General features: G+C 35.2%; 1 protein-coding gene and 2 long non-coding RNA genes across 17 annotated transcripts; 2 read left to right on the forward strand and 1 right to left on the reverse strand.

The window, feature by feature from the left end:
- Positions 1 to 8,968: 8,968 nt before the first annotated feature.
- Positions 8,969 to 223,905, reverse strand: KIAA1109 (KIAA1109 ortholog). 12 transcript variants are annotated; one of them, XM_042983970.1, is made up of 90 exons: positions 223,660 to 223,905; positions 222,120 to 222,200; positions 221,751 to 221,809; positions 220,541 to 220,632; positions 209,225 to 209,346; positions 205,966 to 206,082; positions 204,865 to 204,943; positions 203,185 to 203,249; positions 188,691 to 188,877; positions 185,323 to 185,404; positions 184,755 to 184,948; positions 182,513 to 182,592; positions 180,522 to 180,672; positions 176,313 to 176,469; positions 175,827 to 175,905; positions 173,716 to 173,807; positions 172,291 to 172,408; positions 164,375 to 164,530; positions 164,031 to 164,128; positions 161,216 to 161,394; positions 160,901 to 161,007; positions 158,711 to 158,919; positions 151,803 to 152,030; positions 150,869 to 151,006; positions 142,952 to 143,131; positions 140,625 to 140,753; positions 133,414 to 133,533; positions 132,442 to 132,722; positions 125,951 to 126,201; positions 122,853 to 123,111; positions 120,997 to 121,834; positions 118,714 to 118,784; positions 116,911 to 117,084; positions 116,307 to 116,427; positions 114,356 to 114,502; positions 113,881 to 114,008; positions 113,353 to 113,552; positions 110,710 to 110,907; positions 109,818 to 110,029; positions 107,144 to 107,295; positions 106,546 to 106,696; positions 106,218 to 106,370; positions 104,314 to 104,554; positions 100,439 to 100,581; positions 98,022 to 98,241; positions 97,403 to 97,561; positions 95,340 to 95,515; positions 92,125 to 92,300; positions 89,506 to 90,212; positions 88,851 to 89,096; positions 87,731 to 87,824; positions 85,723 to 85,773; positions 82,185 to 82,391; positions 80,264 to 80,502; positions 75,620 to 75,864; positions 73,130 to 73,235; positions 61,154 to 61,251; positions 60,214 to 60,399; positions 59,446 to 59,614; positions 57,699 to 57,910; positions 56,414 to 56,612; positions 52,733 to 52,792; positions 50,681 to 50,907; positions 49,734 to 49,934; positions 49,410 to 49,540; positions 47,974 to 48,097; positions 45,547 to 45,656; positions 44,792 to 44,882; positions 44,138 to 44,200; positions 40,545 to 40,798; positions 39,764 to 39,979; positions 38,131 to 38,311; positions 37,313 to 37,514; positions 35,419 to 35,580; positions 34,776 to 34,915; positions 33,261 to 33,462; positions 29,452 to 29,652; positions 28,063 to 28,242; positions 25,724 to 25,861; positions 24,748 to 25,005; positions 23,371 to 23,521; positions 22,837 to 22,994; positions 22,544 to 22,736; positions 22,093 to 22,310; positions 18,766 to 19,017; positions 17,870 to 18,073; positions 15,905 to 16,099; positions 15,354 to 15,488; positions 12,061 to 12,226; positions 8,969 to 9,708 (listed from the first exon to the last, which is right to left on the reverse strand). In XM_042983970.1, exons 5-90 carry the CDS (start codon positions 209,319 to 209,321, stop codon positions 9,492 to 9,494), a joined length of 15,282 nt encoding a protein of 5,093 aa, XP_042839904.1. In that variant the 5' UTR covers positions 209,322 to 209,346; positions 220,541 to 220,632; positions 221,751 to 221,809; positions 222,120 to 222,200; positions 223,660 to 223,905; the 3' UTR covers positions 8,969 to 9,491. The 12 variants fall into 12 exon arrangements, with proteins under 12 accessions (XP_042839904.1, XP_042839893.1, XP_042839899.1 ...); XM_042983959.1 differs by lacking the exon at positions 49,734 to 49,934 and having other exon boundaries at positions 110,710 to 110,910; positions 221,751 to 221,758; XM_042983965.1 differs by lacking the exon at positions 49,734 to 49,934 and having other exon boundaries at positions 110,710 to 110,910; positions 142,952 to 143,128.
- LOC122237964 lies at positions 9,623 to 14,674 on the forward strand. 2 transcript variants are annotated; one of them, XR_006216799.1, is made up of 3 exons: positions 9,623 to 9,710; positions 10,389 to 10,451; positions 14,638 to 14,674. It is a non-coding gene; the product is annotated as an uncharacterized LOC122237964 (long non-coding RNA). The 2 variants fall into 2 exon arrangements; XR_006216798.1 differs by having other exon boundaries at positions 10,389 to 10,533; positions 14,638 to 14,658.
- On the forward strand, positions 14,731 to 40,681 carry LOC122237965. 3 transcript variants are annotated; one of them, XR_006216800.1, is made up of 4 exons: positions 14,731 to 14,827; positions 15,373 to 15,480; positions 18,777 to 19,122; positions 40,609 to 40,681. It is a non-coding gene; the product is annotated as an uncharacterized LOC122237965 (long non-coding RNA). The 3 variants fall into 3 exon arrangements; XR_006216801.1 differs by lacking the exon at positions 40,609 to 40,681 and adding an exon at positions 22,138 to 22,213; XR_006216802.1 differs by lacking the exons at positions 18,777 to 19,122; positions 40,609 to 40,681 and adding an exon at positions 17,187 to 17,339.
- Positions 223,906 to 288,358: the final 64,453 nt, after the last annotated feature.

The following is a 288,358-nucleotide window of genomic DNA, read 5'->3' on the forward strand; positions in this document are numbered from 1 at the left end:
TCCATTTTTTGGTGTCTTCTTCAATTTCTTTCATAAGCTTTCTATAGTTTTTAGTGTATAGATTTTTCACCTCTTTGGTTAGATTTATTCCTAGGTATTTTATGGTTTTTTGTGCAATTGTAAATGGGATTGATTCCTTGATTTCTCTTTCTGTGGCTTCATTATTGGCGTATAAGAATGCAACCGATTTCTGTGCATCGTTTTGTATCCTGCGACTTTGCTGAATTCATGGGTCAGTTTTAGCAGTTTTTTGGTGGAATCTTTTGGGTTTTCCATACAGAGTATCATGTCATCTGTGAAGAGTGAAAGTTTGACCTCCTCCTGGCCTATTTGGCAATCTGTCTGATTGCTGATGCTAAGACTTTCAATACTATGTTGAATAACAGTGGTGAGAGTGGACATCCCTGTCTTGTTCCTGACATTAGAGGGAAAGCTCTCAATTTTTCCCCATTGAGGATGATATTAGTATTGGGTATTTCATATATGGCTTTTATGATCTAGAGATATGATCCTCCATCCTTACTTTCTTGAGTTTTTTAAATCAAGAAAGTATGTTATATTTTGCCAAATGGTTTCTCTGCATCTATTGAGAGGATCATGTGGTTCTTGTCCTGTCTTTTATTGATGTGATGTATCACATTGATTGTTTTATGGATATTGAACCAACCCTGAATCCTAGGTATAAATCCCACTTGGTAGTGGTGAGTAATTTTTTTAACATATTGTTGGCTCCAGATGGCTAATATCTTATTGAGGATTTTCGCATCTATGTACATAAGAGAAATTGGTCTATAGTTCTCCTTTTAGTTCTTTGTCTGGTTTTGGAATCAAGGTAATGCTGACTTCATAGAAAGAGTTTGGAAGTTTTCCTCCCATTTCTATTTTTTGGAACAGCTTCAAGAGAATAGGTGTTAACTCTTCTTTAAAGGTTTGGTAGAATTCCCTTGGAAAGCCATCTGGCCCTGGACTCTTGTTTTTTGGGAGATTTTTGATTACTAATTCAATTTCTTCAATTTCTTTATGGGTCTGTTCAAATTTTCTAATTCTTCCTGTCTCAGTTTTGTTAGTTTGTTTTTCTAGGAATTTGTCCATTTCTTCCAGATTGCCCATTTTTATGGCATATAATTGCTCATAATATTCTTTTATTATTGTTTGTATCTCTGCAGTATTGTTTGTGATCTCTCCTCTTTCATTCTTGATTTTATTTGGGTCCTTTCCTTTTTCTTTTCGATCAAACTAGCTAGTGGTTTATCAATGTTGTTAAATCTTTCAAAGAACCAGCATCTGGTTTCATTGATCTGTTTTCTTGCTTTTGATAGCATTGATTTCTACTCCAATCTTTATTATTTCCTGTATTCTGATGTTTTGGGTTTTATTTGCTGTTCTTTTTCCAGTTCTTTAAGGTGTAAGGTTAGGTTGTGTATCTGAAACCTTTCTTCTTTCTGTAGAAAGGCCTGGATTGCTATATACTTCCCTCTTATGACCGCCTTTGCTGCATCCCAGGGTTTTGGAACTGTGGTGTTATCATTTTCATTGGCTTCCATGTACTTTTAAATTTCCTTTTTAACTTGTTGCTTAGCTCATTCATTCTTTAGTAGGATGTTCTTTAGTCTCCAAGTATTTGTTACCTTTCCAAATTTTTTTCTTGTGGTTGATTTCAAGTTTCATAACATTGTGGTCTGAAAACATGCACAATATGATCTTGATCATTTTGTACTAGTTCAGGGCTGATGTGTGTCCCAGTATGTGATCTATTCTGGAGAACATTCCATGTGGAGAATATATATTCTGCTTCTTTAGGATGAAATGTTCTGAATATGTCTATCAAGTCCATCTGGTCCAGTGTGCCATTCAAAGCCATTGTTTCCTTGTTGAGTTTTGATTAGATTATCTGTCCATTGCTGTGAGTGGGGTGTTGAAGTCTCCTACTATTATGGTATTACAATCGATGAGTTTCTTTATATTTGTGGTTAATTGATTTATATATTTGGGTACTACCACATTTGGCACATAAATATTTACAGTTGTTAGGTATTCTTGGTGGATAGACCCCTTGATTATGATATAATGCCCTTCTGCATCTCTTGATACAGTCTTTATTTTAAAGTTTGATATCAGTATGGCTACTCCAGCTTTCTTTTGTTAACCATTAGCATGATAATTGGTCTATTCTGGAGAACGTTCCATGTGCACTGGAGAAGAATATATATTCTGCTGCTTTAGGATGAAATGTTCTGAATATATCTATTAAGTCCATCTGGCCCAGTGTGTCATTCAAAGCCATTGTTTCCTTGCTGAGTTTTTGATTAGATGATCTGTCCATTGCTGTGAGTGGGGTGTTGAAGTCTCTTACTATTATGGTATTACTATCGATGAGTTTCTTTTTGTTTGTGATTGATTTATGTATTTGACTGCTCCACATTTAGAGCATAAATGTTTACAGTTGTTAGGTATTCTTGGTGGATAGACCCCTTAATTATGATGTAATGCCATTCTTCAACTCTTGTTACAGTCTTTATTTTAAAGTCTAGATTGTCTGATATAAGTATGGTTACTGTGGCTTTCTTTTGTCGACCATTAGCATGATAGATGGTTCTCCATCTCCTTACTTTGAATCTGAAGGTGTTTTTAGGTCTAAAGTGGGTCTCTTGAAAACAGCATATAGATGGATCTTGTTTTCTTTATCCATTCTGTTACCTATGTCTTTTGATTGGAGCATTTAGTCCATTGACGTTTAGAGTGAGTACTGAAAGATATGAACTTATTGCCATTGTGTTACCTGGAGAGTTGGAGTTTCTGTTGGTGTTCTCTGGTCCTTTCTCGTCTTCGTTGTTTGGTCTTTTTTTCTTTTTTTCATCTTTTTTCCCCTGAGAGTGTCCCCCTTAAAATTTCTAGCAGGGCTGGTTTAGTGAACACTAACTCCTTTGGTTTTTGTTTGGGAAACTTTTAATCTCTCCTTCCATTTTGAATGACAGCCTTGCTGGATAAAGAATTCTTGGCTGCATATTTTTCTGATTCAGCACATTGAATATATCTTGCCACTCCATTCTGACCTGCCACATTTCTGTGGCTAGGTCAGCTGCAAACCTGATCTTTCCTTATAGGTTAAGGACTTTTTTTCCCTTGGTGCTTTGATGATTCTTTCCTTGCCTGAGTATTTTGTGAATTTGACTATGATATGCCTGTTGACGGTCAGTTTTTGTTGAATCTAATGGGAGTTCTCTGTGCTTCCTGGACTTTGATATCTGTGTCTTTCCCCAGGTTAGGAAAGTTTTCGGCTATGACTTTCTCATATAACCCTTCTATCCCTTTTTCTCTCTGTTCATCTTATTCCCATAATATGAATCCCCTATGATTCTGATGCTGTTCCTTTTTAATAAGTCACTGATTTCTCTAATTCTTAAGTCATGCTCTTTTGCTTTAGCCTCCCTCTTTTTTTCTGCTTTGTTATTCTCCTAAAGTTTGTCCTCTATATGGCTGATTCGCTGCTCTGCGTCATCCATCCTTGCCGCTGTGGCATCTATTCAAGATGCAGCTCAGTTACAGCATTTTTTATTTCATCTTGACTAGCTTTTACTTCTTTTATCTCTGCAGAAAGGGACTCTAATCTCTTTTTGACCCCAGCTAGTATTCTTATTATAATGATTCTAAATTCTGGTTCAGACATCTTGCTTATATTTGTGTTAAGTCCCTGGCTGTCATTTCTTCCTGCTCTTTCTTTTGGGGTGAATTCCTTCGTGTTGTAATTTTGCATTAAGAAAAGGAATTAATGAGGCAAAAAAAATTAAAATTAAAAAATTAAAACAATACACACATGCAAAAAGAAACAAATGATGCTATATCCTCAGTGTGTTTTGTTCTGGTTGTTGAAAGGAGCTTTATAGATTAGAGATAAAAGGGAAAGTTAAGAAAAGAATAAAAAGAAAAAGCAAAGAAAAAAAAAGTAAATATTTGAAAATTTAGAAAAATGAATACAATGAAATAGAATAAAGTGAAATGATTGAAGTAAAATGGAAATGGAAAAATTTACAAAAAAGTTAGAAATATAGTAGAAAATTAAATAGAAATATTAACAAAATTTGAAAATAAAAATAAATTTCTTCTCTTTCTGTATTCAAGAATAAGAAAAGAAAAAGAAAAAAATTGAACAGATAGACCAGCAAACAGCCTGAAATACTGAAATTACATCGGTGTCCCCTAGAAGTCAAACTATGAAGCACTTAACAGTTTGTAAACTAAGCAGGCAGAGAGACTTGTGGTATTCCTGAAGAGCAAGGTTGGTGCAGTTGGGCAGGGCTTAGTGTAACAGCTCTGTTCTCCACTAGATGGCACTGCTTAGCTTACTGGGTTGGATTGTAGTGGCGTTGTGTTACCTGTAGTTGTGTATGTGCATGCGTGCGAGGGGTGCAAATGGCGTCACCCAGCTACCCAGTCTCTAGTATCAGAACTCTGTTCTCTTCAACCAGCTTTTGCACACCCCTCCTTTGTCCCCGGCTTCCATCCACTTCCTGCTTTTACGCTGTCCCAAAACCAAGCCATCACATTGCTAGGTGGCACCTCTCTCCTGAGTTTTATCTCAGATGCAGCTGTACTTTCCAACCCCTCACTTCTGTGGGACTGCAGCTTTGACTCAGACCTCCTGGGGAGGGTCTCAGCAAGCAATGGCTGGGTGCCCGCACACCCCCAGGAACGTTCACAGGACTGTGCTACTGCTGATGCCCAGAGACTGCAGCTGGGTGCCAGCCCACCCCAGAAGAAGTTCACGTGGTATGTAGCAGCAGCGTTTCGGGGATTATAGAAAATCACAACACACATCTGGTGCCAGGCTTCCCCCTTAACTTTTTTGTTCCAGCACCAGCGAATGTGGGTGTTCTCTAGGGTTCACTGGGACCTTTGCCTGTGGAGTGGCCACATAGCCTTGACCAAATGTCTCCCCAGCAGGGGAACCGCCCCTCCCCATTTGTCCTGAAGACCCCTTGGATCTCTCTGCTCCTGGGCTTTGCCCTTCCCACCGGAGCACCACCAGGTATCAAGCTGCGGAGTTTCAGACTGCGCTCCCTGTTTATCTTAATGGAATTTAAACCCTCTCCTTTCTCCTTTCTCCCTTTTTTTGTTCAGTCCCTGCAGCTGTTTCCACTTTTCCACTTGCTCTTCAGCTACTTTGGGGCACAGGGTGCTTTTCCCCTACTCTCCCCCTGTCTCTGCCCTCTCTTTGTAAAGAAAAAAACAGCTCCCTGCCCTCTGCAGCTTCTCTCTCTCCCAGTTTACCTCTCTGTGCCATGTACCTGCTGAGTTCTGTGGTTCAGGTTGTTCAGATTGTGTTAATCCTTGAATCGGTTTTCCAGGTGTGCAGGATGATTTAGTGTTGATCTGGCTGCATTTCAGTGATGAGAGTTGCAAAAAGGGCCTTTCCTGGCCTTGAGTTGCTTGACTCTGGTCTGCACAGGTAAAGCAGACAAAATTCACAAAAGTTGAATTTATTAGTTTTTTCAATTGAGGACTATCTAGCCATCTAACACTTTTGGGTAAGAATACTATGTTCTTGAGGTCTGAATTGAAAAACAAAAGAGATTCTCAACAGACTTTAGAACATGTGCAAGTGACATGAGATGAATATCTAGCTCTCACTGTGCAGAGGGCACAAGCATTCTGGCAGTATCATTTGTCATAGAAAATGACCAGAATACTCAGGTAACCAGGTTTACTCCAGTTAACTTCAGAAGACACCATTCCATAATAAAGATGGAGAAATTTGTAAAGCAGTTCTATTTAGTATGGCCCATGGACTGAGGCCACTCCATGAATTGTCAATGTTCTGTTACTGTTATTTTGAAATTCTTTAGGGATGAGTAGAACTCAACACTTCGGTGTAATAATAAAATTGATTCTAATAATTAAAAATTTGAGCTTGTATTTTATATGTCCTTGAGCATTTTTTAAATTTTTTTATTTTGAATAATTGATTCATACTGTATTTTATAAGTATTATGTTGGTAGTTTAGATTGGTACTTCATAGATTTGGTGTTTCACATGGTAATTTAACAAAAAATTATTTTTACTATAGCTTGCAATCACAGCTGTGAAGGTTTTGTTAAATGTTATTGGAATTTTACAGAAAACCTGGATGTATCATGTGATTTCCTGGAATAGAAGAAGATAATAATTTTGATAGACTGGAAACCTTGTAATCTACATAGCTGGATGCATCTTGCTTCATTTAAGAATATTAGACAAACATCATCCTTACAATTTTTTTTCACAGTTGCATATTATTCCACCAAAAGGGCCTGCCATATTTTATTTAACCTGTCTTTTGTTGAATGGATATTTGAATTGTTTTCAACGACTTATTACAAATAATGCAAAAAATATTCTTACATAGTTCACACACATAAAGGTACATCCTGCAGTGAGAAGGCAAAGATTATATGCCTTTATAATTTTCATAGCTCTTGCCTAATTTTTCTCCATGGGGGTTGTTCCAATTTACATTCCTACCAGTAATACACAAATATAGTTTTTTTTTATAGCTTTGTCCAGTGGAGCCACAGAAATTTTGAAGTTACAGATTTAAATTGCCCTCTTCTTTTTAAAAAAATTTTTTTTTAAATATTTAAATTCCAGTTATCATACAGTGTAATATTAGTTTCAGGTGTGCATGTAGTGATTCAGCACATGCATACAACACCCGGTGCTCATCACAAGTGCACTCCTTAATCCCCATCACCTATTTCACCCACCCCCCCACCCACCTCCCTCTGGTCACCATGTTTGTTCTCTTTAGTTAAGAGTCATTCTCTTGGGGTGCCTAAGTAGCTCATTCAGTTAAGGCTCAGGTCATAGCTCACAATTCATGAGATCTAGCCCCACATCTGTTTCTATAATTTGACTAATAATATATGGTTGTTTCCATAATTTGGCTCTTGTAGATACTATAAATATCAGGGTGCATGTATTCCTTTGAATTAGTATTTTTATATTCTTTGGATTAATACCTAATAGTGAGATTGCTGGATCATAGGGTGGTTCTTTAACTTTTTGAGGAAACTCCATGCTGTTTTCTAGAGTGGCTGCACCAGTATGCATTCCACCAACAGTGCAAGAGGGTTCCCCTTTTTCCACATTCTCGCCAACACCTGTTTTTTCTTGTGTTGATTTTAGCTGACAGGTGTGAGGTGATGTCTCATTGTAGTTTTGTATTTCCCTGATGATGAGTGATGCTGAGCATCTTTTCATGTGTGTGTTGGCCATCTGTGTATCTTCTCTGGAAAAATGTCTGTTGATGTCTGTCTACCTATTTTTTAATTGGATTATTGTTTTTTGGGTGTTGAGTTGTAGAAATTCCTTTATAGATTTTGGGTACTAACCCTTTATCAGATATGTCATTTGCAAATATCTTCTCCCATTTCCTAGGTTACCTTTTAATTTTGTTTCGCTGTGAAGAAACTTTTTATTGTAGTGAAGTTTCAGGAGTTGTTTCCCTGGCCTTAAGAGGCATATCTAGAAAGAAGTTGCTACAGCCAATGTCAAATAGGTTACTGCCTGTGTTCTCCTCAAGAATTCTTATGGTTTCATGTTTTTATCACAGTAAAACATTATCACAATGCTAGAAATCGAGTAAGTTTATACTTAGATCATTTTTTTTTTGTTACCTCATACGTCAATAATATATAAAGCCATGGGAAATTTTTAACATTTATAACTAGCATACTGTTTCTTTAAAGCAGAGAATAAATACCTGGAGTAGGACTCAAGGAACTAATTTCTTTAATTTTTAGTTGGTTTGTTTTATGAAGTAACTTTCTGGTAGTTTATCTTAGACACTAGATCCATATTAGACATAGAATTTGCTTCTCTGGTAAACCTGACCAGTAGAAATTATGTACATGTAGCCCCCAACTGTAATGGTGATGCAGAGAACTGGCAGATGATAGAAAAGATGGTCTAGCAGAAAGAATATGAAATTATGACTCTAGATACTAGGCTTTTAGTTGTTACTAAATTGCTGTGTGATAGTAGTTAATTCCCCTACCAACACTTGTGTGTGTGTGTGCATGCGCATATGCAAGAGGCTCTTCTGTAATTATTATTTTTAATCTGTCAGACACTTTGTTGTCTACCTTATGCAAGAGTCTGCATTACGGGCTTTTTTGAGGCATTTTCTAGCTCTAGGATTTTTCAGTTCTACTTTTTACCCAACCTTTAAACTGACTGTACAGCCTTGGCTAGATTTCAAACCTGAGTTGTGGGGGCATGGGGGGAGGAATATAGTTGATTATAAGTACTTTTGAATATTTCTTTAGTTTGCTAGTCTTCTTAAAATCTTATCCTTCTGCATATATACTATATATACATATACATATATAAAGTTTATATAAAGTTTTTAAAAAGGATACACATAAATTTACACACACAGTATAAGAACATACAGCTGTGTACTCACCACTAGTTTAAGAAATAGAGAAGTGCCTGGGTGGCTCAGTTAAGCATCCAACTCTTGATTTCAGTTCAGGTCATGATCTCAGGGGTTTGTGGGATTGAGCCCCAGGTGAGGCTCTGTGCTGACAGCATGGAACATGCTTGGGATTCTCTCTCTCCCTCCCTCTGTCTCTTAAATAAACTTAAAAAAAAAAAATAATGGCATGCCTGGGTTGCTCAGCTTGTTGAGCCTCTGACTCTTGATTTCAGTTCAGGTCAGGATCTCACAGTTTGTGGGATTGAGCCCCAAGTCAGGCTGTGCTGACACCATGGAGCATGTTTGGGATTCTCTCTCTGCCCCTCCCCTGCTCTCACGTGTGTGCCTTGCTGTCTAAATAAATATATATATAGAACAATATCTAAATTTAAGCCTCTGCTGTGCCTCTTCCTGATTGCATCCTCCTTGAGCTAATCTTTATAAGGATTTCATTTTTGCAAGAATTCTAAAAATAAGCTATCAAAAGAAGAAAAGACCCCAAAACTACAGAGTGAAACCAATTATTGTGACTTTATTACAATAGTTACAAACAATATTTTAGTGGTATTCAATCATATCACAATTACTCAAACTATATACAAATAGGTATTTATACAAGGCTACCTTTTAAAAAAAGAAAAAACAATTAATAACCAAAAAAAAATCACATTATCAGCAAGATTTTTCCTAAAAGTTATGGCCAACATCAAAGGAAATTCACAGTTACTCTGAAAATATTTTAAAGATGGAGGAATCATATTGCACATAATACAATTATAAACCCTACCAAGCAGATTTATATATTTTAATCTAGTTTTTCACAAAATTTACATTACCATGCAATACTTCACTGTATACAGAATGGTGGAACTAGAATAAACAGATTAACTTACAAACTCTCAATGTAATGACCACAAAATTAGAATTATTTTAAGTTATATTGGAAATAAGTGTACTATACAAAAAGAAAAAACACTCCAGTGTAATAAAACTTAACGGACACAATCACAGTTTGTTCACAGATGAGTTACTTTTTTAGTGTTCTTCTTTGTCTTTTCCTTTCTTTTCCTTTTCATCCTGTAGTGCAGTACCAAGTTTTTTGATAAGAACTGAGAGAACCTTATCAAGTGGGTCCATGACTCCTCTTTGAAGCCATTTAGGAATTGTAGTCCTGGCATGATGGAAGCCCAATTTTTGAAGAATATAATCAACACCTACTGGATCAATCTTTCTTCCAGTCCAAGAAATTAATCTGTAAGTATAAATAATAGTTATTTGGGAGTACAGTGCCCTAACACAGTCCTGAAGGTAGATTCAAGAACATCACTACACCTCCATAATATGCTTAGGACAAAATATTCTCAGTAGGTGCATTTGAGTAATCTAAGCTACAATTCCTGGGTTCACTATAATAGCATTCAAAAAATGTGATTATAAGCATCCTTGACAGCAGTGGACTAAATGCATCTCATTTTGATTTAGGCTTAAGTTACAGGGTCATCTTAATATTTAAAGAACATCTGGTTCATTCTAAAAGACGTTAACTTGATGGGAGGAATCCTTTTACAAGGTTTACAGATATAAAATTTATGACCCTGTACACTTAAAATACCTTACATGTTTTGTCAGTTTTATCTCAATAAAACTGAGAGTACAACATATGTGGCATAATGGTGGGGGGAAAAAGGCTAAAATGTATTGTTTGCTATGGGCTAAACGTGTCTGAAGGACACAGTTTTTTCCCTATTCCTGGCATTTCCTTCCTTAGAGAGGAATAGCCATTTGTGAAACACTACTGACCTTTCTCTGCTCCCTTATTGATGATTTATCTGTTTGACAAGTTAACAGAGGAACCATATAGTGTAGTTTAGTGCCCTCTTCCCTACCTTCTCTTAAGAGCCACTCATTTTGATCTGTCCCTTCATGCAATAGGTTTCTCAAGGACAGACTCCTAAATAGGTTAACCCAAGACTGTTCATGGCTGCCTGTAGCTAGGTAAGTTCACAGAGCTGTCAACTGCACAATTCTGGTGTACACCCGCCTCCACCCTGAGTTCTCCATCATGAAGGCCCTGTAGGTAAGCCCAAACTTGGACTTTGTAGTAGAAAGCCATTGTTTCCAGACATAGAAATCACATTCTCTGTTATGAGCCTTATCAGTATTAAAACTGCCATTTTGATTTGCAGCTGCCTCTCTCCCACTGTCTTAATTGCTTCTGAACTTGGGAAGGGAAAAAGAGGGTATTAAGCATTGATCTGCTAAAACTCTAATAGTTATAAGCATTTTGCATTAACTCATTTAACCATTGTAACAACCCTACAAGGTAGGTAATACTGTTTACCAATTGTTCATATGAAGCAACTGAGGCAGAACTAGGTTAGATCCTCTGGCCAAGATAATTTAGTTACTATGCTATCTGTAAACCTGGATTTAGAGCCAGAGCTCTTCAACATGCTCTCCACCACTTTTTAACTTTTTAAGTTCAAATTAAAAGGTATTTAATTTCATCATAGATTTACAAATACAAAACAAATTTTCTAAGTAGTTTTCTGCATTAGAACCTCTGCAATATTTAATTCTGTTCCTGAGCACTGACACTGTTAATACTTTTCATGAGTATATGTACTATTAATTCATACCAAATTTTATTGAATACAAATTAACACAAAGTCACTACTTTCTGTTTTTACAAGAGTCTACTGTATAATGGATATTTTGTTAGTATGGAATTATTTTGTGGCATAAATATGTCTGAATAACCTTATCTAAATGAAATCTGTATCATTATGCAGAAATATGCTAGAATTTTCTTATGATGACCTTTTTTTGATACCATTATTCCATGATTCAGACAGTTACAATTTTATTAGCAAAGCAGATAAAAGGAAAGGGAAAAATGATAGGAAGGTCATAAGTGGTAATCATAAACAAGGACACACAGTGCAAGTATCACTAGTTAATAGCAGCCATTATAAATGTAACTAGATATATATAAATTAAAACTAGAAAATACTACTGACATTTTAATATGAAAGTAAGTTGATGTAATTGGCATCATGATTGTATTAGAATATGACTCGGCAAATGAACCTGAATCTGACAGCATTAAAGTCAACATTTCAGGGATGGTTCTGAATTGCTTAGCATGCAGACAAACTATGACATTGCAGGTTCTATTACATTGTCATGACATATGTGAGAAATTGTAATAATTCCTTAATGTGTGGCTGCTACTGTATCTACCCAAACTTAGTAACAAAAAAGTTAACTGTAGGTACCTCAAACACCTGAAATTAATATCCTGGTAAAAACATAGCAGCAATGGTGGAAGTAGAGTTACTCTCATATTTTAGTGATTAACTGGAAGAATGTTACACAGTGGAGGATGCTGAGCTATTTGCAGTGTTTGTGCTTCTTTTGCCCTGACTAGAAGAACTTAAAAAAGCAGAAAGGAGCAGAAAGCATAGCCAGAAGTTAGAGATGTTGTAAGTAGCTAACTTCTAAAAAGTTTTTGGTAAATCATATTTAACTTACTACATCATTTATAACCTTTTCTCATAATAATCCTGTAGGATATAGGTAAATATATATACCTTCTACTTACCTAAGAGTGGGTTCTAGATGCCATGTGTTGCACATAAAATCTCTCCAGTCCACAGTAGTATAAGTGATGCTGTCTTCTCTGTCTTTGTCAGAGGAATTGTCATCATGTATAATAATTGGACTTTTTTGTCCTGGTCGAGTAGATAAAATCCGAGGTGGAAAAATGGCTATGATGAAAATCATAGATTAATATTGCAAGTATATAATAAATTTATCTTAAATCATCATATGAATAGTATAATTAGTTCCATTTATCATTTTACTTATGAACTGGCCAAAGCCTCATTTAATGATATTTCTGAAAAACTAGTATTTAAAAATAAGCCATAAACAAGTGCCAGTTATTGGTATTTCTTAAAGAAAGACAGTATTAAAGTTATCATGTCATATTTTTGAGGAATAGCATATATTTTATATATATTTCTGTGCTTAACACTAATAGTAAAGAATGACAAGATTTGACAACAGGCATGGGGCACTAAAATTGACAGTTAAAAGTTTCCTAAAGAATGACTATAGGTGGACATTTTAAATAGCTTTAAATGAGTGAACTGTATTATATGTGAATTGTGTCTCAATAAAGTGTATCACTCAGTAGTTTTAGGATGTAAATGTCTATATATATTTGAACACTGGTTCTAAGCTTTTTACATAAGCAGCCTTTCATTCTTATAAGTGAATACTCAAATGTTTTATGAAAGAAGTTCTTTTTAAATTGGTGATCATAATATATATAAAATCAAAATCAAATCTGAAATATAGTCTTCATGTAATGTACTTTTAATAAATTTGTGTAGCCTGTTTTTAACTTTATTGTAGATTAGCAGCAGGGTAACACATGGACTGGGAATGAGCTTAGGAATAAAACTGTACTTATTGTCACACTATCACACCACATAAGAATATAGGCAGTTACTGCCTGCTCAGTTGCTCTGCTTTTATTATTGGTAATGGTTATGGTGCTATAATTGATCTGATGTTCTAGAAATATGTTGATTTGGTCTAGTCTTACATGCTGTTAATAATATTCTCTGGCATGTTTATACTTATTTTGGTCAAAACTAATTTCTTTTAGTTTTTAATTAGAAAATATAACCATTAAACTATTTTTATTTATAACTGAAATCCACATAGATAATAACACTTGGTTACTGTAAGTCTGATAATCAAATTCCCATTTCCTCTTTCCCATGAAATGATATTAAACAAGTTTGTGTTTTTACTCTTAATTGAAAAATAATTTACATATATATTAGGCTCGGGTATACAACATAGTGATTCAGCAATTATATACATTTTGAAATGCTCACCACAAGCAGTGTATTAAAATTTTATTGATTATATTCCCTATGCTTTACTTTTCATACCCATGACTTATTTTATAACTGGAAGTGTGTAGCTCTTAATCCTCTTCATCTGTTCCCCCTATCTTCCCATTCCTCTCCCCTTTGGGAGCCACCAGTTTGTTCTCAGTGAGTCTGTTTCTCTTTTGTGTGTGTGTGTGTGTGTGTGTGCACAACAGTTTGTATTTAAAGATTTTTAAAAATAATATGCACAGTTCATAGCAGACCAAGACAAACACAGTATTTCGTGAAGTGACAAAGGTTTCACATAACTGTGAGAAAGAAATCTGGCAGGCTTTTATATACAGGTATACTAGAAAAGAATTCTGAACTTCACAGATTTACTTGGAATATTTTTTTTTCCACATTAAGTTCAAATATTAAGGCAGAGAGAAAAACAGGATTACAATAGTGCCTGTTATATGTTGGTGCTATAAGTGAAGACTGGATCTACTTATATAAAGTATTTCCTATTAAATGATTTCAGTCATTTAAGTTTCAACTCCTGTCTCATAGATTTCTTTCAGTCATCATTACTGATTTTACTCTCACTGAATTGTTGACACATCTAGATTTAATAGTAATGGAACAACAATTCAATCTGTGCTATACTGCTTTTGCATTTTTTTTTAATAATCTGTTTTGTTCACTCAAACATTTATCATGAGGCTATTTTGAAATACTGCTAGAAAAATTTTATATTTATTCATGAAGAAAATGAAGTATTGCTGGGTGATCTAAACAAATAGCATGTATTCTAAGCAATTAAAAAAAAAATCACATCCTGGGGCACCTGGGTGGCTCAGTCGGTTAAGCATCCCACTTTGGTTTAGTCATGATCTCATGGTTCATGAGTTTGAGCCTCACATCGGACTCTGTGCTGACAGCTTGGAGCCTGGAGCCTGCTTCAGATTTGTGTCTCCCTCTCCCTTGCTCACGCTCTGTCTTGCTCTCTCAAAAATAAACAAACATTAAAAAAAAATTCTTTTTAAGAAAATCATGTCTATTGTTTTACCACTATATATTCATAGGTTTGTGCAATAAATACTTATTGGGTGAATAAAGACTATATATTTGGAAGGCATTCCATATCATTACATTTCAGACTACCTCATTCTTTTCAACAGCTACAGAGGATGGAATGGATTCTATTATATCCATTCTATATGGATATTAGGGTCACCACATGTTCCTTTAAACTTAAAAAAAAATTTTTTTTAATGTTTATTTTTCAGAGAGAGAGAGAGAGAGAGAGAGAGAGAGAGAGCAAGAGAGAGAGAGGCTCCAGGCTCTGAGCTATCAGCACAGAGCCCAACGCAGGACTCGAAATCATGAATTGTGAGATACTGACCTGAGCCGAAGTTGGATGCCTAACCGATTGAGCCATCCAGGCGCCCTGCCATTTGTTTCTTAATGGACAAACATGTAAGTTTCCAGTGAGTAAACCAATATTAGCTAGCTCATAAAAACAAAACCCCACCAATGAGGTCTAAATAATTTATTTCTAAAAAGATAATGTTCTCTGAATTCTAAACAGACTTATCTACTTAATTGAGTTTTCCCAATTATGTTTATAACTCATGCTACTTTATTATGTAGTTGTTTCTTTAGCCATTTCACTTTGACTAGCAGTGTTTCCTCAAAGAAATGTTCTTTCTCTTCTTTCTTTCTTTGATTCTCCTACAAGGCCTGATAATGTACATAGCTTATATGAAAACATTTGGTAAAGTAATAAAACACCATTCAGTGTGAGGTATATTTTTACTGAGTGTCATGTACATAGTAGTCTGTCACACAGTTTTACCAATATATTTCATTGATACATACAACTCATGAAGGACGGAGACACATTCCAGTCATTTTATCATTAGACCATAAAAATCCATATAAATGGCACTGACAACTGCCTTTCCTGAAGCTTGAAAGAAAGAAAAAAGAATATGCTACCCACCTTTTTCTTTTTCTTTAAGGTAAGCTGACACTAAATCATGAAGGAACATGATGAGCTCAGCATCCATAGTCACACAAATGTGATCAGTGAACTCTGTCACCACACTGCATTCTACCTTCGGCTTCAGGTTGGCATCTGCAATGGCAAAGTTCTATAGTAAAAGACTTAACGAAAGAAGTCCCTTTCTCTTAATAAGGGATTTTACATGGGTTCATATAAATGAATCCATTTAAATGCAACTACAGAGAAATGAGTAGTTTCTGTATGTGACTTACAAATGATGATAATTTACTAAGCACTTTCCAAATATGTACCATTTATTCCTCATAAAAACCCTATGAATGAGGTCCTGTTATTACTCCCCATTTTCCCAAAGAGAAAGAGGTACAAATGGATTAAATCATTTTCCAGAAGTCATACAGCTGATAAGAAAATTTGACTAAGCAAATCAATTTCATTACACTATATTATTACACAACCTGTGTGAACACAGTAATCTGAAGTTCCTTTAGAATTTTCTTAGTAACTTTAGAAACTATTTTTCTACATACCCTGTAATGAAGGTTCTTGTGGCTCTTGAACATGAATGGATTTAAATTCAAGCTGCATCCTTGGTAAAGCAAAGATAGTCTCTGTTTCATGATTGTAGCTAGAACCTCCTCTGAATCCACTCAACAAACTAGAATTCTTCACTGTAGTACTATTCTCAGTATTATTAGCATCAACATTACGAAGCAAGTTTAGCTCTACGTGGATAATAATAAAGACAAAAGGAATCAAATTAAACCAGTAGACATTGATAAGCATATAATTTTCACAGAATTTTTATCATTTTAGAAACTGGAAAATAATGATTCACATTTTTAAAAATAGAGCCATATAAAGCTTTGGTCTATTTAAATATATTTATCTATTTAAATATATTTATTATCTATTTGTTTATATTTACAAATATAGTAATATGTTTATATATGTACAGTTTTATTTACATATGTGTATATATATACACATACACATATATAGTGTATATATATATATATATATATATATATATATATATATATAGTGATTCTATCACTGTTCTCATGACTAAAGCTTTATAACATGACTTTGGATAAGTCTAATATATTTTGTTTTTATTTCTCAAACATTAAAATGAATATTATTTTTAACTAAATTCATGTTTAAATTTAAGAGTTTAATTAAGCTCAGAATTCTCCATAGATTGAATACCTTACTCTTTTTTTTAAGAGTACATTATTTATTTAAATTCAAGTTAGTTAACATACAGTGTAGTACCGGTTTCAGGAGTAGAACCCAGTGATTCATCACTTACATAAAACACCCAGTGTGCATCGCAACAAGCGCCCTCCTTAATGCCCATCACCCACCCACCTCCCCTTCAGCAACACTCAGTTTGTTCTCTGTATTTAAGAATCTCTTATGGTTTGCCCCCCACTCTCTGTTTTTAATCTTATTTTTCCTTCCCTTTCCCTATGTTCTTCTGTTTTGTTTCTTAAATTCCACATATGAGTTTCATTCATATTGTGAATACTTTACTCTTAAGAGAATTTGCAATTAAATATGTTCCTGACTTTGAAATCAGGTACAAGTTCTGATTTTCTCCAACATATGTGCTATGGTTTTCTTATAAAAGTCAATAATTTTTTAGGTATATAGGTAGCAGTGAAGTTTGCTAATAGCCCCAACATGGTATACCAGCCAAAAAGAACTCCCTCCTCCAAAAATTCTATTGGAAGATAGAATAGTCCATACAGAATAGTCAATACATACATAATCTTCTAATTTACTTCCTTATCCTTTTCTTCTCAGATTATTTTCAACAGTCTCTAACCCCTGGGATGACCTATTCCATAGTAACTTTTTCAATGGGACTTAAGTCATCTTTACAGTTTTGAAAGATGGTTATTTCTGTACAACATTCAAGTCTTCACGGGTCTGAATCTAGTCACCTTTCCAGGACAGATGACATGATTGGTAAAAGCCACTACTATAAACTTGAACACAAAAACAACCACAAAATAAGAATTTTCCTGACCACATTATCACAAGATTGGTGATTCTAATCAAATGGAAAAATTCACCAAAAGTGCTCTTTTTAAACTTATTTCATAGGAATATTATTATTTAGCTTCATTTTATACCAACCATCCCAAACCTTAAGTTTGTGGCATTGTATTACTTAGTTGTGTAATAACTTTACCAAACCTCTGATATTTAGCATCACTACAAAAATATTTTAACTATAATAAACTTCATTTATTTAAACCAACTTTATTTTTGAATGTTTTCTTACATCTAAAATAGTGTCTAGTTTTTGAGATGTTGCACAACCAGGGTGGTGAATCATGTACAACATTAGTACTTATGTCATCAGGAATAAAATGAAACTGATTTAAAATAAATGAAAATTCTCCCTCTAATTAAATTCTAAACACAGGTAACAGGGCTCCAAATAGAGAAAACAAATCTCTTTAAAGAAATAAACTTTTAACCTTCATTTCTTGTGGCTGTAACATAATTGAACCATTCTTTCACACTTGCTACTCCATGGGGTGGATTCTCATGGCGACGCCTTGTTATCTTAGTTATTGTTGCCATAGGACTTTCCAAAGCACCACATGGTTTGGTAACCATGGTGTTATGGCCCAGATGAAAATCTAGCGTTTGTACAATATATGTAGAATGATCACTAGACCCTAGAAGAAAAAAAAGGTTTCTTAATGTTAACAAGCTATATTTAGATGCAAGAAAATAGTTGTGGCTTTAGAGCAATAGACTTAGCTAACTCATACATAAGTAAGAAAGAGTGTAAAACTGAAGAGTAAGTGAGAAAAAAAAATCACAAATAGGTTTTCTTTCTTTTAGTTATAACTTGATTTGTCCCCAGTAAGATGATGAGCATCAACCATTTTTTCTTTATTATTAAGAAACCACAGATTAGGAAATTAAAGCTAAAAGGAAGGAGGTTTATCACTGTAAATAGAGGTAAAAGCATAGCCTTACCCATAAAAGTTTTATAATAGTTTTGACTGACAGTTTCCTTAAACTACCACCATGTGTCTTTTATCATGTTTTTATAAGAAAAATTTACAATAACTTATTATGACTGTGGCCAGACACAGTGCAGAAACTTTAATTGCTTAAGAAACAGAGTAAGATGGCAAGTTCAGAAGTAAGTGCTTAACCATGTCCCAGACTATATTGACACATTGGCAATGAACTCCTTGACATGTCAAGTACATGAGAACAAACAGGGTTGGACTTCAGTAATATAAGAAAAACATACAAAAGATACAAGAAAGCAAAATTAGTCTGTCGTTTATATTCATATCAGAAAGGTAAAAGTTAATCATAAGAAAAGGTAAAAGTTACAAATGTGTCCATTTACCATCTTCCCAGATTTTCTGAGCTTCAGTCCAAAAAGCAATATTTGGTTCTTCTAAGTGAAAAAGGGCCCAGGATTTTGAACGGAAATTTGGACCATGAAAACAAGCTAGTGTCATATGATTTCCATGTAAGCTCATTGATCCTCCAAACTGCATTCCATTTTCTGGTAATGGAATCTGAAATAAGGATATGTGGCATCCCGATACCACCTTCAATACTCCAGGCCAATGTCGATGATGAGCTGCATCAAGCACTGCAAGAAAACCAAAAACCACTTATCCTCAAGTGCCTCTCAAACATCCTGAATGGCAGGTGGAAAGGCAGCAGGTGGCTATTTTCTACAGCTGAAGTGATGCAGGTAAGGGATGAAAACAATCCAACACCTGGCTAACATTAAGCAGAAGCTGATAAAAATATAGTCTGGGAAAAGATGCTCATAAGGAAGGATAGAATTAAGAAAAGTAGTAACTTGCTAATAATAATTACAACTAACATTTCTATAATGATTCATGATTTACAAAGTACTTGCATGAAATTTTATACAATTCTCACAATAATTCTGTAAATTAGGTATTTCATCTATATTCTTTTCAATGAAGAAGAGGGGTTTAGTGAACAAGTGACTAGAAGACCTAGAAATCAAATGCAGATCTCCTGATTTTTTAAAATTCTCTTATACCCTTGCTACTCAAGTGGCCTCAGGACCAGCAGCATCAGCATCATGTGGCAGCTTATTAGAAACAGACTTTTTTTTTTAATTAAAAAAAAAAATTTTTTTTACCGTTTATTTATTTTTGAGACAGAGAGAGACAGAGCATGAACGGGAGGAGGGTCAGAGAGAGAGGGAGACACAGAATCTGAAACAGGCTCCAGGCTCTGAGCTGTCAGCACAGAGCCCGAACTCACGGACCGCGAGATCATGACCTGAGCCTAAGTTGGATGCTTAACCGACTGAACCATCCAGGTGCCGCCTAGAAATGGAGACTCTTAAGTCCACCTTGTTCCTAATGTATCAGAATCTTCACTTTAATGAGATCTCCAGGTGTTTCAGATGCACATTAAAGTTTGAGAAGCACTAGTTATATTTCTGACTTATCCCAATAATGTCCTTTTTGATTGTTTTCCACAACTCTCATTCCAGATCCAACCAAGGATCATACATTGTATTTAGTTGGTATGTGTCTTTAGTTTCCTTTAAAACAATTCCCTATGCCTGGGTTGTTTTCCATGACAAGGACTTTTTTGAAGAATCCAGGCCAGGCATTTTGGGGAACATCTCTCTAATTTGTAATGTACCTGACACCAATTCTAGTTTAAAGGAAATACAGAAACGAGAGGAACAAGATAAATGAAACCACAAGGAAACAACTGAAAAAAAAAAATCTAGAAGGATATTCTGTAGGAAAATTGGCCAAGTCTCTTCAACAAGTCAGGTCATAAAAAAAAGGACTATGCTGATTTAAAAGAGAGTAAAGGAACATAACCAGATTTAAATTGGGATCTTGAATTTTATATATATGTGTGTATGTGTATACATACATACATACATACATACATACACACACCGATATTACAACTGATTTGTCCAAACCAGTATACATATATAGCCCTCAGAAGGCTAGAGAAGATAATTAGCAAAATGAAAACTGGATATTGTTCATTAGAAAAGGTTACGAAACAGTATGAACAATATTTTGGTAAAAAGTACATGTGTATATAGGTTCATAGAAAATTATCTGAAAGAATATAAACTGTTCAGAGTGTTGATTTCGGATGGAATGTGAGGTTTCTATTTTTTGCTTGTATTTATTTTCCAGGCTTTTCCAGTGCATATGTGCTGCTTCTGTGATTATAAAAAATTTTATTTTAAGTTTATTTTGAGAGAGAGAAAAAGTGCACATGCTTGAGTGGGGGATAGGGAGAGAGAGAATCCCAAGCAGGTTCCATGCTCTCAGTGCAGAGCCTTACATAGGGTTTAATTTCACAAACGGTAAGATCATGCTCTGAGCCAAAACCAAGAGTGAGATGCTCAACCAAGTGAGCCACCCAGGCGCCCCTAAAATATTATTTAAAATTATCCTGATTCTGACTACTTTTCACCACTTTTACCTCTCTCTAGTTAAAGCCACCATCATTTGTTGCCTGAACTCTTCCAATGGTCTCCTTACTATGTGTCCAATAATGGTAATGGTAATTACTGCGATGGTCTCTACTTCCACTCTTAACCACCTATAGTCTATTCTCTACACAGCAGCCAGAATGATTCTCTAAAAAGGAGTATTTTAAGGGGTGCTCTAAAAAGGAGTATTTTAAGGGGTTAGTTGAGCATCCAACTCTTTCTTGGTTTCGCCTTAGGTCATGATCTCACAGTTTGTGAGATCGAGCCCCTTATCCACAGCCCAGAGCCTACCTGGGAATCTCATTTTCTCACTCTTTCAAATAAATAAAATATCCTTTTAAAAAAAGTTTAAGAAAAAGTAAATCAAATATCAAATCTGTCAGAACTTTCCAATGGAGCTATCCATCATATTAAAAATCTTATGAATATGGCCATTCATGTCCAACATTCTCCTGCTTGCTCACTTTGTTCCAACAAAGTAGCCACCTTAATCATCCTCAAATAAGCCAACTTTCTTCTGTAGGAGCTTTGCACTCTTCAGTAGGCCCCTATGCGTACAACTCTCTTTCCCAGAAGAGATCTTTCTAGTCTAGATCTTTCACTTCAGAAAAGGCTTCTCTGAACCCCCTTTCTACACTAGCTAGCCTCATACACTAGAATTCTTTATCTCTTTTCCCTGCTTTTTCAGCATGTCTTTCTACCTGAAATTACCAAGTTAGTAAATTAACTATGGTCTATCTCTCCCATTAGAACAAAGTTTTATGTGGGTAGGAACTTTGTCTACTAGTAGATCTCCTATGCCTAAAACCGTGCTTAAGAACATAGCTGATTTGCTGATTGAATTACTGAGTGAATATCTGCCTAATATGACACATCTAATAAATCCAAACTTAGACATTCTGATTACACAGCCCAAGCTCTAAACCAGAACATAGTATTGTCATAGTTAGTATTCAGGAGCATGGAGTGGGTATGGTTATGGGTGAGTTTGGCAGGGGGGAGGAGATAATAAATGATGACTTCCCAAATGATGGACTTTAATTCCATTGATGGGCAGGAAATCAGGTACTTTGCTGAGTGAATAGAATAAAAAGCATATGAACCACTTTGTAAGTATGATATATAGGTAGTATATATATTAAATTAAAATTGTAACACAACTTTTAGTGAAAGATAAAGCATATATAAAGGCTTAGTTCTAATTCTTACATTGTTCTTGTGAACTTTTCTCTAAGTTATTTGTCATTGTCTTAGGTGGAAGATATGGAACAGGTCCCCAGGTAGACAGAGCTCGTTTGCTGGTGTCAAACTGTTGTGTGAAAAATTCCTGGAGCTTCATTCCTATTTTTATCAGGTCCGGTGTAGTTGATCTTGATATCATTACTTGGAAAATATCCCACTTCAGATCTCCATGGACAAATATTTCACTAAAGCATAAAACAGAGTATCATATATCTTATACAAAACAGCTAAAAAAACAACAAACAAAACAAAAACCAAATTCCCTTCTTCACCCACCCAGCTTTTTCATTCATATTGTTGCATAATAGAAAATCATTTTACAAGAAAAGTGAATTGTTTGTGTTTTCTAACTGGATGAGAGAAAACATGTTAGGAGCAGTCCTATAAAGTGTTCAAAAAGTAACATTTTACTAAATACCTCTTATCAGTCATGCTTGAATCCAGTGTATTATACAGATTTACTTTCCATTCATCCTGAAGCTTGAGATCAGCATTACTGAAGATACCCATGAGGATACTTGAGCCCATGTAATCAACACGAGCTTCTGTAGAACCCATAGTAATCTGAATTTTGTGACTGGGTTGCTGATTTGGATGTTCAGAAATATGAGCTAAAATAGAAACAATAATTACTTTTCACAGAAATGCCTACTGGGAAATACCAAAATCAATTTTAAAAAACTTGTTTTCAGTTGTAAAATTTCAACATACCAACCATCTCCAAAGCATTGACATCTATGGTCCCTCCCACTACTCCTCCTTTAGAATCTAACTGTGATCTTCCCAGACCAACAGACATGCTTATCTCTCGATCTCGATTACTTCCTACTGACAGACGGCCCTGACTCTTCAAACCACTAGTTGTCCACCTGAAAAAAAGAAAAAGGGTTATTAAGCTTTCAGTGTCATGAATTAAAACAGGAGTTAGAGGATTTTAAAAAGTTTGACAAAACAATACATTTCTTATAAAAATTGTGGTAAATGTTTGAATATTAATATTGATGATAAAGCTTTTTTACCTAGCAAATTACACTGTAATTTTCTCTTTTTAGAATACATATTCCATGTTGTTTTAGATTACGTATCTTTGATAAGGCCACTTTCAGGATAAAGCAATTTACATCTTTTTTCTACTGTCTTTACTGTCTCAAACATTTCAGTATTAAAAAGGTTTTAAATTGCTTTACTACAATATAAGAAAAATTACAACTAATGATTAATTTTCCTTTTATCTGAATAGCTTACGTTGTATTTCCCATTACATTACTCATATTCATTTGAACATTTAATTGCTTCAAGTTGATGGCAAACACGACCAATGTTTCCCATGGGGTCCCTTGTTGGCTTGCTGCTTTGTTTGATTTGTTAAAAGGAGTTGATGTTTTTGAAAGTGAATCTAAAAATAGAAAAATCAAAAGCATATTCATTCACATAGATGCATGGACAATTAAAAATTATCACTCTTATCACTATAATCCCCAAAATAAAAATATGGTATTCTGAATTAAAACCTAACATTTAATATCTGTCACATTGCCTCTAAAATACTAGCTACCATTTACTGAATGAGTGTTCAGTAAGAGCTGATAGTCTTACTTCTTGAAAGCTCATAAAGTTCCGTATGATCTCCATTTTCTATGAGGAAATTCTGATGTGCGTGGGATACAGCAGCACAGATCATCACCCTCAGATTTGCTTAACAAAGGAGAAAATCAGAAGGTGCTGCTGCCAAATAGAGGACCTGAAGGCAGGGACTATTCTGAAATGCAGACACCTGCTGAGGCACCTGTCTTCTGGGTTCCCGTGGGCTCAGTGTGTATCTTGAATCCTTCATTTACTCATCATACTCTAAGCTTGTGACATGAACTACATCACTTTTATATGTTAAGACATAAACAGTGCTGAACATATAAAAGAGTTCAAGAAACAGTGGCTGAATAAAAAGAATGACTGAATGAATAAATACCAAAGATTAACATTTTCAATATCAGACATCTTTAACAACACTGTAGGTTGGTATTACTTTTTTTTTTTTTTTTTAGTTTACTTATTTATTTAGAGAGAGAGTGTGCACATCCAAGTAGAGGAGGGGCAGAGAGAGAGGAAGAGTGAGAGTCTTAAGCAGGATCTGCGCTGTCAGTGCAGGGATCGAATTCACAAACTGCAAGATCAAGACTTGAGCCAAAGTTGGATGCTTAACAGACTGAGCCACCCAGGTGCCCCAGTTGGTTTTACTTCTAAGAATAAGGGTACAATGTGGAGCAAACTAACAATATGCTCATTCCTTTCTCAAAACTACTAGCCATCCACCTACCTCTTCTGCTGGCAAATACTTTGAAGTGTTTGTTGTTTTGTTTGGGTATTCCACTCTCAAAACTCTCTCTCATTCCTCTCTCAAAACTACTAGCCATCCACCTACCTCTTCTGCTGGCAAATACTTTGAAGTGTTTGTTGTTTTGTTTGGGTATTCCACCCCCCGCCCCCCAACCACAATCATCTTCCATAAAAGTCTGCAAGAGTGTATTTTTCTACAGTTGAGGCAAAAATCTGAGAGTAATGAATTAAGATTTTTATATTGGGGGCATTGGGTGGGGATACTAATAACAAAGAGAGCAGTGTTACCTCTTCGGGGAACTGAAGAATCAGACACGCTCCTTGATCTTATGGAAGCTGGGGACTTTAGGCTCTGTGCTGCTGTCCCTGGTGACATGGTGCTGTTTGTCATATGTTCATTGAATACGTTAGGTGACTGAGGCATGTGGGTGAAGGAGGCTGACTGACTAGGCTGCTCCCAAGTCCTGCAGTAAGCTTTTCTTGATGATTCTGGGGAAAGATGTTGGCTTACCCCTTCAATGGAATCAGGTGTCCCTGGGCCAGATGCTATTAGAAAAGTGGAAAACAGATACAGAATTAACCAGGGTAGAGTCTCCATCTTATAAAATAATAAATTTCACCACTCCACCATTTATAATTATATATGCCTTCTAGTTCTTTATTTGGTAACTGTACAGTAATTTATGGTTTGCAAAATACCTTCCAGCAAGTTATTATTTAATTCTTACAGAAACTCATGAAAAGGGCAAGACAGGTCCATTTTATAGATGAGGGAATAGACTCAGACCTGGATTTCTAATATTTTCTACTGTATCATGCCAACTCTACCTTTCACTTACACACTATACTAGTACAACAATATGTAAGTCCTAGAGAAAAAATGCAGGCAATATGGTAACATGTCCCCAACATTTTGTTTTTCATGCTTAACTAACCAGATTAACTTGGATGGTTAAATGTATTTCTGCATTTCTAGATTTTACAAAGATTACAGAATAATTGCAGAATATAAGTCAGCTGAATGTAATCTCTGAAAGGGCAAGCTTTTTGTGATCTCCAGTACTAATGTATCCCCAATGGTTAGTTAGCACATTAGAGGCGCTCAATGGACATTTATTCAGTGGGTGAATGAATTGCATGGTGCAACTTAACAAGTTGTTGTACAACTTAACAAAACTTGGGTTATCAATCCGAGGTTCTTGTTATTATTGTAATCATAATTAAAAGCAACCTAAGTATAATTACAGTTACATAACAAGCTTACTTGGCAAATTTATAGTTTGGTCTCCAAGGAATAAGCGTCTTGCAATACTTCTCCTATACCAGGCTCTTGGAAATGCCAGAATTTCACTGAGTCGACGCATATCATATTTAAAGGAGGCAGATCCTATATCGCAGACAGCTGATGAAGAAATAAATAAAATCTGTTAGAACAGATTTCCAAAACTTTAAAAGTCTTTTCACATGGTAAGCATAACATGACATGTTACACAACTAATTAATGAAATATCAAAATAAGTTACATGGTATGATTAGTAAGTGATATTTGTTCTTGCACAAATGATTAAAATAGCACATTCTTACATTATTCCATTTCCTTTTTTGAAGTGAGGGCAAATTGAAATTCTTTTATCACTTTATCATGAAATTCTGAGAGGTTCTAAAGATCAGACTTATTGACAGCTTTCAACTTTAACAAAGAGCTCTTCTCAAATATGGAAATTGAATAATCAGGATGGGCAGGGGATACAAATTTCCTCAAAATTAGTTGCAAACTAAACAGTGTGTGGCAAGAACTACTATTTTCCTTTTAGACTTGTCAGTCTGAAAGCATTCTTCTGATGGCCACCTCTTGGGGTTCTGCTCTGAGCATTCTGTTGCTCCTGCTTTGCGTGCTCTTCTGTTCCTCTGCATAGCTTCTGTAGGATTTACACACCAGTGTCTCCCAAATCTAACATTTCTGTCTCACCCCAAGTCCGTATCCACACAGCCAATCAGCCAGTTGTCTACCAGACTCTCCCACCTAAATGTCCTATTAGGCACTTCCTTACTTTCTAAGTTAATGATGGTCCACTGCCCCTTCTGTCACCTAAGCTAAAAGCTTGAGGCATCCCTGTCTTCTCTATCGCTCCTTACACAGTTTGTCCTCAAGCATGTAGATTCTCTTATAGTTCTCTTAAAATCATTCCCTCTTCTTTTTTTACTGTCACGGTTCAGAGCTTTATCCCCTATTGCTTGGTCTATTTCAACAGCCTTTGCAAGCATCTTTCCATTTTTCATGCTACTGTCAACTCTCTTTTTAAAACACCAATCTGAAGCATCTTCCCACTTTTTTTTTTTTTTAATGAAAACATGTTTATTTTATAATCCACATACAATTTTTTTGTGTGGTAAGAACACTTAAAATGAGATCTGTCTTCACAGATTTTTAAATGTATAATACAGTACTGTCATCTTTAAACACAATGCTGTCAACCTTTTTCTTAAAAACCTCTAATGGCTTCTCATTGCCCAAAGGATCAGAACCTTGTTCTTTTAGCCTGGCATCCGAGCCCCCTACAATCTAGTCCTGGTCTATTTTGCCAGCTTTACCTCTAGCCAATTCCTCTCTCCTCCTGGACATTCAACCATACAACCGGTTAAATGTACAGTTACGCCTGTGTTTTGCTTCGGTGAACCAAAGTATGATCCAAAAGCATACTTTCTGATGCTTTTGTACCATTACATAACACGTGACTATAGCCAAGAATTTTCCTACATAATTTTGAAAATCTGGCCCAAATATCATTTCTTTTGTGAAGCATTGTCTGATCTCTTAAATAAAACTATTTTTTCCTCCTTTTTATATAAACCTCCATTACAGCATTAATCCCATGACAGTGTCATTTATTTTTCTACTTATAAGACCTTGCCTATTCATGCACGTACCCTGAATCGTTGAGCAGAGTGCCTTGCACAAGTTCACTGTTAAATATAGGCTCAATGTATGTTTGTTGAATGAATATTGGGTTAAAGTATACTTACTATATTTCTGCAGTTAACTTTAAACGTTTTCATTAACGTAGTACTCCAAATTCTTCAAAATATTCCATATGCATTTAATTTTAAATACTCAAATCACAATATAAAGAAAACGTACAAGTGGTTTGCCCATAGGTATATAGCTAGTGACAAAGCTAGCAATATACATGCATACAACTTAAGATCTTATGAAACCAAGTAAAAATTATTTACCCCTCATCCTTCATTACTGTTTTAAGGATTTACAATCAGAAAATTAATTTAAACTAATAAGTCAGAAATTTTACCAATTCATGTTAGAGAAGTGAAGAAAAGAAGTGATTTTCAGTGATAATTAGGCATATATTGGCCTTTGGGTGGTATTTCTATGCATTTATCTAGAAATCATATTCCTAACATTGATTACTTAGACTGAGATAGTACATTAGGCTGGACTGTTATTCCTCTCCTTTAAATCCTATATCACTAAAACCTTAATATTATTAAATATATTTAATATTTAAACATTGTAAAAAAAAAAAGGAGGCCCTTACTTAATTCTGAAAAACAGTATTTTAATTAAAAAACTATAAAGTTAGGTACCAGATATATTGATTAGTGTAGTGTCCATTTTGCTTGCAGACTTGCTTACAGACTGACTTTCAAAAAATGAGGCACCTCCTGAACGCCTTATCCGAGACAAACTCACTTTTACAAATTCAAGGTTTATACTGAGTGAGTCTTTTCGACCAGTGACTGAAGTGGGTTCTTCATCCACATTCCCTTTAAAAAATAAAAAAACACAGCACACACACACAAATATACATGTACATATACATACGTACAACTATCTAGTTATATGAAATTATCTAATACACTGGAATATACCGTCAATTAAAATCATTTGAAGTGAGGTAAAAGTTTAAGAATGATCTAATGAGCATTCTTGACAGTCGTTTAATAGTTTCAAGCCCATGAACAATAGTGATGATTTTCACAACCCTTCTCCAATAAAAGCAAGACTTGACATGGAGAATATGTTTTTGTTATCTAAGTAAATCAAGAGAAATTCACTAATATCAATGTCTCTTACATTTTTAGTGATAAATCTTCATTTTAATTAAACAATTTTTTTAAATGTTTATTTATCTTAGAGAGAGACAGAGTGCGAGGAGAGGGGCAGACAGAGATGGAGACAGAATGAGCTGTCACAGCACAGCACAGAGCTTGATGCAGGGCTTGAACCCATCAACTGTGAGATTATGACCTGAGGAAGTTGGAAGCTTAACTGACTGAGTCATCCAGGCATGCCAAATCTGCACTTTAAAATAACAGTGAAATTTAAGTTGGTTAAATAATGACCAGGAGGAGGAGGAGGAGGAAGGGGAGGAGGAGAAGGGTTTCAGTTTAAATTGACAAATGCGATGCACACACTTAAAAAATTTACTGTTTGTATAATACAATTTCTTATACGAATAATGATTTGGCAAAACATTTAAAAATTTAAATAACATAAATATCCTTTTAAATCAAAAGATTATTGTGCTGCATATAGCACTTATGAAATACTCAGAGTTTTAAAATTCTTGTATAATCATCTAAACTATTTATTTTATATTCTACTTATTATGTACAGCCAGAATAGATAGCAACAAGAAAAATAAACTTTCTGATCTTGTTTTATATGCATTATTAAAGGTGTTATGATTTCTGAAAAGATCCAAGCTTGAAAAGGTGCTATAGGTGCAGCTGGGTAGCTCAGTCTGTTGAGCGTCTGACTTCGGCTCAGGTCATGATCTTGTGGTTTGTGGGTTCGAGCCCTGTGTCAGGCTCTGTGCTGGCAGCTCAGAGCCTAGAGCCTGCTTCAGATTCTGTGTCTCCCTCTCTCTCTGCCCCTCCCCCACTCACTGTCTGTCACTCTCTCAAAAATAAATAAACATTAAAAAAAAAAGTTGCTTTAAATTAAAAAAGATGCAAACACTCTAAGTATACCTAGTCCTCCTGATCCAGGAGTCAGCCCAGAAACAGCAGTTTTTTGTTTCCCTGCTCCATATGGATGAAATACATAAAGGGAAAAATCAGACATGCATGCAGTGAAGCTCAAACCAGATGAACTACTGCTGGAACTGGTTAGATCTGACTGACTACTACTGTGTCGACTTCTGCCAAGAGGGCTGCCTAGTCCTGATGAACCTGTAGTGAACACAAGAAATGCAAAAATTACAAGCCACAGAAAAATTTAAAAGCCTGTCACTTAATACATTCTTATGAACCAAACAAGACTTGAAATTAAAATGGAAATACTCAAACATTATTAACTGATCAATATATTTAAATCCTTGAAATGAAAATAAAGACTTAGATGTACTTTGCAATTAATTTATTCTATAAACCAGGGTTGAATAGTCTGTTCATCTTTGAAACATTTATACATATGTTTTGGCCAACTCCATGGTTTCCTGTTACTTTTCTCCTTTGTTCCACTGGAAGCAGGCAGTGGAAGAGGTACAAAACAGTTGAGGCTAAACAAAGGGGGAGGAGAACTGTAAAAAGTCCAAATCATATAACTAGAGTCCACATTTCAGTATCAAGCAGTGGAAATAGAGTAAGGTACACAAATGTAGAAAGTTAAAGGTCTCTTTTCCCTGAGAAAGCCTCACTGGCAACACTTACCATGGGTGGATACGCTAATTCAAAATACGCTTTAAATGTACAAAATATGAGTAAAGCATCTGAATAGAACATTATATGATTTTGCTGATAATTCTGAAATGTGTTTCTCCAAAATATATAGACCTCCTTTGAATTCATATTGCAACTGGTTACTTGACATCCTACTAGAATGTGTCACAGGCATTTAAATCTTATCATGTCCGAAACTGAACTCTTGATCTTTATCTCCAATCTGTTTTTCTTCCAGGGTCTCCCATCTCCAGTAAGTGACATTTCCAAGCAAACAGCTCAACCAGAAACCTGGGGGTTATTTGTCATCCTTCCCACTTCTAACTCCCTATCATGCAATTTATCACCATATCATTACTATGTCTGAGAGCATTTATCAAGACTGTCCTCTCCCTTATTTCACTATTATTACTCTAGGCTAAGTAATAATCAGTTCTGGACTGCTGAAATGGCCAACTGTTCTCCCTGCTTCCTTCTACTCTTGTTCTCCTCCAATCAGCTCTCACACTGTAGCCACTCTAGTGTTCTAAAGGCATAAATCAGAATCACATGTACTTTCCTGCTTAACTCTTCAATGGCTTCCCCACAAGATGTGGCTGTTTCTTATCTCTTTAAAATCTTTTTCAAAAGCCAGTCCACCTTTTGTTCGCCACACTCTACTTACACTTGTATTTTTGTTTTCATTTTTTAAACTTGCCAAATTCTTTCTTGCCTCATGGATTTTGTATTCTCTACCTAAAGTGTTCATAACCCCAGCTCTCTGCTTGGCTAATTGATACTCGCCGACTTCCCATTTCCACTTAAAATATGCTTGTATGCTTATTATCTGTTTCTCCAAATTCAACTTATGTTCCACATTAGCAGGGACATATCTGCTAGTGAGGTTCACTACCATATATCCAACCTAACACTTAGCCAGACCCCAGTAAAGTTCAACAAAGACCCTCTGAAAGAATGGATCCTGTCATAACCTATACTTCTCATACATTTATTCTCATCATCATTCCTTCCTGCATGTTTTATGATGATAAAATGAGGGATGCTACTTCATTTTTCTTTACCTTCTCAAGAATCAAAATGTGGGCATAACAAATAGTCACTCATTTCATATTCTTCTCACTACATATGCCTAGCACAGCACATATATACTGTTATAATAATTTAAGTATCAATACTTTGTGACATTTTGTCATTATGAAAAAATGTGAATATCCCAACAGAGAAATGGACATAGGCATATTTATCCCCCTCCCTCATTAGCCAATAAAGTAATAAGACATAATAAAATCCCATTTTTAGTCCATCACATTAACCAATGATTAAAAATAAATTTAAAGTATAATGTTGGGAAGAATACAGTGAACTTGGTGTCTACACACACTGTGGTGAGGATGCATAAATCTTATATTTAAGATATATTTAAATCTTTTATATTGAAGATATATTTAAATCTTATGTTTAAAATATAAATCTTGGGGCGCCTGGGTGGCTCAGTCAGTTAAGCGTCCGACTTCAGCTCAGGTCATGATCTCACAGTTTGTGAGTTTGAGCCCTGCATTGGGCTTGGTGCTGACAGCTCGGAGCCTGAAGCCTGCTTCAGATTCTGTGTCTCCCTCTCTCTGTTCCTCCCCCGCTCACACTCTATCTCTCTCTCTCAAAAATAAAGATTAAAAAAAATTTTTTTAATAAAATAAAATATAAATCTTTATATTTAAGAAGAGAAAAACATATCAAAAGCTTTAAAAATGTCTACTCTCTTTCAGGAGTTACACTTTTAAGAATTTATCCTAAGGATGTTAACTTATATACAAAGATATTCATCTCAATATTACTTACAAAATAGAAAACAAAAAGCCCAGGGAGTCTCAAATATGTGATCAAAATGACGGAATATCATGCAATCATTAAAGTTATTTACATATGAATATTTAATAATTTGGGAAAATCTGTATTTTAAGTTTTTAAAAGATACATAGCAGAAGACTTCATATTTAAATTTCTCCTAGGAAGAAGACTATCTATAAAAATGCTAGAAAGTAAGTAGGAAGTGATAATACTGGTTATTTATTATAAAAGGATATTATTATCTTCATTTTTAGCACTCTTCTGTTTTCTGTATTCTTATAATGAACGAGTTAATTTTATAATCAAAAAATAGGTTTACAAAAATGGACACTACCAATCCAATATTTTGTTGACTGCAACACAATTCTAGCAGCAATATTTTGGAGCTAAGTATGACAGTGGGCAACCACATTAGCAAAAGTTATTTCTAAAATATTAACTTTTGTTTTCCTATTTTATGGTGAAACTTTCAAAGATTCACACAGCAACCAAATGCTTTGCCATTTCTCCAGTGTCTTTTGACATTGTCAAATATCCTCTGGGGGCAAAATCACCCCTGGTTATGAACCATTGTTTTAATGATAGTTCTCTTATTCATAAGTATCCATTTCATTCATTGTAGTCTCTTAAGAATAAAATCTTTATGATTTGCATATGTGATGTATGATTTTTAGGGCAGAAATGACAGCTTTAATATATTAGTGAACAGTAAGTGTCTCACCAGGAAATCATAGGTTCTGTCTTAAAAACAAAACCTTTCATAAAGTGGACATTTGAGTCAGGCAACAAAATTTACCATTAAATGTGTGTGTGTGTGTGTGTGTGTGTGTGTGTGTGTGTGTGTGTGTATACACACTACCTCATACAATTTTATTTCACTGTGATCAATTCTTGCAAGATAACTACATCTCTTACTTTCCATTTGCAACACTGATTACTCTTAAATGTAAAAATAGAGCATAACATAAAACATTCAGAAGTACTTAGATGTATAATAACATGACAGTTATTTCATAGTGCTTGGAGTGTATACCTCCAAGCCAATCAAAAATGTTACTCAATTGTCATTCACTTGTACCAAAATATACTAAATATATTAGTACAAAATAGACTAAAAAACTTTGATCTCTGTATTTTTTCCGTATATACTCTAATTCTCAAATATTCTCCTTTTCCAAATTTATTTTTTAGAAATACATACTAATTACTAGTAAAATGTTTGTTTAAAAAGTAGAATTTGCTTTACACCAGTGGAATAAAGAGTGTTTCTATACCTGGTATTCCAGTTTTGCTTGAAGAGGTCTTTGTTCCACTCTGGGTAGTATTACCTCCAGGGGATAAAGTCTCTGTGGGATATGTGGTCCCTAAAGTCTCTAGTTCTCCTCGGTTGGAAGAAAACACCAAGTCCAGGGATGGCAGCTTCAGCATGCATTCTACTCTTGATACTGGTAAACAGCTAAACTTGATCTGTGAGGGCTAAAAGGCACAGAAAACCAAAAAAGTTTCTAGGTACTAGAAAAGTTAAAACATTTCATACTGGATTCCAAATTTATATTTAATTTCCATTTCATTCCACATATACCAAACACAAAAGGATTTTGTGTTTAATGTCCTAGCCTTTATCAGATACATGATATATTAACCAAAATGTATTAATAAAATGGCATTTAAAAAAATCTAAATATTTGAGGAGGTACCTCTGAGTGATACATATTTAGACATTTAGGTAATTCAAAACATTTAAAGGTGTCTGTGTTCATATTATACTTGTTCATAATTAAGTTTTTTAAAGGAAATAATTCCTCTTATACTAAAATTTTTAAAAAGCTGTTGTAGTAACAGAAGTTGTATAAACTCTCTAGCTGTCACCCGTTACATGTTTTCATCATATTTTCAAAAGACTAATGCAAAACTCCAGAAGATCAGACTGAAGCCCGTTTGGCCAAATTGCTGTTGTAGAAAATAGTTTGAACAGATGGCCATCAGTTTCTTTTATTCTTGAGATTATCAGGTTTTAATTGAAGGTTAACTAAATCCTGAAGTTTGGGGGCACCTGGGTGAGTCAGTCGATTAAGCGTCCGTCTCTTTGTTTCGGCTCAGGTCGGGATCTCATGGGTTTGTGGGTTTGAGCCCCACACTGGACTCTGCACAGACAGTGCAGAATGTGCTTGGGATTCTCTCTCTCCTTCTCTCTGCCCCTCTCCCCATTTGCTTGCCCTCTCCCTCTCTCAAAATAAATAAACTAAAAAAAAAAAAAAAAAAAAATCCCGAGGTTTGGTTACAAGTGGTTTTCAAGTCCTCTTTAATAAATGGACTCAATCAGATACTAATATATACTCCCAAAGGCCTACTGATAAGACTGTATTTTATAATAAAATACTAAATAAAAATTCCATAACTTAGCAAAAATCTAACAAAGGTACTATTATGTGACTTATATCTCAATTACACTTTATATTTGCCCCAAAAGGACCATAATGGCAAGAAATACAGGTGTCCTAACAAAAAAAGGAATAAAATGCTGTAAAAAAGGAGGTTTAATGTAAACATTTTTATTTTTGCCATAACAGTGTGAAATCTAAGATTTGATAGCCCAGCAGAAAAGCTAATACACATATAAAATTGTATATAAACTTCCCATATGTCAATCTCTAGGCCCTGATAGATATACTAAAGGTCCATGAACCAAGATTAAGGAAACTTTAAGGAAAATAATATTGGAAATATTCAAATAAACTTAAGAAAAACATTTTTCTTTAAAACAAAAAGGAATAAATGAAGTATATCACCTGAACTCGTACATAAACCACAACATCTACAGGGAAGGAAGAGTAAGCAGATGTTGAAGATGATACTAATGATGTTGTTGATTCTTCCATAGGATCAGGTATTTCAAAATGTCCCATATCTTCATCTTGTGAACTGACAGCTGTTAAAATATTTAGTTTTATTATTAGGGCAAGGGCAAACTATTTACTAAAAGATCTTTTCTCTTATGCTAGTACTGAGATCAGGGATATGAATACACAGAAACTTGCTTCTGTGGCCCATCATTCTACAAATGTTTCCCTATTCAAACCTCTTGCTTGTTTCTCCAAATTCCAATTCCTGTTATAACACTGTTCAGAGAAAATTAAGTATTTGCCCTCAAGAAGTTTCCAGTCCAAGAGAGAATCTAATGTAGGAATTAAGGATGTTAATTTTGTCATTAACTAGCTGTGGCCATGGGAAAATCATATAACCTCACCAAGACCTAATTTCTTTATTTGTAAATGAGGACTAGATGATTTCTCAAGTTCTTTTTCAGTTCTGTAATTCATGATCACTGAATAGAGTATATAATAATATATAATAGCACTAAAAATTCTTCTAAGTAATAGAATTTTTAAAATATAAGTGATTGAGAAGTAAATGTATAAGGAGAATACTTACTTGTATAATTCCTTTCAATTGGTGTGATTGGGATAGTTTCTAGAGCTTTTTCCAGAAAATCTAATAGGCAGGGACTAATAACCATTTCTTCTGGCAATGACTGAAGTGCTACCCAAGCGTACAGTTTGGCTGTTTTGACTCCTCCACTTCCTTTTCCTTTGGCTAGAACATTTACAAATGTGAGGTGAATTTAATAGTTCCCATAAAACATACAATAATTCTATGAGAAATTAGAACTACAGGACAGTTTCATCAGGTGAAGCACCTTATACATAAACCATACAAGAATGCAATAAAAATAGCAGATTGATAGAAATGATATATTAATATTAGGATATAAAGATAATTAATGATGCACATAATACCACAGTTACTCCTGCTTGCTCTAGGTCACAAATTTTGGTTCAATTTTTCAAGTTTATGCTTTGCTTAGTATTTCATTTAGCATTATTTTGTCCACTTAAGAAGATATAGAGAGTGTTGACTAACAATATTTTGTGGTAAGTGAAGAAAAATGTTGTTTTCAGGCTTTCCTATGTTCTTCTGTTTTTAGCTTATAGATACTTATAATGCTCCCCTACATGGACTGCCATCTCTTTCCTCCTACATAATAAATATTCTGTGTCAGCAGATGAGTATAATAGCTAACTAAGACTTAGTTAACTTTGGCTTAGGTTTCTACCCCCAACATACATCAATTTTGTAAACCTAGCAAAGCAGTTCAACTTCTGTGAACCTGAGCTTTCCTCATTTATAAAATGGGAATAATATTATTTGTCCTGCACTTAAATGGGCATAGATGTTCCCTGTCAATTGAAAAGGGATATGAAAAATATGATTATCATGACTACTGGCTATTTTAAAGGATTTATGTATCAAGTTCCATCTCTCAAATGAAACATCTTCAAATAATTGTCTGATATTCCTTTTTTTTTATTTTTTAATTTTAATTTTTGTTTTGGAAATTCTAATGTATATTTGAGGTATTCATGTGGTGTGATAGCCAGATTCCAAAATAGCTGCCGGTGGTTCTTGCCTCCTGGCATTCATGCCCTTGTGTAGTTCTCTCCCACAGTGAATAGGGCTGACCTGTATGATCAACAAGATATTGTGGAAGTGATGGTTTGTGACTTCTGAGGCTAGGCCATAAAAGGTATTGCATCTTCAGTCACGTTCTCTTCGAGGTCACTCCTTTTGAAGGAAGTTGGCTCCCTTGTTATGAGAACACTGAAGCAGCCCAGTGGACAGGCCCAAGTGGGGAGGTACGAAAGCACCAGCTTGCCTGCCATGTGAATGGGAAGTGATGGAAGCAGATTTTCCAGACCTAGTCAAGCATTCTGACGACTGCATACTTAGCCAACACCTTGACTGCAATGTCACAAATGACTTTACCAGCCAAACTGCTGCTGAATTTCTGATCCACATAAACTGTGTTGGAGGTTAAAAGCCACCAGATTTGGGATCATTTATTATGCAAAAATAGATAATAAATGTGGTTAAGACCAATGTACTTTGTCTTAAATGTGTAAGTTTAATGTTTCCATCTAAATCATAAGCTCCCACATATTAACTGCAGAAAATTTTTTCTAAATACATTTGTGTGTGTGTGTGTGTGTGTGTGTGTGTGTATGTGTGTGCGTGTATAAAAGTTAAACTATTTAGTATATTAAATTTTTTTTTAACACTGATATTCTAAGGTAGTATCAATTTGAAAAATATCCAAAAGTAGTTGGGCCACATTTCCATATATGAATTTTATACAGTCGTTATTGGCAAATCTATGTCCTTTTTTCTTAAACATGTACACTTGAAAGAAATTCTCAATAGAGCAAATAGGTGATGATCAAAAAGTTACAAAAAAAAACTAAAAATAAGGTATATTTTCCTGAAATACCTGAGGGAATAGGTGGGGGTTGGGGAGGAAGTAAGGTGTTAGTCTTGCTCTGGACAGTGCAGGGTAAAGGAGGAGAAGGAGGAGATGATGCACTATCTTTCATACCATACAGCTTGGACTCTTTAGAGAGTGTTCTTGGCAAGGAAGATCCTCTGGAGGCATTAGGTGAGTCAGTCTTTAGTGTCTTGGAATTGTAATGCAACTGTATGAAGACAGATAAACTTTCAAAATTAAAATAATCCAGATGAAGAAAACCAACAAATGTAGAAAAATGAGGAAGAAAGAACACCAATCCAGCAGTCAGAAGACCCATTTTACAAGTAAATGTTATGATACTAGTAAGATTCTTAACTTTTTTTCATTTAAAATTTAAAAAGTCATCCCAGATAATAAATTCTTTTCTAGCTTAATGTGACAGCATTCTATAATTCTAGAATCTAAAAAATAGATGTTTAATTAAGTTGGACTTGGAAAGGTTCAGTAAAGGTTTATACAATATTCACTGTATAAAAAAGTAACTTTTTACTGCCAAAATTTAATGGAAAAGATATATAAAAGAAGTGGCAACCTATAATTTAGATGTTCTTATGTTCAGAATATAGCTGCATCGAGAAAAATGAAGTTTCATGTTAATATACTCGGTAAAGGAAGAATGTGTATGATAGAAAATGAACACCACTAAGAATAAGCTAACCCTAGACGGATAGAAATTACATATTAATATTAATATAATTAACATTAATAAATGATATATTAATATTAGAATATAAAGATAATTAATGATGCATATAATACAACCTAGACTTTTAGGTTTTTACCTTTACATCAACTCCAGGAATGTAAAATACTGTTGTTTCTAAGTCACTAGGTTTTGTCTGTAGAGATGATGGCACTTTCTTGCCAGTCATTAAATGGGTAGTAGAAGCATAATTAGTTTGAAACTTCTTCTTTTTTGAAGGAGAATCTTGATCTAAGCTCCTGGAACTTCTATCATAACTCCTATAAACAGAAAAATATTTTATCTTTTTTAAAAAGGACATTTATCTCCTTTTGTTTAAAATCAAACTTTTATTTATACAGTAAGTGGAATGTAATCCTTCATTAATAAAGTTGAAAAAGTAAAGCTTATTAGCATCTCTAGCTAAACTGGTTAATGCCTTGCATGGATGATGTTTATGTTGTATTTTCCATAACTACATAGGGGAGTTATCTTTATTCTTTCCTGAGGCCACAATTGTTTCACATAAACATAGCAGGCTGAGGCAAATGAAATTGCCCTTTACATAGGTAAAAACAGCTGAATATCGGCAATTTATTATAACAAATTAACATTCTTATCATTACTACTACATTTGTAGGAATTCAATTGTGTAAGTGCCTTTTCATCTTCTCATTTTATTCATTTTATAAAACCCTCCTTAGACAAATAGACCATTAAAAAAATTTTTTTTTTAACGTAATCTCTACACCCAATGTGGGGCTCAAATTCACAATGCCAAGATCAAGAGTTGCATGCCCTAATGACTGAGCCAGCCGGGTGCCCCTAAAAATCTTTTATTATGAAAAATTCAAAAAGTAAACAGAATGGTACAGTGAACCCCTAAGGCTCCAGCTTCAACAACTGTCAGCATTCTGCCCTTTTTTAAAAATCTACATTTCTACCTCCTCCCCATCCCTTCAATTGTTATTTTCTTCAGTTTTTATTTATTTATTTTTTAAGAAAGAGAGAGAGTGAGAGAGAGTACAAGCAGGGGAGAGGGGCAGAGGGCGAGAAAGAGAGAATCTTAAGCAGGCTCCATGTCCAGTGCAGAGCCCGACATGGGGCTTGATTTCACGACTCTTGAGATCATGACCTGAGCCAAAGTCAAGAGCTGGATGTTCAACTGACTGAGCCAGCCAGGTGCGTGCCTCTTTAGCTCTTTTTTAGATTAGGTCAAAGAAAAGCAAAGGAAAAAATTCAAGAAAAAATAATCTAATCTTAAGCCTATTTATACCACCATTTTTTTAATGATGGAAACAAATGGTAAAGCTGCAGTTATATCCTAAACAACAGTCCAGTATACTGAGGCCTCTGTGCCACTGTTTCCCAATCTTTATCTCTATTTGAATTCATCAAAATTCTGAATAACCAAGATATCTCAGTGTACTGCACTTGTCTTTATAATAGAAATGTGCACGATACAAGGAGAATTCCAAAGATACAATTCTTTTAGTTAAATTGCTAGAATCTAAATCTGACATCCATTTCCAGTTGCCAGAAAATTTTATACACTTGTTTAAAGAAATAGTATATTATACAAATAACCACTCAAACTTTGCAGGTATGATTAAATCCACTCTTTAAATCTGCATTTTGGGACATGGGTGGAAAGTTTGTTGTAATTCAGTGATATATAAATAGTATTTCTAACAAATGAAATTACACGTACCGTTTTCTGACCAATTTCTTACCTTCTCAAACTTATATCGTCATGTTCTTGTAGAAGGGTAGTTGGGTGTAGCACACATTTTCCACTATCAATTTCAACACGTATATCAAGTTCAAAGTCAATATTTCTCTCTGTAGCTGTGCCACTAAGACTTCGGTTGACTGGAGCTGTGGGCCAGCGTTCTGTAAATAGTTGATGAACAGCGGCGAAACCTGTTGCCTTTTTACGGGATGTATGTCTAGAGAAAGAAAACTGATCATTACACTGTATTAAATCGAAAAAATTTTCAACAAACTATTTTCCAATATCTTACGTGAGCAACAGTCTGTAAATAAATTTTACTATTTTATAAATTCATACATACAACTCAACTAGTTCATACTATTGAAGATTTTCCTAAGTTTGATGGAGTCACATTTTATTCAGCAACGACGCACTCAGTAACTATCATGTGCTGAGCAACATGCTAGGTGCTGATGACACAGACAGCATCACTGCTATTAAGGTGTCTAAATATTGGTGTATGAAATATAGTCTACATTTTCAAGGAGATTTCGTATTTGAAAATTGTAAAATGTTACTTTCCTGATTTTATTAAAAGACTGAAGAATAGGGAAAGAAAAAATTATGCCACATGGAGCTAAATTACATTAGTAAGCCACAGATATGTCTCTTAGTCTCACTCTGGCGAGGCAAATTAAGATTTTTTTCTATAAAAGTTAATAGTTACACATAATGCTTTAAAGATCAGTTCTAAACTCTGAAATACTGCATAAGCATCTCAAAACAAAAAGGCTACTTACGAGGGTTTCCTGTAAATATAAAACCTTTCCCTCTCATGATCTTCATCCTTTTCATCCTTCTCAGAATCTTCACTAGTGGAAGACAAACTGTCATCCCGTCGGCCCTCTTCAGGTTGGAAAGGAATGCCTGTTGAAAAGCCTCCTGGAGTTTTGGAAGAGCTGAACACAGAATATGATCCTTCACTGTTTGATGAGTAATGGGAGGGACCTTCAATGGTTACTGACAAAAGGTCCAGTTCTGTCTCCTCTGGAAACTGATTGTAAAAAGAGAAAACATGAAATCAGGTTCATTTTATGTATCTTTTCTTAATTAAAAAAAGAGAAAGAGAAAGAACATGTTTAAACGTTTAAAATTCCCTCAGACTTGAATTTCCTCACTCTGAACTGAAAGAAAGGTCAGATTTATGAACATGAAATCGCACACCAAGGAGGGAAGCAGGAAAGTCACATGACTGACAGAGTGAAATTTACTTTACAGAAGCCTCTATCATCCTGTTAATTAGTACATGTTGTGTAATTGTTTAAGTTAAACATGCTATGGGGACAAAGCAAATAATGTGATCAACTGTAAATCAGAAGGGCAAGAGAGCAATTAGCGACAGAAGAGCATGCAGTGTCAGTACAGAAAGTACCTCATGCTTCTAGATGCTTTTTGTAGATATATACTTTTTTGCATTAAAGCAAATTTTTTTTTTACTTTTTATTTTATTATTTTTTTTATTCTCAAGTTAGTTAATATACAGTGTAATCTTGGCTTCAGGAATAGAACCCCGTGACTCATCTCTTATATATGACACCCAGTGCTCATCCCAAAGAGTGCCCTTCCTTAATGCTCGTCACCCATTTAACCCACCCCCATCAACCCTCAGTTTGTTCTTTGTATTTAAGAGTCTCTTACGTGGATATATTTTTTTAACGTTTATTTATTTTTGAGAGAGAGAGAAAAAGTGTGAGTTGGGGAGGGGCAGAGAGACAGGGGCACAGAGGATCTGAAGTGGGCTCTCTGGTGACAGCAGAGAGCCCAATGCAGGGCTTGAACCCATGAACCATGAGATCATGACCTGAGCTGAAGCTGGACACTTAACCAACTGAGCCACCCATGTGCCCCCGCTTTTTTTAGATGTATTTTATTTATTTTTATTTACTTATTTTTTAATTTTTTTTTTTTTTTGGAGAGAGACAGAGACAGAGACAGAGACAGAGACAGAGTGTGAGCAGGGAAGGGGCAGAGAGAGGGGGAGACACAGAATCCAAAGCAGGCTCCAGGCTCCAAGCTGTCAGCACAGAGCCAGATGTGGGGCTCGAACCCACAAACTGTGAGATCATGACCTGAGCTGAAGAAACAAGTTCCTAATTGATTAAAGACAGATGTGCAAATAGTTATGTAATTAAGATATCAAACTCAAGAATATTATTTTTTAAGATGAATAGTTTATTATAAACACTGTGTCACTGAGGATTCACCAGGAGGCCACTGTCTTTAAGGTCAAAAAAAATAAAAACAAAAAAACAACAAAAAAACTTCCTATGATCTAATTTGTATTCCCTGTTTTGAGAGTTGCTTAAATATCTCTTGAAAATGTGAAAAGCCTTTGTAAAGTGTAACGTGCAAAGGAATGAAATCTATTGATTCTACTATTAGATACAACAAAATTAGATACATAAAAATAGACTATTATAATCAAAATTTCAAATATGCAGAGTCCAGCTTTTCCTCACTTTTTATAATATACATGTTATTTAGTAAATATGTAAGGTTTTATTTATCAGAACATATTCAATTTTTAAAAGTGTAGTATGAGTTTGTGTAAATATCCCTTTGTCTTATATTTATTTTATATTTAGCCATGCCTTAATCTATTTTGTAATTTATGATTTTTATATACTACTTTTTACAAATAGCATACATTACTATTTAAAAATAGGATTTGAACCAATTCAAATACTAATGCCCTTAAGAACCACTTAATCATTTCACAATATAAACATATATCAAATCATTAGTTGTATGTCTGATACTAATGTTACATGTCAATTATATTTCAACTAAAAAAAGAAAGTTAGATGGGGAAAAATCAATTAGTAGAATCACTCAGTTCAATTCTGTAAATAACTTACTTCCAAGTTCATTTGTAGAAAAAAAATGTTTATCAAGCTCACTATAATCTAATAGTTCTAAAACAAAATTCAGTTTGACTAAATTCAGTGTAACTATAGGATATATACTGAGACTATAACTTAAAAGGGTGGGGAAAGGGAAACAAAATACATGTCAAATTAAGGTAACTTGACAGAAAATTCTTAGACAAGGATTTATATACCTAGTATACAGCTGTATTTTTATAAATTACTTTTTTTAATATTTATTTATTTTGAGACAGAGAGCAGAAGCAGAGAAGGGGCAGAGAGAAGGGGGAACAGAGGATCTGAATTGGGCTCTGTGCTGACAGCAGAGAACCTGATGCGGGGCTTGAACTTATGAACTGTCAGATCATGACCTGAGCTGAAGTTGGACACTCAACTGAGTGAGCCACCCAGGCACCCCTACAGATATATTTTTAAAATTCAGTTTACTTTCATGACTTATATTTAGGGAAAATATATGGTTCATAAAAATGTTAATTCAACTTATAAATGATTGTGTAGCACATTTTCCACAGTTTTGTACATGAGACTAATTTTTATTTGTATTTTTAAATGTTTATTTTGAGAGAGAGTGTGTGGAGGGGAGGGGAGAGAGGGAGAAGGAGAGGGAGAGAGGGAGAGAAGGAAAGAGGGGGAGAAGGAGAGAGGAAAAGAAGGAGAGAGGAAAAGAAGGAGAGAGGAAAAGAAGGAGAGAGGGAGAGAGGGAGAGAAGGAGAGAGGGAGAGAGAGAGGGAGAGAGAGAGGGAGAGAGAGAGGGAGAGAGTGAGAGAGTGAGAGAGTGAGAGAGAGAGAGAGAGAGAGAGAGAGAGAGAGAGGAAGAGAATCCCAAGCAGGCTCCATGCTGTCAGTGCAGAGCCTGACACAGGGCTTGATCTCACAAGCCATGAGATCATGACCTGAGCCGAAATCAAGAGTTGGATGCTTAACCAACTGAGCCACCCAGGCGCCCCTAACATGAGAGTATTTTTTAAATGGATTGCTTTTATACATGTATGCTTTTTTATACCAGTGACTCCAAAGAAATAACATTCAAGGATTAATTTGTTTTTCTGAGAGAAGTTTAATTCTAGTTTCAATTAGTTAACAAAATTTTTTTAAAGAAAAGATTCATTTTGTAGTTGAATGCAGGGAAAAGAGATGCACTTAGGGATTAGCAAATAACTAATAAATAGCAGTTTTTGATTTATGATTTGGTCAATTTGGTAAGCTGATTTAGTCTTTAATTTTGGAGATTCAATAATACTGTACAAAGTATAGAAATAAAATGTATTTGTGCAAGAGCTTGTAAGACATACATGGTGAAAAAGAATTCAAACAATCTTAAAGCTTTATGTAAAATATTTTTGAGGCCTGAGTTTAGTACAAAATGAGAGAAAGACAATGTGAAAGCAGATTTGAGGGTGGTTAATTAGTTTTAAAGCAAAATTTATGTTGTTCTTAATAAGTACCTGAAAATACCCTTCCCCAGGAGAGCTGGATTGTGGTGTACTTCCCCATATTGTTTTTTTCAACTTAATTAAAATAATAAGAAAATATATAAAAACTCGTGAAAAATAAACAATGGTTTAATGGTAAACAAATCTTCAAAAACAAACATAAAGTTAACATAAAGTTTAACATACATAAAATTAAATGTAACTTTTAAGCTGACCTTTTCTGACTTCTGGTTTCTACCATTATCACTATACATTCTGAACCAAAATACATAATAAAATACATAAATACATAAAGTATAAACATTCTGCATTTACACTTGTGTAAAAGACCTAATGCGGATTCATACTTGAAAGGAAAATTACTCAACAAAATCTTTCTACCTAAGAACAAGCAGTAGAGTCTTTATTCTTGGTGCAAAACACTAGTCTTGCACTAGGACATACAACTAATGATGTCAGACATACAACACTTGCAGCATGGCTCTCAAATGATGGCACAGAGGCAGTGTCCTGCTGTTTGGTAATTTTTAGATACTTCAATCATCACAATCCACACTTTCATTGTAGGTAGGAATTCATATTTTGAAATTGTGTAACTACTATAATTTTGTAATTAATAAAAATTATTTTGCACTGTGTATCTTGAACCAATAGTATCTCTCTTACTGTATCTTGGATATTGAAAGTTACTCTGGGTCCAGGAGATGCTGCATCTACACGGATTTCAGGGAGCTCCTCAGTTTCTCCTATTCGAGAACTGTAAGGAAAATATAAAGTTACAAAACATTAGTATTGTTTTAAAAAAGCCCCTGGACTTTACAGAAGTCTCACAAATGACATTAACATTCTAAAGATTTCTAAATATTTACCTTATCCAAGGGTTAAATTTTTGGTATTCCATTTCTTAACCTGTAGCATACTATTAAAAAAGCACTGAAGGTTTTGATTAACATGAGATTTTCTGAAACTAAAGCATGTAAAAATTTATACTTCTTACTTCAAGTGCTCATTTATTAGTAAGACAGTATTTTTCTTTAATATGTAAAATTTCCATTTCTTCCTATGCTAAATGTGTATGTAATCACACCTTATCTAAAAGTGACAAACTTATAGCAGCAGCTAATAATATGCAAATACTCATTTCTTTGAGTAGTCTATAAGTTTACATATAAACTTGTCTAAATAGCAATGTACTTCTTTACTGAAAAGCACACAATGATTGTGGTATAAATATGATAGAGGAATTCTTCAAACTTTTTAGTTTGACAGTATCCATTATTACCAGTATTTGACTAATGAGGTTTATTTCTGCTCCCTTAATTATGTAATTTCCCCAATTAGAACACAATAAATAAGTAGTGGACATTTGTAAAGGAGTCAGCAATTTTGTTATTTGTTTCAATGGTTGAAATATATATTACCTTGCCCTTTCCATTCGTTTAAGAGGTGGTCTTCCAGAAGCAGAAATGCTTTTTGAACGGCTGTAACTTGGTTTGTAACCCAAACCCCATTTATCCTTTAGGGAAGCAGCCTAATGAAATGGGAGAAGAGTGACTTTAAACAACTGATGGTGTTGTAATATCTGACTACAGATAAAATATTATTCTATTCAACAAATTAGTCTGTTTTTCCCCCAGGTCAATAACATGTCACTTTATTTTTACTTTTTATTAGAGAGTGAGAGAGAGGTAGAGAGAGTACACATGCACATGAGCAGGGGAGGGCCCTAGGGAGAGGGAGAATCTTAAGCAGGGTCCGGACCCAGCACAGCCCATGTGAGGCTGGATGTGGGGTTTGATCTCCCAACAGTGAGATCATGACCTGGAGTCAGATGCTCAACCAACTTGAGCCACTGAGGTGCCCTGATAATGTGTTACTTTAAATTTGACTTTAAATGTCACTTAACAGTATAGGTGGATCAAAGTAGAGCAGGACCTAATGTCATTTAGGAGGAGTGTACAGTGAAAATATGAGTCACCAGCTGGCCTGCAAGAGAAAAGAGAAAGATTGGGAGCAGGGGTGAGGGGTACAGAAATAAGGTGAGAAGAAAGAAACGATTAAAAAGTAAAGAACAGCAAAAGAAAATGAGAATTAAAAAGACAGATTCTGGGAGAAAGCTAGGTTGGGGGTGGAAGAGAAAGAGAGATTAAGGGAAAGCAGGAGGGAGAGAGGGAAAGGCTGGGTTTGAGGGCCATCAATCATCTCAAGTACTACCCAAAGGCACTCCTGTGACAGAACTCCATGATGGGATAGGATAGGATAGGATAGGATAGGATAGGAGAGAAGGGAGGAAGAAGGGGAAGGGGAAGGGGAAGGGGAAGGGGAAGGGAAAGGGAAAGGGAAAGGGAAAGGGGAAGGGAAGGGAAGGGAAGGGAAGGGAAGGGAAGGAAAGGAAAGGAAAGGAAAGGAAAGGAAAAAGGAAAGGGAAGGGTGACTTCAACACTCTATTGGTTTCCAAATCCCTCTTCTCCAAATCTGTATCTAGTTGGGAACTAGATATTGAAAAGACTCAAATACAATGGAAATGTGGAATGGAAGAGGACTGAAGGGGAATTGAGGGGGAAATGACAAATGAGGTAAATGTTAAGAATGCTGATACAATTTTGGTAATTTCCCTAATCCTCTCTACCTAGTTTTATCAACAGTCAATTACCAAGTATAAACTACCTCATAAACAGTATGAAAACAGTATTTTAATTCTATTATATGATTGTTAGGTATATGGTAGGAAAAATTTTAAACACAGATTTATGCATTAGAAGTCATAACTATCCATTTGTTATTATCAGAAGCCAGTGATGAATAACTCAGATTGGATTTTATTTTCAGTTTAAATAAATAATTTATAACAGTATTCAAACTAGGGTATCTGGGAGTTTGGGATGATCAAGGAAATAAAGTTCAAGTCAATGAACCCTGGATCTCTACAACCTTTCTCCACTTCCTCTGGCCCTAGCAACTCTGACTTAATGTTTTTTATGTACTGGGGTGTGACCCAAAAACCTTATGCTGGTAAAAAAAAAAAAAAAAAAAAAAAAAAAAAAAGAGGGTTCTGCTGATTATTAAAAAAAGAAAGGTTAAGAATCTATTTTTTTTTAAAGTACTTTTTCCACTAACAAGACCACCTTAACCCAAAGCAACCTACCTCTATTTGAATACATTTTAGAATTATTTTCTACTGTATGTTTATAGTATATCTATCTACATATTTATTTTACTTGTTCAGCAACTGGACTAAATCCCAAAAAAATGTGGTGGGAAGTGGGGTCAAAGGTAAATAACTTGTTCTTTAAGAGACTCAGATTCTAGTACGGACAACTAAACGAACGAAGGGAAAAGAATGAAGTGCTGCGAGTACATAGTGGCTTAGAGGTAAAGTCAGCTGCAGAAAATGGGAGAGGAATAAAATGGACATCTCAAAAGACTAACATTTTGAGTTGAAGACTAAAAAGAAAGTATGATTTCATGAAAGGTGGACAAAACGTGGTGGCTAAGGACACAGAATGTAGAGTCCCACTATTTAGGTTTAAATCTTGGCTCCACTGAGATTAATGGCCGTATAACCTTGGTCAAATTACCTGACCTCTGTCTGTTTCCTCATTTTTAAAATGAGGAAAATAATACAGGCTACCTCATACAGCTGTTGTACAGATTTAGTGGGTTGTTAAATATAAAGTGCTTTAAATAGCGTCTAGTACATAGTAGATATGAGACATACAAATCAAATGGTATTATCACTAGCAATGGAGGAAGAAAGAGAACATAAGTATCCTTACAAAGTTTCATAAACTAAAAAATAAAAGAATGGTCTACTTTAATAATAAAATTCTTCTTAAATGTTTACTCACTCGCATACTAGACCTCCGTAATTTTTTACGAACGTCTCTTCGAATATCATTCACAGCAACAGATTCTAATTGTTGATAACGTTGAATTTCCTGGTTTATGGTTCCCTCACTTGCACCTAATTTTCTGGATGCAAAACAAATACTGCAATTAGTGTAAAGTAGTAACAAAGTAAGATTGATTTTTACTTGCTCCTTTTTAATTCTTTCACTTCTCAGAATATCGAAGATTATATATGGACAGACCAAAACCCTCCATAAAGTTAATAAAAAAAACTCTAACATTTTAGGAAATGGCTCTTTCCCACTTCTGCATTAAGAGAATCTTTGATAATCTCATGAAAGTTATGGACCCACTCTACAGAAGAATGTATGTAAAATTCTACATATATTTAAGCCTCAAGTAAGATTTTAGGGAAGTATAGTTTCCTTCAAGTCATTTTTAACCCCTAAGAGCAAAACTCAAACTGTAATGTAAGTCAACAGGAAAATGTGAATCGTTATATCATAATTAATTCAATGAATAGTTTTTAGGTAATACCTAAACAATATGAGACAAATATATGCATTTTGTCTGATGCATTTATTTGTCTAAATGCATATATTTGTCTAAAGTCCTCAAATGCAAAAAACACAGGCATAGGTGTACGAAGATTAGAAAAGATAAAGCGTGAATATCACCTCCTGGGAAAACAAAAATGTCAGTTTGATAGGCAGGATATTTAGTCTTCTAGAGCAAGTTATTTACTCAGTACTATGTATCAGGCAACTAATAAAGAAAAAAAATTACCACCACCCACTCCTCTCTCTCTATTCACCCTATATCCACCCTAGTTCTAGAGAACCGCTAGTACAGGCAGGAAAAAAAAAAAAAAAAAAAAAAAAAAAAAGCATGAACTTTGAATTCAGACACACCCAAGTTCAAATTTCAATTCTTTAAACTCTCTGAGCCAGTTTTCTCACCTATAAAGTTTGGATAATGCCATCTAGCCACACAGAAATCCTGTGAGGATTACATTGAAATAACATGTCAGATTCACAATAGGTACTTAATAAATGCTAAATTTGTTTCCTCCCTTAAAAATTTATATTCCAGAAATACCAACGTTAGCAAAAGACTAGTGCATATGTTAATATGCACATGTGAAAATATGTATAAGTGTGTATACACATGTAGAGATACATATATGGAATATAAAGTCAGTCATAAACTGCCCAGAAATGGGGAGTTGTGATGAGCGCCAGACTAGGACTTCACGCTTAACTTCATCACTAATGAATGTATGGTTTCATGCAAGTTACCAAACTCTTCTGGACCTTGGTGGTCTCATTTATAAATTAAAGGGGTTGTACTGCCCCAAGTCCAGTCTTTTCCACACTGAAAATTCTATGATTCTACTATTAAAAATACTCTGTTACATTAAAAATCATACACATACTTAAGATCATCTATTACTTTGGCCTGTTCATTCAGTTCTCTGATATCCACTATACGCTTCATGATTTTTCTTCCTCTAAGTTCTCCTGGCTGGCTGCATGATGCTCCTGGTCTTCGATAATCTACAGCTTCCTGAAAAATCAAAACATGTCTGTCAATACCACCCTCAGGTCACATAGCTAATCTATACTATCACAAAAATGACACCTTAAATCAAAGGAAGCATGCAAGAATCAAAGCCATCTATATCAAGTACGATGATTAGAATTCTCCAGTGATTCAAATCCCTTCATTTTCACAAGGAATCTATTTAGTGGCTACCTACGTTTCCCCATGAGTGAGCTCTGCATGCTTTCAAATGGGACTGGCTAGACTGAGGGGAGCCCCACATCTCTGGGTCACACAGATACTCTGCAGGAACAGAATAGCGCTGATTTGGGGGCGTCAGGCCTAGCAGGTGATTTACAAGTCGCTGCCCAAAGGTGAGCTTGTGGCCATCTCCACTTACTGAACTTCCATCTGAACTCTAAATGATAAACAGTAACATTAATTTTTAAAAAATTTCTTCCCAAGAACAAGACTATTTCAGGAAACAAGAGTTAAAGGATATTTTGTTTTAAAAAGTTTTAAGTCAGTACCAGAATGAAAGTAGTGAGTAACTTGATTTTTAACTACCAAATAATTTATACTATAAAATGTATAGACGGAAATACATCTTTTTAAGTGTATACTTCATTTTGTGTGCATGCACTTTGCTTTGAGATCCATTTTTTAGCATCTTTCTTTCTTGAGATATAATCCACGTGCCATAAAATTTACCCACTTAAAATGTACAATTCAGTGGTTTTTAGTATATTCACAAAGTTGTACAACCATCATCATAATCTGTTTAGAACATTTTCACCATCTCCCAAATGAAACCTCAAAAGTAACAGCAGTCTCTCTCCCCATCTAAACCTCCCCGACTCTCTCAGCCCTCAGCAGCCACTAATCTACTTTCTGTCTCTACAGGTTTGCTTGCACTTTGCTTTTAATGTTAGTACATTACCTTTAAGTTAAGGCACAAGTTTGTTGACAGTCATTATGAAAACTATCAATTAAAAGACAGTATTATAAAAGCAAAAACCAGCATTACAAAATGCAGACACATGGAACCACCATTCTCTTCCTTTACACTTAGCAACTACAATATAATAAATAACATTGAGTTAATCAAATCCCTATTTCAGGGTAAAGGCCAGTCTAGAAAAGTCTAACAGTAAGTTTACTTACAGTATGGATAGTGGGAGACATAGTATCAACTTCATCCTCATCGGACAGATCAGCTATGTTCACTGAATTGAGATCAGCAATATCATCTATGTCCTCCTCTCCTGTCAGTGTCGTAAGGGTATTGCCCAGAGCATTAAGCCTTTTGCCAATGTTAGGATCCATGTGGACATCAATCCCACACATTTTCCATAATACATTGAGCGTCCATGTTCCAGCACTACTACTTTCTGTTTAAATGAAGAAGTGGCATTTTGTTAAGTCTTGAGTATAAACGTTTAAATAATCCTATATTTAAGGAATAAAATGGATGATAGCCTTGTGTAACAACTAACATCTCTCACAGCTAGGTCTCTCAGAAACATCAGACTGTGGGATTGACTTCCCTTTGCAAAGTGTGCATCTCTTGTTTCCTCTGTGCAGCACCCTTCTTTCTCCTGTGAACTATAGATTCCCTCTTCTCCCCACCCCCAAGCTGATCTACCTTTCTATGGTTGTAGTGGGAATTGCCACAATCCTCACTCATTAGCCAGAATTAGATAATTAGGCCAAGTAAGAGTCAAAGCTGGAAAACTAAAATCCCTTCCCTAGACTTCAAAACCAGTGGTCCCTTTCTAGTGATTGAGGTTGGAGAGATGAGGCTCATGAGCTGTTGGCAGCCGTGTTTCCTGCCATGTGTAAGGAGGAGGTCAGCACTATGAAGAAAATGAAGCAGCCAGGGAGGAGCAAAGAAGAGTCCTAGTGGGAATTGAAATCTTGGTTCCTGTAGTTCCTGAGGGCTCCTTGAATTGAGCTGGTTCCTTACCTTCACTGAGATAGCCATTCCTAAGTTTAATTGTGATCCGTATATATACTTTTAATAAATCCCTTTTGGTTAAGCTAGTTTGAGTGGGTTGCTGTCACTTATAAACCTGAGTTCTGAAAAAGACTTTTATGTGACCTTTCTCCAAATAAGTATGTTTACCTCAGTCATCACCCTTTCCTTCTAACATTACTCCTGGAAATTTCTTAACTTTTTCAGTTCTCTGTCAATGGGACTAGTGGCCTTACTACTTTCTGAGACAATTTACTTAGGATGAGTATCAACGCTAGGCTTGGGGGAAGATAAGGGGAATAGTAAGGAGAGAAAGGAAATCTGCTAACTTTAATCAGCTTCTACTCCCACTGACATTTTAAGAGCCCTTAAATAAATATCTCCCTTTAGCTTACCGTAACTTAGTTATAAGTAAAATAAATAAAAATTTACGCCATGAAATCATCTTAGTCAAGACAGGTTATAACTTTAGAGTTATCTCCTAACTTATTTCCTAAGATACTTTTTCTCTCTAATCCTTTAAAGGTTCTGCTTTCTTGCTCAAGGGAGGAAAAAAAAATTCAATGGCTCTCCCTTTGTCCACCAAATTAAGTCCAGACTCCTTAATTTTTTTCCAATATTATTTTTCACATAATTCTGTTCCACCCAGTTTGGACAATTCTAACTAGACACTGTTTTCACAGCATGACTAATATTCTGTCTGCCTGAATTTTCTAATCCAGGCCTTCCAGTTATTGCTTAAGAAATAATTTTATCTGTCAAGTCCCTGTTCACGTTTGTTAAAATATTAAAAGAAGCTTTTTCTGATTCCAGTATCCTTACAAATTTGAAATTTTTCTCTCTCTTCAACAAATTTCAGTGGCAATTGGAATTTTATATTTTATTGAACTTATCACTTATTATAGCTTAATTATGCTGCAGAGCCTTAACTATATCAGAATTTATACAGAGTAGAAAGTATATCCTATCCATCTTTGTCTTTCCCAAAACTTTTTGCCATATATTTTATACACAGCAAGTGTCTAATAAATTGTTAAATAAATAAAAATATGCTAATATTACAAAAATAATTTTAAAAAATCAGGGAACATCAGAATTAGTTTAAATAAAAAATTCTTACTGTTAACATAAAGGCTATAAATATACATATATAGATATGTATAGATATGTATAAAAACGCAGAATTCTATCTCATATATGTAAGAAGAAAAAAGAAAAAGTTATACCAATTGTGAACCTACCAGCAGCTGCTTGTCCTGTAGTCCTAGAACATACTTCATAGGTGCCATCTGGAACTACACCTGCACAAAAAACCACCCCCCAAAATAGTTTTCAATAAAATTATGCTTGTGATTAAATATTATACTGCAGTGTTTTGCCCAAAGATTAATAGCTAAATATAAATAGAATAGAATCACTAGCCTCTTTAGCCTTCAGTTTCTTCGTTTTGTTATTTAAAAAAAATTTTTTTAACATTTTTCATTTTTTGAGAGACAGTACCAGAGGGAGACACATTTCGAAGCAGGTTCCAGGCTCTGAGCTGTCAGCACGGAGCCCGATGCAAGGCTCGAACTCACAAACATTAAGATCATGACCTGAGTCGAAGTCAGGACGCTTAACCAACTGAGCTACCCAGGGGCCCCTTTAGGCTTCAGTTTCTAATCTGCAGAATGAAACGACTACCTTAGATGACTCATAATATTTCATAATTTAACATTTTTTATTTTATGCTTATGAGAACTTAACTGCAACTTTATCTTTATAATCTGCATGTGGCAATACCTGACTGACCCTGAAATTCTAGTTTCTAGAGGCTTTGACAATTTGTGCCATCATTGGAATGGTACTTTGATAGCTACTCAAATCTGAGTTGCAGAAATACTACAACATATTTGGGAGAAAGAGTTTATTAAGTGAAAATTTCTATTATGTGGGTTTTTTTTTTTTTAACATGATGCCAATAACTAAAATCTATAGTTTGAGACGTATGTTACCTGTACCTCACATACAAATTATAGAATATGAGAGAACTAGATCTTGTCCTAGGGTAAAATATTGCCCAATTCACCTTTATAGTCATGGTTATAAAACAGAGCAAAAGAAACTTAGTTAACTCTTCAAATCTAAGAATGCCGGAATGAAAAGAAAACCCTCTGAAATTTGAGTAACATAATTTAGGCCAAATGAAAGCTAGTAAATAAAAAAAAGGATAGAAAACTTTTAGGATTTTTAATCCTAAGAAGTATCAGAGAATTTTTTTTTTTTTTTTAAATTTTTTTTTTCAACGTTTTTTATTTTTATTTTTGGGACAGAGAGAGACAGAGCATGAACAGGGGAGGGGCAGAGAGAGAGAGGGAGACACAGAATCGGAAACAGGCTCCAGGCTCCGAGCCATCAGCCCAGAGCCTGACGCGGGGCTCGAACTCACGGACCGCGAGATCGTGACCTGGCTGAAGTCGGACGCTTAACCGACTGCGCCACCCAGGCGCCCCCAGAGAATTTTTTTTAAATTCGGTTTTAAAAATTATATAAAATCATATATTACGAGCCATGATGAGTTAAAAAGGAATATTAAGATTTTTAGGAGTAGATCCAAATGCTGAAAGTGAGGAGAAGGGAATCAACTAAATCACTCTAATCAAAGAGCTTGAAGTCTTTCAAACTTTTTTTTTTTTTCCATGCTACATTTTCAACTTCTAATGGTTTTTATAAGTTCTATAAATACATGTTACTGAACAGAGTCTTATCTTTTCTATCTACTTACAGGGTCCTTTGAACTCTTCCTATAGATTGTCCTTTCTAATTTTTACTGTAATTCCTAGAAAACATTATCACCCTAGAGAGGCAATTCCACTGTGCCATCTTTTTTCTAGGGCCTGATTTTAAAATGATCTGTAAAAAAAAAAATCCTAAGGCATAACTCTACCTTTCCTTGTTTCTCTACCCTAACTCAACCCTTTTTTGTCAAAAATATTAAACGTCGTTTATATTCTATTTATTATTACTAACAAAAACTAATCTGCCCCTTTTATAATTTAGAATTCTTAAATCAATGAAGCAACCACTCGTCTGCTTCCTTCCCAAGACACCAAACCAAAAACATGTTATAAACAAGTCATTTAATATCCTACAAAACCTAAAATAAACCATGATTATTATCACAATTATCAGCATGTTTGTATTCTACTTGGTATATATACTCTGAGGTGCTGAGTTATTATTTATGCATTTTTAATATATTTTTGATTTTGATTCAGAGGCACATTTCTCATGCATTTTCCTTTTATAATAAACTGTTTAAGAAAGGTATTCTTCCTTTGCTTCCAAAATATTCTATCCGTTTTAATGATTATAATAATGGCAGGGGCGCCTGGGTGGCTCAGTTGATTAAGCGTCCGACTTCAGCTCAGGTCATGATCTCACGGCTTGTGGGTTTGAGCCCTGCATCAGGCTCTGTACTGACAGCTCAGAGCCTGGAGTCTGCTTCAGATTCTGTGTCTCCCTCTCTCTCTCTGCCCCTCCCCAGCTCATGTTTGGTCTCTCTCTCTCTCTCAAAAATAAACATTAAAAAAAATTTTTTTTTAATAAAAAAAATAATAATGGCAAAGATGACATCTTAATACAAATCAGTAGATCTAAATTTATTTTAAGAAAAAAATAGACAAGAATTATAGTGATTTTTAAAAGTTTTTAATATTTTTATTTTGAGAGAAAGAGGAACAGGGAGAGAATCCCAAGCAGGGTCCAGGCTCTCAGCTCAGAGCCCAACATGGGGCTTGATCTCATAAACCGTTAGATCATGATCAGAGCCTAAATCAAGAGTCAGATACTCAGCTGACTGAGCCACCCAGGCGTCCGGAGTTACAGTGATTTTTAAAAATAAATATAACAACTGTGTAAAATATTATTTGTAAAGATTTCTGATCCAGGCTATTTTTGGTCTTTTGAATATTGGGCATAAGTACTTTGATATCAAGGCTTCTTAGTAACCTGAAGTATTTCAGAGAAATCCCAGTATTTTATATGAATTACCTAAATGAGAAGCATACAATACTGAGAATTTCACCTATAGTTTTATCTAAGTTTTAATCAACATGGAATGTCAAAACTTCAATTTTTGATATAAAAATAATGAAGAATATTCTTGTTCTTTAAAGAATACCCAGAACTGGAAAGATTTTCTTCCAGTGGAGAGGGCAAAAGAACTGCATAAACAACCGCATGCTACCTTTTGTAGAGTAAGTATTAATTTTGGCTTAGAGACTGGCTGAGGAATTTTAGTTCACAACCTTTAATTCCTCAAATGCAGTTTTTTCTTTATTATAATATTAATGGTGATTTGTTAACTCTGCTATAATATTTAATACATTAAAATAAAAATAAACCCATATACTTTCAAAATTGTATATAAACACAGCTTTAGTTACTCCCAACCTCCAGTATTATGGAATTGGAAGAATTCACACAAGTTATACTCTGTAGCTTACAAATTTAGACACGTGGATTTATTAACGTCAATATTTTGTGGCTGGAGTTCCTGTTCCTGGTTATCTACAACCTGTTCTATGTTATATGATGAACTAGTTCTTACACATTTATCACTTTCTTTCAAGATCCCCACAGAACAAAGATGCTTTATCTGGTCATTCATGAATCAACTACAGGAACAAATCAGGTAGTAAACAAATCTTCAACTGTTATACTATTAAGCAGAATGCCTAATTGGTTTACTTACCCAAACTACTGAAACCAGACATTTTTCACAAATATGAACATTTAACTAGAAATAGTTCTTATTTCACAAAATCCAATAACATTCCTATAGCTGAGCATCCTTTGGTTTCACAAATAAAGACACTATTTCTGTTTTTTTTTTCAATTTAAACAAATTCTAAACATCATACAGAAAATAAGTCACTCACAGGCATTCATCACTAGATCGCCACGAATTTCTGGTTTCCAGTCATCCCACGACGTCTCAAAGCCATCAGCAAAACGAATACAAAAGTTTTTGAAATGCCCTTTACTAACCAGAGATTCTGAAGAACAAGCAGTGATGAGAGTACTTTCAATGGTCAATACTAAAGCAGAACCAATGTCAAGGTCTCCAGTGTGATTAGACTGCAAAATATATTGAAGAAAAAAATAAGACAAAATACAACACTTTTTTAAATTTGGAAATTCTCACAGAATTCCTAGGAACAAAAGTCTGGAAAACGTCAAGCCTAGAAAGTTTAATTAGAAAGTACCGTAAAAAGATGCTTTTAAAAATTACTGAAGTGAAATACATTTGCCATGTGCGTCTTTTTCTTTTTTAACTCGCAAAAGGTTAATTATCTAGTTTTCTATCTCAAGCTTCTGATTTAGTTGTGGGGAACATTCTCATTATGACAACCACCGTCAGTGTGTATGGCTTTCCTGAGTTCTGTCCATCATGCCGTTAAAAAACTACCATTTTTCAACTCCTGAGGCATAAATATATGTTGCCAATCCTCAACCCAGGGCTTTTCTTCACAGCGTGTTGCCAAACAAAATACTAAAAGATAAACCCATTTGACAACAGGTTACAGGTTATTTACAGTAAATTTTAACAGTAAAATAGACCTCTGTATTTGTTCTAATTTTAATTTCTTAAGCCTGATAGGGGTTTATAGCCCTTTTTTGTCTCATACACGTGTCCACGCAAATATGTACTCCTAAGAATTAGTCCTAAATTATGAAAACTCTTGCTTTATCCAACACACATACTTTGCAAGTTTCATTACCAACTATTTCAGCTTAAAAGCATTTTGAAATTCCCTACTCTAATTTAGATGAGGTTACTAAACCCTATTACACAGTATTCTTAAATGTTCTTTTGCTTCTATTTTATTAACAAGTGCATGCCAAAGACTTATTTGCTAAAAAACAAAACAAAAAGATTCTGAAAACTAAGCTGTTTATTTCCAATGTAAAAATTAAGGCTTATTAGATGGGTATCAATCTCATCATAATTCTGATGAAGAGCGCTTCAGAGCAAAGTCTCATGAGATACCTATTTAATACACTGTGGATGAATAATGGCTGAAGGAATTCAATTTTACTTGCTATTTACTAAACCCAAGTTATAAATTGTTAATCTGAAAAAATTGTTATACTCTATATACATAGAAATGGTTAGTAGAATGTTTCACTCTTAATCTTAGACTATGATTTGATTTTCTGTACCTGCGCAGTATTTGTGATGGGCAGACATATTCCCAGATCATTCACAGTAAGCTGGAGGAAGAGAGTCCCAAAGGCCTGGGCTGATGTTTGCTGGATACCTGGTAGCATATCTACTACTTCCTTTGTAGCCATATGGATATCTTTATGTAAAGCCATTCGTTGTTCATTCCAGTTGTCATAGGCAGCCTTATAATTCAGCCAAAACAGCACAGCTTTTTATAATTAAGGCAGGGAGGAAAGAAAATTTAAATGAAAGCTGTAAAGCTGTAAGGCAAGTAAACCTCAATAGCTACAAAATCTGGCTTATTACTAAAATTATTCCCACCAAAAAATACAGCATTAGAATTAGGATCTAAGATGATATGGTCAATTTGACAGAGGAAAAAAAAAAAAGCAGAAAGCAGGCAAATGCATAATGGCAGAAAAAAGAAAATAATCCAGGTCCATTTGTTCATGTAATAAATTATTTGTGAAATGCCAATTAGATGCTATGCAACAGGATGCAATAACAAATGAAAACAAAACATGGTCCCCAACTTTGTAGACTTTACTGTTACAACTGTTAAAAATTCCTGAAGGAGAGGTACATAACAGTAGGAGTATACATTAAAAAGATGTGACCTACAAAAGTCAAGACATCTGAGTCTGTAATAAGAATGAAACCTTAAGGAAAACCTCCATTTAATGCTGTGTATAGAGGGAGAAGCCTAAAGAGGAGGTAAACATGAAGGAGCCAGAGAAGTAGAAAGAAAAGCAAGTATCCTGGACACAAAGAATGCAAAGTACTTTAAGAACTGTTGAAAGCTGATGAAAGGTAAGATGTGAAATGAAGAGTAAGTGCACAGAATTTAACAAAATAAAATGTTATCCATAACACTGCCAAAAGAACAGTTTTCTAACAGACTTATCACCGGCCAATGCCTACACCAATTTAAATCTTAAATGGCGTCATAAATGGTTCTTCATTACTTCTAGGTTACAATTCCAACATATTTGCCCAATATACAGTAATGAGATTGTATCTATCTGTTCAGCCTTATTTCCTATTATTTTCTTTTATGAAAGCTGCTATAGTTTTTAGACCTCTGTGTTCATATATACTCATTCATATTCTCTCTCATTTGGTAAACATTTATGTAGTTCTTACTATAAGCCAGGGACTGTTCTAAAACTTCAGATACAAAGATAAATAAGACAAGCTGTCATTTCGTTGTCTTCCTAGTGAACTTCTAACTCCAAGTTGAATCTGAAGAATTAGTTTTCCCTCTAAGAAGAACAGGCAAAGTTAGAGGCTCACTCAGATACTAGAACATGTATCTCTCTAACTCCTCTCTGTAGTGTACTTTGCTCTTTCCCACTGGACTGAGAGTTCCTTGAGGGCAAAGGTCCTGTTTTCCTTATTTGTATTCCATGCCCAGACAGGAAATGTTTACAGACAGAATAAGTGAATAGACAGTGTCAAAACAAATGGGTACATTAGTTTTTGAAAGGAAAGCTTATTAGCATTACAATCAGAATTCTGAATCAGACATCCTATATATCCCATGTAGAAGGCAAATAACTTTAAAAAATAAAATAACTTTAAAAGCTGATATAAACAACAAACTTTTCTTGGATGTTCACATTTCAAATTTAGGAGACATTTAGCTGTCAAGTATTTACACCGGTAAACTACAAATGATTCTTATCCAACATTTCCAAAACGTTTCTAACTCCAACAAGACAGTGTTGATGGACTTTATCTTACCTCTGTCAAAGGCCACAGGCTGTGCATAAACAATTGGTCTATTCAAGGTAATAAGCACAGCTTCTCTATCTGAAGAACCACTGATTTCTTCTCGGAGGGCATTTCTTAATCCAATTCTGGTTTTAAAATAGGCAACTTGATGAAAATCAGAACCAGCTTCCTCATAAACCTAAAATAAAATTAAAGGCTCAATAAAATCAAGTAATGGAAAATGTTCCGACAAAAAAAACTAAACATTTTAATAATTTCTAGCAAAATAAAACAACAGTAACAAAAAAGCTCCCCATGAGCTGTGAAAGTTAAATTTTTATAAAATAAAATCTGATTTATTGCTGTGTGTGTATATATATTTAACTTTTTATGTTTAACATTATGGCAAGAAAAACTTACCAATATTAAATAGTAAGAAACTTAGTAACATTTTAAGAGTTGGCCAATGTTAGTACCGAGTGCTGAAATAAAAAAATAATGCTTAACAAAATAAAAAGAAATTATAAACAAATATTTATGAAGATGCTGAATTAAGCTTCACATGATTGCATTTGCACTAAACTATAAACTAATAATATAACACCCAAAACACTAAGTAAAATGTCAAACTAAAACTCTAAAGGCCTTCTTAAATGAGGCTTCTTCACTCCAATTACAATTAAAAATTTTAGGAACATTAAAAACATTTTTTTTAAAGTATAGTAATATTTAAAGTAGTTCAAATTGATATACAAAATTAAAAGCCAAAATTCTAATGTCAGCAAATTCTGTACTCACCTGATGTTTGACAATTTGTCCTAATGCCAGATTTAAATCCACTTGGCATTTACCAAACAGTTTCAGATAGCTGCTGCTTCCTGGTGAGGCTTTGGTTTGAAGTCGGTTTGAAAGTTCCAGCTCTATCAATCCAGTTTCAAATCTCACAGCTCTCATTGATGGAGTTGTGGCTGTTACTTGGATGCCCTAGGAGATTATGTTAGGAGGGAAAACAAGAATCTTAAATCAACAATATACACTCACTTAAATGACACCTTTCAATATATGATAAAATAGCCATGTTTAAAATACATATGGGTTGTCTAATGAGCTGATAAAGCTGTCAACATTCCTTAATTTCTCATATTAGTAGTGGATTTTTTAGCTATTAAATTTCATTTTAGTATTTTGTATTTAACATCTGAACTGTTCATGGGTTAAAAACATTAATTATAATTAAAGAACTATTTGGTAATAATGATATTTTTAACAATGCTGATATCTTAAATATTTGAAATATTAAGGTTTCTATTAAGGTATTATTGTTAATTGAACAAATGTACAAAATATATCTTACAGAGTAACTTATAGCTGTAATAATTAGAAAAAAATTAAAATATTTACCAGTAGGGAACAGTTAAATAAACTGTTACAACTATATAATAAATAGTAGAGCTGTTGAGGAAGATAAAGTTGATCTATATGTTCTGACATGGAAAGGTATCCAAAGTTTTTAAAATGCATAAATAATATGCATATGTAAAAATACAAATAGAAAAAAGTACTAAAGAATATTCACTTGTTAAAGCCTTTTCTCTTGAGTGGATGGGGTTATACTTCATTTTTATTTTCTACTTGGCACATTTATGTATAATATGAGTTTTCTATAACTAAAAAATTAGAAATTTAGAATTAAAAAATTAGAAAAATACTTTGAAAAGTATAATTATTTGTATGTTACCTTAAACTGCAAATTCAGGGAATAGAGTAGAATTTTAGGCTTATCTCCATCTGCCGTCCCATCATGTTCATTCCAAAGAGGAATAGGCTGCTCCCCACCTAAGTAAATGTGGGTGTGAGGAAATCACTTTAAAAGGAAAATGATAATTATTTTGTTCATTTAAAAAAATATAGAACAGTTATTTTCTGTTTTCTGATTATTAATCCAATTGTTATTAGGGAACCTTAGCCATGTTACATTTCCTGCCATAGATATAAGATAGGGATAATACTGCACATGTAGGCATTTATTAAGAACATTTTATAAGGGCGAAATTAAAACATTATGTATATAATTAAACAAATGTAATTATATGTCTCATTTTTCCATTTATGGGAAAAAAGTAAATTGGACTAGTTTCTTCAATCAAAAATGTTATTTACATTTAGATGTGCTGCAAACAAAATAAAAAAAATGAAGGTGGAGAAATTTTAAACATAAGCTAATATGTGCTAATAATAAAGAGTATGTCAACAAAGGTTGGTCCTATAAATTAAAAAAAAAACATGGGGTAGGAGACCCTGGGATACAGTTCCTATTAATATCATTTGCTGTCCATCAATATGACATCCACAAAATAATGTTCTGATGTTTTAATGTATAACTTCTATTTCCACTTTTCTTCCTCTTGATGAAAAAAATTTTCTGCATATATAATCTTTAAATTCTCCATCTTAAAGTGATTAATCTTTTTGTATGTATGCTGAGTTTAGCATCATCCCAGGGAGCATATTATACATATGGGATGAGAAGTTTTCTCCACTAGGGAATCAAATTAATGCAATCTATCACATCAATAGGCTAAAGAAGAAAAAATCACATGGTCATATCAAGAGATGCAGAAAAAGGGGTGCCTGGCTGGCTCATTTGGAAGACTGTGCAACTCTTGATTTGGGATTATGAATTAGAGTCCCCGTTGGGTATAGAGATTATTTAAATGAAAAGAAGAAATTTAAATAAAAGAGAGAAATGCAGAAAAAGCATTTCACAAAATCCAACACCCATTCATAATAAAAACTCTCAATAAAAAGGAATAGAGGAAATTTCCTCAATTAGATAATATCTACAAAAATCTAGAGTTAAGATCATGCTTAACGGTCAAAAGCTTGAAACTTTCCTACTTAGATAAGGTACAAGCAAGGATGACTCTTCTTACCAATCTTGTTCAACATTATACAAGAAGTCCTACCTAATGCAATAACACAAGAAAAGGAAATAAAGGGTATATAAATTGGGAAAGAGAAAATAAAATTGTCTTTGTTCACAAATGACAGGATTATATATATTATTTGTGTGGAAAATCTGCAAGAACTGGCAAAAAAAACTCCTGGAACCAATAAGCAATTACTGCAAGGTTGCATGTAAGGTTATTAATGCACAAAGCCCAATCACTTTCCAACAAAGAGTGGAATTTAAAATGAAAAACACAATGCTAGGCTCAGTCGGTTAGGTGTCTGACTTCAGCTCAGGTCATGATCTCACAGTTTGTGAATTCAAGACCCACACTGGCTATGTGCTGACAGCACGGAGCCTGCTTTGGATCCTCTGTCTCCCTCTCTCTCTGCTCTTTCCCCACACATGCGTGTGTGTGTGCATACTCTCTCTCTCTCAAAAAGAAAAACAAAAACCACAATGCCATTTACATTAGCACCACAAAAAATTAAATACTTAGGTATAAATTAATAATATACGTACAAGGTCTACATGAGGAAAACTACAAAATTCTGAGGAAAGATATCAAACAAGAGTATGGAATGAATGAATGAATGAATGAATGAATAAATAAATAAAATAAATAAATGGAAAGATATTTCATGTCCATGGATAGGAAGACTGAATACTGTCAAGATGTCATTTCTTCCCAATTTGATCTATAAATTCAATGCAATTCCAATCAAAATCATAGCAAGTTATTTTGTGGGAATCAACAAACTGATTCTAAGGTGTGTATAGACAAAAGACCCAGGATAGCCAATTAGGGAGAAGAAAAAAGCTAGAGGACTGACACTACCTGACTTCAAGACTACAAACTACAGTAATCAAGGCAGTGTGGGACTGGTGAAAGATGAGACAATGTCACTGGAACAGAACAAAGAGCCCAGAAAGAGATCAATATAGTGAACTGATCTTTGACAAAGAAGCAAAGGCAATATAATGAAGCAAAGATAGTCTTTTCAATAGATGGTGCTGGAATAACTGGATATCCACATGCAAAAAAAATGAATCTAGACGTAAGCCTTACATGCTTCACAAAAATTAACTCAAAATGGATCACAGATCTAAATGTAAAACACAAAACTATAAACGTTTTATAAAACGTCATAAGAAAAAAACCTAAATAAACCTTCAGTACGGCGATGAGTTTTTAGATATAATACCAAAGTCATAATCCATGAAAGAAAGAACTGATAAACTGTACTCCACTAAAATTAAAAAATTTTTCTTTGCAAAAGACAGTGTCAAGAGAATGAGAAGACCAGCCAAAACTAGGAAAAAATATTTCTAAAAGGTATAATTGATAAAGGACTGTTTCTAATACATGCAAAAAGCTCTTAAAACTCAATAAGAAAACAAAAAACCTGATTAAAAAATGGGCCAAAGACTTTAACAGACATCTCACCAAAGAAGATACACAGGTGGCAAATAAGCACAAGGGAAGATGCTTTATACATATCATCATATCATCAGGGAAATGCAAATCAAAACAATCTTAAGATACCACTACAAACCCATTAGAATAGCCAAAATTTGGAACACTGACACCACCAAACGCTGTTAAGGATGTGTAGCAACAAGATCTCTCATGCATTCCTGGTGGGAATGCAAAACGGTATGGCCACTTGGGAAGACAGTTTGATAGTTTCTCATAAAACTAAACACACTCTTACCATATGATCCAGCAATCACACTCCTTGGTTATTTCCCAAAGGAGCTAAAAACTTATGTCCACACAAAACCCTACACACAGATATTTATAGCTTTATTCATAATTGCCAAAATATGGGAGCAACCAAGGGAGGGATAAATAGGTGGAGCACCAAGGATTTTTAGGGCAGTGAAACTACCCTGTAGGATACTATAATGGCAAATAAATGTCAATATACATTTCTCTAAATCCACAGAGTGTACAACACCAAGAGTGAACCCTAATGTAAACTATGGACTTTGGGTGATAATGGTGTGCCAATGCAGATTCATCATTTGTAACAAATGTGCCACTCTGGTGGGGGATGCTGATAATGGGGGAGGCTATACATGACTGGACACAAGGGGATATTTGGGAAATCTCAGTAACCTTCCCTCAATTTGCTATGGACCTAAACATTCTCTAATAAGTAAAGTCCATTTTTTTAAAAGCCTATTTTTTTGTTGATCTATCACAGCCTTGAATATCTTTTAGTAGTTTCAGAAAAATTTATTTTTCTTAAAATGTAAAAGCAAGAGCTCCATCTCTTACAAATGTATTACACAATAATTTTAGCTTATAGAAATATCAGATACTGTTAGTCACATTAACTTCATTTTTTTTTTTACCTCATTATGAATTAAATATATGAAAGGCCCAATTCTCAGAAGGGAACCTCCTTATATGTTTCTAAGATGACTGTACATATTCAAAAATAAATCTTTTATGTTTACTAGGTCAGTGATTATCCATGTCTTTCTAAAATCAAGGGAGTCCGTGAGAGTAAGATTACAAGAATTGATTCCTCAAAAAAGAATTTCCTAACAAACTTGATGACTGATGTAAATGAGTATTCCTAGAGCTAAATGTAATATTGAGAAAATGTCCTAGAGCTAAATGTAATATTAAGGAAAAGCATTAGAAAAAGGTGTAAGAAAAAAAGAAATAAGGACAAAAGCTATGAAGATTTGGTAGACGAGGGAAGCAATACCGAGATTAGAATACTAAGAAACTTGGTTATAAGGGTTCAAAGCATTCCCTCTCAGTAAAGAGTACCTTCTCTGGTTTTGATAAGATCTCCACTCTATGAGGTTCTGGTGATAGCTAGATGATACACAACTTACTTTCAGCTATTTTCCTAGAGTTCATGGCTGTCTCCAGTCAGGAATGACTCAAGGATCAGACCTAGCCACTAAATGACTTTAGAATCAGAATCTTATTTCTGAATTCTCCACAGTGATTGGTAAGTCTTCATGGTTAGAATATTAATTTTTAGTCTTCTTTTCCAGTTCATTCTTCATAAACTTAGGAATATACTTTCACTCCTCACTGATTGCAATTCAAAGGTTAAGAAAAGCCTTTCTCGGTTGCTGGGTGGCTCAGGTCATGATCTCAAAGATCCTGAGTTTGAGGAGTAGTGGAGCCCTATTTGGATCCTCTGCCCTCCTCTCTGTCTCTCCCCGCTTGTGCATGCTCACTCACTCTCTCTCCCAAAAACAAATAAACATTAAAAGAAAAAGATTTTAGAGGAGCCAAGATGGTGGAATAGCATGGAAGTTTTGTTTTGTTTTTGTTTTTTGCGTCTCGCATCCATGAAATGCAGCCAGATCAATACTAAACCGTCCTGCACACCTAGAAAACTGATTTGAGGATTAACACAACAATATGCACAACCTGAACCACAGAACTCAGCAGGAATTCACCTCAAAAGAAAGAGCAGGAAGAAATGACAGCCAGGGACTTAACACAGATACAAGCAAGATGTCTGAACCAGAATTTAGGATCATGATAATAAGATACTAGCTGGGGTCAAAAATAGATTAGAGTCCCTTTCTGCAGAGATAAAAGAAGTAAAAGCTAGTCAGGATGAAATAAAAAATGCTATAACTAAGCTGCAATCTTGAATGGTTGATGTGGTGGCAAGGATGCAGGAGGCAGAGCAGCAAATCAGCAATACAGAGGACAAACTTAAGGAGAATAATGAAGCAGAAAAAAAGGGGGAGACTAAGGCAAAAGAGCACAATTTAAGAATGAGAGAAATCAGTGACTCATTAAAAAGAGGAACAACATCAGAATCATAGGGGTCCCAGAAGATGAAGAGAGAAAGGGGTAGAAGGGTTATGTGAGCAAATCATAGCAGAAAACTTTCCTAACCTGGGGAAAGACACAGACATCAAAATCCAGGAAGCAGAGAGGACCCCCATTAGATTCAAAAAAACCGACCATCAATAAGGCATGTCATAGTCAAATTCACAAAATACTCAGGCAAGGAGAGAATCATGAAAGCAGCAAGGGAAAAAAAAGTCCCTAACCTACAAGGGAAGACAGATCAGGTTTGCAGCAGACTTATCCACAGAAATTTGGCAGGCCAGAAAGGAGTGGCAGGATATATTCAATGTGCTGAATCAGAAAAATATGCAGCCAAAAATTCTTTATCCAGCGAGGCTATAAAAAAACCAAAGGAGTTCGTGACCACTAAACCAGCCCTGCTAGAAATTTTAAGGGGGACACTCTCAGGGGAGAAAAGATGGGGGGGGGGGGTGGAGGGCAGGGAAAGACCAAATGCAATGAAGACTAGAAAGGACCGGAGAACACCACCAGAAACTCCAAGAAACTCCAAGAAACATAATGGCAATAAACTCATATCTTTCAGTACTCACTCTAAACGTCAATGGACTAAATGCTCCAAACAAAAGACATATGGTAACAGAATGGATAAGAAAACAAGATCCATCTATATGCTGTTTACAAGAGACCCACTTTAGACCTAAAAACACCTTCAGATTCAAAGTAAGGAGATGGAGAACCATCTATCATGCTAATGGTCAATAAAAGAAAGCTGGAGTAGCCATACTTATATCAGACAATCTAGACTTTAAAAATAAAGACTGTAACAAGAGATGAAGAATGGCATTACATCATAATTAAGGGGTCTATCCACCAAGAAGACCTAACAACTGTAAACATTTATGCTCCAAATGTGGAGCACTCAAATATATAAACGAATCACAAACATAAAGAAACTCATTGATAATAATACCATAATAGTAGGGGACTTCAACACCCCACTTACAGCAATGGACAGATCGTGTAAACAGAAAATCAACAAGGAAACAATGGCTTTGAATGCCACACTGGACTAGGTGGACTTAATAGATACATTCAGAACATTTCATCCTAAAGCAGCAGAATATATATTCTTCTCTAGTGCACATGGAACGTTCTCCAGAATAGATCACATACTGGGACACAAATCAGCCCTCAACTAGTACAAAATGATCAAGATCATACCGTGCATGTTTTCAGACCACAATGCTATGAAACTCGAAATCAACCACAAGAAAAATTTGGAAAGGTAACAAATACTTGGAGACTAAAGAACATCCTACTAAAGAATGAATGGGCTAAGCAAGAAGTTAAAAAGGAAATTTAAAAGTATATGGAAACCAATGAAAATGATAATACCACAGCCCCAAATCTCTGGGATGCAGCAAAGGTGGTCCTAAGAGGGAAATATATAGCAATCCAGGCCTTCCTAAAGAAGGAAGAAAGTCTCAGATACATAACCTAATCATATACCTTAAAGAGCTGGAAAAAGAATAGCAAATAAAACCCCAAACCAGGAGAAGACAGGAAATAATAAAGATTAGAGCAGAAATCAATGCTTTTGAAACAAAAACAAAAAACAAAAAACCCAGTAGAACAGATCAATGAAACCAGAAGCTGGTTCTATGAAAGATTTAACAACATTGATAAACAACTAGCCAGTTTAATCAAAAAGAAAAAGGAAAGGACCCAAATAAATAAAATCAAGAATGAAAGAGGAGAGATCACAACCAACGCAGCAGAAACAAAACAATAATAAGAGAATATTATGAGCAATTATATGCCAATAAAATGGGCAATCTGGAAGAAATGGACAAATTCCTGGAAACATATAAACTACCAAAACTGAAACAGGAAGAAACAGAAAATTAGAACAGACCCAAAACCAGTAAAGAAACTGAATGAGTAATCAAAAATCTCCCCAAAAACAAGAGTCCAGGGCCAGATTGCTTTCCAGGGGAATTCTATCAAACATTTATTATTTAAAAAAAAAATTTTTTTTTTAATGTTTATTTATTTTTGAGACAGAGAGAGACAGAGCATGAACGGGGGAGGGTCAGAGAGAGGGAGACACAGAATCTGAAACAGGCTCCAGAGTCTGAGCTGTCAGCACAGAGCCCGACATGGGGCTCAAACTCACAGACCACAAGATCATGACCTGAGCCGAGGTCGGCCGTTTAACCGACTGAGCCACCCAGGCGCCCCGACTCTATCAAACATTTAAAGAAGAGTTAACACCTATTCTCTTGAAGCTGTTCCAAAAAATAGAAATGGAAGGAAAACTTCCAAACTCTTTCTATGAAGCCAGCATTACCTTGATTCCAAAACCAGACAAAGACACCACTAAAAAAGGAGAATTATAGACCCATTTCCCTCATGAACATGGATGCAAAAATCCTCAACAAGATATTAGCCAACCGGATCCAACAATACATTAAAAAAGTTATTCACCATGACCAAGTGGGATTTATACCTGGGATGCAGGTTCAATATCACAAAACAATCAGTACGATTCATCACATCAATAAAAGGACGAGAACCACATGATCCTGTCAATAGATGCAGAGGAAGCATTTGACAAAATACAGCATACTTTCTTGATAAAAACCCTTAAGAAAATAGGGATAGAAGGATCATACCTCAAGATCATAAATGCCATATATGAAGACCCACCGCTAATATCATCCTCAATGGGGAAAAGCTGAGAACTTTCCCCCTAAGGTCAGGAACAAGACAGGGATGTCCACTCTCACCACTGTTATTCAACACAGTATTAGAAGTCTTATCCTCAGCAATCAGACAACACAAAGAAATAAAAGGTATCCAAATTGGCCAGGAGGAGGTCAAACTTTCACTCTACACAGATGACACGATACTCTACACAGATGACACGTTACTCTATATGGGAAACCCAAAAGGTTCCACCAAAAAACTGCTAGAACTGATCCATGAATTCAGAAAAGTCAAAGGATATAAAATCAATGCACAGTTGCATTCCTATACACCAACAATGAAGCAACAGAAAGAGAAATCAAGGAATTGATTGCATTTACAACTGTTCCAAAAGCCATAAAACACCTAGGAACAGATCTAACCAAAGAGGTGAAAAATCTATACACTGAAAACTACAGAAAGCTTATGAAAAAATTGAAGACGACACCAAAAAAATGGAAAAATATTCCATGGTCCTGGGTAGGAAGAACAAATATTGTTAAAATGTCAATACTACCCAAAGCAATCTACACGTTCAATGCTATACCTATCAAAATAACACCAGCATTCTTCACAGAGCTAGAACAAACAATCCCAAAATTTGTATGGAATCATAAGAGACCCCGAATAGCCAAAGCAATCTTGAAAAAGAAAACCAAAGCTGGAGGCATCAAAATCCCAGATTTCAAGCTATATTATAAAGCCGTAATCGGGGTGCCTGGGTGGCTCAGTTGGTTGAGCATCCAACTTCGCTCAGGTCATGACCTCACAGCTTGTGAGTTCCAGCCCCGTGTCAGGCTCTGTGCTGACAGCTCAGAGCCTGGAGCCTGCTTCGGATCCTGTGCCTCCCTCTCTCTCTGCCCCAACCCCCTCGCATTCTGTCTCTGTCTCTCAAAAATAAATAAACATAAAAAAAAAATTAAAAAAAAATAAAGCTGTAATCATCAAGAGAGTATGGTACTGGCACAAGAACAGACACTCAGATCAATGGAACAGAATAGAGAACCCAAAAATAGATCCACAAACGTATGACCAACTAATCTCTGACAAAGCAGGAGAGAATATCCAATGGAATGAAAACAGTCTTTTCAGCAAGTGGTACTGGGAAAACTGGACAGCGACATGCAGAAAAATGAACCTGGACCACTTTCTTACACCATAAATAAACTCAAAATGGATGAAAGACGTAAATGTAAGACAGGAAGCCATCAAAATCCTAGAGGAGAAAGCAGGCAAAAACCTTTTTGACCTTGGCCGCAGCAACTTCTTACTCAACACGTCTCTGGAGGCAAGGGAAACAAAAGCAAAAATGAACTATTGAGGGGCGCCTGGGTGGCTCAGTTGGTTGAGTGTCCGACTTCAGCTCAGGTCATGATCTCACAGCTCGTGAGTTCGAGCCCCACATCAGGCTCTGTGCTGACAGCTCGGAGCCTGCTTCAGATTCTGTGCCTCCCTCTCTCTCTGCCCCAACCCACTTGCAGTCTGTCTCAAAATAAATAAATAAATAAATAAATTTTAAAAAATAAAAAAATGAACTATTGGGACCGCATCAAAATACAAAGCTTCTGCACAGCAAAGGAAACAATCAGCAAAACTAAAAGGCAACTGACAGAATGGGAGAAGATATTTGCAAATGACGTATCAGACAAAGGGTTAGTATCCAAAATCTATAATGAAGTTATCAAACTCAACACCCAAAAGACAAATAATCCAGTGAAGAAATAGACAAAAGACATGAATTGACACTTTTCCAAAGAAGACATCCAGATGGCCAACTGACACATGAAAAAATGCTCCACATCACTCATCATCAGGGAAATACAAATCAAAACCACAATTAGATACCACCTCACACCTGTCAGGCTAACATTAACAGCTCAGGCAACAACAGATGTTGGCAAGGATGCAGAGAAGGAGGATCTCTTTTGCACTGCTGGTGGGAATGCAAACTGGTGCAGCCACTCTGGAAAACTGTATGGAGGGTCCTCAAAAAACTAAAAATAGAACTACCCCACAACCCAGCAATTGCACTACTAGGTATTTATCCAAGGGATACAGGTATGCTGTTTCGAAGGGGCACATGCACCCCAATGTTTATAGAAGCACTATCAACAATAGCCAAAGTATGCAAAGAGCCCAAATGTCCATCGACAGATGAATGGATAAAGAAGATGTGGTGTATATATACAATGGAGTATTACTCGGCAATCAAAAAGAATGAAATCTTGTCATTTGCAACTATGTGGATGAAAGTAGAGGGTATTATGCTAAGCAAAATTGGTCAGAGAAAGACAAACATCATATGACTTCACTCATATGAGGACTTTAAGATACAAAACAGATGAACATAAGGTTAGAGAAGCACAAATAATAAAACAGAGAGGGTGACAAAAACATAAGAGACTCTTAAATATGGAGAACAAACAGAAGGTTACTGGAGGGGTTGTGGGAGGGGGGATGGGCTAAATGAGTAAGGGGCATTAAGGAATCTACTCCTGAAATCATTGTTGCACTATAGGCTAACTAACTTGGATGTAAATTTAAAAAAGAAATTAAATAAAAATTTAAAAAACGAAAAAAGAAAAAGATTTTAAGAAAAAGCTTTTCTCCTTCAAAAAAATCATCTTAAGGGCAATGTATAGTGGCAGTCTGATACTAGCACTCTACAATGCTAGCTTTTTAACCATGAAAGATACAAAATTAGTTACTTTGAGTCTATTTATTTTTTCATTATATATATTCAGCAATAAGAGACTTGAAAATATTCTTTAGAACTCATAAACCTGCTTAAAATATTAACTTCCATATTCCAAAGTTCTAATGTGATTTTAACCAGGTAGATGGGCCACATCAATACTTTTGTATATTCCCCAAATAGAGACACCTTCATTGGCAGAAAGGGCTTTGCTATTTATTTTTTTCTTCCTTAATGGTTTGTATTCAACCATTTTCAGGAAAACTCCAAAGCTACCAACGATCTGATTTTTTATGACTTAACCTATGAAATTCTATAGCTCTATTGGGCTTCTTCAATATAATCATTTCAGAGCTTCCCAACCTCAGATAAAATCAGAACCACCTCATGAGAAGCAGGAAAATCTGTTACTCACACAAGTGCTACATAATTTATTTCCTTAATGCAATGAGTTTTGTCCCCGTTTGGGGCCTTATTAAATACTGGTCCATAAGCTTTGCCTGCACCTTCTCTACTTCTTTCTTGCCAAACTAGATTTCATTCATAAGGTTTTGGATTTGATTTCCTCTGTGAAGCCTTCTCTGATTCCTTTGTTTTTCTCTGACACATAGTACCTTGTTCTTTTCATTCATAGAACTCATTAAAATTATAATTGAATACCCAGATACTTAATAAATCTGTTAAATGAATAAATGAATTTATTCACCAACATGGAGGAATCTCCTCTTGATGACAATTTATAGGTGTGGTTTCACTATTATTATTTTTTTTTAACGTTTATTGAGAGATAGAGAAAGACAGAGCATGAGTGGGGAAGGGGCAGAGAGAGGGAGACACAGAATCTGAAACAGGCTCCAGGCTCTAAGCTGTCAGCACAGAGCCTGACACGGGGCTCAAACTCACAAACTGAGAGATCATGACCTGAGCCGAAATCAGACGCTCAACCGACTGAGCCACCCAAGCGCCCCTGGTTTCACTATTATTTTAATGTGATTATATCCATACTGGAAATATTTAGCCTCAAGGATGCTTACATAGTCAACTTATTTTCCATCCTAATACTTAATACTTTATCTTGTGAATTAAAGATCAGTTAAACATTTTTAAAATCAAACATAGACTTCCTATTAAGACGTAAAACTGTAATTAAGAAGCCCATTTGTAATCTACTCTTGAGGCATAACAAAAATATCATAAGGGTTGCTATAGAGCATGCAGAGTCACCATATGGTATAAAGTCAAAATCTTAATATTGATCTAAATCTTGTTTCCCAAATGTGTAAGATTAGTTTGGTTAATAGACATACACTATTCGCTCTTTTTGTGGTGGCAGGCAGAGAAAGTATAAAGGAGTTTTGTGAAGTTTATAAATCATAAACGTATGTATTACACATGACAAAAGTAAGTAATAAGCAAAAGAATCTGTAGGTGGAAAAGCCAGAAAAGGAATGCAGAGTTTAAATATATCTAAATGACAGGATGAACGCTCATACCATTGAAGGGTACGAGATTATCTTACCAGAAACTTTCTGTATTACTTCATTAACTTCCTTCATGAACACTTTCTGCACAAATACCAAGTGGTTTAGCAGATCAGTTGTGAGATTATGTTCAAAAGAGCCAACCTGCCAAAACAAAATCAGAATACTAGATTAACACTACTGACTATATTTGTTTTAAATACATCTTTTGCTCACATAAGCCATCCAAACTCTGAAGAAAAACAATGAATTATCTACATACTATTTGAGAAAGATTATAAAATATTCACATTGCCCAATACTTTACTGGTCTGACATTATAGGCCATTCCTTAAATTTATTTTTTAAATAACAGTGGCCAATAAGGTTTTTTGTTTTCTATCTTTTGAAAAAGAATGAAATTTATACTTTATGTTACCTGCTAATATCAAAATCGGAATTTTGTCCAGAGTAGTGTCTTTTTTCAATGACTACTGTTGTAGTGTTTAGAACCATGGACAAGTATCATTACATGTGAAAGTAAATTTATTTACTCATTCAAATATTTATTGACCATCTACTTTGCGTACTTCATTAGATGCTAAGGTGAATAAAAACAATAAAATATGGCTCTCTCTCTCATGAGGCTTACATTTGCATGATTTAACTAATCAGATATACTCAATCAGCTTTAATATATGCCCCATGATTAGTATAAGGCATAAAATTTCTGGGGAAAATTAATAAACAGATTGAACAGAAAGCAGGTCCTAACTGAAGTTGAGTATTATAGTAAAGATAGTTTGAAACACCCTTATGAATAAAGGAAATGCTTCAAATTTGCTACTTTGACAGCATTCATATTTTTATCAAAAATTAAGAGCGCAAAATAGGTTCAGTAGTCTTTAACTAAATGAGAAGTCACATAAAGTCTAAGTTGCCCTGGACACTTTATTTTTTATAGAATAGTCCAAAATGGGCTAAGGTGATTTTCATGTGTGTTTATTTCAGGCCATAGTAAACCAGGCAACTCTCTGAGGAATACAATTTTAGATTCCTTCAAGTGTTTATAATTAACTGCATTCTTAGCAAATCTGGGATTGTGTTCTGCCTCAATTACAAACTTTATCCCTTTCTAATATCAGTAAGGAATTATGCAACATACTGCATTAGATTTATTTTCTGTCAAATGAAACATTTATAATAGTATTGCTAAACTAGAATTTGGAGTGCTTATTTTTCAGAATAGAAAGCACAAATGCAAGATGCTTTATAATCTACCCATTAATTTTACTTATTTAAGTTTTATTTATTTACTTTAGGGAAAGCAAGTTAGTGGGGGAGGGGAGGGCAAGAAAAGAGAAAGAGGGAGACAGAGAGGGAGAGAGAGAGTATATTAATCAGGCTCCATGCTCAGTGCAGAGTCCGACATGGGGCTTGATCCCATGACCCTGGGGTCATGACCCGAGCTGAAATCAAGGGTCAGACACTTAACCAACTGAGCTAACCAGGCACCTCTATAATCTACCTTTTAAATAAATATCTGACTTCTACAATCTTGTACACATTTTTTTGTACATTTTTCACACAAAGAAATCCCAACTATTAGAGAGATGCTAGGGTAAGCAGGGTCTAATGAAGGCAAACCAGACTTAATTATCTCCCATAGCTGTAATATTTCTAGCAAAGAGCTCAAGAGCATTCTCATAAATGCTTCACATTCTAAAGAATAAAACTCAGAAAACAAAGTTATAAAATTGCCCCTTGATAAAGTTGAAATTGTTTCTGACAAACTGACAAAGGAAGCTGAGACAGCACTGTGTATGAATCCTACATCTCTCACTTGATAGTGGGGAGATTTAGGGACAGTTATTTAATTTCTCTCAGCTTCAATTTTCTACTGTATCAAATTAGTATAATAACAGATGACCTACTGAACACAAATCAAACAAAAAATATATATCCAAATGTTTTTTAAACTTGTGACAGTTGTGCCAATATAAAGTGAAAAAATGATAAAATCAGGTATGCTGGCTTTCAACTTCCCTTAGTAAAGAAATTAGTCTGTGAATTTGACTGTAATTATTTTATCTGTCTGCATCACCTTTATATTGTTAATAATTATGTATACCTGATGAATAGTGTAACCTCCTGAAGGCTCAGTTTCTTCACTTACAAAATGAGAATATACCTACCTCTTAGAATCGATTTAAGTATTGTACAAGTCAATGCATATAAATGTTATTAGCTTTTTTATAATCAAATGAGCCATAAAAATATTACAGAGATGGATGTGAAATCTAATATAAGAAATATAAATTCAAAGATGACTAATACAAAAAAGAAATGTTTAAATGAAACTATAGAGAAAGAGGCAGATATATACACACATGTGCACATACACACACACCAGATTCAGTTCAGAATTCTATAAGAATAAACGATTTAATGATCCGTCTTAAAAGTTTGGATCACTACATATTTTGGTACGCCTAAACCTTAAAGACTCCTAAATGATAAAGTGTAAGAAAATTAAAAAGTAAACTTACTTCTGCCACACAACGTAGGTAATTTCCCTGTAAATAGTACCCTTGTTTAGAAGGTAGTTCATCTATACTCCACACCTGATCTGAATAACTATCATGCTCTTCCATTATATATTTTCCTGACATAGTAACAGGAGGAAGGTTGAGACTGGCAGAAGGAGGAATAGTTGACATATCCGTGGCAGAAACTTTTGAAGTAAAACGTAATCTGTGATTTGGCAGCTCAAATGTAAATCTGGTCTGTGCACCTGTAAACAATAAGAAAAGTTATTGTTTGTTTGTTCAGGTGCTCATCCACTCCTTTGTTCAAAACATGGTTTCTAAAAAAATGCATACATATCCCAAATGAAATAAATCTTTAAATATATGTGTGGGTACTATAAAGAGTCAGTCAGTATTATTAAGCCAGCAAATATTTACTAAGCCTACCAGGTGCCAAGCACTGCGTTAGGTGTTAGAGAGACCCCTACAAATATTCTTTATTTCATAGAAGGTAGAACAGAAAGAAACTGCCCTTATCACAGAAGAGTTTTAACATGAGAAATTAAGTATTAAAAAATTCCAATCCGCATTCACATTCATATTGCTTTATTAACAGAGAAGTTAGCAGTTAACAACTTGCTTCCTGATCCTGATTCAGTATGGAAGGAAATAGTCAAAATTGTCAAGTCATTAAATTGTACTCAGGTATAAAATTACAATATAAATTCATCAGGCATAAAATTATATAATCCCATGTAGTTGTGACCTTAACAATAATTATTAATGGTTCCGTATGCCAAATAAGGATACGGTATGAGTTTCAGTTTACTAAAACTACTTAAATCAACAATCTAGTATGCAGTTGTTCAATTATAATATGCAACCTACACTGTTATTCAAGCCATATCTCTCCAACTATTTCTGAAGGCATTAAAGAGTAGAAGAAGCCTTGTTAAAATCAAGATCTATTATTGCCCATTGCATACACTGTACTAGTATAGTACTGTATACTAATATATACACGTGTGTGCCTTTCCAACAACAAAATCTTATATTGTTCTATACGTTACCAATTCTTTACACTCAAACATCATTAAATAGCCTATTTTGCCTACATACATATTAAAATGTAATAAACATTCCTAGTGTTCTCAATTGTGCCAGAAATCTCTTTTTTTCAAAATACTAGTAGGAGGTCACCTCCTTCCTATATGTTACATTCACTATATTCACTCACTATACAATAATATGAGTTAGCCATAAATAGAAAAATGCTCTTTCATCAACTGGTGCAATTGTGGATAGCCAGATAGGTCAAGACTGCTCTGATCTTCTCTTACTAACTCCAACAAGGCAGCTCAGTGACCATCACTTGCAAGCTGCAAAAGGTGAGGGCTGTTTACCACAGTAACTACCACTTCCATTACTAACACCAGAATTACCAAATAAAAACATCAAGATTGAAGTAATCCTAGGCCTCAGGTCATCTCTTATCACTAGTACAGTCATTCTTTTACTACTTCTGTCCCTTTCCTTCATTTCAAGAAGAATTATATGTTCTTATCAGTCTGGATATTTGATAATACACTTACTTTGCTCCTAAATATTTGTATCTTCCTAGTTCCAAACTGCCTATTGGCTTTTGACTTACTGCCCTCTGTCAACTCTCCTATTTCTTGGATGCCCTGAATAAATGGCCAAGATGAGTCTACCCTATTGTCAGGCCAATATCTGAAGGCCTGATCTTCTGACTCTGCTAATTCTGGAAACTCACTTCACAGTGTTTCTTCTAGTTAACAAAAAGATCTAGATGTTCAGAAAAATCCCTCTCAATAAAAAAAACAAAAAACAAAAAACAAAAAACAAAACCTAAAATGTTCGGAGTTGGAATAAAAATATACACATATATATAAATACATACGTGTATGTATTTATATATATGTGTATGTATGCAAATTTTTAAACTACTAATATAACATGTTAATGGCATAAAGGAGAAAAAAACATTTTAATTTCAACAGCTGTAGCAAAAAGCATCTGATAATATTCACCTACTTTTCTTCATAGAGACACTTAGCACACTAGGAATAGAAGTAAATTTTTTTAACCTGATAAAGGGAACCTTGCAAAACCTTACAGCAAACATCATATTCATTGACGAAATATTGATTTCCCTTAAAAGAATGAGAGATAAGGATGCCCATAATACCCCCTTTTTCTGAACATTATAGCAGAAGCACAGTAAGAAAAAGAAAAATTCTTAAAGACTAGAAAGGAAGAAACAAAAGCCTCATTTGCACATGGTACAAGTATCTACTTCGGAAACTCCAAACTATCTTATTACCAATAAAAAAAGTTTAATATGGTTGAGTATAAAACTGACATAAAATGATCAAGCACATTTGTACATACTACCACCAGTTTAGAAAATACCATTTTACAAAATATCCCATTTGTAGTAACTAAACAACAACAATAACACAAGGTAGGGGGTATCTACACAAATAAATATATCTTGTAACAGAGGCACAAAAACCTTAAGTTCAAAATTTTTAAACTTTGTAGAAAAGCACTGAAGAAAACCTAAAGAGACAAAGAAATACATATTTAAGAATAGGAGGGTAAATATTGCATCAATTCTTGGTATCAATCAATACTGTCAATTGTCTCCAAGTAAATCTATGGATTTAATTACATTCCTATAAAAATGCAAATAGGCTTTTTCAGAGAATTTGACAAACTGATTATAAAATGTATGTGAAGGAACAAGTAACCAAAAATAACCAAGATAACTCCTAGGAAATGTCAGGTAGCAATATGATACTGAAAACAGCTGGTGCAAAGAGGTCACCAGTAATGGTGCAAATAGGCCAATGAAGCATAATAAATAACTCTGAAACAGACCCCACATGTATCAACATGTAATAGATGACCAAAATGGACTATGTATCACCGAAAAAAAGAAAAGTCAATAAATGATGCTGAAATAATTGGTTAAACTAATCTGCACCAAATTAAAAAAAAAATCAATTCCATATTGATGAAGAACTTAAAAGGAAAAATTTAAAAACATTTAATAGAAAATATAATAAAATATCTTCATGATCCTGGGAAGAGAAGGATTTAAGATATAAAAATACACTTCATATAAGAAAATACTGGTAAATTCAATTACTTGAAAATTAAGAATATCTACTGATCAAAAGACAACAAAGTGAAATAAGTTTCTAATGGGGTGACAATATATGTTAAATTTATAACATCAAAAGCTCAACATACAAAACATAATTTCTGTGAACCAAAACAAAATACAAATGACTCAATGGTAAAACAGACAAACACACACAAACACACACACACACACACACACAGAACCATTAATAGGCACTTCATATAAAAAACATACAAAGATATCTTAATAACATAAAACAGTTCAGCTTCATTAATTATAGAAATAGAAATTAAGACCACAGTGAGATACAATTCACCATTTACCAGACAAAGCAAAAATTTAAAAGCCAGATAATATTAAGTGTTAACAAGCATATGGTATAATGGGAACTCTCATCTAATACTGGCAGGGCAGTAAATACTGGTGAACACAAGTACTTTGGAAAACAGTTTTGTACTTCCTAATAAAACTCAAGATGCATTTACCCTACAGTCTAGGTGTATAATTCCTAAAGTAATTACCCTTGAGAAACTTGTGCACATGTGTATCAAGTGACATGCATGAGAATAATTATAATAGCAAAAAAGTAAAATGAGTCAAAGGTCCATCAATAGCAGAGTGGATAAACTGTAATATAATCACTTAACAGACTATTTCAGTGAAAAATGAATGAACTGTACACACATGAATGAACAGATGAATCTCAAACAAAACGTACAGAAAAAAAAAATTCCCTTTAAAAAATACATTAGTGGGAGTCCATACAAATAAAGTTCAAAACATAAGCCATTTATGAGTATATACATATGTGGTAAAATTATAAAGAAAAGCAAAGGAATGGGTAACACAAAATTCATGTTAACAGTTATTCCATGAGCAGTCATTAAGAAAAGCTGGTAAGGATAATATTCATTGATGGAGCCTTCACAGCACTGGCAATATTTTCATTTAGTTTGTGTAATGGGTTGGTAAGGTCACATTTTTTTTTATTATTCTTGAAACTGTGTGTATATAATTTACATACTTTTGTATATATGATAAACTTCAGAATAAAAATACAACAGCAAAGAATTTCGAAGAGTATATAAGGATCACAAAACCTTATAGAAGTAGCTATTTTGAAGAAACCAAATAACCTGTGATTTAAGCTAAATGCACCAAATGTGAAAATAAACCAAGTTATTCCGGCTATAAAGAAACTAATGGATATAGTAATTTATTCAACTTCTAAATTAGAAATGGCCTCAATAACTGAATAGCTTTGATGACTTCAAATAAAAGCAGTGTCCCTGTTGGTCACTCAGGGAAGATGTAACTGATATTTTTCACTTGACTGAAGAACATCATTAATGAAATTTAAAAGTGTTCTGATTAAAATGATTTACATTTTCATATAATATCTACAAAACCAAATGTAACTTTTCATCAAAATATTACTAATTTTTCAAACCAATCTTAAATTTTAAGAGACTGAACTTAAAATTCAATATTACCTGTCATTCCATGACTCCTCATTCTTCCCATTTTATATTCTGCTTTTAGAGATGGTAAAAGTGCTGCTCCTATGGCTATACCATCTAACATGGCACTGAACTTAAGAACAATAGGCTTCTTTTCTAAACCTTCCGGTAGCTGAGGAAATTCATTCGTTTCAATAGGAGTTTGATTAACACTAGTTGGGGTTTTTTCAGAAGGTAGAGGCGTTGCAATATCTTCTTTCACAGGCTGTGGGCTATAAAGCAAAAAATAAATAAATAAATAAAAATAACTTCAAAAAGACACAATTAGGGGAGTCTGGGTGGCTCAGTCGGTTAAGCTTCCAATTCTTGACTCGGGTCATGTTCTCACAGTTCATGCGTTCGAGTCCCACATCACGATGGCTCCACACTATCAGTTCTTGGGATTCTCTCTCTCCCCTGGCTCTCTCTGTCCCTCCCCTGCTTGTGTTCTCTCTCTCCTCTCTCTCAAAAATGAATAAACTTTAAAAATAAATAAATAAAAATAAAAAAGACAATTAGAAAATTTACCATTTTATTGTATAAAATTATTGGAATTCTCAATGAAAAATAGCAAGAAATAACTGTAAACAGATATGTTCTTTCTACCACCAGATCACATTAAGACTTCCTTAAAGAAGCCATTGAAAAATGATGATCTAGAAAAGTAAACAAGAATAACAACACAAACTTGAATATTACTTGAATATTACACATTCATATCATTAGTGTGAAACGAGTTAAAACTCATGTTTGTCTGATTCTAAATTCTATGACTTAGTGTTGATTGTAATATTACTATTACTGCAGCTACTATTACTACCACTATTAATAACAACAACCCCAACAATAACTATTTGAGTGCTTCTATGAGCCAGGTAATATTCTTAATGCTTTGTGTGTTTCATATCATTTATTCATTTATCTCGCAAAGACCTTGTGTAGGTACTGTTATCTGCTTTCCAAAGAGGAAGTATAGCTAGAAAGTGGCAAAATCAGGATTTAAACTCACTGTGACAAGAGACTTTTTTTTTTTAACTACTATGCTCTACTGCCAGTACACTATAATAAGGACAGATTCCTTAGTATATTTTTAAACTAAGGCTTGTGTACACATTTTGGATTCCATATTCCACTGACAGGAGAAGCACATTTAAATTATTACTACTTTGTCAACCAGACATGTATATTAAATCAGAATTAAAGATCTAGATAGTACAACTAGAAATATCACTGCTTTAGGATACTGTAAAAAGACACACTGTTTTTTTTAACTTATAGGTTAGGAAAAGGGAACTATAAGAAGACAATTTTTTTAACTTTTGTTTACCATATTCTTATTAATTATTCATTAGTTATGTTGCTTTGAGGACTAGGAATAAAGCTTAGCAATGCAGACCCATGAATGAGGGCTACAGACACAGGCAATAGAAGTCAATGTACAAAGGTCCAGTTTTCTCTCCTTTAAAATACTTTTGTGGCATGATCACATCCTGCCTTGAACTATGTACAACAATTTCATATAGAGGACAACACAAAACCATTATGGGACATAAATGGCCACTGCAATTTTTAAACCTATGCAGTCATAAATTTTAGGGAGTTTAAAGTAAATAAGGATTGACACAGTTCTAGATTTTGTCAATATGCTTTTGTAGTGACTCTTATGTTGTCCACAATCTCTAGGATCTCTTAAGCTTTACTGATGCAAGAGAGAACATTGACAGTTACATCTGTGACCAAGTACCTTACACCCAATATGATTCTCCCACACACATTTGGCTACTTTCCATCTGCACCATAGTTCATAATGGTCAATACGTAGATGAAACCCTCTGTCTTCCTTTAAACTATTATTAACAGCAAAAACTGACTTAACACATTACACGGAACCATAGAACTTGAAGAAATAACTTACGCTGTAGAAGGCTGTCTGATGAGATCTGAGATCTGCTTAGACAGTTGGTGGGAACTTCGAACCATCATGCTATGTAAGGTGGCAGGGTGCTGGGGAATGTTGATGCTGATAGCCCCTACTTTGAACACAGCAGCATTGTTAGTCTTCAAACCTCTCTGGGCACTGTAGAGGGCTTGTGACTTGGCAATACTACACTTCACCACAGTTCTATTAATAAAGAAAGAAGGCCATTAAAATACAGCCCAATAAAGAGAAATGTTGAAAAAGTATTTTAAAAGCAAGATAATACTTTTAAATCATTCAATGAACTAAATGACTTAAGATTTTTCATACATTTAAATAGTATATTGAGGAAATGTTTTCTAAAAACACTGAAATACATTTATTTTATATTGTTTTTTACTGAATATCATTATATATCTTTAACAGCATTTACTGAAGAAAATATGTATGTGCTCAAAGGTAAAAGAATGAATACTGACATATTACATGTTTACAACATACAAAATCCCATTTTTATTTTTCCTCCATTCAGAACTCCTCTCTTTGCCCCCAATTTATTTTAGGGATATGTACAACCACTAAGGAAGCATAGATGCTGAATATATAATAAAATACTATACTTCTTAGAATCTAATCAAAGGAATTCATCCATCATCTAATATGTTGAAAAAAATTAATAGGAAGGAAGAAACTTAACTTGCATTTTCCAATTTTCAAATTTTCAATAAGTGGCAAAGAAATGATAGAATTCCAATTCATAATAAGTAACTACTACTTAGTTAAAAATTAGTAAGCCTTACTGATACAGACATAAAGCAGAGACATTATCTTTCTTGATTTCTGGTTCTCCCTTCCAATGCCTACAACAGTGCCTTCAACATGGTATGCACTCACTGAATTTTGTAAAATGAAGGGGCAGAAAGAAGTACAGCACAGGAATGTCTCCCAACATTATAGCTGTGGAATTCCACAGATAACATGTGTTAAGTCACGTATGTAGAAGCCATTATGAAGCAGTCTGATGTACACAATGGAAAGGTTCATGAACTGCACCATTAAAGGCCCAGTTAGTAAAATTATAGCTTTATATATAATTATATTTATAATATAAATATTATCTTTCACGTGGGCAAGGGATTCTTGACAATAATTTAATAATTATTATTTTTGATATTAAGTAATTAAATTATAACCAATTATAAATAAATACATTAAATTATAAAATTATTGAATAACTTAATAATTTTTAATTTAGCGAAACAACACATAAAACAAATTTCATATTAACCACAGTTTGGTTCACATTCATTTATCTCTACTTAGGCTGTAGAGGATTTACTGAGAATTTATTTATAGTCTCAAGGATCTAACAAATCAATTAATCACATTTAACTTCTATTAAAATAAACCTCGAGAAGTATAACAATGGCTCTATCAGAGGTGTTGATTATTTACAGACAGTGAAATCCAAGTATTATATAAAATTCAAGAATGATTACTAGAGAACTATATTGCTTTCTTCTACAAAGGCAACTATTTCTCAGATACTCTCACTGACTAGAAAAAAAAAGTTATCTATAAAATTGGTCTAGCCAGCATGAGAGTAAACTCTGGGAAACTGACTACTTACTGAGTGGAATATTTTCTTAAATATTATAATAAATAAAGCTACTTTTATCATCAATGAGATTTTATTTTAAATTTAATTTCAACATAAGCCAGAACACTCAGATGGTGCTAAAATGCAAATGGCTTTCTACTTGTGAACAGCAACCATCTACTGAATGAAACTAAACATACAAAAAAATGTGTCTTGTTATCATGATAGTAAAATTCTACACCTATCTGACTTTCAATTATATAAGTACATATAACCATATATAAGCACATGTAGAACACTGGAATTTCACTTGTGCAGCAAAAGTAAGAGTGGAAACTTAATGGAGCTGAATGCTCTCCTATTGAGGATCCTACTATGATATTTCCAGTGAAAGTTCTGATGTTAAGGACTTCAGGTGTTCTGTGTTGTTCAATGCCAGAGGGCCCCGTTCACAATGCAGTCTATGTAAATGATGCCCCCATTTACAGTGTGAGTGGTATTCTTCTAAGTTGGACAACATGATAGACCTATCCTGATCAAACTGAGCCAAAAAACTGTAGAGGATGTCTGATTAACTCCAGTCAAACTGCATGTTAAAGACATAAGGAGACCCAGAATGAAGACCTGAAATGAGCTGTCTATTCATAATTTTAATTCTTGAAGAGGGTTGTCACTTCAGCTAGGTCATATAATATATATAAAACTTTTAAACAAGAAAGAAGTGGTCAAAATCTCTCTAAAGAGAAGACTATAAAAACTTGTAGCACGTGAGGCATGCCTCATATACATAAAAAATTCATGGCAAATGACCAAGGAATCTTGTTAAAGAATTCATTGGAAAAAAAAAAAAAGAATTAATTGACAATGGCAGTCTACCTTTACAAGGTTCTGATAGATCCACTGTGACAGCTACAAAGACCACAGTGCCTAATGAGGCAAGGACTTTTTCCTCATCTTCCGTTATTTCCTGAGTCCAGGCTATAGGGTCTTAAATGCAGGCCCCATCCTTGTCTTTCCAACAGGCTGAGTGAATAATTTGAGGATTTACTTTGGGGCTTCATTATCTCTACTCTATCTCCGCCCCTATGTAAGACTCATGTAATAATTACTTAAAGCACCCAGGGGGCGCCTGGCTGGCTCAGTCAGTTAAGTGTCTGACTTCGGTTCAGGTCACAAACTCACTTTCTCGAGTTTGAGCCCCACTTCGTGCTCTGTGCTGACAGCTCAGAGCCTGGAGCCTGCTTCGGATTCTGTGTCTCCCTCTCTCTCTCTCTGTCCCTCCCCTGCTCGCACTCTGTCTGTATCTCTCTCAAAGATAGATAGATAGATAGATAGATAGATAAATAAATAAATAAATAAATAAATAAATAAAAAACACCAACTAGATATCAGATATACATGGGTCAAATCAAGCCACTCAAAATACAAAAGTACATATACTGAAAACCATATATAAAATCTGTCAACAGAGTAGTAAATTCTCTTCACCTTAAAAGCAAAATTATAAAGTTGAGATGTGTAGATGTTTTCATACATTAATGTTTTAATAATTATTTTTGCAATTAGTGAAAACTCTTTTGCAAGTGAAATTTTTTAGTTTCTATTATCACATCAAACCTTAAGAAAGATTTATGATAATATAAATTTTAACAATGAGGCATCTTAAAAAAGCACAATCAACACATAACTACAGTGTTAAAATCTTTCACCGACAAAATAATGTGTGAATTACCAAAAGGTAGCTCTTACCTCTTTGTGTTTGTTCCTTGAATGTCAGTAAGCTTTAATCTATAAAAGGATCTACATTAAAGCTACAAAATAAAAACTAACTACATACATTCACAGCCATGCAGATAATCTAAAGTATTTCTTTTAAACTATTCAATACTATGTTAATCAGAAAGCCCATGGGGGAAAAAAAATAATAGGACATACAGAAACTCTTGTTTGGCTGTGCTTGTAGGAGATGTAGGAAAATCCTCCAGTCTACAGATGAAGATTCAAGAGAAAGCAGGAAAACAAAAAGGAAGCAAATAAACATTCATACATAAATTAGTTACAGTATGACCAATCATCTGGACTTTACTTATTTCCCACATTAAAATTTTTCCCTCACAGAAACTTTTCAACTTTTTAAGTTTCATTTCCCTTTAATTGAAATCAGAAATGAACAGCGAAGAATAAATCGAGAAAGTCTTAAAACTACTATAGTTTGGCAGTGAACAGTAACTTTTATTTTTCAAAAAAAAAAAGTTGAGGCATCTTGCCTTTTTTTCCTAAAGGCAAGAAATATAGCTATATAATAATTCTTTTAAAAATCTCTTTTATAAATACTATGTACTAGTAAAAATACTAAATACTTTTGTAAGTCTAGAGGCTATTTGAAGCCCTTAAGAGATAACAGAGACAAAAGGTTCAGGAAGCTAGAGTAAATAAAACACCTGAGACAACTGAAGAAATTTGTTTTATTTGCTGCACTGGTTAAAGTAAACCATGGTACTTTAAATTTAGAGCCAGTAAAGGAATCCTGGAACTGAAGGTCTGTAATGACATTTAGCAGCAGCACAGGTTCAGACAACTCTTCTTGCGGACTGTAGGATTTTAAGCATTTTAGGCAAACACTTTTATCTCTCTGAATCTCAATTTATTGTTCTGTAAAGTGGGATAAAACCACCCCAGTTCACAGGACTGTGACTAGGATTAAATAAAATAATCTATGTGAGGCTCCTGGTTCACAGTAGCTACTTGTTAAGATTGCAATTACTACATCATAAGACCCCTTCTCCCACACTGAATGATCAGAAAAGATCTTGTCTGTCATAACTATTGGAATTTCCTGGTCTTTCTAGACTGCTTAGGAAATGCAATCTGGACCACTTAGGCAGCTATAATATAGAAATATACTCTTTGGTTCTTGATTTACAGATCCAAACTACTCCAGCAAGCCTTGTACATCCATTTCAAGGAAATGTTCTCCAAGACCGTTATCACATTACCCATGTGTAAAATATGAATAGAACTGTAACTCATCAATATATGATTAATATTTAATTTTCATAAAGCTGAACAAAATCCTCTATTTAGTCAGTATTTAGCATGACAGATTTACTATAAGATGATAGAACATTAAGTAGTTATAATATTTAGAAAGAACAAATTCTCAAAATCTGACTTAAATTATCAAAGCATATTTTGTTGTTACAGCATAAAGCTGCTCCACTGAGAAGTTAAGAATTAAGGTATACTCCCAAGTGTATGAACAAAGTCAACACTTAAATATACTGATAATAGATTAATGATCTGAATATATTGTATATAAAGGTATCATTATCAGAACAATTCTGAACAGACCCAAAAGCAGAACTTATAAAGAAAAAGGTTAAGAGCAAAGAATCAAAAGAAAAGTGATATGGTATGGTATACCCACTATAAAAAGTTTACCTATATTATTACAAGAGTCTCATAGGCTTTCTAGTGTTAAATTCTTTAAGTGAAAAAAAAATGGCAAGACACAGTTTTGAAACCCAGCACGAATTTGAGTGATAATTACTTAACATAAAATCAAGAGACAGTTTATATTCTTTGACTAAAATTTTGTTTTAACTATTTGAATCATGTGAGTTTTTGCAGGTTGTATGTCTAACTGAAATTTGTGTTGTAATCACTTTTTCTTGTTAGACATTCTTACAACGTACAAGGAGTCAGTTTTTTGGAGGGGTGGGGGTGAGGAGTAGCACACCAATTGTAAAATGGGAAAAAAGTATTTTTTTGAAAACATTTCATGCGGTGATATCCTTAATGACAAAAATCACAGTATCTGGGAACATTAATGTATATAAATCTCAAAACTCAGCAGGTATGGAATTCATCCAGTGAATTTTAAGTTTCCTATACTATAAAACTAAACAAGTTTAAGAAAAGAATGAAAAAATGACACACTTACTGTATATTTGGTGTAATCCCTTCAAGCAGTACAATATTAACCCCACCAATATGAGCAGTGGCACATGTCTCAGTCATCTTTTGATGTAAAACATCTTAAATGTAAGAAAAAAGAATTATATGATTTCTGGAAATAATTGTACTTTGTATTAAAATTGCATTTTATTGGGGCGCCTGGGTGGCGCAGTCGGTTAAGCGTCCGACTTCAGCCAGGTCACGATCTCGCGGTCCGTGAGTTCGAGCCCCGCATCAGGCTCTGGGCTGATGGCTCGGAGCCTGGAGCCTGTTTCCAATTCTGTGTCTCCCTCTCTCTCTCTGCCCCTCCCCCGTTCATGCTCTGTCTCTCTCTGTCTCAAAAATAAATAAACGTTAAAAAAATAAAAATAAAAAAAAAAGTTTTATGTATAATAAAATTTAAATTACTTCAGAACTACTTTTAAAAACCTTTTAGTGAAGGTTTTTATTTTTTTCCTTTGAGAGCAAGAGAGCGTGAGCAGGGGAGGGGCAGAGGGAGAGGGACAGAGACGATCTTAAACAGCCTCCATGCCCAGTGTGGAGCACGACATGGGGCTCAATCTCATGACCATGAGATAATAATCTAGGCCAAAATGCTTAACTGACTGAGCCACCCAGGCACCTCAAAGTTTTTATTTCTATGTACTCATACATACATATTATATGTCAAAACTAGAAATAATGCTAAATACACAGTTCAATATGCCATTCGTGTATTAAAGAGCCTAATGGCTATTGATTTATTTATTTATAGATTTATTTTTTAAGCAGGCTCCAAGCCCAATGTGGGGCTTGAACTCACAATCCTGGGATCAAGAGTTGGATGCTCTACGGACTGAGTCAGCCAGGCACCCCTAGCCTTATGACATTTTAAGTCTCAGAAGTAATACTTAGTGCAGAAAACTTGGAAAATTAAAAAAGAATAGGCACAGAAACTATATAAACTGGCACTCTTGATCCATATAAATGGGAAAGTTCATTTTCTGAAAAAAAAAAGAAAAGAAAAGAAAAGAAAAAAAAAGAAAAGTTGCCAACTAGAAATTTCGGAGAGATGGCATTGGCTTTTTTCAGAAGAGCAGGACTACAGTGTTAGGACATCGTCATACCTTTCATTTTTTCCTTAAGTGTAAAGCTGCCATGAATCCTCTTCAGCTCTGATTCCATTGTTAGCCCACCAATGTCTGCCTCCAGGTGTGTGCGGTTCACCATGCCAATCCCAAACACAATTAGAGTAACATGCTGAGGTTCAGAAGTTACCAAGCTACGTTTCCTCTGTGTCTTAGTCAAACTGTTATTGTCTTGTTCATTCTCAAACACAACTTTACATGTTGGCTCTGTAGGGCTCCGAACTCCTTTATAAATAAACAAAAACATACAGATTTAGCTATGAAAACTGTGACATGGAAGGACACTCCAAACATCATCTTACCTTTCTTCACATGCCAAACCAGCCCTCTTCTTCACCAAAATGATTTTTTAACGTTTTCAACAATTTCCGATCATCACATTGAAAATAAATAATAGAGTCAGATATTGGAAAGTAGGTATATCTCAATCTTTAAGACCATATTGTATCAGGGTAGAAAGGACGGGAAATGGGAAGGCAAATTATCTGACTGCCATTACTATTTTTTTTCCATGGGTGATTGCCAGGTCTTTGGCATTTCAATGATCTACTTATAACATTGAGAAAGCACCTATCTGTTTAAGTATTATTGCTACTCTAAAAAGAAATTTTTTTAATATTAAAATATTCATTACCTGCTGGTCCAAATGTTTCTGAAGATTTTTCCAATATTCCTGTTGGATCAGAGATAAGTGAATAGAAGTTAAGTAATTTATACATATTCTGCCAGCACTCAGCCGAAGGCTCACTTTGTTCTGACACTGTGATTGAATCGGAGTCATCCATATGAATAGTCATATGGTCCACCACATCTTTTGAACCTTTCCTGGACACTTTGGAAGTTCTTCTTTCAGATCTTCCTAACGAATTTTTGTTTCGAGATTCCTTTTTGTTATTTTCATTGTTGGTCCGTTTGTTCTTTGCATTGTTTACTCTATTGCCACCATTCAGACTTCCTCTAGAACTGCGGCTGAAGTCAGATGAGCGAAAATCCCGATGTTTTCTGGTTTTGAAGGTGGGTGTTGGGGAAGCTGATCCAGCTGTGTATCTGCTAAGTTTAATGTCAGTCTGAGTCGCTTTGATGTCATCTATCATGGTACTAAATTGATGAATAAGACGAACCAAAGCCATATCTACATGCTGGCTTATTGACTGACAAGAAATTGTAAAGTTGCAGTGAAAGGTATTATAATAACGCTTGTTGAGATCATGAAAAGAAAGAGCACTGGTAGAGTTCTGAGGGGTGCAAACGGACTTTTCCATTACAACAGCACTGATGCTAAAGGTTTCCAACATTAATGCTGGTTTGAACTCAAGTGGAGGAAGATTCACATGACCTTGCCTAAAAATGGAGGAAAAAAAAGAAAAAAATGGCAAGGTTTTATTTCCTTTTTTCCAGAGCTACACAATCTTTATTAGTTTATTAGCAAAAAATCTCCAAGGTAAAACACGTTATAAGCCATTTAGATAATTTTAAGCAAGAGCTCAAGTTATTATTCACTAGGCCAATTTTTTATAAGTTGGAAAATTCGTCTTCTCCCTTGATCTTATTCCACAACTGACTAGTTAAAATCAAATTTATGTTAATTATTTCAGTGAAGTAATAAAACCTTTTTTCTTACCAATGTGATAATGCACCCCAATGGTATTGGAATTTAAAGTTAATTATAGGTCGATTAGGGTACCTCCCTTAGCCAACCTCTCCCCACCTCTGTTAAATATATTATTTACATATTTAATCTCATTTCATTTAATTTTTTTAAAATTTTTATTTATTTTTGAGAGAGAGAGAGAGACAGAGCGTGAGCAGGGGAGGGGCAGAGACAGAGGGAGACACAGAATCAGAAGCAGGCTCTAGACTCTGAGCTGTCAGCACAGAGCCCAACGCAGGGCTCAAACCCACAAACCGTGAGATCATGACCTGAGCTGAAGTCAGACACTTAACCGACTGAGCCACCCAGGTGTCCCTCCCCACTAATGTTAATAATCATTAAGGTCACTTTGTGGTGCTTCAGCTTGCACAGTCATTGTTATGGTACCACTCTACTGTGAAAAGCAAGGACTGTCCTATATTTAATAGAAAAGACAATGCAATTTCCACATTCCTGTGTCATTAGAAAATCCTCAGATATCTAGACCTGAAACAAAATTTAAGAAAGCTATATTTTTCTATTAATAAATTTCCATAGGGGTACCTGGGTGGCTCAGTTGGTTAAGCGTCCAACTTCAGCTCAGGTCATAATCTAGCGGTTTGTGAGTTCGAGCCCTGCATCGGGCTCAGTGCTGACAGCTTAGAACCTGGAGCCTGCTTCAGATTCTGTGTTTCCGTCTCTCTCTGCCCTTCCCCCACTCACGCTTTCTCTCTCTCTCTCAAAAATAAACACTAAAAAAAAAAAAAAAATCTAAAAGAAAATTTCATAAAAATGTTTAAACTGATTTTGTCAAATTATTTAAAATTTTAAATAGAATATTTCATATGGAAAACATTTTTCATTTAGTCATATGTTGGATACATGGGCATTTTGCTTTTTTTAGTGCATTTTACTTTTAATTTACCACCCTGCAAAAACACAAATTGGATCAAACCAAGAATGTTGCAAAACTTGTCACAAATGCCATGTGTGTCCATATTCTATGATTCCTATATCCATTAGCGAGACCCGCTCAAAGTAAAATTCCAAGTTCACAAAAGATTAGTCAAATCTTTAGTGAGCATAATATTTCCTATTCAAGCAGTAAAGAAATTGAAGAAACTATCTCTGATAATATAAAGAATGAAAGTAAAAGGTAGTTCTTAACTTTCACCATGCTACATTCAGCATTCTTATGTATTTGTTTTCAATGGCTATACTTTAAATATAACTTCTACTCTGTATCTAATAGAAAATACTAAAAGTCTACGCAAAGTTAGTAATAATTGTAAGTAAAATATATAAAATTACAATGTATAAGACCATAAAAATCAACTACTGCAATAGTAAACACATTCTGAGTATATATACAGCAAATGTACTTTGGCTAACCCACATACATGTGCTAACATGGTACAAAACTACACCTAAAAATAGGCCTCCTCATCTATAAAATCAACAGGTTATTAAAATAAGTCTGTTTTTGACAAGTGGAAATTACCTTCTCATTATTAAGATATTAAAAATAGTTTCTCATTAGCACAGAGGAAAACAAAGTTAAAAAAAAAGGTATTATAACCTATATACAAAATTTTACACAAAAAGATCAATAACACAAGACACCTTCTTGCTCTTTTGCCTTTTCTCTCTTTGGCTGTGTCTGAATCCACAATATCTGCTCTAAGGCAGTCCAAAGTCCCTGAAAATGAAAGGTGTTCTCCAAAGTACATTCGGTAGCAGAGTGGCATTGCATCCTGTGACTGAATCCCTGTATGACTCAGAAGAGGTTTAAAAACAACCTGGAAGACATAACACATTCATTAATTAGCTTAACTTATAATCCATCATTTACTGTGGCTTTTTTCTTATCCTAACTGAATACATATATTATTACCACAGTGTGAAGCAAAAAAAGGCGGTGGGGGGGCGGGGGGGAACTTGTACAAAAAATGTTAAGCTCTAATTTTACTTAAAACTTAACAGTATTTTTGAGCACCTCTTGTGTGCCACTCATTTTCAAGTTAATCACAAGGAAGAACATTTCTCCATCCTGCCTGAGTGTCTGAAAGTACAAGAAAAATAAAATTGTGAACTAGTTTAAATTATTCTACTTCCTGTTTTTAAAAATGGCATGTATACTGTGTTTCCATAAAAATGTGGTATATTAGAATAGCTTATCAACATCTTATGTTAATATAAAAATGTTTCATATGTTATATTATGAATATCTGACCTATTTTTAAATGGTATCACTTGGTTATAACAGTCATTTAATATTTATTTCCTGACAAAAAACTTCCTTTATATTTTAAGTACTACACATGCTTATAGAAATACATCACTCTGATTAAATGTCTTGTTAACTTATGTTGTAGTCATGAAGAGCTAACTCAAACAGAAGCAACTAATTTGTTTAGTAGTTGATTACTATAATCAATTTACTTATTCTCTGTTGCATGGTTCCTTTCCCTCCTTCCACATCTAAAATATAGGTGCTATCTATGGGGCGCCTGGGTGGCTCAGTTGGTTAAGCATCTGACTTCAGCTCATGGGTTCAAGCCCCATGAGTCCCTGAAAATGGGACTCAGTTCATGGGTTCAAGCCCCACATCAGGCTGACAGCTGACAGGTCAGAGCCTGGAGCTGGCTTCAGATTGTGACTCCCTTTCTTTCTGCCCCTCCCCCACCTCCATTCACGTGTGCTCTCTCTCTCTCAAAAATAAACATTAATTTTTTAAGTAAAATAAAATATAGGTGCTACCCAGTGCTTTCCATGGCCCTCCCCTAACCCTTTCAACTGTACACTCTCCTTCAGTGATCTTTTCCTGAAAGTTAAATATTATTATTAAAATGGACAAGTGCAATTTATGTATTAAGACTCAAGTCTACATGTTCAATTACCTCTAGGACATCTCATTTGTTTGTGCTTGGGAAGAAAGGCTACTCTTCTAAGGACTAAAGAACTAGAACAGAGAATTCAAACAGTTCTACTGTAGATTGGAACTTTGGGGATAAATTTCTTCTCCCTTTTATACTTGCTTGGGATATTCTTTCTTGCCTTTACTCTTGGATTTGCTCGTTCATTCTAATGGAAAAACTCTACCCTCTTCAAGGTTCAAACCACCCTCTTTCCTAATCTTTGTCATTTATTTATGGCTCCATACCTATCAAAAACTCTGATTCCAGAAACTTTGATTATTGTCTCCTGTTTCTTTTCAATCCCAATTTATAATCCTGAATGACTTCTTTGACCATGAAGATAACTCAACCAACACTTCAGTACAAAGTTATATGACTTCCTTTTCCCCTATAATCTTAATTTCATTTCACCAACTTCCTAGATTGTTTATTATATCTTATCACCACATTTTTCTTGTTATATCTGCTTTGGATCAATGATCTTCTACTCCTATAGCTGAGCTGCTAGGAACAATGAGAGGAGATGATATAATTGCATTCATTGCTACCCTAACACTAACCTAAACTCCTAACCAGGCCCTCAGCACTATCTGACAATCTTTTTAGGGTGTCTGTTTGGTAAGCTCTCTTCCATATTCACTCCAACGTTTACACACATCTAAATTACCTTACAGAGTTTTTTACCATATTATTTAATATTCATGTTTCTAGTAGATTTTAGAGTCTCTAAAACAATATAGTTATCTCTAAAAATATGTATTGAATACTAATAAATACAATTAATGTATTCTATAGGCCAAAACAACAACAAAATTATTTCTTTTCCCACTCTCCATTAAAAAAGAAAATGAAGACCCTAAAAACTACTCTAATGTACTGGAGAAGTAAATCTCAGGAAAATTTTAAAGTGCCTGACACATTTCTTAACATAAATTACCTTCTACTGTAAGAGAAAATTGAAGCTACCAATTTGCAAACTTACCTGTATAGCTGTGAACTGTCTTTATTGCCTTCTCAGTTTCTCAGAGGAAATTCTCAGAGGAAAAAAGTATTTTTTTATGTCTAAAACATCTCTCTCTATAAATGACTGTAAATTCCAATACTCCTCATCCCTCTCTGAATCTTGCTCTATCAGTTTACCCTTCTTTTTTCTTCTTCTGATCAGGACCTTCCTAATTCCTCCTAAGTATCTAACTATGCTTGAGTCTCTCTCATCCTGAAAAAATAACACCTCTCAATAGCCACGGTCCCACTCGCCTACTTGCTTTGTGATCATTCAAACCAAAATAGTCAAAGGGTTTTGCTGTCCACTCCTATCTTTAATCAATTAAATAAAGACCTCCAGAATATTTACCATCGCTTTATCAAAGTCACAACCATCAATGTTAAAAGCCTCATTTACCACTGCATGAACTATTTCAATAACTCATTTTTTTCACCTATAGTTCTCTACTTCAATCCATTAACACATTGCTACCATATAATATTTCTTCTACATGTACAGTTCTAGTCACTTTATTCCTTGCTTTAAAATCTTCAGTGCCTCCCAACTGCTCACTCAATAAAGTCTTAACATAGCACTTAATATAGCCTTCTATATGACGTGGTTAAATTTAGCTTTCTAGTCATGTGTTTCAGTCAATTTGTATCTCCAAATAACAAAGATGTTACTGTATGAGACTAATAACTATATACCACTCTTCTGTTTAATGAACATCTACAAGTGCTAAATTTGCATTTATAATTAACCCATGTACTTTTAAAAGGTTCCTCCTTTTTTTGCATGAAGGCTTTAGGCAGCGAAGCACAGAAAAAAAGATTTGCCCTAGAATTTCCAAGGTGCACATGACTTGGTGGTTCCAGCTGCTAAGTACCATCTAATGAGGGATACTATAATTATGGAAAAAGAGACTGGCTCACCTGTGCATCAGCAAGCTGCACAGCAGGAAACCCTTGGTTGGCTTCTTCTACACCTGCCACATCATCCTGACTAGTGCTATGCTGAGAATGCGTTCCATCCAAAGTATTCTGGTCGCTAGATAAGACAGTGTTGAAATCTGAAGCTGAGGGTATCGTAGGAAGATTGGGTGCAACACCTAACAGAGTAAATGTTCAAAAATAAAACTTAAGTTGTGAGGAAATAAAAACAACTTAAAGGGCACAGCAAAGTAAACTTATGAAGTCTGTATTATAGTAGTATTACCAGACCATCTTAATTGAATGAAGAAAAAAAACCAGCACTTTTAGGTTATTTTAGAGGCATGATTTACTAATAAAAATGAAATCAAACTATAATTTCAGAAAATATTAGTCTTCCTCATACATGAAGTCTGTATTAGAACCAGTCAGTCCAAAGTACAGAATTTTATGGCTAGAATATCTTTGAAAAGCATTTGATACTCCCTCAGCTTTGCACTGAGGCGCAGTCATAGATAGCAGTAGGATAAAAGCAATGGGTGTCACAGAGTCCCACATATAAATTTCTTCCCAACTATGCTTTCCTGAGGCAAAAGAAAAATAAAATGACACTATTTCTTTTCCTATGTACTCCCTTTACCCTTTAGCTCCCCAGGCAAAAGACCCACGCATGATAAAGAGGAAATGTTCTTTTCTGGTTTTCTTAAAATTTCAACTGCACAGTAGTGAGACTAGTTTTAGAAAAGTACTGAGAGCTGGTGGAAGCATCATCCTTCTCTCTTCTTCAACCAAGAGCCAATGCTAAGAACTGGAATGTAGTCATAATTAGAATCGGTTCCAGGTTCAAAAGCACGCCACACACCAGCAAAAACAAAACAAACAAAACAAAAAACCAAAAACTAAAGTCATGTTTCAACCACATTTCATAATTTCCTATTTTCTATATGAACAGAATTTGTTAGCAATGCAAATTGCTGTTACATGGATTAACTTCAGCTGCCCTCTGTAACTAGGACCAAAGCCTATTTCACAGCCTTTAAAAAAAAATTTTTACAAGAAAATAATACATGCATCTAATAAATTTGGGAAAACACCCCCAAAAAAGAAAAAAAGTAGAAAATGAAGGGTGGCACCTCTTCTGTTTCTGGAGATAGCCACCAATATTTCTTTGTGAATTCCCTGCCAGTCTTCTTACTATTTACACACACTCTTTTAAAATTAACAAACTGCCAGGGTTTCTGGGTGGCTCACTTAAGCATCTGACTTTTGATCTTGGTTCAGGTCATGATCTCATGGTTCTGAGTTCAAGCCCTCCATCGGTCTCTGTATTGACAGCATGGAGCCTGCTTGGGATTCTCTCTCTCTGCCTCTCTTCCTGCCCCCCCTCCCCAACTCATGCACATGCACACACGCTCTCTCTCTTTCTCTCTCTCTCTCTCTCTGTCAGTCTCTCTCAGAATAAAATTTAAAAATAAATAAATAAAAATAAAATAAAAATAAAATAAAATAAAATACAATAAAATAAAATAAAATAAAATAAAATAAAATAAAATAAAATAAAATAAATTGCCCTCGTTTCCTCCTCAAGGGCAAGAATGTTATTTTAATTCCTCTTAGTACTCGTTTAGATTTTAATTAAATATTTTAATTAAATACTTAATTACTAAAAAGAGCAAAAGAATGCTAGTTATTATTTCTCTGAGGAACGTGAATAAACTAAAAATATTTTTCTGTATTGTAGGTACATTATGCCATATACTTTGCATGTTTTCATTTACTGCCTTTTGGTATTTAGAAAATTAAACAAGCCACATTAACTGGACATTTTAAACTCTTTAAATTATATACAATCTCACATTTGACATATTTGTCTCCACAAGAACACCAAGTGACTGCTTACGATTCTCTCAACTTGATATTAACAAAAACATTTCATAAATGGGAAAATTTCAACTAAACACTATTAAACATTTCAGATTTTTTGACTATTCCTTGAAAAACAGGATTTTGCTAAAATTTATGTATGCACCTTAGACAGTTAAGCAAAATAACACGTAGCTCAATACCTGTTGGAAGGCTGTTATGTGCAGACTTTGTAACAGGAGATTCCTGTACCACACTTCCACGATTACCAACAGCATTTGACATCCAATTATAGAAACTCACAGAAGACGGCTCAGATAGCAAGGGATGTTCGGATAACATATCAGTGGCCATTGTATTTCCTGAAAATAGTTTTATTGTTTATTATTTATGTATTACTTACATACTAAGGAAGCATAAAATATGATTTATGTAATTAATTTTTAAAAGTCAGGTTAAATTGTCTTTTGCAGATGTTTTCAAACTTACTGCATGATGTTGGTATTTAGATATTAAGGCATTAATAAATGACTTATTTTTAATATAACAAGAAGAAATGCACCGCTAGCTGGTTTTGACATACCATGACTAGGTTGACAGTAATGTCAAATGCTGCAATTTAGAAATACAAATTAAAGGCATGAAGACACCAAAAGTTACAAAGAGAAGAGTTTCCCAAAATATTTTTTCAAAGATTTCTATGTGTCATACATAGATAGATTAGTTATGCAACCAAAGTATAAATCAAAATAAACTTAAGTCCTGTTTGTTTTTAATTCTCGCATAGAAGTAAACTTATAATTGTCTAAACTAAGGATGTACCTGTTCTTGTTAGGGAGCTGCTTTTTACAGCTGCACTACTTCTTTGAGGGGTCCCTTCCAGGAGGTTGTGCAGGCTTGGGAAGCTTCCAGTCAGATAGCTGAGTAGGCTCTCCTTCCTTGGACTCTCCTTAACTGGCATCCCAGCACGTCCAACATGTACTGGAGAATCTGTGGCAGTGTCTCCACTGGTATAGCTCAAAGAATGATATGGGTGAATGCCCTGCAAAAGGAACAACACAGGGCTCTTTCTTTCTTATGTATATAACAATAACTGCTAATAACTGCAACTACTACTACTGTTGCTATTACTGCTAGTTACTATTCACGTTATACCAACACAGATTGTGCTTACTAGGACTACGGTGAATCTCAAGTGTATGTAAAAATGTTTTAAAACGTTATAGTACAATGCAAAGAACAGCCTTTATTATTTTAACAAGGAATTATTAACTCCCTTTGAAATCTGAAGAGTGTGTCTTGTGGCAAGATTTCTATACTGAAATTCTTAATACTGTAGTACTTTTCTTGGTACCCTGATAATGAAAATCTGTGAGAGATTCTCTGTAGAGTTCTAGTATGTCAAAAACAATTTTCAGAAATTCTCTGAGGAAAATAAAAAGTTACAGAACTGCCCATCTCTATTTGCTCTGTCACATCTAAGATTAGAATTTCAGGTCAGTATAAAATAGTACAAGAAAAGCCTATAAAAGAAGAGATCTGAAACAAAGCACTGCAATTCAATTCTCTGGAGGATTTTTATGATCCATAAACAAAGGACTGTTTGTGGAGAAAGGAAAAATCATCAACCAAAAAAAACCCTGAAACTGACTAAGGAGTTGAGAGTTTAAAAGTATCCTCCTTCTAACTATGCTGTAGAAATAGAGTAAGCCTAATATTCCAAACTTAACAAATGTATACCAATCATTGAATTGTTTAATTAAAAGAGCAATATGTACACAGAATGAAGACTTTAAAAGCACAAAAAGATTATTCAATAAAAAGTATCCCCTCACTCCAGTCTACTATATCCCTTCCCCAAAAGGTACTATTTCTTATCCTTCTTTAAATAATTTATGACTATACAAGCACATACACATATTTATCCTTTTTTTTTAACACACAGATACACATTATCCCATATTTTGTGTTTACTTTAATCCAGCACTCTGGTGACCATTCCATATCCACTTAGAGATCTCCTTTATCTTTTAAACACAATTTTTTAAGTCTTCATAGTATACATCTGTATCAGGGCACACTAGTTTATTAGTCCTCTAATGATTAGTCATTTATGTTTCTTCTATTATTTTCCTATCATAAACAGTGTTGTAAAAACATTATTGGATGTGTGTCTTTGAATTATTAGAACATCCATTTCTTTAGAATGAATTCCTGGACATGAACATACTGGGTAAGAGAAGATCACATTTTAAGTTTTGATACAAATTGTCATATTATTCTTCCAAGAGGTTGTGCCAGTTTACACTCCCACCAGTAGTGTAGGAGAGTGTCTGTTTTCTCATCTTCACCAACAATATACACTATTCAAATGTTTTACTGTTTTCAATCTGACAGGTGGAAATGGAAATCTCATTTTAATTTACATTTCTTTAATTGTAAGAGGGTACATATTCACATATGTATATACATTTCTATGTGAACTGCCCATATACCATTTTTCCATTTGGTTTTGCTCATTTTTCCTAATGATTAGAAAAAGATCTTTATATATATGAGGAAATTAGTCCTTTGTCATATGTCTATTTTGTTTATGATACATTATTTTTTTCTGTGTAGAAACTTTATATTTTAATATAAGCAAAATTATCACCTTTTACCTTATGGATTCTGGGTATTAATATAAGTCTATACCTAGATTTTCAAAGAAAGTTAATATATTAACTGTCGTTTTCGTTGCTCAGAAAAGGAAACTAACAAAAAATACATAGCCCATGACAACAACAAATAACTTACATTCTTACTATGTGCCAGGTATTATTCTAAGCATTTTCCATATATTACAGCTATTTCTTACATTGACTTTCTGGAAAAAGTTATTACTGTAATCTCCATCAGACAGATAACGAAACAGACACACAGTACAGGTAACTTGTTCAGTCACAAAGCAACTGAGTGGCAGAGGCAGAATTGAAACCAAGGCTGTCTGGCTCCCAAGGTGGTCCAGCTCAACAGTGTAAATAAATTCATAAAATAGCCTAACCCTAACTGTATATTAAATTACTAATCATGTTAATTTCACCATAAGGATATTTATTATTATTGAATTATTAATTACTGAATATAGAAACACTATTTGAAGATTTAAATTTAAATACCTAGTATTTGAATTTGAGATATCAAAAATTTAGATCTTCTCTGGAAGACTACTCTAACTAAAAATAGTAATAATAATGTACCTTTATTTTTAATGCAGAGTCACTATGAGTATGAGTCTTAGAAAGTTTCCTCATTATTTCAGCTCCAGTTACAGGTCCAGAACTACCAGGTGGAGGCCGGTTGGCTGTTCCTTCTAGCAGCATTGTGTGCTCACTGACTGTGGCTGAAATAGTGCAAAAGAATATGTAGGCTATAGGTTATTAGACATTTTCTTGAAACATCAACACCTAGTGGTGTAACTACACTCAACTTTACATACGCCTTGAATAAATTAAATTTCCTTGAAATTAATTGTGGAATAAACTATAATATTAATTCACATTTTTCTTTTACTCTCCCAACCCCAATCTTCTCATTCATCTTAAAAAAGGAACAAATAACTTCTATTCAGTGCCTCCACAGGCCACCCAAATGGTATAGAGATAAAAAAACAATTCAACTAAGCTGCAAATACATAATTTTCAGATTAACCTAGGCATTTGAAGATAACTAATTAGAAGAGATGTTTATTATAGTATTCTTCCAATTTTCAGGTAGACTTGAAATCCAGCCTATTATTCATAGCATATTCACTTTTAAGTATAAAGTTTTTTTAAAAACAACAACAAAAAACCTGGGTAAAGATTTTTTTCCAAATTTTTATTTAAATTTTAGTTAGTTAACATACAGTGTACTATTGGTTTCAGGAGCGTAATTTAGTGATTCATCACTTACATATAACATCCAGTGCTCATCGTAAAAAGTACCCTCCTTAATGCCCATCACCCATTTAGCCCATTCTCCCCACCCATTTCACTCCATTCACCCTCAGTTTGTTCACTATAGTTAAGAGTCTCTTAGGGTTTACTTCCCTCTTTATTTTTTCTTCCTCTATGTTCATCTGCTTTGTTTCTTAAATTCCACATATGAGTGAAATCATATGGTATTTGTCTTTCTCTGACTGGCTTATTTTGCTTAGCATAATAAACTCTGCTTCCATACATGTTGTTGTAAATGGCAAGATTTCATTCTTCATGATGGTTGAGTAAAATTCCATTGTATATATATACCACATCTTTATCCATTCATCAGCTGATGGACATTTGGACTCTTCCAATAGTTTGGCTATTGTTGATAATGCTGCTATAAACATCAGGGTACATGTACCCCTTCGAATCTGTAGTGCTATTGCTTGGGTTGTAGGGTAGTTCTATTTTTAACTTTTTGAGGAACCTCCACACTGTCTTCCACAGTGGTTGCACCAGTTTGCATTCCCACCAATAGTGCAATAGGGTTTCCCTTTCTCCACATCCTCACCAACATCTGTTGTTTCTTCTGTTGTTAATTTTAGCCATTCTAACAGGTGAGAAGTGGTATGTCATCATGGTTTTGATTTGTTATTTCCCTGATGATGAGTGATGTTGAGCATCTTTTCATGTGTCTGTTAGCCATCTGGATGTCTTCTTTGAAAAAATGTCTATTATCTGTTTTTTCAGTGTGAAGTTTGATCAGTTCTGTATAGATTTTGGATACTAACCTTTTATCAGATATGTCATTTGCAAATGTCTTCTCCCATTCTATAAGCTACCTTTTTATTTTGGTGATTGTTTCCTTTGTTGTGTAAAAGCTTTTCATTTTGCTGAGATCCCAATAGTTCATTTTTGCTTTTGTTTCCCTTGTCTCTAGTGACATCTCTAGTAAGAAGTTGCTCCAGCCAATGTCAAAAAGATTGCTGCCTGTTCTCTTCTCTAGGATTTTGATGGTTTCCTGTCTCACCTTTAGGTCTTTCATGCATTTTGAATTTATTTTTGTGTATGGTGTAAGAAAGTGGTCCAGGTTCATTCTTCTGCATGTTGCTGTCCAGGTTTCCCAACACCGTTTGTTAAAGAGACTGTCTTTTCCCCATTGGATAGTCTTTCCTGCTTTGTTGAAGATTAGTTGGCCATATAGTTGTGGGTCCCTTTCTTGGTTTTCTATTCTGTCCCATTGATCTAAGTGTCTGCTTTTGTGCCAGTACCATACTGTCTTGATGATTATAGCTTTTTAATATAGCTTTAAGTCTGGAATCGTGATGCTTCCAGCTCTCCTTTTCTTTTTCAGGATTGCTTTGGCTGTTCAGGGTCTTTTGTGTTTCCATACAAATTTTAGGATTATTTATTCTATTATTTTATTCTAGATGCCGGTGGTATTTTGATAGGGATTGCATTAAATACACAGATTGCTTTGGGTAGTATTGCCATTTTAACAATACTTATTCTTCCAATTCATGAGCATGGGATGCTTTTCCATTTCTTTGTGTCCTCTTCAATTTCCTTCATATGTGTTCTACAGTTCTCAGAGTACAGATCTCTTGACTCTTTAGTTAGGTTTATTCATAGGTATCTTACGGTTTCCGGAGCAACTTTGGAGATTGATCCCTTGATTTCTTTTTCTGCTGTGTTATTATTGGTGTATAGAAATGCAACCGATTTCTGTACACAAATTTTGTGTCCTGAACTTTGCTGAATTCATGTGTTCTAGCAATTTTTTTGGTGGAGTCTTTCAGATTTTTTACATAGCATACCATGTCATCTGCAAATAGTGAAAGTTTGACTTCTTCATGGCTGATTTGGACGCTTTTTATTTCCTTTGGTTGTCTGATTGCTGAGGCTAAGATTTCCAGTACTATGTTAAATAGTAATGGTGAGAGTGGACACCTCTGTTTTGTTCCTGACCTTAGAGGAAAAGCTCTCAGTTTTCCTCATTAAGGATGGTATTAGCTGTGGGTCTTTGTATATGCCCTTTATGATGTTGAGGTATGTTCCATCTATACCTACTTTATTGAGGGTTTTTATCAGGAACAGATGCTATATTTTGTCAAATGCTTTTTCTGAATCCATTGAAAGGGTCATGGTTCTTACCCTTTCTTTTATTAATGTGGTGTATCACATTGATTGATTTGCAAATATTGAACCACCCCTGCAGCCCAGGATTAAATCCCACTTGATAATGGTAAATAATTCCTTTAAGGTACTTCTGGATTTGATTTGCTAGTATCTTGTTGAGAATTTTTGCATCTGGGTTCATCAGGGATATTGACCTGTAATTCTCCTTTTTAGTGGGATCCTTGTCTGGTTTTGGATCAAGGTAATGCTTGGCCTGGCAGAATGAGTTTGGAAGTTTTCCTCCATTCATATTTTCTGGAATAGTTTGAGAAGACTAGATATCAAATCTTGTTTAAATGTCTGGTAGAATTTGAGAAGCCATCTGGCCCTGGACTTTTGTTTGTTGGGAGATTTTTGATATATCAATGTTCTGAAAGCTCTAATTTTAAGGCTACTGTCCTTTTCCATGGTACTTGTAATATTTTTTTCAAAATATTATATGATAATTCAGTATAATTGAAAATGACATGTCATGATAACAAAAGAAAACCTCTGAAAAAGCATTAAAGTGTGCACATATAATTTTGAAAAGCATATCTACTGTCTGTGTTCTGGCACAGCCATTATGATGATAAAATTACAGGCTGAAAGCATGACTCTAAACATTACATAAATACATAATCAACCAGGCACCAGGTAAAATTCAAAGGCTTCTTTAAAAGACTATGTCATAGACAAGACAATGAACAAATACAAATGTGAATTTTAAAAGAAACTTAATGTGCTTCACGCAAAACATTCTAGCTATGGAAAAATGTCTGTTATTGTACTGGATAGATTAGGAGAAGTCTATCGTATTTTATGAAATTAAATATAAAACTCAAAAGTCAGTATAAAAATTCCAATATTATCATCATTTATTTGGACTAATACAAATCATACTTATGTAATTAAGCCATGACAATTTCAAATTTTGGCACACAAATGATTAAAATTATCACATATACTATGTTACCAAGGTGTAATATCTAACTAAAATATTTACAGATTACCTGCATCAAATTCAAATTCTGCTCCATCAGCACTGGTGTCACTTTGAAGACCACCTCCATTGTCCAGCCCAAGTCCATCTTCATGTTCGTGATCCACAGCTGATTGAGGTTTGAGGGGCTGAGCTGGTCGATGTAAGCTAACTCCTTTAAAGGCTGGTGTCACCACAATAAACTTCATCCACTGCCTTGCCAGTGCAACTAAACCTTTCTTTAAAGTTACCAAAGCAGGAAGTCCATCACTCTGTAACAATAATGATTTAATAGTAAGTTACTATTTAAGTGCTTTGCATACATTTATTCATTTAAACCCCATAACTCCCATTTAGAGATGAAGAAGCTAGAATTTATGTGTTATAATCTGTTCAAGGTTACAAAAGAGATCATTTCAAACTGACTATAGAACTCATTCTCTAAATACAACATTGTATCTTTCTGTCATAACACATTACCAGGTGAATAAGAAGCTAAACATGAGGCACAAAATTGGGATTCTCCTTAAGAAGCATTCAGTCCACTGTACCTTTTTTACTCAATTGAGGAAATCAAATGTATTCTGAGCTACCTGGAATATTCATTAAACAAATAGAATGAAATTATTCCCTTCAAAGATTAGGTAACCACCACTATTTTAACATTAAAAATAAATAAATTACTATGGTTAAATGCTGAACACAGTTGAATTTGTAACTGCTTTCAAAGTTAAAGGTATTATCAGTAACAATTACATAATTTAGAATATACTTTATTCCACATGGTGATGATTTTAAGAAAGAAAATTTGGCTAATTCCTAATTTCCTAAGAGGAAAACATCCAACTCCTCTCCATCCCCTTTCTTGTAATTCCTTGTGTTGGGAGAAATGCTCTGATTGAAGACAGACATTTATTAGACAGCAGAAATCACCTCACTTGCTTTCTGAGGAACATCAGATCTCTTAGCCTGTCCTTTAATTCTTAGACTCAAGTAAGGAGAGCCATCTTGTGCTTCTTCCTCTTACATATAAAGCATATCTTGGCAAAGCATCCATACATAAGAAATGCCTGGTGGCATTTCAGTTCCAGTGTCTCTGCCTATGAGTAGATGGGCAAGCTAGCCTTGCACTGTGTACCTCCAGCCTTCAATTTCCAGGGTAGGAGTAGAAAGCACTATACTAGTCTCAGGTCTAAGTACCTTTTTCAAATCCATCATTTACTAGAGATTCTCTCATTGGAGGTTATCATTAATAAATACTGATACAATGATCCCTAATTTGGCTAAACTTCTCATGCGTTTTCTATTGACCTAAAGCTTGGAGAGAAGAGAGATCCTCAAGTTCTAAACCTCTAATGATGACATGTTATCTTCTGTAGTGCTTTTCTAGAGGCAGACATATATTGTATTTATTTTGTATTATTATACATTCTCCCCTTAACCATTAATTAGCCCCTATTTTATTAAACATTTCTGTGAAATCTGATGCTGGTGATTACTTTTTGCTTGAAATTCTTTAAACCTTTGGTTTCTAAGGCATTTATTCCTGATTCTCCTACCTGTTACTTTCTCTCCTCAGCATTCTGTGTAGCTCTATCCACCCTCTCGCCACCCCACTTTAATTTTGGTATTCTTCAGGGATCCATTCTGGACCAGTTTCTCCCTCAACACGCCATCATCCCTAGACGCCATCATCCCTAGAAGTTTCATCCATCTAGAAGTTTTCATCTACAGCTTCTAACACTTTCATGTTGGCAACTCCCAAATCATTCATCTGAGCCCACTGTTGTCTATAAGCTGGTATTTCTAATTGTATTTCTCCTCTAGACTTCTCATCCATATCTCAAACCCCATGGATCAATGAATGGCTCCTCTAAAGAATAGAGGCTTCTTTAAAACTAACCTATGGTTTCACATATGGTTTCCATAACTCACCATTGTAGCATCATCAATGATGGAGTAATTTGCCTGGTGCAGGTAGTGATGTAGTATATTACACAGCAAACATGAAGGATTTTCTTGGAGAAAACGTGCAACTTTTGTAAGTCTGTTGTATTTACTTCTCAGTGGAAAATGTACACTTTTATTCTGAAACAAAGCAAAAACAACAGATTTAGAGTTATAAAAATCAAAGACAGTGCAAATAGAAGATATCTAGTAATCAAGAACTTGCAGGTCTGATGTTTTCCAACAATGATGAACAATAAGGGATCATGTTCAATAATAAATTCTGTATGATACCTTGTATTGTTGAAAGACATACCTCTAATGCTTCTGTCATTATGCATCCCATAACAGCACAAATTCTCAAAGTGCCCTCAGTTTCTAATTTGTTTAAGGATGATTTGAGTTGATCAATGGGAACAAGCCATGCACCAACAGCTGGAGTTGCAGTGCTTAAAAGGTTCAGCTGCCTTTGAATATTAAAAAAAAAGAAAATACAAAAACAAGTGTCAAGATTTGTATTTCAAACAATAACCCATACTTACTATACTTAGTGGCTATTTTACTTAGGCAAAATTTCTTTTCCTTTTGGTTACCAGATACATTATGGACATATAAGTAGAAATGCCAAGAACAGATAATAGGAAAAAAAGAAAAATATTAAAATCTATTAGAGGTGAAAGTAAGAAGTGCCTGGTGAGGTGACATATAAAACTAAAGACCTAGAAAAGAAAAAGAGTCAAACAAGAGAAGAATAAGGTCTATAGAAAGCATGAAAGTAGGAAATATGGTAAGAAAGTGGCAACCCTAATGCTAGATATATCAGAAAAATAATTTAAAAAACATGAGACAGAATTTTATGTTATTTAAAATAAAGTAACATCAAGGAATAGTACTACATTTTAAAAACTTTTTACCTAGAAAATGAATGTGTAGGAGATCTCACATTGGTGGGAGCTGCAAAACTAAACCATATTTCCTTGATGGTCAACTTCATGCTACATGAATCTGGAGGTGGAGGCATCAGAGGTAGATCTTTTTTCAAATCATCAGATTCAACTCCTTCATCCTACATAAATTCAAAAACCAAAAACTTAGCTCCTTAAAATCACTAGTGCAAAGGTTAATGTTTTAAGCACAAAATCTTCCCAACAAAGCAAGTTCTACAGATAACACCTTTATATAAAACAGTTAACATAAACCCTGCTCAGCCTGATTCTGAGAAATATCTAGAGACCCTTGAAGCTCCAAGGATCATAGTCTGAGAAGCCACTGCACTGTAACAAACCATAAATCAAGAGATCTTAGAACTGAAGGGTTTCTCATGATCACTTCATTCAATCACATTTGTTTAGAGATGTTTAACTGTTATTTTTTCCACGTGAAGAAAGTGAGAGAAAGAGGTTTGGTGATTTGCCAAAAGGTCATACAATATTAAGTAGGAGAATGAGTGATAGAATTAAGGTCTTCTGCTTCCCACCACAACCTATTTTCCATTCCAGTTTAACAAAATACTTTAAACTTCCAAATAAAGTGCCATAAAAATAGTGTAGTCCTTGTTCAAATAAATAACACTCTACAATCAAAAATTCTGAGTTATCTTATATGCTAGCAGTCTGAATCAGTATTAAGAAATAGAGGAGTATTTTTTAAATGTATAATCACCACTCTTTAGAATGCAAGGAGGTAAGAATAATATTAAGGAAACAAAAAAGTCTACAGCCTGTAATGTCTACTTATAGCTCTCTGATTCACTTGTGATCAAGATGAAGAAAAGACTGACATTTTCTTGTGGGATGATTAAGGAATCTAGAGTATCCACAAAATAGTTTGAATCCTAAGTGCTAAAAAAACAACTTGAACCATAGGCAACAGTAATTTTAAAGTTAGCAGGCACTAAATATAAGTCGACATTCCTTATCTGCAATTCTAAAATTACAATGTTCTGAAAAATCTAAATATTTCTGTGTAAATGTGGCAACAAAATTTGATCTGAACTGGTGATGGGCTATTTATCCCATTTGGCATTTTTATTAGTGTTGTGCTACATAAGTATTTAAATACTTCAAGACACAGTGCTATCTCAGATTCTACTAGGCGTTTGTGTAACATATAAACCACACACAGTTATTACCTTTCTCTTAAAGGAAAAAAAGTCTGAATTCTCAAATACACCTGACCTGTGGGTTTCAGACAAGGCTGTGAGAAGAAAGTCTCCAAGAACTCAAATTTTAAAAAGGGAAGGGAGCTTGTAGGTAATAAGCAACTAATTATAATAATATGTGAAGCAAAGCAGTAATACACTTAGATTTAGGTTGACCGAATTTTGGGCACCTATGGTATGTGTAACTGATGACAGCTAAAGGCCAATGCATGTAATTTGGGAGCTCAGGTGAAGCATAACCGATGGGCAAGAGTAGTGTCATCAAATTATGGAGCAGGACTAGGAAATGAAATAAATCAGGGAGTGGACAAATAGCAAAAAAAGCAAAGTAGCCAAAAAGAGAACGTGGGGTGAACACCCACATTTAAGGACAAAGAACTGAATAAGGACATGGACCAGCAAAAGTCAGAGAAGCCAAAGTAAGCAATGTTACAAAATTTAGAGATACTCAGCAAGGAGAGTAGGATCAGAGAGATCAAGGAAGACACCTGAGTTTCTGTCAAGTATATTAGCAGGATAGAAGGACAAAGAGAGCACAGCTGGTTTTTCCCAGTTCTTTTGTCCAGTGAGAACCTATTGGATTTTTTAATTTCCTTAATTAAAGTGCTAATTCCCAACCACCATTCAAATACTTCCAAAGACCTCACAAGAAAACTGATTAAACTCTTGAACTATGCCTCAAATCAAAATAAATGTTTCAAAACTAAATTCCTAGAAACCTGGGGTTCAGAGCTCATTATGCCAATGGATACTGGATATCCATGACATTTCTTAAAAGGTGGTTTCTTTCCTCTTCAACTGGTCTAATTTTCAAATGATTAGAAGTATATGTATATATGTGTTTAAAAACAACATCTATCAAGTTCTTACTATGTGCCAGACACTGAGTTAAACCTTTCATATGTATTATCTCCTTTAATCTTAAAAAATTAGAAGGTCAATATCATTATAACACTATACAGATGAAGAAACTTCGGAGATGAAATAACTTGCACCAATCACTGGTACAACTCTTCTATAATCTAGAATTTTGAATATTTTCATTATTGCTATTATTCATCATGACATTCTACCATTATAAAAACAATAAATGAATTGCATATAAAATCCTTGAAACAACATAAAAACAATGACTACTTTTCTGATATTCTATTAATTTAATAATTCAACAAATATTAAGTGCCTAATATGAGCAAGGTATAAAGCAAAGCACTACAGCAGATACAAATAGATCTATGGTATGGTACCTACATTTCAGAACTTACACTCTAGTAGTAGTATATAATCACCAAAATACTTTGATTACTATTTAAGCAAAATCTAAAATATGGAAAGAGAAGCAAATATACTCCAGAAATTAACTCTGAATTGGGTGTGCAGTTTTCTGTTATTTTTCAAAGCGCTATTACTATTAAAAATTCACCAACTTGTTCATCTGAAACAGAATTTCCATTTAAGTCTGAAGAAGGACTTATTCGATCACAAGGAAGATTATCATCAGAAACATCAGTATTATAGCCACTGCCAGTTGGAGAATCAGAAGAATTATTGGATGTCAGCACTCCACCTCTTTCTGTGACACTAGCTTTACCCATAATTCCAAACGTATTATATAAAACAGCACCAGATTGTCTTCCTCCTTTAAAAATGAAAGAATATATTTATTAAAAATGGTAGGTGTATAAATGCTGTACTCTACAGTATCCATAAAGATAGAAACAAAAAATAAAAATTCATGAAGATATTCTTTCTCATCAAAACTTCTCCTTATCCATAAAAGTCACATAAGAATAGATTATCAGATAAAGAATTGTGGGCATATAAAATTACTATCATACATGACTAAACCTAAAGTCTTATATACAACTCAGCCTTCCCTTTTTTTGTATATTATTCAGTAATATAAAAGAAAACAAATGTAACTGTAAGTCAGTGTGTCTCACTGAATAAAGGATTTACTGTATTTTCATCCTGCAAATCTCTACTAATCAAAAATCCAGTTTACAAAGACACAAACTTTCAAAAGCTGGGTGGCTTTATATTTTATTCAAAACTTTCTTCTGAACCACAGATTTTTCTGTTCAACCACTGATGCTTTGTATGTCTACATGCTCTGTTAGTTTTGAATCACACAACGAAGGGAAAGTTCCACTTATGCAATTGGGATGGAGCACCCACCCTGGTTAATAGTCCCACATGCCACACTTTCTGCTTAAATATGCTGATTCAGGTTATTAAAAATCACAATCATTCAAAACATTTCAGCAACATGGGGCCAATTTGTCCCTCATTTAAGCAGAATTTTTTAAGAATGCTTACCTTTTATGGTTAAATTTTCAAGTCCACATTCAAACATTATCCAACCCCATTTTTCTTGGCTGGGACCTATGCGAGTCACATCTGGAACAGCTTGCTGATCAGTTTCATCCACAAAAGTAAACTCATCCAACTCTTCAAGAGTAAATAAAACTTTGGATTTCTCAAAAGGAATAGCAGTGATGGCACAGGTACCAATATCTACTATCAAAAGAGAACAAGACGACCATTTTTAAAGACAGAGAGGTTTGTATTTAAAAAAAAAAAAAAAAAAGAAACATTTGGCATATCTTAAAAAGATATCTTAATACTCTGTCAAAAAGAAAAATAAATGAACCAACCAACTTCTAAATTAATGCCTAATATCTTACTACTTAAAAAGTGCCAGAATCTCACTGAAGTAAAAGGGAGGAAAAGGGATTCCACAGTTAACAAATAATTGCTCAGAGGCAGAATGAATTCATTTCTGAAAGATTATAGGCACTCTAAAAATCTAAAGTTAAATAGCTCCTGAATAATTCAGTTTCATGGTAAACTATTTTTACATCATCATGTTAGAAAAAAAATTATTTTAATTAATTACCCAGCTTTAGGAAAAACATTAGAAAATAGGAAAATTACAGCTTTTACTAAAAGATTACTTTATGGTAACACATTTTATATAATTACAATTCATAACAGACATTGCCATAATAATTCCACTGCTTACAATATGCAATATGGAAACTAACATCCTGCATGCCTGGCAAAGGCTTTTAGTTTACTTTTTTCATTTCTTTCTGTGATTACAGCTAAGAGAGAAAAGGGAAAAAAAAAAAAAGGTTTAAAAAAAAACACGTAAATTTAGCACTCAGAGATAAACTTGTTTACATTTGAATTAAATTTCTTTCTAGCATTTTAGAGATTATTTTACAAACAAACCAGCTTTGGTTCCCACATTTCAAGTAACAGTAAACCATGATAAGTTCCTGAGGGCATTAAAAATTCTTCAAAGATACTATTTTAATTGTTACATAACATCCCATCATACGAAAACACTGTATTTTGCACTTATGATTAGAAAGTCTTCCCTTGTCAGAGACTAAATGTTCACTTACATTTTTCTATGTTTTTCCATTATTTATTTTTTCATATTTGCCTTTAATTCCATGAACTTATTCTGATGTATGATATAAGGTGAGATTTAATTTAAATTTTACTGACATTTTTGGATTAGGTAATTACTTGCATAAATCAAAGATCCAAAATGTGTGAAAGGGTATGCCATGAAAAGCTCCAATAGCACACTTGGACATCCACCTCCCCTCCCTTTAGGTAACAAATGTCATTAGATTATTGAGAATCCTTTCACAGATATCTTATGCACATATAAAGACAATTACATTTTTTTTAACATTATGTTTTTTACATACGCTTTTTTACACTATGTTTTGTCTTTAATGACTTTTTTCTACATAGTGTGCCTTTTAAAATTCTATTTAATTACTTCTTACAGTCTCTACAACACCCAAGTGCAAACTGGTTACCAGTGCAAACTAAGCCTTTTTATATTTAAGCCACTGTATTTTGTACCAGCTCTAGGACAATAGATCTCAGGCAACCATGAAAAGTCTCTTTATTTGGAATCCTCAAAATGCTTTGCCCTCAAACACAAGGATGGTGAAATAAGCTTTGAGAAAGCCACAGCAGTTACACAGACCCAGGATATAGACAAGAATCATGGAAACTTCAGAGCTCACAGAATACAATGAGCAAACTCAAGATAATCATTTGTTCATTCAGGATTGGTCACCTGTCCTATATGTAGATTTTAACATAGCAATCATCTCAAGTAAGAGTGACAAATTCCATTTTTTCTAGATTGAATCTCTGACAATCTGAGATCACTGAAGCCTTTAAAACGAGCTATGCACTAAATTACATCAAAAATATTAAAAGGATATGTAACATCTCTAGTTTTTCACCTCAAGAGGGACTTTAAGAGACACAGCTATTGTTCTTATTGCTACTATATTTTATAGATTTGACTAACAGCTTTTGATATTGCAATTAATTCTTTTTTATATATAAGATAATAATCTTTTACATTTACTTATTTACTTTTGAGAGACAGACAGAGAGAAGTGAGAAGGGGAGGGGCAGAGAGAGAGGGAGACAGAGAATCCCAACAGGCTCTGCACTGTCAGCAAAGAGCCTGACGGGCTTAAACTCACAAACCGTGAGATCATGACCTGAGCCGAAATCAAGAATGGGACGCTTAACCAACTCAGCCACGAAGGTGCCCCTTGCAATTAATTCTTTTTAATGAAGTTGGGCCAACAGAATGATTAAAAAGTAAGAAAGATGATAAAGATCATACTCTTTGTTTTATAATGAGCCAGCAGATACTATGAAGAAAAAAGAGAGGAGACAGAAGCAGTTCCTAATTTGGGCCATACCACTTACTTTCCTACCACAGTTTACCTTCCACAGTCATAGAACACGAGTAACTAAACAATTAAATACCATGTGTTCAATATATGCAGAAATACCTTTCTCTTATAAAATACTCAAATTGTAGCAATATTTTTAAAAATCATGTTTCCTTTTGCAAACTCTTCTTACATTTATACATGTCAAAGAAAAATATCTGTTGTAGAATCCTACCTGTTGTATCAAGACCCCTAAGTTGCCCATGAACTCGATGAATGTTTAACTTGGCTGCAATTTCTTTGCCTTTTTCTGCTCCAGCATTTGATCTGAGAGATCCAGATGACTGAGGCTGCATCTTAGTGGCATGGACATACCTATCAAAATTTGATGTTCTACCAGGTTCTGCATTGTTTGAAGTCTCTTCAACCACACCTCTTTATGGAAAAAGAAAAAAAAAAGAAGTATGACAGTTAACATGTAAACAATATAGTTCAGTAAAAACATTTAATAAATTGTTTTTAATTCCACTGTTTTAATTAAACCAATATTCATAACAAATTTTTCAGTGTTTACTGAAAAATAGTATGTGTAAAACCAGTATGAACTTTTAAAAACCTACTTTGCATATCTATAAAGTGTTATTTGAAATTCCAATACAAATTTTGAGTACTGGCACCAGTTTTCAGAAATATATTAAAATGATGATTGTTTCTTGCTTTTACATCCAACAAGAAAATTATAGCTCAAATTAATAAATTTTACCTGTTCATACGAACTTGTGTAGCAATTCTGTCAAAACACAATGCTACTAGAGAAACATGAGTCACGCTTTTATTAGGAGCTGTACTTGGAGATTCTTCCACGGAGGCTTGTAACAAACATAAGTTTACCTAACACAAAATGTCATAAATTTCAGAGTTAAAAACTTAAAAATTACCACTTAAACAAAAAATATACAAGAAACTGAAAAACTACTGTTAAGAATCATGTATGTATGTGTCTGATAGACTCTCATAATCATAATTCAATTCTTATTGGATGGATGTGGAATATTTTATAAGTATTACCCCATATTCCAATTAAGTAAACTATATTAATTTTTCCATTAGATCATCAAAAAATAAAATATATATATTTTTGATATAATCTATTCTACCACCATTCAGCTTAGTTAAATACAAAGGATAAAACCCACCAAAATGTTTTCCTCTTTCTGGAAAATTTTTTAAATTGTTACCTTTGGTATGCTAACATTAGCCTGAAGACCTTTAATTGTTACATTATCTTGCTTCATTATAAGATTTGTCTGTGCTTGTCCTTGGTTAGTAGTTCCAATGGTAGTATGTTCAGTTTTTGTTCCTCTAACATCTTGTTTGGAAGATAGCTAGAGATTAAAGTAGAATTATTATTTCAGAGAACTTTCATAATTTCCACATCATCCACAATTGAAACTTGTTTATCCAATGTGCTCCTTTATGCCCATCTATATGCCAGCTGCCATCCACTTTAGCACCCACACTCTTAAAGTCCAAACCTTAGAAAAGCTAGCAACACTACTAGCAGCTTCAGGCCTGAAGAGAAGTGATATAAAATAAAGTGAAAACACCCTACAGAGAAACACAAAAAAAAATGGCAATAGGTATTATTTTAGAATCAGTAAAATGTATTAATTTAAGAACAGATTTGGTTTTTGATAATTGGCTCCTTACTGGCTGAGGATATTTTCAAATTTCTTTTGATGTACATTCATACCCTAACTACCTGTCACATGAAATGCCAATATGTTTTGAATAACTGGATCATTAAAAATAACCAACCTCACTTTATCTTGCCTCTAGTCTCTAGCACAAATACGACCCAGATAAATTTGAAAGTCAAATGGAGAATCACCATGATATGACTGCTAAGAAACTGGCTCAGTGGCTAGAACTACAACATAAGTAGAATATCACACACCAGGAGATGATGACTTAATTCACTGAAGTGAACAAAAATAATCTTGGGGCACCTGGTGGCTCAATCCATTAAGCGACTGACTCTTGATTTCAGCTCAGGTCATGATTTCATAGGCTTGTGAAATCAAGGCCCGTATTGGGCTCTGCACCGACAGTGCAGAAACTACTTGGGATTCTCTCTCTCCCTCTCTTTCCTTCTCCTGCTCATGCTCTCTCTTAAAGTAAATAAAATTTACGGGCGCCTGGGTGGCTCAGTCAGTTAAGCGGCCGACTTCGGCTCAGGTCATGATCTCACAGTCCGTGAGTTCGAGCCCCGCGTCGGGCTCTGTGCTGACAGCTCAGAGCCTGGAGCCTGTTTCAGATTCTGTGTCTCCCTCTCTCTGACCCTCCCCTGTTCATGCTCTGTCTCTCTCTGTCTCAAAAATAATAAATAAATAAATAAATGAATGAATAAAATAATAAATAAATAAAAATAATAAAATTTTTTTAATAAATAAACTTTAAAGTACTTTTTAAAAAAAGATTCTCTTTCCCTCTGCCCCTCCCCCACTTGTGCATGTGTGCCCATGCATGCACGCTTTCTCGCTCTCTAAAAAAAAATAAAAATAATCTCAAAAATATTAAGACACAAGTTATCTAATCACAGAGAAAAGTCAAGATACTATGCAGCTTTGCCTTCTTAGAAAATCAACGTACCAGCCTGACAATTGATTGCTCATTCACTTAGGACCAAAGTTCTTTAGGAAAGGCTTAGAATTAAGTTACTTCTGATATAAAAGAAAAAATAAAGCTAAACACTTTAATAAATATTTAATTGCTATTTATTCACAGTACAGTTATATATGGTATCTCTTAAGGAGCCAATAACATACAAAGACTATTCAGAAATGTCTATGGATTTGGAGTGCCTGGGTGGCTCAGTCGGTTGAGCTTCCAACTCTTGATTGCAGCTCGGGTCATGATCTCACAGTTCATGAGACTGAGCCCCGTGGCAGGCTCTGAACTGAAAGTACAGAACCTGCTTGAGATTTTCTCTCTCCCTCTCTGTCTGGGCCCCTCCCTCATGCTCTCTCTCTCAAAATAAATAAATGAACATGTAAAAAAAAAGTCTATGTATTCCAATTTAAAGGGCTAATAAAATTTTAATACATGGTTTTTTTTTTCAAGTTTAAATATCATGTACACATGAAGAGTATTCAATTGGCTACACTCACTGAATAAAAACTTTCTTACATTTTCTGAGAAGGTAGTCTTGCTATTTTGGACAGCTTCCCTGAGGACTTTGGCATGGAGATCATCTACAATTGCAGCTGGATGGCGGGTACTAGCACAATGAACCATCGCTTCAATATATCTGAGGGAAAAAAAAAAAAAACAGTAAATGAAAAACTTAAATATCACTTAATACTACAGTCTAGTTTATCTAAATAGGCCCATTATGTTCCACTATAGATTTTATTCGTGTTAGTTTTGTCTCCTTTGCTGGGCTATAAGCTCCTTGCAGGACACAGAAATCTATTATTTCCCCTTTTTCCTTTCATTAAGTAGATACTAGTAAGAATATCAAACATACTAATTAGTTCCTGGGTGTTACATTTTATGCTCATCATCCCAAAGTAAAAAAGAGAAAATATAATGCAATATAATTATTACAATATTGCAATATAATTATTTATGCTGAAAAAGTAACAAATGATAAACCTTTTTAAACATACTTTCATCTTTGTTCAATCAAAATAGCCATCATCAACAATCTTCTTTATTAACACATACACTAATCATATCACATACACTTATAATTTTATGAAATAGTTATATTTGTAAACAAAAGTAATACCTGTCCAAAGCTTCAGCCACCAGGGGAGTCAGAACAATATCAACAGTCCCTTTTACTTCAACTATGGCTGTGGTCCTGGTCTGAGAGACTGGTTGATCCAGGGTCCACTCTTCTGTTAATGTTTCATCATCTGTGTTATCAACAGTTTTCTTTTCCAGAGGAGTATATGGTGTACTATACAATTTAACAAGCAAAATACAGATTTAAAAGATCATGAGAAAGAATAGAACTTAAAGTTTCCTTAAGATGAATGACCACTCAAATGTACGTTTATTTCAACTAAAAATTTCATGGAATTGAACTAGATATTTTATGTCCCAAATGCTTTTCAGAGACAGGACAGGTGAGGTACAAAAATGAAAACTGATCAAAGATGGTTAATACATCAAGTAAGAAAAAAAAATGTTGGTATAGTTATTTGATGGGGCTTTCCCAAAATATGAAAACTACAATACTGAATTCTTGTTAGTTCCCAATTTTGATATGCCAAGTTATGGTAGGTCTAACATAGTATGTCTAACAGAAATGCTACAGGCTGCTTATAAATGTTGGCAAAGCCATGACAGACAACAGAGTTGAATTATTTGTGGTAATTAATTCACAAATAAAATTTTTTAAAAAAAGTTCTAGAATTAATCTTCTTTTTCTTTCATTTTCCCAAGGCTTTGGACAATTCCTGACACATGATAGCCAATGAAATATTATTTGTAAGAATGAATAAATCAGCTGGAAAAACAAATGATAAAATAAGATGCAAGGCCAATTATTTATTACTTACAAGAAATGCAACTGAAGTATAAATACTATAGACATGTGGAAGGTAAAAATAATAAGAATAATGGAAAAAGATACTCCATGAATATATTTGTATCACAGAAGCATAAGAAAGCTGAGGTGGCTGGATTAATATCAAAGTGGACTTAAAAAAAAGAATTACTACATGAGCCAAAGAGGATATTCTGTAATGATAAAACAATGTGAGCAGACAGAACAATGTGTAAAATCTACTAAGAGTTTCAAAAAAGTTAGAGAGGGAGAGAGCCAAACCATAAAAGACTCTTAAAAACTGAGAATAAACTGAGGGTTGATGGGGGGTGAAAGGGAGGGGAGAGTGGGTGATGGGTATTGAGGAGGGCACCTGTTGGGATGAGCACTGGGTGTTGTATGGAAACCAATTTGACAATAAATTTAATATTAAAAAAATAAAAGTAAATAAAAAAATAAAAATAAAATCAGAAACATCAAAAAAATACATTTAAAAAACTGACAGAATTGAAGGAAGAAATAGATAAATTGACAACTTTAGTTAAGATTATACTACTTTCCCAGCAACTGATAGAAATGGTGAACAACAAACCAGTAAGCTTAGAGAAGATCAGACAACACCATCCACCAACTCTGCCATGTGCACAATATGATTCCATCCAACAACTGCAGAAAACACTTTCTTTTCCACTGCTTGTGGAACACTCACCAACACGGAATACTAGCTAGGGTACAAAACAAGTCTCAACAAATATAAAGACCAAAATAATAAGGAATATATTATGTGACTACAAAGGAAATTAGAAATTAAAAGCAAAATGCTATCTTTAAAATTCTCAAATATGTGGAAATCAAGCACTGCATTTCTGAACAAGCCAATGGGTCAAAGAATTAAATTATGAAGGAAAATTTTAAAATAAATAAATAAAAGATAAAGTTTACAGTCAAGTAAGTAAAGAATGGTTATTCCTCAGAATAAACTCCACATATCATTAAATTACATACTTCAAACTTCAAAAGTATGTAATTTCTACTTACTTCGAAGTTGTTCCTGAAAGTTGCATTCCTCTGTCTAGTAAAGAATTAGCGGTGAGCCCCTGTTTGATAACCTAAAATAATATAAAACATTATAGTCTAGAATTTTAATATTAATTGTTCTCTAATTTTATGCTATCAACTGGTATTTGTCAATATCCAGATTACCTTGTTAATATGCTTTTCATATGTACAATAAAAATATTTAACAAATTGAGAAAGTCATAAAATATGGAATTGGCACTTTCATTTTCTGATTATTCAGACAAATGAGAGGGCAGGGCTGTGAGGATTCAATAATGATAGTAAAAGACTACATAACTAAAGCTTAAAAATAAGTGCTTCAAATGTCTTTACTCCGAAGTTCCTTTTCTGAGCTTTTCTTAAACTAATTTTAGAACCTTCTCCTAACACAATCAACTTTTAAGTGAGAAAGAATCCCAGAGAAACATTAAGTTATATGAAAAACTAGATTGTAGATAACATATAACAATTAAAATTAATAATGCACTTGGTTATTCAAAACAAACTGAACTCTTTTAAATGCTAGCCAGTTATTCAGATTTAATAGAGAAAAATGACTTTCTTATTGCCTATATTCTATTTTGAAATTATCTAAAGATATGAATTACTTCCTTGACTTATTTACTCCAGAGAGTTGATTGCCTAACCAAACTAGAAAGATTTATGCAATTACTAAAGTAATTCTAACCTCTCAGTTACTATTCTGTATGGAAGTACCATATGTTTTTTATACTGGAAAATTCATATACCAACATATTTTCACATGGAATAAAGAAAACATTTTGAAATCTTAACATGGGTCATTCATCTTGGGCAAGAAATGGCACAACCTTAAAACCAAAACTTTGTAATGGTCACTAATGCTTCTTCTTCCTTCAACAAATATTGCTCAAATGCATACATGTATTCCAACTCCATTTATCACATTTCCAGCATTACTTAAGTCCAGCCCTGTCACCTCTTGCACCAATTGCTGCAACAACTTCCTAAGTGATTACCCCACTTGTTCTCCTGCTTAATGTCAATTCAATTCTACTTAGTAGCTAAAGTACGTAAGATCACATTTCCTTAAAGTTCTCACAAGTTTCCTAATGAAATTTTAACTACTGAAACTGTGGTTTTTAAGTCCTTAATGATCTGTCTTTTGTTTGGGTCTCTAGCCTCAAAATGAGCAATCTCCCTGCTAACTAACTGTTCAGTGTGCACTGACTTCTTTCCCACGTTAGAATTTTAGCAAGGCTCATGCCTGTGCTAGGTCTTCCCATCATCAATTTCTTCTCATACTTTAAGTTTCAGTGCAAATATTACCTCCTCCAGTAGATCTTTAATGTGAATACAATATAGATAGCCCCATCCCCCATTATTCTCTTTTTGATTATCTTCATAAGACTCTTCTCAATTTGTAATCATATACCTATCTGTTTTTCTATTAACTGTCTGGGTCCCACACCTAAACTTTAAGTCCTATGTCTGTTTTCCTCATCACTGTACATCAAATGCCTGGCACACAGTGGTATATAATATCTGAATTAAGAATGAATAAATTAACATTTAGACACTTTAAATAAGTGTGTATGTTTATGTAAGTAAACACCACATAAAATTCCTAAACACTGTTAATCGTTTCATAAGATTTTACATGCTTAATTTTGGTCTTTAAAATCATTTTTAAAAAATCTCTTATAAATGTGTAATTTTATAAAAGTAGTTTTCATATTGGCTGTTATCACTAAACTTATTTTGATGCATTTTTAGTGTTCCTTTAAAAAGCTATTTACAGAATACATTACAGAAATGGACAATAACCAATTCCTGCTAAATTAGAAGGTCTCAAATGTCAAGCACATGGAATTGGATTTGCATAGAAGCAACTAGAGTTTTTTTTTTTTTTTTAGAAGCAGTTACAGATTGAGGAGAAAGAACACCAGCTATTAAAAACAATTACAAAATTTTATTTTCAAGACGTGAAAATTTGAATCACAGAGACTTGATCTTAATCTTAGAGCATAATGTGTATAGAGACCATATATTAATTAACACTGTAACAATCAAGTCTGAAACTGTTCCTTAACTTGATATGCTTAAACTTATAATACTCATCGATAACCCTTAAGATTTATTGTTACACATGAAGCCATGATTTCAGAAATTCTACCTTTCCGAGAGGTAGTTAAAATGACTGAGAGAATAATTTTGGAAACATCTTAAAAACTGATTTATCTAACTAAATGTATCAGTGGAAACTAATGGCTTGGTTTATACCTTAAAAGTTGGAACAGAAAGCTGTTCAAATGATGATGAACTTTCTTCACTGGTTGGAGTGTCCAGATCGAGGGGACGATGCAATGAGGATTTTGAGGTTCTTTTGTTAGTAGGGTGCTTCACTGACCAATTAATTACCTGAAACTGAGTAAGGTAAGTCTGATAACAGTTCATCACAGGTTGTTGAGAAGTAATCTGTTCACTCTCTACTGTTTTCTCAACTTCTACAACATACGGATGTTCTATAACATCATCTTCTCCACCTAACGCAGAAACAAATGAAGCCTGGGAAGGATGAGTTTTGAATGGCAGAGTTCGGGGATCCTGAATGCTTTCTCCATGGCCAGTAAGTGGCCCTTCCACACTGTGATATATGGAACCCCTACTGTAGTCAATCTGCTGTGTTTGCTTTTTCTTCTTTTTTCTACCTGGATAAGTTCCCGGGCCTTCATCACTGCTAATGGGCTCAAATTCTTCAGCTGCAGAAAAGTAGGCTTCACTATCAGCCATTGACATACTGGAATCCATTGATCGATACTGATGAAATGAATTGGAGTCTGCTGATGGTGTGTATGGAAATGAACCAAAACTCCTTCTCTGCTTTGGTGAGTCTAGCACGTTCTCATCACTTCGGGAGACATCACTACTAAACTGGACTCCAACTGTAACCGGCTGCTTGTCCCCATAAAAAGCAGCAGTAAGGCTCTTGGTACTTCCAAGTCGAGTGGAACATACAGAGGCTTGTCGTTTCAAGGGAGATCTCAGAGGAGACTGACCTACTGACTTTTCCTGAGTATTAGGAGACACGGGGCTATTTCCTGATATCTCTGTAGGAATACTAAAGCAGAAAGCAAAGCTATTACCATTTACTATACATCATATAAGTACAAAGAGAAGCACTTAGAAAACTCTTTTAGTAATTTTAATCATTTCTTTTATGAATAAAGGAAAATCTAAAATTTTACAATAAAATATACAAAGTAGCACAACAGCACAATATGTATTCATACCCCATGTGGTTCTGAAAAAATTGAGGCAGCTTACAGCAAAATACAAAGTATAATCTTCAATCCATATTTTGTGGACACTAATGCATTTATAACTTTTTTTTTACATCCTTTAAAAGTCTGTCCAACAAAATATACCAAGGCCTTTGATTAAATGAGAGGCATTGAAGGAAAGGAAGAAGTTACAGATAACCCCAATATCACCAACTTCAGCAACTGATGCTAGTGCCATTTACTGAGGCAGAGCAAGTTGAGCATGAGAGGTACTAGTTCATTTTTTATAGGTTGAGTCTGAGGTCTCCATGAAACATCCAAGTAAAAATATATATAAAAAAAGTAGCTGGGCCTATAGAAACAAAAGTTTTGGCTGGAGTTTCAGATTTAAAAGATCTTAATTAAAGCCAAACCATTATTGAGACCATCTAGGGAAACAGTACAGAGTGAGTAGAGATAAAGGTACAGAACAGAGTCCTGAGGGATAACATCCAACCAATGGCAGGTTGTAAGAGGAAGAGAAAGAAGAGATAAAGGGTGAAAAATGGAGGACATGGAAATAGGGAATAAGAAGGAATAGCCAAGGAGAATGGAGGAAAATCTGAAATGTTCATATCTGTGAGATGACAAGAAATATTTATTTTCATTATACTTTTCTGTATTTTCCTATTTCTGCAGTGAATATGTATTAATTTTGTAACCAGACAACAGCAAACTAACATTTAAAAATATGTTCAGGAAGAGAAAATTTTCTATAGTATGAGTTGAGAGGAAAAAAGATTTTCTTGCCAAAATTTTTGGTATTAACTATCTTACTAGGATCAGGTTTCTAAATCTAATTGAATACTGACTGACCTTACTTGGCCATCATCTCTTTTCGCACTATGCAAGAATTCTTTTTGAACCAAATGGTCATCAGCAACAGAAGAGGGACTTTCTTTTTCTCCAGCCAATAAAGGCTGTGCAGCACTAGAACTACTATTTTCTTCTGAGGAAGAAGATGAGCTATGAGATCGTAACGGTACTTGAAGACTAAGGTGCTGAGTTTTTCTTTCTACTTCTATTCCCACTGATTTGTTTTCCCATTCTTTCCTCTTCATGCCATTCACATTACCTGAACAAACAAAAAAGTAGGTTATATGAACATAATTTCAAAAGCAATTTGTGAAAAATGTGAACACTTAATCCAATTTCTTATTTTTATAAACATAATCATTTTTTACAGCAAAAGTATTCAGTTTCACATAACAATATGCTAAACACTATAGAAAGATATCTACATTAGGTATGGATCCAGAGTCCATAGTCATTGAAATTTTTCTTCCTCTTTTTTTTAACCTTTATTTGAAAATTTTCAAACTTAGAGAAAACTTTAAAGAATAACACAAAGCCACCATAAATTTTTTACTTGGAATTACCTATTTTAAACATTTTGCCCCATTTTCTCTATTATGTATAATATATACATAGTGCTTTTTGAACTGAAAGTCATTTGCAGACATTGTGGCCTTTTACCCTAAATAGTTAAATGTTTATTTCCTAAGAATAATAAATAACCACTGTATAATTGTCAATTTGATAAATTTAGTATTTATACAATACTGTTATCTAATCTGCGATGTGCTTCCCATTTTTTTCAATTGACCCAATAATGTCCTTTAAAGCACCTCTGCCCCTTCAATCTAAGATCATATATTACTGCATTCAGTTGTCATGTATTCTTTAATGTGGAACATTTCCTCAGCCTTTTAAAAGAGCCCTGTGATGTGTTATGTAAATGGAGGAGAAGGAGAATGAAAAGAGAGTTCCACAGCTGCTTAGATCCAAAAAATAAGTCTGGCCCAGTTTCTATTCTCCTCCAACCATCCCTGTGTTATCCAAGAAAGAGGAATCTGCTAGTAGGATAAAACTTCTCTCCAAGAAGAATGCAGTCCTAGATGGAATTTAAGGGGTAAGAAGACTTAAGAATTTACAATGTAAGTAATATTATTTGCTTCTCTTACCACAAATGGAAAAATCAAAGCAGTAAAAGTCAAAACAGAGTTTCATTCACTTGTAAGTGGTAGGAAACTAGTGTTCACTGACCTTCCAAGGAAATCCTGAGTTCTACCATGTGCCCTCCTTGATTCTATCCTAACACTGCACATCTATACTTGGCTCCTGGAAACTACAACAATCAGAAAGTCACATACTTACATAGTGGTTAAATCTATAGCAAATTTATAGCAATTTGTGAATTATAAGTCACTCCTGAATCAACAGGAGATACAGAAAATCCTTATTATTATACATTATAAGAGTTATAATGAGCTTTGCTTTGTTCAGTTGGAGAATTTGTTCTCTTCCCTCTTTTCCACTATGTGTAAATTCCCTGTAGATTTTCTGCCTTCCATTTGTGATGGTTAAATTTTCATCCAGATTAGAAAATCAAGCAGTGTTGAAATTAGTGCCAGCTGTAGTACAGCAGAAATAACACTGAAGTGGCTTTGATGGCCCTGATTCTAGTTTCTGCTTAGCCATCTACTTAGCTATATGATTTCATGCAACTCAGTCTCAGTGATGAGCCTCACTTTCCTTACTGTAAACAAGGAAAATATAGAGCTCACATGGAAGCTTGAAGATTAAATAAGAAAATGCCTGTGAAAACTTTTAAAAACAAACATTATTCAAATGTAAGAAAGTAATATTATAAGAAAAATGATATATTTTATTTAGCATCTTTCCTATCTTTTAAATGTCAAGAAGTTTTAATGTTTGCAGATTTTATACAATAATGTACTGTTATTGGGGCGCCTATGTGGCTCAGTGGGCTAAGCGTCTGACTTCAGCTCAGGTCTTGATCTCACGGTTTGTGAGTTTGAGCCCCACGTCAGGCTCTGTGCCGACAGCTCAGAGCCTGGGTCCTGCTCCGGATTCTATGTCTCCCTCTCTCTCCGCCCCTCCTAGCTTGTGCTCTGTGTGTCTCTCTCTCAAAAATAAATACACATTTAAAAAAAATAATAATAATGTACTGTTATTCTAGCCAAAACTACAGAAGTCAACTTTAAATAAGATGTACATACTTATGTATTAATATTTAGTGAAATATCATTAAAACGAGAGTTTGACATATGTAGCTCAGCTCTTTCCTCTAAGAGCTCCTTATACATGGGAAATCAATACACTTTCTTCCCTCCCTTTTTGTCTACAGACAAAAGGCAGTGCTGTCAATGCTTCTGAATAGATCTAGAGGAAAAGGCTAATATTAGTAAAATACGAAGACTTCTCTAAATTTCACTTCTTGACAGCATGGCAACTTAAGCAGTAAACACTGCACTTAATTGTAGGAACACACAATTAAAAAAAATCCAAAGGAAAATCCATTTGTGAAGTCTTTAGAGAAAAGATACTAGATAAATCTAAGTCTAATATACTTAAAACCACCATTTACTGCTCATACCAAACTTGTATATTTACAAAGTTATGCTACTGGATCTAAGGAAAGGTCACATTTCTCTTCTTGATACGTTCAATTTTTAGTGATAAGAGTATATTGCAAAAGTAGTTGGTAACATGAAGCCCAACAGTATAAATACTACTCTTGACAAGTTTTCCTATAAAAGTAACCTTGATAAAACAACTGTTACCTTGGAACACAGCTATTTGTAAGTGCACCTCTGGAAGCTGACTTCTAGGAAATGATATGTAATACTCAGAATACAGTTGGCTAGGAAGATCACCAATACCAACAATGGGAGATCCAAAGAGTAGGCCTACTTTTGCCTTGTATAACTATAAAAAACTCATTAGTCTTAACTGGCTTTAGTTAAATCATCTGCAAAACAAAGGCAGATTATAATGAATTCTACCTGTAAGACTGCTCAAAAAATTGAGTTGAACAAAGTAACACAGCTCTCTCAGAATGATGTAAAGATAAAGATAATAAAAGATTAGCACAAGTGACAACACATTACCATCTACAATTTTGGGAATTTCTTTAGTAATAATCCATTCTCCAGGCTGTAACAGAGACTGTCCATAATACATATCAGACTCTGCACTCGTGCTTGAAAACGCAGAACTACTGGAAGGTGTCAACTCTTCAAGTTTGAAGAAATCTAGGCCAGTTACTGTGCCACCAAAGAATCTGCAGCCACCAAGACAACCACATTTGTTCTTACACCTCTTATTCTTCAGGGTATCATCTGGCCACAAAAACCACAACCTAAACAGAACCCAAAACAGAAACAAACAAAAACAACAACATAACAAAAACTCATTAAGAAATAAAAAACTTTTTGGCAAATAATTAAAAATAAGTTAATTGTTAATATTTGTAAAAGACAAGGTAAACACAAACATAAAAGTTTATTTTTATTGTGGAATGTCTTTTTAACCATTTTGTCTTTCTTAAAAAAAAACAGTCTGGGAGGCACCTGGGTAGCACAGTTAAGCATCTGACTTGATTTCAGCTAGGTCATGATCTCACAGTTCTTGAGATTGAGTCCCAATACCTGCTTCATATTCTCTCTTCTCTCTCTGTCCCTCCCCCTTCTGCTTTCTCTCTAAATAAACAAATAAACATTTAAAACAAAAACCCAATATCACCATGGTGAGATGAAAGTAAGCAGGAACAGGAAGAGAGATGTAGCATATGCTACAAGCTACAAACATATATATATATATATATGCTAAGTGTATATATATATATATATATATATACACACACACACACATATATATATATGTTAGAAAAAGCAAATGTTAAAGATCAGACATTTAAATCCAATTTTAAAATAGCAGTTTTAAATATTTTTATTTAAATTTTATTTGAGAATATTTAAATATTCTCAAAAGGACTAAAAATTTTAAACATTAATGTAAAAAATGGACAAAACCATGGGTATAGATTATACTTAATAATTTATCACCGTTAGCACTTCACAGCCTATTTCACATGGTAAATACACCAAAATACTATAAACGTGGGACAAGTAGGAAATTATTTCTCAATAAGGCCAAAATGATGTATAAGGCCAAAATGATGCATTCTATCTTTCAGAGAAAAAAACTAATAATTTTGTAATAAGGACTTCAAATGAAGTATTAAGAATTAAGGCAATGGGAGAAAATGTATGTAAAAGTCTTCAGGCTCTGTGAGTGGTCCATACATAAGCCTGTCAGTATATTAACTATCCTCTTTCTTAAAAAAATATAATACAAATATAGGAGATATATCTTTATTCCTCTTTTTCAAACTTTAAATGATAAAACCATCTCATATTAAGTCTGTTTTGCTAAACATATTTACACGCATTATCTCACTGTCTCCTCAGGGCCCTCAAGGGAAGACAGAATAGGTACTATCATTTTCATTTTACATTCACTCATTTATATTTCTTGAACATATCTATATGTGCCTAGTATTGTGCTAGGTGAAAGTGACAGTCTTATCCATGTGAAGTTTAGAGTACAGAGACACAGACAAGCCATAAACAAAAATCTCTAATCATAAATTATACTGAGTGCTATGAAGTAATAAAAAAAAAAAACAGGGTATTGTGATAAGGAAAAAGAAGGAAACTTTCAAAAAGTAATATTTGAGATGTGAAAGATGAGATGAAATATATCAAGTTAGAAGTGGAACATCAGTCTAGAGAAGACAGAAGGAAAAATACATGAGAAAGCCTTAGGATTAGTGAAAATTTGAGGTATTACTGCAATTAAATGTTATCAAATGCAAATCACTTCTCCATTATAAAGTATTAAGATTCAGTCACTAAACAAACTATTTTAAGCACTATCAAAATAAAAGATCTTACATATTCCACACAGTTTTTACCTCATTTGTGTAGCAAAAAGCTTAGCAAAATGCATGGATTTGCTGTCATCTAGACATGGGTTCTAATTCCAGTGGTGCCACTTAATAACTCTAGGATTTTGGACATGTTAATTTCTGAGCCTCAGTTTCCTCAAATGTAAAATTATGGTCTGATATACCTAATAAGACTGTTTTGAAGATTAAATGATATAACATATGTAAAGCTCCTGATATAAAACCTGCAATACAGAAGTTGCATAACAAATGTAAGCTCCCTTTCCTTACCTTTATTATAGTTCAGTGCACTAGTTCTTAAACTTTAGCTTGCATTTGAATCACCTAGAGGACTTATCACAATATGGGGAGCAGGGCACCACCCCCAGAGTTTCTGAATGAAGTCTGGTAAGGTCTTATTATATAAATTTCTAACAAGTTCCAAGTACACACTGGTGGTGGTGGTTTGGGAAGTATACTTTTCAAAAACACTGACCTAAAGAAACTAATGACCTTTGTGTCCAGCAACTTCTCCAATTATATGAAAAAATAATATATCTAGGCCCCAAAACTCCTGGGAATCAAATATACACAAAGGCAGCCAGCCAAAGCTGAAGATCAGTGAGTTACCTCTGATACCTACATGCTAGGAGAGGCAATCACCAATATGCCTAAACATGCCTACCTGTTCTTGCCAAGAAAGTGAAGCTCTGACCGGGCCACTTCTCAGGGATGTACTAGCAGTAAACAACCTTAAAAGATGAGGTAATGTCTCATCCTGAAATAGAGCAGGCTTGCTTCCACTTACTACAAAAGGGGTAAAGGGCCGCCTGGGTGAGCCAGTCAGTTAAGCGCTACACTCTTGATTTCAGCTCAGTACATGATCCCACGGTTGTGAGATCGAGCCCGCATCAGGCACAGAGCCTGCTTGGGATTCTCTCTCTCCCTCTCTCTCTGCCCCTCCCCCACTCACACACACGCACGCGCGTGTGCTCTCTCTCTCAAAATAAATAAACGTAAATAAGTTTTTCTTATGCAATGTATGGGGCAATATGACACACTGAGAAGTTATTTGTTGTTTATCATTTATCTGAAATTCAATTTTTAAAAAAAAATTTTTTTAACGTTTTTATTTATTTTTGGGACAGAGAGAGACAGAGCATGAACGGGGGAGGGTCAGAGAGAGAGGGAGACACAGAATCTGAAACAGGCTCCAGGCTCTGAGCTGTCAGCACAGAGCCCGACGCAGGGCTCAAACTCACAGACCGCAAGATCATGACCTGAGCTGAAGTCGGACGCTTAACCAACTGAGCCACCCAGGCGCCCCTGAAATTCAAATTTAACTGGGCTTCCTGTATTTCATCTGGAAACCCTACTTTGAGGGCACAGAGAACCAATGCAAGCACATAGGACTCTGGCTAGTGCTTTTGCTGTAAGTAATAAAGTCCTTTGTCTCTGGCCAGAGGTCTTGTGTTTTCTGCCAGCAGCCATGAAACTGTGGTAGGCTAACTTGTTAGCTTGCAAGTAGGATAAAATCCCAGACTCTTCACAATTATTAACCAATCAGAGCACTGAAACCAATCTAAATGGTTGGATTTACTTGAACACCTGGAACCTGAATCACATGATGCCACCTCCTTAGCTTCATCAGCACCTTGTTCTACCATCTCAGCTAATTAGACGCAAGTGCTTTGTTCACATTAACTGGCTTCCTGAGAAATAATTATCAAAGAAATCAAAGTTTTTAAAACAATATTCTCCACACATGAGCTTCCATACTCACTTTTATAAAATGTCAGGATCTTAAAGTAACTTAAAAGATAAATGTAACCTCAATAAAAACCTCAAAAAATTTTTTAACTAAAAAAAATAGTTCTTCGGGAAAATTAATAGATAAAAATACCTAAACATTTGTGATGAAATGGAAAAATAAATGTGTATTAGGTATGAATTTTTCTGTATTTGAGAAGATATTTGCAGAAAAATCCAGATAGAGTTAAAAAAAGATAGGAAAAAAATAAGAAAATACAGGTGCCAAGGGATTACTAGCAAAAGAAATACTTTCTCAAATTAGTAAAAGAATTACAAAGGGGAAAACTGACATTTTAATATACAAAAATTAAAATCTGTAAGATTAAAAAAATTAAAAATGAAACAATTTGCAAAATATTAGCAACAGGAACTATTAAAAGGATGGTAATCTATATAAAGAGCTCTTAAAAATTTTTAAGAAATACAATATGCCAATAAATAAATATACATAGAATAATAACGTGCAATTTACAAATGAGGAAATAAAAACAGCCAATAAATACATGAAAAAAAGTGTAAATCTCAGAAATAAAGAAATGCAAAATAAAACAAAGAGATACCACGTTTTAATTCTCATAAAACACTTAAAGGGCAGCAAAGATGCAGTGAGACAGAGATACTCCTAAAAGCCACTGGGAATATAAACTGAAATAATCTTTCTGGGAAGTAATTTGGGAAGGCATATCAAAAGGCACCGTCACATCTCTTTCTAAAGAAACTATTTAAAGGGAATTTAGGGGTGCCTGGGTGGCTCTTGATCTGGGTTCAGGTCATGATCTCACAGTTTGTGAGATCGAGCCCCACATCGTCTTAGCGCAGCTGTCAGCCCAGAGCCGGGATTCTGTCTCCCTTTCTCTCTGCCCATCCCCTGTGCACTCAGGCTGTCTCTCTCTAAAATAAACAAACATTAAAAAGATAGTTAAAAAAATAAAAGGAATTTAAAGACCATGTGAGAAAAGATTTTATGTGCAAAACGTTCCTCTATTATTTAAAATGATAAATTTAGAAACACTATCTACATATTTAATATAACAAGGGCAATGGTTAAATAAAGTACAATTTATCTTTCTAATTGTGTATTATCATTTATTTGAAAGGAACTTTATAAAATTTTCTATTATTTGGGCAGATGGTTAGGGTGTAAGTTTAATACAACATGCTGAATTTTAAAATATAAATACAAGATGATCTCAAGTGTAAGAAAGATACACTAAAAATACGGGTAAGAAATATGATAAATTCAGTGTGATAAGGTTATGGAAATTATTTCCCTCTATTTCGGAATAGTTTCCTCTATTTTAAAAACAAGCTCGGGGTGCCTGGGTGGCTCAGTTAGTTAAGCGTCTGACTTCAGCTCAGGTCACAATCACACAGTTCATGGACTGCAGCCCCACATCGGGCTCTGTGCTGACAGCACCAAGCCTGCTTGGATCCTGTGTCTCTCTCTCTCTTTGTTCCTCCCCTGCTTGCTCTCTCTCTCTCTCTCTCAAAAATAAACATTTTTAAAAATTTTTTAATAAAATAAAAATAAATAAAATAAAATAAGCTCATATTAACTTTATAATGGCAGAGATAGGGATGGAAAAAGTTAACCTGGTATTTTTTTTATTTATTTATTTATTTTAATTTTTTTTTTAATTTTTTTAAATTTATATCCAAATTAGTTAGCATATAGTGCAACAATGATTTCAGGAGTAGATTCCTTAGTGCCCCTTACCCATTTAGCCCATCTCCCCTCCCACAACCCCTCCAGTAACCCTCAGTTTGTTCTCCACATTTGTGAGTCTCTTCTGTTTTGTCCCCCTCCCTGTTTTTATATTATTTTTGTTTCCCTTCCCTTATGTTCATCTGTTTTGTATCTTAAAGTCCTCATAGTAGTGAAGTCGTATGATTTTTGTCTTTCTCTAATTTCACTTAGCATAATACTCTCCAGTTCCATCCACCTAGTTGCAAATGGCAAGATTTCACTCTTTTTGATTGCCAAGTAATACTCCATTGTGTGTGTGTGTGTATATATATATATATATATACACACACACACACACCACATCATCTTTATCCATTCATCCATCGATGGACATTTGGGCTCTTTCCATACTTTGGCTATTGTTGATAGTACTGCTATAAACACAGGGGTGCATGTGTCCCTTCAAAACAGCACACCTGTATCCCTTGGATAAATACTTAGTAGTGCAATTGCTGGGTTGTAGGGTAGTTCTGTTTTTAATTTTTTGAGGAACCTCCATACTGTTTTCCAGAGTGGCTGCACCAGCTTGCATTCCCATGTCCTGGTATTTTAAATGGACATGAGTCAGTAAGAGGCTCTGGCAACTTTTTGAATGGCAGATAAAATTATTTCTTAACAACCATTCCTTAGGAATTAGGTGCCATATTTTTTTTTAGTCTCCCCTGCAGTCATGAGGGCCCATAAAAGGAATTTTGTAGAGTACACAGTGATAGCAATGATGTTTCCTAGAAATGATGAATTGGAAGTGGATGGCTGCCATGGGAAAGAAAGGAGGATAGTGCTCTATAAAATGTTATTTGGGAACCAATAGTTTAAACTCATTTCACTGCTAATACACATAGTATGAGCTTAGAAATACATTAAAAAACAATGTTATTTCCAGCAACCACACAATTACCACAGATGAGATATATAATGTATTTACTTAAGTATCAAATTCTTATATATCCACTGAGGTGTACCCAGCACAATCATATTTTGTCTTTATATAAAATATTCTTATTCCATTCCTAACAGTAGAATTTGCTCTATAATTATAGGCTAATTTTCATCTGAGCTTGGGACTATTACCATCCTTAAATTTAACTTACCTCTTAGTTCTGGCATCATGAGTTTCTAAGAAATGTCTTTGGGCCTCATGTTTAGAATGATGATCTGCAGCTAATGCAATATCAACAGTAATGAGTCCTAAATTGGCTGACCCAGCTTCAAGCCAATAGGCCCTCCGTAGCACTGCAGGCTGAAGTCCAACTCTGGAATTATTTAACTGTTCAATGTACTGTCTCACTTGAAAATCCTGAATTGCAGCACTTATTCCTTCCCCAACCGACTGATTGTGGAGATTACAGTTCGCAACTCGAATTGCACCCATCTAAATTGAATGAAGAGAATGAAATAAAACTGTGGTCTCCATATTCTTAATCAGCTTAGAATAAACTATAGAATAGGCAATTATTTCAAACTGCATGAAAGACAGAAGAAGAAAAAGAAGGGAAACAGAAAAGATAAATGCAACAGAATGAAAATAGACATTCAATTAAAAACAAAAAAGAGGATAAAAGGAAAAGAACATAAGTCCAAAGGAAAACAAAAGAGAGAAGGAGGAAAGAAAAGTTATAAGGGTAGGAAGTAATAAAAATTACAGACTCTTAATAAGGCTTAATTTTAAGCAGTAACCCATAAAGCAGAGGTGGCAAATAGATGTTTGCAAGAGCCAGGCAGGATATAAATATATAATACCTAAAGGCACTTAAAATCAAATCTTTTAAAAACACTGCCAATTTAATCCCTGCCATAAAAGCAAGCTACACGTTTACATCTCTGCCATAAAGCAAGGTCATGATAATTCAGTTAGAGTGAAATAGTAGTGAAAGAAAGTATGCCTTAAGAAACACACCAGAAGAGAACACGGACAGGCAAAACACCAAGAGCTATCTCTTGGGATTCTATAGTGTTTTGTGAGATGGCAAATTATAAATGTGTGTTCTATTTCAAGAAATGGAGGTATGGTTTGGTAAAGAGGAAAAAGAACTACACTAGCCAAGAAATAGACAAATGTGTACCTTTAGATTTGTAGCACAGCCATGCTCCACAATATAAATATCTGCTCCATCTACTGCTAAACGAGTCATAGTATATTTCAAATCATCTGAAGTTGGACAAGGCCCAGGAATACAGCTCAACTAAAATGGAAATGAAATGAGTATTAATTTTTCACCATTTAGATACTTATCAAATAAAATTCTGGCTACATGTGTATTTTTAAAAAGTAGTCAATTAAATTTCATTTTTTATAATGATAAATGAAATCATCAGTGATTAAAAGTCTTGCCAATTAGAAACTAATCATAAGTAAGCATGTACCATTTCCATTCAAATGGGCAAGTAGCTGGTCTAAATTGACAGAATACATATATAACTTATTATTGAAACTCACATAGTCAAAGTAAACTGGTAAGTAATAAGTGTCACCGGATTATAAGAACTGTACAGCAGTTTAAAATTGTAAGATTTTCTTATGAGTACTCTATATTATACACACACACACACACAATCTTCTTTTTAGAAATATGTCAACTGTAAATTTTATTATGACGTCTAGAATAATCCACAGAAATTTAACATTGCTTTACTCCTTTTTTATTTTTAATTTTTTTTTTAATGTTTATTTATTTTTGAGACAGAGAGAGACAGAGCATGAACGGGGGAGGGTCAGAGAGAGAGGGAGACACAGAATCTGAAGCATGCTCCAGGCTCTGAGCTGTCAGCACAGAGCCTGACTCGGGGCTCGAACTCACGGACCGTGACATCATGACCTGAGCCGAAGTCGGACGCTTAACCGACTGAGCCACCCAGGCGCCCCAACATTGCTTTACTCCTAAAACAGATTTGGTCACGGTTAGGTTGGAAGAAAACATACATATCACCTACTTCAATGAACTCCTTGCGGGAAATGGCAGCACTGAGTAAATTATTGGCTCAATAACATGCAATTGCTCATTAGAGGCAGTGCTAGGACTAGAACACAGGTGTCTTGTCTTATAATCAGTTTTCTATAATAATAAGGCATACCTTAGAGATATTGCGGGTTGGGATCCAGACCACCGCAATAAAGCAAATATCGCAATAAAGCAAGTCAAATAAATTTTTTGTGGCTAAAATCAAAAACACAAGAAACAGCAAGTATTGGCCAGGATGTGGAGAAAAAACACTGTTGGCAGGAATGCAAACTGGTGCAGCCACTATGGAAGACAGTATAGAGGTTGCTGAAAAAATGAAAAATAGAGCTATCCTATGATTCAGTAATTGCACTACTGGGTATTTACTCAAAGATTATGAAAACGCTAATTCGAAAGGATATATGCACCACTATGTTTATTGCACCATTATTTATAATAGCCAAATTATGGAAGCAGCCCGAGTATCTACTAACAGATGAATGGATAAAGATGTAGTGTGTATACACACACACACACACACACACACACACACACACACACACACGTGTGTGTGTGTGTGTATACAATGGAATATTAGCATAAAAATAGAATGAAATCTTGCCATTTGCAACAACATGGATGGATCTATAGAGTAAAATGCTAAGCAAAATAAGCCAGTTAGAGAAAGACAAATACCATATGATTTCACCTATATGTGGAATTTAAGAAACAAATGAATAAAAGGAAAAAGAGAAAACAAAAAAAGACTCAACTATAGAGAATAAACAGATGGTTACTAGAGAAGCAGTGGGGGGGAGGGGGCGCTAAATAGGCAAAGGGGATTAGGGGTACTCTTGATAAGTACTGAGTAAAATATGGAATTGCTGAATCACTACACTGTACACCTGAAATTAATATAATACTACATGTTTTTATAGTGGAATTAAAATAAAATTTAAAAATATTATTAAAGATAAAAAATAGTTTTTTTGGTTTCCTAGTGCACATAAAAATTACATTTACACTATTTACTATAGTCTAAATGTGCCACAGCATATGAATAGGAAATACGTACATGACTTTATTGCTAAAAAATGCTAATCATCATCTGAGCTTTCAGCAAGTCATAATTACTGATAGATCACTGTAACAAATATAGTAATGACAAAGTCTGAAATATTGCAAGAATTACCCAAATGTGACACAGATGGAATACACATTCTTCTTGAGTGCACATGGAACATTCTCCAGAATAGATCACATACTGGGACACAAATCAGCCCTCAACAAGTACAAAAAGATCAAGAGCATTCCATGCATATTTTCAGACCACACCGTGATGAAACTCGAAATGAACCATAAGAAAAAATCTGGAAAGACAACAAATAATTGGAGACTAAAGAACATCCTACTAAAGAATGAATGTGTTAACCAAGAAGTTAAAGAGGAAATTAAAAAGTACATAGAAGCCAAAGAAAATAATAATACTAGAGCACAAAACCTCTGGGAAGCAGCAAAGGCAGTCATAAGAGGGAAGTATATAGCAATCCAGGCCTTCTTAGAGAAGGAAGAAAGGTCTCAGATACACAACTGAACCTTACACCTTAAAGAGCTGGAAAAAGAACAGCAAATAAAACCCATAACCAGCAGAAGATGGGAAATAATAAAGATTAGAGCAAAAATCAAAGCTATTGAAATAAAAAAAAAAAAAAAAACAGTAGAACAAATAAATGAAACCACGAGCTGGTTCTTTAAAACAATTAACAATACTAATAAGCCCCTAGCCAGTTTGATCAGAAAGGAGGAGGAGAGATCACAACCAACACTGCAGAAATACAAACAATAATAAGAGAATACTATGAGCAATCATATGCCAATAAACTGAGTAATCTGGAAGAAATGGACTAATTTCTAGAAACATATAAACTACCAAAACTGAAACAGGAAGAAATGGAATATTTGAACAGACCCATAACCAGTAAAAACACTGGATTAGTAATCAAAAATCTCCCCCCAAAAAAACAAGAGCCCAGGGCTGCATGGCTTTCCTGGGGAATTCTACCAAATCTTTAAAGAAGCATTAACTCCTATTCTTTTGAAGCTGTTTCAAAAAATAGAAATGGAAGGAAAACTTCCAAACTCATTCTATGAGGTCGGCATTACATTCATTCCAAAACCGAAGACCCCGCTAAAAAGAACTACAAACCAATTTCCCTGATGAACATGAATGCAAAAATTATCCACAAAATACTAGCAACCAGATCCAACAATCTACTGAAGGAATTATTCACCACAATCAAGCGGGATTTATACCTGGGAAGCAGGGCTGGTTCAATATCCACAAACAATCAGTGTGATACATCACATCAATAAAAGAAGGACGAGAACCACATGATCCTCTCAATAGATGCAGAGAAAGCATTTGACAAAATACAGCATCCTTTCTTGATAAAAACCCTCAAGAAAGTATGGATAAAAAGGTCATACCTCAAAATCATAAAAGCCATATATGAAAGACCCAACACTAATATGATCCTCAATGGGGAAACACTGAGAGCTTTCCCCCTAAGGTCAGGAACATCACAGAGATGTCCACTCTCACTACTGTAATTCAACATAGTATTGGAAGTCCTAGCTTCAGCAATCAGACAACACAAAGGAAGAAATTAAAAGACATCCAAATAGGCAAAGAGGAAGTCAAACTTTCACTCTTCATAGAGGACATGATACTCTATATGGGAAACCCAAAAGGTTCCACCAAAAAGCTGCTAGAACTGATCCGTGAATTCAGCAAAGTCACAGGATATAAAACAATGCACAGAAATTGGTTGCATTTCTATACACCAATAATGAAGCAACAGGAGAGAAATCAAAGAATCGATCCCATTTACAATTGCACCAAAAACCATAAAATACCTAGGAATAAACCTAACAAAAGAGGTAAGAAGCCTATAACACTGAAAACTATAGAAAGCTTATGAAAGAAATTGAAGAAGACACAAAAAACAAAATGGAAAAATATTCCGTGCTCATGGATTGGAAGAACAAATATTGTGGAAATGTCAATACTACCCAAAGCAATCTACACATTCAATGCAATACCTACCAAAATAACACCAGCATTCTTCACAGAGCTAGGACAAATAATCCTAAAATTGGTACGGAACCAGAAAAGACCCCGAATAGCCAAAGCAATCCTGAAAAAGATAACCAAAGCTGGAGGCATCACAATCCTGGATTTCAAGATGCACTGCAAAGCTGTAATCATCAAGACAGTATGGTACTGTCACAAGAATAGACACTCAGATCAATGGAACAGAACAGAGAACCCAGAAGTGGACCCACAAACGTTTGGCCAACTAATCTTTGACAATGCAGGAAAGAATATCCAATGGAATAAAGACAATCTCTCCAGCAAATGGTGTTTGGAAAATTGGACAGTGACATGCAGAAAAATGAACCTGGACCACTTTCTTACACCATACACAAAAATAAACTCAAAATGGATGAAAGACCTAAATGTAAGACAGGAAGCCATCAAAATACTAGAGGAGAAAGCAGGCAAAAACCTCTCTGACCTTGGCTGAAGCAACTTCTTAATATGTCTCTGGAGCCAAGGGAAAAAAAAGCAAAAATGAACTACTGGGACCTCAACAAGATAAAAAGCTTCTGCACAGCGAAGGAAACAATCAGAAAAACTAAAAGGCAACCGACAGAATGGGAGAAGACATTTGCAAACGACATATCAGATAAAGGGTTAGTATCCAAAATCTATAAAGAACTTATCAAACTCAACACCCAAAAAACAACCCAGTGAAGAAATGGGCAAAAGACATGAATAAACACTTCTCCAAAGAAGACATCCAGATGGCCAACCGACACATGAAAAAATGTTCAACATCACTCATCATCAGGGAAATACAAAGCAAAACCACAATGAGATACCACCTTACACCTGTCAGAATGGCTAACATTAACAACGTAGGCAACAACAGATGTTGGCGAGGATGCAGAGAGAGGATCTCTTTTGTACTGCTGGTGGGAATGCAAACTGGTGCAGCTACTCTGGAAAACAGTATGGAGGTTCCTCAAAGAATTAAACACAGAACTATGTTCTATGTTCTATGACCCAGCAACTGCAGTACTAGGTATTTATCCAAGGGATACAGGTGTGCTGTTTCAAAGGGGCACATGCAATGCTTATAGCAGCACTATCAACAATAGCCAAAGTATGGAAAGAGCCCAAATGTCCATTGACAGATGAATGAATAAAGAAGATGTGGTATATATATATATATATATATATATATATATATATATACACACACACACATACACACACTGGAGTATTACTTGGCAATCAAAAAGAATGAAATCTTGCCATTTGCAACAACATGGATGGAACTAGAGGGTATTATGCTAAGTGAAATAAGTTAAGTCAGAGAAAGACAAGTATCACAGGATTTCACTCATATGTGGAATTTAAGATACAGAACAGATGAACATAAGGGAAGGAAAGCAAAAATAACATAAAATCAGGGACAGGGACAAGGACAAAACATAAGAGACTTAAATACAGAGAACTGAAGGTTGCTGGAGGGGTTGTGGGTGGGGTGATTGGCTAAATGGGTAAGGGGCATTAAGGAAGATACTTGTGGGGCACCTGGGTCGCTCCGTCGGTTAAGCGGCCGACTACGGCTCAGGTCATGGTCTCACGGTCCGTGAGTTCGAGCCCCGCGTCGGGCTCTGTGCTGACAGCTCAGAGCCTGGAGCCCATTTCAGATTCTGTGTCTCCCTCTCTCTGACCCTCCCCCATACATGCTCTGTCTCTCTCTGTCTCAAAAATAAATAAACATTAAAAAAAAAAAAATTTAAGGAAGATACTTGTTGGGAGAAGCACTGGATGTTATACATAGGGAATAAATCACTGGATTCTACTCCTGAAATCATTATTGCACTATATGCTAACTAACTTGGATATAAATTTAAAAATTAAAAAAAAATACACTGCAAAATAAAATTTGTAACATTAAAAAGAAAAAAAAATGTGAAACAGAGACACAAAGTAAGCAAATGCTGCTGGAAAAATGGCATTGATAGATGTGCCTGACCCAGGATTGTCACAAACCTTCAATGTGTAAAAACAAAACAAAACAAAAAACCCCATAGTATTCATGAAATGCAATAAAAGGTGTGTATGTTCCCTCCACACAAAACAGACCTAAAAATACCTGATCTGAAATGACAGAAAGCACACCAATGGTTGCATGGAATAATGAATAGCTGATGGCAAAGGGACCCAAAGTAATTTTCTAAGGTGATACAAATGTTCTAGGTCTTCACTGATGGTAATGGTTATACCCTTATAGATAAAATATGTATCAAAACTCCAACTGTACAACTTAAAAAGGGTTAATTTATTGTATGTAAATTATGCCTCATTAAAGTTGATTCTTAAAGATTTTAATGCAGCATAAAAGCTCTGAGTCTTTAAAAAAACAAACAAAAAAAAAAAAAGGGGAGGAGGAGAAGCCTGCAAGATGTGTGAATTATCCATAAGGTACTGATTTGTTGACACATAACTGAGGATTCCCTGAATCCTGGCAATGTGTTTTACAGCAAGAAAAAAATAATTTTATCGCCAGTTACAATGGTTTCCTTTATTGTTGGGAGTAAGCATAGGTTATAGATTTTTTGGAGGATGAATAAAAGCAGGATGAATTGTTTTCAATTCACACTAATGTAATGGCAAACAGTGTGTATAACAAAAGAAAAAAAAGGAAAAAAATACACAGAAGAAACTAGAAACAAAAACTAAACTGTTAACGATAGTTAGCTCTGTTATAAGATTAGGGTAAATTTTTTTTTTTTTTGAAACTGCCATGTTTTCTTGGCAAATGCCAGCATTGCTAGCCACCTTATAGAGGAACAGGTATAACAGGTATATTAACAGTCATATAAACAAGGTCATGTAAGGAATTTAACCTTCCTCTTGCTTCAGTTTCTTAATCTTCTACATAAATATATGGCCATAACTGAAAGAGTGTAATAATGCAAGAAAACAAGAGTTTATCGTAAAAATTTAAGAGGTTAGATATAATTTTTATATCACCATTTATTTGTGAATTTGTTTTAATAATTACCTCATATGTTAGATGCTTACAACTAAATAACAACTGGCTACAAATCTGAAAAATAATTTCATTAATTGAGAAAACTGAACTATGATGTTTACTTTATGGCCATGTGCATTTGATTTAAAGCTGATACATCAATCTTTCATTTAAAAAAATCCATAAATGTTTACAATACTGCTAACATATTTGTTAACATACCTTGGATTCACAGAACCGACGGTCAATTCCATGCTGACATATTATTACTGATTTGGGTCTTTCCAGCTCATACTCCCGACATACCACATGAAAAACAAATGTCTGTCCCCACTCCAAGAGACAAGCCAGCTACAAAATAAGCAGTGACAGGTTGACAGCAGTGTTAGCAATCTAAACAAATGTTCACAGTTCTAAAGCTTATCAAGAATAATCCAGCTTGAAAGAACCTAAATGCTATTTTATACTTGCTGCTACATAATCTATTTATTAGCCAGAATCATGATTTTTCTACCTTGACATCATTTGTAAGTTTATGTGACTTTTCATTTGTGAATGACAGAATGCGCGAGAATGAAAAATTCAACTTGAACAACTCACAAAGTATGTACTTTTCTTCGAGGTTATATCTTCCTTCTTAAATGACTAACTAGTATCCTCTGCACAGAAAAACACCTAAAATTTCTATCTAATAATAAAGCTTTGATCTGAAATTTGAATCTAACTATCATAGGGAGCTACAATTTCGTAAAATCAGGTATTTTGAAGATTAAGGCACTTTTGTTTATGTAAATAGAAACTGAAGAATATATCAATTCTTCATCAAATCTTCAGTTTACAAAACTACCTTCATTTTATAATTGATTTAAAGGTGTTAATAATAAACACACTGAAACATGGATAGACAGATATTATTCCATAAAAAAAAGTACAAATTTCTACTATTGGAAAACATGAATTTTACTTTTAAAATATACAAAGGATGGAATAAACATTAAAAGCACCTATGGATTCATGAAACACTCACTGAAATAGTGATGCCAAAATTCTAATGCAGAAGAGAAATGTTTTGTGTTGTAATAAGAACAACTTATAAACATATGAGATTTTAACAATTGTTAGATTAAAGGAATTGTGCCCAGTTTAGCAGGATAAGCATGGTTTTATTCCATGTTTGTTAAAGAACAAGCTATTTTTTACATGTTTCAGTTTTACTTGTACATTAGAGAAAAGAGATAGCAGACAATAATAAAGGAAGACAGTCGTCATGGCAGTCAGGACTGAATATTTCTTTTCATCCGCTTTTATATATTCTGTTATATATTTTCTTTATCCACTTTTATATAAAATATCCCTTTTCAATTCCATTTTCTTATTTCTAGAATCTTAATTTGTGCTGTCTTACAAAAACTGGTTACAAATATACAAGGCACCTAGAGTCTTCATCCACCTTCTTGTTGCTACTACCTACCTCTAAATGATTCATACACATTCTGTAACTTTTATTAAAATTGAGTATGTACATTTAACACATTCAAGACCACATTCCAAACTTTTGAAATGCCACAAAAAGTATGCATATTATAAATATGTGGCTCATGGGCGCCTGGGTGGCTCGGTTGGCTAAGCATATGACTTTTGATTTTGGCTCAAGTCATGATCTCACGTTTCATGAGTTCAAGCCCCTCATTGGGCTCTGTGCTGGAAACACGGAGCCTGCTTGGGATTCTCCCTCTCCCTCACTCTCTCTCTGCCCGTCCCCTGTGTGTGCTCTCTCTCTCAAAATAAATACACATTTAAAAAAATCATTTAAAAAAATATGTGGCTCAACAGGTGAAATGTTACAGTAACATGGTTATTTGGCTAAATTTCAGTGGTCCATTTCTAGAACTAAATAATCCTTATGACCTCTGAGTCATAAAGAATAAGGCGAACAATGAAGAGGAGGGGGATTTTATCCAGAAGGATCACAACCTACACTCTAGATCGGTTTACTAACTAGTAAATTTGTTTTTATTTTTTTAAAATCAATATCCACGTCATTAATAGCAGATACAAATGACGTTATCTTGCTTTGAGATATGACAAGTAAAAAAACCAAGCTACCTAATCCTTAACACCATAAATAATATTTTCAAATCCTACTTAAGAAATAAACAAGAAAGAAAAATTCTTAAAAAAGTATTCCATATACTGGGAAAAGAAAATTTTAACAGTGAGCAAACTAATGTAATTTTAAGAATACATAAAATTTCCAGAACAGTCCTCATACTGAGATTTTCCCAAAGTCTCGATCTTGAAAGCATTATGAAGAACTATAAAACATTACACCCGTCAATATTATGTGACTCAAAAAGTAAAACTTGTCTCTGACTCATCCATTGCTAAGACAATTCTGAATGGCAAGAATGACTCCAATCCAAAAGGCAATGAGTTGTCTGGCCATCAGAATGCCAATAGTGAAAATGCAATGAACGTTTAAACAGGTATACAACTTACTCTTGGTGAAGTGGGTGAGCAAAGGAAGAAAAGTAGTCAGAGCATCATACCTGTGGTGCTGTGACCTTAGCTGTAAGGCTTCCAGCCTGCACATCAATTAACCATGCGTATTCTAAAGAATCACTTCCCAAAGGAAGACCTTCTGCTGAGAACATAGCATGTGCTCTCAGCTGGAGACCCGACAAATTGATATGACCTTCCCGGAGTACTTCATCCACAGAGGGTCGCTGCTGAAAACAATAGTAAGACCGTAAGAAGTACAAGAAAATCAGCATTGTAATTTCTAGTTGTTTTTTTTTTTTTTCTCCAGAGTCTAAGTAAAATCATGCTATCCGGAAAATATGACTTAAGGATCCATAAGGAGTCTCGTTTAAGCTCCTTTAGTGACAGTATCCATACTGTCCAACAGCAAAGCAAGATAGCAAAGTCCTAAAAAGAATGAGACCTCTCTGATAACTGCCTCAATGAATAAAAAGGAACTAGTACTCTGACGGACGGGGCATATAACAGACCAGTCTTTGGTGGGAAGGCTGGAATAATAAGATTAAAATACGTATTAAAAAGAGAGGCGCCTGGGTGGCTCAGTCAGTTGAGCATGCAACTCTTGATTTTGGCTCAGGTCATAATCCCAGCATCGTGGTATCAAGCCCTATGTTGGGCTCCGCACCAGGTGTGGAGCCTACTTGAGATTCTCCCTCTCCCTCTGCTCCTCTCCCACTTGTACTCTCTCTCTACAAAAAGTAAATAAAAATAAATTGTAAAAATATTAAAAAGTAAAAAACAGGGGTGCCTGGATGGCTTGGTCGGTTGGGCGTCCGACTTCGGCTCAGGTCATGATCTCACGGTCCGTGGGTTCGAGCCCCGCGTCGGGCTCTGTGCTGACAGCTCAGAGCCTGGAGCCTGCTTCAGATCCTGTGTCTCCCTCTCTCTATGACCCTCCCCCTTTCATGCTCTGTCTCTCTCTGTCTCAAAAATAAATAAACATTAAAAAAAAAAAAAAAAGAAAAAAAAAAAACAGAAAAGAACAGACCAATAAATAAGATCAAGAAATGAAGAACTAGGGAAGAAAGCTATCTTTCATATAGATTTTGAGAACTATATATAAATATAAAAAGGATAGATTTACCTTATGGAAATTACATACTTACTACTAAAAAGCAGCAAATATTTCAAAGAGAAAAGTTCTGGGATTTATTCAGAAAGCTAAAAGATATGTCCTAAAATAGGGTATTCCATAGAACACTAGCTCACAAAATATTATTAGTAATAGAGAATCAAAACACGTTCGGCCATGCCCTACCCATCAGTCACCAATTTCTATAAACTATACTCCCAGTCTCTCAGAAATGCATTGATTTTCTTCCATCTTCACTGCTATCAACATGGTCCAAATAATATGACCTCTTGCTAGGGTTTTGCAAAGCCTCCCAGCATTCACTTTTACATCTGTCTCCTACATATTCTACAAAAACCACCACAGAAATCTAAGAAGGCCAATCTTATCATGTTCTTGTCTCAAGACCACTATTTATTATATTAATTTCCTCAATATTTCTCTTCTTCACCAGGTTTATTAGGGTAAAGACCATTTCTGTCTTGTTTACCACTTATCCCACTGCACCTAACAGTGACCACAAAAGGTAGATACCACTAAGTGACTATATATCACAGCAAGTCTTTTCAGAGAATTCAGTATACTAATATATATTAAGACAGCTCACAGATAATTCCCAAGCTAATTTTACAACAGTAATCTTTTTGGTAGGTGTATGCAGGCCATCAGCACAAGGCATAGTGTTCCTTATTTCAACACATTTTAGGAAATGTATTCTTAAAAAAACAAAGAGGATATGAGCTAAATCAAATTCATAAGGAATTCTTAAAAGAAAATTTCAAATTATGACTATAATAGCTCTAGCAGCTCTTTCAAAATATTTTTAGTTTTATTTTCATCCAAGCTGTGTGACAGTATATAAAATCACCTATGTTTCTCAGGCATCAGTTCCCTTCTATTTTATCTGAGGAAGTTAGAGAAGATGGTCAATAAAGATCACTTCTGGCACTAACATTTGATAATTCTCAGCGTAAGATACTTCTGATCAATATTTTTTGAGCTCAAGAATACATACGGATCTTGGCTTGTCCTAAAGATAGATAGAGCCTACCTAGTACACCAACAAAGAGTATATTCTAGATTTTATGTGTGTTGCATCATATTGTGAGTTGAATTGTGTCCCCTAAAAAGACACATGTAAGTCCTAAGTTGAGGCTCCTGTGATTATGACCTTTCTGTATTTGAAAACAGGGTTTTAGCAGATGTAATCAAAATAAGGTTACATCAAATTAGGGTGGGCCTTAAACCAATGACTGATATCCTTGTAAGAGGAAAATTGGGACACAGACACACACATGGAGACAATGCTATGAGAAGACAAAGACACAGAGTTGAGCAATGAGTCTACAAGGCAAGGAATGCCAAGGATTGCTAGCAACCACCAAAAGCTTAGCAGAGACAAGGAGATCTTTTCCCACATCCTTCAGAGAAAACATGGCCCTGCCAGTACCTTGATTTCACAATTCTAAGCCCCAAAACTATAAGAGAACAAATATCTCATGTTTTAAGCCACCCACTGTGAGGTACTTTGCTGTGGCAGCCCTAGGAAACTAATATACATCATAAAATGCTCATAAGTTAAAAGGGATGGTTCCATAAGTCGGACACAATAATCTATCCATCATCTCAGATCCTTAACCTTGAGGCCCTGCCTTGAGACTAATGCTATCAGGGGATGCCTGGGTGCCTCAGTTGGTTAAGCATCTGACTTTGGTTCCAGTCATAATCTCATGGTTAGTGAGTTCAAGCCCTGCATTGTGTGAGCTTGAGTCCCACTTCAGATGAACTCGAGCCCAGCTTTGGGTGAGCTCAAGCCACACTCCGGGCTCTGCACTCTCTCTCTCCCTCTCTATCTGCACCTTGTGGGATTCTTGCTCTCCCTCTCTCCCTCTCTCTCTCTCTCTCTCAAAAAAAAAAAAAAAAAAAAAAAAAAAAAAAAAAAAAACAACCAAAAAACAAGACTAATGCTATTGAGAATAAGCAGCTAAATCCTGGGTAACTCACCTGTACCACAAAAGAATTCTTAGGAATAGTCATGCCAGATATATAAAATGTAAGCAAGTTAGGTAGATAAGTAAATTCTAAGAGAATACATAGAAAGTACCCTTGCTTTCAGGGTAAATTATAAAGTGCTAACCATGTAGGAAACAAAATACCACCAGTACATCTACTAGCACCTTGATATCTCCGATCGACGGACTTCTTTTCTAATCACCAAATAAATCATACATTATACTCCAGTCTCTGTACGTTTGCCAATAACTAATAATTACAATTATAATTAGGATTAATGTGAACTCTCATGAACTCGATAAAATGTTCTTTTTATATATAGTAAAGTCTTTTGAGAATGCAGTAATTAAAATAAAAGTTGAGGGCACCTGGGTGCCTCAGTCCATTAAGTGCCCGACTCCTAATTTCGGCTCCAGTCATGACCTCATGGTTTGTGGGATTCAGCCCTGCATCGGGCTCCACGTTGACAGCATGGAGCCTACTTAGGATTCTCTCTCTCTCTCCCCTCCCGTGCTCATGCTCTCTCTCTCTCTCTCTCTCTCTCTCTCAAAACAAGTAAACTTTAAAAAATAAAAAAATAAAAGTTGAGGTGTTAGCAAGTACGCCTAAGAAAACAGAGATACTCACCTAAGATTCCCAGAACTCAGACATAAGAAGACTTATTTCCCTTTTATTTTTATTAATTTCCTCAATAGATTAAAAAAGAGGGGCTTCTTCTCCACATACTCACCTCCCAGAATAAAAAACAACCAATTCTAATGACCTACTAAGACAGGAGGGTAGGAGTTATTTTTTTAGGTTTATCTATTTATTTTGAGAGAGAGTGACAGACAGGCAGTCAGACAGCATGAGCAGGGGGTAGGGGCAGAAAGAGAGGGAGAGAGAGCGAATCCCAAGCAGGCTCTACACTATCAGTGCAGAGCTCTATGTGGGGCTTGATCTCATGAACCATGAGATCATGACCCCAGCGGAAATCAAGAGTCCAATGCTTACCTGACTGAGCTACCCAAGTGTTCTGAGAGTGATTTTTAAGGTTTCTATAGTAAGTTAAAATACTAGTGTTACGCAAGTGAGATCTTTGTGATGACAGAATAGTTCTGTATCTTAATTTCAATGGCAGTTACATGAAACTACACATGTGATAAAGTGGCAAGAACTATGCACACACATTGTACCAATATCAATCCTGGTTTTAATATTACACTTATTATGTAAAAGATCTACATGGGAGAAATTGGGTGAAGGGTACATAGGACCTCTCTGTACTATCTTTGCAACTCCTTATGAATCTATAATTATAGGCATACCTCAGAGATATTTCAGGTTCAGTTCTAGTCTGCCACTATAAAGCAATTATGACAATATAGCTCAAGTCAGATAAAATTTTTTTTGATTCTCAGTGCACATAAAAATTGTGTCTACCAAACTATAGTCTATTAAGGGTGCAACAGCATTATGTCTAAAAACAAACTATACACAAAGATATCTTAATTAAAAAATACTTTTACTAAAAACTGCTAACCATCATCTGAGCTTTCAGCAAGTCATAATCTTTTTGCTGGTGCAGAGCCTGGCCTCCAAGTTGATGGCTAATAACTGATCAGGATGGTGGCTGATGAAGGTTGGGGTGGCTATGGCAATTTCTTAAAATACGAAACTATAAATTGCTGCACTGACTGACTCTTTCTTTTACAAATAATTTCTCTGTAGCATGCCATTCTGTCTAACAGCATTTTACCCACAGAAGAACTTCTTACAAGTTTGGAGTCAATCCTCTCAAACCCTGCTGCTTCTTTATCAACTCAGTTTATGTAATAATCTAAATCCTTGTTGTCACTTCAAAACTCTTCACAGCATCTTCACCAGAAATAGATTCCTTCTCAAGAATCCACTCTTTGCTCATCCCTAAGAAGCAACTCATCCATTAAAGTTTGATCATGAGATTGCAGCAATTCAGTCCCATCTTCAGGCTCCATTTTTAATTCCAGTTCTCTTGCTATTTCCATTACATCTGCAGTTATTTCCTCCAGTGAAATCTTAAACCCCTCAAGTCATCAATGAGTTGGAAGCAACTCTTCCAAACTCCTCTTCATGTTGATATTTCAACCTCTTCCTATCAATCATGAATATTCTTCATGGTATCTAGAACAGTGAATCCTTTTCAAAAGGTTTTCAATTTGCCCAGATCCACCAGAGGAATCACTACCTATGGCAGCTATTATAGTCTTACAACATGTATTTCTTAAATAATATGACTTGAAAGTCAAAAGGACTCTTTGATCCAAGGGCTGCAAATTTGAATATTGTGTTAATAGGCATGGAAATATGAAATTCACTGTACATCTCCATTAGAGCTCTTGGGTGACCAGGTGCATTGTCAATGAGCCCCCACATTTTGAAAGAACCCTCTTTTTCTTAGCAGTAGGTCTCAATAGTGAGCTTAAAATATTCAGTAAACCATGTTGTAACCAGATGCACTGTCATCCGGACTTTGTTGTGCCACTGATAGAGCACAGGCAAAGTAGATTTAGCATAATTCTTAAGGGCCCTAGAATTTTCAAAATGGTAAATGAGCATTGGCTTCAACTTAAAGTTACCAGTTGTAAATGGCCCTTAAGTAGAATATCAGCCTGTCCTTTTAAGTTTTGACGCCAGGCATTGACTTCTCCTCTCCAGTTATGAAAGTCCTAGATGTCATCTTCTTTCAATAGAAGTCTGTTTGATCTACTTTGAAAATCTGTTCTTTAGCGTAGCCATCTTCATTACTTATCTTAGCTAGATCTTCCGCATAACTTGCTATAGCTTCTACATCAGCACCTGCTGCTTCACCTTGCACTTTTATGTTATGGAGATGGCTTCTTTTCTTAAACCTCATGAACCAACCTCTGTTAGCTTCAAACTTTTCTTCTGCAACTTCCTCCTCTCTCTCAGACTTCACAGAATTGAAGAGCGTGAGGGCCTTGCTCTGGATTAGGTTTTGGCTTAAGGAGATATTGTGGCTGATTTAATCTCCTATCCAAACCACTGAAACGTTCTCTGTATCAAAAATAAGCTGTTGTGGGGGTACCTGGGTGGCTCAGTCGGTTGAGCATCCGACTTTGGCTCAGGTCATGATCTCACAGCTTGTGAGTTCGAGCCCCGCATCCCGTGTCAGGCTCTGTGCTGACAGCTCAGAGCCTGGAGCCTGCTTCAGATTCTGTGCCTCCCTCTCCCTCTGCCCCAACCCACTCGCATTCTGTCTCTGTCTCAAAAAATAAATAAACATTAAAAATAATAATAAGCTGTTTTTTTTTTTTCTTATCATCAGTGTGTTCATTGGAACAGCACTTCTAATTTCCTTGAAGAATTTTTCCTTTGCATCACAACTTGGCTAACTGGTGCAGGAGGCCTAGCTTTCAGTCTACCTTGGGTTTCTACATGCCTTCCTCACTAAGCTGAATCATTTCTAACTTCTGATTTAAAGTGGCAGACATACAGCTCTTCCTTTCACTTAACACTCAGAGGCCACTGCAGGGTTATTAATTGGCCTAATTTCAATACCTTTGTGTTTTAGAGAACAGGGAGGCCCAGGAAGAGGGGGAGTGACAGGAAAACAGCTGGTTGGTGAATACACACAACATTTATCAATTAAGTTTGCCATCTTATATGGGCAGTGTGTGGCACCCCGAAACAATTACAAAAGTAACATCACAGATCAGTGGTCACAAGTCACCATAACAAATACAATAATGAAAAAGTTGCAAATATTGTGAAAATTACCAAAATGTGACACAGAGACATGAAGTGAGCAAATGCTGCTGGAAAAACAGCCCTGACAGACTGGCCTGATGCAGAGTTGCCACAAACCTCAATTTGTAAAAAATGCAATATTTGCAAGGTGCAATAAAGCAACATGCAATAAAATGAGGTATGCCTATTATTTAAAAATAAAAGTTGATAAAAGAAACACTCTCTGTGGCAAAAATAAGCATATTTAGTTAATTCTGAGCCATTATGAGCTCAGCTATGTCAAAAATATATACATATGAAAAAATTAGATTCTATGTAGAAAAATATGGTCAGTTGTGGCAAAGCAGTTAAGAAGGGATAGGCTATTTTAAATAAAATGATCAGTTACTACATAGAAACCATGCAAGTTATCATCAGTTGATGATTTGGGGGTATCAGATTCATCCTTCCATATATAATTTTACTTTGCATTATATTAAAATCCATTTATTTTTCTAAAGCTCACAACTTGAATAAAGTAGGGAAGAGCCTTAAAGTACTGGTAAATGAAAAGTGAAGCCATCTGACATTAAAAAATAACAACAAAGTGATGATTTACCCAAGATTGTAAATTATTCCCTTTTGGTGAATATTATTGGTTCTCTTCCAAACAGCCCTGGGATATCTTGAAGGGATTAACAAAGTATCTTTTAAGTGTTACATGAAAAGAATAAACTACTGGCCATGTGGATATGTATGTTTGGAGATTTATAGGACTGGATAAGATGAATATTCAGGTTGTCATTTTCAACAGAGTCCACCAAAATTTTATATATTTTTCCCTTCCATAAACATGAAAAAGTTATAAAATATTTCTCTTCATCTCTAAAAACAATAGAGTACAATTGTATGGGATCACATAAATAGCAAACAGCAGAAAAAAAAAAAAACAACAAGACTGAGATTCTTGAAAAACTCACATACATATACAAAACCTCTTAATATGGTTAAATTAAAAGCTTCTAATTTAAAGAGCTACCTATACCATACACAGAAGCTAACACACTGTATCAACCCTGTAAAGAGTAATAATTCATCTCTAAGCCCCTACCATGACTCACTTTCACATTACCTGATAATTGTCACTGACAAACACATTCAGGGGTGATAGGACAAGTTGCAGCATGGTCTCCCTAAATCCTTTTTTCATTTCAAAACACAGTCTTTCCAAGAATGCTGTAGGGCACTCAGGACCATCAGTGGTTCCATGCTAAAGTCAAACAAAATACCATAATCAAGATATAGAAAAAATAAAGATCAAGGCAGTATAGGGAAATAAAAATCACACTTATATAATTAAGAGATTTTGATTCTTAAAAAGCAGAAGTTTACTGACAAAACTGTTCTGTACTCTACTAAGATCGTTAGGTTTACTAAGCACCAGAGATGACTCCTCTGCTGTGCAACCGTAGGTACATGACACGGAGCCAGGAGGCAGCACAATTCTCTAGGGTCTCACCCTCCCTATCTGGCCTCACTCCAACAACCCTGGGTTCTCTGGGCAATATAATCCCATTGCAAGTCAGCCCCAAAAGTCCATGGGTCACCCTTAGACTGAACCAGGATTCTGTGCTGGATCCAAACCCCAGAAAACAATTCAATCTCCAGGGTCAATCTGCATCTTGATTTTGTAGTAAGTTCACCATAAGGCACCCAATGGTCTAGAGTTGGAGATAAAGGATAAGACAACATAAATCCTAGAATATCCGTCGAGCTAGCTATAAACCCAGCAACTCAACATCATGACAAAATGTTCTAACGTGACACAGAACAGCAAAGAAGGAACTAAAGTGAAAGAAGAGAAACAGAAAATTATCAATGATTAAGTAATCGCATTATGAAGAAAATAATAAACTAGCTTTATAAAGGTAAAAGGATAAATTTTAAAGTTTTCGAATCTGAATTTTTTTATTAGTGTGTGCATGTGTGTACACACACATATAGTTGTCTGAGTTGGGTGAATTTCATAATACACTCCAGATTATTTTGATTATGTAAACACTTACAACAGGAAGACGCCCATGAACTTTGTATAAATTAACAAGTACAGTAATATCCCAAGGACGCAAGGTAAGCGGATGAATTGATTTGGCTGAACTTTCATTTTCCTTTCTGTCATTTTCCATTCCAACAGCAGTCCACCCAGAGCTGGATGATGTTGACAGTGACAGAACAGGACTTGAAATAACCTCTTCAAAATCCATATACATGTCATCTTCCCCAAAGTAGTTTTCCTATAAATATTAAGAACAAATTGCTATCAAAGAGATATGTAACAGTAACTTTTCAAATTAGAGGCTGAATTTTGTAAACTAAGCATCTCCCTATTTTCTTTGGTTAAAAGTATATGGTCTGTTTCCTTGAAAGGAAAAAAAAAAAAGAGAGAGATACATATGCTTATGACATACACCTACTTAGCTACTTAGCAAATAAACATTCTGTAACAATAAATAAATAAATAAATAACCTAAGTTTATAGTAAAGCTTCATGACAAACCACCTCCAATTATAGCAAAAACTCTAAGAAAACTTTGAAGATGTGTAAGGTTCAAAAGTTTTCAATCTTTCTCAGAGTTCTGAGACAACAATACCCAAAAGACATCCTTTGAAGGAAGTTCAATTCATTGAAAATCAATCTAAATCCAATTAGCTAACTACCACAATTCATATATTCTAGGTGAAATAATATCAAAAGTGCTTTTAACAACCTGAATAGGAATGTCCAATTTTGGTTCCTGATGATAAAAACATGTTATTGATGGTTACCAAAACTTCCTTTCGCATAGTTCATCCTGGTTCCTTATGCAAAGTATTTTAACTATTAATATCTTGGTTCGTTTTACACCAGAATTTAAATTTATTATTATTATTTTCCTTTTTAAAAAACATTTTATTTAGGAGTGCCTGGGTGGCTCAGTCTGTTGAGTGTCTGACTCCTGATTTCAGCTCAGTTCATAATCTCACAGTTTGTGGGATCGAGCTCCACATTGGGCTCCATGCTGACAGCTCAGAGCCTATTTGGGACTCTCTTCTCTCTCCCTCTCTCTCTCTTCCCCTTCCCCCACTCACTCTGTTTTTTTGTTTCTCTCAAAATAAATAAACTTAAAAAAAAACCTTTTTATTTAAATTCCAAATAACATACAGTGTCATGTTAGTTTCAGATGTACAGTATAGTGATTCAACACTTCCATACAACACCTAGTGGTGCTTGTCCCAAGTGCCCTCTTTAATCCCCTTCACCTATCTCACCTATATCCCTCCCATCTGCATGCCTCCCCTCCGGTAACCATCAGTTTGTTCTCTGTAATTAAGAGTCTTTTTCTTGGTCTGACTCTCTCTCTCTCTTTTCCCTTTGCTTATTTGTTTCTTAAATTCCACATATGAGTGAAATCATATGGTATTTGTCTCTCTGACTTTAATTTTTTTCAATGTTTTTATTTTTGAGAGAGAGAGAGAGAGAGAGAGAGAGAGAGAGAGAGAGAGGGAGAAGGGGGGGGCAGACGTGGGGAGGCATAGAAATAGAGGGAGACACAGAATCTGAAGCAGACTCCAGGCTCTGAGCCACCAGCACAGAGCCTGATGCTGGGCCTGAACTCATGAACCGTGAGATTCATGACCTCAGCCACAGTCAGAAGCTCAACTGACTGAGCCACCCAGGTGCCCCTCTACCTGATGTATTTTAAATGAAATTCTTTTATCTTACCATTATTCTGCATTTAAATTTTACCAATTTGATCTGTCAGTAGCAATCAAAAGTTGTTAAAATATTCCTGTTAGCACAGTTAACTATATTTCTTGAATATTAGAAATCAAGTCAGTATTTTGATAAATTCTGCATTTTACTTAATGACATTTATTTTCTGACTAGTCAATTAATCAGGCCAATTAAATACCTTTTAATAGGAAAAAGTGTTGCAGGGCATATAGTCATTTGGTTAATTAGTGGCAGGACTAATATTAAAATCCCAAAGCTACTGACTCACAAAACTAATGTTTTTTCCTGTATTCTCTATCGTTACCTGCCTCTAATACAGGTCCTACTTAGAACCTGCTTGACATCTTGATAATTGCCTTTATTATATAACTCTGAACCATGGACAAATTCAAGCACAAATATAAATGTGAATAAACATTGGTTTTTATCCTAAATTCCAACATTAAAATTTTAAAATGAAAAATAAATGTCTAATTGATTTCTTTTTTTTTTTTTAATGTTTTTATTTATTTTTGAGAGAGACAGAGCACCAGCAGGGGAGGGGCAGAGAGAGAGGGTGATACAGAATTTGAAGCAGGCTCCAGACTCTGAGCTGTTAGTCCAGAGCCTGACACGGGGCTTGAATTCATGAACTGTGAGATCATGAGCTGAGCCCAAGTCAGATGCTTAACCGACTGAGTCACCCAGGTGCCCCTAACTGATTTCAATCAACATTAAAGATCTAGAGGTATTCAGAGCCACAGTCTTCCCTTAGATCATTTGAGAAGCCTTTTCAAAATAAACATTCCATTCCAGTCCTGGAGATGGGTTCAGTAGGTTTGCCAACAGGTATACATTCCAGAGACAGATGGAAAGAATGGTTTCTTCAGTGAATTTAACTGTAAATGGCCACTAGACCCAATCACTTCTATTCCACCCTTCCTCCACACAACTTATCAATGGAGTCAGAGTACAGTTGTTCACGTTTATTAGCTTTCAACAAAGAGTTACCAACAAATCAACAGAAATAAGTCATGCTCATTTTAGCCAATTTTTAATAATCCTACTCTATATATCTTATTTTCAAAAGATTCCCTAGTAGTCTCTTACAGTCTCTTGTAACTTTTAACCTTAAAAAAAGAAAATTACTATAGATTATTAAAATTAAAAGAAAAATATTCTCTTGGGCCTAATGTTCAATTTGCTAACAAACCAATCTCCATTTAATTATCTAAAACAGAAATAACTCATAGCAAATTCTTTAGGGAATACTGAAATCCCTAACATGGTAGAGGACATTTGCTAATTTTTATTAAATATGCCAATGACTGTTTTTAGAGTTAAAACACTCTAGGAGTCTTTTATGAGTTATCATGTCTGAACCTATTGAATATTATTGACAAAATTACTGTTAAGGGGCACCTGGGTGTCTCAGTCTGTTGAGCATCTGACTCTTGATTTTGGCTCAGGTCATGATCTCATGATCTTCATTATTTATGGATCTCATGGTTCATGGGTTCGAGCCCTGCCTAGGGCTCCACGCTGACAGTGCAGAGGCTGCTTGGGATTCCCTCTCTTTCCCTCTCTCCATCCCTCCCACATTTGTTCTCTCCCTCTCTCTTTCTCTCTCTCTCAAAATAAATAATTTTTTTTTAAATTTTAAAAATTAAAGATAGTGATAAAATCATAACTCCTTTAAAACATTAGCCTTGTGTTAAATGTTTAATGCTGAGTGTGTGATTGAAGTTTTATTTGCTTTCATTTTAGGTTTGTTTTTGTTTTGTTTTGTTTTTAGTATATGAACTCCATCTGTAAGGGTTAATTTCTTAAGGATTCACTAAAAAAAAATTACCAAAAGGCTGACTGAAGTATAAGTAGTAATATATTATGGCAAACTTTTATAGTATTTTAAGATTAATAAATGTACACAAATATTTACAAAGACAAAAATTCCATTTCGATGTTATGGTAAGTGGCATGCAAGACTGAACTATCTTTAAAACTATCTTTAAAACAACACTAGGAAAAAAAAACAACAGAACAATGACTTACCTAACTGGGAAAACATATTACTTTGTCAAGTTTGTGGCATGAATGAATTTTAAAATGATAAAATAAGCTATATTTTCAAACTACTTAAGAGTCCTATGAAATTTTATTTTCCTAGAGATAGTTTATTATTAGTGTCAAGTAACTATTGCAAGTAACAGGACACTATCATTTTTTCCCCAGCCTAAACATTCATATTTATGTAATGATACTCATTTCTCAAAAAAGAAGAAAAAGAAGAATTATTACAATAGTTAAAAGAAGACAGCTAATAAATTCAGAGATGCAGGGGGAGGAAAAAAATCTACAGGTACTCAGTTTCCAGTATTCAAACTTTCTTCATGGAAATTTGATAGCCAGGCTTCTGTTTAAGAGCACTAAAACTTTTTTTTCAGTAAGAAAAACATACATACTATACCCACCCTTAATCCACAGTTACTACTGACTACCACTGACATGCTATCAGTATTTAGATTCAGATTTCCATTCTTCCATTAAGAAAAAATGTAAAAAGAGAAGTCAATTCAGAAGATGTAGACATTTCCATAAAATATTCTCATTGATTTTAATGCATGTTAGTATATATTCTCCTCAGAGTTCCTAGTAATAATAATAGTAAGCCTAGTTTCTTTTATGGATTTTGGAAATCAGTTTTACAGTCAAACAAATATAAAATGATTCATTTTTTTCCTAACCTATCCTTTAAAATTTCTTGATGTTTAAATCTAGTAATCTTGATGTTTAAATCTAGTAAGGAAAATACAATCTCAGTTACATGAATTTTCACATTCTCTTTGTTTTCTTTTATTTATAGATACATACATTCTAACACTGACACTAAGTAGAACATAAGTTATATATTAAAACAAATTTTTAAAAAGTAATTTAAAGAGAGATATTTAAGATCAGATAATATCTCCATACCAGCATGACACCTAAGCTATATAGGAAGAAGGGAAAAAAAGAAAGAAGGAAAAAAAAAAAAAAAAGACTTAAAGAGTTACTTGTATTCCTAATAAAGAGTTCATAGAGTTCACCGGCTTAAAAAACCTTTTGTCATATTTTAGATATATATATTTTTTAATATTTCAAAACCTTAAAAATTTTAATATGTTTTAGTAGACATTTCATACAAGTTCTGAGTTAACTTGATGAATGTAAATACTAACACAAAGTTCAGTACAACAAACTTTTGACAATACTAGACAGTTGTTATATCTTAATGTATGAAAAGGACTGCATCAAAACAAACTATCAACAGAGGTTACGTTTATGGAATAGAATTTGTAAAGAAGTCCAAAGAAGGCATATACTCCTTTCTCTTTATTTTTCTTTGTTACAGTACTCTTATTTTTGATGAATATATATTACTATGGAATTTTTAGAAGAAAAAAATTGAGGCTCATATACATAGAGTAATGCAAAAAACAGTGTCAATATCTCTTTGCTGGTATTCAAAACTCGTATTATAACAATATAACCATCTTCACTTACTAAATCATTGCTTACATTTAAATTAAAATATAGTTCAGCCTCTTCAAGGAAACTTTAACATGAAAAATGCATTTTAAATCCTTCATAGTTATTCACCTGCAATCCAAGAAAACAAGATATTGGGAGAAATATGTGAAGAATATTTTAGGTCAAACAATGGTCACAAGGTAAAAAAAAATGTGTGTGTGGGGTGAGGGGTGGTATTTCTCCCCTTTCAATCTGAAGAATCACTCCTTCAGGAGTCTCTCCTAAAACCAAACAGACACCTTAGATTCCACAAATATTAAACACATTGTCCCTTGCATCTTTTATCTTAAGTTATATCATCTGATGCTTTAAGGTAGTTTTTAGTAAATATAAGACATTATATCAAATATAAAAATTTTAGATACCTACAAAATCTGTTCAGCTAGTAAGTACTTCTTCCAGACAGCCTTTATTAACAAACATTGATTGTCCTTTCCTGATAATCCTGATCATCCTAGACCCTTTCCAGAATTAATTACTCCTGTCACTGTACATTATCGGATTGCCTGTTACCTAAGCATTCAATATCCAAACCTCCAGTTATGAAAGTACACAAGGAAGCAAATAAATAATGATAAATTTAGACTCACACAAAAATCTATCCCACAAGTAACTCTAACGCTCATGATTGATAATGTTTGGACAGTTAGTCTCACTTTGATTATCAGATGTGGTAGAACATTGAACAGTATAATGAAAATCTAAAGCAAAGTGAATTGGCAAAATCCTGGAAAAACGCAGAATTTTATGAAGTTGCTAAAAGTGATGCTGGACAACCGCTCAAATCACAGGTAAAGCTATCAGTGCTAAAGTATGGATCTAGAAGGCTTAGAGCAGTTACCTATAAAAATGAGTAAATCAGTAAGAGTTATTGATGACTTGCTGGGGACTTTTGTAAAACATGATTTGAATATCAAAAGAAGAGTGATGTGTAGAAAACTGACAAACTGCTCACATATTTATCTTAATACAGCCTCTCTACTTGATTGACCTTGATCATGCTTGATCAACCTTTAAGAGCTATCATACTATGCAATCATACAACTTCAAGGGAAAAATTATACCAAAATGAATTGACATTTGATTCAGTCTTTATTCAAAGAAGGCATACTTCTTTAGAACCTAAATTTGTCATACTCTGAAAAAAACCTTATTTTCATATATTTGCTTCAATGTTAAGAAAGTGCTCCAAACATATCTTTGCTTATTGTTTAGCATGAAATAAAGTTGTTTGTTTTTAATTAATTCACTGATTTTATTATTTTCAGATAACAAGGTTCTCTTGTACTTCTTTTGCTCTTATATTACAACCTGTTAAAAATTTGCCCCTATATATGTCTATCCTATTATATCCTCTAGCTTACCTCCTTGAGAAAAAATGCTGTATCATCTCTATCTCCTGCAACTAGTACAATTCCTAGAATATAGTCAATGCTAAAAAAACAAAACAAAAACTCAACTGAGAAGTACACCATTTTTAATAAATGAATTTGTAATCGAGTCTAACACCACAAGTCTAATCAACATATATGATATATCCTCAACAACTTTAAACCATCTAACTGGCTATTTCAAATGGTCTCAATTTTAATTAGATATTAACCATTTTATCTATGTTTAAAAATGTGTGACTTCTTTTGAAAATCATACCTTTATACATAAGAAGGCATTTAATAATGGTCCATATAGAGTTATTTGAGAATCTGGAGAAAGTTCCATTTCCACATGAAGTTTATCAGGTGGAAGTTCTGAGGGATCAATAGGTGGGCGTGACGAAGTAGAAGGAGAAGAAACAACTCTGTCTGATGTTTTCTGGGATGGCCTTAATACAGATAGCATTGTTTCTTCCATTTCTGACACTGGAAAAAATTAAGAAAAAAGAGAAGAATGCCTTGGGGAGGGGAAGTTCTTAGAAGTTCTTTAAGGAACTATTCACTAAGAGATTCTATTTTGCAATTTTTCATGAACAATCTTTGATATAGTACCTATAATATCTAATGAAAATAGACCTGCAAGACTAATAAGAATACACAATAGAAGACTTCACAGAAATATGTGTAGAAATACATAACCAGATGGCACAGAATCAATGAAAATTTCCTATTAACATTCTTGAGTCCCTGCAATATAAATTCAGGTCACAATTAGGCTTTAACTATACTTGGGCACTAAAGTACTAAGTTGTTTTCACATAAACAGCTATTCAAATACAGCGTGACATTATCAGGGCACCTGGGTGGCTCAGTCAGTTAAGTGTCTGACTCTTGGTTTCGGCTCAGGTCATGATCTTACGGTTTCATGGGTTCAGGCCCTGCAACAGGCTCTGCGCTGTGCAGAGCCTGCTTGGGATTCTGTCTCTCCCTCTTTCTCTTTGCTCCTCCCCCACACTCTCACAATAAATAAACTTGATTTTTTTTTTTGTAATTCAAATACAGTGTGACATTATCAAGCTCCAAACATAAGAACAATTATGAAAACTATTCTTTAACTCTTAACTCACTGGAAAAATACAAATTAAAAATCACTTGATTCTAATTCCAGTTTGGAATAATTATGAAATGATATGATAATTGTGAAAGTACATTTAAAAAAAAACTAACATTTCAAAAAAAATAACATTTCATGAAACCAAGTGGTTTATGTATATACTCACATGCACCTTGATATTACAGCTCTTCTGTTTCTAGTTGGTAGAACTTGAAAAAATTATTTACTTTCTCTAAGCATTATTTGTTCAACTCTACGATGACAATAATAACATTTATCTCACAGAGTTGTTATAAGGATTATGAGATAATGTAAACCAGGAAATAGCTTATTCTAGTACAGTAAAACCTTGGATTGCAAATAACTTGCTCTGCCAGTATTCTGCAAGATGAGCAAACATTTCCAATAAATTTTAACTTGATAAATGAACGATGTCTTACAATATGAGTAGCATGTGATGCCAAATGTCACATGATCACAACTGAGTCAATGGTTCTTCTCTCTCTCTCCCTCTCTCTGCAGGATTGTGAGTGATCATCTCCCATGCTCGGATGCTTGGTGCTTGGTCTCAGGCCACGATGTTTGGCAGCAATCAGTGATTTTTCAGCAAGTTGGAAAGTGCCCACAACTGGCACTAGTGTATTTTTTGTCACTTCAAAGCACCTATGGACAGTCCTTTGCTTTTCCATTCAAGAGTAAGCTTGGGAATGCTTTGCTTCATTCTAGATCAGGCTGCCTGCAGATATGAACCCTTTCCTCTGCTGCCCTATTGCCAGTTGCATTAAATACGATATATGACAAGAGTTTATTAATACTGTACTATAGTCAACATCCATGCAAGTGTATACAATGACCCTTTCCAGAAAAATATTCCATTAAGCCAATAACAGTGATTCTGTTACTGATAGTGAAAGTCATCCTACACAATAACCCTCCTCTCTCTTGTCTCCCTCACACCAGCCAAATTATTTCTCTTTAAATTTTGTATTTTCGTTAATAGTTTGTATTACAAAATTACAACACTGCAATCATTTTTATATGAATATTTTTGGGTTGTGAAACGAATCATCTAAGTTTCCATTATTTCTTGTATTTCTCTGATATACAAGTGCTTTGGATTACAAGCATGAATTATGCTCACAAACCAAGGTTTTACTGCATTTGATACACAGTAAATGCTCAATGAAAGTTAGTTATAATTATGCCACAATTACTTAACAGATTTTTAAATGTATACAATTATGACAAAAGAACAGATGCATTTCCAAAATTAAAAACAATTTCTTATACCTTTAATAGTTATCAATCATAAAACCAGATGTTTCAAAGTACAAATTATACAAAAACACTTACACGATTGCTTTAGCTGCTCATCTGCTTTTTGCGGATAAATTGGATGCCATGTATAATCAATTGTGAGCATGACACTTGGGACAGTCCAGCATTCAACCCAACCAGCTCTGTGAAGAACAAAAAATTAAGTTCTAGTCAGGTACTTATTCCTTTAATTGTATCCAAGGATACAATCCAAATTGTATCCTTTAATTGTATCCAAATAAGTCAGGTACTTATTCCTTTAATTGTATCCAAATGATAATTAACTTTTATCATTATTCTTTGAAAGAATCAGAAGAATAATTTCTCCACATACAAACACAAAATACTCACTTTTCTTGTGTAATGTTCCGCCATTTTGGTTTAACAGTTTTCTGCCCACTTTGACACTCAGCAGGAATACCGGTATCATGAGTCATTTTGTTTGGGTGGCAATTCTTCACCAGCATAAATAATGAATATTTACTAGGGTGGCAATCTGGTAGAAATAAATGAAGATCAACATCTTCTCCCTAAAAAAGAATTTATTATAAGCCAAAGTAATACAATAGGTACACAAAGATGTTAAATTTCTAATTATAGCCAAACCTATATATAACAATCTTCAGAATACAAAAGAAATACAAAAGGCAGATTTTACCATGAACAGTCAGTTAAATAACAGAGTAAGATTTTATATGGACTATAACTAAATTCTGATAAGAAAGTTAAGAAAATCAAGGAAATAAATAGCATGGTTTCCACAAAATAGTAAAAAAGATGATCTTTGATGATATCCATGGGTATTTCACATGTAATTCAGTAAAAAAAAAAAAATTTTAAAAACCAGCTAAGTTCAGGTGGTATATGTTCTGCATTTTATTGATTTTTAAAATATGATTGTCTCTTGATTCTAGTTAAGTCTTGGTTCATCAATTGGCTTTTAAGAATTCTGAATTGAAGGGGTGCCTGGGTGGCTCAGTTGGCTGAGTGTCAGACTCTTGATTTCAACATAGGTCATGATCTTACAATTGTAAGTATAGAACCTGCTTGGGATTTCCTCTCTGCCCCTCCCCAATTTGTGCTCTCCTTCTATGTTTCAAATTAAATAAATAAACATTTTTTTTTTAAAGGAGAAGAATTCTGAATTGATACCCCAAAGGATCTTCATTTGGCTTCACTTTTTTCCTTATAGGTTGGTGCCCTAATCTTGTTCAAGCAGTCAGCCTGACATGCTTGACTTCTTTTCTTCTCTTTCTTTCTTTCTTTCTTTTCTCTCTCCCTCTCCCCCTCCCTCTCTCTCTTTCTTTTTTTTCAGCTTTTATTATTAAATTATTTTATTTTATTTTATTCAAGTTTTTATTTAAACTCCAGTTAGTTGGGGCGCCTGGATGGCTCAGTCGGTTGAGCGTCTGACTTCAGCTCAGGTCATGATCTGGTGGTCCGTAAGTTCAAGCCCTGGGTCGGGTTCTGTGCTGACAGCCTGGAGCCTGTTTCAGATTCTGTGTCTCCCTCTCTCTTTGACCCTCCCCTGTCTGTCTGTCTCTCTGTCTCTCTGTCTGTCTGTCTCCCCAAGCTCTGTCTCTCTCTGTCTCAAAAATAAATAAACGTTAAAAAAAAAAAATTTAACTCCAGTTAGTTAACATATAGTGTAATGTTAGTTTCAGGAGTAGAATTTAGTGATTCATCACTTACAGGTAATAATACCTAGTGCTCATCAGAAGTACCATCCTTAATTCCCATCACCAATTTAGCCCATTCTCCTGCCCACCTCCCCTCCAGCAACCCTCCCTTCTTTATTGTTAAGAGTCTGTTTTATGGTTTGCCTCTCCTTTTTTCCCCCCTCTGTTCATATGTTTTGTTTCTTACATTCTACATGAGTGAAATCATATGGTATTTGTCTTCCTCTGACTTACTTTGCTTAGCATTAATACACTCTAGCTCCATCCATGTCATTGCAAATGGCAAGATTTCACTCATTTTTATAGTTGAGTAATATTCCACTGTAGATATATACCACAACTTCTTTATCCATTAATCAGTCAATGGACATGTAGGCTCTTTCCATAATTTGGTTATTGTAATAATGTTGCAATAAACATCAGGGGGCCATGATGCCTGATTTCCTTTTTTGTTTTTAATTTTTTTTAAATATTTATTTAGTTTAATTTAGAGAGAGACAGAGTATGAGTGGGGGAGGGACAAAGAGAGAGAGGGAGACACAGAATTTGAAGCAGGTTCCAGGCTCTGAGCTATCAGCACAGAGCCCAATATGGGGCTCGAACTCATGAACCCTGAGTTCACGACCTGAGCCGAAGTCAGATGCTTAACCAACTGAGCCACCCAAATGTTCCTGATGCCTGATTTCTCAACAGGCAGCATAGTAGAGTGGTTAAGAGAATGGAGCCCTAACCTTTACCACTTGGATTCAAATTCCAACTCAGCCATTCACTAGTCACATGACAAGTTACATAAACTCAGCTTCTCAGTTTCCTATTTCATAAATGCAGGTAAAACAACTACCTCAAGTGGATTGTTCTGAAAATGAAATGAGTTAATACCCATAAAGCACTTGGAATAGTGTCCAGAACACAGAAAATGTTTAATAGGTGTTAGCAGTTCTTCTTATTATTGTTGCTATTTTTTTTACCACCACACCTCCATCAATACAACAACTTCTGATTGCCCATATGCTAAAATTAGGTGTTCCACAGAATTTTTAACATTAGAGCTGCCTTTCATATAAAAGGAAAAAAGGTATTTGTGGTTATTCCCTGAATTCATGTTTACAATTAGTAATGGAATACAGGGAAGTGTAAAACCTAGTTCATACACTGTAAACATTAGAGCTAGAGGGGGTTTTCAAAAGAACATGTAGGTTAGCCACAAGGGTTAGAAATGAACTGTAAGAAAATAATCAACTTGGAATTTTCTTTTTATTGCCCAACTCCTCAGGGGAAGTTGGGAAACTTAGAATGACAGAACATCACAGTTGACTGCAAAAATGAAACAGCAGCATTTCTGTGACAATGAAGCTCATAAACAATGGTGGAAAGCTAAAATACTAGAGGATGGCAATGGGATAGGCAGGGAAAAGTAAAGGTAAGCTTTGGGAAATCAAAATTACTAATAAACCTGTGGAATAAGGAATGTATGCAATTATACGTACTCTTAAAGAGAACTTGGTGTTACACGTAGCTGGAACAAAGTCCGTAAAAGGCAAAGAGAAATCAATGTTTAATGTTTCCCCACAGGCTGCCAGATACACTAACAGAAAGAGAAAAAAAAATTAACTTCAATAAAACTTGAAATCAAAATTGCCTTAAATACATACCTAAAAAAATTAAAGACAATATGCTCAGTCTAATAAACTCTGAAATAGTTCCCTGATAGTATTATAAGACAATGGAAAAAAGATCAATTCTAGCTTCCATTAAAACTATAAATTCAACATCAATTTCCTTTTTTGGCATTTGTCTTAATGAACAGAATACTTAATTTTCATGTTCTTACCATTTTCTTGTTGTTTAGTGGAACAATCAATCCAATTGTGTTGATTAGCAGCCCAAATCATTTCAAATTGATGAAACATGATTTTAAAATTCCATGTATATGGCACAAATGAAAAAATGTCTGGAGCACTATCACTAGACCAGTCTTGAATTAAATCTAAAATTATGGGAGTGGGAGACAGAAAGCAAAATTAATTGAAATTCAGACAACAAAATATAAATATTCTAACACCAGCCAAAAATAAATTTTTTCTTTTGTAAGAAGAAGTTTTATGCTGAAATATTAAAAGATGATTAAGATATAGCTAAATGATTAACAGTAAACCAATGTTTACCTACCAATTACAGTTCCAAATAAGAGAAATTTTATGCATTTCATATACGTATTATTTTTTAAAGAAACTTTAGAAGACAAAAGAAAAAAGAATCACCTGGTAATCCACACCCAAATATCCATCATTGTGCATATGTTTCCTTCTAGTTTTTTTCTATGTACATTTTTATACTATCTTAGATGCCCATATTTTATATATTGCTTTTTCTCACTGAACTCAAAATTTTTCCATGTTATTTCATACACATTAACAAAATCTTTTTTATAATATAATGTCAAGATATTTGTAATAGAATCCAAGTCAGTGACTCTTTGCTTATAACATTATAAAATATAATACATTTCTCAGAGAATGTCACAATTTGTGTATGTAGCTAAAACACACCAGAAACAGCATTTTGAAAATACCAATGACAACTGTTAAAACACTCTGAGATTATGCTTTTTATATTCTCTATTAGAGCCTCTCAGCTCCCATAATTTCCCCCAAATAGCATTACAAAGTCATGTAAGGGTAGTCAGACAGAAACAAAATTATTGAAAATATCCTCCAAAAAAATGAAAAGGTGCCAAAAATCACACAAGGAGTTAATAACCATAGTATTTACAATGGAAAATAATGCTTCTGCCAGAAACAGTACTCTGCTTTTATTAGCCAGGCATTTTTTTCATGTTTAATTTTATATACAGGCTGTGTGTGTGTGTGTGTGTGTGTGTGTGTGTTTAGTATAATTTATTGTCAAATTGGCTAATATACAGTGTGTAAAGCGTGCTCTTGGTTTTTGGGGTAGATTCCCATGGCTCGTCACTAACATACAAAACCCAGTGTTCATCCCAACAAATGCCCTCCTCAATGCCCATCACCCATTTTCCCATCTCCCCAACCTCCCCAGCATCAACCCTCAGTTTGTTCTCTGTATTTAAGAGACTCTTGTAGTTTTCCTCCCTCTCTCTCTGTTTGTAACTATTTTTACCGCCTTCCCTTCCCCCATGGTCGTCTGTTAAGTTTCTCATGATCCACATATAAGTGAAAACATGATATCTGTCTTTCTCAGACTGACTTATTTCACTCAGCATAATACCTTCCAGTTCCATCCACACATTAACAAAAATTTTAATGAGAGTTCATTAAAGAGATTTACTAGGATTTACTCAACCATTTAATAATCTTGAATATTTAGATCCTTTCCAAATTTTTGTGTTTTATATAATTTTATTTCTATTCTCATGCAAGATATTTTACATATTCAGGATTACTTTGTTAGTATAGATTCCAGAAGTAGAATGGCTAGGTCAAAAGTTTATAAGTTTTTTTTAAAGTTCTTACAAATGCCAATGATTTAAATTAATAATATGCAGTTTTATTATATCATCAATAAAAGGCATGTGGCAATTAATCTGTTCTATGAATAAAGGAAGATTCCACTTGACACTTTTACTTTAAATATATTTTTACTTCACTTAAGCAATCACAGTGGTTCATCATACTGCATTATCTATGCTTACTTCTAAACTTTTACTGCCATATGCCACCCTACCTAACATGACATCATCCCAATTTTCTTACTTTATTCTTCAGCACAATGGTTAGCAATTGAGAGATACCCAAAAGTCATCAGTGGAATTGACTCTACAATATAAACTTATCATTCATCAAGCTTATTTTCTCACTTTCCTTCTTCATAAATATTTTTAGTTCTGAACTTTTACTCAAGTTCATCATATTCGCCCTATCTAAAATAAGTATACTCTTTGGTATCCTCTCTGCTGAAAGAAAACTCTAACCATCTTTAACAAGAGCATGATAATTGAGACCTTATCAAAATAAAAACCTTCTGCACAGTGAAGGAAACAATCAGCAAAACTAAAAGGCAAATGATGGAATGGGAGAAGGTTATTTGCCAATGACATATCAGATAAAGGGCTAGTATCCAAAATCTATAAAGAACTTATAAAACTTAACACCCAAAAAAACAAATAATCCAATAAAGAAATGTGCAAAAGACATGAATAGATCCTTCTCTAAAGAAGACATCGAAATGGCTAACAGACACATGAAAACATGGTCAACATCACTCATCATCAGGGAAATACAAATCAAAACCACAATGAGATACCACCTCACAACTGTCAGAATGGTTAACATTAACAACTCAGGCAACAACAGATGTTGGCGAGGATCCGGACAAAGAGGATCTCTTTTGCATTGTTGGTGGGAATGCAAGCTGGTGCAGCCACTCTGGAAAACAGCATGGAGGTTCCTCAAAAAACTAAAAATACAACTACCCTACAACCCAGCAATTGCACTAGGGATTTATCCAAGGGATACAGGTATGCTGCTTCGAAGGGACACATGCACCCCCAGTGTTTATAGCAGCGCTATCAACAATAGCCAAAGTATGCAAAGAACCCAAATGTCCATTGATGGATGAATGGATAAAGAAAATGTGGTAAATATATACAATGGAGTATTACTCAGCAATCAAAAGGAATTAAATATTGCCATTTGCAACTACGCGGATGGAAGAACAGGGTGTTATGCTAAGCAAAATTAGTCAGAGAAAGACAAATATATAACATCACTCATATGAGGACTTTAAGATACAAAACAGATGAACATAAGAGAAGCGAAGCAAAATAATATAAAAACAGGGAGGGGGACAAAACATAAGAGACTCTTAAATATGGAGAACAAACAGAGGGTTACTGGAGGGATTGTGGGAGGGGGGATGGGCTAAATGGGTAAGGGGCATTAAGGAATCTACTCCTGAAATCAAGTTGCACTAGATGCTAACCTGGATGTAAATTTAAAAATAAATTAAATTTAAAAAAAAAAAAAAAAAAAAAAGAATGAGATATACTGATAGTCCAACAAACATAAACTCAGATAATCCAATAATCACCTCAGGAAACCAATGTAGTTTTATATAAAGTTATTAGCCAGTTTCTATCTTATCAAGTGTTATTAGTTTTTTCTTCAATATTTTATTTGAAATTTCAAGGTTTTCTTCAATATGGTTACCTTACCACCATATAAATACCTTTACTCATAAATATTAAAAACTATGGTAATAAAATATTTATACTAGGAGCCTCTACTGCTATTTCTAATATGTATTTCTCTCTCTTTTTTTTTTAAGTAGGCTTCACCCCAGCACAGAGCCCAGTGCAGGACTTGAATTCAGGATACTGAAATCAAGAGCTGAGCTGAGATCAAGAGTTGGAGGCTTAACCGCCTGAGCCACCCAGATGCCCCTATATATTTCTCTTTAAACCCAAAGCTGCTCTCATTAGCAGATGGATCTTATGAAATAATTTAATTTAAAAAAGGCAGAGGGGTGCCTGGGTGGCTCAGTTAAGCATCATACTTTGGCTCAGGTCATGATCTCATGGTTTGTGAGTTTGAGCCCCATGTCAGGCTCTGTGCTGACAGCTCGGAGCCTGGAGCCTGCTTCAGATTCTGTGTCTCCCTCTCCCTCTGCCCCTCCCCCACTCATGTTCTATCTCTGTCTTAAAAATAAACATTAAAAAAATAATAAAAATAAAAAAGGAAGCACTTTCATGATGACTGCTTTACTTATTTAGACACCACATTTTTATAAGTTATTAAGTTTGTAGTGAGCACTGGGTATTGTATGAAAGTGCTAAATCTCTATATTGTACACTTGAAACTAATATTACTCTGTATATTAACTGGAATTTAAATAAAAATTTAAAAAAATAAGTTATTAAGTTGGTAATCTAAATGTTCATGTGGAAAAACTCACTTTATAATTAGGTTGTTAGACAAACACCCTATGAAATGTCAGTCAATTGTATTGCAGCTTTGCAATAATTGTTAATATTGTTTTCTTCTCCCCCTTATCAGAGTAAATCTAAATCACTTTTGATGTTACCAGAAGAGAATTCACTTGTGCCTTTGTTTTATATCTTTTATTCCTGAGACTCTTTATTATACTTATCATGAAGCTATCTTTGTCCCATGCTGAAATCTCTTAAGAACAACTATGTCTCACTAATAATTGGCCTAAGAATGGTTATTGAGGAATATCAGGCATTCCCTCATTCCAAATTAGATAATGTGCTTTCTACAGAATTCTGTCAATAGGGAAATATAAAACTGAGTGAAGAGAAAAGCAATTCAAACACTATGACTAAGTATGTTCACTCCCAGGCTAAACCTATACTACTCTACAATAGTCATCCTTATTAAAGAATAAATTAGTTTTTTTTTTTTTAATTTTTTTTTAACGTTTATTTATTTTTGAGACAGAGAGAGACAGAGCATGAACAGGGGAGGAGCAGAGAGAGAGGGTGACACAGAATCTGAAACAGGCTCCAGGCTCTGAGCTGTCAGCACAGAGCCCGACGCGGGGCTCGAACTCACGGACCGTGAGATCATGACCTGAGCCGAAGTCAGACGCTTAACCGACCAAGCCACCCAGGCGCCCCAAGAATAAATTAGTTTTTAAAGGATTCTAGAAAGCAATAGAAGAAATATGACTAAATGTTAGAGCTATAAACTCTGCAATATGAGAACTTACGTTTTGTACCTTTCTGTTTTCTTTAAATTTCTCCAAATAAATTTTAGAAAAACAAAAAAACAAAAAAACAAAAAAAATGAATTGCAATAGGTATAAACTTAAAGATTAGAGATAAAGAAAATAATTTAGGGAAAAGATGATTGTAATTTGTGAAATGTGTACTTGGCTGTTTAAAAGTGACTAATACAATGCTCAGTCTCAACGAAAGTGTTACTCCAAAATTAAAACTTTTGTATCTTGAGGAATAATCTAATCAAACTATTTTTAGTACTGCTAATGTCTAAGAATATGAAATGTGAAGGATTAAATGCTTGAAAATAGCAATCTATTTTAAAAGGTTAACAAAGTGGCATGCCTGGGTGGCTCGGTCAGTTAAGCATCTGACTCTTGATTTCAACTCAAGGCATAATATCGCTATTCATGGAATGGACCCCCACATTGGGCTATGCACTGACAGCATGGAGCCTGCACAGGGTTCTCTCTCTCCATCTCTCTCTGCCCTTTCCCTTTTCTCTCTCTCTCTCAAAGTAAATAAACTTTTTTTTTTTAATAAAAGCTTAGCAAAGTTAAAAAATACAAAATATTTGGGGCGCCTGGGTGGCGCAGTCGGTTAAGCATCCGACTTCAGCCAGGTCACGATCTCGCGGTCCGTGAGTTCGAGCCCCGCGTCAGGCTCTGGGCTGATGGCTCGGAGCCTGGAGCCTGGAGCCTGTTTCCGATTCTGTGTCTCCCTCTCTCTCTGCCCCTCCCCCGTTCATGCTCTGTCTCTCTCTGTCCCAAAAATAAATAAAAACGTTGAAAAAAAAAATTAAAAAAAAAAAAATACAAAATATTAAGTGAAAGGGAAATGGCTACAGCCGAAGAAGCTATATATATAACATATTCTTGAGCCAGACTACTTGGGTTGGAATACTAGCTTGACAGACTTACTAGTTGTATGACCCTGAACAAACTGCTTAACCACACTGTAACTTACTTTCCTCATCTGTAAAACAAGGATAACAATAATATCGATCTCAGGAATTATTATAAGGATTCAACAATATGCAAATTTCTTAGGATAGAGATATATAAGATGCACTATTAAGTTTTAACTATTTTTTTTTTCATAAATCTGAATTGAGGAGTACTTAGTCAATGTTCAACTTCACTGACAAAAGTTTAACTTGCCAGGGATTTTGTTACAATTTCTACTATTGGCACTCTGACTTAAGCCTTTAAGAATTCTATAACTCCAGGAATGCAGAAGCATTCCATCAAGTCCTCATAATAAAGTTCCCAGTCAAACTAGAAAACAAATATAAAAGACTTATGGTTGAACAAATTGTAGTAATGGCATTATAAAATTTCCAAACTCTAGCAATAGCAAAATTAGGGTAGAAATTATTATCTCTACTTCACAGATAAGGAAACAGAAGGTTAAATAATTAGATAATTTGGCCAACATTATATTGCTAGTAAATAAAGTCAGGGCCAGACTATCTATGAATACCTTAATACTAAATCCCTAATTATCTAATAGTATGCAGCACAGATCAGATGCTTGTAATATAGATATTTAATCAGATGACTAAGAGGGAATGATGGATGGATCAATAAATGCAGCAGTCAGTAAAGCAAATATTAGATGCTCTGGGGTAGCCATTGACCCTGGCAAATCACGCCAATTTTGTTTAGCTAAACTTTTTATGGGAAGGTTCTATAAATATAACTTATTTTTATGTAGTTATATTTCTGTTAGAGACCAAGACGACATGTTCCTAAACCCATACCCATATAGGTATGTTCCCTACCCATATGAGTAGGTATTATAATATGCTTCAAGAAATAAAGGAATTTTTTCCAACTAACGATAACATTAACTCAATATCCATGCCAACATAAAGGAGTAAGTAGCAGCTCCAGATACAAAATAACATGCCCTTGGTGGTATGGGAATGTAAATTGGTACAGCCACTGTGGAAAACAGTATGGAGGTTCCTCAAAAACGTAAAAATAGAAATATCATATGATCCAGTAATTCCACTACTGGGTATTTACTCAAAGAAAATGAAAACATAACTCATAGCACCCCTATGTTTATTGCAGCTTTATTTCCAATATCCAAGAAATCAAAGCAAACTAAGTGCCCACAATAGATGAATAAAGAAGATCTGGGGTACACACACACACACACACACACACACACACACGCAGAGGAATATTACACAGCCATAAAAAAGAATTAAATTTGGTCATTTGTAGCAACATAGGCAGACTTAGAGGGTATAAATCAGACAAAGAAAGACAAATACCATATGCATATGGAATCTAACAAACAAACAAACAAACACAAAGAGCAGAAACAGATCCATAACTACAGAAGACAAATTGATGGCTGCCAGAGGGGAAGGGGGTAAAGAGATGAGGATAATAGCTGAAGGGGAGTGAGAGTTACAGGCTTTTAGTAATGGAATGAGCAAGTCATGAGAATGAAAGGCACAGCAAAGGTAATACAGTCAATGGCATTCTAATATCATTGGTGACAAAGTGTAGCTACACTTGCGGTGAGCACAGCATAATATATAGAGTTGTTGAATCACCATGTTGTATACCAAAACAAATGTAACGTGTCAACCATACTTAAAGAAAAATTAAAAAACAACATACTTGACTATTTGAATATACCTTTTGTAGATTACAATAATTGAAACAAAATAATGAAACCATGCTGATGCCTAATTCAGGTAAAGAAAGAAATTAATTCATCCTCCCCAAATTATTCCCCACTAGACTGACAAAAAGCACCTGCCTAAGATGAGTTCTTTCATTTTTTTTTCTAAGCCCAATTTTGGGTTCATCTTTTCCTTGTTTGAGGTAAAAGAAAAAACAAAATATATTTAAATTTTCCCTTTTATATGCTTAGCTCAAAAAGAAGTGTAAAATAAAGTATGAACTCTATCATCAAATCCCCATGTTGAATCTAAAAGCAAAACTTACTGAATATAAAAAAGTTCACTGTGATAAATTTCACTGTATTTACATTTATTAGAAAGTTACCAGTAAAGAAGTTCTTCTGTGCAAAGATGAAGTGGTAGGTGGCTTTATAAACTTCTAATTCACACTGCCATGTCTGTGGCATGTTCCATATTCGGGGGTAACTGGCATTGATGTGGAACTGCAAACAAAACGTTAAGTAAAAATGTTAGAGCTTACAATGTGATATTGTGTGAACAGCACTAGAAATAAACTCACACACACACTAGTGAGTAATTAAAACTTATTTTCCTGCTGAGCTGAACAGAAGATCCCTCAAAGATTTTAATATTAATGTGACTAAACGTTAGTATCCATGGTTACATCCAGCTCCTTGAAATACTAAGCCATGATGTGGCCAGAAAACTTTAAGAACAACAAATCAGGCTACAGTTTTGATACTGTACTCTAGCTAAACTAACAGAGTAATAGCCAATATCCTTCATTCCTCCTTAAATCTAATCGGTTATGTGAGTCTCAGGGTTGGGGATGTGGAGCACAATGCATATACTATCACACAGATGTGTGGTCACCAGTGCCTCCCAGGTTCCCATTTGGAAGTTTGGTAATTATTGATCTGACATGGTGCTTTGTTATGTATTACATCTATCAAAGTTGGGCAAGAGCTGCCTGACCAGGAAAAGCATTATTGCAGCACTATTTACCAGCAAGAGCTCAGGAATTCATTAAAATGCTGAATATGCCAGTTTAATATACATTTATGATATTCAATATATTCTTGGTAATTGTAAAATTTTCCTCTTACTTTACATATATATCATCTATAAATATAGATGCTTTTTTTTTTTTAAACAATTAAGGACCCAATGATACCATCTTATAAAAGAATCCTCTCTTAATATCAGCCATTCTAGATAGTGGCTTTTGATATTATTTTTAGTGTCCCTGATAAAGAATCTGCCTGATTAATGAAACAAGTCTCCAATCTGTGATTTTAATCATAAACATTCATATATTCTTTATAATATGGAGCACTCTAGGGAATCAATAAAATTTTCTTCTTTTTACCTCATTCATCAAGTAAAAAGCAAAATGACGTATTAAGCCATAAGAAAGAATCCAATGGGGCCAGAAACATAGTGAAAGATTATCTTATTTACAACATAGGAATTAGTTTAGTCATAAAATGAAGTTTAAAAATAATATTGTAACAACTTTTCATATTTCTAAAGACCAAAAACCATGTTAGCACTGCGCCTTATATTCACTTAGCCCAAAAGCAGAAGCAGAGCAAAAGAGAGATGTCAAACACAGTCCACAGCACTGGAAATCTACTCCTCTTCACAAAATAGGGCCAAGAGCACTTGGTGGTTCTTGAATGAGGTGAACCATTTAATGACTTCCTGGTCATTAAAATTTTGTATTAAAAATTAAAATCAAATTCATGTTTTATTTATGTATACATATCAATGTATACTCCAGACTTACTGCTAACATTTCTGCTTCTAAGAGGGTGCGGTATTGCATGCTGGTGGTGGCATCAACATGTAAGAGCTGTCCTTTAATGGCAGGAGTGTAACCTAGTTAGTGAAAACATAAAAATTAAGAACCTAAAAAAAATATATATATATCATTAAAAATTTGTACTGTAAACAACCCCCATCACCACCCAAAGAATGAATCCCTAAAAAATGGTGACCAGACACTATATAAATACACCCCAAGGAGGGGAGCCTGCTACCTAATAGGTGACCTTTCTCATTTTGGACAGCTCTAAAGGAGGCAAGTTCCATCTTCATAGAGTATCCATCCTGATTTTGCTTTCCAGTGCAAAACTGTAAGTCTACTCTCTAAATGACAGTTTTTAAATATTAAAGATGATTCTCATGTCTTTTCTTCTCCCCCGGACTCAACAGTATCTATTTTCATCATTTTCAACTGTAACTTATATATGTGATGATAGTTTCTAAACAGATGTTCCTTATGTAATGACAGCAAACAACATAGCCCCATTCTAAACAAAAACAGAAAAGCATAGATTATTTCACTTCTTTTCTTGAAGGGCTGCCCTTCTAAGCACACTAACACAATGGTCATTATTATATGGCTAGTTCAACATGCATCCTGCTCTGGGCATGTTTTTTCAAACGCTTGAATCTCTGAAAAAAGTTTTAAATATATTTTGCTAATGTCTAAGACTTAAGTCTATTTTTCCTCTCAGTCATCTTAAAAGAATTCACAGTAAGTATGCTTGAAATACTGACCCCCTCAGCCCTCAGAGGCTCCCTTACCCCTGTGCACACATAATTGTACAAAAAAATTGGCACAAGTATTTCCTATGTGCAATATCGGTTTACAAGTTGTAGAAGCACTCCCTTAAGAGAACCATTCTCAACTTTGTACAAATGCCAACTGTCTTTTTCCTCCTAATATGTATCTGTAATTAAGACTATCCTAAAGATGTTTTTTCCAATGCACTACTCTCAATCAACCAGTCCTAGAGAATCTCAAGCATCTGACAAGAATCTCAAGACTCAGTATGATTACTCTTTTAAAAACTAGCAAATGTAAAGTTTAACTCTTCATTTAAATAGCCTCAAAGTTACAGGGAAAAGATACACTATGCCATTCTCAGTCACCGTTTCACAACTGATTATCTAAGCAGGCAGATGCAGTTACTACCTGTATATGAAAGCTAATAAATATAGTCAACTTCTACCAGCCTTTTTCTTACACCAGCAACAAAAAAAAAGTTGACAGAAACAAGTAAAGAGAGCCAGGAATGATACAAAAATTACTCTAATTATACTTAGCCATAGTAACATTGTTGACTAGGGACTTCAAAATATGGGTAAGCTGCTATTCTCTATACTCTGAAGGAAGTGAATAAATAAAGCATAATTTCATTTTAATTACTCTCAACTACAAATACAACAAAAGGATAGGAAGAGGAAGAAAAAATTAAGAAGCCTTTATAATATTTTGATAAATTTAACAAAATGTATCTAATCACATTATTAACTTGTATCAGAGTCCAAATTTCAAATGCATAATGAATTTAGATTAGGTCAGCTAAAACTATAGCAATCAGAGTATTATTTAGTGTTTTAAATATGAAATGTTCTGCTTTTTAAAGCTATATTGTTCAAAGTACCAGGTTTACTCTCTGACAAAATCTATGAACAGTGTAACCTAAAACAAAACCTATCAGTCATTCAATCAAGTACTGCCCACATACCATGTGTCAGGTACTGGGTTCAGCACCCAATTTACATCAGTTTAAAAAAAAGACACAGCACTTGCTCTCACAGAGCAACAGACTAATAAGGAAAACATATGTTAAACAAATTATGCTAAGTCTTACAGAAGTATAGGGTATAATGAAAGAATAAGACCTAACTTAATTAAAATTTTTTTCCCTTCTCTCTCGGTGCACAAATAATTTAATTATGTAATATGTACTGTTAAGTAAATGTAATAGAAAGCTGAAAAAGAAAATCCCATTAATGTTAGTCTAAATAGGCTAGCAAACTATTATTTATATATTAATTATTCCTCTATTAATCATTTAAAATAGAAAAGTAATCATTTCAGCTTACCGTTTTCCTCAACTGTCATTGGAATATTAATTTCTAAATATGACCCAGCTCCTACATTTACATGTACAGCATTTGTTTCCTACCAAAAGAAAAAAATTAATTCATATAAAACAATTATTTTCTCACTAATTATACTCCCATTTTTCCTTTTCAGTTATTATCACAGACAAAATATAATCATCAGTATTAAATAGGTATTAAAAGTTCCTAACAACAAAAGTTCAAAGTTTTACCAAAAATACACTAAAGTAATTTGGCCAGGAATAAAGGGAGAAAATGAACGAGACCATAGAAGGAAGGTCTATTACTAATTTTTTCTACTTTTGGCACTTAATGAAAGCAATACGTATAATTATTGCAGGGGGGGAAGGTGGTAGGAGCTCATAGAAATGAATCAAAGTATAGAACTAGTCACAAGAAAAAGACCCTAGGAAATAATGTTCAAATTTTAAACACTATTTTCTAGTATATTATTTCAATAATTACCCTATTTTTGGTAAATAGCAAATCAATTGTAGCATCTGCAATAATATTCATTCGCAGTTCAAAAGCAAGAATCTGTCGTGGTCTCCCAGGCTGTGCAATTTCAGAAACTTTCAGAACTTGATAATCAGGTGGGAAGAAAAACTTCCATAAACAATCTCTATATAAGGAGGTAGAAAGAATAACTTGTTATTCAAGCAAAATTACATTTATAAGGGTGCAATATCAGTATTCTAACTTTGTACTATCATTGCTATCTCATTTAACAATTGGACATGAAATAGAAAAAAAATTAAGTCACAAAAGAACACCTACTCTAATTTCTTTTCAATGAAAACCAAAATACTGTTTTCTCCAATGTTTTATACTTCCAGAAAGCAACAAGCTTTGAGTACTTAATATATTATTGTCAAATGAATCTAGACAAGAACAAATTTGCACTATTCACTATTCAAGTATTGTGTGAGAAATTAAAGACTTTTAATTTCTTTCTACAAGTATATCAATCGTCCAAAAGGCAAAGAAAGAATTGAAGGAGGATGGTGTAATTGGAGTCATTATTCCACTCTGGTTGAGTTACTTCACCCTTCTGAGGACACTTGACCTGCTTTCTTGTCTATAAAATAGGAATAACTGGCGTCACAGAATAGATCTGATGATTAAATGACAGCATACATGGAAAAGACGTGGCAGTACATGCTGATGGAAAAAAAGGCTATTATTTCTATTATTTTCATAATCATTTTTAAAAATTTTTTTTAATGTTTTTATTTATTTTTGAGAGAGAAGGTGCAAGCGGGAGAAGGTCAGAGAGAGAGGGGGACAGAGGATCCAAAGCAGGCTCCAACTGACAGCAGTGAGCTTGATGTGAGGCTTGGACTCACAAACCACGAGATCATGACCTGAGCCAAAGTCGATGCTCAACCGACTGAGCCACCCAGACGCCCCTCATAATCATTATTTTTTAATCAATATGCTATCAGTAAGAGTCTACAGGGCAACAGATCTCTAAAAAGTAAAGAAGCTAAGCTCTAATGCATTTGCCTCCCCTCATTATTTAACAAAGATGAAAGAACCCAAAGAATTTCCATTTCAGTCTCCTATGTCAGTCAAAATTATGTAATGTTATTCATAATTCAGAGAAGGTGCCAGTTTATGGATTTTAAACAGGAAGGGTTGAAAACAGAGTTGCCAGTAACAGAAAATGCTACTTGGAATAAATAAGATTGGGAAAAATTAGATGAACAGAACAAAATTTTCAAACTCACCCATCATAGACTATTAACTTGCCATGATTAAGTAAGTGTGTGTGAAAAGAAAATAAAGTCCTGCAAATGTTTTGGCTACAACACACAGATATATAGAACTAAGACTATTAAAGACAAAAAAGACAAAAAAAAAATTCAATATGATCATTAGATGAAAATGGACTATTTGGTGGGTAGCAGGATATAATGAAAAGAACAGTGGACTTAAAGGGTTGGTTTGAATCTCAGCTCTAGATGTTATAGCATCATCTTGCCCAAATCACTGAACCTCTCTGCATCTCCATTTTCTCAAAGGTATAATAAGTTTACCATACCTGTCCTGTGTACCTCACTCAGTTATGAGAATCAATTGTGAAAATATAATGAAAGTACTTATGTGAAAGCAGTAAGAAACTAGACAATGTCAGGAATGTTTGCATTATTGTAATTATCATCTAAGGATTAAGTACAAATCTCATAAAAACTCTGTCACGAAAACTCTAAGAAAATATCATGAAGAAAAAGCTGAATATCTTAAAGATTCAGAAAATCATGTAAAGGTGGTAGAAATGAAGTCAAAATATACAAGCTAAAAAGTCATTCTACATCAGAAATCAAAAACTTCACAAAACTGAGGGAACCATCCAATAGCAAAGTAGTTAAGATTTCTTCCTAAATTTCTTACGTCTTAGCAGATGCTAAGAAAACTGACTTTACTATTCACTTCTGATTATAATTCATATTTATATAGAAACTCAAAATGGGGAAGAAGAAAAGGAAATGGCTACAACTGAGGAAATGCACCATTTGTACATGTAAGTGAAAAGCAAAGTATTACAATAACTTTTCTTTTTTCCTTTCTGTTTTTTAAATAAACATGGATATTTTGCTAAGTCCAGATTAAAAAAGGTATTGCTGTTCTCTCCTAGCATGGCAGGATCGACTGAAAACAGTTCATAAAGCAAATTTTTCTTTTATATTAACTTCATTGTCATTTCTCTATGTAATACAAAGATCACCTCAGAAGTGAATACGGTTACACAGTAAAAGAATTTGTTTGGATTTTCATGTAAATATATTCTAATATTTTTTAATGTAATAAAATTAATATAATTTAAAAATAATCATACTTTATTGAAGTCTTAGAAATGCAAAAATATTTTATGTATCTGCATTAAAAAACACTGATTTTTAATTTTTTCCTTTCAAATATAACATTTTGTAACTGTTACTTAATGGGATGTAAAAACCCTAATTTCCAACTATTCCACTGTATATACAGCATGGCTGTATTTTTCCCATAATACACGAAAAACCTTATCATAAAAGGAAAATTTTAATCCAGTAATTTGAAAAGCATTTGTTTTCTAACCTGAAATTTTAAGTTGTTTACTTTCAAGTCTAACAAATAACCTAACCCAGAACTCAATGAAGTAATGTATTAGCATATTACCCATATTTAATGGGGCAGATATTCCTACATACTAGAGATACCAAGATTAACAGAACATTCCAGTTAACAAGTATATACTTCTTCTAACAGTGCTGGGTAGAAAGCATTTTTTAAAACAAGTATTAAAAGAGTTAGCATTATCAAGTCACTATCAGCACTCTTCATTAGTCCATCAATGGCCCAGTAATACCTGCTTCAGTGAACAATTTACCTTGTATTTCTCCATTCAAGCTAATTTATGAACAAAAAAACTAAACTAACTTTAGGCAATGTCTATTTATATAAAAATTTACATGTTCCTTCATAATTAGTGGTAAATGTCCCCTTCTTTGCTTAAAATTCTTCATCAAGTAGAAAAAATATCAAAATTAGAATTACTTCAAAATTAATAGAATGAATAAAACATAAAAAAAAAATTTTTCAGACACTGTCCATTACCTCTACTATAAAATTTCTATATCTTAACTATCCACAAATCTCCTAACAAACTATAGAAACTTTAAGACAAATCTCCACTGTCGTCATGCATTTGCAGAACTCTTCTTTTGCCTCCATTATTTGTACTCCTCTTCCTTTCTTGGCTAACTCCTACTTAGGTTTCAAAATTCAACTTACACGTTACCTCTACTAAAAAGTCTTCCCCAATTCTTCTCTCCTCTGATGAATTATGTATCTGTTATGGGAAGAACTATGTCCCCCTAAAAATTTATATGTTGAAGTTCCAATCTTGAGGACTTCAGAATTTAATGTTTGGAGATAGGATCTTTAGAGAGTAATTCAGTTAAAATGAGGCCATCACGGTGGGCCCTAATCCAATATGACTGGGGTTCTTCTAAGACAAAGAAATGTGGACAGGGAGGCCTACAAGACATACAAAAGGGAAGACCATGGGAAGGCCAGAGAGAAGATGGCCATCAACAAGCCAAGGAGAAAAGCCTTGAATGCACTCTTTCCTCACAGCCACCCTCAGAAGGAACCAAATTTACCAACACTTTGATCTAAGAAGTCTAACCTCCAAAACTGTGAATAATGTCTGTTGTTTAAACCACACTGTCTGTGGTACTTTGTCACGGCAGTCTTGGCAAACTAGTACAGTACCTTCCTAAGTTCTTCATTGAGGCTTTTCCTTTACCTCTCTTACAGCACTTAATAGAACACTTCCGTTTCTTTTTCCTCACTAAAACTGAATGATAGATGTCTTTTATCTCTGAATCTCCACAGCCCCAACAACTCCAGGCATATTCATTGATTATATACAAAAGACAAAACATAGGAATCAATAAATATGCTCTTCATTCACCATTTTTCTAATGAATTAGCCCCTCCTTTAGAATGAATTTGCTTATGCCAATTTCTCTACAAACAAGTTATAATTTGAATTAAAATGTTTAGTGATACTTTACCCTGCCATAATAAAATATCTTATAAAAATATTAAGCTACTTTTTATAAAAATTATAGTGTTGTCTTAATACACTTAAAGACTGACTATAAATATAATTTACTCAAGTACCTCTGCCTATCGGCCCATGGCCCATAGTTGAAATCTGTTCCTTTACCACAAACTATATCCAATCCCCAACATGGAGGCAAATCTTGTAATTTGCAATCCTCACTGCTCATTTCTCCTTCAGTATTTTCTTCTGTTTCTTCTGGAACAAGTCCTGTATTGCAGAATACACAATATAGAGGCAATTACTTAAAATTACTGTTAAAAGATTCCCTAGATCAAGAGTTCTAAAAATTTTTTGATCTCAGTAATTCTTTACAGTCATAAAATTACTGAAGATGCAAAGTGGGGTTTTTTGGTGTTATCTCTATCAAAATTTACTGCATTCAAAATTGAAATTGAGCAATTTTTATAAACTTTACTTTTAAAGTAACAAAGAACTCACTACATGTTGACATAATGTTTAATAAAACTAAACTAACTACATGTTGAAATAATGAAAAGCTTAATAAAATTTAATGAGAATATGAAAATTTTTTTTAAAATGAAATTTTAATTCCATTTTTTATGAAAATACTTTTTAATGAAAAATAACCATATTTTCAAAAACAAATTAATTTGGTAATAAGTGTTGGCATTGTTTTTATTTTGGCAAATCTCTTTAACGTCCAGCTTAATAGAAAATAAGTGAATTCGCATAGCTGCTTCTGTATTTAATCTGTTGTTCAAGGATATGAAGAAAACCTAGCCTCAAACAAATAGGTATTTTAATAGCTTTTGCAGATAATTTTGGGTATTCTTCTCTGACACTACACCAAAACTCAGCATGTGGTAGTTTCTTACAAGTTAGTTGCAAAGTGGAATCTGAAACCCTATCACTGCATTTTTTGTAGCCTGATACATTAACATTTACTTATCTCTTACACTTTGAATAGATCTTTTAACCATGGCATGACTTTGTAATATCATGCATTTGGAAAATACTGGTTCACAGAGACATATATGTTTCCCAAATATTGATAAACTTCATTATTAAACATTTTAAAAATCAATTTGTTAATATCACTGTTGGTCTCATCAGAAAAATCCTCCCACTCACAGTGGCAGCCCCAAATTTTCTAAAATTCTAATTTTTATATGAAAACTCAAAATCATAGTTTGTCCCTAGCTGCTCCTTCAAGTGAAACCAGTGCTCCATGAAAAGAGCAAATAGTGTGGGTTAGAACTCAACTATCCAAGTGCTTTTCCTCCAAACATCAGTATACTTTGGTATACTGTGTATTTGCATTATGTGTACTTGCCATTTTATCACACCGAATATTGAAAAGATTACTCAAGGGTCAAGATTTGATAAAAATAATTATTACTGCTTAATCAAAGACATTCTAAACTGATACTGGCATTTGTTGTTCTACTATAAATGTGTGGCAGTGAAAAAGACAGTGATTAACAGTACATGCTAAAGTACCATCAGCTTACCCATTATTGCTTCTGTACCAACAGTGTCAATATGGTGAAAAAGGCAAATAACATTCTAGTTTCATTTTGAAAATACCCTGACCTCACAAATCCCATGAAAGGCATAAAAAGGCCAGAAGTAAGTAAAAACAGGTAAAAAACTAATGTTTAGCTACTTTTATAAAACTCAAACCACCTGTGAAGTACTCTAACCAGCTAGATTTCAATCCTTAAACTTCAAGTCTCAAATCTAATATACTATGATTTTTTTTTTCTTAAGCAGTGTAAACTACCTTAACTGTCACCACATTCTCTAAAGGTTTTCACCCAAGGTCATTTACATTCACAATTTTTGAAGTATACTTGTAAAACCAGAATTGAACCAAAGATTCCTATATTGTTCTCCTTTGGTCTGAAATATTCAATTTTTGACAAATGACACAGACATTCTTTAGGTAAGCATTCTTACATCCACATTTACCATTTATTGATATTTATTTTATCGTAACTAAGGAGACTTAAAACATTATTAAATATCAGTATTTCATAGAAGAAAGAGAATTGTAGCTACGAAACACACTTTAGAAAAGTAATACCTGGTTCATCCATGTAGTAGTAGATGTCAACATCATTTGACTGCATCACCACAAAACCTTCTCCCATTAATCTTGGTGGCCTAGAAGAAGGAGGGGAGAAGGCAAACTAAGTACATCTCCAGAATATACAATGTTCAGTATTCTAATTATGGTAGTAATAGGAGAAAACAGAGAGAGAAAAAAATCTAAAAAGCAATCAACTGTAGCATCCTGAAAAGGGTAAACATCTTTCACATGGACAATGAAGTATTCCATAGCTAAAGAATATTCCATGTTAGACTAAGTAATAAAGTGGTACTGAAAAATTTTTAGTCAATATATTAGTTTCAGAAAGAAAAAAAATTTGTTTTACATTTTTTAAGTTTTAAATGAGAGAAATCAATTTAAACAAAGTTTAAATACAATAGAACAATCATTAGAATAATTATATTCTGCATTTGCAATAAAAATTTACAATTAAACTTAAAATTCAACCATTTTATATTAATACCTTACAACTGAATAAGAAATATTTTATATATTTGTAAAACAAACTTTAATCTTTCAGAAATATTAAATTAAAAAATGTTGTCATTTTTATTTTTAACAACTTTATATTATCTATTTCCAAGAATATTTAGTTGATCAACTTGAAAACATTGTGGAATGAATGTCTCTCTACAATCACTTTCTCACAAACTACTAATTTTTATTTGCTTTGATTCAGCAATCCTTCTCTTTGTCATCCATACACCACCATATCTTCCTTCCACAGCAAAATTAACTTCTCAATCATCAGATAATATATACAAATTCAGCAACCTTCTTCTAAGTTTGTATTAAATGGGGGCACCTGGGTAGCTCATCAGTTAAGGTTTGACTCTTGATTTCAGCTCTGGTCATGATCTCTCAGTTTGTGGCGGTTCGTGGAATACAGCCCCGTGTCAGGCTCCATGCTGACAGTGCAGAGCCTATTGGGATTCTCTCTCCCTCTCTTTCTGCTCCTCCCCCACTCATGTGCAGACTCACTCTCTCTCAAAATAAACTTTAAGAATATGTATTAAATGACAAAAGTTAATGTTTAATATCATCATTTAATCTCCACACTTACTTCTGAAGAGTGAAAAATACAATTTTAAATCTTTTTACAAAAATTAATAGCAAAACTTCTTTTATCTTACTCTTGTAATCTTCACAAAATTCCGATTTATTCAATATTATAATTTTTACCCATAAATATAGAAATGTGTACACAGCCCACATTCTACAAGATGTTTAGCAAAATCTGTGATTATGAAGAGTGAGATGAGCTAAACACAAAGCCTCCCAGGTACTAAAGCAGGGAAAACCTCTCCAGCATTCTACCCAATCCCCAGAAAATCTAATAGCAAGCTAGCCAAAAGTTAGAACTAAGAAGGAATAATCATGCTTCCTATAACTTCATAAACTTTATATTGCCTACACACAAAGATAAAAGCTGCGACATAGTGGAAACCCATTATATACACATATAAATTACACAAATGCAACCACGGAGTCTCCATCACAAAAAAGAACAGCGATTGATAATAACATAAAGACATGAGAGCTCATATCCCCCCATGAGCCTGTGGCCTGGAGTTAGATGAGAGTAATGTGTCTGCTATTTCTTCAGAGTTCCATTCCAATCATATGAAAGCATCCCACCACAATGAGGGTGAGTCTAGCATGCATCCTTCACACAATGTGTCTAGTGGGTATCATTCATACAATGTGAAGCAACTACTTCACTGAAGACAAAACAAATATGAAAAGCTAGACAGAAAACTGACCAGAACTTACCTGTTAAGTAAGTTCTAAAACTGTCAGTTTTCCAAGAGTAATTTGGATTCAATTTTCAACTTTTCATTAACTCAAAATAGTACTCCACTATACTGCATTGGTTGAATATACTATTAATTCATCCCTTCTGGAAATACAAATATACCTGTAATGTATATTTTCTAACATACAAACATGTAGGTGTAATTGCCCAAAATAAGTTTCCCAAATACAGTGAGGAGAAAGGTACCATTATAGGTATTATCTTTTACCAAAATATTTAAAATTAGAGTTCATCAATGAAGAGTATATCCATTCATCTTATAAAGTAAAAGTACACTGCTAACTGGTTTAACAGAGAATATACCCAATTATTGCCCAATTTGTACCAAAAAAACTCAAAAGGATGCTAAAGATTCTGATATCTACATTAGATATAAATAAGTTTTAATAACTTTCTTACTCATCATTTTGAAGACCAACATATCTTGGACTGGGAACAAGCATGACTCGAACATTTTCAAGCTTTCCTTTCACAATATGCATAAATTGGTCAAGATGACTGGAAGGTGGTTTTGTAGTATAAGTTAAGAAAGCATCATCAAAGTTGATACATAGAGTTTGAGGTTGGTAATGATTTCCAAAGGCCAAACGTCCCTAAAAAGTAGACAAGAGATATTATGACATAATATACAGGCCATATTTTTTCCTTCATTGACCTAATAACAGACATTTCAAATAAGAACTAAACAATTCCACTTTAGCACTATATACTATTCACACTACCCCACTGATCAATTTAGACTAGTGTTTAAAGAAATTTAAGTACTTTTGAATAAATAGCCCTAACAACCTAATAAATTTGTGCTATGATAGTACTGGTGTTAAAATAATTCTTTCACACTTTAAGAACTTTGGAACCAAAACAACTCTAAAAATTACTTTATTTTCTTAAGTGAAAATTTTTTTTGCAAAAATAAGAGGCTCTGTTATTAACCCACCAAACATTCATTGCAGCAGAATTTACTTACTGTGCTCACATTGACTTTTATAACTGGAATGAGTGATCTCCATGAAGATGTGGGGTCTTGAGATTCTGTTTTTACTTTAACTCTGAGGAAAAAAAATAAATTGACAAACATAAGAAAAACTTAAATAGCCAAGAATACACTTGGCTTCTTCACAATACACATTAGTACCAGCTGTAACTTTCCAAATACATCTAACGACTACTCCAGTAAACAAAATAATGACAGCATCTAACAATACTAATATCTTTAAATAGCTCTTGGAATGCATTCTATGATATACCAATTTTCAATAATTTAAGTTGCCTTAAAAAATATTAATTCAGGTTGTCTTATGTCATGTTGTAATACAATGAGTATAATGATTAACGTAACGAGAGCATATCATAATTTATACTTCTGTCATTAAAACTTGTCACTCTAGGGGCGCCTGGGTGGCTCAGTTGGTTAAGCGGCCGACTTCGGCTCAGGTCACGATCTCACGGTCCGTGGGTTCGAGCCCCGCGTTGGGCTCTGTGCTGACAGCTCAGAGCCTGGAGCCTGTTTCAGATTCTGTGTCTCCCTCTCTCTGACCCTCCCCCGTTCATGCTCTGTCTCTCTCTGTCTCAAAAATAAATAAATGCTAAAAAAAAAAATAATAAAAAAAATAAAAATAAAAAAAATAAAACTTGTCACTCTAAAAACAGTTTTGTTATTATACCTTGCTATTATACCCTCCCATGCTCGTGCTCTCTTTCTCTCAAAAATAAATAAACATCAAATAATTAATAAATAAATAAATAAATAAATAAATAAATAAATAAAATGAAAATGATAGGCCAAGAATAAGGAAAAGAAAGTGGCCGCTCACAAAGTACAAAAAGTTTAAGATACCAAATTTCACAACAAATCACTAAAGATTTCAGATGAGAACTCAAGGCGTATCTCTTCAATAACCCAGTAACTCCTAAATCACACTTCTGAAGCCATCTCCACTAAGGTAGTCCTCAGTACCTAAAACTAAATTTGAAACGGACCCCACTACCTTCCCCTCTAACTTCTTTCTCTAAGGTTCCCTGAGTATGACCACTGATTAAATTATAAGCTGGATTCATTACTGACTCCTCCTTCTTACTCATTCTGCACATCTAATCTATCACTGTCAAACACATTCATTTACCTAAGTATATATGGAATCCATCCACCTTTCTCCCTTCTTGTTACCAACCCAATTGATGATAATCTTTTCCCTGAATTGTCACATCTTTCTTCCTTCTCAAAATGTATAACTTTTATTTCATTTTCTTATTGCAATAGGTAGTACTTGGGAGTGGAAAAGAGTAGTGAGAGGGAACATCCTTGCTTTGTACCTGATGTTAGTGGGAAAGTTTCTAGTTTCTCACCATTAAGTCTATTGTTGACTGTAGGGTTTCTGTAGATACTCTTTATCAAGTCAAAGAAGTTCCTAGTTTACAGTGAGATTTTAATCATGAATGGGGGCTGGATTTTGTAACATACTTCTGCATCTATTGATATGATCATTTGATTTTTCATTTTTAGCCTGTTGATTTTTGAATGCTGAGATAGCCTTGCATACGTAATAGTTTTTTAAGTAGATGAGGGCATTTATTCTCAATTATATATTTAATGGATATTCTGTCCCAGGCACTGAGCTGAGACTAGGGATATTGAGAATATGACAACTGTTCTATTTTGAGGGAATTTGTAGCCTAGAATAGGAGTAAGAATAGTTAAGAGGCAATTTTAGTGCAAGAAGTGTTACCATAGGGAACAATAGAATTCGGTGGGCACACAAAGAAGGGTCAGAGGCAACTGGGACATGAAGGGTGAATGAGTTAGGCAAAGAATATCAAGAGTCTTCCATAGAGAAGAAACATATGCAACACAGAAGTTGTTTACTGAGGCTGGAGAAGATTGAGGTAGGAAAGGAAGAAATAAGACTTTCTATGTTTGCAGATGACACAATCTGACACAATCTGACACAATCTGTATAGACTATCTGAAAGAACTGACAAAAAGACTCCTGGAAACAATAAGCAATTATAGCAATGTTGTGGAATTCAAAGTTAATATTATACAAAAGTCCATCACTTTCCTATATACCAGCAATGAACAAGTGAAATTTGATATTTAAAAAAAATTTTTTTAATGTTTATTTTTGAAAGAGAGAGAGAGAGACAGAGCATGAGTGTGGGAGGGGTAGAGAGAGGGAGACACAGAATCCAAAGCAGGCTCCGGGCTCTGAGCTGTCAGTACAGAGACCGATGTGGAGCTCGAACTCACAAGCTGTGAGATCATGACCTGAGCCAAAGTCAGCCACCCAACCGACTGAGCCACCCCGGCGCCCCTGAAATTTGATATTTAAAACACAATACCATTTGCACTAGCACCCACAAAATGAAATACTTACATATAAATTTAACAATATATAGAGAAGATGTACATAAGGAAAACTATAAAACTCTGATGAAAGATATCAAAGAATCAAATAAATGGAGTGATATCCCATGTTAATCGATAGGAAGACTCAATATGATCAGGATGTTAGTCCTTCCCAACTTGATCTACAGATTCAATACAATTCCAACTGAAATCCCAGAAAGTTGCTTTATGGATATTAACAAATTGATCCTAAAGTTTACATAGAGAAGCAAAAGACCCAGAATAGACAACACACCACTGAAGGAAAACAACAAAGTTGGAGGACTGACACTACCTGACTTCAAGACTTCGCTTAAAACTACAGTGATCAATGCCAACCTAACTTCCTAAGAAAAGAAGGATATCTGGGCTTATATTTTAGACCACTTCTCAAAGCTCTGTTAAGGTATAATTTGTATAAATGACATGCAAAAAAATGCACTTATCTAACAATTAACAAAGTTAACAATTTGGTAAACTTTGACACGTATATAAAGTAACGAAACAATAAAAAAAAAAAAAAAAGAAACTACAGCAATCAAGACAGTGTGGTACTGGTGAAAAAATAGACACACAGGTCATTGTAACAGCTTAGAAAGCCCAGAAACAGATGAAACAAAGTCATATATTTGTATATGCACCATAAATGTATATACATGTGTATATATTCATGTGCATGCATTCAAAAGGAAAAAAACCAAATGGATAACAACAGTCATCAATTTGGAGAAAAATAGCACTAGTAAAGCAGAAAAGGACTGCTTTTTATATTATATAATTCTGTAATATTTGAACTTATAAAAGAATTGTAGAATTATTTGTAAATACAAGTCTTAGTCAAACTACAAAAAAAGATTAGGCTATGTTTAGGTGAGTAGCATCGGTGATATTCTAATAAAAGCAAATGATTAAATGTTGGAGATCAATAAAATTCAAGTGTGACAATGAACCTTTCAATTTTAGACTGGGCTCTTGTTCTTCCATTTTCCCGTGATTTATCATCCTCTTTCTTGGGTGGAATTATTGTTGGTTCCAAACCAAACAATTCTTGAAGACGTCCATAAAGATCCGAACGATTATAGACATGAAATTCAAAGTCATTGACTGTGATGTATAATCTGGTTTCTGCCTTTGGATCTAAAGATACCAATTACAAAAAAAAAAGTTTTTAGTCAACTTTTTAAAAGCTTTAGTCAAAGGTTTTATTAAAATCATTCACAGCTAAACTAACTCAATTTATTTTAAACAGAATTCTATGATAAAGAGAATCTTAAATTTTTAAAAATATATATTTAATTTATATAACACATAATTCATAAAAACATATAAACATATAAAAGTTTTTAAAGTATATAAAATAACAGAAAGAGAAAAAAAAGCTGATGTTACTATAATATTTCAATTTAGCATTCTAAAACAACCTGAATTTCTATATTTTATATTTCTGTGTAATATATTTTATATTTCTGTGTAATGACAGAATTTAAAGACTTCATGCTAAGAATAATAGCAAAGTGCCATTTACAGACTAAAAGTAAAACTTTATCCTAACAATAAAATTACAGTAAAATATAAATAGTAAAATGTTCAAAGCATGATGCATTTAAACATCACATTAGTATTTAAATTTTTACATCATAGAAACTAAGACTTTTCATAAAAACTAGTTTATTTTTAAAAATTACACAATACTAAAACCAAGATCTTATAAACTGGAAACTTCAAATAATAATCTTCTCAAATAAAAGATATAATTACCATAAACATAAGTAAGAAGAGTAATTAATAAATCCAACTACAAAAGAGATTAATGAAGCACTTGTTTCTCCTGAAGAAATAATCTAAGACAGTGCATCACAGGTCAACCAAAGATGGTCAGGAAAAAGGTACCATAGTCAGTGCTTTCTTTTGTATGATCTTTTCTTATGTTATACAAGGGGTTTTTAGGGTTTTGTTTGTTTTTTTGAGAGTGCTTTTCTTAACCTTTATCCATTTTTCTCCCTATCAAATTCAACTGAAGGACAATTAAATTAGATATGATCAGTTAGAAGAACTATGGAGAACTGTTATTAACTTTCATTATAGTAGCTTACACTGTGGTTTATCTTTATTTTTTCAAGTTTTTATTTAAATTCTAGTTGGTTAACATATACTGTAATACTGTTTTCAGGAGTACAATTCAGTGATTCATCACTTACATATAACACCCACTGCTCATCACAACCAGTGCCTTCCTTAATACCCATCGCTCATTTAGCCCATCCCCAGTCCACCTCCCCTCCAGCATCCCTCAGTTTGTCCTCTATAGTTAAGAGTCTCTTATGGTTTGCTGCCCTCTCTTTTTTTTATATGAGAGATACACCTTTAGTAATGTACCAAATTTCACCAAAATTAATTTCTTCTTCAGTTAGCTAGCAAACAAAAAAACATATGAAATGTCAAACACCCTAAATAAATATAAATTTTATTTTAAATAAACAAATAAAAAAACTATTATTCATACCTCAAAAATAAACTATGGAAAATGAATCAAAAACTTCCATTTTTTTTAATTTATTTATTTATATTCTAGTTAGTTAACATAAAGTGTGGTATTCATTTCAGGAGCAGAACCCAGTGATTCATCACTTAAATTTAACACGCAGTGCTCATCTCAACAAGTGCCTTCCTTAATGCCCATCACCCATGTAGCCCATATCCTGACCCACTTCCCCTCCCCCAAACTGAGGGTTTGTTCTCTGTATTTAAGAGTCTCTTATGGTTTGCCCCCTTCTCTGTTTTTACCTTATTTCTCCTTTCCTTCATCAATGTTCATCTGTTGTGTTTCTTAAATTCCACATGAGTTAATTCATATATTTGTCTTTCTCTGAGTTATTTCACTTAGCATAATACACTCTAGTTCCATCCATGTTGCTGTAAATGGCAAGATGTCATTCTTTTTGATCACTGAGTAGTATTCCATTGTATGTATATGTGTGTGTGTATGTGTGTATATATATATATCTCTCTTCTTTATCCATTTATCAGTCAATGGACATTGGGGTGCATTATCTTTACATAATTTGGCTATTGTTGATACAGCTGCTATAAACATTGGGGTGCATGTGCCCTTCGAATCACCATTTTTGTATTCATCCTGAATGTCTAGTAGTGCAATTGCTGGGTCGTAGGGTAGCTCTATTTTTAATTTTTTCAGGAATCTCCATACTGTTTTCCAGAGTGGCTGCACCAGTATCAAAGGGTTCCCCTTTCTCTACCCTTGCCAACATCTGTTGTTTCCTGTGTTGTTAGTTTAGCCATTCTGACAGGTGTGAGGTGGTATCTCATTACGGTTTTGATTTGTATTTCTCTGATGACGAGTGATGTTGAGCATCTTTTCACATGTCTGTTAGTCATATGGATTCTTCTTTGGATAAATGTCTATTCATGTCTTCTGCCCATTTCATCATTGGGCTATTTGTTTTTTGGGTGTTGAGTTTGATAAGGTCTTTACAGATTTTGGATACTAACCTTTTATCCAATATGTTGTTTGCAAGTATCTTCCCCCATTCTGTAAGCTGTCTTTCAGTTTTACTGATTGTTTCCTTTGCCGTGCAGAAGCTTTTTATCTTCATGCGATCCCAATAGCTCATTTTTGCTTTTGTTACCCTTGCATCCAGAGACATAACTAGCAAGAAGTTACTGCAGCCGAGGTCAGAGAGGTTCTTGCCTGTTTTCTCCTCTAGGATTTTGATGGCTTCCTGTCTCACATTTAGGTCTTTCAGCCATTTTAAGTTTATTTTTGTGTATGGTGTAAGAAAGTGGTCCAGGTTCATTCTTCTGCATGTCGCTGTCCAGTTTTCCCAGCACCACTTGCTGAAAAGAATGTCTTTATTCCATTGGATAGTCTTTCCTGCTTTGTCAAAGATTAGTTGGCCATACGTTTGTGGGGTCCATTTCTGGATTCTCTACTCTGTTCTATTAATCTATGTATCTGATTTTGTGCCAGTAATATACTGTCTTGATGATTACAGCTTTGTAATATAGCTTAAAATCTGGAATTATGATGTTTCCTACTTTTTCTTTTTAAAAACATTACTTTGGCTACTCAGGGTCTGTTCTGATTCTGGTAAATTTTAGGATTGTGTGTTCAGCTCTGTGAAGAATGCTGGTGTTATACTGATAGGGATTGCACTGAATGTATAGATTGCTTTGGGTAGTATTGACATTTTAGCAATATTTGTTCTTTCAATCCATGAGCACAGAGTGTTTTTCCATTTCTTTGTGTCTTCTTCAATTTCTTTCATAAGCTCTCTAAAGTTTTCAGCATACAGATCTTTTATCTCTTTGGTTAGGTTTATTCCTAGGTATTTTATAGTTTTTGGTGCAATTACAAAGGGATCCATTCCTTGATTTCTCTTTCTGCTGCTACACTATTGGTGTATAGAAATGTAACCAATTTCTGTACATTGATTTTATATTCTGTGACTTTGCTGTATTCATTTTTCAGTTCTAGCAGTTTTCTGGTGGAGTCTTTTGGGTTTTCCATGTAGAGTATCATGTCATCTGTCAAAGAGTGAATGTTTAACTTCTTCTTTGACAATTTTTATGCTTTTATATCTTTCTGTTGTCTGATTGTTGAGGCTAGGACTTCCAACACTATGTTAAACAACAGTGGTGAGAATGGACATCCCTGTCTTGTTCCTGATCTCAGGGGAAAAGCTCTCAGTTTTTCCCCATTGAGGATGATATTAGCTGTGGGCCTTTTATATATGGCTTTTATGATGTTATGGTATGTTCCTTCTATACCTACTTTCTTGAGGGTTTTTATCACGAAAGGATATGGTATTTTGTCAAATACTTTTTCTGCATCTATTGCAAGGATCATATGATTCTTTTCCTTTCTTTTATTAATATGATGTATCACACTGACTGATTTGCAAATAGTGAACCAGCCCTGCAGCCCAGGAATGAATCCCAATTGATCATGGTGAATAATTCTTTTAATGTTGAATTTGATTTACTAGTATCTTGTTAAGATTTTTTGCATCTGGGTACATCAGGGATACTGGCCTGTAATTCTTTTAGTGGGATCTTTGCCTGCTTTTGGAATCAAGATACTACTTGCCTCATAGAATGAGTCTGGAAGTTTTTCTTCCATTTCTATTTTTTGAAATAGTTTGAGAAGAATTGGTATTAACAACATTCATTTTTTACAGAGTTAATACTTTTAGTTCTATTCCAATCTAGATTTTTTCTTCATTATTTCCTAAGATAATTGAGGGGGGGAAAAAGTTAAACCTAATCCTTAAAAAAACAAAAAACAATGTTTAGAAGCTGTAACTTTTCTGGCATTTTTAAAATAGCTCTTGACTTACGTTCCCTCCTATTTCTTCAGATTTATCACAGGATTAAAAACTAAGGCAACTCCCTAAACTATTACAGTCAAGTGTTTTGCCCCTTCTTCTTGCTATAGGTCAGATTCTTAAAATAAAATAAAAAGAACAGGAAACACTGGATTTTAATACATTTGAAGTATTCTAAGACTTGATAGTAATAAACATCATTATCCATTTTTAAGTAAGTCCTCAAACACTACCACTCATAAGGTTTAAACCTTTCCTTAGTAGTCATCCACAACCTCTTCCCAAAATGCCAGGGTTAAATATCCAGAAAAGTACTCAAATATCTCCAATTTGATAAGTTGACAGGTGACAGGTATCTCACACTTGGTATATCCAACCAAACATCTGATTTTCTCACCCGAACTTACTCGACAGTATTCCTCATCTTATCAATAATATGTCAATCTTTTCAATTGCTTGAGCCAAAAAAAAACGCTCACTTTCTTTCATGTCCAGATAGTATCAGCAAATTCTGTCAGACTTCCTTTCAACATCCATCTAAAATCCAACCACTTCTCACCACTCTGGCCCAAGTTACCATCAACTTGCACCTGTTTTAATACAAAAGCCTCATAACTAGTCTCCCTGCTTTTGCCCTTATTCCCCTTATGCCAATGCCTTACACATTGGCCAGATCTTACAAAAACCTAACTGAAGTCATGTTACTCTTCCATTCCCTCACTTTCTGATGGCTTCCCTCCCCACTTAGATTAATATCAAAGTCCTTTGAGTGACCTACAAAACCCATTCTCTTTGGAGTGCCTGGGTGGTTCAGTTGGGTAAGCATCCAACTTTGGCTCAGGTCATGATCTCACAGTTCATGAGTTCAACCCCATGAGGCTCTATGCTGATAGCGCAGAGCATGGAGACTGCTTTGAGTTCTGTGTCTCCCGCTCTCTCTGCCCCTCCCCTGCTCACTCATTCTTTCTCTCTCTCAAAAATGAATAAACATTTTAAAAAAACAAAAACAAAAAAACCGTTCTCTTCTCTCCTAATCTTCCCTTCAAATAAACTGGTCTCCATTTTGGTAATTAAATAGGAACAGAACAACCAGGAAATGTTCTTCCCCCAGATATTTACAACTCATTTCCTTACTTGTTTCATGTTTCTGTTTAACTACTCCCAATCAATGAAGCATTCCCTGATTTCCCTATGTAAAACAGTGCCCTCCCTGCAAACCAGAACTCCTATTTTACTGAATCCGTTTTTATTTTCCTCAATGCCATATTTTCCTCACCCATTCCTCAATGCTATATATATTTACTTGCTAATTACCTGAATCCCTCCCAACTTGAATGAAGAAAGCTCTGTAAGAGAAGGGACTTGTTTTATTCACTGTTCTATCCCTGGTACCTATGACAATTCTCAGCACATAAAAGGATTCATTTGTATGAAATAACAGAGCATCTTACTACAAATCATACTCCTAAGTAAAACAAAAATATCCACAAATACATCTTAGAGTTTTTGAAAACCCCACATGTAGAAGCATAATAACTGCAATATGGAATATTCTTCTAGTCCCACATTGATCTATATAAGTAGGAATTAATTATTATACAATTCTTCAAGGTCATAAATTACTCAATCAAAATTTACCTCAAAACTCATTTAGATCATTTGTTTTCAAATTCACTTACAGAATAGTTTATCATGATTCCTGAATATAAATGCCCTGATCATTAGGACCATGCTATAAAAGCCACTGGATGAGCTGCAGAAGCAGCAATGGGGAAATTAAGAGTCTGGACTAGCTCCTAATTGGATCAGCGGTGATGAATAAACAAAGTGACCGTATAAGAATGGAAACAGGATTCCTCTCAATTCATAAGTAACTTTCTGGATATGTACAAGCAATTCTGTTCCTTCAATATAACTGACATGATATGAATATGACTACATTAACTTAATAAGGACACCAAGGCACAAAGCTAGAGAAGATATTAGTCTCTAAGGGTATTCTGACAACACTGACAAACACTAAACATCTGATACTAAAATACTGGAAGAGCCCCTCAACAATACCTACCCTATGTACCCAACTTTTTTTGTATTAATTATTATTTATTGTAACTTCCCCCACTAGAATGTAAACTCCACTAGAGAAGCATTTTTCCTATTGAGTTCACTATTACATCCCTGGTGCCTAAAATAATGTCTGATACATAAGAGGTGCTCATTAAATTAGTTAAATCATTAAATAGAAATAATGGGTTTTTTAAACTTTCAATTTATACTGAATTCTTTTTTTAAATAATCTTCCATTTCATCATGTAATACAATGTTCATAATAATAAAAGCAGCTCACCTCTACTGAAGACATGCTCTGTCCCAGCCACTGTTCTAGGCACTCTACTCACCCAATCTCATTTAATCCTCACAGCAACCCTGGTAGTCAGAGCCCAAGACTGCAAGACTAGAAAGTAGTAGAAGAACCCAAGATTCTAAATACTGGGTCTTCACCACAAAATAAAATTACTTATCAATTATATTAATAAATGTAATGATGGTTTCAAAAAAATGTTATTAATCCCTGAAAACAAAAATGTGTCAAGAATCCAGTTATTTCTTTGTAATTTTATGAAAAATTGATCAACAGTCAAACCTTAAATGCAGTATTTAAAACGGTTAAATTCTGGTAACACTAGATCTCTCAATGATATTTATCTCTCCTGGGAATCTTAAAAGCAGATTTTAAGTTTCATTCATTCTGATGACGCTGAAAGTCAAAGCAAAAAATGTAATTTATATATAATTTAAGAAAGGTATAATCAGTTGACTTTTTAAATCTCATCTCTATATTAACATTGCTCTATCCTTGAAGGCAGAGATCTTTTTCTCACACTCCTTATCATCTAATATTTACATAGTGGACTCCCTGAAAGTATATGTTAATAAAATACTCAATTAGATAGATGTAAACTATAAATATAAAAGGCTCTTCACTTAATAAGCAGTTAATTTATGGAGAAAAAGGGTAAATGAATGTTGGAAAACTGCTTAAGTCTCCTGAGCAAACAGTTAATTGAGTCTTCTTGTTTTCCAAAGGGAAATTAGGAAAAAGGCACTTATTTAATTATGTAATTGGGACACATGCTATTTGTAGTAAAAAGCTATAGTGTGAAGTGCTGCCAAGGCCTTGTAATACTTTGAATCAATACTTAGTACAAAGACAAAATAGTATACTGGCCTTTTAAAAATTGTTCAGGGGTTTCTATTTCCTTTATTTAACAAACAAATAAGATTTAGATGCTACAAATTTAGAATACTCGAGTGTATTAAGCTAAAACTTCTAAGTGACACAATGACAGAAAGGGACATACTTTACCGTCATCCTTTCACTTCTTAGCCATGTAAGAACTTCTCTGGGTAAGAAAGATATATCCCTCATTATTCAGATCGGTATTGATTTAAACACTGTATTATCACATATCAAGAAGCAATGGATCCTGCTTATTTTCCAAAAGAATGGCTTGAAATCAACTATCCTAAAAACCAAAATAAAGATTTTTGATGGATATCCTCAACAATTGGTCTTTGGCCAACAACCAAATCACTAATTTCATGACCTAGGAAATATTTTACAACAAAAGCTATGGTAAACAAATCAGATCTGCTTTTCCTTTTTTAAAAAAAAAGATTAAACTGAACAACTGACAACTTTAAATCTGCTCCTGGATTAAATTATCCCAGCCAAGCTCAATGACACAGAATTTCTACTTGAACACTCCTCTTTTCTCCTAATAAAACAGTTCTAAAACTTCCTCATGAAAATCTTAGCCTTACCCACAGACAGACCTTAGCCTATCTCCTTGGAAGGCTAGTGGCAATTATCTATTCAGGTACACACTCCAATTAGACTTTCAAATTTTTCACCAAGAAATGTCAACTATCTCTACTTCCTGCTTGCTTAACTGTCAAAGTACATGGATCTGCCTTTAACCAGTAGGAAATAATATCTAGAATTAAGGTCTCATTAGTGAACATAATCCACCATTTTAATAAATTCCATAATACTGCCCAACTTTTTATCAAAAGCTTAGTTTGCAATCTACTCAATCCTCTACATACTATATTCTAAATTCTATCTCTGAATCATGCTAGATTAATAATGTACCTAGACCAAACCACTTATTCTTACGTTGCTATTTGGCATTGTGTCTTCATTTTTTTTAAGTTTTATTTATTTTGAGAGAGCAAGCATGAGTGGGGAAGATGTAGAGACAGAGAGAAAGAGAGAGATAGAGAGGGAGAGAGAGAGAATCCCAAGCAGACTCTGCACTATCAGCATAGAGCCTGATGTGGGGCTTGAACTCACAAATGCAAGATGACGATCTGAGCCAAAACCAAGAGTTGGACGCTTAACCAACTGAGCCACCCAGGTGCCCCTTATAACTTTACTTTTGAAACGTGTGACTATGAGCATCTTGAGAATATCATCCTCTGTAACAGAGAATTTCTTTTAAAAGCACTTGGAGGAGAAACTTCTTCAACCCTCACCAAAGCTGTGCTCCTCCTGATGAACAACACATAGATTTAAATGTTAAAATGTAGAGCAATCACTATCCAAATAACACCAGCATTCTTTACAGACCTAGAACAAACAATCCTAAGATTTGTATGGAACCAGAAAAGACCTCAAATAGCCACAGCAATTTTCAAAAACAAAACCAAACCTGGAGGCATCACAATCCTGGACTTCCAAGATGTATTACAAAGCTGTAATCAACATGATAGTATGGTACTGGCACATAAACAGACACTCAGATCAATGGAACACAATACAGAAGCCAGAAATGGACCCATAAATGTATGGCCAACTAATCTTTGACAAAGCAGGAAAGAATGTCCAATGGAATAAAGACAGTCTCTTCAGCAAATGGTGCTGGGGAAACTGGACAGGAACATGCAGAAAAATGCACCTGGACCACTTTCTTACACCATACACAAAAATATACTCAAAATGGATGGAAGATGTAAATGTAAGACAGGAAGCCATCAAAATCCTAGAGGAGGAAGCAGACAAAAACCTCTTTGACCTCGGCCACAGCATCTTCTTACTCAGCATGTCTCCGTGTTGAAACAAAAGCAAAAATGAACTACTGGGACCTCATCAAAATAAAAAGCTTCTGTACAGCAAAGGAAACAATCAGCAAAACTAAAAGGCAACTGATGAAATGGGAGAAGATATTTGCAAACGACATATCAGATAAAGGGCTAGTATCCAAAATCTATAAAGAACTTACAAAACTCAACACCCAAAAAAACAAATAATCCAGTGAAGAAATGGGCAAAAGACATGAATAGACACTTCTCCAAAGAAGACATCCAGATGGTGAACAGACACATGAAAAAATGCTCAACATCACTCATCAATCAGGGAAATACAAAGAAAAACCACAATGAGATACCACCTCACACCTGTCAAAATGGCTAACATTAACAACTCACACAGCAACAGATGTTAGTGAGGATGTGGACAAGACAATCCCTTTTGCACTGCTGGTGGAAATGCAAACTGGTGTACCCACTCTGGAAAACAGTATGGAGGTTCCTCAACAAATTAAAAATAGAACTACCCTACAACCCAGCAATTGCACTATTAGGTATTTACCCAAAGGATACAGATGTGCTGTTTCGAAGGGGCACATGCACCTCAATGTTTATAGCAGCACTATCAACACTAGCCAAAGTATGAATAGTCCAAATGTCCATCGACACATGAATGGATAAAGATGTGGTATATACATACAATGGAGTATTACTCGGCAATCAAAAAGAATGAAATCTTGCCATTTGCAACTACGTGGATGGAACTGGAGGGTATTATGCTGAGTGAAATTAGAGAAGGACAAAAATATCATATGACTCCACTCATATGAGGAATTTAAGATACTAAACAGATGAACATAAGGGAAGGGAAGCAAAAAGAATATAAAAACAGGGAGGGGGACAAAACATAAGAGACTCTTAAATATAGAGAATAGAGGGTTGCTGGAAGGGTTGTGGGGGGGGGGGGGATGGGCTAAACGGGTAAGGGGCGTTAAGGAGTCTACTCCTGAAATCATTGTTGCACTATATGCTAACTTGGATGTCAATTAAACAATAAATAAATTTAGAAAGAAAGAAAGAAAGAAAGAAAGAAAGAAAGAAAGAAAGAAAGAAAGAAAGAAATGTTAAAATATAGGAAAAACTATGAGCAAATAATTAGAATTTCAAATGTGATAACTAATAAAGTCTACCAACTTTTAACGTCACTATAAGATGAGGTGTGTTATCTTTTCTATTGCAAGCACTAGCACACCAAAAATAAGAAAAAATAATTTAGATATTCTTTAATTTTTTTAATATTTATTCATTTTTGAGAAACAGAGCACAAGTGGGGGAGGGGCAGAGAGAATGGGACACAGAATCTTCAGAGACACAGAATCCGAAGCAGGCTCCAGGCTCTGAGCTGCCAGCACAGAGGCCAATATGGGGCTCGAACCCACGAACCACGAGATCATGACCTGAGCTGAAGTTGGATGCTCAAATGACCAAGCCACCCAGGTGCCTCAATTTAGATATTCTTATATATTAAGATATAAAATATCCAAAAATTTTATTTCTATTCTTTATCAAGGACAATTACAGAGAAAACTGAGACACAGAAATATGTTAACATTAAGACAAAAAGAATCCAAGACACAAAAAACAGCATAGGAGAGCCAGTCTAGGAAGGGCTACTGTATGAGCTATTTATATTAATCTGGGGTGTATTCATCAGAAGTAGTAATTACATTTTGCTATATCCTTTGAAATGAGGTAAGTTCCTATCACTCCCCTTCTCAAAAATCTTCAATGGCAGAGACTCCCAGGTGTTCAATATCCTTCACAATACAGTTTCATCCCCTATTAATCCTGTATCTTATATTTACCACCAAATTGAGTTACTTTCTAATTTCTAAACACACCCCTGTTTTCCAACCTCAACACCATTGATTAAACCAGTTGTTTCGCCTGAGGTACACTCTCTTCTATTCCACCTCTGCTTGACATAATCCTACCCACTGTCATCATGCATGCTGCTTAAGAGATAGGACTTTCACAACATTCTGTCTCCTAACATATGGGCATAACTTTAATCGTCATCACACCATGACCCTGCTGGGACCACATCAGGTGGGCCATACTAAAAATGATAACTTTGAGGATGGTATTTTTCCTCAACACACATTCACTGTTCCCTCTCTCCTTTAATGATAATTACTTATATGCATGTATATCCTGAAATAGATTTGAGTAACACCCAACTCCACCTTTTTAAATCCCCCCTTTCAGCTTAACACAAGGATCAGTAAAATGGATACACAATATCTGTTAAATAAGGTAAAGATTTTTATTAAAAGCTACCTCTTTTCATGAAGGACTTGGGTCAGCTACTCTTGACCACATCCATGTATTTTGATGTAAAGCAATCTACTTTAAGGAGATGAAATATTTCATGACAAAATGAAGCAATTATTTTCTTCAAAAAAAAGCTATTAACAATTTACGATAGTATTTTGCATGTCTACGAAAATTCTAAAGTGGGCAATCTCATTAGGCTTAGCTTTAAGACTTGCAGTTGCCTCTGGATACTGCAAATTATCATATTCATTCCTCTCATAAGCTGCTATCAGTGTTTATACATAAGAATTTCCAAGAACCTACTTGGGCCATATTTGACAAGCCTGTTTTATAATATAAGGAGCACTAGACTAGAAGTCAGCAGACTTCAGTTTTCATTCTGGTTTTATCAGTTATTAATCACAGGGATTTCTGTTTTTCCATTTGCAAAATGTGGATTTTTGAGAACATTAGTTGCTTCCAAATTGATAAAGGATTTTGAGAAAATCAGTTGTTCCCTAATTGTGTTCCTTAGAATCCTGGGGTAAAAAGCATGGGGTAGTGGGAGGGGTTTTTTTCAAATGGGTCTACTGAACTCATATACCTATAATTTCATTGGTTCATAAGAACATCTTTAAAACACTGAAAAAAATTGAAGTCACTCAATCTCTGCTCAAAATTATCCAACAAACAACTCTAATTTTTAGAAAACTTTTTCCAGACACGAAATCTGCCCATTATTTTTTTCTAGTCATTCTATTTCATTAATTCTACAGATACCAAATTCTCATCAATTTATGCCAGTCATTTCAAGGTACATGATAGATTATGTTGAAGGGGGAAAAGCTTGTGGGAGCAAGGGAATGACAGTAAAAAAACAAAACAAAAAAAAAAAAAACTAAAAGTGAAGTAACAATGAATTCAAAAGTAATTTAGGCTACCTCAATCCTGTGCTAAGTTTAAAACCTTTTGGAACTTTAATCTAATTTCCCATAGAAATAAAATTATAAATAACAGCAAGGTTCCTAAAGCGAACCCACCAAAAAAAGGAAATTGGGAAGTTCCAAAGTTCTGTAGAACCTAACCACAATTTCAGAATTGCAATGTGGGGTGCCAGAAACACCGAATGTGCTAACAGCTAAGAAAAGGTGCAGGAGTGTCATCATCTTCTGACACTATTCTCCAAGTCCCCACCTAAAATCTTCTAAAACAGTAGTTATCAGAGTATGGTCTGCGGACATTTGCAGGGATCCCAAGATCTATTCCAGGGACCGTAAGGTCAAAACTATTTTAATAGCATTATACAAAGATGTTTAACTTTTTCTCCATTACTCTCCCATGAATGGACAGTGGAGTTATTTTTAAAGGCTGTATTATACATGGAACTTCAACAGACTGAATATAAAAACAGATGAGAATCCAATTATCTATTAAGCTAGACATTAAAGTGATTTGCAAAATATAAAATAATACCACTCTTCTCATTATTTATTTTTTGTTTTTTGGGGGTTTTTTTTGTTTTTTTGGTTTTTTTTTTTTTTTGCTTTGGAAAAGTTATTTTTCATAAAGTATGTTGTTTATTTTAGTAGGTACAGGGTTTATTATATATTTTGAGGATGGTGCCAAAAGGAACTTTATGACTTTTTTTAAATTAAAGTAAGTTAACATATAGTATAGTATTGGTTTCAGTAGAACTCAGTGATTCATCACTTACATAGAACGCCCAGCGCTCATCCCAACAAGCATCCTCCTTAATGCCCATCATTCATTTAGCTCATCCCCCACCCACCACCCCTCCAGCAACCCTCAATTTGTTCTCTGTATTTAAGAGTCTCTTATGGTTTGCCTCCCTGTTTTTATCTTATTTGAAACTTCCCTTCCCCTATGTTCATCTATTTTGTTTCTTAATTTTTAATGAAATCAAAAATGTTTCTATAATTATCAGGTGTAATTTTGAATGCAATATGTATCTATATAAATTACAAAAATAAAAGCTCTTTGGGTTCCTCAGTAATATAGAAGAATGTACATATAGTTCCTGAGATCAAAAAGTTTAGGAACCACTATTCTAGGGAGTCAAGTCAAGGTCTACATTCCTTGAAGCTACTGGTATGGTTAACATCAAGTAGGAGGGTTAGGGGCACAGGAGCACTTATAGAGTTGTGAAATGAAGACCTAGGGAGAAAACTCTGAGATGATAAAATTTTGATGATTAAAGCAGAACCAGAAGATAGTCTAGAGCTTTCATGTCTTCTTTTCTCTTCACCCTTAGCATAGTAGATAAATGAAAATTAGTAACAGTGTCAGGCAGGAGTATGAATAAAGTCACAGAAGCTGAAAAGTAGGAAAAGTGATTTAGTAGAAGGATTAAAGAGTACTAGGAAGTCCATTTTAACTATAGTATGGGTTAGATCCACAGATGTAATAGGAGGTAAAGCTATGCATAGGGGTAAGGGTCATACTGAGGATAACCCTGAATAAATAATATGCTAAAGTAACTAAATATAACCAGGCAAGAGGAAAGCTGCTGAAAGATCTCCAGACAACTGGTGAGAAAATCAGAGTTTTTAAATGCCAAAACTTTAAAAAATATTTTTATCTATTATAAAATGTGAAATATTTCAATGTCCGTAAGTGAAAACACTCATCATATAATTAAAGATTTCAAATAAATAAAAACATGAAGACTCACCATGTTGCTTCTGCTTTGGATTATACATTTTCCACCACCGAAAAATTATAAATCCATCTTGAATTCTATGCAAGATAAATTACAAAATAAAAACTTCAGTAACAATTTACTTAATTCATTTAATTAGTTGTTATAAAAAGGAAGCAATTGGTAATGAATATGAAAATACAGAAAGTTCTCAATGGATCTCTGGTATACATAAATGTTTCTTAATATCCCAGTTAAAAATAAGGAAAGAGAATTTGCATAGTCTAAATTACTCTATATAGGTAAAATTTAATGACATATCACATGTAATAGGAAAATGATGTGCTAACAGAAAAAGTTTTTTCTTCTATAAATGATATTTTTTTAATGGTGTAAAAACTATATAAATAAAAGGCCAAATCTTGAACGGGGAACACTAAAATGCTAATAGAAGCTTTTCAAGATACTCGTTCATCTCTACAATTATAAAGCACCTCATGCCCCAAAATGATGAACATAATTATAGACTCTCACCTTTTTACTTTTCTTTAAAAAATAATGTTAGAGTCACAAAGAAATTGTCTCTACTATTTTAAGTGAGGTGTGAGTGTTGACAAACCCTAGCACCTCTCAACTAATTCAAAACTTTCAAGTTCTATCTAAGTTAAGAAATCAAATGTTAGGAAATCACAAAAATATAGTAAGCTTTTCTTTTAAGGCCTACAGAAGAATGTATTTAATATATTATTTATCATTTTTTATTATATTCAGATTTGTGTATCCTTCTTAAAGTAAATTTAGAGGGGCACCTAGATGGCTCAGTTGGTTAAGCATCCAATTCTTGATTTCGGCCCAGGTCATGATCTCAGGGTCATGAGATCAAGTCCCGCATTGGGCTCCATTCTGAGCATGGAATCTGCTTAAGATTCTCTCCCTCCTTCTCCCTCTGTGCCTCCCCTGCTCTCTCTCAAAACAAAAAAAAATAAATAAAATTAGAATAGCTAACAGACACTAAACAATTCTTAAAACATATTACCTATAATACCTTAAAAATATTATCAGCATCCCTGATCCTTGTTTTATGTAACAAATGACCACCATGAATTCTCCAAGAAAAATGGTCAGGTAATTTAATGGCTCAAGTATTCATAATAGGAATGAAATGAGATTATTCATTCCTACAAGCTGCCTTTTGATAAACTTTTTGCCAGTCTGAACCTTAGCTAATTAATCTGATAAAAATATTTTTAAACATCAATTCACCGGATATAATTTACTGAAAAAATTATTTTTCTTCTTTTTTTTTTAATTGTTTTTATTTATTTTATTATATGAAATTTATTGTCAAATTAGTTTCCATACAACACCCAGTGCTCATCCTAAAAGATGCCCTCTTCAATGCCCATCACCTACCCTCCCCTCCCTCCCACCCCCCATCAACCTTCAGTTTGTTTTCAGTTTTTAAGAGTCTCTTATGCTTTGGCTCTCTCTCCCACTCTAACCTCTTTTTTTTTTTTTTTTTTCCCTTCCCCTCCCCCATGGGTTTCTGTTAAGTTTCTCAGGATCCACATAAGAATGAAAACATATGGTATCTATCTTTCTCTGAAAAAATTATTTTTGATTTATGGTTTTATTTGAAGAAGTCATATTAAATATAATCAGAAAAAAATTTACAATATTTCAAGTTTAAGATGAGTTTTTTTTGTTTTTTACCTAATAGACATGTCTTCTGTAATATAATAGATTTCACGAACCATGACTTTTCCAGAAAGAACAGAGAAAGAGAAGGAGCCTGTTGTAGGAAAAACAACAACAGCGATTAATGGAATTGTTTTGATACAGAGTAGAGTACTTGAAGCTTAAAATAATCTTAGCATTCAATTTATTCAATAATTAAATGTTCTCTCCTGGCTCCCTCCTGATGTCCTTACAGCCTTACTAATTTTCTATCCCTCTTTCCTCAAATATAACAAAAAGCACAATAAGTACCATCACTATGAACTGAAACTGCTAAATACGCATATGAAGACATTAAATAGTTGCTCCATATGAATAATTCCCTTAATTATGCACAACTATTAAATAAATCCCAAAGCAGTGATAATTCACCATCTTTCTCCATTAATTTCTTTGATTCCAGGAACCAGTCATTGTCTCAAATTAGTGGAAGATGACTTATGTTTGAGGGAAATGTTATTAATATCGACCACTAAGAAGTACTCTAAGGAAAGTTAGGATGGTTCTAGTCAGTGACCTCTCAACCCTTTTTCCCACTGGTCGAGGGCTTTCTAAAACATATTGGTTCCTGATAGACCCTTGAATCTGAAAACTTCCCACTTATAAGTAGTCATTACTAAGTTAATAATGTGGACCACAAAATGAAATGCACAAAATGATTCCAACTTATAGATTTTTTTAAGTAGAGGTTACTGAAAGAAAAAAAAAAAAAAAAACGGCAAAAACTTCAGTGAGCATTAGAAACTTTTCGGATAGTAGTATCCTAAGAAATTTCTATTTCTATATTTTATATGTGCCTATATTTTTCCAATTATTTTAATAAGTATCTTTTACAAGCAAAAAAAAAAAAAAATCCAAAAGTTACTATAGAAACACTTTAAGAAACAAGAATGCGATAAAGAACCTAACCAAGTGATAGTTTATCTTCTGTCATAGAGTGCTGTGTGAGAGAAATTCCAGTTAGGTTAACATTCATAAAACAAAGGTAATTTCTGATGATCACTTATAAAATATAAATTTATAATATAAATCTCAAGGTTATGCAGAAGAAAAAAATTCAGTGTTACTCAAACTTACCAATATGGATATACCCATGTTTGTATAATCTATTAAGAACCAATGTTAAAATAAGACCAACATTTCGAGAATTGTAATATGTGAGATAAATAATCCATCCACAGGACAAAATGGTAGCTGTTGGGAGAAAAAAATGCAAAAGAATCTCACTATAAGTTTCCTTTACAATCACTTTAATATCTTAATAAAAACTTGTTAGTAAAAGATCATTACATTCAGAAATGATAGGACTTTCTTCTATATAGTAATATGTCCTCTTAGAATTTAATACTTGGATTTTTAACACCAGATACTGACTCTACCTTATCCATCTTTTCTCATTTTTCCTTACGTATTAGCCAGAAAAGCACATATTCCAATCAGATTAACTAAAGAAATACTTCTTTTTTTTGTTTTCTTTCTATTTTGTACTGTTTTAGTTATTAAACATATATAAAGATGTTCTGGAAAGAGAAAGCCCTTATTTCTAAATATTCTGAAAAATGTCCACCTTTATTAGGCTAAAAGCTCATTCCCAAGCTGTGTCCTAAAGGCTACAGTTATTTAAAAAGAATGAAAACCAATGATTTTTTTAAATCAGAGAAAAAGCAGTGTTTTTTTTTTAATCAATAGTTCCTGCTTTTTAATAAAAGGTAAAGAAGTGAGAGTTTTACTCTACATAAAGGCATATCTATATTAAACAGGCCACCTTATGCTATTTTGCTCTAATAGATAAGACAATAACCTACTTTTAAAGAATGCCAGTGAATATGCTACAGTAAATGGTATTTCAAATTTGACAATTTTTCATGAAAAGTTTATAGTCACTTACAGGATTCAGAATATTCCCACAAAGAACCTAGTTCATTAATATACAAAAATTAAAATGTAAGAAAGCAGTTTTTGATAATACCTTTCCTTTTACTTATTCACTTTAGAAGTATAACTATTTTCCAAATTAGGACAAAATAACGTAAAGCAATTTAACATGTATCACCATTTAACAACAGCACATTAAGTTCCTAACTTTTTAAAAAGGTTATTTTAATATGGATAAAACCAAGCAGTCACGGAGAATCAAAATATATTTTCTCAGGGTAGCTTAAATTGACGGTAACAGCTCTGATGTAATAAGTGCTATGATTTGTCTGCAAATATTATTTCTAGAACAATTCTTTTGAAAAGTTATTTTGATGATATGTCATTGTATTTTTGTTTGTAAAAAGTGTTTTGGGGGGGCGGGGGGGGGGAGTTGGCACCTGGGTGGCTCAGTTGGTTAAGCGTCCGACTTCAGCCCAGGTCATTATCTCATGGTTCATGGGTTCAAGCCACATAGCAGGCTGTGTGCTGACAGCGTGGAGCCTGGAGCCTGCTTTGAATTCTGTGTCTCCGTCTCTCTCTGTCCCTCCCCTGCTCACACTCTGTCTCTCTCTCTCAAAAATAAATAAACATTAAAAAAAAAGTGTTTTGGGTTTTTTTATTGAAGTATAGTTGACACATAATATAGTATTAGTTTCAGGTATACAAAATAGTGATTTGAATATGTCATTATGTTTTAAGTTTAAAAACATTTTTTGCTAATTTTTACTGTAAATCACTGTATTGACAGCAGGTTACTGTGGGTCATTCGGAAAGGCAAGAGGTATCTGCTGAGAAAGTATGCTTCTAGTATTATACAACCTGAGACTTGTGGCCTTTTCACTCTATCATGTCTCTCAAACCCCTTCAATATCATGAGGCCACTTAGTAAAACAGCAAGAGTAAATAATCAATGTCTTTCTGGGTGTTGCTGTTGTTTTTTCCTTAAGAAAAGGAGTTGTATACAACAGAAAAAAGTCAGAAATTCTAGGTAATAAGAGAAGACGGTGATAGGAAATAAGGAAGAATTCTACCATAATTAACCTAAAAGGTAATTTTCAATGCTGCTTTTATGAAGTTCTATTTCATATTAATATTTTGCATTTCATTTTACTTTTTTGGCTTTAATGAATGATTTATAATAGGGCACTTCTGTCAATTAGAAAAAATCAGAACTCAAAGTTTAAATCATAATTCCTTCCATATACACTTCACCTCTACCCATTTCTTTACACGTCCTGTGGTGTCATGAAAGAAACATAAGCATGCACTCAGAAAAAAAGGAGCTATGTAACCTGTGTAAGTTAGTTAATCCTTATGGGCCTCAATTCTCCAACATGTTAAAAGGAAAAGAATAATACCTACCTTAAGTCTTCTCCGAGCATTGAGACAACATATGCAAAATGCCAGTGGTATGTGGCACACAGAAGATACACAATAAATATCATTACCCTCTTTTTCCCTTCTTACCCCATCTTACCCTTTCTATTTTCCTCTCTACCTTTCTAATTTTTATGCTAAAATTCAAATCCACAAAAACTTTCTGGGCAGTAACAGCCCACAATATTCTCTTCCTCTTATTCATATTCATTCATTCATTCATTCATTCATTTTCCCTCCCTCTCTTTGCCATTGATTTATACACTGTTTTGTATTATTTCTATGTACCTAGAAAACTGCTGAAGTATTAGCCCCCAATTTTTTTTTTTTTTTTTTTACTGGCAGAGCCCACTGTTAAGTATAGAGTAAGGAAAGAGATGAGATTAACTAGGCATATACACTCTTATTTTGCTATAAAAACATATTTACCATAGGGATTCATCATGATAAAACAAAAAAAAGTGTGTGTGTGCGCACACACACACACACGTGCACGCACTGAGATGGGGTTTGGTGAAGGAGTGGACTTGCGACAGGAAAGATAAACTAATTGCAATGTCTTTCTTCTCCTCCCACCTCCCCTAACTCACACAAAAGGAGGCAACCTAAGAAAAAGAGCCCTCTAGAGCACTTGCCAGAGCAAATATTCATAGAAATACAGATTGAGGGGCGCCTGGGTGGCTCAGTCGGCTAAGCGTCCGACTTCGGCTCAGGTCACGATCTCGCTGTCCGTGGGTTCGAGCCCCGCGTCGGGCTCTGTGCTGACGGCTCAGAGCCTGGATCCTGTTTCAGATTCTGTGTCTCCCTCTCTCTGACCCTCCCCTGTTCATGCTCTGTCTCTCTCTGTCTCAAAAATAAATAAACGTTAAAAAAAAATTTAAAAAAAAAAAAAAAAAAAAAGAAATACAGATTGAAACCTTTTTTCCAAAAAATAAACGAATGGTAGTGTAAGCATTTCAACTTCAGCTAATTACTGCTTAAAATGTGACAGTTGTTAATCTGTACATAAAAAACAAAATACAAGAAAATATATTCTACTTACCAACTAGGAGCCAAACAACATTGGAATTGTGTTCTGTAAGAAAATCTTCTAATTGAGTGATACTAGGAACAATACTCTCATTCTTCCTTTGATCCATTACTGAAGTTTTTCCAGAGCAGCATCTAAAGGCCAAAGAGTTCATATATTAAATTTAGAATCAGAGATTTATTAAACTGCAAAGGAAATCATTTAAGACAGGAAAAAAGGTAAATTTAATAAAAGTAAAAGTTCATAAGGTAGAAGATAAAAGAGAAGCTTAAGGGCCAGATAGGAAAATGGAAATAGTTTCATTACAAAAATCTTTTAGAATTTTACTTTGCTGGTGCTTTTTAGTGTTATGCCTTCTGGTGTATTTTTAATCTAAATGAAAGCTGATATACTGAATTCTTGATTAAAAGAATTAAAGGATGGGCACCTAGGTGGCTCAGTCAGTTGAGCATCCTCCCAAAGACACATAACTTGAACTTAATCTATCTCGCTTCTCTCTCTCCCAATATATTATGATCAGTAAGGATTGTTTTATTTATCTTTGTACCCAGAATACCAGTGACAGTGCCTTGAACACAGCCACTGTTTTCAAGTATTACATCATTTTAAATGGTATTTTTATCTATTATGTAAGAAAATATCTGACCTACATGTTTTAAGACAAGCTCTCTCAATATTTTCTTAAAAAAATTTTTTGTGATGCTTATTTATTTTTGAGAGAGAGACAGAGACACAGCGCAAGCAGAAGAGGAAACACAGAATCCAAAGTAGGTTCCAGGCTCTGAGCTGTCAGCACAGAGCCTGATGCAGGGCTCAAACCACGGGCTGTGATATCATGACCTAGAACCGAAATCGGATGCTTAACTGACTGAGCCACTCAGACACCCCTCAATATTTTCATGACTCATCTATATTCTCTTTATTCTTCCTGAAATCCATGATATTCAAAACTGCTGTCTACATTAAAATAGAAATTGTGGCAATTATTGTTTTTAGTGACAAAGAAAAACATGAAAATGTGAAACAGCTCAAAGCAAACAGAGCATAAACTAGAGATTTATCAAAGTTCCTAATTTAACACCACCACTACTACCACCATTTTAGGAAATACCTTTCCAAAATGATTACTTTTCAAAGTGAATTACCTGTAAAATCTTTTCAAATACTACATTCAAACTATTTTATTTCTTTCTCACTGGCATAAAAAAATCAAATTATCAAACATCTAATACTTACATTACTTACATTACTTTTAGAGACAGAATTCAAAATCTTAATTTGGTCCTTCAGAAATGGAGGTCATCCCACAAATTAGTAGGAAAAAATATAAATAATATGATAGGCAAATGAACAAAATATATAAGTAGGCAATTTACAGAGAAAGATAGTATCACTAACCATTGGGACAATCACCCAATAGTGATATAAGTAAAAATTAGAAAGACTGTAAACAACTACTTCAGCAAAAGTATGGGAAAATGGGCACTCATACATAGTTGGGGAGTAAACTACATTTGGAAAGAACAATTTATTCAAATACTGTAAGAATGTGTATACTTTAACTTGGACAGCATTACACAGTGTACTGAAAAATTTGAAAAAATATATCAATTAATAGGAAAATAATTAAATAGTTAAATATAGTATACTTTACTGGGAAATAATATGCAGCCTTTCTAAAAAAATGAGATAGCTCTATATGGGCTGATACACAGAAAAGACCAGGATATATGTAATGTTAGCAGGGAAAGAGCAAGTTGAGAAACAAAATGTATAGCATTCCACTTAATGTTTAAAAGAAAAAAGACCAGGGGTGCCTGGGTGGCTCAGTCAGTTGAGCGTCCAACTTTGGCTCAGGTCATGATCTCACAGTTCATGGGTTCAAGCCCCGCGTCAGGCTCTGTGCTGAAAGCTCACAGCCTGGAGCCTGCTTCAGATTCTGTGTCTCCCTCTCTTTCTGCCCCTTCCCCACTCATGCTCTGTCTCTCTCTCTCAAGAAAAACTGAATAAACATAAAAAAAAGACTATCCATTATGTATATTACATATAGACACCATATATATACACACATATGTATATATGTGCACATATATGGAGTGTGTGTATATATACGCACTTTTTTAAATCAGCAAAAACAGTGAAGCCATATTATCGTTACCTCTAGAGAGAGCATTGGGAAAGACTTAGGAGGAAGGAAAAGAAACAGTGAAACAGGACTTCCACTTTTACTCTTGACACTTAGGTATTGTCTAATGTTTTACGATTGGCATATAATACTTCCATAATTTAAAAAGAAAAAGGGAGATTTGGTAACTAGAAGATAGGAAATGACAGGTGAGAGACTTTTCTTGCCCAAGCATACATCTATTGACCTCTTCTTATAACCAACCAAGAAATAGGTGTCTCCCAACCCAAAAATAACAACTCAGTCATCTGTCATTCTAGCATCATGTCTTTCTTCAGTGCTTAAATACTTAGCTTTTTAAAAAATTAAAGTGCAAATACTGAGCAAACTCAAAGTTCATCACAACATCAGAAAGATCACCTTAGCAAGAATTATTTGAATTGACAGCCTTGAATGTAAGAATGGAAGGAATATATACTGTTCTAGAAAGGGGGACAAGTAAGTTTCATCAAGAAAGGACATAAAGAACATTAAGAGAGATTAGGGAAGGGAGAAGGAGGAGGCACTCATCAAAGAAAAAACAGTAGAATCCAAAGATCCTGCTTCAGACTATATTGTTCCAGAAACAGGACATTATGTGGATTGAGAGCATGGATTCTATACTAGACTAAGTGAGAACTACCAGATCTAATGTTATAGCTGTGTGACCATTGGCAAGTTACCTAACCATTCTGTGCTCTATTCCCTCATCTGTAAAACAAGAACACTAATAGTACCTACCTGACAGAGGTGAATAGTGAAAACTGATAAATTCATGTATGTAAACCATTTAGAATAGCACCCAGCACATAGTAAATAATACACCATATAAATATTTGCTGATTGCAACCAATGCTTTTGGTGCCTTGCCCACATACTGTTAGCATTCATCTCTACACAAGATGACTGCTCATTTGGAACAACTGAATACTTTACTGAGGGCTGCTTTTGGACTGCAGAAACATGCTCAGCTTATACTCAGGGCAAGCCAGAAATGCCAAAGAGGTAACATCAATGACGGCTAGGAAAGTGGTGGATACACAACTGCAGCTTCTTTGTTCTTGATTTGGGATTACTCTGAGGCATAGTATTTTTTTAAGTTTACTTATTTATTTTTGAGAGAGAGCAGAGGAGGGGCAGAAGGGGGGGGGGAGGGAGAGAGAGAGACTTCCAAGCAGGCCCCACGCTGTCAGCACAGAGCCCAATGCGGGGCTCAAACTCCCCAACCATGAGATCATGACCAGAGCTGAAACTGAGAGTCAGACGCTTAACCGACTGAGCCACCCATGCGCCCATAAGGCATATTCCATTTGGTTTCCCAAGAGTTCACCAATGGTAGTGAGCTCCAGATGCCCACAGTGGTAACTGCTAGGATAATGCCCTTTACTGACTTCAATCCCTTTCCTTTCTTACTTCCCCATTCTCCTACCAGTCTTTCCTACGATCACTTCTGTACTTGAGTCCTTCCTTATCCAGGTATTGGTTCTAGGAAGACCTAAACTAAGGAACTATTTTTTTTGTTTGTTACCAGTCCTATTAAATCTGAGGATAGCTTTCTTTTACATGAAAAATGATTCTGTACTTTAAAGAGATCATAAAAAAATAAATAAAATTAAAAAATAAAATAAAGAGATCATAAAACCATACCATTTGAAGGACACAGTGTTAAATATTTAATATCTTTTAAAAGTTTGCTTTAATTCAGGGTGTGTGTGTGTGTGTATATATATATACATACATATATATTGTATACAATACAATAAAAACATTTTAGAAAAGGAAGATACTCTCCTTTAGAAAAGGAATATACTCTCTCTCTCTCTCTCTCTATATATATATATATATATATATGACAGAAAGAGAAACATTTCCTTCATCTGAACAGGAAGAAGGGAAAGGAAAGACCAAGATATGGGGAGATCTGGTGATAGGAAGATGAAAGAATCTGATGGCTTCCATAGATTTTTGAAAAATCAAATTCAGGGCGCCTGAGTGACTCAGTTGGTTAAGGATTTGACTTCGGCTCAGGTCATGATTTCATGGTTCATGAATTTGAGTCCCGCATCAGGTGAGCTCAAGCCCCTCTTCAGGTGAGCTCCATCCACTTCTTTTTCTTTTTCTTTCTCTTTCTCTCTCTCTCTCTCTCTCTCTCTCTCTCTCTCTCTCTCTCCCCCTCCCTCATGGGATTCTCTCTCTCTCTCTCAATAAAAAAAAATTAAAAAAAAAAAGCCAAATTCATATTTATCTAAAATCTCTTCTATTTCTTTTTTTTTTTTTTTTTACTTATTACTCCAAGTTTTTTGGCACTAGTCCCATAACTTCTACAGTACCTGTTCCTTTTCTATTTTTCTTAGCTTTTAGCTTTTAATTTGTGTTTATGACAACTGTAAGAAGAATGACCCTAAGTGGCTGGTGAAAGAAAATAATGAATAAGAGGGCCTTCATCACCACAGCTTACCCCAAGTCCCCCAATTCCACCCTACCTCAGCAATAATTATTTATCATCTCAGAAAAGGGGTGAGTGGGAGGAACTGGAGGATCTGTGCACCTGCCCTCAGCTTGTCAAGAAAACTTCACTGCACTGGTTAGTTTACCTTCTTCCAAAAGAAGAGATATCATCCCATAATTTGACACAGGATTTCAGGTATAAGGTTTTCCTATACCAGGGTTAAACTGGAACAAGTCTATATATAACATTACCTATGATGTGAGAAGATCTGGTTATGAAGAGACAGAGCTTTCTTGGGTACTGTCATAGGAAAGTAAATATTGATTTTGATTTTTTGGAACAACATAGTTAAGACAGTTGCTTGATAATGTTGAGCTATTTTTTTGTTTATTCATTCAATAAATATTTATTGAGCTTAAAAATTCTGTAATACAGCTAAGGAATTCTGAGTATTAAGTATAAGATTTGGAATATTTACAATAACCTATTTAGTACGATGTCTGGCAATATAGAAAATACTAAAAAAAAAAAAAAAAAGGCTGTTTGAATGAATACCTGTATCTTAGCAGTTATCGTACCATATTACAATATTACAATTATTACTTTAGAAGTCTCCCCTGGTAGACAAATGTTCTTAAGGATGGGTTTACCCTACCCATTTAAGCGTAATATCTAACCAAGTTCTGTATACAGAAGTCTCTCAATAAATACTTGTTTCAGAAATGAATGAAATAAATACATCATCATGAAAGTACATAATTATGAGCTATCGCCAAAAGTGAGTATTAAAAAAAAAAAAAATGATAAGTGAGTATTCCAATGTACCCAGAGCCAAAAAGATTCCTAAGTGATCTTTTCACTCTCAAGAAAATCTGGTTTTCATTTGCTTGAGTTTAAGAAGAGGATATTCAACTTTTTAACAACCCAATTAATGTGAAAAAAGTTTAATCAAATCTCACACAACAATGAAATCACAATTCTTTGTATAAAAAGACAAATCACAATTCTTTGTATCTTCAGACCATCATATTAAAATTCTCTGCATTTAATTATAGTTCCTTTTCTAAAATGTTTTTATTGTATTGTATTGTATTGTATTGTATTGTATCTTAATTTGAGAGAAAGAGAGAGAGAGAGAGCGCAAACACACAAATGCACGAGCAGGGGAGGGGCAGAGAGAGAAAAGGGAGAGAATCCCAAGCAGGCTCTGAGCTGTTAGTGTAGAGCAGGGCTCGGTCTCAGGACCGCGAGATCATAATCTGAGCCAATATCAATTATCAGACACCTAACCAACTGAGCCACCCAGGTGCCCTCAGTTCCTTTTATATAAAAGAAACTGCATGAGTTTTAAAAGTTGGAAAATAAATGAACTTTACAGCTCTCCTCTGACCTTCATCAATATTCATATTCTCTTTACCATCAGGTAAAATTAAACACCTATTAGGACAAAGCACTTACCCTTGGCCAATTTTACTGATCTACAGTAACTGTTACAGAATACATACACTTACTTGAGAATTTTTCAGTTACTGTTTAATTTCTGCTCATATGTAACAAATTATCTGGAGATACTTTTGTAAAAGTTCCCCATTTCAAAGCCATTTATGTCCACCTTAAAATTAAGAAGCCAGATAACTGACCCAAATATCTAAGTAAATACCAATAAAAATGAACTGTCTGAACAGACTACTCATCTCTACTATGACATAATGACATCCCAAAACAAAAGTAAAACATAAATCAGGTCACGACAACATTTTTATCCAAAATGAAGTTTCAAGGATGATTAGAATATTTGAGCTATTCATTTAAACACTGACCATTCACCAATCTAAAGGTAAACGGCCTAAAACACATGACTTTCCAATTCCATGATGCTTCATAAATAAAGTATATAAAATAGGGAAGTACTTACTACAACTAATATCTCACATAAAATAAATATGTAAATTTTACATTACAAGATAGTAATGGAATATATTAACAAGGTTGTTATTACCCATTAAACATAGAGTGATTGGAAAAGCCCAATCTGACTAAATTATTTTACCTATCAGGATACAAGGCTTTAAATTCCACCATCCATCCCTTCAAGGGGAGTATTAACCAATATTATCTCTTAAAATTCAAAATAAAACAAAAATCTATAATGTCCTATTCTGTTCATTTAAACAAACAAGATAGACAATTATCCTCTCAAGTTAGACCAGGTATATAATCATCTCTACCGAGAAAGTCATTCCAGGTTCCTTTCAGTCCCAGGATTCCAAGTGCAACAAACACAATTCACTATTAAACTAACTCCAAAACCCAACAGAATTAAATGGTAAAATAACATTCTATCAGAAATAACAGAAATCATCTGGTATACTGGAACTAGGCTTTACAGTCAGATTTGAAATGGAAAGCTTGCTCTACCCTTTCAATACCTTCAATACCTTCCTTAGCTGTGAGATAGCTTGAGCAAGTTACTGAATCTCTTTAAGCCTGTTTCCAAACGGCCATCTCTTCTCTGAAGAGATGTTCAAGGCATTAAAAACATGAAGCAAACAAGCTAACATACAGTGCTTGACAAGAAACACATTACAGCAGTGGTGCTAAGCTACTATCATTAATGTTCTTTAAGAAAAAATCAGCTCAACAAAAAAGGTGAAAGCTAAAAAAAATAAATAAAATGCATAGCAGTAGACAATGACTAAAATGCATTTCATTCCTTACAATATATGAGAAAAATACATATATTTAACTAAATAACAGAATTTTATAACCAAAAAAATTAGTTGGCACAAATAACAATCAAGAAATTAAGTTAATATGAATAACATAGTTCTACAAATAACAGTGAGTATGATATGATTCTTAGAAGCAGATCAAGTACCAAAATACACTAGTTACCAGGCAACTATTGCTAAAGAAATATTCAGATATGGTGAGTGACAATTCAAACACTAAAAATCTGCAAACTAAACATACTTTTTAATAACGTAATCTATGCTACAAAAACTGTTCTTTATGTTATATATGAAAGAATTTTTAACATCTCAGAAATCATATCATTCAACAAAAATGTTGCACTTTAACACACCTCACTGCTATAGACAGAAATTTATGCTGGTTTACCTAAGTACTTATTAAAAGCAAAACAAATCTCTTAAAAATCTGTAGAAAACATATCTAGTAATAGGGTAAAAAGAACAGACCTCAAATTCTCCAAACCTAGAAGAAACCATGATTCTTAAATACAATCCACTTTTAATAATGCACCAGAACTAATTTCTACCTTCAACATATTCCTTGACATGATCAGCAATGCAAAGAGCTCAATAGTAACTGCCAAGTGAAAGATGTAATCCTCCTACTTTTACTTCCCATTCACTGGTTGTGGGGTTTTGTCTTCATTTTGTACTGACTAGTGAACACATTCTGCAAGTTTCCTTTCTTTTTTTTTTTTTTTTTAAGTGTTTATTTATTTTTTGGGAGAAAGAGAAAGCATAAGCAGGAGGGGCAGAGAGAAAGACAGAAGGAAGACAGAGGGAAACACAGAATCCAAAGCAGGCTCCAAGCTCTGAGCTGACAGCAGCAAGTCCGATGCAGGGCTTGAACTCATGAACCCTGAGATCATGACCTGAGCAGAAGTCGAACACTCCAACTGAGCCACCCTGGTGCCCCTCCTTCAATTCTTTTAATCAAGAATTCAATATATCAACTTTCATTTAGATTAAAAATACACCAGAAGGCATAACACTAAAAAGCACCAGCAAAGTAAAATTCTAAAAGATTTTTGTAATAAATCTATTTCCATTTTCCTATCTGGGTCTTAAGGTTCTATCTTCTACCTTATGTCACTTCAGTCAGAAACCCTCCCAAATACATGTTAAAACTATTCACCCAACCAAAAAGGGTCTTTGGATGTGGGGAGAGGGAGAAACTTGTCACATGTGTTTACCAACACTCTCCTCACATCAAGTTCAAAGAAAACGTTTTCTTATTAGCATGTTGCTACCCTAAGAGCCCACAAGATTCATTTAACAGCCAATTCCTGTGAGCTGATGATATTGCTACAACTGAAACTGAACTTTCATGTAAGTAAAACAACAAAGAAGTCTGCTTTGGGGAAGTTTTATGTGGATATGACGCATACAGTACTACTGGTGATATGAGACTCAGCATTTTAAATGGATGTGAATAGAAATATACTTTACGTATACATAAAAAGTGACCAAGTACAAACAGATCAATAATCTAAAATTCAGACTTTAAACATTTTGGTCAATGTTCTCTTACCCTTTGAAACATTCATTCCATGGCATTAATTCACCATTAAAATGATAAAAATATAGCTATCATAACAATGGCTACAACACTTATTCAAGGTTTGCTGTGTGCTAGACACAGTGCTAAACACTTTACGTGCATTTACTCATCTAATTGTCACAAATAACTACTCATTAACAATTCCCCATTTTAAAGACAAGAAAACTATGGCACTGAGAAGCTAAGCACAAACACAGCTAAGGCCCCAGTAATTATCTCTTAGTTCTAAGTTTCGTTATATGAAAAATGAGATCCTTCCTCCCACCTCTACATTTAGAAGCTAATATGAATGCTACCAAAATTCAAATTTTGGCATAAAAAATTCATATTTTGCCCACTATGGCATTTTTTTTTAACCTAAAATGATTCTCTATTAAGTCAAGGGTCAACAAGCACTTTTTTTAAATAACCCTGAGTGGTAACACAAGTTGTGCAGCCTGATTAGCAGCAAAAAAGGCCAAATTATAAAGCGAACCAAATCTAACTTAACCACCTCCCACTCCTCTAGAACCTCTCTCTCACCTGATCATAAAGGCTATTATTCACTGACTTTTAAAGAGCTTTTTTGCCCCTAAAGAACTTGACAATTGATAAAATGTATGGTAGTTTTAAAATGTCCAAAAACTCTTTAACATTCCTCCCTTCAAGAGGTAGAACTTAATTCCCCTCTCAGGTGTGAGCTGGACTTAGTGATACAGCTGTAAAAGAGTATGTCAGAAGCAATGGTGTGTAACTAAGTCAAAACTGGCATCACAGCTTCCTCCTTGTTCTCTCTTGGATCATCTGTTCCAGGGGAAGCCAGATGCCTTGTTAGGACATTTAAAAAGCCCTAGACAGGGGCGACTGGGTGGCGCAGTCAGTTGAGCGTCCGACTTCAGCCAGGTCACGATCTCGCGGTCCGTGAGTTCGAGCCCCGCGTCAGGCTCTGGGCTGATGGCTCGGAGCCTGGAGCCTGTTTCCGATTCTGTGTCTCCCTCTCTCTCTGCCCCTCCCCCGTTCATGCTCTGTTTCTCTCTGTCCCAAAAATAAATTAAAAATGTTGAAAAAAAAAATTAAAAAAATAAATGAATAAATAAAATAAAAGCCCTAGACAGATCGGCATGGTGAGGCTTTGAGGCCTCTAGCCAACAGACATGTATGTGTGCCATCATGGAAGCAAATCCTTCTGCCACAGTTGAGATGACTGAAGTTCCTGCCAAGATTTTGGCTGCAACCTCATGACAGACCCTAAACCAGAAGGACTGAGTTTAGGCGCTTCCAAATCCAGACTCACAGAAACTAAGATAGTAAATATTTTAAACCACTAAGTTCAGGTATAATTTGTTACTCAGCAATAGATAACTAATACAAAGTATGTGAAAAGTAATTTTGCAAGATAACTACAAGTTATCTCTACTCTGATAGTTCATACCAGTCATGTTAAGCTAAACTAATGCACTCTACTCTCCTCCAACTTACCAAAAGATGAGGAATCAGCAATAACACACCAAGAAGATTACCAATCCCATGAATGAACCATTTCCTCTCTCTACTTTAAGTGAGAGTCTCCTGCATGGACTCTGTGGAGCAACCCCTACCCTGCCTCTACATATTCATCTGTATCCGTAATCATCACCATCTCCTTAACTCCTGTCTCAGAAGTCTATCTAAAGCACCCTTGACCTGCATCCTCATTTTCCATCCCTTCCAGCTTAGTCAGTGACCTTGCTTCACTAATTATTGTCCCTCTCTCCTCTATCTTCAAATTTTATTTTTGATGTTTTTTATCCTCAGCAAATAAAGATTATAAATCATATCACTCATACCTTTAAAAAACAAAAACTCTGCCTGTTTCCAATTCTGTGTCTCCCTCTCTCTCTGCCTCTCCCCCGTTCATGCTCTGTCTCTCTCTGTCCCAAAAATAAATTAAAAAAAAAAAAAATACTCTTTAAAAAACAAAAACTCTCAAACTCATATATCTAGTGATCCCCTCTCTATTCAATTTAGAATCAAACTTTCTGAAATAGGTAAATGACAGTACCTATTTCAATTTCCTTATCTCTTACCACTGTGAACTGGCTCCATCCATATAATCGCTCTTGCTCAGGTCAACAACTTTTTTAAAAAAATTTTTTTTTAACATTTATTTATTCTTGAAAGAGATTGAGAGAGAAAGAGAGAGAGAGAAAGAGAGAGAAAATATGAGCGGGGGAGGGGCAGAGGGAGAGAGGGACACATAATCTAAAGCAGGCTCCAGGCTCCGAGCTGTCAGCAGAGCCTGATGCAGAGATCATGACCTGAGCCAAAGTCAGATGTTTAACCAACTGAGCCACCCAGGTGCCCCAACAACTTCTTGACATGTCTGATAGATACTTTCTTTGTCCTCATTTTATCTGATATCTCAAAGGTGTTTAATACTCACTCCTTTTCTCCAAACTCAGTTCTTCCACTGACTTCTGTGATTCTCCTGCTTCCTTATCCATTCATTCATCTCCTTTGAGGTGTGTCTTCCTTCTAGGATAGGGATTTATTAGTCTTCCCTATCCGCATTTCTTTTCTTTTACTCTACATTTTTTCCCTGAGTGATCTCATCTAGTCACATTGCTTTTAACCATCATCTATAAGCTGAGACTCCAAATTTTATATCCCCAGCGGGGTCTTCTTAACTGAGATCTATATCCAGCTTCCTAATGACATTTCTTGCAAGTCACAGATGCCTCATAACAACAGCCCCACAACCATGTTCCCCAATCTATTGTTCTTCCTATACTGCCTCAGTAAATGGTCCCAGAATCCACTCAGTTTCTCAAGCCAGATATCAGATATCAGTTCCTTTATCCTTCAAATGTTTATTATACACTTATTATGTGCTTGCATATGACAGTAGCTAAAAATTACCCAGACTCGACTTTCTCTCAAGCCCAAAATCCTACTCAATACATCTCCTTTGCATCTATCTAATCCATCTCCATCTTTAATTCCCATTTGCATCTCTGTACTTCTGGTTCTCATTTGCCACCTGAATTATTACAATGCCTCTTATGATCACCACTCTGCCAAACTCATCACCCTCCAACTCATCACCAGACTGTTGCCTGACCATGTCACTTCTATTTGTTATATATAAACTGCCTGAAATTTTCTCATATTAAAGTTAATTTTCTTAACCTCTCAAGAAATTTTTGAAATTCTATCATTATCTTTAACATGAAAAAAAATATGATGAAATGAAGTCTAGAAGAATCCTAGTATCCCACTGTACCTTAGAGTAGCACTAGTAGAGTACCTTCCTTTATTAACTAAAATTATGAAAGATTTATTATAAATACAAACATTTACCATATGGGCAGTGCTGTTTTCTAGTCTTTTATATAAACCAAAAACATCTTTGCACATAGAAATAAAAAAAGGTATGATATTTCACAAAAATATTACCTTCCAGGCAAAATTCACTACTCTAGTATTCTCAAGGGCCATGATGAACACTAATACTAAAAGCCTGAAATAATGCCTGAAATATGGTACTCAATAAATATTGATGAAATGAATTAAATATTTCTTCATCATGTTTAACTGTCTTCTACTAATCTCCATAGAACTCATAATATAAAATATACTTGACTTCAACATACCTAGTATCCTGTGAAGAACAAACCAAAGTCAACTAATTTTCTTCATTTATTTTTAAAGCCTTTTATAACATGGGCATGAGCAAGAAAAAGAAAGAAAAAAATGTTAACACTTGATAGAGAATTAAGCCAAAGCTTCCCTTGGCTTTCTCCTCCCAATACACAAGCTAAGCACACAACTTAATTGTCAATCAGATATCAACAATTCAAAAGTGAGGTAAGATGAATGGCAGGTCATGTTATATACTGCCCCAAACTTCATTCTATGACCATTCAAGCAGCTTAAAACACAACTGAAGCAGAAAGTCAGATTTCGTCTATCTCAGCTTTAATTGGAAATTATTTTTTTAAAAACTTGGCCAAAATATTTACTCAATTTTTTTCCAGAGTCTGCAGTGTTTTCTTTCTCCTTGTCTTCAGAAGGCCCACCTGCAGCGTTTCATCTTAACAAACCTGAAAAGAACATTTTAACCAATTATAGAAGATATTTTGGCTTTATCAACATTTGCACCATTTCAGAATAAATTATTTGATTGCATGAGTGTGAATGCACACACATAGAAAGTGTTTAATGTTACTCCAATATCACATTTCCTTCTTTAAAGTTTCCAGACAAGAAATACTTCTAAACTAGAATAAGACCACGGTTTCCAAATTACAGTGTTCTAAAGCTTTTAGAACAAGGTTCCAGAAGTCAAATCCTATGTTTAAAACATACTCAAAGTGTGGCCTTAAAAAAGTTGTCCTCTCAAACTGTTGGTTCTCTGCTGGCAGGAATGGTGCCTCAGTTTCCTTCCTATTCCAACCACCTGGCACACTTCTCATCAAATGAAAATCACTTTGCAAACTGTTCAGATACTTGGGAGATGATAAAGCATACTGATTATGGGACCTTAAACTGCAGTCAGATTACCTGGTTTAAATCACATCTCTACTTTGTACAAGGTGATTTTTAGGGCTGCACGGTTTAGTTCATCTATAAAATGAGAGTAATAACAGACCTAACGTGATAGGATCGTTATGATGATTAAATGAGATAACATGCACATAAAATATGTCTTACTCAACAATTATGTAAAATGAATATTCTGGTTAATTCATCTATTTTCATATTAAATGTTTATGGTTAACTTAGAATAAATCAGCTTCAATGCCATACACAGGGTGAAAGCAGTAACATGAAACCAGTTGAAACGTACACCATTGGGCAGTTACCAAAACATGATTTTCTTACAGAGGAAATTTACAAGAATTCTTTCCATTTAACAAGCGTCCCTAACTGTCTACTGTCAAAACTAAGGTCAAAGGGGGTGGGAGTTAGGTGTGGAGGAGGGGAGAAAAGAATATACTCTGCAGAAGGAGAATCAACTTCCCTTCACCTTCCTTTGACCGTAAGATATTGTTTCCGCTGAAATGTACTCTTCAATAGTGTAAACTCAGCAAGCACCAACTCACAATACAACACACGTCCCGCCAGGATTGGGAAGGCGGAAGGTTCTAAGGCTCCACCGCCATCGGTCAGTAGACCCTACGTTAAGCAGTTCGGGGTCTGCCGCAGCCAAGGACTCCCAGCAAGGCTAAAGCCGGAGCCTGCAGGTGCGCTTGTCCTTCCCGCCCGCGGAGTCCACACACCAAGTGGGCGCCGCCCACCCGTCTTATCACCATCCACAGAGGCCGCTCCGGCGTCGGCGCCCCCAACCATCGACTGTAATGGCTCTTCCAGGCCTTCCCATTGACCTTCTACACCCGGTCTACAGGTCCCGGTGCTGCAGGTAAGAATAGCAAACTAGGAAACGAGTCGACGCCGCAACAGCGGCGAAGAAGCCAAACCTCCAGACTCTGACCTGGCTGAGTTCCAGAGATGATGGAAAACTGCTCACCCAACCCTGCCCAGTCCGACCCGTCCCCTCACCTGGGCGAGCGCCGGGGCGGCCTGGAACCGCACCGGCCTCTTCGAGGGACGCTAAAGGCCTCGGGCAGCGGCAGCAGCGCCGAGCCGGCCCAGGCCGGGAAAGCTCTGCCCGCGCCCACACCCTCTAGCCCCGCTACCCCGGCCAGCTGCTTTAGGTCCGGCCGGGGGCCCCTAGCCACTAACACAGAGAGGGGCGGAGAAGGATGGGAGGGGTCCCAGCTAGAGCCAGGCGTCGCTGCGGCTGCGGCTGCGTCAACTGGTAGCGTCAGACGTCACGGCGCCGGCACGCCACCCAAGCCCCATCCAGGAATCTGCAGCGCCCCACCCCTTTTCTCTCCTCCTCTTCCCCTGTCCCCGCACTGTGGGTGGAGCCTGGGCGCTTGGCGGAGGTCCGGGGCGGGTTTGGAAAAATCGCTTGCTACTTAGCCACGGGAGAGGTCAATGAATGGCCTTCCTGAGTCCAGGAGACCGAGAAGCGCGGATAAGACCAGGACGTTAACAAAAAGGACAATCAAACCGGTGCTATGAAGTGAAATGAATCCTCTTGGAATAGAGAATAATACTTTTATGACCTTATCAATATAAGGTGCTTGATTGTATGAAATGAAACTACATTGACTCAATTGAGTCTGTTATTATATTAATGAAAAGTGGTTTGATGGTCACCATTTTTAAACAGACTCTTAATATTATTTAGCGGGTGAACCAAGGCAAATGACTTTCTGGAGTTGGAGAATTATCTGAGATATATTGCACACTTCTTATGTACGAATTGTGATAAGAAGAGGAAAGTGGAAAGCCGTCTTAGCTCTATGCAAGCTTTCTGAGTGCTTGGGACAGATGTGGAATATGCACAGAAGACAACTAGAAGTGCGCACAGTGATACGCTAGCAATAGCAAACATAATGTTAAGCATGGGCCAGGAGCTGTTCTAAGATTTTATATTTATTGATTCATTTAACCCTCCCCAAACCCTGCAAGGTAAATACTCATTATCCCTTCTATCCTCATTTCACAAATTAAAAACTAGGGTACAGAAAGGTTAAATAACTTGCCAAACTGTACCATAAATATGAAGGTATGAAGAGATTAAATAGCTTAGAAAGCGAGGTTTTCAACCCAAGCAGTGTGGCTCCAAAGTTCATGCTATTAAGCACTACTGTATACTTTATACTGTCTCAAGTTCTAAATGTCTAAAACTCTAGTTCTGACTTCCTTCCTGAGCTGAAGTACCATATCTCCTAAGGTTTTCAAGTGGGAGTTTCACTCTTACCTGAAAAGGAACAGATGTGAAACCAAATATAAAATAAAGCCAGAAAAGGTTAAACATGTGAGATACCATATTGCATATAAGATACTTTTATTGCATGTAAGGAAATAGAGGCCCTGGCAGAAATGATTTAAAAGGCTGGCTAGAAGCCAAAAAGAGAAAAACATATACCTATCTTAGTTGCTTCCACCTGCTACCACGACACTCCTACCACCCTTATTTGAATTACCTCTTTAGAGTTTATTTCTCCTCTTCTACAAAGACATTAATTTCAACAGTCTTTCAAAGTCTGTAAGAATCCCAATCATTCTCAAGCTTTGTTCTCTAATAAGGCACCAGGAACCCCACATGAATTAAAATTTGTCACAGCCAAACTACTTACTTTGCCCAAGAGCGAAACTGTCCCAGTACAAATTCTCTGGACTAGAAATTACCTAGATGTGGTTCAGTTTCAAAAAGTGAACTAACTTCCCTGAAGCTAAGAGGGAAGAGGGGAAAAGAAATGGAGATTGAACAGAATAAATCTCTAATGGTGTAGTTTCAGGCACAATGGAAGGATTATTTAAGGATGAGAGGGATTACGTTCAAAACAATCCACAGGTGTAGCCAGCCACCAAATTATCCAAATTTAGTTGCTTTCTATTTACGTTGATATTTTCATCATGAAATGTTTTACAGTAAAATAAAATGTGCTTCAAAAACTAAATATATGTTAAGAAAATTTAAAAAAATTAACAATATGCTAAGTGCCAGGCACTTGGCTAATAATGCCTTATATGCACTATTTCATTTGACTTGCACAAGCCCATAATGTAAATACCACTTGTGGATAAGGAAGTTTAGAAAACTTAAATAACTTGTCCAAGGTCACACAAACTAGAAAGTGGAACCAAAGCTTGAACTCAAGTGAGTCTAACTCAAACACCTATTATCTTTCACTACGCTATACTAGATCCAAGTTAAAAAAAACTTATGAATTGTAGAACATCAACATACAATAATGTAAAACCACAACTACTTTACAGATAATTTTAAAACAGTGTTAAAGCAGCATGTTATCTGTATTTTAACACATAAAGGAATTTACTGCCACCAAATTCAATATGTTAAAGTTGCTTGAATGTTTAATTCAGGTTTTTATTTCTCTATCATTTAAGAATTTCTTAAAACCACAATGTCTTCATGTATAAACTTGAGCTGTCAGTGCTCGTATGTTTTAACCCAGCTATTCCACTTCTAGAAATGAATCATACAGATATCTTCACACATGACCAAAATGTACAAGCTATCCATTGCTACATCATTCATAAAAATAAAAAAATTAACAACCTAAAAATGTTCAATTCTAGAAGACTAGTTAAAAAATTATGGAATATCCATAGAGTTGCAAAAAGAAATGTGGTAGCTATAAATGCACTGGTAGGAGATGATCTGCTATGGATATTATAAAAAAGATGAAGAGCATGGGGTGCCTGGGTGGCTCAGTTGGTTAAGCGTCCAACTCTTGATTTCAGCTCAGGTCATGATCTCATGGTTCCTGCGTTACAGCCCCACGGGGGCTTTGAGCCTACAGCATAGAGCCTGCTTAGGATTCTCTCTCTCCCTTTCTCTCTGTCCCTCCCCCTTCCTCCCTCCCTCTCTCTCTGAAAATAAACTTAAAAAAGGTGAATAGCAAAAAATATGTATATACCTATGAAAAGTAATAAGTAAACAGCCCCAAAGCTGTAAATTATCTTATAAACACACTGCTGAAAGACAATTGGACAAGAGTTAAAATTTCTAGTCAATGGCACATAGTGGGAAGTAACATTTATATGCACGTATGTATATGTATTTTATATATATATGTTACTTTTAGTAACAGTTATATGCATGTATGTATATAACATATGCATATATGTGTGTATATATGTGTTACTTTTAGGCATAGGTTATATATGGAAAAATGCTGAAGAAACTGGTATAGACTATAATTGGAAAAGGAAAGGATAATTAACTGGGTATCCTGGCCCAGGATGAGTTTGTAGAAAGATTTCTATTTTACTGTGTATTTTTTATAATATCTGAATTTTGTAATGTGTACATGTGTTACCTACTCTAAAGTAAAATAAAATATTTTAGGGGTACCTGGGTGGCTCAATTGGGTAAGTATCTGACTCTTGACTTCGACTCAGGTCATGATCCCAGGGTCATGGGATTGAGCTCAGCACACTGAACATGCAATCCATTTAAAATTTTGTCTCGCCTTCTGCCCCCTCCCCTGCTTGCACATTCTCTCTCTAAAAATAAAAAAATCACTAAAATTTAAAAACTTAAAAAAAATTTAATGAAATATAACTACCATTTTCTTTGGCTTTCCTATCAATTTTTACTTTCTTCCTCTAAACCCAAGATGAATTTACATTTGTTATATTTATTAGTTTGCTAAGACTGCCATAACAAAATTTCCCAGACTGGTGGTTTAACCAACAGAAATTTGCCTTCTAACAATTCTGGAGACTGGAAGTCTGAGATCAAGGTATCAGCAGGGTTAGTGTCTTCTGAGACTTCTCCCCCTGGCTTACAGAGAGCTGCCTTCTTGCTGTGTCCTCACATGTTCCTTTCTCTGTGCAAGCATGTGCCTGATGGCTCTCAGAGTGTCAAGGACACCAGTCACATTGTATCAGGGCCCACCCTAAGCTCATTTTAACTTAATTACCTCTATAAAGTCTGAATCTCCAAATATAGTCACATTCTGAGGTACTGGGGGGGTAGGGGGTGGGGTAAGGCTTCAACATATGAATTTTGAGGGGACACACTTCAGCCCATGACATTTGAAAAACATGATCTTTTCCTAGAACTAGCCTCTTTTTCATTCTTCTACAGTTCTTTAAACTATACATTCCACATATCTTACTCTGGCTGCCCTTATTTTGTATTTCATTATCTTGTTCATTTATTCTTATTATTCTTTTTAAAACAGCATGAAGTTTCAAAATTTTGTTAAGTTATCATTTGATCTTGTGTGTTCCAGAAAAGTCTGAAAGGTGGAGATTTTTTCCCTCATCTCTTACTATTGATCATACCCTCTCTTGGCTTGTGCTAGCCTAAGTGACAGCATCTTATCTCTCTAATAAACTCTTATTGCTTTTGTAGCTACAGTCTTTCTGCAATTCATTAATCATTTATCACTATATCTCAGTTCATCAGGTCATAATGTGAAAAAATTATTTCAAAGTCTCCTCTATTTTGATTTTTCATGTCTCTATTTTTTCCAATTCACTTAAGTCAAGAAATATTTAATATCTATATGCCAGACACTGGACTAAGCCCTGGATGTACATACATAATCAAGGCATACATGGCCCCTGCCCTTGAGGAACTTACAGTCAGTGATAACGATCAAGAATAAACCGAAAGCTAAATCCTAATGTATAATTGCCTTCTAAAAATTCCTGGTTATATTTTTCTTCCTCTAACCCATATTAAGTTCAAATTCTTTTCATTGTATGTGATAGAAAACTGACATAAGTTGGCCTAAGTAAAGGTAATGTACTGGCCCTTAGGGCATCTGGGTGGTGTCCAACTTCAGCTCAGGTCATGATCTCCCAGTTCATGAGTTCAAGCCCTGCATGGGGCTTGCTGCTGTCAGTGCAGAGCCCGCCTCAGATCATCTGTCCCCGTCTCTCTCTGTCCCTCCTCCATTCCCGCTCTGTCTCTCTCTCTGTCTCTCAAAGATAAATAAAACATTTAAAAAAAAAAAAAAAAAGGTAATGTACTGGCCCTCATAAACTTTAAACACCAGAATTAAATGGCTTCAGGCCAGGCATGAAGGTCCAAGCGGTATGTATCTCCAGGACCAGTTTGGCTATATCTCTCAGAAAGGCCATTCACTATGTTAGCTTCAATCTCATGTTTCCGAGGGTAGTAAAACAATGGCAGAGCCCCTGGTCCTATACCCTCTCCATTTTTTTATCCTGCCAGAAAGAACAAGAGCTTTTTTCTCCAGAAATCTCAGCTAAAGTCTTCTTGTGTCTCATTTACTATACTTGCTGTTCTTGGGTCCCATGCTTACCCCTAAAGGCAACGGGGACTGCAGTGGTATTGACCAGCATTGGCCATACACTCCACCCCAAAATCAGAGCTACTGAATTAGCTACGTCAAGCTACTATAACCTCATCAATTAAGATACATCACAAAACACAGCGAGAAGACAGCCAACCACAAACCATGAAGCAGACCCTCAACAGATACTGGAACTGCCAGTCTTGATCCTGGACTTGTCAGCTTCCAGAACTGTGAGAAATAAATGTTTGATGGTTAACCCACCCTTGAACTTACAAAAAGACCTATCACAATGTTCCCAGAGTTTTCCAGCTTCTCAGTTTCTAAATAACTTTTTGCCCTACTGCTAGATTGTGAATTTCCTCAGGAATGTCTCCCATCCCATTCAGGCCTAGCATTGTGTCGAGCATAAGGTAAACATTCAATAAATGGTTATTCAATAAACAAAGGAAGGAATAGTTTAAGATAACAGAATATCTGTATAAAAACAAACATATCAGAGTATTTAAAAATCAATAAATATTGCACCCTTCATTTAAATGTGAAATACTGCACACATGTATCAGAATTTCTACTTACTGAACAATACTTTAAAAATAAAATTACTATTACCTAGCGCTTCTGGCTGTTGACTATACTTCTCAATTTGAAATACGATGCAATAGGGGCACCAGGGTGGCTCAGTCCGTTGAGCGCTGACTTCAGCTCAGATCATGATCTCATGGCTCATGAGTTCAAGCCCCATGTTGGGCTCTGTGCTGACAGCTCAGAGCCTGGAGCCTGTTTCAGATTCTGTGTCTCCCTCTCTCTGCCCCTCCTATGCTCGTACTCTGTCTCTCTCTCTCTCAAAAATAAACATTAAAAAAATTTTTTTAAATATAATGCAATAATCCAACAGCTCTTATGTTTGAAGGACTGTACATTCTCTACTAACACTACATGTTCAAATTTGCTGAGTGACATCATCATCATAATTGCTATAGTTAATACATATTGAGCACTTAGCATGTCCCAATATATTTTTCCTAATCTCTTTAGACATATTAATTCATTTGTTCTTTGCAAAAAAAAATATGGCAGTCTAAAATCTGTATACAATAGAGATGAAAGCAGATGTCTTACAAACAAACATGTGACTAGGAGCTAGTGTTTCCTTTTAATATATATTAATTTGTTCCAAATTAAATCTTTCCCTTTTTAAAAAAATTTTTAATGCTTATTTTTGAGAGAGAGACAGACAGAGCGTGAGTGGGGGAGGGACAGAGAGAAAAGAAGACACAGAATCCAAAGCAGGCTCCAGTCTCTGAACTGTCAGCAAAGAGCCCCAAGTGGGGCTTGAACTCACAAACTGTGAGATCATGACCCGAGCTGAAGTTAGACGCTTAACTGACTGAGCCACCCAGGTGCCCCAAAATTAAATCTTTCCTAATCTAAAAAGGTATAGTGTAAAAAGCAATGCAAATAAGACAGCCAAGTTCAGTACTACATCAGTCATTTTTTGCTACATGTATAAAACACGTATACATTATTTACTAACTTCTAGAATACATGCAAATTTTATTGATGGACTCTGAAATACACATTTTAATTGCTTGAATAAATTTATATATATTTCTGTATACAATTTGAATTTTTTCCACAAGTTTCTAATACCATAAATTTTGAAACCAGGTGATTAGAAATATTGCTCTAATATGGTTTTATGGCTATTTTTTCCACAAGTAATACCATTTAAAAAAATACATGAGAAATGGACTTTATTGAAGAGTCTTTTTTTGCCTCTGATGGTAGGTCCAAATTCAAAGCCCAAATATATTTTAATCAGGTAAAAAATGGTATTATACTATACTTAAATAAATTTATTGAAAGAAACAAATCCTCCAGTAAAAAAAGTATCCTGTGGATTCTCCCAGAGGATATGTCTATAATACAGAAAAAGAGGGAAATGTAGAGAGAAAATATATTTAAAACATGGCTTGTCTAAAGAAAAAGAGAGAGTGAAGCAAACCATAATAGAGATTTAACTATAGAGAACAAACTGAGGATTGCTGGAGGGGTGGGGGTAGGAGGGGTGCGTGAAATGGGTGATGGGCATTAAATAGGGCACTTGTTGAGATGAGCACTGGGTGTTGTATGTAAGTGATGAGTCACTAAATTCTACTCCTGAATCTAATATTACACTATATGTTAATTAACTAGAATTTAAATAAAACCTTTAAACATTAAAAAAAATTAAAAAATTAAAAAGCAAGGTAAAACTAACACCTAAATATGCCTTGGTTTTAGCTGTTGAAAACTGGTTGAGTCAAGGAGTTTTCATATGAAGTCTTAAGTAGAAAATGTTGTACTGATACAGTCAGATTTATTAAGAAATCCAAAGTGCTGACATTGCATCAGCACTTATGAGAATAAAGATGGAAACAGAAGTGTCCATTTTTGCAGAGACATTCGAACCTACTGGTAGCAATAAAACTCAAAGCCAGAAAGAGACACTATTTTCAACGCAAACCGGAATAATTACCACTTTTATTTCCTTGAAATACTTTTTCTTCTCTATCAGTGTTATTTCCTTCTTACCTGAACAAAGCAACTTTCAGACAGTTTCAAAAAGTAGCCACCTGTATCCAATGAAAGAGAAGCAGAACTGAAAATTATCTGCCTGAAAACATTATTTTACAGAAATATGGTATATACTATATTCATTCTAAAAACCATTTGTACATATCCAAATCAAATAGGCCAACAAAAAATAGTGCTATTGACTGAGGAAAAGAGTTCTGGAGGTATGAATTACTGTATTTCCTGAGTATCTTCTTGTAGACAAGGAAACAGAGGGTATATGTTTCCTGCCCACCATTTAACATATGACAGCAATAAAATGTGGTCATCAGAAGTATTGAATTCTACAATTGCTTTTTTGGGGGGTGTTGCATCCACACGACTCCTGAAACAGAATGCTACGGGCACCAGTGACAGTCACAACAAAGTTTATTGCAATGAGAGGCAAGGCCGACCAATCGGGACTGACAGTCTTGACCAGAGTGCAGCCTCGAACAGCTGGAGTACAGAGTTTTTATAGCCGACCACATCATCTTATCATCACCTGGGAACAGAACAAAGAAATAGTTCCCAGATGGGGGTGGAAACAGTTCAGACCTTCTGCGGTTAAGCCGCAACCAGCAACGAGTAGACCTCCTTGACCCTGCCTCTGGCCCACTTTTTCAAAGTTCTCAGCATGCCCTTGTCCCAATCCAATCAAACACCAATCCAGTTGATTTCCCTTGAACTTTTTTGTTCCCTTGATTGATAGGACAAGGCTGTTATCTCTTAACCTACAGTGTCAAAACAAAGCTGTTATTTCCCAAGGCTACAGGTTAGCCCTACACTACAATTTAACCCTTACAGGGGGGAGGCATCTTCAATTGACACATACATTCTGTACATTTAAGGAGTAAAAATTATAGATACATTTATATATTGTAACATGATTACCACCATAGCTTTAGCTAACATCTCTATCATGTCATACAACTTCTTTTTTGTAGTTAGAACTTTTAAGATCTATTTTGTAAGTATATAATACAATATCATTGACTATAATCACTATGCTGTACATTAGATCTCCAGAACTTATTTAACTATTGGTTGCACATGATTAATTGTTGCAACATGCTCCTCAACTACTAATATACAAATAACTGCGATATTTGGAATTGGATCTGTTACCTACATACATTTATTGAATCAATGTTTATTAAGCCATTACTGAAGTTTTGTTTAATAATTATAGCTCTATTATAAGTTCTGGTTATACAGTGCTGCACAAAATCATTTGCCTTCAGGCAAATTACATCCTAGAAGTGGAGACAGACCACATCCAAGTAAACAAATAAATTAGTTTCAGATAGTGTATACAAGATGTGAGAACAAATAAGGAAATAATTAAGGGAATGTGGTAGAAAATGACTGGATTTAACTTCAAATGGGGTGAGCACAGAGAACTAAGCAAACAAAAACTTACAGGTTACTGTATCAACGTCAGTTTTCTGGTTTTAATAGTGTAATATGGTTATGTCAGATGTTGTTAATGGGGAAGTTAGATAAGAGGTACACAGAACTCTCTGTACTGGTTGCAACTTCTTGCTAGTCAAATTATTTCAATATAAAAAGTTTAAAAGTAATACATAACTTACACATTGTTCTAACATGGACTAAAGAAAGAAAGAGGGGACAAGTGAGAGTATTGGACACTTAAAGAGCTGATCATGAAAGATAGCTCTGAGGTGATTTTGAGCAGAAATCAGAAAGATGAGAACAATCTGTTGAGGAGAGGCTAGCATTTCAGATGGAATTCCTACAGCTTCCAAAGAGGCCCCAAGGCAAGAGAAAGTTGGCATGCAAAAGGAATTGATAGAAGATACACTTGGCTGGAGGCACAGTAAACAGGGGAGAGACTGGGACAGGAGAATGAAGTTGTTGGAGCAGGAGAAGCGCTTGGGTGTTTTGTACTAACTAGATTTCATTCCTTCATTTTTAAACCTCAAATCTAGCATATGTTGTTTTTTTTTCTAAGCTAAAACAAATACCTTGACCAACACTACATTGTCTAAATTACTCATGTATGATCATGCATACCAGAGCTCCATATACTTTAACATACATACGAATTACCTGGGGATCTTTTTAAAGTACAGATTCTCATTCAAGGTATGAGGTGGGATCTGAGATTCTGCATATTCAACAAAATGCCAGATGATATTGCTGCTGCTGTTTCATGCAACAAACTTGAATATCCAGGTTGTAGTCTGTGATAGGAGTTTGGGATTTATGCTAAATTCAATGGGAAGCCATTAAAGAACTTTAAAAAGAGATAACCCAATTTGCTTCACACTGTACTTCAATCTCCATAAGGCTCATTATTTAATTGGTTCAGGCTATTTTCTCTCTTCTGGCAGTTTAGTAAGAGAGCTGTTTCAAAGGTTTAGGATTTCTTCTACGCATGCTCTTTGGGGCTTAACTCCAGTTAGTGAACTAGGTCAGGTCAGCTAGGTCCAGATCAGTGGCCTTCAAATGTTCTTGCTCATGTGTTCCTAAAAGATTTTATAAGCAATATACCCCAACATACATTAATATCTTAAATTTTTCATATTAGCTTAGGATGCAATTATCTAGACTATTACAAATATTGATATTTGTAAAATAACATTTTAATAACACTTTTTAAAATTTATTTAATGGGACCTAAATACTACAGGCATTTATATCCACTATCATTCACTTAAAAATGATAATAGACAAATTTTTCTTTAATAATTGCAAATTGCATGGTAACTTTTTTTCTTTCTGAATTTGCAATTTCATCATATTTCCCCTGAAGACTGTTACCTAATATAATATATATTGAATATTTTAAACTTTTTTTATGAAGCACTTCTCTTATCTGCAACAAAATATATAAATATAAATTTAATTTCTAAAATTTTATGTGGCCATAAAGTTTTAATAGTTACTTTTCTCCCCTCTTAATTCTTCCCATTGAATTATAACTGTATTAGTGAAAGTCAATTAACCAAAATAGTTATTTTATAAACTTTGATAATGATTATTATATAATAAGTAAAATGTACTGGAAATGTATCTCTTTTGTGGAAAAAAATGTGTTCTTTTTTTCCCAATTAGTTGATGTATGGATGAATCTTATTGATTGCTTGAAGGAGGCCTGACTATTCCTATTTGTTCATGTGTGTTGATGTAGGTTCTGAGAAACCTTGTTGATATAAACAGATAGGGATGAAAGGAATCTTATTACATCAATATCTCTTAATTCTTTTAATTCCCTTAGAGTTACATGCCAAAAATCACGTTATGATCTAATGTCAAAAATTACTTATTTGATTAGGTCCTTATGATGAGGGGCCAAGCACTAGCTAGCAGTCCCCCCACCCCCACCCCACACACACACTGTGGGATATATATGAAATTCCTCCGGCACTCCTGGCTGCCCAAGAACAAAGGAAAGGACAGAAAACAAATGGTTTAACTGATAGAGTCTCCATCAGTTTACACATATCTTAGTAATATTACAAGAAAAAGGCAATCTTATCAATAGCCCAGTCTCCAGGAACTCCCTACTATCTTAATGAGAATGCTTTGCTAGAGGGAAAAACAACTTTAGTTGGACAATAGAGGCATCAGTTAATATGTAAATCCTCTTTAGCATACGGAAATCCCTTTAAGAAACTTCCTCCTGACTTTACTTCCCCCAACTCCACAATATATAAGCAGTCACTTTTCACAACACCAGTGCAGCTCTTTCTGCTGTCCCCATGCTTTAATAAAATCACCTTTTTGCATCAAAGATGTCTTCAAGAATTCTTTCTTGGCTGTTGGGTCTGAATCCCTACCACCATTCCAAAACCCCATCACTTATAATACTAAGAATTGGAAACCTGTCAGAAATCTCTTGTTGTAAAATGACTTATTACTTAATCATTAGTCATTTTTATTCCAAAAGAAATTTACCAAAACTAATCAAATGATATTAACTATATATTTTTTCACTTAAAACCACCCATTATAGTCATTAAGAAATTAAAATATTCCTAATTTCAGCATATTTTCCATACAGTATGTTTGATAAAATGTTTTATCATTTCATAAATATGCTTTATCAAAACGTTAGAGCTGCAGATTAAGCTTGTTTATAAAAAAAGGACTGACTTTATTTGGGACAGTGGAGAATTCTGTGCTTAAGGCTGTTATTGAAAACAACTGAGATCTTGGTGCAGAACAATTAAGAGAAGGCTGTTTGTTCTCATACAAAACTGCACAGCAGCCAGAAGTTCAATGGAAAGAACCAGGAAAAGAGTCAGTCAAGAAAGCCTTTTCGAGATCATAGCCATCTCTGGGGTCAGAAAGATGTGTACGGATGCTAGGCTGTACCTACTCAAGAGCAATCAAAGCAAAACATGGAACAGACGTGAAATCATTCTCGAAGTTGCACACAGGCTTGTTAACACAGAACTGACACAGGTGCTGGAATTATCAGACACTAGATTTTAAATAACTATGATTAATATTTCAAGGACTCTAATGGAAACAGTAGACAACATTAAAGAACACATGGGTAGTATAAGCAGAGAGGTGAGAACTTTAAGAAAGAATCAAAAGAACCCCAAGACACTGTAACAGAAATGAAGAATGCCTTTCATAGATTCATCAGTAAAGTGCAGGTAACCAAAGAATCAATGAGTTTAGATATGTAAATACAGGGGCTCCTGGGTGACTCAGTCAGTCAAGCATCAGACTCGATTTCGACTCAGGTCCTGATCTCTCCCTTATGAGATCAAGTCCCAAGTAGAGCCCTGCATCAGGCCCTGCATGAGGCTTCAGGCTGGGCATAGAGCCTGCTTAAGATTCTCTCTTTCCTTCTCCCTTTGCCCCTTTCCTGCTTGCACGTGTGTATGTGTGTGTGTGTATGCACACGTTCTCTCTCCCTCTCTCTCTCACACACACAAAAAAGATATGTAAATACAACCTTCCCAAACTGAAATGCAAAAAGAAAAAAGAATGAAAACAAATAGAAAAAACATCCAAGAACTGTGGAACAATTTCAAAAAGTATAAAATATGTACATTTGGAATATAAGAAGAAAGAAGGGATAGAAATATTTGAAGTAATAATGGATGAGAATTTCTCAAAATTAATAACAGACACCAAAATACAGACACAGGAACTTCAGGCAACACCAAGCAGGACAAATACCAAAAAAAAAAAAAAAAAAAAAAACAAAACAAACAAACAAACAAAACAACCAAACAAACAAAAAGCAAAAACCATATGGTCATGCCATATTCAAACTACAGAAAACCAAACACGAAAAGAAAAGCTTGAGAAAGTGAGAGGGTTAAAAAACACATTGTCTTCAGAGGGAAAAAAGGAAAGAATTACAACATACCTTTCATCAGAAATCACATAAATAAGAAAAGAGTGGAGTGAAATATTTAAAATGTTTAAAGAAAAACCCTACCAACCTGGGTTTCTATACACAAGAGAAATTAACTTTGGAAGTAAAAGAAAGACTGTTTCAAAAAAATAAAAATAGGGAATTCATTGCCAGCACACCTGCTTTATAAGAAATATTAAAAGAAGTTCTTCAGAGAAAAGGAAAATGATATAGGCTAGAAATAGTTACAGAAATAGATATAGAAACTTGGATTTAAGTAAAGATAGAACATCAGAGAAGAAAGAAGGTAAATTATTATATTAATTTTATTCTTAATCTAAAAGATAACTTTGTTTAAATAAGAATAGCAACAATATGTTGGGTGATTATAGCACATGGATAAATAAGTGAAAACAATGACAGTAATATCATAAAGAATGGGAGGGAGACATTAAAAATACTGTTATAAGGTATCTGCACTATGTGTGAAGTGATACAGTGTTATTTGAAGATGGACTTAGAATAGTTTAAAATATGTATTGAAATTCTTGAGTAACCACTAAAATATTTCTAAGTATAATTGATATGATAAGAGAGGAGATAAAATGGAAGTATATAAAATGCTCAGTTGAAAACAGAGAAGACCAAAAATGATGAGGAAAAATAAAAAGAAAACAACAAATTCAATGAATATTAAGAAGTAGGAAGGAAATAATAAAGATTAGAGTGAAAATAAATAAAATAGAGACAAAAAAAAAAAGGAAAAGTCAATGAAACCAAGAACTGGTTCTATGAAAAGATAAATAAAATTAATAAACCTTTAGCCAGACACATGAAGAAAAAAGAGAGAGGACACAAGTAAATAAAATCAGAAATGAGAGAGAAATAACAATTGATACCACAGAAATTTAAAAAAAAAGATTATGAGAATACTATGAAAAATTATATGCCAACAAATTGGGCAACCTAGAAGAAATGGATAAATTCCTAAAAACATATAATCTTCCAAAACCTAATCAGTAGCAAATGGAAAATTTGAAAAGACCTATCACCAGTAACAAAATTGAATCAGAAGTCATAAAACTCCCAACAAACAAAAGTCTAGCACCAGATGACTTCACACATGAATTCTACCAAACATTTAAAGAAGAGTTAATACCTATTCTTTTCAAACTATTCCAAAAAAAATAGAAAAGGAAGAAAAACTTCCAAATTCATTCTATGAGGCCAGCATTACCCTGTTATCAAAGCCAGAAAAAAAAAACCAAAAAACTACCAAAAAAAAAAAAAAAAGGACAGAAAACTGTAGGCCACTATTCTCAATTAACATAGTTGCAAAAATCCTCAACAAATTATTAGCAACATTATTAGCAACAATAGATTAAAGGGATTATTCACCATAATCAAGTGGGATTTATTCCAGAGATGCAAGTGTGGTTCAATATTTGCAAATCAATGGATGTGATAAATTACATTAAGAAGAAGGATAAAAAACATATAATCATCCCAATAGATGCAGAAAAGACATTTGACAAAAACATTCTCTCATGATAAAAACTCACCAAAAAGTGGGATTAGAAAGAATATACCTCATCATACATAATAAGGGCCATATAGGAAAAATCCACAGTTAACATCATAATGGTGAAAAACTAAAAGCTTTTCCTCTAAGACCAGGAACAATACATTCTCACCACTTTTATTCAACATATTACTGGAAGTCCTAGCCACAGCAATCAGACAAGAAAAATAAATAAATGGCATACAGTTCAACACTGCGACATAGGAAGACCTTGAACTCATCTCCTCCACAGAACACACTAAATTACACTTATTTATAGAACAATTCCTCCTGAAGAAGAACAGAGGACTGACTGAACAGTCAGTTGCTTCTGAGCAACCAAAGAAAGAGTGAACAGCAAAAGAGAACAGCAAGAGAGATAGAGACATGGTAAAAAGGAAGTCCCTAACCCTGACACTGTGAACAACAATGGAAGCGAGATAGTACTGAGGGACAGTACTGGGAACAGATTCTTCTGTCCTCAGGCACCGAAAAAAAATCCCTGCAATTTAAAAGAGCAACTAGTGGGGCGCTTGGATGCCCAGGTCAGTTAAGTGTCTGACTCTTGGTTTCAGCTCAAGTCATGATCTCATGGTTCATGGGTTCAAGCTCCAGGTGCTGGTAGTGTGGAGCCTGCTTGAGATCCTCTTTCTTTCCCTCTCTCTCTGCCCTCCCCTGCTCACACTCTCTCTCTCTAAAAATAAATAAACTTATTTTATAAATAAATAAATAAATAAATAAGCAAACAAACAAACCAGCAAGCAAGCGAGCAACTAGCATATAAAAGAGAAAACATTAGGACTCTTCCAAATGGTAGAGGAGCTGCAGGAACACTCTCTAGGTCAGAAGGACTGGAGAAGCATGGTTTATGTTTCCACTCCACCTTAAATGCTTAGACCAGAGCAAGGTCCAGATACCATAACTGATGGATCTGGTCATCACAGCAAGTTTGCAACCTCAGCAAGCCCACAGTCTGCAAGGTCACACCAGGCCTAGTTGTGCTGGGACACAGGAAAAATAAAGTTGTGGTTTAAAAGAACTAAGGAACCAAGAGGACAATCTCTCCCCCTCCACCTTAAAAGCCCAGACTAGAAAAGGGTCCACAGTGAGCTTGTGATCTCAGAAAGCAGAAAGAGAAAACACCCCCATTTACAGTTGCACCAAACAAACAAACAAACAAACAACAAATAATAACCTCAACCAAAGAGGTGAAAGACCTGTACTCCAAAACTATAAAACATTGATGAAAGAAATTGAAGATGACATAAACAAATGAAAAGATATTTCATGCTCATAGATTAGAAGAATTAATATTGTTAAAATATCCATATTACCTGAAGCAATCCACAGTTTCAATGCAATTTCTATCAAAATACCAACAGCAATTTCACAGAACTAGAACAAATAATACTAAAATTTTGTAGGGAACCACAAAAGACCCCAAATAGCCAAAGCGATTTGAGACAGAAAACAAAGTTGGAGGTACCACATCCTAGATTTTGAGATACACTACAAAGTTGTAGTAATCACAGCAGTATAGTACTGGCACAAAAATAGACACATAGATCAATGGAACAGAATAGAGAACCCAGAGATTTATGATTAATCAATTAATTATGTCAGTTAATCTATAACAAAGGAGGCAAGGATATACAATGGGGAAAAGACAGTCTCTTCAAGAAATGGTACTGGGAAAACTGGACAGCTACATGTAAAAGAATAAAACTGGACCACTTTCTAATGCCAGACACAAAAATAAACTCAAAATAGATCAAAGACCTAAATATAAGACATAAAACCATAAAAATCCTAGAAGAGAACATAGGCAGTAATCTCCTGGACATTGGCCTTAGCAACATATTTATGGATATGTCTTCTCAGGCAAAGGAAACAAAAACAAATCTAAACTATTAGGACTACACCAAAATAAAAAGATATTGCACAGCAAATGAAACATCAACAAAATGAAAAAACAACCTACTGAATCAGAGAAGATATCTGCCAGTATTAAATCAAATAAGGGATTAACATCCAAAACATATAAAGAATTTGTACAGCTCAACACCAAAAAAATAAATAATTTGATTAAAAAATGGGCAGAGGACCTGAATAGACATTTTTCTTCAAAGAAGACATACATATGTCCAACAGACACATTAAAAAAAGATGCTCAACATTACTAATTATCAGGAAAATGCAAATAAAAATCACAATGAGATACCACCTCACACAAGTCAGAATGGTTAGTATCAAATAGGCAAAAAATAACATGTGTTGATGAGAATGTGGAAGAAAGGAAACCTCAAGCACTACTAGTGGGAATGCAAATTGGTGCAGCCACTGTGGAAAACAGTATGGAGTTTCCTCAAAAAATTAAAAATAAAAATACCACATAATTCAGCAATTCCACTACTGTGTATTTACCCCCAAAAAACTAAAATACTAATTCAAAAAGATATGTGTGCCGCTATGTTTATAGCAGCATTATTTACAATAGCTAAGATATGTAAGCAACCCAAGTGTTCATCAATAGACGAGTAGATATAGAAGATGTGAGATATGGGATGGATATATATTACTCAGCCATAAAAAAAGAATGAAATCTTGCAATTTGCAACAATATGGATGGACCTAGAGGGTATTATGCTAAGTGAAATAAATTAGAGAAAGATTAGTACCATATGATTTCACTTATATATGGACTCTAAAAACCAAAACAAACAACACCCCCACCAAAAAACAAACAAACAAACCAGAAACAGACTCATAAATGCAAGGAACAAACTGGTGGTTGTCAAAGGAGGGACAGGTTGGCAAAATAGGTGAAGGGGATTAAGAGGTACAAATCTCTAGCTATAAAATAAGTCATGGAGATGAAAACTACAGCATACAGAATATAGTCAATAATATTATAATAATTTTGTAGGGTGACAAATAGCAAGCACCAAGTAATGTTTAGAATTGTTGAATCACTATGTTGTAAATCTGAAACTAATATAACATTGTATGTCAACTACACTACAATAATATTAATAGAAGTTTACTAACATCATAGGTATTAATCCAACTATACCAATCATCACTTTAAATATTTGTGACTGCAACACACCAGTGAAAATACAGAGATTGTCACAGTAGGTTTAAAAAAAGACCTAACTTCTTGCCTATAAGAAATTCACTTTAAATTTTTTTTTAATGTTTATTTATTTTTGAGAGAGGAAGAGACAGAGTGCAAGCTGAGGAGGGGCAGAGAGAGAGAGGGAGACACAGAATCTGAAGCAGGCTCCAGGCTCCGAGCTGTCTGCACAGAGCCCCACGTGGGGCTCAAACTCACAAACCGTGAGATCATGACCTGATCGGAAGTTGGACACTCAACCGACTGAGCCACCCAGGTGCCCCAGAAATTCACTTTAAATATGAATATTGGATAGGTTAGAAGTAAGAGGTGGAGAAAGATACACTATGCTAACACAAATCAAGAGAAAACTAGAATAACTACATTAATTTCAGAACAAACTTCAGAATCAGGAAAATTATTAAGGATAAAAGGGGCATCACACATTGATAAAGGGGTCAATTCTCTAAGAAGACAATCCTAAACCTGGATGAACCCAAAAAAAAAAAAAATCATGAGAATACATGAAGCAAAAACTGACACAACTGAAGGGAGACTTCAAGAACCCTCCTCCATTAATGGATAGATCAAGTAGACAGAAACTAGAAATCAAGAAGATAGCTGGAAAATCCCCTGGCTACTTAAAAATTAAACAACATACCTCTAAATAAGACATGGATCAAAGAAGAAACTTTAAGAAAAATTTAAAATATTTTGAAGTTAATAAAAATAAAAATACAACTTGCCAAATTTGTGACATGCAGTGAAAGTAGTATTTAGAAGAAAATATCAGAAAAGAAGAAATATCTAGAATCAATAACATACTCCCACCTTATGATACTAGAGAAATAAGAGCAATGTGATCTGAAAGTAAGAAGCAAATAACTACTAAAAGTTAAAGCAGAATTCAATAAAATTAAACAGAAAAAAATTAGAGAAAATTAAGCAAAATGAAAAATTGTTTTTTTGACAAGATGAATAAGTTTAATAAACCTTTAACCAGGCTAACCAAAAAAGAAAAGATATAATTTACCAACATCAGAAATGAAAGAGGGGTCATCATTACTAATTCCGTGGTCACTGAATGGATAATAAAAGAATATTACAAATAGTTCTATGCCCACAGATTTGATAACCTGTATGAAAAGGACCAAACTACTAAAACTCACATAAGGAAAAATAGAAATTTAATGAGGCCTAAATCTATTAAAGAAGTCGAATCAATAACTAATAAACTACCAAAAAAGGGAGTACCATGCTCAGATAGTTTTATTGGTGAGTCTCACAAATACTTAAGGAAGAAATAGTATCAGTTATCCTTTAATAACTTTCAGAAAATAGAAGGAGCTTTCCTAACTCTTTTCATAAGGCCAACGTACCCCTAATACCAAAACCAAATAAATAATATTACAAGAAAGGAAAACTACAGAGCAACATCTTTCATAAACATATATGCAAATTCCCCAACAAAATATTAGCAAATTGAATCAAATGACATATGAAAAAAATTATATATGTGACCATGTGAAATTTATTTCAGGTATGCAAGGCTGTTTCTACATTAAGAAATCAAGCAATGTAGGGCATCTGGGTGGCTCAGTTGGTTGAGCATCCAACTCTTGATTTCGGCTCAGGTCATGATCCCAGAGTCATAGGATTAAGCCCCATATTGGGCTCTGTGCTGTGTATTGAGCCTGCTTAAAATTCTCTTTCTTTCTCCCTCTGCCCCTCTCCCCCAAAAGATATACAAATGGCTAATAAGGCATATAAGATGCTCAACATCATTAGTTACTAGGAAAATGCAAGTCAAAACCACAACAAGATACCTTTTCACACCTATTAATAGAGCTATAGTCAAAACAACAGACACCGTGTTGAAGAGGATGCAGAAAAATTGGAACCCTCATATATTGCTGGTAGGAATGCAATGATGCAACCACTTTGGAAAACAGTCTGGTAGTTCCTCAAAAAATTAAACGTAGAGTTACCACATGATTCAGCAATTCCATTTTTAGGTAGGTATCTGAGAAAATTCAAATTGTATGTTTATATAAAAATTTATACATTGATATTCATGATAACATTTTTCATAATAGTCAAAAAGGGGAAAACTAAAACGTCATCAACTGAGGAATAAACAAAATGGACCATATCAAGATAATGGAATATTATTAAGCAATAAAGAAAAAAGGAGGAAATGATGATACTTGCTACAGTGTGGATTAACCCTGAAAACATTTTGCTAAGTGAAAGAATCCAGTCACAAAAGACCATATATTGTATGATCCATTTATATGAAGTATCCAGAGTACTCAAATTCATAGAGATAGAAAGTAGATTTGTGGTTAGTTACGCTGGAAGACAGGGATGAAGAATTACTGCTGATGTGTATGGGGTCTCTTTTGGGGGCAGGGGGGACAAATATGTTCTAAAGTTAGAACGTGATAATGATTGCACAATCCTTTGAGTATACTAAAAAACACTGAATTGTACATTTTGAATGGGAAAATAGTATGAATTATAGCTCATTAAAACAGTTTAAAAATAAAATTTAAAAATGGACTGGCTTCTCCTTATCTTAGCAAAGTTTTGGCTATGGAAGACTTAACTTCTCTATTCTCTTGTGCCTCGAGATTCAGCAAATGTCTCCAAGGATAGAAGCAGCCCAGATTTCTACTCCTTCATAAGGGCTTGTCCCTCTCAGAATTTATTTCATTCCTACTTCTTTGTGTTTTTAAATAAAAATATGATTTTTTAGTTTATCTGGTGTGTTTTCATTTTTAAGGGGACCTTCTATACCTAACCAGGCACATATATTTGGTAGTTATATGCATATAGTTGGTAACGAAAGACAAGCACGTGCCTTGGATCACCCAGGAAAGAAGTGGGTCATGAGATAAAAGAATAGCTCAGGAGTGAGCTGTACTACCCTCTAGCATTTATCAGGGAGAAAAAGAAAGCTTTACTAGTAAAAACAGTATGATAGTGGAGTAGGAACAAATAAATAAGCCAGTAAAACAGAGCATATAGTATGTGTGTGTGTAAATTGATATTTGAAATCCACACCCCAAAACAATGGAGAAATGACAGCACTTATTAGAATTTTATTCTAATACAGGGGTATTAGAAAAATTGGTTCAGTAGATAAAAAAATATACAACTGTATCCCTACCTTATTCATGTAATAGATAGACTGCACCTAGTACCACATATTTTACCATGATAAATATATCGTTAGGAACATTTATCCTTGTATTTGTTTTTAATTAGAAATGGGAACCTAGGGTAAGAGAATATGAGTAAGGTTAGGGGTAGATACTGATAATGTACTAACTGATGAATAAGATTAACTCAACTCTCCCCTAGGCACCTGAAAAAGAAAGAAAATTAAATAAATACTACAAATACACAAGTAGATATAGGAATATTTCATTCTTATGTATAGAATTGCATTACTCATCTAATAGAAATACTTTCAGGCTGTTCTGTGAGGTCGAGCAGACCTATTACACTAACCAAGCAAGAACATTACTTTGTTTTAAAAACAAAACTTGGCTTCCTAGTACTGTTTTTGTGATACTATCCTAGGTGGTTCTTCTCACACTTAGTTGCATAATTTTCAAAAGAGAATCACATGGTTTTTCTCAAGATCTCTGAAAGACAAGTAGCTCCAGTACCAACTTTGCTGGAGGGATTTTAAATCCAGTTCTTGACCTAGTTGAGGATACTGTGTACGGGTTTCATGAACCAGAGGATTGCACCGAACGGCCTCCAAGGCTCCTTGTAACTCTAAACATCCTACAATTTTGCTTTTCCTACTGTGAGTTTCAGCCTGCACTTTATTGCTTTATGCTCCAGTGAGAAAAAGAATAGATTAAGAGAAACAACTCAATTGGATATTTTTTTCTGAATAGAACTAAAATGTATTTAAATCAGACATTCTTTAGACAGCAATGAAAGATTTTGCTAAAACAGTAATTAATATACATGAGTGTGAGACAAAAGTGGTGAATTTATTTTTCAATACTGAGAACTGGACCCCTTATTTTCAAAATCTGTTCCTGCCTAAATGTGGCATATTCTTGTTGAAGAAAAAAATATGAGTTTTATCACTCCTGTTTTATTTTAATACCTTCACTAGCATTGCAAACTATAATTCCTTTTAGACGATGCATTTAAAGAACAATTATACCTACAACTATAGTATACAGTTTGGAAACATTTGCTTCACAAAGCTCTGATCCTCTCTGATTAGAAATGAGATGCTGGAGGGGCATCTGGGTGGCTCAGTAAGTTAAGCGTTTGACTTGATTTTAGCTCAGGTCCAGATCTCACAGTTCCCGAGATGGAGCCCCTTCAGGCTCTGTGCTGACAGTGCAAAGCCTGCTTGGGATATTCTCTCCTTCTCTCTCTCAAAATAAATAAACATAAGAAAAAGAAAAAAGAAATGAGATGCTGGAGAGGTGAAAGGAGAGGAAGCAGAAACAGTAAAGCAGGAGAAAAAGAGGAAGAGCATATGATGTTGTAACCCTGCAACCCAGCACATTAAAGACCCATCAGCCTATTCTCATTTCAATGAGAAGTCCAGCATCATTTGTCATTCAAGGTATACATAGAACCATCAGGAAAAATATCTCAAGACATGGTCCTAGCTCATATTTGAGAGGAAATTCATCAAGGACAGGAACACTGAGCTATTGGTATTTGCCACGTGTATCCTAAAGACCTGATCTATAGATCTTTTTTTCCTCTGCAATGGTGTGTAGAAAGCTATTGTGCACAACACTAAAGGAATACAATTGGAATTACCAGAGCCCGTGTGTAAAAATGTAAAAATATTTCTTTCAAGAAAAGCACAGAAAACTAGTGAGATAGCTGCTGGGCTGAGTTTTTCATTTTCCTAAGAGTCAGCCTCTTCAGTATGGAATAGCAGTAGTGGAGTATATGGCTGTCCCCAGAAGAGGCAAACACAGAGGTTTACACTGTTGACTCCACCTTGATTTGCTAAGCAATGATAATGAGGCAATGTTTATGCAACAGGAAGAAAGTAATAGAGATGCTAAATGTATCATACTTTCTTTCCCGTCTGGAGAAAGCTTTACATGTTTCCAAAACTTAATTCCATAGTTACAAGGGCTTAGGATGTGTTGGCTTTTCAATAGTTTATCTTCAATATCCAATTCATGCACTGCCCAGATCTCAGAGCTTATTTTCAGGGCTCGTGAAAGACCTTGCTACAACTTTAAGAGAAAAGGATGATCCTAGATCTTTGCTGCCAATATGGTTGGAACCGTGATTTACTACCTAGAGAAAAGCCAAGAGACAAACTGAGGTCCAAAGGTAACCTCTGAATCAGGCCTCTTTCCCAGGATGTATAGCAGGTTTATATGTTTGAAAGTGTCTGTGTATCATTTCCCTGCAATCACATAAACCAGTAGCAGAGTAGAGAATTCTGACAGTGATGGTGACATAAAACTTACTCTGTCTTTTCCTTCCCTCTGCCTTCCATTACACCCACTGTCCTTCCCTAAACTTCCCATTCTGCCTGAAAAGATGGTTTAAGTTTTGGGGAGATTCCGGTTAAAATCATTTGTGCACACACTTTCCTTTTAGCTGCAGAAAGGTCTATTGTACCACATATGCAGCTTCTTCCTATCTCTTTATCTCCCTGGGATTTCCTGGGATAGTCATGAGATTTTCCTCTAAGTCAATCATATATTTTTCCGCCTTGTCTATACCATACACTGATTCCTAATTTATATTTTGTCTTTTAAAATTACTTCATTTTGCATATTTATGGCATAAAATCAGTTTTGCAACATGAATATGCCAAATTACCTTTGAAAACTTTGTGCCCCTCCAATGGCTAATTTTGAAAGAAAATCCAGAAAAATTGAATAGTAAAATTAACACCCATTTATCCTTCAACCTGATTTGCCCATCCTTAACATTTTGCCACATTCCCTTTACCTAACAGGACACTTCTTTCCTAAATACTTTGGTAAGTGTCTCCTATGAATAAGTACATTCTGCTAATAATCCATTATTATATCCAAGAGATTTAACACTAACATAATATTTTTTATTTAATATGCTGTCCAATACTCAGTTTTCTCCAATTGTCCCCCAAAATGTGTCTTCTACTTGTTTTTTGTTTTGTTTTGTTTTTGATCCAACATCCAAAGGTCACATGTTGCATTTGGTTAGCATAACTCTTTAACCATCTTTAATATGCAACAGTTCCCCTACATTTTATTTTGCTTTTAGCAATGGGCATTTTGAAAAGCTTGTTTTATTGTAGTTTATCCCATAATCTGGATTTATCTGACGGTTTCCTTGTGTTTAGATTCAGGTTAAACATTCTGACAAGAGCATAGCATAGGTAATATCATGTCTAAGTACATTACAACTAGAGGCAAAAAAAATATCTTCTATTGCATTATTGATGAGGCAAAGTTTCATCGTTTGGTTGTAATGGTGTCTACCACATCTCTCCATTATAAAATTATATATTTCCCTCCTTGTAATGAATAATTAATCTGTGGTGTGATATTTGAAAACTGGGTGAATATCCTGTTCTCTAAAAACTTTTTACCTATAGGTTTAAGCATTCACTAATGATCTCCACCTATGTCAATTGTTCGCAAATTGTGATTTTCCTGCTTATTTCTACTGCGTCTATTTGCTTGTATTCTTTTGCAAATAAGGGGTTTCTTTTTCTTCTCTCCATCCTACTTTTTAAAAAGAACACTATGGACTTATAACTGTCTTTTTATTCAATGAATTATAACTCATTCATATCATTTTTTAACATGATTCTCAGACAGTCCCAACTTTGGTGGGAACTCCTTTAAGCTGGATCCTGTGACCTGTTGAGCACTTTCTTGCTTTGTTAGTATGAAAGTATGTTCCAGGCTCACTTTGTACTTCTTTCTGTCCCAGATCTGGAATCCATTTCTCTAAAGAATCCTGCTCCCTTTTAATCAAGTTTGGTATTTTAAAAACCAAGATCTAGGAACTAGTTATACTCATTACTACTGGAGTATTATTGGTGGTAGGCCATTTCAGTGGCTAGCGATAAGGAATGAACGTATCATCCTGACCCTTGTGCCTATCGTACCAGTACTTAGATGGGCACTGACAAAGGCCGGCTGACATTAACTGGCAAAATCATTTTGTCTACTTGGTTGTCTCCCACAGTGGATGCTTTTTGGTGAGTATAAAGATGTGATATAAAAATCTTCACACCTTGTGTGCACTTCCATATGTCCATCCATATGCTTCTATTCCAGACCTCCTTGTCACTGATCTTCTTGGCCAAGTCATTGCTGGTGAGACCTCTACCCAATGAGATAAGCTTTTCCTCATCACTGTTGAAGCTATTCCTGAATGAGGCTATACTGCAGTTGCCTTCACATCAGCTTGTACCCACAATATAGAGCTGACCTATCTACAAACTAAGGTTAGATTTTTTCCCTCCTCCTTCACCTAGGAGAGGGCACTAATGCTCTAGTGGTGTGTATCATGGGAGTCTGGGTTATCTGCACATGCAGCTTGCTTTGTGCCTTCTGGCACTCATCGTGCTCAAAATTGGATATACCACTACTGCCTTCTGAGAGAGTATTGCTGGATATTCAATCTTATAAATTTATGAGTTCTCATGAGAGACAATTACAGATGCATGGTCACTTGGATTCTCATGGTTATGCATTCCATCTCGACAGGGCCCACGTGGCATGCCAGGTACATAATTCTCTTCTATCAATGGTATAGCCTTGCTCCAGAGCCTCAGGGGTCCTGCTCTGATTTTCTTGCTAGGACTTGCTAAAAACTCCACATAGCATCCTTTCCTACTACTGATATCCTCGCACTGTAGGTTCTGTGGATCATGTGGTCCCAGTGGCATAACTTCTTGCATAGCTTCTTGGACCTATTGCAGAGCTCTTTCTTACTCTGGGCTTCATTCAAAGCTGGCAGTCATTCATCACCCAGTATATGAACCAGAAAGTGTTGCCTTTAGGGACCAAAGCTTACCAGCTAATATACTTCCTTTTTCATGGTAGGCGGTATAACAGGCAGTAATTTGTCTTTTACTTTTGAGGAGATATCCCAACACAACCCTGACTACTGAAATTTTAAATATTTTACAGATGTGGCATGTTCCTGAAACTCTGCAAGGTTTATGTTCCACCCTCTGGAACATATGTGTCTTACTAAGGCCTCCAACACACCAACCACTTCTTGTTTATGTGGCTTTATTAACATGAAGTCATCAATGTAACAAATTAATGTGATATTCTGTGGAATATCTGGATGGTCCAGATGGCTTCAGGCTATATAACAGTAGAGGATAAGGGAGCTAACAGATGTCTGGGACAAAACTGTTCCATGTCATACTTTTTCCTGACTAGGATAGAACTCACTAAATCAATGGCTGCACAGCGCATTTATGAGGCCATATTAATCTTCTCTAGCAAAGATACCACAAGTGAAATGGTGGCTGTGATCAGGGGTACTAACTGGTTGAACTTGTTTATGGTTATTCTCCAGGATTCAACCAGTTTTTCAGGGGCCAGACTAGTGACTTAAATGGATGGAACCCACCACTGCTATATCCTTTAGAGTCTTAAGAGCAGCAGCACTAATTTCTGCTGCCCTGGGAAGCATTACTGTATTATATATCTATTATCTTGGGGGTGGGGTGATAGTTTAAAGGTTTCCACTTGGTCTTCTCTACTGTTGCTTTACAGACCAAGAAGCCAATGTAAAGTTTATACCAACTGCCAAGCATATGAATCTTAATTCAGGGACAAGAGAAGTAAACAGTGGGGATGGACATGTACTCAGAGAACCCAGCTACATTGGTCTTGACTTGACTGGCCTGGTCTTGACTCACCTAGACCCTGGACCCATCCGTCCTTGCATGTCTGGATATTTCCTTTACCTTGGTGAGTTTCCTTTACCCATACAAATGGCTGGAAGTCTCTTTGGGGAAGAACTAGGAAAACCATCACCCATGTTTACTGGTCATGGCGTTGCAGAGTTCTTCCTTCCCAAGATCCTGCCACTTCTTCAGTTAAGTTTTTCATTTGAAAGCTGGCTCAGGTATCAGACTGGACAAGGAATCATACCACTCACCCCTTGGTCATTTATCCTTCATTGCTTCTGCTGATATAAACTAACTAATTCCAATCCACTTTACCCCTGGGCCAGTTGTACATCATTAATAACCTAGGTAACTTTGTGTGGGTCAGACTCCCTTGGCTTACCCTCTGATCTTGCTGGCCATTACAATAATTGCTATTCCCTAGGGCCACCTCAGGCCTTCTATTATTCTTGGGATTCTATCATCCCCATTTCTATCAGTAAGCCAAGTTCTGTAATAGACTCTCCTCCCATCATCCCTGACCCTGTTAGAAATTTCTATTGATGCCAGTGTCTCTCACACAGTTTGTTCTCAGAGCCTTGGTAAATGGTATGTCTTCTGGTCCTCCCTATGGGACATAATCATCTGCAGAGTCTTCTCATCATAGTAGTATATCCATTTAAGTATACTCACTTTCCTAAGATTTTTAATCCCTTCCTCTACTGTTTACCACAGCAACACTGGCATTGCAGTTTTGCTCAGTGTTGGCCATGATGTAGCATCATGTGAGCAGGCCATTTCCATGCTTCAAAGAACCATTCTAGGAACAAGGTCACACCCTCTTCAGGGGCCCATGCAAGGCTAATAAATACTGTATTTTTGTGAAGTGCTCCCAGGCCAATAAACTCTTCCCTGATCAGCACCTTCAGAATCCAGTCAGTACATATTTCCTCAGCTTCAAATACCTGCTAGCATAGTCTTATTGTTACTTTAGGATATGATTTCTTTCCTCCCTTATCAGGCCCAGCTCATTCCTTGCTGTGTTATTGTGCTATTTTGTGATTTAACCCTAATCATAGGACTATAGGTTAGAAGTGGGGGTGGGGACAAATCTTGAGGTGGGAACTTGCTGCCTTTTAGGAAAGAGGCCTCTATGATTATCTTTCAGAATGGTTAGAGTACTCACTTTTCTTTTTTAATTTTTAATTTTTTTTATTTTTAGAGAGAGAGTGAGCATGTGCATGAGCAGGGGAGGGGCAGAGAGAGAGAGAGAAGGGGAGAGAGGGAGGGAGAGAGAGCAGGGGGAGGGACAGAGAGAGGGAGAGAGAGAGAAGCCCAAGCAGGCTCCACGCTGTCGGTGCAGGGCCCAATGCAGGGCTCAAATTCACGAACCATGAGATGATAACCTGAGCTGAAATCAAGAGTCGGATGCTTAACTGAGCCACACAGGTGCCCCAGGAATACTCACTTTTAATAGGGAGTAGTGGGACACTACTACAGGCTCAGAAGGTCCAGAGGAATCTGGGGAGTCAAAATCTTCAGAAGCATTGGCCTGGTATCTCCACCCCTGAGTCAGTGGCCCAGTTTTTCCCCACCAGGGCATAACCTACCTGACATTGTTGCACCTTAACTTCATCCTCAACTTTCTCTGCTCTCCTAGCAACGGAGATGAGCTTATTTGTATGTAAATAAAAAGAGAGGCCTTTTGGCTTCCAGAGCCTTTTTTATTATCGGTTAACTGGCCCTCAGTTGTTCACTATCTTTCTGCAGGGCATCAATGGAGTTTGGCAATACTACCATTTCCTCTATATTTCTCAGATAGGAGATACAGTGCATTAGTGCATTTCCCTTCACTGGTCTATCCTTCCAATTCATCACCAGTGAACAACTGGATCACCACTTTGTGCCAGGGGCTGTTATGCTCCACCTGCCACCGGTGAAGGGGTCCTTATTACCAGCCAGTTGATGAGTAATCCATTTCTTGGCTGCAACTATTATAGGCTGGGTTCTTCAGAAACATGCCGAGCTGGAGTTTAGGGTGCAAGGTGTTTATTAGAGATCAATATCTGTGAAGAGAAATGCAATAGGATTTAGGAGAAGGGAGAAGACAAACGGTGATGCAGCCCAAACAAAGCCTCAGCCAACCTGGCAGGAGCTCAGGACTACTATCCAGCATTGGGCCTTTATGTCCCTGCTTCACTCAGTTGCAGGATGTGGTTGCCCCAGGAAGGGTGTGACTTTGCATGAGGCAGTTCATCTGCAGCTGGCAAATCCTGAAGTAGCTGAGAGCTGCAGGCTGTCTGCTGTCTGCTGTCTGCCCTTCCCATGGCTGGGTAGCCCATGCTTCCTTAAAAGAGGATCTGGGTAGCACATATTAATATCTACCATATCATTTTAATTTTATTATTAGAATTATTTAAAATGTTCACGTAGCGTAAGTGTCAAAATCATGTGAAAAGCTATACCCAGGGAAGTCTCATTCCTATCTCTATCTCTTCCACTCCATAGGAAATAGGAACATTTTTCTAGTTCCTGCTAATTTTTTTTTTCCTGGATTTTTTTTTTTTTTTTTTTGCAAAAATAAGCAAATATGTGCATGGATGCATGTGCACACACACACAAACATACACTCTTATTTCCCGTTTCTTCTTAAAAGTTAGCAATCTATATTACTTCTCCTTTTGCTTTCTATTTAACAAAATATCCCCCAAATCATTCTTTGTCAGTATAAAGAAATCTTTTTTTTTTTTTTTTTTTGTAAAGCTGCTCAGAACTCTACTGTGTGTATGTACTAGAGTTTACTAACCAATCTCCTATGGCTAGGCATTTAGGTGGCTTCCAATATTTTGCTATTACAAATAATGCTATGAAGAAGAACTTTTTGTGTTTTTCATATTTATAAAGGTACGTCTTCATTGTAAATTCCTTGAATCGGGACTGTTTGATCAAGTGGTAAATGTATATGTAATTTTGATAGATATTACCCAATTCCCCTCCATAGGGGTTAAGCCCTTTTACCTTCCCACCATAGATACTTGAGAGTGCTTGCTTTTGCACAGCCTTACCAATAAAGTGGTTGTTGAGTCTTGGGATATTTGCCAATCTGATAGTCAAGAAACCTAATTTAATTTTTAGATCTATTTTTTAATGTTTATTTATTTTGAGAAAGAGAGAGAGAAAAAAAAAAAAAAAACAAGTGGGGGAGGGACAGAGAAAAAGGGAGACACAGAATCTGATGCAGGCTCCAGGCTCTGAGCTGTCAGCACAGAGCTGTATGTGGGGCTTGAACTCATGAACTATGAGATCATGACCTGAGCTGAAGTTGGACCCTTAACTGACTGAACCACCCAGGCATGCCTAGTTTTTAGATCTATTAACATTTGATGTCTTTCCTCACTTAACCTGTTGCTTTCATCTCTTCTATGGATTCTTATTTTGTGGAATATAAGACCTAAGGTAACCTGGCCACTACCTACCTTTCTGGCCTCATTGTCTATCACTCTTCCACCAGCCCCCACTCCACTTTCACTGTGCTCCGTAATACTGGCTGCCTTTCTGTTCCTCAAACTCTCTGTATCAAGCAGCATTCTGCAGAGGAACAGAATCAATGTGATATATTTCTTGGAAGCAACTATTGCAGGCGGGGTCCTTCAGAAGCAGATATTCAAATGGAGTGAGTGTATGTGTATGTGTGTATTTTAAGGAGCTGGCTCATGCAGTTATGGAGCTGACAGGTTTGAAATCCACAGGGCAGCCTGAAAGCTTAAGCAGGAATTCGTACTGCAGTCTTGAGGCAGAATTTTTTCCTCTTCTCCAGGAAACCTGTCTTTGCTCTTAAGGCTTTCCAACTGATTGGATGAGACCCACCCTCATTATCCAGGGTAAACTCTTTTAGTTAAAGTTAACTAATTGCAGATGTTAATTACATCTACCAAATACCTCCACAGGTACAGCTAGGCTCGTGGTTTTGTTTTGTTTTGTTTTTTAATTTTTATTTATTTTTGAGAGAGAGAGAGAACAGGGGAGGGGCAGAGAGAGGTGGGGGACAGAGGATCTGAAGCATGCCCCACGCTGACAGCAGCAAGCCTGATGCGGGGCTCAAACCCGTGAACCATGAGATCATGACCTGAACTGAAGTCAGATGCTTAACCAACTGAGTCACCCTAAGCTAGTATTTGATGAGTAGTTGGGCACTGCAGCCTTGCCAAGCTGCCACATAACTTAACCATCACACCCTCTTAATTTGTTCTTGTATTCCCTGTTTCTTCAGCCTAAAATCTCCACTATCTATTCCTAGAATGCACAGCTTCTTCTTTCAGGTCTATATTTTAAAAATATTTGTCAAGGGGCACCTGGGTGACTCGGTCGGTTAAGCACCCGACTCTTGATCTCAGCTCAGGTCTTGATCTATCTCAGGGTTGTGAGTTCAGGCCCTGCATTGGGCTCCACCCTTAGCATGGAGCCTACTTAAAAAAAAAAAAAAAAATTCTTGTCAAATGAGTGTAGCAGCAAATTCCCCAACTCATGCATTTTTAGTGCTATGAAAATTGCAAACACTGGTGCTAGCTCTGGCCTTCGCAGACTCACTCTGGTGGGATATAGGAGTCCTCATGAGAACTTACTACACCTGCCTACTCAATCTTCCAGTCACGTTTTAAGAAAAAAATCCATCCTTTATTCTTTGCATTACTTCTGGGAGTCAGAGACCAGATTTGCAGTCTGACTGTGCCTCATCGTATCAGGATCTTTCCTGGAAAGCCATTTGTTCCATGAAGCGATTTCCTTTTCCATGTCTGCTTGCTGCTGGGTGAATTTTGAGTTGGTGTTAAATGACAACAGGGCTTTTTTCATTGCTGTAGTCCCCCAGAACCTAGAATGGCATCTGTCACATCATTGGAAATTAATATTTGCTGCCTGACTCCTAGACTAACTTTTTCATTCATTTCATTAGATATTAAAGGAAAGAGATTCTGTAATCCTACTTTGCTTTACCCTTATTCCCTATAGTACCTCTGTAGCAGAAAATGTTATTTTTAAGTCTTAGTAATAACTAGAATCATTTTTGAGACAAAGGCCAAAAATATTTTTAAACTCATTTCACAGCAGAAATTAACCCTATTATAGTACATAAGATAATAATTTGCATGCCATTCCCACAATGTGCTGTAGATGTGATTAAGGCACAGGCTTTGAAGTCAGACTGACTAATCCTGACTTTGCCATTTTTCAGCTTTGTGACTTTGGGCATGTTACTAACTTCTCTAAGGCTCGGTGTCATGATCTGTACCATGGTGAATGAGAATATCTAACTCACAGGGTTACTGGAATGATAAAATAGTTACATAAAGTGCTTTGCATAGAGCAGGGGATCCTTACCTTTTTGTGTGTGTGTCGTGGACCCTTTTGACAGCCTGAACTTATGAACTGCTTCTCAGAATATGCTTTAAAAAGCATAAAATAAAACACATAGAATTTCAAAGGAAATAAAACATGTTAAACATAGTTATCAACATATATTGTGAAAGACAAATTTAGAACATATGCTTCTTTTTTTTTAACTTTTTTTTAATGTTTATTTGAGAGACAGTGAGCATGCGTGTGTGGGGGAGGGGCAGAGAGAGAGGGAGACACAGAATCCGAAGCAGGTTCCAGGCTCTGAGCTGTTAGCACAGAGCCCGACACCAGGCTCGAACCCCTGTGAGATCATGACCTGAGCCAAAGTCGGGCACTTAACCGACTGAGTCACCCAGGTATCCCACATACATGCTTCTTTATTAACACATCAAATAGCAAGATTTAGTGGAAAGGTCTAATAACTACTATAATTCTATTATATATTCTATTATAATTTTGAAGTAGTGATTAGTAAACATTATTTTGAGCTATCTACAGCAACTGTAGTGTAATATATCTGTGATCTCTACTGGAGACAAATTCATATGTACAGCTGATGCTTTTCCGGTTTATTGCTTATATTATGGAAGAAATGAATAAATTTCAGTTAGAGATATTAAAAAAGATGTATTTTTTTCCCCACTCACATTTATGAATACCAGATTAGGAATCCCAGTTTGTTTCACTTAGCATAATACTCTCCAGTTCCATCCACATTGCTACAAAGGGCCATATTTCATTCTTTCTCATTGCCATGTAGTACTCCATTGTGTATATAAAACACAATTTCTTTATCCATTTATCAGTTGATGGACATTTAGGCTCTTTCCATAATTTGGCTATTGTTGAGAGTGCTGCTATAAACATTGGGGTACAAGTGCCCCTATGCATCAGTACTCCTGTATCCCTTGGGTAAATCCCTAGCAGTGCTACTGCTGGGTCATAGGCTAAGTGAAATAAGCCATACAGAGAAAGACAGATACCATGTTTTCACTCTTATGTGGATCCTGAGAAACTTAACAAAACCCATGGGGGAGGGGAAGGAAAAAAAAAAAAGAGGTTAGAGTGGGAGAGAGCCAAAGCATAAGAGACTCTTAAAAACTGCGAACAAACTGAGGGTTGATGGGGAGTGGGAGGGAGGGGAGGATAGGTGATGGGTATTGAAGAGGGCATCTTTTAGGATGAGCACTGGGTGTTGTATGGAAACCAATTTGACAATAAATTTCATATATTAAAAATAATAACTAACTAACTAAATAAATAAATAAATACAAAACAAAACAAAACAAAACAAAGAATCCCAGTTTGTAGAAGTGATCATTATTATGAGCTTATGCTTCAGATTTTGGGGTCCCTCACCATCATTTTTTAAAAATCTACAAAGTGCATTATTGTATTTAGTGCTTTGCATGACTGTTTAAATGGGACAGTTAATTAGACTCACTCCTTGCTTTCCTGGATTTAGAATCTATGACCGTTGGAGACGGACATAGAACAGAAGAAAAGCATTAAACTAATGCATGACTCAGTCGTCAATCCAAAAACAACTGCCTCTTAGGAGGATGGAGTAAGAGGAGTGCATGTTAGGGTCATAGGGAAGAGGTTCTCATTCAGACTGGATAGAGTTAGGGAAGCAGTTGGGGATGAGAATAAGGCAGTTAGGCTTATCTACAAGCAGAGCAGTGTCTTTTCTTTATCAAAATGGACTGACTGTTGCTGACAGATAGGACTGAGGAGAATGCAAAAGCAGTAATCACCCACTGCCCTTTTCTTAATACACCTAGCTATCTAAGTTTCTCTTGGATTTGCAGTCTTGCCATTTGAGAAAAGAATGGGATCCCGAGTGCTGTCATTGAGATAAAATTTCCATACATAGAGTGCCCTCTCTTAAGATAGTATCAGAATTCCAGGATCTCTCTTTAGATTTTCCTTCATATCTTTTCTCTGCACAAGATACCTTCACTCCTTCCTAGAAGCCATAGTGATTCATTCACCAAGTGCCTCCTGTGTGCCTGGGATTATTGTGTCTTTGAACAATCAAAGACGCTTTCGGTTATACATGGAAGGTAGGCATTAAGGCGATGGCAGAATGGTGAAAAATGGCAAACTAGTGAAAACAAAAAAGATATTGTGTCATTCAGCAGACTAGGGAACATCAGTGATACATTCTTAGGCAAAGAGTGTTCACGTCCTTATCTCCCAATGCTAAGTTCCGATAGAAGTGCTAAAATCTGTGGTGCTGGTCTCAAGCAGATCCAAACTGCAGGTTGGTTGAGACCTGACTAAATATGGCCATTCCATCTTGGCCTAGGTGCTAAGTGCTGAGAATCCTGAGACAGAGCTGATACTGGTTGGTTTGTACTAGTGCAGTGAAGGATTGTTAAAAATGTTGAAAAGTATTGGTAAAAGTTCATAAATAGCTAGCTAATGTCCTGAGCCCCCTGTATGCCTTGTACCCTTGCCCTGGTAGCCTCTGGAATCCCCAGAATCTCCCCAGAGTCCAATAACCAAATGATTAGGGCTTGGTCTGGCAGACAGCCTAGAGGCCCCCACCTCTGCAGTAGGGCTGGGGTTCATGCATACTGATTAAGTTGTTATGACATATCAATCATCAAATATATTTAATATCTCCTCAAACCAAAATTATCTGCCAAAGGAGGGCACAAGGAAAAGGATAGGCTATAAAGTCCAAAGATGTGTTGAAGGAATGTATTGAAGGAGAAAAAGCTTTAAGAGAATTTCAGGAGTATTTAGTGTCTCTCATCTTTTAAAGTTAGAAATTTAGCTTGTAAGTAGCTGGCCAGTATGAGATAATTGGTATGCCAAGGACAGATTTGTAATTACCTAATTGCCTTTCTTGTTAACCTTATTATCTATCTATCTATCTATCTATTTATGTATTTATTTATATTTGAGAGAGAGAGAGAGTGCGTGCGTGCGCATGGTGGGGAGAATGGGGGACAGGGGCGGGGGAGGGGAGAAGGAGGGGGAGGAGGAGGAAGAGGAGGGGGAGAGAGAGAAAGAGAAAAAGAGAGAGAGAGAGAGAGAGAGAGAATGGGATAATCTTAAGCAGGTCCCATGCTCAGTGCGGAGCTTGACAGGGGGCAAAATTCCACCACCCTGGGATCATGACATGCACCGAAATCAAGAGCCCCATGCTCAACCGAATGAGCCATCCAGGTGCCCCTCTTGTTAACTTTAATGGAAACTTTGGGTAGCCATTGGGAAACTCATCTGTGGGTGGAGTCTAGCTCATGCCTGATTATATCCTTGTCCTCTACCCCTACAGAAGTCCTGGTTATTCAGCTCAGAGAGGATCCTCCAGTGGTACACAGAAAGTATGACCTTTTCAGGCTAATTCCTCTACTTTGTTTTTCTTTCTTTTAAGATATTTTTTTATTTGGATGTTAATAATTTAATTTTTATTTTAAAAGATTTAAAGATACATAGCTTTAGAAGTCAACTTGGTTTATGAGGCCAAAAATGGAAAACAGCAGCCTCAATCTCCTTATCCTTGATTCCTTCTCCTCAATGCACTTGATTTTGTCTCTTAGTTATAGTTTATGGTGTTTTATGTCCATATTTCTAGGTAATATGCTTTTTCAGCTACTATGTGAGTTTTAGTTTCAGACACTGTCTATGGGCTTCCTACTATAGAAGATGAAGATTAGTTCTCTTGTATCACTGCCCCCACCACTATCTTTCTAATATAGTTATATCATCATTTTAAAAAGCATTTTATTATGAAGAACTTTGAACATATCCGCAAAAAGTATATTATATAATGAACCCTGGTGTACCCAACACCCAGCCTCAACGACCATTAACCTGTGGCTAGTCCTGCCCCACCCACCCAGCACCCTCTTCCTCCACCATCTCATACTATTTTGAAGCAAATCCCAGAACCTGGTTTTATCATTATTTCTTTTTTTAAAATCACTATTTCTTATTAGAACAATATTCAGTGTTAACATTGTTTTAACCAAGTTATTTGCAATTGAACTATATAGTATGGTAGACTGGGATTACATTTCTTATATAATTTTATATCTTACATAGTTAATAATGAAATCATTTTCCATCTGCTTTGTTTTTTATGTGTCTATCACCAACTTATCCTCCAAATATATCCATACATATATCCATATGTATGGATATTTCCCAACTTTGGAGCCATCCTCCTGCTCCACTATGAGCTGGTGGCTGTCTAGGTCTGTTGCATAGCTCTCTCCTGGGATTTTTCACCCTCATGCTAGGAATTCCTTCCAGTGCTCTCCTATACTAGGTACATTGTTTCCTGTGTCCTATGCTTTTCACTTTCTTGGTTTATCTTCTTGTTTGGTGTAGTACACACCCTAGAGGCTTCCTGAAAAGGGTATAAAAAGTGAATACCTTTTGAGATCTTACACGTCTAAAAATTGTCGTATTTATTTCATAATTACTTTTTTCTATTAGTGAGTGTCCCTCAATTTAAAATTTCTTCTACTTCATCTTAACATACATAAGATTTTCAAATGTAATCCATGTTATATTCGCATCGTTCACTTAACTGAGTGTTTGTTTCTAGTTTAAAGATAAAAAAAAAATTCCCCTTGAAATTCTGATAATCAGCATATATTCTAATACACATACACATAAATTTCATTTTCCCTACCCAATGTTGGCTAATGATTCTCTACCCCTTCATCCCAATGTCCTGTTTAACTGAGTGAAATGACTCTATTCCTCTGTAGCACCCATAGCCTCTGTAGCTTTGCTGTTTTGGTTGACCAGCTTCCTAACATCATTCCTATTTAGAAAGAATCCAATGACAGGTGGGAAACAGCCTGATTTCTTTTTAAAAAAATTGATGGAAGGGTAGATATTTCTCTCTTCATTGTCCTGGCAACCAGAGCTTGGACAGCTGACTTAAAGGTGTTGAATTAGATGTACCTAGAACTTTAGATCTTAAAGAATTGATGAAAGCATGGGGTCAGTAAGAGAGTTCCAGGTGGCTGCTATGGAGTCTGGAAGCCAGAATCTGGTGGAAAGTGTCAGAGGTGAAGTCCCAAGTAGCCATGACTGGGGCTAATCTTGGCTTTGTCTTATTACATTCAGGACAGTCCTTGTTGTTCAGCTTTCTCATCAATACTATGAGCATCTCTTACCCCTTTAAGTGATTCTTTTTTTATTGTTTAAGCTAACTGGAGTTGATTTCTGATGCAATGAAAAATCTTAAGTACTTTCTCTAAAATCAGGGCTTCTCTCGATCCCCACAGGCATATTGTGGTTCAAAAGCCTAGGAAGAATAATTGAATGCAAGAAGATATTCTGACAATACAATTCTTGACAAGATTTTATCACACTGGTGTGGAAATATTGTAACAAAACTCTTCTCTAGGATGGGCTACAAGTGACATCTGGGATATTCTGCAGTCCATCCAAGTGCAAACTTAGCTGAGTAGAAAGGGAATCTTTATTGTGCTTGGTTTAGTACACAGCAGTTCACACCTCTGGAGAAAAAGGAAAATGGAAGTCATAACATTAATGTGGATTTTTTTTTCTAATCATAGGGGTAATTTGTTAAAACAAAAAAAAACTTGGATTGAAATGATTTTTTATATATTGTACACGTAAGAGATTGTATCAGATACAGTTGGTTGGGCTACCTATATACAACCCCTTCCCCATCTTCTCTGATTGATATATTTGGGTGTTGTGGATGATTGACATTTATCCTACAATAGTGCTTATTCTCCTTCTTCCAAATGAATAGAATTTATCAGTGCCTTTAGCCATGCAGAATAAAGGCTGCATTTCCCAAACTTCCTTGTGTGGCCAAGTGACTAAGTTTTGGCCAACTGGATATAAACAAAGAATCACTTAGAAGCGTCCAAGACTGTCCCTTAAAGGACAGCTAGCATGCTGTTCACCTCATCCTCTTTTTCTTTTAAGTTCATTTATTTATTTTGAGAGAGAGAGAGAGAGAGAATGTGAGTAGGGAAGGGGCAGAGAGAGAGGGAGAGAGAGAGAGATCACCTCATCTTCTTTATTCCTTTTTTCAAGCTGCAGCCTGGAACGTAAATGTGGTGGTTGACATCTAGGACCAAAAGGACAAGGATCACAGACTGATAGCATACTAGTGAGCTGAAAGGAGCAGAACCACTGCTGAGGTAGATTGGTTTGGAAAAGTGAACCCAACTATTCTCCCTGAATCCAGGATCCTTGCAATGTGACTTTGCCACTATGCTCATCAAGAAGTAGAGTGTATTACCTGAAGGAGTTAGAAAAAGAACAACACAAAATGCAAAACCAGAAAAGGAAGGAAATAATAAAGATTAGAACAGAAATAGATGATATATAAACTAACAAAACAAAACAAAAACCCAACACCCCCCCCCCAAAAAAAAAAAACCAATAGAACAGATCAATTGCACTAGGAGCTGGTTCTTTGAAAAGATCAACAAAATTGATAAACCTCTAACCAGACTCATCAAAGAGAGAGAGAGAGAGAAAGAGAATACAACACAAACAAAATCACCAATGAAAGAGAAGAAATAACAATCAACACCACAAAAATATAAATAACTATAAGAAAATATTATGAAAAACTATATGTCAACAAATTAGACAATCTAGAAGAAATGGATAAATTCCTAGAAATATATAACCCCCCAAAACTGAAACAGGAATAAATAGAAATTTTTAACAGACCAATTACCAGCAAGGATATTGAATCATAATAAAAAAAACTCCCAACAAACAAAAGTCCAGGACGTGACAGCTTCATAGGTGAATTCTACCAAACACTTAAAACAGAGTTAATACCTATTCTATTAAAGTCACCCAAAAAATAGAAGAAGGAAAACTTCCAAATTCATTCTATCAGGCCAGCGTTACTCTGATATCAAAACCAAATAAAGAGATACCACTAAAAAAGAGAACTATAAGCCAATATTTCTGATAAATGTAGATGCAAAAATCCTCAACAAAATACTAGCAAATAGAATCCAACAATACATTAAAAAATCATTCACCATAATCAAGTGGGATTTATTCCCAGGATGCAAAGCTGGTTCAATATTTGCAAATAAATCAACATGAAACATCACATCAGAGAAAGGATAAAACCACATGATCATCTCAATAGATGCAGAAAAAGCATTTGACAAAGCATAACATCCATTCATGATTAAAAAAACCTCAACAAAGTAGGTTTAAAGGGAATATACCTCACCATAATAAAGGCCATATATGAAAAAAACAATAGTGAACCTCATAGTCAATGAGGAAAAACTGAGAGCTTTCCCCCTGAGGTCAGGAAGATGACAATGATGTCCGCTGTCACCACTTTTATTCAACATAGTATTGGAAGTCCTAGCCACAATAATCACACAACAAAACGAGATAAAAGGCATCCAAATTAGTAAGAAAGAAGTAAAACTTCCACTATTTGCAGATAACATGATACTCTGTATTGAAAACCTGAAAGACTCCACTGAAAAAAACTCATAGAACTGATAAATGAATTTAATAAAGTCACAAGATACATATCAATGTGCAGAAATCCACTGCATCTCTATACACTAATAAAGAGAAATTAAGGAAACGATCCTTTTTACAAAAGAATAAGATACCTAGGACTAAACTTAACCAAAGAGGTAAAAGATCTGTATCCCAAAAACTATAAAACGTTCATGAAAGAAACTGAAGGTGACACAAGGAAATTCATGTTCATAGATTGGAAGAACAAATACTGTTAAATGTCTATACTACCCAAAGCAATCTACAGAATTAATGCAATCCTGTCGAAATACCACTGGCATTTTTCACTGAACTAGAACAAAAAATCCTAAAATTTATATGGAATCATAAAAGATCCTGAATAACCAAAGCAATCTTGAAAAAGAATAACAAACCTGGAAGCATCACAATTCCAGACTTCAAGTTATATTAAAAAGCTGTAATGATCAAAACAGTATGGGACTAGCACAAAAATAGACACATAGATCAATAGAACAGAATAGAAAACCCAGAAATGAACCTGCAACTATATGATCAATTAGTCTTCAACAAAGCAGGAAAGACTATCCAATGAGAAGACTGCTCTTTAGCAAATGGTGTTGGGAAAAGTGGACAGCGATATGCAAAAGAATGAAACTGCACCACTTTCTTTCACCATACACAAAAATAAATTAAAAATAGATTAAAGACCTAAATGTGAGACCCAAAATCATAAAAATACTAAAAGATAAGAGAGCACAAGCAGTAATTTCTCTGGCAGCAGCCATAGCAACATTTTTCTAGATCTGTCTCCTGAGGCAAAGGGAATGAAAGCAAAAGCCAACTATTAAGACAACATCAAAATAAAAGCTTCTACACACTCAAGGAAACAATGAACAAAACTGAAAGACAACCTATGGAATGGGAGAAGATATTTGCAAATGACATGGCCAATAAAGGGTTAGTATCCAAAAAATATAAAGAACTTCTAAAACTCCACACCCCAAAAACAAATAATCCAATTAAAAAATGGGTAGAAGAGATGAATAGACATTTCTTCAAAGAAGACATACAGATTGCCAACAGACACCAGAAAAGATGCTCAACATCACTTATCATCAGGGAAATGCAAATCAAAACTACAATGATACCACCTCACACCTGTCAGAATGGCTAAAATCAACAACACAAGAAACGACTAGTATTGGTGAAGATGTGGAGAAAAAACATTCATGAACTCTTGGTGGGAATGCAAGCTAGTGAAGCCATGGGGTAAAATAGTGTGGACTTTCCTCAAAAAGTTAAAAATAGGGGGTACCTGGGTGGCTCAGTCTGTTAAGTGTCCAACTCTTGGTTTCAGGTCAGGTCATGATCTCACAGTTTGTGAATCAAGTCCCTCATCAGGCTCTGCCCCAACAGCACAGAGCCTGTTTGAGATTCTCTGTCTCTCTGTCTCTCTGTCTCTCTCTCTCTCTCTCAAAATAAGTAATGAATAAACATTTTTTAAAGTTAAAAATAGACCTATCCTACAATCTAGTAATTGCACTACTGGGTATTTTCCAAAAAATACAAAAACATGAATTCAAAGGATACATATACCTCTACATTTATAGCAGCATTATTTACAATAGCCTAATTATGGAAGGAGCCCCAGTGTCCATCGATAGCTGAAGGGATAAAGATGTGGTATACCTATATATACAATGGAATATTACTCAGCCATTAACAATAATGAAATCTTGCTACTTGCAATGGCATGGATGGAGTTAGAGAGTATAATGAATGCTAAATGAGATAAGCTAGTCAGAGAAAGACAAATACCTTATGATTTACTCATGTAGAATTTAAGAAACAAACAAACGAAAAGACCAAAGGAAAAAAGGAGAGACGTAAACTAAGAAACAGACTCTTAACTATAGAGAACAAAGAGATGGTTACCAGAAGTGCAGTGGGTATGAGGACGAGTAAAATAGGCAATGGGGATTAAGGAGTGCACTTGTAGTGATGAGCACTGGTTGATGTATAGAATTGTTGAATCACTGTATTGTGTACCTGAAACTAATATAGCACTGTATGTTAACTATACTGGAATTTAAAATTAAATTAAAAAACAAAACAAAAAAGAAGTGGAATATATTTTTAACACACCTTGTGTCTGGGCTGGCCTTGTGACTTACTCTGGTCAATAGAATGCAGCAGAAGTGACCCTGTGCCACTTTCATGCCTAGATCTCAAATACCCTTGCATGCTTCTACTTTCTTCCTTGGACCCTTGCTTCTACCACGAGCACAAACTATGGCTAGCCTGCTGGAGGATGAGAGATCCCAGCTGAGGGCTCCCAGCTGACAGACTTGCAAAAGCAGAGATATCTAGCCATAACACAGCTGATGTAAACAGATGAAGGAGCTCAGGTGAGACCAGCCTAAATTGCTTTTTGCAGGCTGTTAAACTAAGTAAGTGGCTATTTCAAACCATTACACTTTAGGGAGATTTGCTATGCTATAATGGGAAGATATGCATATTTCTGCTTCTCTCCTGGACCTTTGCCTATGCCATGGGAACAAGCCTAGACTAGTCTACTTCAGGTTGAGAGATAGTGTAGAACAGATCTGAGGCAGCTTACTTGTCACAGTTGAGGTCTCAGACATATGAAGAAACCCATCCACCAACAATAAATCCTGCTGTGGCTGACATATCCACCGACAGTAGATGCAGAAGTTCAGCTGAGACCAGAGAACATTCTCAGAGTCATAGTCAATTATTTATTGTTTTAAAACATTGGGTGGCAATAGGTATCTTGTACATAGTCCAGGATTGCTTGCCCCTCAATTTTTTTTTGTGGGTGATTTTCTTTCTTATTGAGGTCTCAATTATTTTGGATCTCTTAACCTATTCTTAACTGATATAGTTATCTATATTTCCAACATGAGCCAAAGCCTTAAATTAGGATTGGCGTAAATTAATCAACCATTGGGTTATATTTGTCTTGCCAGTGATTGGTTTAATAGTAGTCATGTGACCAAGTTCCTGAAGAAGGGAACGTAGGAGGCTTCTGGGAAATGTTTTCCTCCTTTTAGAGATGCATGGGAAGAGATGGCCATATTATCCATCAGACTTTGATACATTTCCTCATGATGCTTGGGACATGGTAGCCATCTTACAACCATGAGGGGAGCTGACCTCTAAGCAAAAGCTGATATTCTGAATATAATGGAAAGCCTTTGGGTTTTTGATAATATGATTGAGCCACTTGATAACTCCCTTTAACTCTAGACTACTTGTTATGTAAGATAATGCATCTCTCTAATGCTTGAGTAGGTTGAAATGAGTTTTCTATTAATTCCAGCTGAAAGTATCCTAGGTGATACAAAAATGTTCTTCTTATTTAATACTATACCAGTTGGAGAAGGTCTTTAAATCACTGAACAAAGTGTGCAGTCATTGCCCTCTGGGACTTTACAATCTAGACATCATGATTATAGAACAGATTGAGTGTAATAAATTGCTCATTAGTTACCCAACTAGGAAAAGTTATTTTCTTCAATATCAAAAGGGAGTTCTGGGTCACTGTCAGATTTATTAAATATTATTAAAAAAATTTCCCCCAGAAGAATGTGATCCTTAAGTAAAATAATCCCTTTGAGGCATACACAGTATTAAATGATAATCATAAGCTTATACTTTTATTTTCATTCTTTGTTCAATTCAGAGTAACTTGCCTTGAGATGCTAGGGTAGGTTTACATTTGAAAAATAATATGGTGATAATGTAATATGATTTATTAATCACCCATAGACATAACAAGTCACAAATTACTCTGAGCTTAAAACACTAGTCTAGAAAGAAATGCCTTATTTATTTTTTTAAGTAGGCTTTATGCCCAGCAGGTAGTTCAATGCAGGGCTTGAACTCACAGCCCCAAGATCAAGACCTGAGCTGAGATCAAGGGTTGGATGCTCAACTGACTGAGCCACCCAGGTGCCTCATAAATGCCTTGTTTTAGGTTGGGGACTGAATCAGGATTACCCACCTTCCTCATCCAATTTTATGTACTTAAGTGATTTTGGAATGGACATGGTAACCTTAACCATGTAGTTCTTGGGGACTGATAGAAGGAGGGGGACCTTTGGTTACACTGAGAGGGATTTGTGGGCACCAGGAGATGGGGCAAGTTGTGGCAAAACATACTTCAGGATTCAAACTTTAAACTTATTCCACAGATTCACTATTTCAACCCTACAGTTCTCTGGCCATGAGACATTTGAATTCTCTGTGGTCTTTTAAAAGTTGTTTCTCATAGATATACTTTTTCTTCCAGTTTTTTTTTTTTTTAATAGCTGCCCACATGCTGTGTCCATTGTGTACATCACAACAGGAACTGTTGCTTTAATTCCTCACAGTTTGAAGTATTTTTATGTTGTTAGTTCCCTGCTGTGATTTGTTTCTAATTCTCATGAATATCCATTTTCAGGCCCATCTTTTGAAGCTCTTGTTGCATTCCAGCAAAAGCAGAGTGAGACATTGGGCCAAGTAAGGACTCAGACTGGTGTGCACATCACTCAGGAACAGCACTGCTGGCCAACATAGGCAATTTTCATCAAGGACACAGATTCATAGGATCAAGGAATGTCAGCGTGAGAGGGGGGTGTTGCAGTCTAAGTTTGGTTCTGTGCATATCACAAAGTGAGACCTAACTTCCGATGAGATCACAAAAAAGATCAGTAGCACATCACTATGACAACTTAATGTGGAGCACATACTAAATGCTAGACCCTGATAATGTAGCAGGACAGGATTTTCTTTTCTTTTCTCCTTGAGTCCCTTATTCCTTACTATCCACTCTTCCATAGGGGGAGTGCTTAGGATAGACAAAATATAAAGAAGCTCTACTAGCAAAATAATGCACCAAAGTTATGTTATGAGAGTTATATCAATATTATGAAGAGGAAGGTTTGTTTGTCTTGACATAGCTTTGCTCTCAAGAATTTACAGGATCTAAATGTCTCTGCAGTGATTCATAGTTGGAATTTCCTTGACCTTGTTGGGATGGGCCCACAAATGACTTCAAGGTGAAGATAGATTCCGGAGGGGGGGGGTGTGAACAGTAAGTGACGTAACACTACTAGTAAATATGGAGATTGGTTCTAACACTCTGATTTCATCTGCCCATCAGATGGTCACATGTCACGTCTGTCTGGTACAGAATGTATCCTGAGGAGAGGGTAGGATTACTTGGGGAGGGGGGTGGAGTTCATTTTATGTTCACATACTTGCTTTCAGCATATGCAAAGTTCAGTTTGTATGTGCACAAATGAATGGCTTTATAGATTGTATCATCTAGCTTTAACTCATCTTCATAAAATGGACAGGGAGCCTCAAAAATGTTCCTGCAAAGAAATCTCAGATCAAAGATAGAAACAATACAGCAAGCACAACTAAATGAAAGGGAAATGGCAGAGATAAGTCTTCTTTTATTCATAGCTCAAGCTTTCTTGGGCCACTTTAAGAGGTTAAAATGATTCTATCTTATCATACCTGACTGTACCATTTACCTAAAAAAAAATTTATCCATCTGTGCAAAAAGGTGATGTTTTAAAAAAAAATGAATGAGAAAATAACTTTTTGAATGAGAATTTTGAAAACAGATATGAAGAAATGTCATTGTTATATTATCTTTATAACTAAAAATGGTATGATTGTGTCTCCTATTAAAAAATCCTATAATTTCCCACTTAAAAAACCTGAAAACAGAATCTTCTAAATGAAGATTAAATATTTTCCAAATGAAGAATTGTAAATTAGTTTTGTACCTACTTGTTAAAAATATAAAACCCCCAAACCTGGGAAAGATCAGAGGAAGATTATGAAGATTGAGCTTCCTTGGGGCTCCTGGCTGGCTCAGTCCATGGAGTATGCAACTCTTGATCTTGGGGTCCTGAGTTCAAGTATCACTTTGGGCGTAGAGCTTACTTAAAAAACAAAACAAAACTGAGCCTCTTTGAACCTGACCCTGAACAGAACGTGGACAAGCTATAGGGTAGTAGTCTTATTGTTTCTACTTATTTTTTTACCTGAAAGCTGGTGAGCCCATAAACATTACACAATAGAAGTGAGTTCAGAGCAGTTAAGTTTAAAAGTCCGACACTGAGTTAGAAAAGTAATTGAATTTATTCTAAAATGCCATAACCCTTTAGCTAAAAATGAAAGTGCCCCCTTGCTCATACCTTGGAGGATGATTACACATAATCAGAACTGAGATTGTTCTCCTGACCCAGGAGATTGCTGCCTGTCACTGAACTCCTTATGTCTTTATGTCTTTTACATACATTAATGACACTTAGTATTAAAATGGAAAGTGCTCTCTTTTTCAAAGTCCTGCCTTTATTAATGGTCTCATTTAGGCAACCTTGTAATTCTGAAAACTTGGGAATTAGCCAAGTCTAATTTTTATTTCCATCTGTGTTAAATTCACCCAAGGAGAAGTTATCTTCATAGGAATAGTCTAAGGAAGTGTCATTTATTTACAGAACGTTGTTTTTAGATTTTCAATTAGCAACCATGATGATTAATTTTATGTCAATTAGAATGGGCTGTGGAGTGCCCAGATATTTGGTCAAACATTATTTCTGTGTGTGTCAGTGAGGGTGTTTCTGAATGAGATTAACATTTGAATCAGTAGACTTCGTAAAGCAGATTGCCCTCTTTAATATGGGTAGGTCTCATCCAATCTGTAGAAGGCCTACACAGAATAAAAGGCTGAATGAGAAAGAATTTTTTCTTTCTACCTGTGTTTGAGCTGGGACATCCGTCTTCTTTTGCTTTTGGATTTGGACTGTTACTTTATACCATCAGCTCTCTTTGGTCTCCAGTTTGTTGACTACAGATCTTAGATTTCTCAGTCACCATAATCATGTGAGTCAATTCCTTACAATAAATACATTTTCTTTCTTTCTTTCTTTCTTTCTTTCTTTCTTTCTTTCTTTCTTTCTTCTTTTCTATCTATCTATCTATCTATCTATCATCTATCATCTCTACGTACCTATCTACTTACTTCCTATTGGTCCTATTTCTTTGGAGAACCCAGACTAATATAGCAACTTTCAAAGTAGAAATATCTGTTTTTTTAAGTTTGTTTATTTATTTTGAGAGAGGGAGGGAGGGAGGGAGAGAGAGAGAGAGAGAGAGAGAACACCAGCAGGGGAGGGGCAGAGAGAGAGGGGGCAGAGGATCAAAGCAGACTCTATGCTGACAGCAGAAAGCCAGATGTTGGGCTTGAACTCATGAACCTTGAGATCATGACCTGAGCTGAAGTCAGACACTTAACCAACTGAGCCATTCAGGCGCCCCTAGAGATATCTATTAAGTATTATCTATAATAGAAGCAACAGGATACTTAGAGGTAAAAAGATACATACTAGAGATGACAAATTAATGAAAATGAACTTTCTTTAGCTGGGATACCCAGGAGAAAAAAGTTCTGACTTCCTGGTTTTCTGGTTTGTCCTTCAGAATGACCTTTGATGTCTCACATAAAATCTCAGTGAACCTGCTTTCATTCATTCATCATAGCATGCCTATTATGTCCCAGGCAATGTTCTAGGCACTGGTATATATCTGGGTCAGAATTCTTCAGGAGCTCGTGAGAAATTATTTTTGACATCACATCCTAGGTTGAGGATAAGCAGGGGCTATACAGAACACAAAGGGGGATGGATGGACGGAGGTTATGACCAACATCTTTGATTATCACCCCCTTCAAACACTATATATTCTCTATATAGTGCTTGCTAATCTTTAACTTTCTGCCAAGACTCCTATAATTATGCTATTTAAGGTTATTAAAAATTCAATTTATCTGTTCTCAGCTGGTCCTGAATTATAGCTAATCTTTTTGTTTGTTTGTTTTTAATTCACCTATCCGAAAATGGATTCTCTCTAATATAGAGCACAAAGCCATCCAAAGTTTGATCGGGAAAGCAATAAAAATGAGATCCTTGTTTCTTCTTCCAAGTGTTTATATTCCCAATGGGGTTTTCTTCCTTAACACTGCCCTTACTCCTGTTAAATTAACACAGCTGTTCAGGCACCTTTGTATGATTTGCTTCCTCCCTGATTTCTTGTCTATCTACTCAAATTTGGTGATGCAAGGTCCTCAGAGCTACTAGAAGGTGATCTACCTAGCTTTTATCTAGGTTCTGCTTCTCTCACTTTGGATCTGGCAGTTCAAACCTTCCACAGGCCCCTGAATCCATTCACTTAGGGGTTCAGTTTCCAGCCCTATGTCACAGCAGATTAGAGGCAGACAAGTCCTTGAAGGCTAAGGTTTTTATCTTGGCCCATCTTTGGGGCTTTTGCTAGGAACTCAACCAGGTGATTTTCTTTCCCTCAGAGAATTGATCTTAAGATATATATATATATATATATATATACACACACACACATATTGTTACATGCCCACTGTGGCAGCCATGAGTATGAGGTCCTCAAATACCCTATTGCAAAGAAAAATTGAGCTGCCTTCTCCCTGGAACCCAAGGCCCACTCCATGCTTTCTGCAAGCTGCTCCCAACCAGTGCCTGGCCATGGCATATTAAAGCCAGCCCAGGGGCACCTGGGTGGCTCAGTAGGTTAAGTGTTTGACTTTTGGTTTCGGCTCAGGTCATGATCTCAGGGTTTGTGGGTTTGAGCCTCTCACTGGGCTCTGAAGCTGGCAGTGCAGAACTTGCTTGGGATTCTTTCCTTTTCCCTCTCTTTCTGCCCCTCCCCCACTTGCATGTGTGTGCACGCGCTCTCTCTCTCTCTCTCTCTCAAAATAAATAAATAAAGTTTAAAGTCAGCCCATTCTTGCAAGATGGGAAACTCCTTAACAGAGGACTTTGCTTATGGATTTCCTATTGGCTTGGCCAAACTTCTGAGAACTGCACTGAAGTTTGAGACTCTTACTAGCTAATCCTCCTTCCTTCCCCTTCTCCATCACAGAGGTCAGACCTGCATCAGTCTGAAGGCTTTCCTCACCTTCTGTGACTTTTTTTTGTCTATCCTTCACAGGATTTCCTCTGAATAAACCTCTTGCACATTTAATACTGACTCGACATCTGCTTTCTGAAAAGCCTAACACACAACATACCCATCCATTTGTTTTTTTTTTTTCTGATCTGTGAAAGATTTGAGATGTTAAGATGCTCAAACCATCATCAACATGGCATATGCACAATCAGATTCTCCTATATACAATAATGCTGCTACATTATCCTTGGGCATATTTCACTCCTTATGGCCATCGTTCCAAATCATTTCCAATCCTCAAAAATCTCTGAATCCTTTTCTTTCCTCCACTCTGATTCCACTCTCCACTCTGAGAAAAGCAGGCTACTTATCTTGAACATCGGCTTCCCTCACCAGCCTTCCTCTTCACTTCAAGATTCCTCTGTAATTACATCCATTATTCTCCCCTCTGTCCCAGGTCCAGTAAGACTTTCTCCTTTCCAAAGGTGGCCTCTTGCATTCTTGATCTTGTCCTGTTTTAGGTACTTTAGACCAACGTGTTAGTCAGGTCCTCCACCCTAAGAATATCCTCTTGCTCCCACTTCATTCAAGGCACTCGCTATCTTCCTTACATGCCTAGATGTTATAAGTGTAGACTACATTCACTGTGGTCAATTTCCCACCTCATCTTACTCACCTGTAAATTCATTCTTATCCACACTGATCTCTTGAGATTTTTCTTTTAAAGATGACACTCCCTTCCTAATTGTCAAATTTATGGCCTCATCTCATCCTTCATTTTATTCAGTCTCAGAATTTGACTTATTTACTACTGTTTCCTTTTTGAAATGTCTTTTATCTAGGTTTTGATGACCAATCAAGAACTTGTCTCTGATATTCTTACTTTCTGTAGGGTCTTTCCCTTACTCTACCACTGACATTTTTTTAAATTTTATTTTTTTTAATGTTTATTCACTTTTGAGAGACAGACTGTGAGAAGAGGAGGGGCAGAGAGAGGGAGACACAGAATCCAAAGCAGGCTCCAGCTCCGAGCTGTCAGCACAGAGCCCAACGCGGGGCTCGACTCACAAACCAGGAGATCATGACCTGAGCCAAAGTTGGATGATTAACTGACTACTCCTTTACCATTATTTCTTTTCTGAACTCTAGGTCTCTCTCTCTCTCTCTCTCTCTCTCCCAATCTTGCTTTCCAGAGTGAAAATACACAACAAATTTCACAGCGTATGGTTTTCAGGCCACTCCATCACCCCACTAACAATAAGAACATAGACCACTCAGTCACCACACATTTCCTACCAATGGGAAGAAGTTCATCAGCTAACATCTGGTCGGAATGCTGCTAGGGAAAGGGGCAGGATGAAGGAATGTATGGGAATTCTACCCTTTTACTTTTTCACTCCTTCCTGACCTGTTCTGGTAGAATCTGATTGTCCCCAAATGCAGAATTCCTGACTGGGGGGCAAAGAAATAGCAACAAAACTTCCACATGGATGTATCCTTGGAGACTTGAACTCAGCGAATCCAAACTTGTCTTCATTTGAAATCTCTGCTTCTACCTGTAGCACCACTACCTTCTCAATTACCCAGACCTAAACCTCTGTTCCTTTAACTCTACACCCAGTTTCAAAATCCTATTGATTCTGCTTCCCCAGGTATTAGGACCCATTCTGTCCTTCCCATACCCAATGCTCTCATTTGTCATCTCTTCTCCACCTCCTGTCTTATATTTCTAAAATGCTCTTTACAGTGCTGCCAGAATAATCATAAACAGGTGAACTTACTGCTCACCCCAGAAATTTTCAGTGGGGGCTCCCACTAGCAAAACTGGAACAATTTATGCATCAAAATAAACCATGATATGTATGGTTTATAATTCATTGAATAAAATAAGAGTTCATGTTTATTCTAACATAAATAGATAAATAAATGTTCAAGGAGTGGAAAGCTCCTCCATACAGTCATAGATGTAGAAGGAAAGATGAAATTAGAAAATCACCATTTGGCAACTTCTATAGCAATAACTGTTTCAGGCAAGAAATTACTGGTTGAAAGTTTGATGAGAAAGAAGATATTACACAGTCTCTAGATACAATATTTACTAAAAAAAGGAAAATATGGAAAATTGTGGAAAAACCCAGTAGACACTACCTTACTAAGTGTTCAACATTAATATTACCTACAATTGAACAAGTAGATGTCATGTATCTCCTGATACAATGCACTAAGAGCCAAATATCACTGTGATATTCCAGTCCCCAAAAGTATAGTGTGCATCTACTCATGAGAAAATATCAGAATCTACGAATTGATGTTCTTCAAAATAAATGGCATGGACTCTTCCAAAGTGTCAAGATCATCAGACTGGAGATTCCAGATTAAAGTAGTAAACTAAAGAGAGAAAAGTAAACAAACAACAATTTGTGCTCCTAGAGTGAATCTTAAATCAGATTTATTCTTCTTTTCCCATAAAAGATACTTGTAGGACAACTGGCAAAATTTGAATGAGCTCCATACATCAAAGTTAATTTCCTGACTTAACTGGATCAAAGTTAATTTCCTGATTTTGATGACTGTGCTCTGGTTATGTGGAAAATCCCCTTGGTTTTAGAAAATACACCCTGAAGTATTTAGTGATAAAGGAGCATCATATCTACAACTTACTGTCAAGTGGTGCAAAAACCACAATTCTATCTATCTATCTATATCAATTTATAAAAAATGATAAAACAAATATAAAATGTTAATTTTTGAAGAATCTGGGTGAAGAGTTTAGGGAAATTTGTTTTTGCAGTATTTTCACAACTTTTCTGTAAGCCTTAAATCATTTCAAAGTGAAAACTTAAAACCTTCAGTGGCCAGATAAATTACACAATGGATTGTATAGTATTAGGAGGGATCCATGACCCAGTGCAAATTGTAACAAAGGCAAGGTATGCAATCTCTGCTGTACTCATTCTCTCTACTCTTAAGGAATTACTGCCTTGGAGGAGGTTTCCCTGACTGATAGCTTAGTAGAGAATCAGTCCTATTGTATTTCTGATAGGCCTTTATTAGTAATAATGATGGTGATGATGATAATGAAATAAACCACCTTATAGCTATATCTTAGAGACTTGCTACTATATATATTATATATATATATAATATATATATATAATATATATATAATAGTATGTGTGTTTTGCCTTTTCCCTTGACAAAAATATTAATAACTATAATATGCATGAGAAATCATAGCCCAATGGATAACTGGCCTTAGTACTACTAGATGTACTTAATGTAATATTTGGGAAAGAAGTTATATACCCTGTCTTCTACCACTGAAGTTCAATTCTTGGCTATCAGCATTAACACAAAGAAGGGAGAATGGGCTTTATACCAAAATTTAGGCAGTTTCCAAAATTAACTGGGTTTTGGAATATGGTTATTTAGCTTGAATAGGGATATGATTAATATTCTGAGAACTCATACAAAAAGACAAAATAATGGGTACCATGGGCCAACCCAGAAATATTTGGGAAACTGCCAAAATTGGCCATCTTGCTCCTGAGTAAATCTTCTGGGCAACTTACTTTCTGTTGAGAACAGATGACTGTCTTCCAGGTTATTGTAAGTTTACCTACCATCAACAAACCTCTTTTGAAGCAGAAGAAGTAAGCATATGAGTTTCTAAAGCTTTCTCTGTATAAATGTTAAACAGAGGAGATACTATCAGTAAACATTAAAAAATTGTTTTTTGGAGAAACCATTATTAAGGTATAATAGGAGGGTGGTATTTTCCTCCATCCGATAATATGTTATTTTGATTTTCCTTAATCACAAGAGCACCGAGGGGTGTAATACTCTTGGTAAGTATTATAGCTGAGGTCAGGCTAAGAATAAGTCTCATTATGGTGCTGCTGGAAGAGACAAGTATCCTGCAGGTGACACACTTCAGCTTTGAGGAGAGCTTGAGACAGAGAAGTGGGGCTGTCTGAAGTGGGGAGTAGGTGGTACTTGTGGCAGCCGTCCTCGAGAGAGGCTGCATCTGCAGAGTTTGCACTTCCCTAATTGAACTTTTTACAAGTGAAATTGAAGCTAAGAAGACTGGCAGTCCCCAAAAAATTCAACACACACATACACACACACACACACACACACACACACACATTTTTGTCTAAAAAGTAAAGAGATATCTAGTCAGTGAGCTTGTTTTTTGAGATAGTGAAAGGATCTGGATTCAAATTGCAAGATATTGGTGCTACAAGCTCTGTAATTTTGGGCAAGTCATTTAACCTCTTAAAGCTGAGATCAGGGGCACCTGGGTGGCTCAGTCAGTTGAGCGTCTGACTTTGTCTCAGGTCATGATCTCACAGTTCATGGGTTCGAGCCCCGTGTCAGGCTCAGAGCCTGGAGTTTGCTTCATATTCTGTGTCTCCCTCTCTCTCTGCTCCTCCCCCTCTTGTACTCTGTCTTGATCTCAAAAATAAATAAAAACATTACAAAAATTTTTTTTAAAAAGCAGAGATCAATAGATGTTTCTTTAAAGGGCCAGTTGGTAAATGTTTTCAGCTTTGTAGGATTCAGTCTCCGATGCAACTACTTCACTGTATTATTGTGGTGTGAAAGCACCCATAGGACAATATTTAGTAAATAAGTATGATTGCCTTCCAATAAAGCTTTAGTAATAAACACCAAAATTTGAATTTCATATATTTTTCACATGTCATACAATATTTCACATGAAATATTTTCCCCTTGCCTCCTCCTTTTAAAGATCAAATTGGCTTTATTAAGCTATTCATGAATCAGGCAGCATCCTATTTAGCAAGTAGTGGGGAGCTCCCACCAACTTTCAAACTCTAAAGTAGTATCACCTATTAGAGGAGGAAGAAAGGAAGGAGAAGGAGAAGGAAGACAGCTCATATTAAGTACTAATTATATGCCAGGTTAAGTTCTTTGAAGGGCTGGTCCATTTAACACTCAACCCTATGAAATAGATACTATTTTCAGATGACAAAAGTGAAGCACAGAAATATTTCATAATTTTATCAAGGTCTTAAACTGGGAAATGGGAGACCCAGGATTCAAAACAGATTTACCCCTACAGAAGTTTCCCAGTTTAACCTGGACACTCTGCTATAGTGTCCATATCACTGATCTGGACTCAGGTCAGTAGAGGCATGGAACTAGCCCAACTGCAGTCAACAGGGAGATCATGGTGTATGAGGGATGGTGTGTCCATATACATAAAGAGTGTGTGCCAGTATGGTATCAACTTCCAGGCTGTGCTGTTCAATCAATATATTATATGGACTTCTCTAGAGTATAAGTCTATATACGGATACACACTTCCCTTCTATAAAAACTTTAGGTGAAAGAAAAGGAGGCAACCTTAATTAACTAATTATCTGGGTGCAAGTCATAACATCTCTGGGTCTCAGTTTGGACATTTATTGAATGAATATGTAGAAAAAAACGCTTTCTGTGTATACACACACTATGTGTGCATACACACTCACATATACATACATATGTATACACATACACAAAATACATATCATGCACACATATATATGTATGTATGTATTTATGTGTGTGTGTGTGTATATATATATATATATATATATATATATATGCATATGCATATCATGAGCCTTTACTTTAAGAAATCTAGCTAAGTGGTAAAACCCATATACAATTATCTATAAGTCAGTATACCAAAAGTACTATATGAATTCAGGGGAATAAAAGGAAATTAACTCATCTTTATTTACCAACTACTCTATGCCAGATGTTTTTACATAAGCAATTATCTCATTTAATCTTAAAAAAAAAAAAAACTATTAGGTAGGTGTTTCCCCATTAGATATATGACAAAACAGGGACTGAGGACAATTAAGCTTTTCAAGTCCACCCAGTTAATAAGTAATGGAACAGAAGCTCAAGTCCTTGTTTATCGATGTTATTTCTATCTGAACTCTTATGTTTCATGGTGAAAATAGCATTTTGGCTGGCTTTGGAAAGATGGCTAGGACTCTGTAAAAAACAGAATGAAAAACAGAAGAGACAGGTATTTCCATAGTAAAACAAAAGCAGAATAAAGGTAGAAAACCAAATAGTGTGACCACAAAAAATAGCAGTCACATTAGCTGAAATGTAAAAAGCATATAAGCCGATAGTCAGGGGAAGGAGTATGGAGGCACTTGAATGCCAAACCAAGATGTCTGTAGCTGGTACAAACTACAGTAGTGATAGCTAAGCATATATCCCTTCCTGAAGAAATCTGCAGATGGATAGCCCTTGTTGGGTAGACAACAGATAGAGTGATGATATCACCTGTCCTTACTGGAATCCAGTTTTAAGAAAGAGGGGGCTATATTAATAAGTCAGTACGGTCATGAGTTGTAAACTGGGGCTATCCCTGGCAAACCAGGAGGTAGGGTAACGTTGGGAATGAGACTACATGACCCAGCCCTTGTATACCTGACTCCAATCTCAAATAGAGGCAGGTCTGGGGGCTCTATTAGAGGCCAAGGGAGAAAATTATATATATATATATATATATATATATATATATATATATATATATATTTGTTAGATCCAAAATATATATTTAATATATATTAATATATATAAAAATATATGTTAAATATAATATATATTTTTGGATCTAACAAATTAAGAAGAGATAACAATGGAGATCAAGTTTTACTGTGGAGGCCCAGTAATTCTCAAAGTACGAGTCTCCCTGGTGACATTAGATTAGTGAACCCCTCAGATCTGAAGCTAAATTGGAGCTTTCCCTTAGACTGAAGATTATTAACTCCTTGAAAAGGATAAGTCTGGTTAACTCAGGTGCAGGCAGAAAACTGGAACTCAAAAGTGGAGGTCTAGCTACATGCATTGGTTTCCTTGTAACAGAGTTCAGAACACACTACCCTGAAACATGGCCCCTTGGCATACTGAATATTTTCTAAGTTGAAGGAATTTGAGAAACAGCACATATAGGAAAGACTTTCTGACCTTCCTCCGATATGGGTCATAAAAACTTTATGTAAGAGTGCCCTCCTATACCCAGAGGAAAAGAGGATCCTTATCTTTGAAGACACAGAAGGACACAGAGAGGAATCTAAACAAACAGGCCTTGCGGTTTAGATTCCCAGTTGACAACACTTAATTCAAACCCTTGTCCTATAACATCTGTCTACAACTCTTCACTCTTCATCAAAGCCAGCACAAAAACACTCAGATTTAACCACTACCTGGGTTTTCATCTTCTTCTGAAGGCTCCTGTGTCAAATAAAACTGACATTAAACTTGTGTTTTTCTCTTGCAAATATGTCTTTTGTTACAGGGGTCCCAGCCAAGAACTTAGAAGGGCAAAGGAAAAAGGTATTTTCCTTCCCTACACCTACTTCATGGAGATTGCACATATAAGGCAAGCCTGGCTCTTTATGTGCAGCTGAGAGGGAGGGAGAGGAAGTGAGGCAAGAAGGAAGAGGAGGACAAAGGGAGAAGAGGAAAGAAGAGGCAGAAGAAGGGAGAGGAAGAGAAAAGAGAGTGTATGGGGGAGGGGGAGGAAGGAAGAGGGAAGGGAGAGAAAGAACCAAGGTGCAGGGTGTTTGAGGAGCAAATGATCCCTCCTACTGATAAGATAGCCCAAAGAAGCCAAGATCTTTATAGTCTCACTGTTGACATAAGACTTTGGACCCCCACCCAATGACAGTTAAAGAATAGAGAAAAACTTGAAGTATTGATTCCTATACTCTCCCACCTCAGGAGACAAATAGAGACCTATCCTAAAACAACATAAGAAGGGAAAATACAGGTTTCCTTCTAGAAGTGAATGATAAACAATAAACATGTGAGTCATCGGGGCGCCTGGGTGGCTCAGTCGGTTAAGCATCCGACTTCAGCTCAGGTCACGATCTCGCCGTCTGTGAGTTCGAGCCCCGCGTCAGGCTCTGGGCTGATGGCTCAGAGCCTGGAGCCTGCTTCCAATTCTGTGTCTCCCTCTCTCTCTGCCCCTCCCCCGTTCGTGCTCTGTCTCTCTCTGTCCCAAAAATAAATAAACGTTAAAAAAAAAATTTAAAACAAACAAACAAACAAACAAAAAACATGTGAGTCATCTTGTTTTTCAGGGACTTTGAAATTGGGGAACTGAGACTATGTTGCAAGTGGTGGTGGCCCCTGAACCTGGGAGGTCAGGCAGAATTGGTCCTGGCATGGTACAGATTCAGGCTATGAATAAGCAAAGGAAATCAGGTGTTGGAGAGGGGGAACACTGTGGCTGATGCATGAAGAAAAGCAGAGAAATGAGGAAGGAGAGAAAGATAGGAGAGCAGCTCAATCTGAGAATTGCCTTGACTTGCTTCTAATGAGCCTTAGCTTATGCAGTCTTTTCCAGATTCCTATATGCACATTCCTTTCGGCCTTTATTACCAAAAGAGTACCTTCTAGAATTTTATTTAGCAGAGGAACAATTGAAGCTCCAATAGTTGTTTGGGAAAATTAATCTGAAGCCAACTGAATGAGTTGGATTACAGAGAGAGATTAGAAGCATAAATACCCTTTAAAAGGTTAGTTTAGGTGTGAAGAATAAGATGTGAACTAGGTCTTTATCTATTACAATTTAAAGAGGAAATGATTTGATATGCTAAAAAGAAATTTGATTTCACCTGTAATGGTATTTGGGATACAGTAGAAAGGAGTTAACAATTGGTTAGTAATTTGAACAGATTACAGAATAATGGAACCAGAAACACCAAAAAGACAATTCATCATGAGGAGGTAGTGCAGGAATGCTGGTGAACATTATGAGTTTGAAATGCCAGTGAACATACATCCATCTTTGGTATTTTGTCTCTAGAGAGACATCTTATTCTCACCTTATTCTCTAGAGAGAAATAGAGTATGAAAGTTTGGTGTTTACCAAGGTGGGTAAACACCTTGTGGGGCAGAGACCACAAAATAGCCTGCCCCAGTAGTCCTAATTTAGAAGACAATGGTTTTGTTTGGCAAAAAAATTAAAAATTAAAAAATTAAAAAAGTGTTTTTAAATTTTGGCTTTCAATGTTTTTTGTTGGGCATGACCTCTTTTTTTGGTCCCAGGCCACAAAATTTTCTATTATCTTATACCTGGTTCTATTAAAATGTTGGTTCCTGAAAGCAAGGCAGGAAGTATAATCAAGTGTAGTGTCAAAGAGAGTGAGCTATGCCCCAGGTTAGTGCACTGGAATCTCTGCCCAGTCACCAGGAGCAGTGTGACCTCCAGTAAGTTAATGTAACTTCTAGGAACACTGTCTGGCTCATAGTAAGTGCTCAATGAGATGTTAGCTATTCTCACTGTTAGAGTTTGTTCCTCAAATGAGTTTGTTCCTCTTTTACTATATTCTCTATGTACCCTTTATCCCCCTGATTTACTCATTTCATAACTAGAAGACTGTATTTCTCACTCCCCTTTACCTACTCTCTGTCAACCATCAGTTTATCTTCTCTCTGTCAACCATCAGTTTATCTCTCTGTCAACCATCAGTTTATCTCTGTATTTATGTGTCTGTTTCTGCTTTTTGTTTATTTATTTTTTTTTTTTACTTTTTAGATTCTACACATAAGTGAAATCATATGGTATTTATCTTTCTCTGACCTACTTCACTTACGACTATATCCTTTAGGTCTATCCATGTTGTTGAAAATAGCAAGATCTCATTCTTTTTCTTTTTCTTTTTATCATTTTATCTTCATCATGGTAAGTGTACTCTTTATTCCCCATTCTCTATTTCTCCCATCTCCTGACCCACCCAGTCTCTGGTAACCATCAGTTTGTTCTCTATAGTTAAGAGTCTGTTTATTGGTCTCTCTCTCTCTCTCTCTCTCTCTCTTCCCCTTTACTCTTTTGTGTGCTCTCTTTCATGGTTTGTTGGCTTTCTTTCATGATATACTTGGATCCCTTTCTCTTTATTCTTTACATATCTATTATCTATTTGTGGTTACCATTAGGTTTGTATATAACATCTTCTCCATATAGCAATATATAGTAAGTTGATGGTTTAAATTTAAACCCATTTTTTAAAGTTTATTGAGAGAGAGAGAGAGAGAGAGAGAGAGAGAAGGAGAGAGAATGAGTGAGGGAGGGGCAGAGAGAGATGCAGAGAGAGAGACTCCAAGCAGGCTCCACACTATCAGTGTGGAGCCCAATGCGAGGCTTGAACTCACAAACTGTGAGATCATGACCTGAGCCAAAAGAATCAGATGGTTAACTGACTGAATCACCCAGGTGCTCCAGTTTAAACCCAATTGTTTACTCCTCTCCCTCCCGCATTTTAGGTTTATAGTGTCATCTTACATCCTCTTATTTTATGAATGCTTTGACTGATTTTTACAGAAATATTTTTACTGCTTTTATGTTTTTTACTTTTTATACTCCCACTTTTGGTACTTCCTTTCCACTCAAAGAGTCCCTTTTAATATTTCTTTTAGAGCTGGCTTAGTGGTCATGAACTCCTTCAGTTTTTGTTTGTCTGAGAAACTTTTTATCTTTGCTATTCTGAATGATAGCCTTGCTGGATAGAGTTTTCTTGGCTGCAGGTTTTTCCCTTTCAGCACTTTGAATATATCATGCCACTCCCTTCTGGCCTGTAAAGTTTCTGCTGAAAAATCTACTGGTAGCCCTATGAGGGTTCCCTTGTAAGTAACTGTCTTCTTTTCTCTTGGTGCTTTTAAATTTTTTTCTTTACCAGTACTTTTTGCCATTTTAATTAGTATGTATGTGTCTTTGTGTGGATATCCTTGAGTTGAACTTTTGGGGGGATCTCTGTCTCCTGGATCTGGATATCTGTTTCCTTCCCCAGATTAGGGAAGTTTAAGTTATTATTTCTTCAAATAAATTTTCTTCCCTTCTATCTCTCTCTTCTTCATCTGAGATCCCTATAATGTGGATGTTATTATGCTTTATGGAAGGATCTCAATGTTTTTACAGCTGGATAATATCCCATTTCTCTCACACACACTAATTCTTTACTCATTCATTTATTCATGGACACATGGGTTGCTTCTATATCTCAACTATTATAATGACAATACAATAAACATTGGGTACACATATCTTTTCAAATTAGTGTCTTCATTTTCTTTGGGTAATACTCAGTAATGGAATTATTGCATCAAATGGTATTTCTATTTTTAATTTGAAGAAACTCCATACAGTTTTCCAGAGTCTGTGCACCAAATTACTTTCCCACCAACAGTGCACAAGGGTTACTTTTTTTTCCCCACATCCTCACCAACACTTGTTATTTCTTGTCATTTTGACAAGGTATTTCTTAAATAGAGGTTGACAAGCAGATAGAGAGGCTCACCAGAAATGGCAAAGAGGAGAGCAAGGACCCCTGCAGAATGGAGAAGTGGGTGGGCAAACACACAAGTTTATCAGATTACAAATGGCAGTAGGACATTGAAAAGCTCATACTGAATGGCCTGTGTCAGGGAGGAAAAAATTTACCTTTACCCTCTTTGGTTTATATTGGGGACCTGTAAATTAAACTGACAAAAGACAGACTAGTGAAAGGCAAAGTTTAATCATGTAGAAGTTCACAGAAAAATGTATATCAAGGAGATGATTAGAATTTGGGGCTTATAGGTCATCTTAGCAGAGGAAAGAAAGGAGAGAAGAGAAAACAAATGGCCTTTAGGAAAGATGAATGGGTCTTTAGGAGAATAGATAGGAGATAATCATAGTTTTAAGAAAATGTCTATTTAGGTATGGTGTGTGATTTCCTCTAGTTGGAAGAGTCAATCTTGCCTTGTTCTGGGAAACTCCTAGGAAGGGGATTTAAGACAATGAAATTATTTTGGGAGGCTCTACTTTTAGGCAGATAAGGAAATTCAGGAAAAAAGCCTATTTCAAATATCTTCTGCACAAAATAATTTTTATGTCACAGTGACATATTCTAGACTCCTTCACCTGCATTTTATTAAGAAAACATTTTGAAAAGAACCTGGATAATGATAAAAAGAGAAAATTGAGGGCCTTAGCATTTTCAACAGTTAATATGAAGAATTAACTAGTTGCTAGTGATCCCTCAATTGCATTCTAAAGCTATTGCAACATTAATAGTAGCTAAGTGAATATGTCATGCCATGATTCTGCCTTAATTCTATGTTAATTTCTATGGATGGGAAAATCATGCGATAGTAGGCAGCAGGCATCTGATCAAGAAGACAGGGAGATAGAAAATGAGATATTAGTGTTCAAGAGAAAGGGACATGGACCCCAGAGAGTAAAACAGTCTCAGTCACAAGCTGGAAAGCTATTAATAAGCAAAGCCAAACTCAGAAAGCAGTGTGTCACCAGGAGCAAGGAAACTGCAATGAACGACATAGGAAAGCTTTCTCAAGAGAAGGAAAAAGATTTGAGAGTTTTCTTTTTGAGACAACATTTGAAGTATTCTTTTAAACCCCTCTTCATTGCCACTAATTTTTTATTTCAAAGTTTGTGGCACCCAGAGTAAAATACAGTGTGAAGAAAAGTCTCATTTGAATTTTCCTTATCCTCCATAGATCCTGCCTTTCAGTCAGTTAACTTTTCAGCTGGTTCCAGACCTTTTGGACTTGAGAGCTATTTTTACAAAATAATTAAACTAGATACCCTCCTCTTCCACTGTGCCTTGCTAGAGTTCTACATCTTGACTATTTTGGTTGTTGATTTCCTTTATGCATCTTGTGCCTTCCATGCTCTTGTGCTCTCTCATGACACTTCTCAAACACAGAGCTCTCCAGTTTCCTTTCTCCTCCCCCCAATATTTTCCTGTTCTGCCCATTACACAGCAGAGCTGCTTACTCCTCTCATTCTCTTTGTGGATTCCCTATTCTCACAATGGCAGTTGTCCAAATAGTCCTTTACAGCCTGCCACTTTATTTATACATTTGACTACAAGCAAGCTAAACAGAGAATTAACTCTATAAGAGCCGAGGCCACAGATGTAAACAAAGGCAGCTCAGAGAAGATAAGAAATGTAATCCAAATCTTTGATTAGATTTGAAGGCATCTAATAAATTATACTTAAAATATCAAATGTGTGCCCTGCCAAGGAGCTGACAGAGGTGGAAGGTTGAGTGCAACATTTCTGCCACCATCAACATCACTAAACATTTGAGAGGTCTATTAAGCTTAGTCCTTTCCCCCAACTCTGTTGACCTTGGACAGGAGGCTATTTCTCCATGGGCTTCAGGCTTGCCATTCCAGTGATGAGAAGTGGACTCTTGAGAAAAGTAACCAAACACGTTCACAACATCAATGATCTCAGTATGAGCCTTTTCCCTTGGGTGTAAGTTTCCAAGCAGTTCACATTTTTCTCATGGTTTTAGGAAACAAACAATTTCAATCATGTTTATTTCCTGGGTAATATTCTAGCATCATGGGAAATGGGAAGGAGGAAATGTAGGACTTTGCTCTATGTGGCTGTAACTTTCAGAATAGGAAAAAAAAGAATAAGTTCTTCCAAAGACTGCATGCCAGTTTGGTAAGATAGTCAAGTGATCTTAAACTGGCCTAAGAAGTATTATTTTTATACTATATATTGTCAGGCATATTCTATGAATAATTTACATTCTGTTTAAGAAATATTTTACATGGAAGTTTAAAATTCCTTAGTCTGTTGGGGAAAAAATAAACACTCTAACAGCAAATATCTGAAAACCAGTTCTCTGCTTTCTTCTCTCATTATTGTTTCTGATTATCTATCAAGGTCAACTTCTGACATAACATTAGTTTCACATGGTGGGGGAAAAATAAAATCAAATGAATTAATTAACTCATGCTTTGTGGAGTTAGTCAGTGCATTTTAGAGAGCCAATCTTAATTCATTTGAACAAAAGATCACTATGAAAAACTCATGACACAGGAGTCAATATCAAGAACGTGGATAATTGTATGAATAGAAGATTAAGTGGAAAATGAGTCAGTGAGAGAAGAGAGAGAATGCAAGAGTGAGGCGTGCAGATCATTTGAGTCAGTTTTTCTTGCTGTTACAACTCATTCTGTGGCAAAAATTCAATTTGTTTGGTTGATATTTTTTAATCCATATTATTTCTTAGAAATCTCAATGTATTTTAGATACAAGACTCTGAAGGAATATATGTTCTTTATACTTCATCTCAGTATGAGAAAGATGTGTTAAAGTCATATTTACGTTTTTCCAAAATAACTTGATCTTCTTTACATGATAGGAAAAGGACAGATGCAGGAATGCAAATCAGGTGTGTCCTGGGCCACAGGAAACCACTGTATTTTCTCACTTCTCAGCTGGGTTACATAGACAGTGGGATAAATGGAGACAAGCAGCAAGAAGGCAGCATATTCATGCTTTCATGCATATTCACTCATTTTTTTCAATGAGCACAGAAGATGTGACATTGGGGCATTTGCAGATAGAGAATCACCTGAAGGGCCGTTAGAGACCAGTGCTCCATCTGCATGAAGACCTCCCACCCTATTGAGCTTCCCATCCTATTGAGCTTCAGTGTGGTTGTAGCTGAACCCCAAGCTTGAGGAATGAAAACCAAACTCAGGTGTTTTCTAATATAGAAAATACAGGCCTTTTAAACATAATGAAATAAAGCAGAATATCCAAAATCCTCACTCTTTATAACCAAACCACATACAGATTTTTAAATTGTGAGCCTTTTTAATACTTGAAGCCATGAAGTAGTTCTACACATGTAGTACCTGTTTGTATCTCATCGATGTAATTAGGGCATTTCTGAGATGGACTTGGTTTTCTTTTGAAATGAACCGATCTAATCTCCTCATTTACAAATGAAAAAGCCAGCGTTCAGACTTCAACTGCCAAACCAGCTCTACCCTTCCTTAGAATTGTCTGTTGAAAGAGGGACTGAAAGGAAAACCTGTCTAGTGTAACCTCAGGAAACCTATGCCCTTCCCCTCCCCTCCCTGTCTCCATTCCATCCCATGTCCCCTCCCCATCATCTTCCAATTCCCCTCCCCTCCCTCTCCCTCTCCTCAGCAGTGAGAATTTCCCAAGTAAGTCCTAGAAAAACGGGGATTCTGACTTTTCCATCATATCTCCCAGAAACCTACTGCATTACTTTCCTCCCACAAACTTGCTGGCTTAAAACAACAGACATTTAGGGGCGCCTGGGTGGCGCAGTCGGTTGAGCGTCCGACTTCAGCCAGGTCACGATCTCGCGGTCCGTGAGTTCGAGCCCCGCGTCAGGCTCTGGGCTGATGGCTCGGAGCCTGGAGCCTGTTTCCGATTCTGTGTCTCCCTCTCTCTCTGTCCCTCCCCCGTTCATGCTCTGTCTCTCTCTGTCCCAAAAATAAATAATAAACGTTGAAAAAAAAAATTAAAAAAAAAAACAAAAAACAACAGACATTTATTACCTTACAGTTCTGGAGGTCAGAAGTCTGAAGTACATCTCACTGGGCTAAAATCGAGGTGTCAATAAGACTGTGCTCCTTCTGGAAGCTCTAGGGGAGAGTCCATATCCCTGCCTTTTCCCACTTCTAGAGGCTACTTGCTTTCCTTGGCTTGAGGACCCTTTCTGTGTTCAAAGTCAGAAACCTCAGTCCAAGCGCCCATGCTGCCATGTCACTGGTTTTCATTCTCTATCTCCCCTCCCCACCCTTACTTCTCCTTTTAAGGACACTTACGATTAATTGGGATCACTTGGATCATCTATGGCACTTTTCCTATTTTAAAGTCCATTTATTGGTAACTTTTGTCTTCATTTTTGTGCAACCTAACATACTCACAGATTCTGGGGATTTGGAATGTGGACACCTTTGCCAGGGCGTTCTGCCTACCACAACTATGAACATTCATTTCGTGTTCAGGATAATTTTTATTACTACAAAATCGGGATTTTCATTTTGGAAAGTTTTCACTTCCTCTGGTTCCTCTAAGTTGATGTGGCTTGCTTCCTTGGAATTTATACTACTGGATAAAAGGGCAGATACTGACATGAATACCAGTTCTTGATTATAATCCAAACAGTATAATGGTAGTTGTTTGCC

Source organism: Panthera tigris, chromosome B1, assembly GCF_018350195.1.
Source record: "Panthera tigris isolate Pti1 chromosome B1, P.tigris_Pti1_mat1.1, whole genome shotgun sequence".
Classification (NCBI taxonomy): domain Eukaryota; kingdom Metazoa; phylum Chordata; class Mammalia; order Carnivora; family Felidae; genus Panthera; species Panthera tigris.

Excerpts from the sequence above, each read along its gene's own strand:
- KIAA1109 (XM_042983970.1), bottom strand. The coding sequence starts at position 209,321 with ATGGATCAAAGGAAGAATGAGAGTATTGTTCCTAGTATCACTCAATTA. Across the intron at positions 97,562-98,021 it reads CAGCTCCCTAACAAGAACAG|GAAATACAATGGCCACTGAT; the intron begins GTACATCCTTAG and ends AACTATTTTCAG. Across the intron at positions 49,935-50,680 it reads TGTCTCCCACTATCCATACT|AGTTCAGATGGAAGTTCAGT; the intron begins GTAAGTAAACTT and ends TTTATCATTTAG.